The sequence below is a fragment of the Cydia fagiglandana genome, chromosome 15 (assembly GCF_963556715.1).
Source record: "Cydia fagiglandana chromosome 15, ilCydFagi1.1, whole genome shotgun sequence".
Lineage (NCBI taxonomy): Eukaryota > Metazoa > Arthropoda > Insecta > Lepidoptera > Tortricidae > Cydia > Cydia fagiglandana.
This window is the reverse complement of record NC_085946.1, coordinates 10,150,286-10,394,078: the sequence shown is the minus strand read 5'-3', so window position 1 is coordinate 10,394,078 and position 243,793 is coordinate 10,150,286. Positions and strand designations below refer to the sequence as shown.

At 38.9% G+C, this 243,793-nt stretch overlaps 5 protein-coding genes and 1 non-coding gene across 6 annotated transcripts in view; 4 read left to right on the top strand and 2 right to left on the bottom strand.

Moving 5' to 3' along the window:
- Nucleotides 1–360: 360 nt before the first annotated feature.
- Nucleotides 361–16,448, bottom strand: LOC134671372 (nuclear RNA export factor 1). The gene is made up of 10 exons (XM_063529211.1): nt 16,262–16,448; nt 15,536–16,138; nt 14,500–14,690; nt 14,023–14,132; nt 10,390–10,426; nt 7,794–8,044; nt 4,794–4,962; nt 3,779–3,943; nt 3,148–3,293; nt 361–2,703 (listed from the first exon to the last, which is right to left on the bottom strand). Exons 1-10 carry the CDS (start codon nt 16,317–16,319, stop codon nt 2,604–2,606), a joined length of 1,830 nt encoding a protein of 609 aa, XP_063385281.1. The 5' UTR covers nt 16,320–16,448; the 3' UTR covers nt 361–2,603.
- A 2,081-nt stretch (nt 16,449–18,529) lies between these two features.
- Nucleotides 18,530–173,043, top strand: LOC134671587 (serine/threonine-protein kinase minibrain). The gene is made up of 12 exons (XM_063529447.1): nt 18,530–19,504; nt 41,746–41,915; nt 43,683–43,784; nt 158,736–158,924; nt 161,509–161,656; nt 162,847–163,020; nt 163,833–163,945; nt 164,783–164,992; nt 165,444–165,532; nt 166,904–167,024; nt 167,677–167,812; nt 172,901–173,043. The coding sequence occupies exons 1-12, from the start codon at nt 19,444–19,446 to the stop codon at nt 173,041–173,043; spliced, it is 1,656 nt and encodes a 551-aa protein (XP_063385517.1). The 5' UTR covers nt 18,530–19,443.
- Nucleotides 173,044–180,221: 7,178 nt separating this feature from the next.
- On the top strand, nt 180,222–180,293 carry Trnah-gug (transfer RNA histidin (anticodon GUG)). Its single transcript has one exon. It is a non-coding gene; the product is annotated as a tRNA-His (tRNA).
- A 540-nt stretch (nt 180,294–180,833) lies between these two features.
- The window catches only part of LOC134671340 (uncharacterized protein CG43867), a 448,491-nt gene continuing 385,531 nt past the window's right edge, over nt 180,834–243,793 (top strand). The window contains exons 1-2 of the mRNA XM_063529166.1: nt 180,834–181,182; nt 237,848–237,870. The gene's annotated coding sequence lies outside the window, so the exon portion shown is untranslated. The remainder of the gene's footprint in view (nt 181,183–237,847; nt 237,871–243,793) is intronic.
- Nucleotides 184,098–185,015, top strand: LOC134671093 (uncharacterized). Its single transcript, XM_063528875.1, has one exon. The coding sequence runs from the start codon at nt 184,116–184,118 to the stop codon at nt 184,767–184,769; it is 654 nt and encodes a 217-aa protein (XP_063384945.1). The 5' UTR covers nt 184,098–184,115; the 3' UTR covers nt 184,770–185,015.
- Nucleotides 218,707–224,763, bottom strand: LOC134671586 (uncharacterized). Its single transcript, XM_063529445.1, has 3 exons — nt 223,695–224,763; nt 223,410–223,631; nt 218,707–222,677 (listed from the first exon to the last, which is right to left on the bottom strand). Exons 1-3 carry the CDS (start codon nt 224,761–224,763, stop codon nt 218,707–218,709), a joined length of 5,262 nt encoding a protein of 1,753 aa, XP_063385515.1.

Below are 243,793 nucleotides of genomic sequence, written 5' to 3'. Positions count from 1 at the left end.
GAAAATCAAATCACTTTTAGAACATGTGGACTTTTCCAGTCAAGAGTTTTCATAAAGGGGCTCATTTAGACGAGGCGAGAACTCGCATGCGAGTTTCATTACATTGCGGGTTTTGATCGGTCGGTTGAATTGGATGTAACTAACAGTCCGCATTGTAACTAAAATCGCATGTGTGTTCGCTCGGCGTCTAAATCAGCTCTAATTATCATTGTGAGAGTGTAAAATTATGGTGACGCGTCACACTGTCTTTCATTAGTCATAAATTACTAGTGATTTTGAGTTATCTACAAATACAAATAACTAATCTTGACTATGAACAATTCAGGCCCCTCGTACAGGATACATAAATAAAAGATAAAGTGCTTATAAATTAGATTTAATCCATCATCATTATATACAATTGAGATAAACCCAGCATCGCTCCTAAGCCCCGCCCGAAGGAGGCCACAGCAAGCAGAAAAGGCGATTACTATTCTACAAGATCTCACACGGTCTCTAGGTTACCCACGTGTCTCCTCTCTGTCCCACAACCAAAGGAACCATAGACCAAGAAATTTCATAGAATCAGCAAATGTCTATAAAAATACAGCAATGCAACAATGGTGTCAGTTCAAATTCATGGCGATATTCCCAAGCATTGAACGAGCGACTAGCCCACGTGGAGGGGTTCCGTCGCTTTGGCATGGGCAGGGTCTCCAACCCTGTACGGACCCCTGATCCGGGGTTCCATCGACCAAGTATTGTTGGACACCAAGACAGCTGTAAGACACGCGCCAAATGTCAGTCCTGTGGCTCCTTAAATCCCAATGTGATAACCCTATTTATGTACAATGTTATCAAGTTTTTTTTATTTGTAATCTTTTAGGATAATTAACTAAAGATAACTAGATATAAAATTTCGATTATGCTTCATACAGCGTCACAGTAACGTAGACGCGGTCATATTTTGATAAACACAATGTTTTTAATGAAAGTTATACAATAACAAATACCTGTATAGGCACTAAATGTTAGTTTACTATGCAAGTTCATTCTACCACTCTGTGCAAAAGGTAATTTTTTTTTGTTATCATGTATTATTTTACATACACATAATTAACTTCAGGGAAAGAAAAACATGTGTTCTAAACCATTTGGCAGTTTGATTATTAAATTCTTACATTTAGTAATGCATGTACAGGCAAAAAAATAGACATACAGCAAAAAAATACTTAGTAAACATTAGATTTAAGTTCGATCTTCAAAATTTTCAAACAGTAGAACATTTTTTCTAAAATAAATAATAATACGAATTTCGATCAGAATCATGGTGACATTAAATTTGTAACATACGATCTCAAAATTTTATTACCTAATATAACATAAATCCTAATTTGACGAAGAAACTAAAGATTATTGTATTTTCTTGCAAATTAATTGCGTCTTGTAACAATGATTTGCAATCAGTCTTACTATGACATATATATAACATATAAATTATGTGCTTCTACAATGATATTAGGACATTTCTTTAATCATTACAAAAAAAAATAAGAACTTATTATTTCATACAAACAATGTACGAATTAATACACTAAACATCTGTATCAAACAAAAATAAAATGATTAACTGAATTAAATGCCTTATTAGTCAGTTTGCAATGGGCTTTTTTTTTCTTTTTTTGTGACTGCGATTGGCGCAGTTTCTTTCATCTTTTAAAACTATTAACTTTTAATTATAATTGTTGTTTACAAAAACAACATAACTGCTTAGAGCGGTTGACACTTTTTTAAGAACATTGTTAATCGCTTCAGGTATCAACCAGTGTAGCCAGTTATGTTGTTTTTGTAAACATCCCTTCAATTTTAAACCGCGACAAACGTTGTCATAATTATGGTCATCTTTTATATGCAAATTTATACGGGTACTTCTAATTACAATTATGGAATTACAAAATATGTTAATTATCATATGATTATGTTCCATAGAACTAATTAGAAGTACCATCATAAAATTAGTTTTAACTTAAACATACGAAGTGCCGCCAACCCGAGAAATCACTTTTCCCAAGAATTAAATTTTCATAAATCTAAGGATTTGGCACTTCATTTGGGTCATGATTTCGCAAATTATTTTGCGTTTTTTGTCAGAGAAAACTTAAAAAAAGCCAAGTGAAATGCCATCCTTTATGAAGACAATGACAAAACCAGTTTCTCACCAAATTTACAGTTAAAAGGCCAGAGCACACTGGCTGCGTGTGTAGACATGCACGAGCGCTAAAATGTTTGAGCCGTGCACGCACACGTCTCGCAAGCGGTGTGCCGCCTGTCATAAGCATCTGTTAATTACATCGCGCACGCACACGCATCCGATGTGCACAGGCTTAAAATGCCATTCGAAGGGCTATAACTACGGCACATCACTGTATTAAATGTTCAGATTATATCCAGTTCTGTATGACCAGTTATAGTCCTTCAAAGACCTCTAAACTCAAACATAACTAGTCACAAATACGCTCAAATTCGTTATCTTAATTAACAATATCTAAATTCGTCTAACAAAAATATGAATCTGTTTAAACTATATGTACAGTAGGCACAGCCTCCGCGTGGGTTCCGGAACTTCACTTGACGAAGGCTTCAGGCGGTATCTTGCCTTCAGAGTGTAGCTGGTTGAAGATCAGCAGGGCTCTTTGGTAATCCCAGCCGGTTTCTTGTAGGCAACTGAAAAAAACATTATTTTAAGCAAATCTCCTTATAGTATTTTATACAATCGTGATATAATAGAAAGCTTTTCAGTCGAGTACCGTGTTTAGGCAACGAAGCTTGCTGAGTTGCCTAAGTCAGGTACGAGATTGAACATAAAGTGACAGGATACTGTACAAGTGTACAGCAAGCTTATGGACAGGGACACATTACGAATGAAATCCAATCATAAAGTTATCATGCAGTTTTACGGCTCCGTGTACAGTCAGCAGCAGAAGTTGCTAAGCGGGCCAGGTGTTCAAAATGATCTTGACGCGACTTTATTGTAAAGAGAATAAGAGCGTGTCAAGGTAATTTTGACACCTTGCCCGCTTAGCAACTTCTGCTGCTGACTGTACCAATAGCATACAGCAGACATGAATACAGTTTTTACAAAAGTTTATAGTAGGTTAAAGGTCTTACTTCATGGTCCAGTGCTGGTTCATGCCGGTCTGCTGGCTCAGCATGTTGAGCAGAGCGGCGTGGTCGTCGCCCGGCGCGGCGGCCGGGCCCGGCGCCGGCGCCGGGGCCGGCGCTACGGTCGCGCCGGATGAGAAAGCTTGATCTTCCTGGAAATTTAACGTCGAATTCAAGGATACTGTGGTGGAAGGCAGACCTGTTCCATATATAATTATTTCTATGATAGACCTAATTTCCCCTATACAGATATAAAACCGGGGACTACACCTACAGCTAGAGTTTAAAGCGCATTGAAATGAAGCAACAATAATTATTTGTTGGACGCTGGTCTATACATGACTGCGTCTAACCTGTTGGTGGTGTTGGTGACGAACAGCATGTCATTCATGACGCAGAACCCGCCGTTTGAGTTGGGAACGATGACAAAAGTACGGTGGAAGGAACGGATGAGGTTGCTCACTACGCTGGTCTATACATTACTGCGTCTAATCTGATCTTTGGTGGTGTTGGTGATGGACAGCATGTCATTCATGACGCAGAACCCGCCATTTGAGTTGGGCACGATGACAAAGGTACGGTGGAAGGAACGCATAGGGATGCTCGCTACGCTGGTCGATACTTTACTGCGTCTAACCTGATCTTTGGTGGTGTTGGTGATGAACAGCATGTCATTCATGACGCAGAACCCGCCGTTGGAGTTGGGAACGATGACGAAGGTACGGTGGAAGGAGCGGGTGGGGGTGCCCGCTACGCTGGTCTCCTTGAACACGCCGTTCATTACTAAGACGATCATGGTCGGCTAAAAGTAAAAGAGAACATAGGAATTATTAAATGAGAGATTAAAGTATAACGAGCATGATGCTCGCACCCGAGTAGTTTTGTATCACCATGAGAAAGTACTTTTTCGAAAATTAATAGAGAATACTTGTGTATCTCACTGTACTAAACTGAGGATTTTTCTGCCATCGTGAGAAGAGTCTTACTACCTAAATGCCACGAATTAAATATATCGGAAAACTAGTTACGGATGCACTGAAAATCTAAATATGGCTGCCATTTGCTATATCCCCAAACAAGCATGTAATGGTATCAGGAGCCTATTGCTTAACAATTTGTAGCTTGTAATATTAACGGATCTCTTTGTATAGTAATGTGAATTGGAAAAAGACTTGTGTTAATTTTACAAGTTACAGTTTGTTATGCAATATGCCCGTGGTAGAATTGGGACTATATTGTGTATTACGACTTACGAGACAGTTAAATAAGACTCGCGGCTTCAAACATAGCAAACTCTCTACAGTAGTACGAGTAAGACAGCTAATTTCCTCGCGTCGTTAAGACGTGGCTGTGGCCTAAACCACAACACTAAACATAGTAAATGAGTCTTGGATGTATGTTAGTTTAGTAGACCCTGTTACGCAGCGTACTACGTAGGCGCACAACAAGCGAACGCGAAGCGAAGCGATGCGGCGCGGGGTGAAACAATCCTTTGATACCTATAGAAGTGTCCTATGTGGGCGATCTCGCTGCGAACGCGAACGCCTTGGGCCCGCCGCGCCGCGCCGCGCCGCGTCGCGTTCGCGAGTTGTTCGCTTACGTAAGACGCAGCGTTAGAGTTACTAAGGCAACATAGTAGAGTAAGCACTTACAGTGAAGACGGGTAAGTCCACAGCGAAGCCCAGCAGGTCGTGCTGGGTCTTAGGCATTTCAGAGAGGAACGAGACCACCTGCAGCTTGCCCGTGCGCAGGTAGCGGCGGCGCGAGTCTCTGTCTTGGATGCGGATTATGTTGCGGCTGTTCGTTATGTAGCTGGTTAGTCTGAAACGAAAACGTATTTAATTAAAATGTGGCATACAAAATTGTCCCCAATCCGCATTGGGCTAGCGTGGAGACTATAACCCAAGCCCTCTCGCTCGCGAGAGGAGGCCAGTGCCCAGCAGTTGGACGTATACAAGAATGTGGGTACATTAGTGCAAGTAAAATTGAAGACCTGTTACTTGATTTACCTACGGGGCTTTGCTTGCCTCGAGTTAGTTAGTATTTAATAACCAGGTAACATTAGTTCGGATCTATATCTGAATCCCTAAAATCTTTTCTCCTATCTTTGCATTCCCTAATATTGTTTGTCATAATCATCAGTTGTCCTAACACTCGTATACCCTAATTTTGGTTTCCCTATTATCGAATGGCCGATTTTTTTTTGTCCTAATATGTTTTTCCCTAATGACACTTTCCATATTGAGTGTTTATCCTAATGTTATGTAGCATAAGTCTTTTTTTGCCTAATTATTGTTAGGCCAAAAAATTATATACCCTAACCATCATGTTACCTAATTTTACTTAGCCTATCGTTGCTTGACCTAACACTCGTATGCCCTAATTTTGATTTCCCTATTGCGTTTCGTTTTTACAATGGTAGCAGTTCTAACCTAACCTAACCCACTTTTGTGGCAGCAGTTAGTTTTTGCGAGGATCACAGTTCTAACCTAACCTAACCCACTTTTGTGGCAACAGTTCGTTTTTACAATGGTCGCAGTTCTAACCTAGCCTAACCCACTTTTGTGGCAGCAGTTCGTTTTTGCGAGGGTCACGGTTCTAACCTAACCTAACCCACTTTTGTGGCAGCAGTTCGTTTTTGCGAGGATCACAGTTCTAACCTAACCTAACCAACTTTTGTGGCAACAGTTCGTTTTTACAATGGTCGCAGTTCTAACCTAACCTAACCCACTTTTGTGGCAGCAGTTCGTTTTTGCGAGGGTCACGGTTCTAACCTAACCTAACCCACTTTTGTGGCAACAGTTCGTTACCATTCATTATGGAAAGTAATTGTTATGATAATTGATCAATAGGAAAACTAACTGTTATGACAATTGATCATTAGGGCAATAGCCATTAGGTCAAAACAATTAGAACATGTTATTTTATGCCAAACATTGTTAGGGATTTCGAAGAATATGGTAAAAAACATTAGGGATCTTGATAGTTATGGTACAAATGTTTAGGACAAATGAGTCTTAGGCTAACCATTACATTATGGCAAATAATCTTTATGACAATTGATCGTTAGGACATGTGCCCATTAGGACAAACCAGTTAGGGCAAGTGACTTTAGGACAAACGTTGTTAGGGATTCAGAATGACACCCCATTAGTTCATACGGGTGTCATTCTGAATCCCTAACAACGTTTGTCCTAAAGTCACTTGCTCTAACTGGTTTGTCCTAATGGGCATATGACCTAACGATCAATTGTCATAACGATTATTTTCCATAATGTAATGGTTAGCCTAAAAATCATTTGACCTAAGCATTTATACCATAACTATCAAGATCCCTAAAGTATTTTACCATATTTTCGAAATCCCTAACAATGTTTGGCATAAAATAACATGCTCTAACTGTTTTGACCTAATGGCTATTGCCCTAATGATCTATTATCATAACAGTTACTTTTCCTATTGATCAATTATCATAACAATTACTTTCCATAATGAATGGTAACGGGTTAGGTTAGGTTAGAACTGTGACCCTCGAAAAAACGAACTGCTGCCACAAAAGTGGGTTAGGTTAGGTTAGAACTGTGACCCTCAAAAAAACGAACTGCTGCCACAAAAGTGTGTTAGGTTAGGTTAGAACTGCGATCCTCGCAAAAATGAAATGCTGCCATTGGTTAGGTTAGGAGGGAAATTTAAATTAGGACATACGAGTATTAGGTCAAGAAACGATAGGCTAAGTAAAATTAGGTAACATGATGGTTAGGATATATAATTTTTAGGCCTAACAATAATTAGGCAAAAAAAGAATTATGCTACATAACATTAGGATAAATACCCAATATGGAAAGTGCCATTAGGGAAAAACATATTAGGCCAAAAAAAAATCGGCCAGTCGATAAAAGGGAAACCAAAATTAGGGTATACGAGTGTTAGGACAACTGATCATTATGACAAACAATATTAGGAAATGCAAAGATAGGAGAAAAAACTTTAGGGATTCAGATATAGATCCAGTTCATACAGGGACTGTATCGTATCATAGATTGACAAGATTTTTGGTTAACGCTTAATAAGACATCCTTCTGTCTGAAATTGGGCAAAATTGAACTACACCATTTTTTTGTAAAATCTAAATCATGGTGGAAAATACATGATTTAAGGGTTAAAACTATGATGAAATATATTTCGCAACGAAGAAAATACTAACTTGGTCCCCGCGGAATTACTCCTCCCATCATAGGTCAAGTAACTCGCAGCCATCGACATGGACGCGTGTTCGTGGTACGCGTCCAACAGCGGCTGTCGCGAGTCAGAGTCGTATATGGCGAAGCACTGTGTCAGGAAATCGCGAACTAGGCCCTTGCCCGCCTCATCCACTAGGGATTGTTTTTTTTATTAAAACTATGATCAAATCTCGCAAACAATACTAACTTGGTCCCCGCGGAATTACTCCTCCCATCATAGGTCAAGTAACTCGCAGCCATCGACATGGACGCGTGTTCGTGGTACGCGTCCAACAGCGGCTGACGCGAGTCAGAGTCGTATATGGCGAAGCACTGTGTCAGGAAATCGCGAACTAGGCCCTTGCCCGCCTCATCCACTAGGGATTGTTTTTTTAATTAAAACTATGATCAAATCTCGCAAACAATACTAACTTGGTCCCCGCGGAATTACTCCTCCCATCATAGGTCAAGTAACTCGCAGCCATCGACATGGACGCGTGTTCGTGGTACGCGTCTAACAACGGCTGACGCGAGTCAGAGTCGTATATGGCGAAGTACTGTGTCAGGAAATCACGGACTAGGTCCTTGCCCGCCTCGTCAACGAGGAAGGATTGTTTTCGGGGTGGTAACGCGGAGTCTTCGGCGACGTCGAAGCCGATCACTGGAGGGAGGTCCACGCCGTCCTGGTATTGTACGATGTATGTTAGTCTTAGGTTTGAATGGACTTGGCTTACTTGACAAGGTAAAACTTTGAGACAACATAACTGGATCAAGTTTCTACTTGGTTGGTTATACAGAGTGGCGTGGGCGAAGTGAGCCGTTCACGCTACGCCACTGTTTATACATAAGCGCATGTTCGCAGCGTAGCCGCTATACCTAATTTTAATGCATTTATAGCCCTTATAGCGCAGTTGAAAAATCTAACACACCCAAAAAAGTTATCATTTATTACCAAATCTTCAATCATCATTTTTGTTTATTTGTACCAAAAGTACTAAAAATGTGTCATAGCGTCCACGATGCAACAGTGCTCTAACATCAGTTATTCAATTGGTTGTTATTTGTTAGTCATAGTTACGTACGTACGGTTGCCTCATGATCCTGAAGCGGCCGCCATACACCTACTTAATACAAGTCTTAAAAAATACAAGTTAATAGTCTTTGTAAGGTGGATCAATTTTTTCTTGCTATTTGACCCATGAGCCACGTAGAAGACAACAGGGATCACAGTTTATAAGAAAAGAACAGTATAACATATTAGAAAGAGCTTATTATTACATTATTTTAGTTTGAATCCAATAAATCGGTAAGAATGACGTGGTAACTAGATAGGTATAAGAAAAATTTTGATCCACCCCGTCAAAAGCAACACAGGTACAGTGAATACGTAATCCCACCAAAAACATTCTGTAAAAAACTAGCCAAGTCTCGATGGAGCTGCTTGTTTATCTCTAAAAAGTAATGAAATCTAGACAAAGTCGTGCCAAGTCTAAGGTTCCTTACTGCGATTTCTTTATTATTATAGTTAATGTTGTGTGACTTGGCCGTTGAAGGGTACAAAACCAGGTGCTCCATGACACCATTGCACCAATCTGTCGCCAGAACCGCTACCCATTGACGATGGAAAATTGCCACTTGGAAAACGTTGATTCAATAACCAGTCAATTGTAGGCTTGATAAAGCTGCGTATTTCAATAATACTTATGTATGGGCGAGCCTGATACAAACACTTATTTTTGGTGCAATGGCAGATTGGTGCAATGGTGTCATGGAGCACCTGGTTTTGTACCCTTGTGTACCCTTCAACGGCCAAGTCACACAACATTAACTATAATAATAAAGAAATCGCAGTAAGGAACCTTAGACTTGGCACGACTTTGTCTAGATTTCATTACTTTTTAGAGATAAACAAGCAGCTCCATCGAGACTTGGCTAGTTTTTTACAGAATGTTTTTGGTGGGATTTCACTTCTTTTTGTAGAAACCCCCTGGCACTGATTAAAATAACCGACTTGGTTTCACATTACATCTCAAAACATTTTTGTAGTAAAAGCGTTGCAAGACTTGCACCTTTTTACATGTAATGTTTTTGATGGGATCTCATCTCTTTTTGTAGGCAGTCCTTCTTTTCGGGTACTCATACCCATACTATGTATACACATATCATAACTAAACATATCTTCATTCATACTCACATCGTACATCGTAGTGTACCTTTACTTTACTTTACCTACTATTTGTAGGAACTGCAACAGTAACTTTGTAATATCATATATTTATATGGGATTACAAACTTACTTATGCAGTTCTTAGATCTTTAAAACGTGACTGATATTGCAATATTTTTAGGTTTTCTCTTTATGTGGCCATTAAACCCTAACTCTGTACCAAATTTCAGCTCTCTGAGTTTATGGGAAGTACTAGTTCTATTCTGATGATCATGAGTGAGTTTCATAAATGCGAAACTTTGCTTTCGCTTAACTTCGGAACTAAATGACCTACAGACTTGAAATTTTGGATTGTAAGTATGTGATTATAGCTTACTCGATGACCAAAATTTCTGCGTTCTGGTCTTATCCAGAGGTTCTCAAATAGGGTCCTGAAAATGCGGCGAAATGGTTCCAGTAAAGGATGGTACGGCAGTGTTTGCTTCGCGCTCGACTTGGCGGGGGCACTGCCGTGCCCCCCGATTAAAGTAGAAACTCGGGAAAGGAGGGTTAACATTAGACGAAGGAAATATTTCACAATTATAATATGTATGAACGTGGCTGACAGCAGTTTACTTTTTAATCTTCGAATCCTCATTGGATTTACCAGTTTTAAGATATTTTTTTAACTAGCTAGATTAGTTAATAATTAAAAAATCTAATGTTACGAACATAACTTATATCCATTCTTCTACCAACCAAGCATCTCTTTAACAAGGTTCGAGGAACTTATGCTTTATGCCAGTCATGTGACTGACATTAGGAACTAAATCAAAGGTTTTCCATTTTATAATGCAAAACATTACTACAATTCCAACTTACCAATCTGACGAGTTTGGGGAACTTCTTCCGCACATCGCTGGAGACAAATAAGATGGCAACTCATGTCAATGAAAGCCTCTGAAACTCTCATTCACACGTAAGTATTAGTCGGCATGAATGACAATGGCACAGATCAAAGCATTGACGTATATTGAGGACGGGCCTTATTACGAGCAATAAGAATGGGGCCAGTACAGCGGTGTGCCACCGCTACAACGCGATTGGTTGATGCGTTCGCATCACGCGCGCGATTGGTCGCAACTAGTCGCGTTATGGCTCCTCTACACGATGGGTCAACGCCGGCCACTCCAAGAGACGCTGCCATGCGGTAGAATGAGATAGCAATATCACTTGCTCCCTCTAACGCATAAATGCGTCCCTTGGAGGGGCCGGCGTTGGCCCATCGTGTAGAGAAGCCATTAGACTGAGGCATTCGAATTCGTGAGGCACTCCGCTGAACTAGCACCATTCTTAGTGCCTGTAAGGCCCGTCCTTAGAAATACGTTCTTAGATCAAAGGTAGGTATATCACCAAAGCTGGCAAGAATGGAATAAGAATATCTGAAAGTGTAATCCTGACTAGGGCATTCCAGGTTTTTTTTTAATATCTGGTCGGACATTTCAAATAAATAAGCTGAAAATAAGTCTGTCTTGTGAAGTTTAGGACCTGCTAACCCTAGTCCAGGCATATTTGTTCATTTAATATAAATACTTTCACTTTATTCATAGAATGAATTCGTGCCAGCTTACTCGTGAATCTGACTTTAATCCAAAAAGGGCCAGTTATAGAAGGTAGGGTAAGATAGAAGTATGGGGTCCTCACATTATGACAAGCAACCTATTTGCAAAATCATACGCACTGTATATAGTGACAGTTCATTCCTTTTGCAATTAAGTTACTTTTCATTCACATAGAAAACTGCACATAGTTGAATGAAACCTGACCATGGTTTCATAAAAATTACAAGCAATGCAGGCGTTTAAAGATCATTACAAATGTACTTGGCGTCCTTGTTTATATTTTTTATGAATCTATGACCAGGAGTGTATATGAAAAACATTGGTGACACATAGATTTCTTTGCAAAGTCATTCCTAAACAGCACTATAGAAGTGTGACTTAAACTTAAAATTTAAACATAACCAAAACTGCAAAGAAACCATGTGTAACACCTGTTTAACAAATAATTCCTGACACTACACAAAATTATTAGAAAATGTTTATTAAAACATTTAGAAAATAACTCAAAAAAAAATATGTAGTGTCCGTCAAATTAATAGATGGCAGCCCATTAGTTACAAAAATAAATTTAAATGTAATCTATGTAAGGCCCCTTTTGGATATCGTTAATTTAAATAAGAACATGTGGTCCAAGAATTGTTATCACTCATCATCATCAGCCTTCGAGCAACACGGAAGGGAGGCGGCATTTGCACTATTTCCCCTCTGCCGAGGTACAAGATTAGCGCGTCAATCTAATCTACCGCGGGTAATAAAACTAGTTGCACTTGGATTTTTCACTAGACCGAGTCCAGACGCGCGCGTGAACACTGCTGCACAAAAATGCCTGTTTGCTCGGTTTTTTGCTATAAAAAGAGGTCGGGGACATCAAATTTACAAAAAGAAAGTGTTACATTCCACATGTATTTTTTTTTTACATATCATACGTTTAATTACATTTAAATACAATTATTATATTTTAGTCTCAAGTATTTGTTGGATTTATCGATTTTGCTCGCTCAGTACAAATTGCGGATCGGTCGAGCGACAAATCCGACTTCACATCTCTCAGAATACAATGACATACTTCAACGAAAATGTGTTAGTGTGCGTGTTGTGACACTAGTCACTCGTCCGTACACAAAAAGAGAACGAGGTTTGCAAGATTTGTCTTTGACGTGTGTCATTTTCTATGTATTTGTGTCGTCATTACAGAGGGCCTACCGCAAACCACGTTTGACGTGTTGCCTCCCTGTCACACTTACGTATGAATTTACGAGTGCCATAGAGAGGCAACACGTCGAACGTGGTTCGCGGTAGGGCCTCTGATTGGATTTTGTATGTAAGTGTGTGAGAAGTGCGACTGTGTGCACCTTCCCCCCGCGAAAAATGGCAGAAAGATTTGTACGGTGAGATATCGCTTGGGCCCCTCCCTTCCGACTTATCGGAAGCCGGTGTTGCTCGAAGTCATCAGCCAAAAACGATTGATGTATTTCAATCAATCCAATGTAAATCCAAAGTAACTTAGTTCTGGTAACTATACTTTGTTATCTAAAATGTAGCATTTGAGATTGTGACCTCATACCACTATATGCAAGTTGTGCATTGAAATCATGCATTATGCAACAGGTGACCAACATTTCAAATCTTTGTGTAAAAAAGATCTTGTACTTTATTTCTACAAGTTTATGGTCACAACATTCTGCAAAACCACCAGTGCTATTCCCGAAAACTGATGACAAACGCAAATAAATGTTACATTTTAGTTTATAAATCAAACATATAACACAGACTAAGTAGGTGACCCGATTGTAATTCAATACAAATACAACCCAAAGGTCTTTGTTTAGAACTCAATCATCAAATTGTAGGTCTACCATTTATCTGAGGCAGTTGGTGAGAAGTTATTATGGTCAGCTATGGTTATTGAAGGCTTGGCTGTATGAAACTAATTTGAACAATACAAACTTAAGTAAAAAATTTATTATATTAACTAGTTTAAAATACGGCTAGCTTCAATTATATAACCATGACGCAACTTCTTTAACCCTTTACCAGGCTAAGGGATATATATTTCCCACATACGGCACTTCAAAAATGTGTTCTATTTTCGATTAGTAAGACTGACATATGATTGTCATTTTTTAAATGTCGGCCTGGTAAAGGGTTAACAAGTGCCTGAGATAAGTAGTAGACCCAAAATTTGGCTCTGTAGTCTGTCTGTACACAACATATATTTTATATGGAACACAGTTTTCCATAAGACTTCACTACATCAGTAAGAAGAGCTAATCTTTCCCTGGATTTGTCCTAGTTTGGTACCCATCTGGGTCTGTCCTCTGTGCCGGACTGAAAACTGGACACCCAGAGAAGACCTCCTGCACACTTTTCGAGTCTTTGTAATCCCACAATTTTTTTTATAGGTTTGTAAGGCATAATTTTCCAAAGCCTGACCTAAGGGCCATGGACAAGCCTTTGACTCTCCCACTTCGTTTTTGCAGGCAGGATTGTATGGCCATTGGCTGTCCTTAGTTAATGGCAACCATTACTAAGGTTTTATCAGAAAGTTACGAAATTTACAAAATTTCCACATGGAAAGAAATTTGGTATCTTCTCATGGGAATTAAAATTTTCGGTGAACTTTTCTACAAGTTGCATTTCTTTAGCAACCAGTGGCGGAGCGTCAAACATAACCATAGGCAAGCCATGGCTAATTTGGCTTACATATTTCCTTTACAACTCTGCTCTAATGTCCAAAAACAGAATCGGCTTTTATGGACGCGCCGCCACTGGAAGCAACCCTGTAGGATTGGTGGTTGCAACCCAAAATCCCTATGAGGATGTGTTTGCCAAGCATTCAAGCTCCGTAACAAGCATTCCCTTCAAGACCTGCAAGTGTTCGGATAAATATTACCTGACATATATGTCATGGTCATTACACCTGGTGACCAGTGGGTTTCCTTTGAGGTACAGCTCCACAAGTGGCAGAGACTTCAGGCAATCCAGTGATCCGATGTAAGGTATCTAAAATAAGTAAAATAACATATGAGTCACTTAACATCAATCTTTGGTAAATCCATCTGTCAGATTATGCGATTTTTGGTAATAAGAAAAGGTAATAGGGTTGATATTTGCTGAAAGGCTCAAATGGATTTACCCAAGTTTGAAGTTAAGGGACACATATTGCGGTAATATTATAACAAAAATTATATTTTATTATTTTTATTAAATAAAAGTAAGCCACATAAATAATTGATGTGACGCAATGTAGGCTTTTGCAGTAGGTTTATATCTCATATGTTTGATATATGATAAGATAATTTGCTAAAGTAAACATTTTGTAGTTCAGCGTGTGAGAAATAATATCAAAATATAAAACGGAACTACATACCTTGTTGTCTCCCAAATACAAAATCTTCAGACTCTTCAATTTGTTCGCTAGGATTTTCATGTGTTCAATGCCGTGTAATTTGTTGTCATTAAGATTCAGTGCTTCTAGGTCCGGAATGTTCTCAGCCATGATGTCTATGGCTGCCAGCATTATTTGTGGACGGAACAGTGCACAAAATATGTCTGCTAGGTCTGTGAAAAATTTATATTAATATAGGTAAATAACCACTGTATGGGTGCCGCAAGACGGGCGAGGATGTGGTAGGCCCAGACGGAGATGGCGGGACAGCCTGGACACATATCTTAATGACTGGCCCAAAATCGAGATGAACGGAAATCAAGGAGGGAGGCCTTTGCACAGCAGTGGGACACCGTATAGGCTTAATAATAATAGGTAAATTTGATAAATGGGGCAAATTTCATGACAAGAATATGCAAGTTAACATTTCATTGCACTTTATTTGTAAAGAAGATGCATAATAGTTAACCTTCCAACAATCTTACATACAAGCTACTTGTTAACTCTAGATTACACCTAACACTTGATTTTACTGGAATGGTAATGGCGACATGTATTACTAATAATTTGGAACTATGTTAATAATTAATTACATATACGAATCTACCACAATATCATTTCATTGTTTTTACTTTAAATTCAAACCGAGAAACGAAAACATTTCAAACTTTTGTTATTTGTTGGTTTGAAATATCAGAATTTAAGGTAAAACAAAGAAAATATATTGCTGTAGATCCCTTTATGTAAACTCGGCTCCGCTCGGCTCAGCATTGCTCCGAGCAATTATTAGGGTTGGCACCACTTGACTTCCTTTCGCGTGCACGACCACAGATAAGATAATCACTTGATTTTTGACAGCCCTAAATAGCCGAAAGAGATAATGCCATATATTAGAAAGAGAAAGCATGATTCGACTCTGAACCGCTGTCAAACTTCGTTTTTGTAGGAAGTTTCCTTTCTGTACGATAGTACTATTAATTATTCTGTGCCCAGAGAAGTGTTATATTTTAATAATTACCTGGATCAGCATGGAACTTAGTCAAGTCTAATGCTTTAGTAGCAGCATTATATCTCTTTGCCATTACAAGCTTCATTTTTTCCTTCATCTCTGCATCAATTTGTACATTTGGAGCAGTATTCCGGACCATGACAACCAGCTTAAAGCCATCAGACATTACAATCTTCCTGTCTGTATGAAATAGTTTCTCTGCAACTTTTACGTCATCCACATAAAAAACGGCAGCATTGCCATTGATTTTGTAATAGTGGGGTATGAACACTTCCGGTGATATGAAGCCTAGCAAAGCTTTTAATATAACCTCTTTAGGATGCTTGCCTCCATATGGAATGACAATTTGGTACCAGGGAAGCGGACCTGGTATGAATCTTCGAGGGCCACCGGGACGGCGTGGTGTTGGCGTCAGTCGGCCACCACGGCCCCTAAACCCACCCTTGCGGTTGTTCATGTGTCCGGGACCCCCGGAATTGGCCCCCATGTCAATGTCATCGTCGAGTAATAGTTTTGGGTCATTAAAACCTCGGAATTTTCCTTTCCCTTTAAACGCTCCTGGCTTGAAACTGACGCGTCGCGTGAGATTACTGTGCGAGCGATCATCATGTTCTGAAAAAATATTTTTATTTAACTTGCGTATAAAGAGAACCTATGTAACACTATCACACTCGATTTCGTAAAATTTATTCACTATTGTATGTAACCTTGGAAAAATTACAGGAAAAACCATACCATAATGGTCAGGACCACTTCTCACATTTCTAGGTTTTCCACCACCACGCTTCGGCATTGTACAAAAATTAATAAATATACACTTCAATATATCCTCACGTAATAATTATTCGTATCAATATCATTAAATGTGGAAACAATGCAACGTAAGGAGACAAAAATTAATACGCCACACCGCTGCTCACAACATATGCAAGAGTTGAGACAAGTCACAAATTAAAAAAACTACCAACGTCAAGGAAATATACTACCAACACTCAAAGCACGTTAACCCGTCGAACGCCTAGTCCCGTATATATGTCCCAGACAATTTGAACTCTAATTTACAATTTGAAGGTCTTGTTTTTTACTGATTACCGTAAAACGGGGTCAACAGAAATCGCGGGGTGAATAGAGAAATTGTGAACTTTTTCTTTCAAGTATGTATATTTAAACACGTACATCTCCAAAATTCGTTTTTTTGGAATGCGTATAGTAGACTATATTTTATTCTCTACATAGATACCAAAAGAACTTAATCAAACTGCCTAAAAGTCAGATTTTTTTACTCTAAAGTTAGGTCTCACCGAGGTAAGAAATGAAGCCTGTCTGAACTTCGTTCTAGCAGCAAGTAAATGTTTTGACATTAACTAATTGTAAAAAAAAAAGTAAAAGTTAGCTAACCTGGTATTATAGTTGTTTTGACATTAACTAAGTAAAAGTTAGCTAGCCGGGTAATATAGTATCTGTAGTACCTAAATAATAAATAATATCACTAATTTTCTCTATAATGAAGCATTTTTTTTGCAAAAATCTAATAACAAGCAATTTTACGTGATAAAGGGGTCAGTGGACACGCATATAGGGTGAGTAGTTACGCCATAGGGGGTGATTAGATACCGCAAAGGGGTGTAAAGACATGCCTTGGGGGCTAAAAGACACGAAAGAATAATTTTGTGTCAAATAGTTATTTAACTGTGTAACGTGTAACCCATACAATTTGGCAATTCGTGGACTAATCCACGAATATACGTTATTAGTCTAATACCGTTCTAGAAATTGGCCCCTGGTTAGGCTTCAATAACCTTCAAATTTATACATCGAAATTAAATATCATTTTTTTTCACAAACAATATAATTTATTTACAATAATATAGATGGTCAAGCAAATCTTGTCAGTAGAAACAGGCGGCAAATTTGAAAAATGTAGGCGCGAAGGGATATCGTCTCATAGAAAATTTGAAATTCGCGCCTTTTTTTACTGACAAGATTTGCTTGACCATCTTATAATTACATACATTAATCACAAGCAAACATTAAAAACCTAAAGTTGCCTGGGGCATCGTCCCCAGAACGCTTGCGGCGTTTCGCCGCTGTTCAGCCAGACCGCGTAAATGAGTATTATTAAGATATCGTATTCAAACGTGAGCGTGACTGACCTTAGAAGTCAGGCCGTAAAAAGTCTGCAGCGATTTTGATAGCCCACGCAGTGCAAGTGTAATTTTAAAGGTCAAACTTCTATGAAATTATGACGTATAAATACACTTACGCTGCGTGGGCTATCAAATTCGCTTCAGACTTTTATTGATGCGACTATACTAAACTCGACTAGGTTTTGTCGTGAAACTCGTGAATAATATTTGAAAATATGTATGCATAAAGCTAATCCATTTCACTGACTACTTTTTATCGAAACGGGATTGTTATGTAATATTATTATGCGTAAACAAAAAATCACCTATTAGAATCTGAGTCGTGACTGAAATAGTATAGCTTTTGTAAATTCGCGTCCCGTTCTTAGGTAGATAACATGGGTTTATGTATAATGTACAGTAACAGTTTCTTTTCTAATTTGGAATGAAAATAACGCATTTGCATTCATTCGGTCATTCGCATCCAGGACATTTACGGATTCGCATTTTCATTTGCGAATGTGAACAATGCGACATTCGTGACATCCCTACTATAAACTACTACTTTAGTAGAATAACTATGCGCTGGCCACATTTCTGGAAAATATTTTTTTTATAATTTGTCTATGGTCACGCTTTGTACAACGCGTTACACGCAATTTTTTTTCTATATATTAATATTATGATAGATTGATAGGTGTATTAATTACTTTTTATTCACATTTTAAGAGGATGCAATGTGCAGTGTTAATGTTTTTCATTATTTTGCGTTTCAATGTTTTGAGCGATTCTCTTATAAAGATGTAGAAGCGTGAATAGAAACGCAACAGAGAGCTCTAGCATTTAAAAACAAAACGACCACAGACAAAGTTCGTGTGCTTTTCGGTCGAGTCTGCCATGTTTTGTCCTATTTGTCGCGCTTGAACAACGCGTTTATTGTTTCAAACTGTTATTTTCTGAATGTATTACGGCATGTGTTTTGTATACAAATTGTTCAGAAGATAGTGCTTTGATTGTAGTAGTGAAATTATAACTTGATTAGTAATTTCTGATACTTGTGAGTGCGAGGGTGTAATTTGTGTTTCACCGAAATTTAGAATCGTCTGCAAGCTCGCTGCGATTTCTATAAAGCAAGATTCTATTACGATTTATGGAAAAATCGATGAAAAGTAATAGTTTAGTTAAGAATTTGGTCGATTCTATGGCGCAACCCACGTGCACATAATATATCGAGTATCTCATGCACATTTGTTATTATTTTGTTTGTGAGCCCGAGCCCGTCACGGTTGCAGACGAAGGATCGGACCGTTGCAGGGAAATCGCGTATTCCGTCTTGCTCGCTCGCGTCGCGTGCTAGCATTCATTCATTGTGGTATCGGATTATTAGACGGTGATTTCTCGCTGTGCATTATTGGTGCAGCGCGAGGATAAAGCCGTGGTCGGTGCAGCGACAGCGGGCGCTCGGCGCGAGCCCACGTGACGCGTGTTTGGGTGGTAGTCGGGACGGAGCGCGGGCGGCCGCAGTGGCCGCGCAGCGCCGGAGGTGAATCACCGCTGTAGTTGTCTTGTGGATCTGTTTACGCGAGTGCATCTAGTGCGGAAGTGAGGCATGTGCGGCGCGCGACGTCGCCGATGACGACCGCAGTGCTTTAAGCTGTGAGCTGTGATAGTTATGTCGTTCGGGTTATGAGTGTGTGACAAAGTTGTAGTGTAAGGACACTGGAGCCCCTAGCCGGAGTTGGGCCCGCCGGGGCGGCCCTAGTGCTTCTCGGGGCTCCGCACGAAGGCAAAATGGCTGCGTGGAACCGCCACCACCATTTCAACATGCTGATGGACGAGAACGCCAAGAAATGTAAGTATTTCCATCACAGTTTACTTGGCCAATGCATGAAACACACTTGATAAGTCCTCTTTTATTGCTACACACATATTTACACATAAAATTCATATGGTAATTTATTGAAAGACAAACAATATCCTCAATCTCATTGATGAAGTCCTTAAAATTGATTATGAAGTAAAATGATACATAAGTTATATTATTAAAATTAAATGATATCCAGAAATATATTTTAACTGGAAAACAATATTCCAATTAATAAGAACCTGGTCAATTAAAAAACTTAATCATTTAATTTATGATCAACTAAGACAATCAAATATGTTTATGTGCCTATTACAAAACCAGATTGACATATTCATGTATGTTTCATTGACATAGTCGGACCAATTGCTTGCTAGCATTACAGTGATTACCTGACTATTATTGTATATTATTAAGTGAATATTGAGTTATTTGTGTCACTTGTTGCAAAACATGATGTAAATGCTAAATAGCATAAAATATAGCATGAGTCATGTCATTCCAATTTGTTGATCCGAACTTCACATTAAGTTGGTCTAATTTGCATCAACTATAGTTAATAGACCGATCAACGTCACGCAGCAGAGATCTATGAAACTTTTTTATTTTTAAGGTTCCGTACCCAAAGGGTAAAACGGGACCCTATTACTAAGACTCCGCTGTCCGTCCGTCCGTCTGTCACCAGGCTATATCTCTCGAACCGTGATAGCTAGACAGTTGAAATTTTCACAGATGATGTATGATGATGTATTTCTGTTGCCGCTATAACAACAAATACTAAAAAGTACGGAACCCTCGGTGGGCGAGTCTGACTCGCACTCGTCCAGTTTTTATTTATTTATTCAGCGATTCACATTTTATGAACTCATTAATCCTTTGACTGTAAAAGACATTTAACAGTAACCATTTAATTTTAACCTTGATACATTCCAGTTTTATTATAAGACTGTTTCTTAAAATAGTCATGGCATTCAAAGGGATAATTATTCTTGTTTTTAAATTTGTCATATATTTCAGCTAAGTTGGTTAATATTTCCACAGAAAAGACTTGCCCCTTATTCATAAAACTTTATGGGCCTGATTTAGTTCGGGCCTGATTTAGTTAAATCATAATTTAACTCCTTTTCTTACAAATACATAAGTCAAAATGACAGATAAAGATAAACGATTATTAGCTAAGTGAGGCTTGTAGTGTGTTTATGAATAAGGAGGTTGGTACATCCAAGATGCAGAGGTTGCTTGGGTAGCGAGATGTATAAATAAAATTATTACAACTGTATCATTAAGAAAACAAGAGTGCGCTGGTTATTTTGAATGCACCACACTAGATACTTCTGCTGCTTTTATCCAAAAACCGCTCCGCTCCAAGAAATTAGACAGGTGCCACATACACGATATATATATGATTAAGGGACATACACATGAACTGACTGTTCTAAGTTTTGCTTGTGGAAAAAAAATTGAAAGAAAAAAATATAATCAAAGGGCGACAGCATTGTTATTTTAACCACTTGCAAAATGTTATTCTACATCAACATATAATTAAATAAATAAAATACTTTCTGTCCACGTAAACTGAAAATTTTTGTGGTGCTTATGGAATATGTATTTATAACCCTTAAAGAGTCTGTGAAAAAGAGTGTCAAGAAAGAGATGTATTGGTTTCCTTCATTTCCTTATATTCCACGACTCTACCCTTTCCGCACAGTGTATTATTTTCTGAGATCTGACATATCTGGCAATGGCAATCAGGCTTTTCTTAAGTATGCCACTAAATTGTGTAGCTACTTCTAAAAACAGTTTTGTTAGGTGGACACTGTCTTCTTTTGTTAAACTCTTTCCCGTTTGCACAAATTACAATAATCTGATATACTGCTGAATCTAGATTGTGAATGAAGTTATTTTTGGTATTTAGGCAACGCAAATAACATGTGCTTGGAAAAGGAGAAAATGAGATAAGACACACAACACATAAATGCAACATAACGCATAAATAAAGGCAACAAGCAACAGTAAGCAAGCAGACTTATCTTTAAGCAGTCACTGATCTCACAAACTATTATGCCTGTTTTGATATGTCAAAGTAAGATTGCCCTTTTTTCTTTGGCCTAATTTTGTCTGTAACTTATGCTGAAACATATTTTATTTTACATAAATTAGAATTACAAAGATAAAGTTCCAAATTAATATTATTTTTGCAAATAATTACTTACTTAGGCCTACTGTCCACGAGGCGTAGCTGCATAGACGCTGCACGCATCGCCGTGCAGCATTCATGCAGCCCGGCGTACTGACGTTGTCCACGAAGCGTAGCGTAAGCGTATCGTAGCCTGCATTTTCTTTCATTCGTGATGATGTCGTCCAGTGATGAAGAAGTTATTTTGGCCTATTATTATCTTCGAAGTCGGCGACGACGCCGTTTATATTGGATACATCCATATATAGAAAGAAACATACATTGTAGACTGTTCGTAGCTGCTAGAGAACTATCAGCAAATGACAACGTATTTCATTCATTTTATAGAATGAGTAAAAGGACATTTCCACTATTTGCACAAACTTTGCAGCCGTTCCTGCCATTTTTTCTCACAAATACTCAACGTGCTATCCGTGCGATGCAGCCCGGCGTATAACACGCAGTACGCCCGGCGGCATGAAGCTTGCATGCAGCGTCGCTGACGCGACGTTGCTGCTCCGTGGACAGAGTTGTGCAGTTTTGTATGTAGGCTGCAAGCAAGCGTACACCAAGCGTACAATGACGAATACGCGTCTATGCAGCTACGCTTCCGTGGACAGTAGGCCTTACTTAAGCCTTCCTTTTTCATTTATTTCATTTTGAGGTCACCTATTTTCTGAAGTTTCTGAATAAACACATAATGCATGTCTTCTTCAATCTGCTCTGCCAAATTAGCCCCTAATACCTACAGTTTAAGTTACAATACACTTCCACGGCTCCCATTTCCACCCCTTAGCAACAATCAAAGGACAACATGCCCCGAGTTATATCTACCCCTTGATTCATTGGGCATAATACGATTTTCCGTTCTACCACCTCCAATAGAGACATGCATACTGTACGATGCACACCCCCTGCGACCCGTCATGTAACGCCTACATCCCTTTGACCTGCTTCTGTAATTGTTTAGATGGGACGAACCCTTAATACGCTTGATAAATCTTGTTTACTGACTACAGTTATCTTTAGATCTTGTTGGAAGTAAAATAATGCCATGCCAAACACCTAAAGTTATATATATTTATCTGACTGTCGTTCCAAGTTATTTGAAGTTCATGTCCATTTCAATTAAATTCAAACCAATTTTCCAATTATTTATAACTCCCTACATCGACTTTTGTCACACCTTTTCTAAAGAGAGTATTTCAGGACATAAAATAAATATGGTCTTTTTCTATATTTTTTTAGTATATACCTAATATAAAATAAAAAATAGCTCCAGAATTAAACACGGATTTTCTGTTTAGATGGTGCTAGTAGTGATACTACTAGCTTAACCTTTTGAACGCCACAGACGGCAATTAACGTCGATCGTTTTTTGATGAAAATGTACTGAAAAACACCCCACTTATAGGTTGGCATTATTTATTCACAAAACTAAATTTTACCCCCTTATTGACCTCCTTAGGCAAACACTGTATTGTATGTAATAAGTGTAATAACGCAGGTACCTCCTACCTTTATTTTTCCCAGACCTACAACAAGTAAAGAGTTGATACAATGTTATATTTAAATTGCCAAACATGCAGTATAAGCACTGGTTCAAGATTGCTTTATGACATAATTTGTAGTTTATTTTGGGGCGAATTATGATCGGTCCATATACTCCCGACCCGACCCCAAAAATTTAACGCGAGCGCTGCCGACCCCTACCTTTAACCTAATTCTCTGTAGCCCTCGCAGTGTTCCATACTTTATTAGATAACACGACTTTTATGTCTCTCTCCGCAACAGCATGGCTATAATCTATTGGGATACAATGTAGCTTATTGATTGGTCAAATCACTTCATTTCAATCACTGTTCTACAATACGGGTCGCAAAGACGGGCAAGATCGATTTATTGATTTTTATTAACAACTTTTTTTAAATTAATGTGTACGTACAAAGCTGGCATTTAACTTGTATAAATCTGCTTTTTTGGGTACCTACTTAATTATTTAGTCGTGCAGTGTCGAAGGGAAAAAAGATGAATGAATAATCCTATTCATCCTTGAAATGTTGCAGTAATTAAACTGACGTAAGATAGGGGCCCATCATTCTTCCTTTGCTTTTTAATTATTTTCCTCCGGGTGTTACCTAGCTCTGCGTCGCTCGACTCCCACGCTTTTGGCACTCCACTTAGAAATCGTTGCATTCGCCGGATCTAAATAAACACAAAAGATTGTGCTCTTAAAACCCAGTTTCTGGGAAATGCTGGCCTGTCTCGGTTTATATTTACCTTCACGTAATTAGCAAATAGGTATTTAGCGGAGGTGAGCTGTCACGGCTATGAACTATGAACAGTTATTGATCATTGAGTAATCTGTGGTTTACTTAGTACTTCAGGGTATTGCAATTACGGTCTATACCTATTTACGGAACGATAATAAAATAACGAAACGATTCCTGTTCAGATGCGAGTTATTTTAAGCAAATAATCATCAGGGATTTTCCCCCGAGCCGCTGGCCTAAATGGGAAATCTTTCTTACTTACAAGGATAAGGATAACAGATCTCTGACAATATTGCTAACAACCTGTTTGAAATTCATGAATGCGAAATAAAACATGCTAATTCCGTGAAATGGTTGAGGAAACAAAATTTACTTGAATAAATTAGCGGAAGGAAAGAATTTTTACTATGGACATAATTATTAACTAAGTCAGGAAGCGTTAAAATGTACCGCCTCCCTATTTATGAAAAAACTGTGGATCTAAAGAGGCAATGAAAATTGTATGACGATGCTTGGGGTCGGGAGTGCCAAATATTTTGCGGGCGTTCTGACCGGAACCGTCGGCATGGCGATGGCGGCCGCCTCGCATTTTTGCTTGCGATCAACTTTCATTCACTCTCTGAAAGCTGTTGCTATGCGGATGCTGGGCTCACGGTGCGCTGTCATTAAAGCCAAACGCTGTGCAGCGTTATGTAGATGATAACGTGATCTTTGGAAAGTACTTCGAATATCTTCTGTATCCGCTTTGTGCGATAGCTTTATAAGTAGACCGGTAATCTGCAAGCAATATTGCGGCCGCTAATTAAACGGCGATAAAAACAATGAAAACAAAGCGTTCTCTTCTATAAATCATGTTCAAAATGATTTGTAAAACACCGCGATTTCAACTTTCAATTGTAACACTGATTCCTAATTGGCAGCTCACGGATTCCATGTCTGGCTGTGCGCAATTTGTACTTCATTTCACTCGTGGCTAAAAAATTAACGTAACTGAAACGTATGTGCGGGCTCGCCGATGTTATCGTTAACGGTACCGCGTGTCTGGACCGTGCGGTGAATGGTCACCTTTCTCCGACGCGGAGTCTAGCTAGACACCAGACACTAAACGTCACCGCGACCAGTGAATGAGTTTCACATCGGAATGCGGAACAACGATTTATCGTAGGTACGGCCAAAATTTTCGGCGCGATTAAAATTGCCGAGAATAATTAGAAACTTGGTGGCTTTCCGCGTATTTCACCGGGTTTCAACTAAGTGTGTCTAAGCCGTGGCTTACTTAATTCAGCTGAAAATGTAATTACAATGCCAGGTATTAGGGAATCTTATCTTGCTAAATTTTGAACCTTGAGTACCTATTAATAGAGTAGATCATGTGTGGCTTTTGAGGCTTCAGAAGATAGTCGTATTCGTCATAAATCATAATATATTGGACAACGAATTTTTTAAAGCTAGAAAAATAAGAAATTCGGTACATTTAAAAAAAATGTGTGTAAATTGCATTTAAAATTTAATATGTATATTTTATATTCATTTACTAAGATGTGGATATGCGTAGGTACATTTTCATTCGTAGTTTCTGCAGTTTTTTGAGTATTTTAAGAAGCTTTTCAAATCATTACTGTTAAATTTGGCCAATAATTTTCATGAATACGAAAATGTATACGTTTTCAGTTTGTTTTGTACTACTTAAATATTAGTATAGACTCTAGGATGTAAATTTTGCAAAACAAAACACGGAATAAAGTATGATTCCTACTAAGTAACTTAAAAACAAAATTATTAACCATGTGAAATAATAACAGAAAAAATAAATCCTACGCCATAAAGTTGTAAAAACTTTTGTATGAAAAATGTGTGCACCTATTCTGCTCGTCAAATTACAGTTACGTTTATCGAAGAGTAGAAATCGAATGTAGTTACTCACTCGTAATTACCAGTGTTAAAAAAAGTAAGGTGATATTGAGAAACTCGTTTTGTCTGTTTTACTGTCCTATTCGACATCAAGTTGTTGCTGACTACACTCCCTGGTGCTGTGTCATGAAGGAAAATTAACACACACATGCTTAACAAAATGTAAAATTTCTCAATTGCCAACAGTAGACTTTCAATACGGCGATGCATTAATTTTATTCCAGTGAAACTTGAAACAATGATTCGACCACGTGGACGGTGTGTGGGCATTCGAGCCCCGATGCGAATACCGCGCTCAGGTGCATAACAGCCAATTACGTACTGACGCAAACGTCGCTTGTGACCTTGTTCTGTTGAGAATGCGAATGTATCGGCCCTGAATGGTAGCGACGATTTCTCCACAGACTTCCCGTTAAAGGCTTCAGAGTATTGTCGCTTGTGGAAATTTCTGTGATATAGTTTAGTGACAATTAAACTCACTACAGGACCACACATTATCCCTTTTTTATAGGTACAGACTTTTACAAATATTTCACAATTAATCCCGTATCTTTAAATTGAAAATCCTAATATTGTAGGACTTTAGTAATGCACTCCACTTTCAGATTTGCCAGATTTTTTGTATACATTTTGTTCTTAGATATTTTAGAAGCAGCTACAGCATGTACGCCCTTCGTTTGACAGACAAGAAGATGTGTAAAGTTTCGAATCGTCTATCTACTAGATTTTTTCCATCACTTGATTATTGTAGGCGTGATAGCGATGAACATAGACTATGATCTTCAAATTTCAAAGTTTTCGATTAATCAGTTGAATGTAAAAGTTGCTTTATAGATGTTTCACGACCTCAGATATCAATGCTATTATTGTTTGGGACTGTAGATTTCTCTCTAAGTAATCTACCTGCATCAGTCTGGACTTGCCTTAACATTGGTCACGATTCCAATGCGCCGCGACAACTATTTGCATTTTAATTGGATTATTTTGTTCTTGCTTACATATTATACGCGTGCTTTGTCACCTCGGACGACATTGTTTTGTCCGACATGTAAGCCGATTAAGTTTCGCGTGCTGGTGAAATTTTATGGACTACTGTCATTGTAGCCACTAATAAGTTTAAACGTTAAAAACAATTTAGTTTTTACCTAAAAGAGATCTGTTAATTAAAATAATTATGCACTTACGAGTTACGAGCTGGAACTTATCTTTTTTCTGAAAAAAAAAAGCATTTTTATTCATAAATATAAGTCATGAGGGTCTGCCACGTTTCAGTAAACGACAAGACCGATCGCGCGAAGTGGAGAGACAGAACCAAAAAAGCAGACCCCACAATCAGAGAGATCATAAGCGGCGTGTAGTAAATTAAGCGAACAGATTGAAAGTTGTCAGCAAAAATTGAGTTTTAGCGTCCGTTTTTATAAGGATGGACTAAGAAAAATGGCTGCTAACCGCAGATCTTAGTAGAGGCTTCATGGGTCCTTATATTAGCTCGGCCTCCAGGAGGTGGTAGTCTTGATCTATTCAAACAGCCATTTTCACCAAAGTGTACAAGTGAATTAAGTAGGTATAATTTGTTGTTGATTCTAATTTTACCACCTTTTATTATGATAACAGCGATTTCGTAATTAGCTAATTAATTAACGTGGATATTAAACCTAGCTACTGTCACAGAATAAATAATAGTACTAGGTACAGAAGACTCACTCTCTAACAAAACGCGTCTGTTACGATCAGCACAGATATGGCCGCTATGTGGCGACAGCGCCACGCGCGGCTAATGGCTTTCCCCAAAATTGGGGCGGAACGGATGTACTTTTAGCTACCTCTAGCAAAGCGACGAAATCGCGGAGTGAGCCACGCCTGCTACTGTGAAGCATCGTTGCAAAGGTGTGACGAGTTTTCCCTAACGTGCCCCTCGTGCCGGCGCCGTCGACCGTCGACCCCGCCAAGGTTTTTGCGAGTCCAACATTACTGTTACATTTTAATAATTGAATGACTGTGGAAAGTACCAATAGTAACGGTAAACATCATAGCTGTGTTATGTGCGGAGCTTGACTTATTATTCTGTACAATGACCTGAGGAGCCAAATTTCGTTTTCTTTTTTGCGCATCACTATCAACATACTCGTACTTAGTCAAAAAAAGTTGAATATGATCGTTTACTTTCATGGAACACTATGTTTAAAGTTGCAGCACCAAACAGTCTAGTTCGAGACCAACTCGCGCATCGAGGGTTCTCTATAACGAGGGTAAGACTACTAGGAAGTTCATAAACTATGACGATGACGGTACTGGGGAAATGATATCAACTGGATTGAGGTGCAATTGCAAACTTTGGTATAGGCCTAAGGAATCTTAAGTTTGACTCGCACTTGGTCGGTGTTTTATTATTATCTGTTTTTAGTGTAGCGTCAATAGAATTAAATAATTAAGACGTAATTCAAGACGCATACAAGAAACACATTTTTATTTAAATCATAATATTTAAACCCAAAACTCGATATCATAATATTCATAATACACAGAAATATGTTACGTAAAAAATAATAATAACTTGCGAAGTACGAGTTGGACTGAAAGGAAAATATTAAAACGTAAAAAATGGGCAACGGTAAGGATTCTTGGGGCGTGAGGCCAACTCGAACTTGGTCGGTTTTTTCCTTTTGAGATATATGTAACCCTGAAGACGCTAAACAAAAATGAAATTTTCTTAATGAGAAGATAGAAAATTTTGCCCTCCGAAAGTCATTTCTCAGAATGTTTTTTTTATGGATGTACAAGTATAGTTTGATATCTTAAACATAGTACCTACATAGTTTGTTTTTATAATATACTTATTCTGGAATTTATACAAGCTTTACGAAAAATAATTCCTAATTCTTTAGGGTTTCAAAAATAGGTATTCTTGACAATGTATTTTATGGCACACGTTTTCAAAAGACCAATCGTTTACATACTTTCCTTCAAAATGACGTCCCGCGTGAGATAACACGTCGCTAATGCGTTTAGGAAAACCCGGCCATATCAGGCGGCACGACTTATAATACCTAGTCAAATAGCATTCGGTCAGGATTCGCGAAGTGTTCGTCGAAGCTCCAGTGTTAATTTATCCCCGATGGGCCCCAGCGTCGTTGACCGCGGTGTTTTTGCGCATCTCGGCACAACGGTCGACGTCGCCTGCGCAATCACATGCTCTCTTTGTATGGAAAGCTGCATAATAGACGTATCGTCACAGAATAAATAATAGTACTAGGTACAGAAGACTCACTCTCTAACAAAACGCGTCTGTCACGATCAGCACAGATATGGCCGCTAGGTGGCGACAGCGCCACGCGCGGCTTATGGCAAACCCCAAAATTGGGGTCGAACGGATGTACTTTTAGCTACCTGTAGCAAAGCGACGAAATCGCGGAGTGAGCCACGCCTGGTATCGTCAGGAATGTTGAGAGTTTGTCAGGATTTATTGACGACATGAAATATCGATGGAACTCAAATCCAACACTACTCGAGTTTTCGATTTGGAAAGTAGCATAAATTAAAATCCCTACATGATTAACATGCTTCAGTCTCAGCGTCTCTAGGCTTTTCTTTGTGACTCCGTTTTTCTCAAATGCTTTTAGGTTTTCCTGATTAACTACTTTGTGTATAGACATGTGATTTTGTTAATATTCGTCATAAAGCATAGAGTTTTCTGTTCTATAGAATCTGTAAGGTGCAGGGGGCAATTTAGACTTCGGGTTAATTTAAAATAATCGAAATGTCTTCCATGTTTTACATTATTAACTAGAGTCACACAAACACATCTTTTTCGCTATCTGGACATATATGCCACTCTATAGTTGGTTTTTTTTTTAGCATTAGACAGAACTTGAAAGAAGGTATGCGATCTTAACATGTCTTTAAATTAGAAAAAACGCTTTTTAAAAATCAGTAACTATTACTTATGAAAGCAGAAGAATATAAATGATCGTATTAGATTCATAATTGTTACATATTTGCCGTAACTTATTTTTAAAACGTGTTTTTCAATTAAAAGACACGTCAAGATTGTTTACCTTATTTCTAATGCTAAAAAAACGAACAATAGTTAATAATATAAAACATTGAAGATATTTCGTTCAGTTTAAAAATTACCCCGCAGTCTAAATTGCCCCTCTGCACCTTAGTCTAAATACCTTTCAACTGTTTTTTTTCTGGTACACATCGCTTTTAGTTGGTTGGCTGTCCCTTTTCTGTCTGGTGTAATCTGTGATAAACGTGGCCGGGTTTAATGCAGAAAACAATAGTTTTCTGAATAAATCCATAGGTGTTTATGTTTACCCAAACATGAACACCATGTATGGAAAGGTTTGGAGGTGGGTACCTCACACACACTTATACACTTATATACACACACACTTATATACTTTAAATTGAGTAGAAATAGGTTATTTATTATTATTGTAACTTTATAATTACCCACACTTAATAATAATGCTTACTTAACACGATATCTAATACATGTGCTTGTCTAAGTGCGAGGATTCACGCTAAATCATGTACCTGTGTATTTTTTAATCAATACAGTAAGACGTAATTATGAGCACTCGTTCAGTGATACAGCTGATTAGATCACACATCACATAACATGACTGCACATGAGCGCATCGGCTGAACCATTTGTTTTGTTTTGCGCGGCCAACAATGAATGGCGCTAGCTCGTAGCGGCGCGGGCGCGGCGTTTTCGCGCACAATTCGGCCAGCGCGCCCCCGTGGGGCCTCGGGTGAACGGCCAGACAGGCCGTTAAACCTGCGGCCTGCTAAACGGCCTCGCGGGCCTCAAGCCAACCCGATTCCGACCCGACGCTAACTAAAGCCTCATAAGTACTATATTTTGTCTCTAAACATGTATAGTCAGCATCAAATAGATAGTGACGGCCGAAGTGGTCAAATATATCGGAACATATCCTTATTGCTATGGTAACAAAGGTGTGTTAAAAATGCTTTGTCTGTTAGTATTTACATATTTGATGCTAAATTTAAACTCGTCTTTATTATATTTATCTAGGATTTATTTCTGCATGACTGTTACTTAAATTTGAGTCGCTTAACTTCAAACTCGGGTAAATCCATCTGTCAGATTATGCGATTTTGGTATTAAGAAAACGTAATAGGGTAGATATTTGCTGAGAGGAATCAATGGATTTACCCGAATTTGAAGTTAAGCGACACATTTAATATCCCTATATATTTCTGGATTGGATACAAATATGATTAGATCCCGCCTGCCATCTTTTTTATTTAAATCCGTTGTTGTTAAGTTCAAGTTATTCCAATGTTTGGCAATTCTGATAAAGCCATTGTGCGACTGCTATTTTTACGTTACCGCGACCTTCGCGCTACGGAGGTGCATGAACTTGTCTACTCACCAAATAAATAATACGAGTTTAAATGTTTTTAAAAACTTATCCGTTTTGAACTAGGTGTTTTTTTTATAGTTAAATATTTGCTATAACAAAATTCTATTAAAATGATTAAACGAATATTATCATTTCGAATCCCTTTTTTATATGTGTACATTATATACTTACTAGGAGCCAGATTTCTGTTACAAAAATGACATTTTTGAAAGCTGACAATTCAAATCCATAACAAAGAAATTTATAATCAAAATCAGGTAATATTAAGCCAGCATATTTCCGCTGTTTTAAAAAACCTAAACATTGCTACATTATAACTTTATGATTTTTTTATTTTATTTATTCAAACATATTACACAGATTACTTTTGATAACTGTTAGTTAAATGAGCAACTATCGCCGCTATTATTAATTATAGGATATTAAAGTCATAAAGATTAAGGTGGAACGCCAGTAGACCAGTGGTTATTACTGTGATAAAATCGCCAAATAAAAATTATGTTATTTTTCATTTACGACCCCAAATCTTGACTAATTACCTTAGCGTGTAATTATACAAATTGAGGGCTGTTTCACAAGCTTCCACCCTACCTACATTGTTCTCAACTTACATAGCTATTTATTAAGCGTCATAGGACCTAGATTTCTACGGCCTATACATTTGTTGTCGGTATAACTCGGATTATATTAAACCATAATTTCCAAATTATTTATTTACTAATACTCAGTTTATTCTTTTGAATCGACTTCATATTCACATCACATAGAATATCGTTCGATAAGGTTAAATAGTTTAGATATTTTTTTTGTATTTCCGTTAATTTCAGGGGTGCATTCCTGAGCTTAAATTAAGTAACTTTCTCAAAGACACCGATATTCTAATTAACTCCATTTCGGAGATAATCAATAATTTATTTTTTCCTATAAGGTCTCTACAAGCGTGTACACTTGCCTTAGGGCCGGTTTAAATATTGATTAGTGTTTAGAATGAGTTCATGCATTTGCTACTAAACTTAAGTACAATTTCGGTCGATCGATGTTCGAAATGACATTGATATGTCACAGATTTCAATTGTTTGGTTGAGTTAAATGTAATGCCCGTGTTACAACAACGCTATATGCTACCTTTAATTACTTTTTAAACAAATTATTTTTATTCAAAAAAAGCAAAAAACAATCTTTTTTTGAAAATTAACTATGCCATTTAGTTCCCTTAAACGTACTTAATCATACCCCGAAGTTAACGGAATTCAATAAAAACACGGTGTATAGGTACGTGGATTTTCTTGATTAGATATTCTCTTTTTGGAACTAAAAGTGTGCTGGGATTTTTTTATCTTAATCTGAAAATGGTAAACAGCCATTTTACACATAGTCGGTTACCGTTACCTGTTAGGTATTAGTAAATTGTTTCAAGGTTTTTTTTTACAAACTTTCTAAATGAACAAGTTTCCTAGATGATAGGTAAGGTATTGTTTGTCCTTCTATCTCCAAATAAATTTTCGCTAAAATAAGCTAATGCTCTCTCCTATCTAATGCCCTCTTATACAGCTCATTAGTGTTGCTCATTTCAAATAAAAGAAAAGAGATTCGGAAATGCTCCTTGCGCGAATATCCAATTTTATTGGTACACGACTGCGTATGTATTTAATTTACTTTCCCATAGCAACCAGGACGTCTTACTACTAAATTACTATAATTCTAACGTAAGTATATACATAAATACACGCCATAATATTAGAAGAACCAGGGTCCTGGTCTCCAGTAGAATAAGTGGAACAGATAGTCAAGGCTAGTTTTTGGGTAGAATCAATATATTTTCTATTCAAACATATTCAAAAATTTACATTACATTAGACGTAATAGGTTTACAATATATTCTGCAAGTGCAGTACATATGCAACCTCCAATACATAATAGGTAGATAACGATAAGCTTACACGTGGCGCCATGTTATATTATGCAATCCGCTTTATACATTAGTTCTGTTCTAAATTCCAATGCGTGCGACACATTTTCCTAAAGCCTTCGGGCGCCGCCGATCGATCCAAGGCGACGCTCATGTGGCTGCAGTGTGACTATGAAAATGTAGTGGATGCATTATTCTCCTGGCTAAGTGCTTAATAGAAAACTCACTGAATTATTCACAAGTGAAGACACCTAATAAAAGCGTGCTCGACAAGACGGTGGCGGTCGATTATGTAAAGAGATGAGATCTATTCAGGACTAATATCCTGGTGGGACTGTTTACGGTTCGGCTCTAGTTCGCCCCGAGCTCAGACGGGACGGGAGAGCACACTGGGACAGGTGGAATGGAACGTCTGCGTCGGTGCTTTTTCATTCTTTGTTTGCATCGAGGATTTGCATACAATCGGAGAAATTGCGTGGCTGGCAGCAGTCGGGGAAAAAAGGAATTCGTGTAGTTTTATGCATATGACTGTTCGAAGTGCTAGCCCCTCGCTTTTCTCGCAAACGTTTCATAGAATTTTTAGTAAGAGCGCTTGCTTATTGAAGGTCTACTTTTGAAACATTAACAACTGATATGTAGTATGATTTTCATGAATACACATCTGAGTGAGCGCTTCACATACTCGTATCATTTATATTATGATAAAATGAGTCTGTTACAAAACAATCATATCTCATTCATAATATTAGCGATGCAATTAACGGATATTTTTTTAATAAAATGTTATATGTATCAAGCGCGTTACAGTGATAGTAAAAGAGATCCATAGCCGTCGTAGTACGTATCGCACCGATAAAATCACCGGCTCGATCGGTCAGTCCAGTCCAGAGTTTAGTGATGTGTTTGTCATCTGAATCACGTGGGCATGCTCGGTTATTACTGGCCAGCGGTGGAGTCGCGCGTTAGTTGTGGCCTGGTCGCGCCGCGCGCCGGCACAGCGTCCTTATCAACGCGGCTTTAGTGCGCATCGAGTTCCACGTGTATAAACATTGTTGTGCAACAAAAACAACTGACGGACGCGCAAGGACGCCGATGCCGCTGCACCGTTTAGAAACCACCGCGATACTCCTACCAAAATGTGATCGGTCTTGTTGAACGAAGTGCTTTGTTTTGATCAAACATTACACGTGTGTGGTCTCAGTTTATTTTATAATCGGTCAGTGTTATGTGTAGTGATAAATCAATCATATGTGTAGTGTTATGCGTGAGAAACCCATTGCCTGCCGACAGTTCGTTGGTTAAGTGATGTCTGTTAAACTTGGAAGTGATTTTTGTGAAAGTAAGCGATTTACTGCTAAACAAAACATAATTTACATCGAGTTGTAAAAGTTCATAAGTATACAATTCCACTCATAAAGTTGGTATGCATGCACTTTTGCAGCTCTGTGTTCCTAACATAGGTTAATAAATTAGGTCGTTTGTAAAAATCATTTTACTATGGAGGGTTTCAACCTCATTGCTAGCTGCTTCGCTTCAAGGAGATCGCCTTAATGGATTCTTCGAAGTCTCGGTCACAGAATTGCGCAGTTACTCCGAACGGGCGGCTACCAAGTACCCAGTATATATCTTATAGTACTTACATTTCAACTTCATGTCACGGCCCCAATACGACCTTGTGCTTAATGCTACTGCCATAAAGTTCACCTAGAGACCCTCGAATAATCGATTCAATTGTGAAAAAATTAAAACCTTCCGTGCAGCCAATGTTAATATACAGATATGTCATGTTTACAAATCGTTTCGACTTTGGAAATGTCTTTTTATTAGGTCATTGCTATTTCGCAGTCGCACCGGTTACTAAGTAGGTAACGTGATTTTACATCATTATTTACATACTGATAATAACACTCGGTTCATTTCTATGTGAATTGCAGCATGACGGATCGGATCTCACGACTTTGTTATCACTCGTCATTTAGAACAAGTTTGTTACTGACGGCAACTACTACCCGATTGCGTAAGAAATATCAGTAGAAGAAGTTTAGCAAAAATGTACTAATAATTGCGTTAGTGTTGTGCGAACGTGATCATGCACCGCCCACAAGCGTCCGACCGGCGGCTAGGCAGTCGCATTCCTTGCATAGCTACCACAGGTTGTCGGCCGCACCGCGGCCGGTTCTCAACGGCTTCGCACTGGTGACGTAGCGACACGTCTCTGCGTTCCTCGGCCCGAGTGCCCACAAGCCCTTCCTCGCCTCCCACAACCCCTCTGACACCTCGGAGGGGGAATCCTACCTTATCACGAGGCCCTACTTACTGCGCGCTTCATAAATGCAAACTAGATTTGCTTAATATCCCACTGTCAAGTACAATCTCGGGCTTTCTCTTGACACTACCTTTCTCCGAATTTTGATTTGCACTTAAATTTGGTCACCTCGTCCGCCTACTTTGCATGAATCATTGAACTATTCTGTGAGTGTTCGCCGTAGTGAATTGTAGTCGTAGCGCTGGAACGGAAGTGCACTAGTCTATCTATTGTAAGAAATCGTTTTTAATGCTAATAGGCGGATGTGGTCTGATTTTCAATCGGCGCTGTACATTCATCTCGGAGCGCGCCGAGCTAAGCGGATGTTGATAATTTTAACATGTTTAAGTGTGTCTTGGGCGGGGAGTATTTTGACCAAACATTTTTGACACGATCTTTATATGTCTTCTTGTCGCATTTTGTACTTAAAAAAAAAACAACAACAACATAGAAACAACTAAAAAAGAAACAAGATAAGTAATTAGGTTAGGAACGAGATCAAACGATCTCTTCTTTCTCCAAATTCACTATTGTGGATTTTTTATCGATAATTTTTTTGTATTAACTGCATATTGTCTTCGGTTACTGCAGTTATTAATGAAACAATTTAAACGACGATTTGAACCGTTTATTCACGTCTCGTGGTCAGTGGATAAAATGAGAAAAATGTGAATCATAATCATATCATTATGTATAATCAATTAATCATAATTACCCACACATAAAATACTTATCACCAAATTAAGGTAGGTCATAGATAGTTTAGTCACTCAAATAACAAACTTATTCGAGTAAAAAAAATTGAAACATTACTAATTCCTCTTGACAGAAAAAAATAATTTCACCAGTCTGTCAGCAGATGCCGGACGACTTGTGGGCCAAGTTAACCACAGAGTGGGAGCCCCACGAGTCTAACCGGGGAGCCGGCAGGCCTCGTCGGCGATGGCGGGATAACATGGACTCCTTCTTGAGAGGCTGGCCAGATATTGCATTAAATAGATACGAGTGGAGGAAGAGGGGGGAGGCCTTTGCCCAGCAGTGGGACACAGTGTGCTTTGAATAATAATAATAACTGTCAGCACATGTATTAAGATTGTACAGTACCGAATAACTTGCCTTTATCGATTCAATATATGTTGATGTGTGCCATAACAGTCGCCATCAGACATGTCGGAGCGGCCACGGTGCTCACAAATATCTGAGCACGCCTTTATCGTCAAGGCGTTAGAGTGCGTGTTCAGATATTGTGAACACCTCGGCCGCTACGATATATCTGATGGCGACCTAACAATACGACTGCCTACGCAGTTGAGTTTCATGCGGTCACCCGGTACTTGGAACACTTAGAACACAATATCACCTCAGAGTACATGCATACACGTGTGTGTGATATTTGCGTCCCTCGAGGAAAACAATAATGGTATGGAATATCTTAAATACGTAAATTGAGACTTGGGAATGAGGAGATATTGATATCCGCTTTGATTTTGGCCAGATGCCTACACGTGAAATCCAGTAAGTTCCGTAAGGCGAACATAGCTTAATAAATTAATGTTTTTCGTTTAATCGTTAATATATGAAGGGTAACCGGATAGAACATGTCTAATAGACACTTTTAATGTAACATTTAAGTGATTATAATCTTATTTTACGAAAAGTTATTAGACGTGTACTTGTTACCCTTCATCATATGCGAAAACTATATATTGAAAAGTGGTGAGTGTCGTGGAACGATGTTAAGAAAGGCTCGTGACATGTTTATGTTCATGCTCATTCTCATTGTTTTATTTTGTTCTATTCTCATTAGTCAGTTTAATTAGGTACATATTTCGCAGTAGTATGGTTTGTTACGCCAAAATTAGACACATCTATCGCACTAGTATGGCTTGTGACGCCAAAATCTTACACTTTTTTCGCCTAGCCCCCATCCGCAAATAGGGTTCCTTGGGGTGGGGGGGGGGGGCGTGTCTAGCCGTTTGTGTTATCTTTGTAAATGCGAATATTGGGAATATTATTACTTTATTAGACATGATTTCGATTTCTAAAACATCTATGTTGTATGTATGCTTGAGTAAAGATTTGTTAATTAATAATTACGAAGTTATTGATAAGTTGAGTGGATCTCATTCATTCTTTTTTTACAATGTTTTTGGATTACTCTAAGTGAATAAAAAGGTATTTTATAAAAAAGTGTATCAATTCAAAAAACATCCTGACATTTTGGTGTTCCGTCCCCATTCCTGACAAAAGGCCAAAATTCCTGACATGTCAGGAAAATTCCTGTCACCTGGTGGTAACCCTATATCCGCAAACCGTCCGATAAGGAACTTCGTCCCAAAAACCTTCGATGAACTTGCGGCTTTTAGTAAAACAATTAGGTTAAAATAAATAAATAATGATAGGTTAAAATTTAGTAAATTAAATAACGTAAAACAATGTGAAGTAATACGAACTCACAAGACGCTGAACAAACTTTCAGCTTAGCAGAAGTAGCGGCGAAACAACGAGCGCCGAACGGAGGTGTTTTATTATGAAATGTCATCCCGGGCCAGACGGTACATAAATAAGTCTGAATTAACTTGTCTGCGACCTTTGAATTTAACGCGGGAAAGTTCACTCTCACACCTCGGATTACTAACTAAAAGATAAATACAATTCATTGGATCTGTCGATAGATTATAATGAAATGGTCGCTTTCATGTATTCAGTTGTTTTCAGTTGTTTTAGTCTAATTCATTAATTTCCAAAGCGTGCTGTTTTTAATACTTGATAAAATAATGTTCTTGTAATTTTAATTTAAAGTTTCTTTGAGTTTTACACTTTGCAACTGCACTCTTGAAAGAGATTTTTAAATACGTCAAAGTGAATTTAGAAACCTCAATTTGTTTACCGTAAAATTACGTCTGCAGTTTGCAGAACTAGTCAAAACAGCAGCCGCCTGTGCTTGAGTATTAAACGGCGTATTAGCTTTTAAAGTGACGTAAAAACTAAATTAATCTTAAATTGTGTTTTCTTAACACTTTAGTTAATTACAGGCCACTATACCATTAAGTCACAACGCCAATGCCCTGAGGCCTTCATTAGCCTAGTTAGCTTACCGTTGTTCTATTATGCTTTTCAACCGCTTTAAATAACATATAAACTTCTCGCACCTCTCGATTGAGTTAGAATTGTAAGTTAAACAATTGTGTCATCGATCTGATATCACCATATACGTGTAACGGTGACGTAGACTTACTCATGGTGATTCACACGTGAGGCGATTTGGGAAGCGGCTGCGGGTGGGCGAACAGGCTTGTTAGCGATCGCAGTCGAGTCCAATGCTCAGGCAACCAGTGAAATAGTTGCCTTAAAGTAACGCTGCTGTGTTGTAACATTTCGGCATACTGTATCGCATCACAGTTAGTGCAGTGGGCCGAGCCGCTCGTACTCTACTAGGTTGCCGGTTTTTTCGAGACATATATCCTCTAGCGGCCCAGAGACCTATAAAAAGGTCTCCTGTTCCATTCTAATTTGAATTTAGAGCTGATAAAATAAAATTTCATTTTGCTTGGCACCGTTTGACGTATGGGCGGCTAGAGGATATACATACGGACGGATAAATTACGAGTCACAAGCGAGCGCACAGTGTTTCGTCTAGAACAAGCTAGGTGGACAAAATTATTTTTTTGTGTTTTTGGGTAGTATTATGGTTAGTATTGTTCAATTAAATATAATTTACTAAAAATTTTGAAATACCATGAAAAAAACGTAAAAAAATTAAAATAAAATATATATTTAAATTAATTATATATTTTTTTGCAAATAATTTATTAACAAAATAATAAACAAAATTTTACAGTTCTTTAGATACATTATTTTCATACTATTTACTTAAAAATATACAAAAAAATAGAAATATAATATAGAAAATTAATTAAAACTTAACTTATTATTAATAATTAATCTGTTAATTAATAATAACCTAATAATCTGTTCTAACTCATGTATTATATCAGAATAATAATTGTTTTCCTTGTTTTGCGTAAGTTTTTTAAAGTTCTTCTAAAGGATATAACACGCTTGTACCTTTTGCATTGGACAAATAATGATATGATGAATATTTATGATAATCAGCCTTCATTGATCACATTTTAGTCTGCTTGTAAGTTTGTATTTGTCGATTTTGACTCAATATAATATACTAATGCCTCATTAACACTTAGCTGCCTAGAATTCATTGAAGTACCTACTGCTGTCGTAAGAACAAGACTACGTTGGCTTATATGGACTTTCTCTAATTTTTTTTAAACATTTTTGCCGTGTTCTATTTTCTGCCGATCACGAATCAATCGGAATTTCGGCAGCAGTTAAAACATAGGTAGGTACGTAATTGTACCAGATCTTTAACTCCGCGTTTTTTTCGTTTTAAAAGGGGAACTTATGAAGTTTAATTTGGGTCTTCCTGCAGGATTAACATTTTCAGACGACGTTGATGCACTTGGTCTAGTTATGTACACTTGTTTGGCCATCCATAACACTTTTAAACTTTTCCACAAATTGCTTCTTTAAATCTTGACGCACTATTCCACTTGGTATTCAGTTTTGATGAATAACTGCTTAAAATATTTTTCAACCGTCTCTCAGACTCTTCTTTGAAATCTCGTAACTCATATTTTACCAATATAAACTGATAAAGGTGGAAATTTTCGTCGTTTTTCCCCTTATTTATCCATTCTTCAAAAACCCCTTCCTTAAAATAGAGAAAACGTGTTCTGCAAAAAAAAAGAAAAAAAAATGTTATGCAAATTTCTGCAAAATGAAATATACACCATCATAAACTAGAATTATGCAAGTAAATAATATCAAAAATCTAGACCGGTGTCAAGCGGTGTCAAGTATTTGCTAGTCTATCAAAGTTCTAAAATGAAGAAAAAAACACCACGTTTTTAAATGCATATTTATTGCTCTATACGAGCATTATTACAACTGATATGAACATGTTTTTATGAAAAATATAAAGTGCTTACCTTCAGTTATAAGATCTATTACCAAAACTTTTCATAAAATAACGTTTTACTTGTAAGAGATGTTGTTGAACGCATCACAAAATAGCAACTGATTTAATTGTGCAATTGCACTTACCTCATTAGCTGACTTCTGCACCCTATGACTCGTAAAATTAGAAAGTTAGACATAATCTATTAATGGGTTTGGGGGTTTCAACATGTTGTTTATCATATCTAATGACTCATTAGAGATAATTTGATAACGACTTTTGTCCACCTAGCTTGTTCTAGACGAAACACTGTGGAGCGTTTGATCTGGGAAATGGATCATTCTTGATCATGGTATTCAATGGTGCTCAAAACGAGCGCTCAGGGCGTAATTAAATGTAACGTAAGACGGTGGCTACGAACGATATAGTTATTACGAAGCAGTCGCGAGCTTAGGTTCGAGTGTTCGGATTGCTTGCCAGCGATTGTAATAATGCAAGGTGAATGAGTCCTCATTCACATGGCAATTTGGGCTATTATGCCTTATTATAACGGCCTGAGCGACAAGCGCTTTTGCGCACCTTTATCATAACCATAACAAGCCCGGTGCCGAAGCTGTTAAATATATTAAAAGCGACATTTAATCGTTTTACTTGTTTTCGTGACACTATTAACATGTGAAAATTCTCACATCAAGGGAAAGACAAATTACCATTTATAATGAAAGTTTTTAAGCAGCATGATTGGCCTTATTCTCAGTCGCAGGTTTATTACCACTTTTTAAGGATCATTTTTACCTTATCTACTTAAACGACGGTTTACACGGTCAAATACAGTTAACTGTTACACTTAACGTATATTACCTACCGTGAAAATTAAATTATAACAGCATTATGGTGGCGCTTATCGCGCATGAAATGATACAGTACAGCATACGTCACTTTCTGACGCTGTGCGTTATTAAAAGACGAGCGCTATATGATGTCATTTTGCGCTTGATACATTCTACAGATGTTCAAGTTTCCTCGTATAGGTACATGAAGGTGATCAACCCTGAATAAAACCAACACTAACCACCTTCTTTTATTTTATGATTTATGACAGTTGAATAGATGTTGTCAGCATCGGTATGCCCGATCAATAAGAATAAGTTATCCACTTAATTGACTGTTTTCTATTTATTATTTTATTAGATATTTCGCCATACACCAAATAGATACAGCACATCGCCCACTACAAAAAGGTAGCCCACACTGATGTACCATCTGTTATTGTTGCAGTAGGCGTTGTCGGCGGAGGCATGCCCGAGGCGGGCGAGAGGCGGCACGGGCCGCTGTACGGCCGGCTGGTGGCAGAGGAGCAGCTCGCCTCCATGAGCGCGCCTTCGGACATTCAGGTGAGCGCCACCGCGCGCCCCCGGGCTTTCTGCCGCTACCGTATTCCCGCCCAGGTAAATGATACACGAGGCAGTTTGCTGCCCTAGGACAGATCTACGTCAATCGGTGGCTAATGGAAAGTTTCGTCTTGAAAAATCTAAACTCGGTATGTCGAAACGAAAAATGTAGCCTGTAGCACCCATGCAACGTCAGTCTAAAATATGTAATATTAATACATATTTGTAACAGTAACAGTTTTTTTTTACCTATAAATAAGGACACTAGAGGATTCTTCCATGATACTTCGTACTTAATGCCTGTACCTATTACTCTATGAAGGACTAAGCAGAGTAACTTTATTTTGCGAAATGGAGTCATTGCTGTATAAAGAGTCAAAAGCAAGCAGAAAAAGGTTTGCTCCGTAGACTGTTCTATTCATTAGTTAAAATTTAGGTACGTATTTCCCATTTTCTGTAAATACCGTTTCAGTATAAAAATACTGAAAAAGCATTTCTTTGTTTCGACATAACGTTTTAGTGGATTAAAATGTACTTTCCATTTCCAACCGAATCAGATCTCGCGGACTGATCGCCCATGCTTTCACACGAAGCGCCTCGTCACTCTAACCCGCGCGCGTCCTTTTGTCTTATTAAAAGGAACATTAATAATTCGCCAGACATTACCGCAACTAAATAAATTACCCCGTAACCACGCTAATTAACGGAGAACTTCGCTTTCACTGAAACTGTTTAGTATTGAATATTCGATCGATCGAAGGCTCTGCTGAGGTGATATTAAAATCGCTTGCAGCTGCCAGGCTAGTCTAAGAGCACAGGATAACCAGTATAAGTGAGCTTTGATTACGCGTAGTTGTAATGGATCATAGTTACGCTAGTTTATCTTAGCCTCAGACTCGCCTGTGCTCTGGTGACTATGCGGAATACACGTTCTGTTTGGCCATACCTACACTTAATTAATAAATGTACCTCGACTAGAGTTTCTCGTGTGAAATGATTGGGTTTCTTTCTTGTTGTGTCCGAATTAACTTGCTTCAATACAAACTTTGTTAGATTATCTCCGCGTTATTGAAAGAGTGTAACATAGTAGCTACTATCAGAGCCGTGATCAAATTACGAGAATATTGCGTGACAGCTTTTCTGGTAGTATATTGTAATTGGTTGCCATATTGTATTTTGTTCCGTAAAAAGATGATTCAAACTGCAAGTGCACAAACCACAACAGCAATGGTGCGGCGCAGTAGCGGTAGCGTTTACAATATTTTAATATTTATGTATGTAAGATGCCAATGCCACATAGAGTACAAGATCGGGTCGCGTGGTCTATTCATATACAACATACACGTAGCTTAAATATTGTAATCGTTACCGCCTCCGATACGCTGTTGCTATATTTTGCAGCTTTGTGCTGATTTAGACGATGCCAGTCGCTGAGCATCGTCTCGCTGGCATAGAACTATGCTATAATACGTAGAAACTCTCTGGTGCCAGTTACTGGTATCCAGAAGCAATTACAAATAAACTAGTACGGTTCTAGTTAACTTTGTATGCCTTCCTTGCTTGTAGCAATTTTTTTTATCGAATTATTGATGTAATATGTAATTAATTTACTATCATTCGCATGGCATGCTCTTAGCACGTTCTAATTTTATGCACGACCAATTCTTAATAGATATTACTGATATTAGTCAAGTTTCTATCTTATGTTGAAATGTTTGAGCAAACTGCCTCGATCCCAATTAGCTGCTTCTCTTATTTTTGCTTAAACTTTTTTAATTGCGTATAGTTATAACAATAAACTAATTAATTCATTTCATTGTACAGGCTATGCAAGCCCGAATACCACACCACTTTCGGGACCCCTCAACAGCACCGTTACGGAAGCTAAGCGTGGATCTCATCAAAACGTATAAACATATAAACGAGGTAAGTCATAGGATACCCTACTATTTTATATAATCAATAGATGTCTAAGAGCCTTGACATACTGGCGTTTCTCCGGCGGCAAAATGCAATAAGGCGATGTTGCTAATCGTAGCGGCGTTTTTTTGCATGGTATGGATCCAACGCTACAAAACGTTTGTGTAGCTAGAAAAGAAATAATGAACGGTTAGGGCTTAATATATGAACGTGAGTTTTATCACATTAGAAAGCATCGGATGTTCTTGGGATTCGCGCAGGAATCAGAAGTTCTTCGCCACTTATTTTTCTAGGTGTCTTAATATGTATTAATATCAACGTCCAAGCCGGGCTCCACAAGGCATTGCTAAAGCTTAAGCGAAAGTTATCGGCGATACACATACTCCTTTTCAAACGGGAGAAATGAGAGTGCACATTTATTACTCGAACAATCGGGTACGCTGAGTAATTTGCAATTGATCATAGCGTCGAACAATTTCCGATTGTTCGATTAATCCGGAATTAACTAGAGTCACCTGCGGTTATTAATTTACTTACTGGCGCCGCTGTTGCTACCGTTTATTCATAAACTGGCTGCGTATTCTCATTGCTTGCACGGGCATATGAGTTGTAAGGCGAACCAGTATAATATTAGGTACTTCGGTATCTGTAACAACTAAGCTGGTGTATCTGAGCATTTCACGCTGGTGACTAGGGTTGCCAACTTTTTTTTGGTGGAATATATAGTATTTTCCAGAATAAGGCATTAAAAGTTAAGTACATTTTCAAAAAAATATAGTACTTTTAGATAAAACACTAAATGAGTGTAATATAAGTTTAATCGGAAATATAGTATTTTAGCGTACTATATATTTTTCCAAAAGTATATCGTACAGAGAGCCAAAATATAGTACAATACTATATAATATAGTACGGTTGGCAACCCTACTGGTGACTGAGGGTCGCGACCACATTATGTCATTGTTTTGTGCACCAAGACTCCATTCTGCACGATTTTCCGCCATCCTAATAAAAGGCGCCTGTGTAGATACTGTAGGTGTAGATCAATGTCAGACCTTCTTGACAATGTCTACCCAGCGCGTCAGTGGATGTCCACTACGCCGTCCTCCATCCACCATGCCAACTAAATACAATGCGCTTTTCCAAGTTATACGGCTTCTGTCTGCCCACGTATCCAAAGTAATTAAGAATCCTCTGGAGGCAAATGGTTGATAAGAGGCACTGGACTTTTAATTCCGTCAGGTTCACTCGGCCGGCCCCATCGAGGGATTGAAATGACGCCCTTGTTTTATACTCGTCCGTCAGATCGCATCTAGCATAACTTGACCGTTACTTTTGTAACAATTAACCACAATAAGAGGTCAGATTTATAATATAAGGTTTACTTTACATGGAGCCATAGAGAAATATAGCCGTGTTAAGAATTGCGTTGTTAGCGCCGGCGCCCCTGATTGTAGTTTACGTGCAAACGGAAATTACTTTCATACCTTTTTTAAACACATCGTTATGAACGATAAAATTATAATTGATAAGCAAATTATATAGTTATAAAGTTTCTTCAGTCTTGGTGATAATTGTAAGCACGTGAAACATTAAATGAACATAGGTAAGCAATTTTAAAAGTTAACATCGCAATTAGATAATATCGAGAACGCATGGAAGAGCTTCTGGTCCATGATAGCACTAAATAACGACCTTCCCTTATGTCTTAAGAGCAAACTCCTCGACATATACAATTGTACATCCTTTATAACCTCTAAAGTCGAAATGGAAAACGTAGTACCTATACTAGGTTTGGCCAAAACCTTATAATCCTAACAAATGTTAGGTGATATTTTAGTTATTCAAAGTTTTGTAGGCCAAAATGCTAAAAAGAAGCGCTGTCATTTTTATAACTAACAATACAATACAAATCCTCTTTATTATTTATTGCACAACCTCAAAATAAATGTACAAGAAAACAGAAGAAAGAATGTAATGACTAATGTGACGTTTGACATTCCTGAAAACAGTGTAAATACTACACAACATATTAAGCCGAAATTCATACAAACGTAGTCATCATTTTCGTCTCTGAAATGTGTATGAAAATTTGTATAAAATCTGTTTTTCGCACCTAATTAGTACAATAATTCATAAACGTTGTTAAGCAAACACCTAATTCGCCTCCACACACTCGCGACCTTTTTGGACGGCCGTGGGCGCGTTGTTAGGAGGCGGCGTGGCCCGTGGGAGCAAATTTATTGGCTCGTAAAAAACTCCTCAATGAAAACATTGACCGGGTTACTAGCTATGAAATTCGCTAAGTGTGATGCACTTCACATATGAAAGTTCAATATAGCGTGTCGTTGTAATACTTTTTCGGTAAATTCCGATAGGAAAAAACTCTAAATAAGTGACAGATAATTCAGAAAAAGACTTATTATAACTATAACACTTTAAACTCTCGCGTTTTGTACACATATTCAATTACACAAACGGGTCTACCGCGATGTAATTTCATTGTTTTTACCTTTAATTCCGACGTTTCAGCTGAGTTGCACCAGCTGTGGTCACGGAAAGACTAATTTTATTATAACTTCCAAAATTATTTCCAAAATTACCTGAACACGCCTACTAAGAATACTAATAAGCCTAAACAAAACATTGCTTCTTCTTTGTTGTGCTTATTGTGTTATCTACTTGAAAACCGCATGTTGGTAATGGCTGCTGAGACAAGGAGCGCTTCGGTTGTTTTCTGTTCAAACATATTATGTATGTATTTTATTTTCATGTTAAGGCTACCCATTCGGCCATTCGTTTCTAAAGCTCGAGTTACCTATTTATAACTTGTTATTTATAGAAGCTTCAAGGCTGGTTATCGATTTTATGCAAGCAATATAAACAAACATCGTACATAAACAAGGCAAAAATATTGTCGTTCTGCATCTAAGTCAAGCTAAACAAAAGCCCGATGGAATAGAGAACGCAACAACTACGCATTTGACCGTCTTTCACAATGTATTGCTTACTGCGTCTATGCTGTGACCTTTACAGTCACGTGGGCGGTAGGTTTTCACTACGGTGCGTTGTACTGCGCCGCGTCGCGAACTGCGTCACGGAGCTATTAATCATAACTTGCTAAACATGCCTCTACCCGTGAACCAGCATACGTATAACCGATAACGCATAGTTGTTACGAGTCTCGCGGTCAAGATATAGTAGGGTCGAGCTCACAGTCGAAATGAAATGTTTGGTCAATTCACAGGCAGTTTCCTTTCCTCGGACCGATTGATATGACGCGATGGAAATTGCATGTACATTAATTTAAATATCCGTTATTGACGTATACCCAAGCGTTGCTTACAAGTACTTCAAAAAATTCCGTTTTTTATTATAGTTAGCCAGCTGTGTCTTTAATTAGCTGTACCTAAATATCGGTCTCGAGCGCGCGCTTCATTACGAAGAAACAAGTGTTTATTTTTGTTTGTGCTCCGTAACAAAGACTTTTATCAAAAGGCTTTAAACCTTTAATGAATAAGGTGTAAATTGAAGTAATTCTTTAAGTTTCCAGACGCTTTTTATTTATTTATTTAATCTTTATTGCACAATACATGATAGTACAAATGGTGTACTTAATGCTGTATGTAAAGAATTAATTTGTTTAACAATAAAACTTCCTAAATTACGTATGTAACTCGTAGTTCGTGCTGCTATTTTTCATGCAAAGTGGTTTGAAATTGAATCCATTTCTAAGTATCCGATTGGATATGAAAAATGATGCAATTCCAAGAACTCATACAAGTAACTAAATAAAGTAAGTCTTTTAAATTGATATTTCAACAATCAATACTAACAAAATGATTTATGTTTCAAATGATATTGTTAATTTATTATCTCGCCGCTTAATATATACTTTACCGTTTCTCAGAAAGGAATCGACTGTTGCGTCAACATAAGATAAATCAATGTTAAACACCAAATCTTTAAAAGAATATCCCCGCTCATTCCTAAACTCATCGGCAATTAATCTCAGGATCCTCACACGTGTTCCCCGCTTTCACTTTATTTTTAAACTAGTATTAATAGACGTCTATTTGAGTTTGTGATGTGGTCGTTGCCCTATTTGGTCGTGTGTTTACATGGCATACCGCCAGAAGACCTGTGCCGTGCCGATGACGCCGCGACGTGGGCGGCGCACGCTTCGCAGGAACAGTTGAACCACCTAACTGCCCTAATAACGTATAATGGCCTATATACATTTACATTACAATGCCAACTTCATTTACGACCTTTATCACTTGTAGGGGTTTCACTTTTTTTAGGGTTCCGTACCTTAAAAGGAAAAAACGGAACCCTCATAGGATCACTCGTGCGTCTGTTTTTTCAATTAAATGGCATTCGGCTCATTTCTTAACTACGTTGCTCTCGATTTTGTATTATTTTGTATAATTTAGGTACTTAAGTTTTTTAATATGCCGAAATGCTATCTTGATTCCACTTAGCTTCAGACTGCTATTTTTGCACACAACAACAATTGATAACGTGCATTATTCATGATGTTTTTACCGGTTTTTTGCGTCGTTTACGAATACCGTCGTCAACAACAAACACCATTATGGTTTCACTGTTCTTTTGTGTATGAACTTTTTTTGTATAAAAAATAGGTGTATTTACATCATTATTTGTTTTAACGGGAAAGTTCCACTGACTTATTTTAATTAGGAAATCTCCCCCGACTTCGTCCGCTTGAGTTGTTAAAGGCACGTGCAACATACATCTTAATGTAAATAAAAATTATGTTAGATACATAAATATGTTAATCCAGGTTCTAAACTACCTGTGTCAAATCCTAAGCCATTTGGCCAATATGGTGTGTGTGATTGAGTAACACACGTATCAACTTTCACATTTACAGTATTAATTGTAGGATAATCAATCTTATACGAAGACGAGTAATCAATACATATTAATAATGTTACACTATCTGAGTGTCGGTATTACCTAGGTAGCTGTTTGCCAACACCATGCTGCGGTTTCTCCGGCCAAGTTCTGGTTTCAAATGACCCAATTGCGTCATTTTGACATTCCGCTGACTGACAATTGATTTGCTGGAGCGCACCGCAAATCTGTCGACGTTCGTCACATAATAACTCTTGATTTGCTAACCCAATGGCTTTACTCACTTTTAATGAATTAAGGTTAGGTACTTTTAATGGTTGTTCGACACTTTCGTTCTTTTGCTTTAAATTCAATTTGCAAAGTTGTCTAAAAAAAGGAAGACAACTTTAGTGCGAAATTGTGAATATGATGACGGTAAAAGTTATCATGAAATCCTAAATCAAACAGAGTGAGGGTTCAATGAAAATATGTTATGTGTATATTGTGAAGCACTTGTGTCAAATTAATATACTCACGCTCGCTTTAAAACATGCATGCAGTTTAAAGAAAGGAGTCATGAGAAAATTTGTCATTTCCCGAATAAAGCTCACGGGAAACAATATAATTTCTGTTGTGACAAAATAGGAAAGCATTAATTTGTTAAAGTCGTCATTGTAAATTACCGCTGAGTTCCTTTCAATAAATCTCAGTCTCTGTAACACGTAGCACATTTTAAGCGCCGTGACAGCACAGAGAAATCCGACATATCTATTAGTCAGTTTATTAACCTCGTATCTCGTTATAGCATTGCTCCAAATGACTTTATTTACTATATTGATGACGACCAATATTTTTAAAGAAAGATTATGAGTTAGTGAATAGACTATGAGACTGATAAAGTAATCAGACTTCCGCCTTTGAACAACCGATTGAATTTATTTTCCGGTTAAAAATCTACTGCAATCTAATCATTAATCAATTACATGTAGGTAATATACATCCCAGTTACCTTGCTAACTTCCATGTACTATTCAAGGTATTCTATATGGCACGGTAGGTACTTGTGCTATCATAAACCATTTCGTTAGTGCATTCAAATGAGATATGAAGCAACGTCCGTAACTGCATTAAATGCAAGGGACAATTACTATTGAGTACGGCTTGTGGGCGAATTTCGCAAGCGACCGATGCCGCTGTGGGCCAAGGATAACAGAATCGAAACAACTATAAAAACAATCCAGGGTTTATTCAAATTGCATATACCTATCACTCGAGATTAGTCGGGATGAAAGTCCTCACTATCCAACATTGTATCATAAGTTTAACTTGCGAGAATATCTTCGGTGTGGCCTATATGTCTAGGAAACCAGGCTATAAAAACAGGCCTTTGAACAGGATATATGGCAATAAAACCTAAAGTATTCTTGGAATTAAGGTTTTTACGATGTTCCGATAATTAAAGCAAAAAAATTCCATGTGAATGGAATCTAGTTTGGTTAGATGTTACTAGCATCGCTATTAGGAGGTATTATTGTGGATGTGGGCGTATACTTCCAGTTTCATTCTTTTCATTGTAAATAATATGGTCCGTTGCTTTTGAGAGCATTAGCCATTAATAAAGCATTAATTGGTGACATTCAGGCAACAACTGTGAACCATTGTATATTAGTATCATGAGGGTTTAACCATGAACTAATTGCCCGCCGCAAAGATACACAAGAAACATCTCCCTCGCATTCTTGTTCGGTTGAATTTGATCGTGTTTATACGACACGACTGGCGGAGCACCAGCTGTTCGAGTTATCCACCAATTAACGATATCGCCCATTCATAGCAACGCTTCATTTCATGTGAAAACCGACAACGCGCTGCTCGAGATTGATTCATGACACACGCATCTGGAATTCTCGAGTGTTGTGATGGCTGTTGCAAAAACTACTTTTGCTGAAGAACATGTTGTCTAGTAACCTAGTCGCAGAAGTTTCATGTCTAATTTCAGAATTCGATTTGGTCATGGCTTGGGCGGTTCTTCCCTCATGCAATATAATACGGCCATATTTATGAAATGTCATGTAAGTATTAGGAGTAGAGTTATCGAGAAAGCATATGACAATTGTACTATTCACTGCCCACAAATCGAATCTTTATATCGTGAGTAAGAAATTTTAAAAATCATAGGACGGTACCAGATCGTGATTAAGCAAAAAGATGCTTAACGCGGGAACCAGATTAACAAAGGATACGAGTATAATGACGTGTTTTTTTTCTGGCAAACTTCACATAGCTGCAGCTAATGATTAAACAACTCAACACCCATAGTCACATGTCAGCACAACAAGTAGTCTAATCACGAGTGTAGAACAGTAATGCAAGCGGGCCAACTAAACTGAGTCAAGGTGAGACCGCGACGTCATATGGCTGTTGCCACCCGGATTATATCGTTCAGCGGCGCCGCCGGCTGGCCGGCTTTCTGCTCTTGAGTCTTCGTGTTCTAGATGCATATAGGCAATTAACATTGCCATGGTAAAAGGAGACAATAGAAAATGCCTACATAGATGGCCATTCAGACTTCCCTGCTCATTTTAGTTGCGAGGCGCTTATAATATGTCATGGCCTATTTGGAGCATTTGGACAGACACTACGAAGGTTTCAAACCTTACATTTGAGTAGGTTTTATAGCTTTCTCGTAGCATCTCATAATGCTAACATAATCAGATATATTTACTAACACATATTAAACAATGTTGACAGGTGTGTGCCTATAGGTGCATTATTTGGTTTGCCATATTATGTAACTGCCGCTAATGCTGTGCCTCCAGATTTCCATCAAAATTGGCATGATTGTTTAAGTGTAGTTTTATTAACATCCGATTCATCTTAGATATTTAAAGTTAAGTACTTTCTTTTTCGTATTTTTAGCTATTGCTCAACTATTGGCAACGAGTAAATATTATTATTTTGTCACAATTTTTAATTAACGTATTAAGAAAATGTATATTTATGTTACTATTTAAGAGCCAACAGAAGTGGTAATTTTTCCATACAAACGTACTCGACTGTTTCCTCCGTGGGGTTTGATGCTAGAGCAATGATTTTTTCAACACAGATCAATATTGTCAATATCTGTGTCGGACCGTTTTGCTTTTTTTGATATTTTGGTTTTTTAAGGCGCTAGGCGCGCCCTTCAAAAATGGCCAAAATGGCCTCCTTGACTATGCCGCAATGAGAGGCGTAGTATTTAAAACTGATATCAATTAGCCAAAAAAGCAAAACGGTCCGACACAGATAATTTCATAATCATTTAGATTTCCAAATTTGGTTACGTTTGGTTAAGTTTTGGAGGAGGAAACAATTTAGTACGAAACTTTGATTTTTGACATTTTTACGCAGGATTTTTCGCCTTGTCCTTATCGCACTAGTTTTAGGAGCCGCTTCCGTGCTCCTAAATAGCGGGTATATTTAGCTAAAATATTTAAAACTCAGCTCCTGTTTCGTCTTAAGCGAGAAATGCAGTTAATATTGTATAGTATAGAACCAAAAATGTCGTGCAAGAGAACAGTTACGTCACTTATATTATGCGAAACTGCGCGAGCGTAGCGAATCCTTTTACGAGGAGCGTGTGTGTACGGGTATAGGGTGTATTTGGAATGAGGAAAATTTGCCCAAGCACTGGCTCGCTCGTCCGACTCTTACAATAATTTTATAAGGAAACTTTATTTGGATGAGGTAATCTAACAAACTACCTACAGAAGAGTTTCGTGAATTTCGATATCGACTTCATTTTATTTAACCTCACAAGAGAAATACTTCAGACCTATTCTAGCATAAATAAAACTTCGCAGAATCTTACTTATGCTTCAATTCACATTACATTACCCTACGTTCTCGGTATTTGTAAAGAATAATGTCGTCAAGTAATTTACAGAAATTCCGTGGCAGGAATTTCTTATTGTAACTATTTTCAGCAGGTAATGAAGTCCTGTTTAAGGCATGTACAATATTTCCCGCTTAAAATGTTTAATCGGTACTTTACAGTCCCGACGTCACGCAATCTGCACATATTTAAATTGTGAACACCGAATATAAATGGTTATGACGGTTAAAACAATTTTTTGATTGAAAAGAATTAGAACAGCAACGAAAAGGTTTCATTATATTGTTATACGGTTCGTAACCGACAGATTGCGTGCACAAAAACAATGATCGACATTTGTTGCCAAAGCCCCTAATACCGAAAAAGCGAGCTAAGCACCCAACAATAAAACTATTCGCGGCCTCCCTCAAATATCGTTGCTATCGTTGTCGCACCGCCCGTTGCTATGGGGCTGAACATTGAAACCTAGCGGAAACCAGAGGCCGTCCTTGCACAGGCAGGCTATCGGTGCCAAGGTGTCCGCCGCCTTACTAATTGCGTGTTAAAATTTACTTGACATCGCGCGGCCTTCGTGCTCGACCACACTACCTTTACCTCTGTTAATCTTCCTTAGTCGCATCACGCCACAAACCACCATGGCTCTGCTATCACTGGTCCTATAGGGGGATTTACTCGGAAACATTCACGTTTTCGATTACGTTGTTACTTAAGGACTGTATCGTTTATTATAAATACAACTTTACTTAGCCGTTTTTTCTGGTATTATATTTTTATTAAAAAATTACACATATAGTTTAATTAATGCTTTAATAATAAGTAACATTTCGTCCTGGGAGATCACGTAAAGCATATGGTTTGGACAATATTTACCCAATCCTCCCGAGTAACTACAACGATTTTGGACAAATACTACAAGAAAATTTACGGTTTGCGAACAAGACGAGATATTACACAAAAAAAATCGTACTATGTAAACAGCAATTACATATGATTCGTAAAGCGAAACATCTGGGCATAGTCTAATCATTTCTTTTAGTTGGAAAAAAAGTTTTGGATCTGTGCTTGGTGGCCTTTTAGAGAATATGGCATGTTACTTACGACAACCCCGACTTTGGTATACAATATAACCATCATGGAGCGTTTCTATCGACCTGTTCTAGCCATGGTTCAACGCCATGAATGTCCGTTAGGCTTTGGATTTCGGTAGATTCTTTTAGCTGTTTCCCTCATTTCGCTGGCGTCAGAAATTGACGGGAATCCAAAATGTTGCATAAAAAGTCGTTTTCATGTAAAGATAAAAATTCACCACATTTATTCTGTGGATGTTCAATTGAGCAATCATGAAAAGGACACTTAGATGGCATATTTTGGCAGCATATTAACCTTTTGTTTCTTTAAATCGTACCAAGGAATCGGTGAAATAGTCTCAAATTAAGCTCGATAGGCTTGTCCAAATTACAATTGCTAGACGGTATTAAAATCATCATAAAGTCCCTAAAATAAAATAAATGTAAAACCTTCTTATATCAGATATGGCTTAAAAATACCCCCAGAGTATACCTTAAGAACATAGTAATACAAAATAATACACACGTCAACAGTTAGACCAGGTTTTATTTGTATTTATAATAAACGATACAGTCCTTAGGTGGTCTTCTGCTATAACCTTGTCATACTTAAACTTAACCATAATGAAAGTATTAGTATTGAAACTCATAATTTGTCTGGGAAAAAGCAGGTTAGTTTCGTTAATACTTAATCAAAATTGTAGGTGTAGAGCGAGAAGGTTTCAAACTGAGATATCGAGCTATGCTATCAGTTAATGGTGTTTCAAATGTGTGTCATGCCCATAACCCGTCTGATAACTAGGTATGTGTTTCAAGGCGATAATTAAGTAACTGATTTACTGCCATCTTTGTTAACAATTTTGTATATTGCTTTTATCTACACATATTGTTGTTTCTTGCGGTAGCATCATTCTATGTTAATTCACCTTCAAAAGTAGTTGTCATTGTAAGGGCATTGTGGATTTAACCACGAATGAGTTGGTAATACAAAGTTGTTTTATTTGATAATATGAAAATACTAATGTTATCAATGGCATGTCCTACTTTTGGGGGAGATTATGGGCACTTAATAAAACGGTCATTTATGGTTTGTGTAGCCCAATGAAACAATTTAATATTACGAGCCGTGTAAACACCTGTTACTAGGCGAGGCGAATACATAATTGATAACGTTCGATTCGTCCGTGTATTTTACTCACTGCACCCGATCTTAATATTTCAAGATTTATTATGAATGTAGTTTGGTTCGTGGTTCTTTTCCCCCTTTATGTGGAAGTTAATTTAGACAGTTACTGGACATATTTTATGAAACAATGTGGAATAATTGGTTTTGGCGCTTACAAAATATATTATTACTTTCTTTTACAGTAACGCATTTTTCGAGGGCATTACACAGTGCCGAGCAATAAATCGGATGTTTCCCCACCAAGTTACGAATAAAGGAATAATTATAACGTTCTACTTCCGAAATTAACATTTCAAAACGACCCGGCAGCTTTTATTTCACCCTAAAATAATGTCTTCATTCAATTTGGGAGAAATAATTTGTCGTGCCCTAAATTAATTTCTAAGTTTGTTGGATATTATTGAACCGCTGAGTGAGGGCTAATTTTCTGAATTGCTGTTTTCAGAAAAATAATACCCCCTTATTTACATTGACTGTTAATTTTCTTGATCGTTGTCGATAAGGCCAATGCCAATGCCATAAAATATTTGTGAAATTAATGATTTCCTACTTAGCTATTATGTTTAGGATACGGTTTAAATGGGTATTTACTACGTATTATGTTGTAATGTGGAGCAAAATTTTCAACCGCCAAGTGATCTCAAATCTAAATACTCAAGTTAACGCAAAGCCACACGATCCAAGTAGGGAGGGTAAATGGCGGAGTTTTTTTTAAAACAACAATGGCTTAGTAATTGGATTGCGTCAGGAGCGATTGGGCTGGACAGAGCTGACCAGCGGCCGTGCGGCTGGTAATCTCGTTTGTATGGTTACCGGCAATTAACCACCAGCCCGCGCCCGCCTCGTCGAGCACTGGCTACGTACACTATTGTCGACGTTCCCTTTTCGTCCCACACCAACTGCGCACCTTTGGAACTTTTCTTACGCTTTTCTAGGAAATTTTCTATGACTCTTAAGGTTTTTGTTATTTAATAATTATAATCGATTTCTGTAAATAAATCATACCTATATTGACAGCTGATAATCCTTTTAAAATTAATAATATATTTTTGCTAGCTTTAAGATTACCGGCTGCATAAATCTCTATCGTGGGAATGCAGCGTTTATTTTTTGTCAGACGACCGTGAACCGTCCAACCGTCGCATATTTCTTGCAAAAAATCGATAGCGTCTCGAACATATCACGAAATTCGCCGCTCCGACGCTTAAGAAGCTAGTAAAGCGTCTAAGGGTCTATAAACTCTTATTAATCCATTAACCAAATAGGACTATCTGCGAGTAGACGGACCTCGGTAGACTAGACAGTCCTAATAGTGTTAATTTTATGAAGATTACTTAGTTGCTAATATCTCGGCGTTTCTCTGTAATAAAATAAGTCTATTAGTGGCGTTGTAAAAGGAATGAAACTGGGGTGGTAAACAGAGCCATCCTCGTTTAGTGCCTCTACAGTGAGCGTTAATCTCGTTTTTCGCAATTAGTTGGCGGGCGCCTCTATTGCCCGCCGCGGTGGGGGTAAATACGCTTCATCCTTTTACTTTTATTCTATATTTCTTTTAACCCAAACCTTATTCTGTGTTGGCCGCATCATTGATGTGTTTTGAAGGGTTTTGTTCGGTGCGGCGCGTAAATAGTTAATAGGCTTTGTCAAACTGATTCCGTACCAGGTGCTACGTATTGTCTAGACTGTTGTTATAATAATAATTTCAGCGTCTCACCGTTTCCAAGGTTGGCGTCGGCGGTAAACGGATAATATATCGAGACAGCTTGTTTGCACAATTGCGTATGTAAACTTTTATTCACCGTGCATTGTTGTGTGAGAAATAAGTAGAAATATTAACAAAAATATACTCCAGTTCGTCGAACCGTGTAGGTGTTTGAACCGGGGTCACCTTTAGGTCACCTGTGTCACCTTGTTTCCGAAACCTGATCGGCGACAGTTATCGCGGTAGCAAGTAGAAAACTGAACCACATCTTATTTATTTATAATGTGTCCTGACGTTCATTTTCTCTAATATTTGATCACTTTATTAGTACATCCTAAATGCATGTCTCAAATGCATGTTCTCATGTGTCAAATTGTCATCAAAAAATTAAGATTCCATTTTTTATTTAGAGATAAAAATATTTGTTGCTATTAATATACGGAATTATTATGTACGTTTTAAACGAAGTGATTAGTGTCCGACCGAAATAAGATTTCCGACGAAACCGAAAGTTTCGGCCAAAACCAAACTCTCAGCGAAACCGAAAATTCGTTCGGACACTACCGAAAATATTCCACAGTGTTTTGACCGAAACTGAACCTTCGATCGAAATATTTTTGCCGAAACTTCGGTGGAGCACTGGGAATTGTACGTTCTTGTAACGTAAATGTAGGCAAAATGCAGGTAAAAAGGCCTGAAACAAAAAAATCTCAATACAGTTTACGGAAATCAATCAAAGCCGTCACGTCAAAGACGCGTGTAATTGTTTCACAATTGGCTGGCTCTTTGTTTTTATACGAAAGTAATCCTTCCTAGGTATCCGCAATTACGGCTAAGGACGATGGTTATTCAATCGCAGGCGGTGCATGCAAGGCCGCCGAATGAATCAGCTGATGGCTGCTCGCTGACTCACTGCACACTCGACCGCACCTTGGTATTTGTCCAAACAGCTGATGCTTGCTGGGGTTCTTGTAACTCTGCCGAGATATTCTTACTTAACTTCGGCTTTTCTTAGCTTATTGCATCAAACATTATCTTTAGTTTAACATTGTGTTCGAATAGCTAACTTAACTATGCAAAATGTTCGACTAATCGTCTAATTTACAGGTAAATTACTAAAACAGTTTCCTACCATTGTCTTTACCCACCTTCACATACCACTTGATCATACGTGCAAACACTTTAACCTCGTTCGTATATCCCTTTGTGTCAAACCAAAACAGATTGACCCTAACATAAGTCAAATAATAATGTATCAAGAAAAATATATGCATCACACTGGTTTTACCCAGACGTAAAAACAGCGCGCAATATGAATTATCCTCTTGGAGATAAAACCGCCCAGTTATAATAAATTAATGACTGAAACACATCTAAGAGTGTATCGTATATATTATGTATATATATTTGACTCTTAATAAAATTTAATTACAAAATTTCCGTAAGATTCAGACATATTAAGTATACATATTAAATTTGGTTGTAGAAAAATTTGGACGTTATAACTTACAATAATTTTTCGTTCTCGAGGTTAGTTCGTTCGTAAGTACAACGTTCGTTGCCCGTCAGAGAGTCGTTGTCCTCTAAGTTCTTACGCAGACTGTTCATCTAATAAGAAATATGACCCGAAATGCTCTATCCCGTACAAAAAGTTTAACTTCTGTCTCGTTAATACCAAATTCTAAATATGAAGAGAGTTAAAACGTCTCACAACATTTGCCGGTATAACATGTTTTCTTGAAGAGAAACAGCTGTTTGTTTCTCGACTTTCCGTTTCGCCACTATTGTGTGCTGCTAGTCTGTAGATTCTCACGTGTTTTATCTCGGTAGTTAGATGCACCGCATCTGAGATTTAAGGACAAATTGAGAAACAATAGATTTCGCGTTCTCATTCGCCGGGGCCCGTTCAATGAGTCAGCTGATGTGGCAACGGCCAGCGGTGACTCACTCTGATCTCATGCAGCCGCGAAACATTGGACTTGGCGCAGTAGGTACATCACAACACGGGTTTCGATCTCTAAATTGGGAATTCCGCACTTATCAATTGAGGTTTGTTCATGCTGTTGTTTTCTTTCGTATTGAATTTAAGCTTTTAAATGAATTACAACGTATAATATAACGTAACTACATCTTAAATCAAGATTCCTGGCCTTTTTTTGTTTCGAGACCTCTTTAAATAATATGTGACGTCCCACGGGTAAAGGTACCTTATGGCGGTTGGCGCTTACGCTATTATTAACGCCGCTCCAATATTATTGCGGCGCTATGCGACGTAAGCGCCAGCCGCCACTAGGTACCTTTTGCCATGGAACGTCACATATATTCTTTGCCCTCTGATTTCACAGCAGGTATGGCAGGCAAAATACCACAGCTTTATCGCGTTCTTGCTGGTAAATGCCTGTTTAGCGAAACATTATTTTGACCCACCATTTCCCGCAGTTATATATGCTTAAAAGCATTTTATATATAAATAAATCAATAAAACTTACATCCTTACATGGACATTTCCATAAAAATTATATGTTTTCATTCCTGTTGACTTTTATTACTTACTTTTCAGTCTTGTGCACTAATTTACTATGCCACACATTTGCAGGGCTTTTCGTCTAGTCAAACCACACAAATACAACTGCCATATCGATTCCCCGAAACGGGTAAACTTAATAAAAACTGAACGTAGTGAACGTAACCAATGCAGACTGGAACTAGAAACTGCAATTAACTCTACATTTGTACTGCTAGCTAATAATATTCGAGTCAAAATTTATTTCCAATATCGATATCGAATATATAAAAGTAGCCTGTTCTGTTCGGGAACTCTATTTTTGGAATTATTTAAAGCGAGAAAGAAGAAATATTTTTAAAGCGTGTATTTATTTGTTCCACATATTAAGATATCGTAAAAACTGTACCTACTCCGATTTAAAGTTAACATTTCCCAGTAGTCTGTAGTCAAGTCAATAGTTGATAAAATACGGAATTCCCCACAGACGAATTTGGCCGCAATAATCTTACGTAATTAGAAAGCGCACTTTACATTGATTTTTGCCTGGGCATCGACTCCTCAAACAACTGAGCTTACATTCCAGTTAACTTGAGACGAGCTGCGAACAATTCCGCCTTTGCCAGCGTCCAAAACCGGTATTTCTAGTTCAAATCCTGCACTTCCACACTCCTGATCCTCAGTGAGGATTTTGTTTCTATAATATTTACTCTGCTAGTTATATATCAGCCCTCGGCCCTTTTTTTTTCACTGTAACACTGGAGTGTTTACTGAAGAGTATGTGTAGCGCAATAAATTGAATTGTTCGAAGAAAGTAATCCCTGATCTAGTTATATAATTGGCTTTTGTGACGTCAATGGCGGTGCCGGTGTGACGCGTAGACGCACGCGGCTTCGATAACCGCCCACTCTCGTTTTCGTTCCTACGTCGACTGATAAGTTGATAGGAGCATTTATTGTAAGCAACATGATTTAACTTCAATCCATATGAATGATGCTATTGATGTTTTTTTTTAACGAACTGAACTTCAATGAATCGTACTCTTTTTTAGAGGGATGACAAGTTCAATTTTAGCCTTAAAGAGACGCAGATCGTATTTATCAGGGTAATTAAATGACATCTTTTAGAGCTTTGCATTAAGAAAAAACTTGTGACGCCTGTGCCAAAAGGGATTCTCGAAACGTGCAGGTTTTCGGTATTGTTAAACTCCTGTCTTTATAAAAAGTCATCACATCTGTCACTTAGCCAGAGGTCAACAACCTACCGATATCATATACCAACATCCGCTGATAGTTAGCCTGAGAGCACCTTCGCATCAATTAGCGGTCAATGGACTGCCCGATATCGTAAGTGTGTGCGTACATCACAGCTCATTTGCCCACTAGACGAAGCATATAAAAAAAGCGTGCATGACACCCTGGCCATGCCGTATTAATTCGTCATAAGAGCGCAAAGCTCCTTCAGTTCCTGGTGTATAATCTGCGGGCCTAACCAAGGTGGCGATCGCTTGCGCTTCGCCACCAAATCGCTTTGCAAATTCACTCTTCCATGTAACAGTGATACTTGCGTTTCGTTCGCTACATAGCGTTAGCGATTGGCATGTTGTGACGGGGCCTTTGCGCGGCGTATAAAAAATATTATCAAATATTGAAACGGTATACTTTACAATGGCGTGGATTACAACAAAATTTGTTAAGTATAATATTTAAGTGCGTCATATCTCATGTCATAATACGGATACTGAGGGTAATAGTCTACAGTGTACACACTACACATGTCGATAAGCGACGTGTTTATGCAGAACATGCCACTGCATACCATCAAATACCAATTTGATACAATAAATCCGCGAACTATGTTATTGTTACTGCCGCTTTGCCCTAAATGGTTTGCAAGCATGTATTTTGCATTTGAAGTGAATCGAAATGACGTATAATTGACGTCATTCTTGATAATTTACTGAATAGAATGAAAAAATATTGGTATCGTCTTGGGTCGTCCCATTCGTTTTTCGTCAAGTTCTTAAATTAGTCCTATTCTGCTTTCGTCACTCATTCTACATTGAAAGCCACCGCCGATTGTGACGAATGTAGAATGAGTGACGAAAGCAGAATAGGACTAATTTAAGAACTTGACGAAAAACGAATGGGACAACCCAAGACGATACCAAAATATTGACATCTTCAAAACTTTTTTAAAATTTGTCTGAAAAAAGAAACGAACGCACTCTTGTCCTCTCGTACAAAGTGTAGTTATGAAGTTAGCCGTTCTTGTAGAGATAAATAATTAAATAATCTAATATTTCGGGGCAATCTTACACAGCTCAACCTAGCCCCAAACTAAGCAAAGCTTGTACTATGGCTGAATAGGGTAATAGATAAAATATATAGATAACATTATCCATAACTCAGGAACAAATAGTCGTGACGAATACAAAAATAAATGCTTTTAACGGGATTCGAACCCGGGATCTCCTGTCCCGTAGGCAGGCTCACTACCTGTAGGCCAAGAGGCCGTTTAATGCTTGAAGTTTGATTTAATGGCGTTATAATTAACTATGTATATCGTAGCTGAATATACAATCAACAAAGTGTACCTAACTAGACAGACATCCGGTATCATTAATGCCATTATGGACCGGTACTTGCTCAACTCAATTAACGTTTGACATTTGCACCTAAAGGGCTTATTGTTTAACGCCCGATCCGTTTGGCGAACAGACAATGAATGTGACTTTTCACCAAGTTCCTCGTTAAAATTAATATTAATAACTTTTGGCGTGTACAAATATTATTGTTAGATACTAAAGATACTCAGTGGAAACTGTGTTTTGTTTATTCGACTGCGTGGTAGGGCTTTTTCAACTCATCCCATTAATTGACGTAAGTCGAGACGTTTTGCTTAAGGGAATTCTGACTAACCTTTCAATACGATCATCATCATCATCATCATAACTTAAGAGCTTTGCTCTTATCGGTGGAGTAAATGCCAATCATTTCTTTCTTGTGCCAGTCTTTTAATTTCCTCATACGACGCATTGTTTTTTATTTGGCTGAGATAAGTAATTCTCAATGCGATGGGGAAACTAAATCTTGTTGGGACAGAAAAGTTAGAGACATCTAAAATGATAATTACGTACGCATGTTCCAAAAAAAGTCGCCATTCTTTTACGACGGATTTCATGAATGGAGCCAGAAAAATAAGGTAAAAGTTGAATGAAGCTAATCAGCATGTGTGCCACTTGTGAACGCCCGGTCAGATCGAACAATGCCATTGCCACGCTGCAAAACATCCGGTCGTTATCGCTTACAGAAGTTCCATAGAAACCTTATCACTAATTGGGTGGCGGATGTATTTTTGTCTACCGGAGCTTATTTTTATTTGTCAAACGCTTAGTCATCGTATTGTTCTACTGGTTATTCCGGTCTGACTTTTTTCCTGTTCAAGTTATTTTCAAGTACATAGCATCCAATTGGAAATAAAATGTTTGAAATAAAACGGATGTTACGTAGAAATGTTGATCTGGCTGGATATCCCATTTTGTCGAGATTAAATGAAAATAAGTTCAAACAACAATTTCTTTTGAACTTATTTTGAATTATGTCCGTACATAGAGCGAGGTTATTTCTACATCCGACCGCTTTCGTGTTCGCTGATAATTTAGTTCCGCGAACCATTTATCCGCGAGTTTTCATTACATAACAACTTGCTTTCACAAAATCGTATCTCGCGCAATTTTTAATGCCAAAGCAGCCCTTGTGCCTTGTTTTTGAGTCCTTATTTGAAGAGCGATACGACTAGATATGAGAGAGATAAAGTTGATAGCCGTGCCTGGATATAGCCGTTAATAGCATACACGGAAGTGGAGGCTGCCTGTTCTCATTGGTTGCGCAAGTGCAGTCGAGCAGATTTCTAGACTAAGTGCCAGTTGCACCAACCACATTTGACAGACTGATCATCGTCAGCCGGCGCGCCCCGCGCCTTTACTATGAAACTTTCCATACATAAAAATTTAGCGAACTCTTTAACGTTCGTAACAGTTTGGTGCAACCGACCCTAAACCAGATTAATTTGTCTTCGAGATCCTTACAATAATGCGTAATCGGAGAGCGTACTTATACGAGTGAGCTTGAGCCATTGACTCGTCTGTACTCAATGAGCAACTAGAATGGCACCCTAGGGTGTTGCCAGGCGCCGCGGCCGGACGAGTGCGCGCGCGCCGCCGGTTGCGCAACCCAGTGACGCGCCGGTGAGGCCGGAACCGTTGCTTGTTAGCATGCAAAATGCGCGCCGGAACCGTGTCACCGTCGAACCTTAAGGCCCCTGTACACAATGGGCCATCGCCGGCCATTCTGGGGGATGCATTAATGCGTTAGAGGGAGCAAGTGATATTGCTATCTCATTCTACCGCATAGCTGACCCTTTGGACTGGCCGGCGCTGGCCCATTGTGTACAGGGGCCTTTACCGTCTGGCTTGCCATTCTCAGTGGTGCAGCGCTGGCGAGTCAGATTTATTGGCAAACCAGTGAAACGTGATCTCGAGATTTTTTTATTCTGCCTTGACCCGACCCGCCTACGATGGAATAACACTGAAGCGCATTTTGTTTTATGAAAGACTCGCTGGAATTAATTTAAGTCTAACAGTAATTGGACAATTTACCTGAGAATCGGAATGACCCGAATTCACGAGAAAATTTATTATGTTCTTGGATAAAGTTCCTTGCAATTTGCAATAAAGCGCATATAAAGAAAATGTCACTATCATAAAGTTTTTCTATTCTGTCATTAATATTTAATAGTTGTTTAGGATAAATGTTAATATTTCTTCCCTTTTTTAATGTTTAATTTATTCATTGTAATTGACATCTGTATATACAATTTTTAGTTGATTAGGAGGTTGAATTTGTAAAATTCATAACATTACCACATATAGATTTGAGAACTGATCTGATGAGTGATGAACAGATGATGAGATTGATGGTGTGCACTGGGGTATGCGCTGTGCAGATATATGTTCAACTCAGAATTGAACTCAACTCAACTGAAACTCTTGAACTTTCGGAAACAGTACTAGGAGCATTTTTTGTTACAATTCTGAATATGATTGGCATATATCATATTACATCATTTATTCAGTAATAATCAAACATTTTCATTGATATACATATACATGTGAACAACAGAAATATTTGTAATGAAATGATGGTTGACAACATAAAATTTCTATGCGCACGAAGGCTGCGTTCGCAAATCGCAGGCAACCAGAGGGCCTTCCGCGAACTACGTTCGAAGTGTAGCGTCTCTGTCCCACTTGTAAATTCGTTCGTAAGTGTGACAGGGAGGCAATACGTCGAACGTGGTTCGCGGTAGGCTCTCAGACTAGGTGGCATTGTTGGCAACATTAACGTTCGATGTACAGTCCGAGTGGCAAGTTGCACATCACGAAAAGCGCACGCACTGAACTTTAGGGTTGTCACTTTATAATTTCAATATAGTTTTTAAGGCTACAATTTAATGGTAAACAACATATAATTTACATGTATTTTATTTGAAACTTGTTGAATATACATTTCATATATCATAGAATTTTAACATTTATATTTTAATCACAGGTAACCTTTTATTTGTTTCAATAAAGGCTCACATGGTTCCAAGTAGTGAGGTTACGCTTGCTTTTCTGTATCCAAAATTTCTTTAAACGAGTCCCCAATATTTTTCACCTTAAAGGCTTGGCCACACACAGAGCGCGACGCAGCGCCGCGTCCGCGCCGCGTGATGCCGACGCGAAGCCTGGTCAAACAGGGCGCGCGCCGATCGCGCCGGCCTCACGCTCTCAACACGCCCTCAAGGCGCGCGTGAACGCGGCGCGGCCGCGCGGGAACGCGGCGCACCGCTCGCTGCCTAACGTCCGATCCTACTGACGTGACCTTGCGAGACGCGGCGGGCCGCCGCGTCCGCGCGGCGCAGCGCTGCGCACGCGCCGCGTGGACGCTAGAGGCCGCGCGGCGCGGGGCGCGACAGAAGCGGGGCGTGATACCGGCGGGACGCAGTCTGTTTGACGTCGGTAACCTGTTAGCATGTGCCGCGGTCGCGCGGCGTGGACGCGGCGCGGACGCGGCGCTGCGTCGCGCTCTGTGTGTGGCCAAGCCTTTAAGACCTTTTAGAGACATAAAGAAATCACTGATTTGCACACAATGCACATCCCTCAAATTCAAATTTACAACACATAGTGGCATAGCTTGGCGGAAAATTTTGTCCTTGACAATTAGCGTCGGCTTAATTTGTCTTAAAAAAATCCCCGATTGTCTCGAAATGGTAAGCTAGTAAGAATCGAGTTTTTTTGGATAACACTGCAGTAATACATACTCGCATAGCTCTCCACCTTAATATTTAAAACTAATTAACGAGAAACGATCGTAAGATGCCAGTCGTGGCTTGTGGTAATTCACAGTATATATATCACAGGTACGGGCACATATCACATTTCCATTTGTGGCAACCCTAGTGTATCGCTGCACGAGCGAGCCCCAGAAACTTTGCTCATTAGCAGCTATGCTTTTATGACGAGTGCTACGTCGTCATCCGTGACTAGGGTTGACGCCTTCAACGTTAATATTATATTGTTATAACATTTATATGTACTTCACTTTAGTAAAGCTTCAAAATATTTAAAATAAACAAATTAATTGGTTGAAAAATGTATCGATGACGGCTGAAAGGCCTATACATGTATTTTTAATGTTTAACTGGCCGAGATATCTCGGTTCTCTAACAGTGTTTTATTTTCTTTCTGAGAATTTGTAAAAATATCGGATCGTTACAGTTAGATCGAGTTCTCTTCTTCGTAACTACATAGGTAACGTGTATTCGGGTAATACCGAATGTCGGATAATTCCGAAATTCAGATGAAAATCACCCTTAATTCCATTATAATAAAAGTCTCATTTCGGTATTATCCCACAGTTTTCGACATTCGGAATTACCCGAGTAAACCTTACCCACAATTTCCGAGAACTGATTTACTCATATATAAAATACAAAAATCTTCCTCATTTGGTGCTATAAAATGAGGTAGCCTAGCCTAAAAATTTTAAGCAAAATGAATAGAATATTTCGCTTGCTCGGAACGCAAACTCTGCACTCATAGTAAGTAAGAATTGTTTGGCTCTTTTGTTACACAAATAACTTGTATAAGTCTCAAAATATGTTACCTGCCTCACACTGAGAGAAAAATCATCACCAGGAATTAAAAAACAGTTCTGTACTGGGGGAAAAAATGAAGTTTTAGTAATAATTATGGACGTCTCACTATTTCTGTAAAGTTTATTTATTTCTACAATAGCTCAGTAATCCCAAATATAATTTCAACAAAGAGATAATAGAAATTGCAAGAACTAATAGAAATTGCAAAAGTCAATTTGTTCCTATTAGTTAACTCTCCTTGTCCCCGGATTAAGTTTATTTTTGTTATTCTAAGTGTGTTTTTGTTGTACTTTTCTCTCAGTGCATTTTAACATATGTTTAATACATTGTTGACAGCCCTACACGATAAGAAGGGTTTTGACTTGTGTAAATTTGACTTTCGGCGGGTGATGACAATGCTCATTGCGACGATACCCGGCCGCGCGTGTCCAATTCTGGCGTAGATTGACTCTGGTTCTACTACACTGTTTATTATTAAATTATTGTTATTTGTTTAGAGTTAATGTTTTACGGTCAGTTAACAAGCTACCAGTGGCGGCGCGTCCATAAAAGCCGATTCTCACGTCATGGCTCCTCTACATGATGGGCCAACGCCGGCCACTCCTAGGGACGCGTTTATGCGTTAGAGGGAGCAAGTGATATTGCTATCTCATTCTACCGCATGGCTGCGTCCCTTGGAGTGGCCGGCGTTGGCCCATCGTGTAGAGGAGCCGTCACGGTTTTTGGACGTTTGAGCAGAGTTGTAAAGGAAATATGTAAGCCAAATTAACCCCGGCTTGCCCATGGATACGAGTATGTTTGACGCGCCGCCACTGCAAGCTACCTTGCCATCATGCTTTACATCATGTTTTTTTATAGGTAAATTACTTTCAACACACAGTCAGGGAAAGGTAGATAAAATGCTAGCGCACATTTGCAGTTAAACAAATACTTGTGTTTATATATATACAGGTTATTGTAGCTTATTCCGTTTGAAAGTTAAGGAGATTTTATTATGGTTTTAATCAAAAGAATTTAATTCATCCAAACGGATAAACCGCGATACACCTACGATCCCATGCTTCGTTGCTAGTCAAACGTAAGAATTTAATACACAGAATACGTATTGTACGATTTCCACGAGTTCGCAAATACATATTTTATGTAAAGGTTTTGTACCTTTGAACTTTCCGAGTTTCATGTGGCTTAAAACCTTGAGGGCTGAAACTTTTCATCGCCAATTCGAACGTCGTCGGTGAAGTTAAATATCTCTGTTTACCTGTACAGTTTGTTATCTTTTATTTCATAATTTGACGGCCGGTCTGGCCTAGTGGGTAGTGACCCTGCCTGCAAAGCCGATGGTCCTGGGTTCGAATCCCAGTAAGGGCATATATTTGTATGATGATACAGATATTTGTTCCTGAGTCATGGGTGTTTTCTATGTATTTAAGTATTTGTATATTATATATATCGTTGTCTGAGTACCCACAACACAAGCCTTCTTGAGCTTACTGTGGGACTTAGTCAATCTGTGTAAGAATGTCCTATAATATTTATTATTTATTTATTATTATAATTATCATGCAAAGTTTAGACCTTTATTTGGATCTCTCAAGTAGGTACGCATGTTTGGACATGAGTAACGTTCTAGCGTTTCTAATCTAAGCTAACTCTGCAATCAAAAGTAAATTTGAATTAAAATTCCAAATCTTTTACGGTCTATTTTTTAATTTGTTTAGAATGAAAAGCAAGTATATAAGTAATTTATTAACGAATATCCCTAGTAGCATTTTCGTTGGGGCCCACGGTGCCAACGGTAGGGAAAACGTTGGGATGAGGTTCGTTCCGTAGCCAACGTTAATTTTGTATTGGCCCACCATCGCATTTACCAACATTCGCTGTGGCACAGATGCCCAACAATGGGCCTTTGTGTATTTTGGTACCGTTGGCTAAACAACGATAATATTCGTTGGCCCAATGATGACATATATCGCATTTACCAACATTGGCAGTAGCAGTGATGCCCAACAATGGGCCTTTGTGTATTCGGCTAGTCTGTGGCCATGAGTAAACCCATGCATAATAAAAAAAAAAAAAAATTTTGCTACCGTTCGCTAAACAACGATAACATTCGTTGGCCCAATGGTGACGAATACCGCATTTACCAACATTGGCTGTGGCACGGATGCCCAACAATGGGCCTTTGTGTATTTTGGTAATGTTGGCTAGTCAACGATATCATCCGATGGCCCAATGATGACAAATATCGCATTTACCACCATTGGCTGTGGCACTGATGCCCAACAATGGGCCTTTGTTTATTTTGGTAACGTTGGCTAATCGACGATATCATCCGATGGCCCAATGACGACAAATATCGCATTTACCAACATTGGCTGTAGCATTGATGCCCAACAATGGGCCTTTGTGTATTTTGGTAACGTTGGCTAATCAACGATATCATCCGATGGCCCAATGATGACAAAAATCGCATTTACCAACATTGGCTGTGGCACTGATGCCCAACAATGGGCCTTTGTTTATTTTGGTAACGTTGGCTAATCAACGATATCATCCGATGGCCCAATGACGACAAATATCGCATTTACCAACATTGGCTGTAGCATTGATGCCCAACAACGGGCCTTTGTTTATATTGGTAACGTTGGCTAATCAACGATATGATCCGATGACCCAATGACGACAAATATCGCATTTACCAACATTGACTGTAGCATTGATGGCCAACAATGGGCCTTTGTGTATTTTGGTAACGTTGGCTAATCAACGATATCATCCGATGGCCCAATGATGACAAATATCGCATTTACCAACATTGGCTGTGGCACTGATGCCCAACAATGGGCCTTTGTTTATTTTGGTAACGTTGGCTAATCAACGATATCATCCGATGGCCCAATGACGACAAATATTGCATTTACCAACATTGGCTGTAGTATTGATGCCCAACAATGGGCCTTTGTGTATTTTGGTAACGTTGGCTAGTCAACGATATCATCCGATGGCCCAATGATGACAAATATCGCATTTACCAACATTGGCTGTGGCACTGATGCCCAACAATGGGCCTTTGTTTATTTTGGTAACGTTGGCTAATCAACGATATCATACGATGGCCCAATGACGACAAATATCGCATTTACCAACATTGGCTGTAGCATTGAGGCCCAAAAATGGGCCTTTGTGTATTTTGCTACCGTTCGCTAAACAACGATAACATTCGTTGGCCCAATGGTGACGAATACCGCATTTACCAACATTGGCTGTGGCACGGATGCCCAACAATGGGCCTTTGTGTATTTTGGTAACGTTGGCTAGTCAAAGATATCATCCGATGGCCCAATGATGACAAATATCGTATTTACCAACATTGGCTGTGGCACTGACGCCTAACAATGGGCCTTTGTGTATTTTGGTACCGGTGGCTAAACAACGATAACATTCGTTGGCCCAGTGAGCACAAATATCGCATTTACCAACATTGGCTGTGGTACTGATGCCCAACAATACCAGTTGAGTTTGCTTGTGGCGTCACTAGATGGCGTTACTGTCTCCAAACATCGAAGTTATAGTTATTTTCTCGATTATTCCGGATATAATCATAATATTTTTTTAAAGTAACTTATAAATCTAATAGCTATAACTATAAAATTTATACATAAATTTAAAAAATTGTATTTTACCAACATTTTCTCAATTTAAATCTCAAAAAACATAAATCTCGCTTACGAAGTTTCGAAGTTCGGTTAGTATATATACAAGTTAGAGTGTATAGTAAGTGTACTTGCTTCGGCAGTACATATACTAAAATTGGAACGATACAGAGAAGATTAACAACAATTGCTGCCTAGGGCCTTCATGTGGATACAACCAATGCCTACCGTAGTGTAATTGTAATATTTATCAGCAAAGGCCCAACGTCGTATTACACAACCACTTACTTAACGTAGGGTAACTGTAGGACTCGTAAACAAAAGCCCATTACATAATTAGACTTGTAGGCACACTATAAATTACACAACTATTTACCTACGGTAGTATTGTAAGAATCCTACACAAGGCCCAACGTTAAAGTTACAATGTTGGCCCTTTGTGGGTCAAGCTGTGTTGGGCCTTCAACCTGGTGCACGACTACCTGCCGATCTACCTGACTTGCCGATGGGTAATTGTTGAATTTGCAAACAGAAGCACAACGAAAAAATTGCCCTTTTTTATTTTTTTGCAGTTGGCCCTACAGCAAGCCATACGGCCAAATGTAACAATTAACCAACCATCAAACAAATGAGTATAGGCCCATCCACGGCCCAACCAAAACCACCACCGTTGAATAATTGTATGATTTATTTAAATAGGCCCAACGAAAAAATTATTCTAATGGCCCTCTGTTGGGAATCTTTGGGAGGGCCTTTGTCGAGGGCCCTCCAGCAAATCGTACGGCCAAATGTAACAATTAACCAACCATCAAACAAATGTGTATAGGCCCAACCAAAACCACCACCGTTGAATAATTGTATGATTTATTTAAATAGGCCCAACGAAAAAATTACTCTAATGGCCCTCTGTTGGGAATATTCGGGAGGGCCTTTGTCGAGGGCCCTCCAGCAAATCGTACGGCCAAATATAACGGTTGCCCAACTAATACGTAAACAAAGGCCCAACAAAATCCCTACAAGAAAATGCTATTAGGGATAGTAATTATAACAGCAAGATAAATACGCGTAGTAAATATTTTTACGAGCAGTAAATATGTTTTAAGACAGACTTAAAAAAATTAACATTTTGTTATTCTCATATTTCTGTTATTTTACTTATTACATACTCTTTAAACGTGAGTGTCTGGTGTGATGAAGCAAAAACTTAATAAACAAAGTGGCGCCATGAGGAAAACCATCATACGAACATAAATCATGGCATTGAATTAAACATTTAACGCAAATGAAATCGCGCAGTCATAGTCATAGAGCGAATAAGTAGTCAGTTGGTCGAGCACGAAAACAAGTGTAATAACCTCACGGTCGTCGGGGCCAGGTGGCAGACAATACCCGTCATCCGGGCCGGCGACAAATCACCAGCCTCTCCTGCCGCTAACAATGTGAGGATTACCGCCAAAATCCAAGCTCCTATAAAGAACACTATCACTATTCAAGACTCCGACCTATTGTGTAGCAGACCCCGCTTGAGCTCACGTGCGACACTCACTCTAAATGTTTGATTTATACGGCGCTACTAGGAAAAACATACACTAAATTGGCTCACAATAACAATAAAAATATTGCAAAAGGAGACCGGTGCATTCCGGGAAATGCATTGACGTGGACCGTATAGGATGCTCGCTCCAACTATCTCACATGTTGCCACGTGATTTTGAGACTTGCGGCGCTTTATTTTTAAAGCGGTATTCGTTCGCGATTACGTGGTCGCATGTTGGGGCGTTGGCCTGTTGAGAATGTTTGCTGCTGACCTAAGTGGTCAATAATGATCTGTTATCCAGTTTATACTACGTATTTTCCTTGATGTTTATATAAGTTCTACTATTTTACAAAAATGCGAATCTCTATTTAACAGAAGCAGTGCATATTATGCTCCTTTTGAAAAGCAGAAGCTGTTGCTGTTCTTAGCGCTCGCTGGAAGTAATTAAAACGGCATCGCAAGCGAAGTTCATTATGAGACTTAATCAGTGCACGGCAAGACAGTTACCTACCTGACCAAAAAGCAAGAATGTTGTTTGATATAGTTTCTCTTTTAAGAATTTATGCAACATGTTCCGCTTTACAAAAAATATCAATTATTTCTGACTTTATCTTGATGCTTTAGTCACAAAGCGTATATCCCAAAGCTGCTTTAATATTCTGAATTCGTCTACACCAGACCTGCCGTAACGTGCAAGATGGTTGCCCTGTATATATCAAGTGTCTCGTTGCACCGTCCGTCTGTCATAGATCGCCCGTGCCGGGTGGTCCGCCGATTGAGTACAAATTGTTCTCGATTCGCCACTTTTTACCTGTTTGACTTCGTCTGCAACGATAAAAATCCGCGGCATTAAGGCGAGATTGCTTTTAAACTTGAAATAGCTTATTTTTAGCCGATTTCTTGTAACGATTAGCTCTCAACTGAGTATCGGAAATTAAAATAGAGCATTGAATCGTATCCTGTATTCCCTGTTCTTTGTATCCGCTAAGAACTATATTCTAAGATTTATATGGATTTATAGTTAAAATGTAATGGCATCTGCGCAGCGAGGTTGACCCAGATTGGCTAGTCTGGTCGCTGGGAGCTTAGTAAATTAGCGGTTAGTCGTCTCTCTTCGTCAAACTCTCGTATAGTATACAATTTTACTGTACCAAATGCTCAAAACTCAGGTATATTGCTATTTTATAAATTTATAAGTTAACAGGTGCAATGTACACCAGTAAAGCGATTGATTGATATGATTGACACTTTTTTCACCATTCCTATTGTTTATACTTGTAATAAAATCGTAACTTGCAGCTTTATAAAGTAGGCCACTGATTGTAAACGGTTACAGAGCCTGTAGAAGGGTTGCTGATCTGCCTCCTCCAACTAGATGCTAACTGTGCACGACATCAAAGCTCTATTGTTCAGAAGCAAAGGAAAGTTATTATATCGACATTTATTAAGTTCTTTAATTCCACAAAGATAGTCTTTATTGGTTAGATCTAGTTTAAACTGTAGTGAAAATTATTTACGACCTCCTGTTTACTTTTTTTCTGCTCCGCTTTGTTTATCTTTGTCTTTTGAACTTTTGCATTCTTGAGCTATGTTTTCAAGATTGAATTTATCCTATGCTTTCAAGGCCCTTTAAGTTCTGTTTACAGATAATAACTGTTTAAAGGAATTCTGTCGATAATAGACACGGTCGGAGGCGGTATAATAATAGATCGGACGCGTCAAGCGCCTGGGATACGTGGGTGTTGTTATTGGCTACCGACGCGCGCGTATCCTTTTGAAAACAAAACAACAACAGTTGTTAGGGTTTACTTTGCTTGTTAGTATTCTAATAAATATCGATATAGCACCTTTAAAACTCACTTGCATTGTCACGACGAACTTAGACATCAGTGCCTCTACTATCAGTTGGCAGAGTATTTTTCACTTACTTTCAGTGAATAAACGTGCCGTGTGTCACGTTTTACGTTTCTTCACGGTCTTATGTACCTAACTTCACTCCACTCCAAACGAAGTTGTCCCTTTCTAAGTATACTATAAAACAGAGCAAGAGTTATATCGGAGTTTTATACAGCGCCTCTAGGATTCACCTATAGAACTAAATAACAAAATTGACACATTTTCTCACGTCTACGTAATTTACTATCTATGCATCTCGCTCTCGCATATTAGTGCAAGTGAGATGCACAGAAAGTAATGTTACATATACTGATGGCAGCCGTGAATATGGAGGGTAGAGGTAAGGAGAATCCTTTATGACTTTATGAGAAAACTCCTTTATGGGAGAATATTTGCAAAAACTGGGCACGCTGTCAGCTATTATAATTTTTCTAAATCTCTCCAGAGTAGCGAAAAAAAGAAAACCCATAAACCTAGTTTTTCATTGTATCAATACCGTACTAAAAATCATGGAGAATGGAAGATACTCGTATTTACAAGTGGAAAAACGTTTTCTCTTCTTCTTCTTTTTGTATGGACGATTACGTAGTATACTTCCCTCTTAAGGTTTTTGACGGACACTTTTTCATTATTAATTACATGGAGATTGTATTCCTTACCTCTACCATCCACTAAGAGCATTTAGAAGGGACATGTCATCGCTGTCATTTTCTTTACAAAACAGTCTGCCGATTTTTGCGGGGGAGGGGACGTCAAATGTATTGCTATTTCTACATGATTTGTACGTAACGTACAAATAGCCATGTCAGTCCATACAAAAGTTTGCACAATTGTGTTTTTCGGCAGAGGGGTAAGTAATAATGTCAACAAAAAAATAAAGAGTATACCTACGAGACTACTACGACTATGATATTTGATTTATTCGGTTGTCAATATAAAACAAATGTAGGTGTTCTTTCTTCCCGTATGAGACGCCATTACTATGTAGTCTTGCTTGAGATTACATTACCTATATGGTGTTAAAACAAGCTTTTCTTTCCTGCTTGGAACCCTAATCCTAAATCCTAACAGTAAGCACTCAATGGCCACTCCAGTTATTAAATGCTCTAAGACCAATTTTGTCACTCTGTTACTGACTCAACCTTAATTCTACAATTTTTTAAAGATTTGACGTTGCCATAGTTACGAACATAATAAACACATCAATGTTAGTAAACAATGTATAAATTAAAATATATTGTATTCAAGACAAAAATTGCAAAATATGATAATTACGTAAACATCATTAATAATCGAGTTAAAATTATGACTTTGCGTGTTAAAAAATAGGAAGCAAAGTATACGGCGCGATTATATAGGCTACTTTTGGCTACATATTTATTACCTATGATGAAAATAGTACACACATGAGAAGAAATCTTAAAATATTAAAATAGGTATGTATTATAATGGTCCGCTTCAGTCCGCATCATGACAGCGGCCGTCTCCTACTGCTAAGTAACATTATCTAATAGAGTGTGCGGAAAGAGAAGAGTCGTGAAATTTAGGGGAGCCCATACATTATACCTGCGACTCTTCTCTTTCCGCACAGACCCTACGTATGACCTTAATAGCGATCTTAATTTTATACTACCTATATGATCTCGAGTATATTTCAGTGCCAAGCGCCCCATTTCCAATACAAAATGAACCCACGCAGCGGGTATTTGGCAATAAATGTGTTTTAAATTTTCAGATTCTGAACCACCAGCAAAAGTTTTTGAAGAAAGTTTTATATTTCCTGTTACCAAGTTGACATGAAAAACGAGTACCTACCAAACACAATAATTTGAACAACGGAAAATAAAATAATACTTACTTAGTAAAGAAAAATAAATAAACTCACAGAACATTTGTATGTTTTATTTTATTTAAGATAATAATGCTTAATAAAATACGTAGCAATTCTTGTGTAAATATTCTTACTATGTGTATGTTCTTACTATGTGTTATGTGCACCCAGCAACAAAAACAGCGACATGTCTATGTACCGCTCCTTGTATTGAGCCTTAATTCTTAATACATATGTAACTTCTACATCCATACGCATGCATACATGATGCAATCCGGGTTTTCAATCAGCTTCTTGCCTAGAACCAAAAACTGCTCGTAAGCAATGTGATTTTCGTAAATGTAGCAGTAGAAACAGGAAAATATGATGTCAAGTATAACTCATTACCTTTGTACTAAATCAGCCTTTTATCGAACTATTAATTGATTTATCCCTTAAAGTTTTGCTTGAAGTTCACATACTGTTATAAATTTATACATATTACGTTGAAAATTGCATTAATATTCGTGAAAAATCTGCGTATTTGTTGTGTTTACAAGTTGACAGAAATGTCACGTTGGAAACGCACGTATTTTTCCATAACATCTGTCACGTTTACTCGCGTAAAGTATTTACGCAGAATAATTCTGGCTCAGTTTTCATTATATAATTAGAAAGAGAGCGTTTTAGGTGTGAAGTTAGGCAAGTATGGAAAACTCGCGTAAAAACGTTTGTAACTCATGGTACAAATTGAAATTTTTAGTTCTTTACGTGACCGGTAGAGGCACTGTACAATTACTCCATACATTTTCCTTAACTTTCTCACTATCTTCACTTCTCACTGTCATTCACGGAACTCATAGTAGAGCTATAGGTACCTATTAAGTTAATTTGAAATAACATCCTCAATCGCCAATGTTGCTTTGATATTTTTAAATGCATCTATATAAATATGAGTAATAACGCTTAAATATAACTTATAAGAGCTAAGTTTAGAAACTTTAGAATATATAAACATGAATTCTAGTCTGGTGAGTTATATAGGTAAGCAACTTTAGGTTTCCTCTCTTATTGTTCGTAGTTCGTATACGAATACGGATCTCTCCTGATAGACCTCTAGCATCAGCCTTCAGTGAAATCGGGCATGGCCTTTTAAATCTAACTGTGTAAGTAAACTAATTCCCCTGGCGTTACAATTTTACCTCGTCGATATAACACATAATTAACACCGACCGGGCTCCCGGAAAATAAGTGTAATAAGTAGTATTGTCATTCTTGGGAATTTCTATATTGTTGGCATTTCGGTTTCGTGGAACGGACATGTTATTTACAAGTGTTAACGAGTATTGTCGTAACGTGGAATTATCAGTAGGGCCTGAACTTGTTTACCGCAGTATTATTAGGTGTATGTAGTGTCCCCTCTTTATTTGTTCAACTAACCGCTGGCTTGGGTACGGAAATGCTAATCAGTATTTGTTGATAATTTCACATAATTTTACCTTATACAGTTTTACCCTATACGATGGAAATTATTTTATTTAGATTTCATGAGTGACACTCCTTAATCACCACCATAGTTTATAAACTAACTACTAACAGTAGTTTGATTAAATTGATAAAAACGTGTGGTACATTCTTCGATACGCCTTTATGACATGAAGGTTGCTTAGAGCGCTTTTTTATTCAGTGGAATACTTTTGGTACTAATAATAGTTCCGTAAGTCAAAAATATTGTGTGAACACTACGAAACCTAGTACTTAGATTATAGATTTTGTGTTAACTATTATGTACTTAATTGAGATTGATTTTCATTAACTTAAAGATGAATTATTAGTACTGTAAAGGATAAAAACCGGTACAGCCTGGCAAAACGGAGTAGAAATAAAAAATGGCAACACTGTAGTGTCGTCCCGTTCTATTATACAAATTGATTTGTAAAGGACTACAGTGTTGCCACTTTTTAATTTCTACTCTTTTTTTGCCAGGCTATAAATGTGTGTTGGTTGGTTGTAGCACGGGAATCCCATACAAATCTGTGCACTTCATTTGTAACCATTGAAGTGTAAATATTCGTGTCACCAACTCGCAGCAACAATGTAACGGTGTAGGTCTCGTCTCAGTTCGGACACCAGTTACAAAGTCTAGACTGGTCAATAGCAAAGATATGCAAATTCACGCTCGGAGCTCGCCAACGGGTTAACTTAGTACACTTTTTGTTAGCGGTTCAAGTTACTTGTTTGTGAGCTTAGTCTTTAGTTAGACAATGTTGAAAATTATGTGCAAAACATTCAGTTTATGTTTTGTTAAATCTCAAACGCATTAGCTTTCAAAAAACAAAACATTAGAAAATATAAAGAAAATTTCTAAAAACGAAAGTCTTTAGCAGGTGTTGTTTCTTTTGGAGTCTGTTTATGTAGAATAAAATGAGATAAATAGAATACTTTTTTTTATCTTTTTATACACCTTCGGCGTGTTTGTGTAATTATTTAGAGTATAAAAAAAGCCGAAAGTGACCTTTCCAGGTCCGAAAACTGTGTCTGGCCCAACCACGACCTTTGGGCTGAACTCTGTTGATGTATTATTAATCTCTTTTACTCGGATACAAAAATCTACCGGTTGCAATAATATCATCTCGAAAATATCATTTTTTCACGTACTCATGAAGAAAATATGTAGGTATTCGAACAGTATTTATTACTTTTCATTGTTGTTGCATATTTCTTCTTCTATCGGCTTTTACCAATATTTTGCTGGGTTTATATGAAAAAAAAATAAGTCGAGGAAAAAAATAAGAAAAGATACTGAGGTACCTACATAAGTACCTACTCTCGAGGTCTAGTGAATCATTTTGTTATCATAGATTCTGTTAATAGTTTTAACACTAGTATAATATTTGACAAGCTAAACACGGGTTAGACATATGTAGTTTGAACCGAAGGTCTTTGTATCACATTATGTTAGTATAGTTGGCAGCAGAAGTGTAAATACAGTCAATTTATGAGCTAATTTGTGTCCCATAGGTATTATTGTTTAACAGATGACGACTTCTGAATGAATCTAAATTAGTCACCAGATAATAAGGAAAAACATTTATTTTTACATGTGTAGTTAATTTTCTTGCTGATACGATCTTGACATATTTTATCTGTTTTCAGTTTTACTTGACTTTATAAAAGTTATCAGCAGTAAGTATTTAAAACAGAAAGAAGCTTACTTAAATCAATAGATTTAACTTAATGTTATTGCTATTCAACTAGGTATTCATAGGTGCTTACTCTTTGATTTAATTTGGCCATGGCAAAGTAGTTTTAAGTTAATATACATTAACTTGATTTTATGAATTATTTTACGAAGGAGATAAAGATATACATTGAATTTGTATTATCTTATATAAAACTAGACTACAAGATATGCTAAAAAGTATCCCTAAATTAATTTATAACTGGATGAATTTATAAAAAAAAATAAGTCGAGTGTATGATCATCAACACTGTATTTTTACGAGTTAATTGCATTTAATAACAAAATCCTCTATATGTGCTCTCGCCACCATCTCCGCTGTTAATAAAGGCGTTGAATACTGCCCATATTTATCATCACAGTCCGCCGCCGACGACGTTTTCATTGCACTGCCATTACTCTAATACTTATCCTCCTAAGGCCCGAGGTCCTACATATAGTCTTTAGTTAGATGAAATTTAAACCATATTCAATTGGAACAGAGTTGCATTTCTTTTGTGTCGTAAAATGTTCTAACAAATAAAAATCAACTCTATCCCCTGCATTACAGGTTCAAATTGCAGTGGCAAATTTTGGGCTTTTCATTTGTATGGCTGGACCTTAGGAGGATATTGCAAGTAAACCTACCGTTAGTTAATCCTGGGCGGAAATTTAAAATGAACCTCAACTACCGGGAAATACGTGTTAATATTTTATTCACCATTTATTATTAGCTACTTCGCAACGAAACAGGAAAAATCTTCGATAAGACTGAAAGTGCAATTTCCGCTTGCTTTTATTTCACTTGCATCCGATATTTTAGGTGTGAACTAATCGTTGTTTTTCTTGTTTTCAGGTAAGTCAACGTTGAACTTGGTGCTGCCGTATTCAAAGTTAGTTACTTAGTTATTTTCTGTTAGGTTGCCGACTTGAAAGTTACAAGGGGAAGGTTATGTCGCCACAGTATTCACCTCTGCCTCAAATCTGTTCCACGCCAAAACAAACCATTTGGTCCCATTGGGGTCAATAATCCACTCGGTGTAACTGCAATATAGATTTCAGCAAAATGGACTCTGCATTACAAGGGATAGATCAATGCCGAAGCGAATATCCTCGGCTTGCCTATTGTAATATTTGCAACAGATCATAATCGAAAGTCAAGCCATTAGCTTTTATGAACCGGAAATAGTACATTATTGTCGAGGCTCGGAAGTAGCTACTTGCAGGCTGAGGATTCGTTTTAAACGGACGACCTTGGGAGTCCGTTTAATTGAATCCGAAGCCAGCAAGTAGCCTTCCAGCCGAGTCATATATAGTGCTTATCTCAAAAATGGTGCAAGAAATATAAATATCATAGAAATATTTTACAAAAGCAACGTTCTTACATATATATTTTGACAGAAAAAAGCCCTTGCCGCCTTTTTTATTTTTTTTAATAAAAAAATAGAAGTGTATTTTTCTGCCAAAAATACGCCAACCTATTTGAGACATCTAAATAGTCGCGATACTAATCATCTGTTTGGCTGTTTAATGGGCCTGTGCCTTCATTTGATATGGTAATTTCAACTTTTAAAAAGTTTGGAACTCGACAAATAATGGAATTTGTATGCAACATTGCAGTCCCAAAATCGAGACTGCAATGTTTTTAACTTTTTAATTTTTGACTGACCATAAACTACGCGCTTCGCGACCTATTTTTTAGACGGCAAAGTCGACTTTGCCGTCCATTTTTGAGAAAATATTTTTACTGCTGCCTCAACCATACAGACGCTCTTTTACTTTTGCCTACTCATGTTTATCTCTGTAATTTTTCGTGAATTTATTACATGCAAATGAAATTTATTACTGAAATAAGCGCTCATGGTCAAATACTTTGTTATGGAGTTGCCAATGAACATAATGTGCGCTAGTTGCCTTAGTCTTCTTTCATATTAGCCGACCAATCATGGTCACGTTGATAGACACACAATTTCACGTTTTCCCTGGCTGATGCTTCTCTGGCACATGTCTTGAGGGAAGTTTTAGGGCTTTTATCTGGTCCATCAGACGCGCAGGGAGCAACCGTTCTCTGATCTACGTCTGTCTATGGGCGAAAACCAAAGATTCGATCGCTGAACGAAAGGCCTTAGCCGAAGCTCGTCGCGCAATGTCGTGGCCAGGCCGTAAATGGTATGCACCCCACGTGGCGCCACATGCCCGATGCGTCTGAGGATTACCTTACGCCCTCTAATGGGCGTGTGATCTATGGAATGCAACATACAATCGGTGTCGACCTGTTGCTGTGGCGCACTTTATCACCGGTCGTCGATAGCGACATTCCTATAAGGGTATTTCTGCGAATACGCTATCGAGTCATAACCTGCGATATCGGATAGCGTCCGTTGTACTTATTAGGTTTGCGAATAACTGATGTGTTGTGTTGCAACTTTGTTTGCTCAGCATAAAAATCGTGAGTTTAATGCATTATGTCTAGACATAATGTACCTGATGCGATATCCACAAATCTGATATTAGGCCAACCTTTCCGCATCTAATGCGTTATAACTATGCAACTATGTTGAAAATTTTTATATACATAGTAATAATTTAATATGCTCAATATTTGGTTTTGGAAAGAGGAAATTACGCATGTTTATGAGTTTTATGACGCATCGATCGATTGATGAGTTAGCTGACAAGTGTTATTTTGCAAAAAAAAATTAAGCTGTATTGTTTGCGCACTTACCCAAAAATACCCAAAAAATTTAATACTTAGTGTAAGCATGACATGCAAAAATATCAAATATTTACTCGACTTACGTGACGTCAAATGCAATCTAACCGTAATCATAGCGTTCATGAGTCATTGCTTTATCGGCGGCCGCTCCCTGTCTCGATCGTTACACTGGCACCTGCATGCTCCATACAAACATACACCAATAAAAACAGGTCACTTTGTACAGAATTGTCTATGGCGGTCTTCACATTCAGGCAGTCTTCACACAAAGTGGCCAAAAAATAAGTCCATTCCCGTTGCCAGTGAGGTTTTGGGATTACACTGAGCAACTTTTATTATGGGACCAACCCTTTACTATAGAACCCCTCTGGTGTCCATGGGCGGCGGAAATCGCTTACCATCAGGCGATCCGACTGCTCATGTGCCTCCTATATCATTAAAAAATGATACAATCGCGAAATCGTTCTTTACTGAGGTGTGCCAATAAAGAGTTTTCTATATCTATCTATCGTCTTGCTTTGTATATGTTGCCTTACAAAGAAAATCCATCCCGTTATATTTTATATAAGTGAAGCCTACGCTTTCTTCTGCGCAACTCGTTCGATCTAAAGAGGGCAGTTAGCAACAGCTGCTAGAACTGAGCTTGTTTTAATTGAGTTTGTAGATTTTAGGGCTGTCATGTAGATATCAATGTACTGTAAACATTTAACTTGTGCTTTAAAATCGCAGTTTTTATAGAGATATTAGAGATTGCCTTGCATAGGAATCTTTAATGTTTCTATGGCATTTTATTTATTTTATTCTTACAATGTAATGTACGATACGTTTGTGCGGGATGTGCATATAAATAACTTCAGATGCTGATTACTTGCTTACTTACTTACTCCTCTGGCGCAGCGACCCAAAGTGTGTCTTGGCCTCCAACACGACTGCTCGCCACTGATCCCGGTCCTGTGCCATGTCTCGCCAGTTCTCAACCCGGAGCTCGCGCAGATCAGCGCCCACCACATCCGCCCATCGATACCTAGGTCGACCGACCAGATGCTGATTGATTCTTATAATTGTTTCGAGCGTTATTGAGGCAGCAACCATGTAAACCTAAATAAGCTTTTATCTGCAACCTTGATAACTCTGAACGAATCTACTGATTATTTATACAATTTCATAGTCATTGACATATTTTGATTGCCCCTACAACGCGACTGTTTAGGTTTCAATACTCTTGAACTGAACTGGACTGATAATATCATCGATTACCGAACACCCATTTCATGAGAACCAGTGTAAGTGCGCTATTTGATTATAAAACATCAGAGGGCCTCCCGCGAACCTCGTTCGATGTGTTGTCTCTCTGTCGCACTTGTAAATTCGTACGTAAGTGTGATAGGGAGGCAACACGTCGAAAGTGGTTCGCGGTAGGCCCTCAGACATACATTGGTTCACCTGAGCCCAATACTCGATTAGCAGTAGATATTGCAACCTTGGGGTGATATCGTAACGTATTTACTGATTACGTCGGCCAATGGCAGTGCGTAATGTTTCCCGCCATTTCGTAGGTGTCTCCAATGGCGTACACCTTACGTTGCTTATCTTAAAGGTCGTATTTGTTTACCGTTCATATAAGACTTACGCCCTTTTTCGATTGTTATTGTATTATCACGCGCCGAAAATGAATTTGCTATCGGAATTGCACGTTCGTTGACCTCTGTGCATGTTTCACGTTTTCTGAACGTGAATGAAATGGATTTAAGAACTTTGAAGTGTGTTAATGTAGGTAATGTTTTCAGTGGCGTAGCATGAGTGGCACCCGGTGCGGAGATTGTGGATGTTACCCCAAAATTCCATCAAAATTGTAAAATATATTTTAAAAAGACCAATTGTAATTTTTGTTAAATAGCTCAGGATTTACTCCATCGCTTTCATTTTACAAATTTTTATAGGTGGCACTACTGATGTTCACGGTCGGGTGTCACCCCTAAATGGGTGACTTAAATTAACAGTGATTTATTTCACGACAATAATTATTGTTCCGAAATTCTGAAGCCAGTAAATAACATTCATGTGGTTAACTAATAAGTGATTCCTTCAGCATTTAGTCTTCCATTATTACTTATTTTAAAATAAATAGTGTATAGAGTCTGTGCGGAAAGTGAAGAGTCGTGGAATGTATGGGGCCCAATACATTCCACGATTTCCGAACAGAACTATAACAACGAATGACCATTCTTAATTAGCTTTTCAAAAACAAAATTGAACTGTCACTTGCACGGATTGTTGCGTTTTATCGACGTTTCACGTCGGCCATGGCGTCCGTTGCATCGAGACTTGCGTAGGGCCGACTGATCGTTATCGACCACTACGTATCGATACTATCGATCATGATTATCTCTTCTAGACTACGACTTTATTACGATATTGTGACCGTGGTATAGGTATTTTAGATAGGTCTTCTCCGTTCTAACCGTTTTGGGCATCTCATATTTATATTACAGAAAACAAAAGAAGCGCGGACATGGCAGGCTCTGGCGGAGATGGCGGGAGGACTTAGACGCTTTTATCAGTAACTGGCCGGAAAAAGCACAACACGAGAGTTGTGGACATCAAGGCGACTTTGCCCAGCAGTGGGCCACAATAACTGGCTAACAAAAGAAAAACATTCTGTAGAACATTCACTTTTTGTGCAAATATCATTAGAAATTAATTTCTGCATTTTACCGACATTATGTGTGGTTCTGTTAATGTAAAATATATTTTTTTAATCTGTAGACTAAAATGACATTTCATAGTATGAATAGTAGATTGTTAACCAAGGGTGGAAAGGCACCCATTTCTGTCGAGGTAGTTTGGCGCTCGAACGCAGTGAGAGCGCCAATAGTCCGAGACAGAAATGGTGCCTTTCACCCGAGTTAAACACTCTACTTTTCATATCGAATGCGAGGAAACCAAACAAGACAAGGCAATTTCGCAAAATCAGTAATGGAAGTACCTAATAGATCTACGGCCATGATTTATTTTCCTTAGGACTTACTTGCAATCGGAGACTTTACAGGTGTGATTAATAACCCCTAGCGAAAATCATTTAAATTGCAATATTTACGAAAACACACATTTTTTAACAAACTGCAGTAATTTTTAAATGATTTGTTCATTATAGTTTGAAAATCAGCGGGATTGCCTCTTACTTTTTAATTTTATACTTTTTCGTTCTAAAAGCCGCAACAGACTACCGGACCGCACCGCGACCTTGGTGCGCCGCACCACGTAATAACATAATAAAAGTATTTTAAATATTAAATAACAATTTAATTAATAATATAAGTAATTTTTTTCTTGTATTTTATTTTATTTTCATGAATATAGTGCTAAATATCTTTAAAAATCAATTTAATATCGTACAAACGTTTAACTGTGGCTGTATAAGATTTTGCCTTTGCCCATTTACGCAAGTGTAAGGTTTAAAAAAATATTTTTGGTGTATTCCTTTTGGTTCCCGCCTTATGAAATCGAGTAAATAGAATTCAACGAAATAAATCAAGAATAATTTGTTTTTAACAATTCACTTATATCATTTTTTATAAAAAAAGGATCAACGTGGGATTAATAAAATTAAACAATTACCAATTGTTCCAGGCGAGGAAATAAAGAAACTATTTTTCCATTTTGTTTCTACCCAGTTGTTCGTGGGACGGGGACGCAGAGGAGTACACCACTTTTCTGCACTAGAGCATAAACGTATCACTTTCTGCGCACCTTTTAGAACAACAACGACCCACTTTCAGAGCATGAGATATGAAAATGACATTTTATGTTCATACTATGAAATGTCATTTGAGTCTACCGAATAAAAAAAATACTTTAGATATCAAGAATATTAACGTGAGCTAATTAAAATGCGGACATGCCCTTTACCCATCCACGATAACACGACGATGTAGATACTATGTAAATAAAGAAACGAATAAGAGCTATGCAAGTATGCATAAGCTTAGCTCGGGATAGCTAAGGATGTGAAGTAAATGAGCTATTAAGCAGCTTTCTTATCGTTTTTGCGTCATTACCATGCACTCACCCGTAAACGCGAGATAATGTGATAATTTTCTCAGACAATGTTCCCGGGCCCTCTATATGTCGTCGTAACAACGTTATTCATCATAAACACTTATTCATATGTGCCAACATCAAAAGCTAAATTTCCCACGTCGCCGATGGTGCCGCTTCAGTTACGAACTTGCGACGGGTTTTCGATGTACACGGTGTAACATGAGGAAACCGAATAATTTTAACCACGCATTTCTGAGGTCAAAAGAAGGAAATAATGTAATTTGAGTTTAGGTCAATTTCGCCAAAAAAAAATTTTTTTGTTTTGCTTTTTAAATTTTTTGAATGTATTTGTCCATAAAAAATAAAAGTTATTGGTAAACTTGTCACTTAAAATTGATTTTTAAATTTTTTTTCGTAAAACCTACTTTTTTGAAAAGTGTTACTTGTCACTTTTTGACATCTATCAATAAGGACTACGTCCCATAGCAGCAACATCACCGTCAGAAAGGCATTTTACACTATGTAAAATTAAAAACTTGTTTTTTTTTAGTGTTCTTGCCTAGAGCACTATTTCTATGTTAAATAATACGCGGAGATAGATGATGAGTATTTACATATAATGAGAGCAATATTTACAATGAATAATTTACAATTTGATTTGCAAATAAGATTTAGACTTCCGTGTCGCAGAAGGAAGATTTAGTTGTGTCGGAATGACATTGACGTAGATACGTAGACATGCAGCCGGGTTGTGGGCAGCCAGCATTGCGGTGCGCCACAGGACCCCCCTGGGAGAATCAGAGTCCTGCCTGTAAATGAGAAGGAAAGGTTACTTTCCGGCCAGACCGAGTGGTTCTCACCGGGACAACAGCTTGAGTAGGCTTAGCACTTGTGCCTGTAGGTGAAGCTGTGTCGCTCTGCATGTAAGCTGGTTTGACGCGGTCAATGGAGACTGTCACTGGTCCTCGTAGTAAGTCCAGTGTGACGGTCTTGTCCGTTCTATTTAGCACGCGATATGGGCCTGTGTATGGCGGTTCTAGTGATCCACGCAGTGCATCCTGTCTAAGGAAAACATGGCTGCATGAACTTAGGTCCTTGTGAACAAAGACTGATTTGTTTCCGTGCCTTGATGCGGGGACGGGTCTGAGGTGTGACATCTGGCGTTTCAACTGAGTGACAAAATCATCAGGCTGCAGGGTGTTTGAGGTATGAGAATGAAAGAACTCACCCGGGATGCGTAAAGGCTCACCATACACCATCTCTGCAGCTGAGCATTTGATGTCTTCCTTCCACGCACTTCTTATGCCGAGTAGGACGATCGGCAACGCCTCAGTCCACCTCGTGCTGTTGTGGGCCATGATGGCAGCTTTCAGGGAGCGGTGAAGACGCTCCACCATCGAATTGGCTTGAGGATGATAAGCCGTCGTGTGACGCAGCTGTGCACCACAAAGCTCTGCCAAGACCTTAAACATACGTGAGGTAAATTGACGTCCTTGGTCAGTAGTTACGGTTTGAGGACAACCAAAACGCGATATCCAAGTATCGTAGAATGCATGGGCTACCGTTTCAGCCGTGATATCAGACAGTGGCTTTGCCTCGGGCCACCGTGTGTACCTGTCAATGGCTGTGAAAAGGTAACGGAATCCTGATGAAGGTGGCAATGGGCCGACCAGATCAATGTGAACATGACTAAACCTTTCTTCTGGTAATTTGAAATTTCCAAGAGGAGAGGAGGTATGACGTTGCACTTTGGCACGTTGACACGATTCGCATGCACGTACCCAGGTACCGCAATCTTTGCGTACAGATGGCCACACGAATCTCTGAGTAACAAGTTTGATTGTGGATCTCGTACCCGGATGACTCATGCCATGGATGGTGTTAAATATCTTCTGTCGATGCTGCTTGACGATAAACGGACGTGGCTTTGCTTGAGACGTGTCACAATATAAATAAACATTGGTACCTGGTACGGGTACTTTCTCAAGCTTCAGTGACGAAGATCGATTGGCAAGAAGGTCTTGTAGTTCTGGGTCTTCCTGCTGAGCTTGCGCGATGGCTTCGAAGTCTGGTGGCACGGCAATGGTCTCGATACGGGAGAGCGTGTCAGCGGTGATGTTGTCTTTCCCGGAGATGTGTCTGATGTCGCTTGTGAACTGCGAAATGAAATCAAGGTAATTGAATTGTCTCGGGGAACATTTCCTGTCTTTTTGCTGAAAGGCGAAGGTGATAGGTTTATGATCCGTGTAAATGACGAAATGTCTGCCTTCTACCATGTAGCGGAAATGTTTGACACTTTCATATATAGCAAGCAACTCCCGATCATACGCGCTGTATTGCGTCTGTTGCCGTGTCATCTTCTTTGAGAAGAAAGCAAGTGGTTGCCACTGTTCCTGCACCAACTGTTGTAAAACGCCGGCCAAGGTCGTGCTTGAAGCATCAGTAACTAGAGCTAGTTCGGCGTCCATAATGGGATGAGCCAGTAATGTAGAGTTTGCAAGACTAGACTTACAGTTCTGAAATGCCTCTAACTGTTGATCTGTCCAAGTTAGTGGAGACGAACTTTTCAGTTTAGGTCCGGTTAGCATGTCGTGAAGAGGGGCTTGGTGTTCGGCAGCGTGAGGAACGAATCTTCTATAAAAGTTCAGCATGCCGAGAAACCTGCGTAAGCCACCGACGGTCTTTGGAGGAGGAAATTCCTGCATAATCTTTACCTTCTCGTCGATGGGACGCGTGCCTTCCTCAGAGACAGTAAATCCTAGGAATGTGACTTCTTTCTGGCCAAAAGAACATTTGGATTCATTGATGAGCATACCGTACTCATGGAACCTATCGAAAACTTGCCGTAGATGATCCAAGTGCTGCTCAGCATCTTTAGAATAGATGAGCACGTCATCGATGTAGGAGTACACGAAGTCCAGATCTCTGAGCACCTCATCCAGGAACCGTTGAAAGGTTTGGGCAGCGTTTCGGAGTCCAAATGGCATAAATGGGAAGGAGAACATTCCAAATGGTGTTGTAATTGAAGTTTTGCAGATATCATCTTTGTAAACGGGAATTTGGTTGTAAGCTTTAACTAAATCTATTTTTGAAAATATTTTACTACCAGCTAGTCGATGTGCGTAGTCCTCTATGTGGCGGACAGGGTATCTGTCAGGGATAGTGCGTGCGTTCAGCGCGCGGTAATCCCCGCACGGCCGCCAACCATTGCCTTTCTTTGGCACCATATGTAGCGCCGACGCCCACGGTGAATCAGATGGTTGTGCTACACCGTCGCGAAGCATCTCTTCAAACTGCTCCTTAGCAATCTTCAGGCGATCTGGAGCTAAGCGGCGTGGTCTACAGAAGGTAGGAGGACCTGGAGTAGTTCGAATGTAGTGAACAGTGGAATGCTTTACCTCTCGCGGCAGTCCAGATGGTTTCGTTAAACTGGGATACTCTGCTAGCAAGCGGTGGTACTCACTGTCACCCGAAATTGCCTTAACGCTGGGCTGGTTGCAGTGCTTAAGCTGTCCCGTAGTAGACAAGGTTGTTAAGCTGTCTATAAGTAGTCTTTTATTTCTGCAATCGATAAGAATACCATAATGTGCAAGAAAATCAGCGCCAAGTATAGGTTTGTTTACATTTGCTACGACAAAGTTCCAAATAAAATCTCTACGTAATCCTATGTCCAACTTTTGCTTGATTATGCCGTATGTATGTATGAGCGAACCATTAGCGGCAGTAAGCGAGTAGTTGTCAGGCGACTTGCATTTAGGCATAAAATTGCGTGGCAGAACGCAGAGGTCAGATCCGGTATCAATGAGGTATTGAATTTTAGTTACTCTGTCCGTGATAAATAGGCGGCAGGTTTTAGTAGGAGGACAGTCAGCAGCCGCCACGGTAGACTGTCTTCCTAGTTTTCCGCTTTAAAATTGCACGGCGGAATGCACTTCCGTGCGTTGGTATTAAAATGACTATGATACCAGCACATACCTGATTTGACAGTTCGATACCGACCGTGAGACTTCGATCTGCTGCGACTGCGCGACCTGCTGCTGTTAAAACGCGAACGACGCTGACCACTGCTGTTACCGGTGCTTAGCTGAGCAATTTGTTGAGTCATTTCGCTCTGGATGCGCGCCGTTATAGATTGCTCCATCTTCTTAAACATGTCTTCGAACGAAGTCATGCTTGCAACCTGCTTAAAAGAAGAACAAGGTGTCACGTCTAAGATTTGGTCTGCAAGGGTCGCGATGTCGTCTAAAGAAGCCGTCTTCTGAGACGCGATGATCGCTTGCACTTGAGTAGGTAGTCGAGTCGACCACAAACTTCGGAGAAAATCGTCAGTGACACTATCGCCAGCTAATCCTCGAAGGTGACGAAGGAATTGGCTTGGCTTCCTGTCTCCAAGTTCTTCAAATTGTAGCAACTGACGTCTTTTGTTTTCCTGCGACGTTGACAGGCGGTCGATCAATTGTTTTTTCAACTTTTCGTATTTATCTGTTTCTGGGGGCTTCGTGATGATATCCCGTACTTCTCGAGCCGTTTTGGGATCTAGCTCTCTAATCACTTGAAAATATTTCGTGGAATCCGCTTTCACGCCCCAAACGGCGAACTGCGCCTCGACTTGGGCGAACCAAACTTCCGCATCTTCTGCCCAAAATGGTGGTAACCTCATGGTTAACCGATCCACCGCGGCGCCTGATCGTTCGGGCTCTATTTTCTCGCTAACGGAATCTTCGAATTCGTCGGTCATTTGAAAATTTTGAAAGTCGCGGGTCACCAATTTAGTGTTCTTGCCTAGAGCACTATTTCTATGTTAAATAATACGCGGAGATAGATGATGAGTATTTACATATAATGAGAGCAATATTTACAATGAATAATTTACAATTTGATTTGCAAATAAGATTTAGACTTCCGTGTCGCAGAAGGAAGATTTAGTTGTGTCGGAATGACATTGACGTAGATACGTAGACATGCAGCCGGGTTGTGGGCAGCCAGCATTGCGGTGCGCCACAAATTAATATTATCTCTGAACCTAGGCGAATTTCAAAAAAGTTTATAGGGCATTTTTGTCTCTAAATATGATAGGAATACGCTGTTAAAATTATTCGGTTTCCTCATGTTACACCGTGTATAATTAATTGGTTTTGAGAAACAGCTAAAAATGGTTCTCCTATAGCTCTATCTGCATTGCTATCTCCTCAGCGGATATTATTACATACATGTCATATATGTAAAAACAATCACTAAACTACACGAATGTAATTTTTTACTAGCTATGGCTGGTCTACTTATAAAATACACAAAATTAAAAGTTTCAGTGGCGAGACCTGTACAATATATGGTTTTTGATTTTCTCAAAATAGGCTAACCGGATGGAATTAAGATCTAAAAATGCCTAATTAGTACGAATGAATGTGTTGGGAAATATCAGGCGAGGAAAATTGAGGGAAATGTGGATGGACTGTCTGAGAGATGATATGAAACGAAAGCGAGTGAATGATGAGATGACTGCGCATTTTGTAAATTATCAGCAACTGTTTCGTATCAGTATTACTGAAATTAACGTTAATTTACAACCCGTGTTTAAAAAAAAAATTATAAATTTATTTACGACGTGCATGGTCACCCTAAAATTAGAATACTAAACTACCGATATTCTGAGTCAAATTGATAGTCATCATTGTCATCACAGTCTGGTTACTTTTGAAAACTCATATCTCACTCAAGTTTGACAGTTTATTTTCTTCGTAATCAAATGCTGTCATTACGGTTAAAGAGGTTTTATGGTTATTAATTGGGTCTTGTAGGGTAACCATGATGGTAGAGAATTAAATTTGCCCTCACCAAAAAGTAAAAAAATAGGAAAAAGTGTGGTTGTTTCATCTAAATACGACAGTGATCGATCAATTATCAGTTACTGAATGTGCAGGATTAGTCCTGCTCACGTCTCATGAATCACCCTGTAGAAGAAAAAGACATGCTGTACCGACTCCAGGGTAAAGGCAAGCGAATGATGATTATGAAACGCCTCTCCATTGCGAAAAGACAAAATAGAAGTGTACTGAAAAAGGTGCATTAAATGGATAAACGAAAAAATAATTGATTAAGGTTTATTTTACGTAATACATTGAATGACATAAGGATTTTTTTTCGTTTTAAAGTTTTGATTGACAATTTCGTCACACTTCGCAAAATATGACACTGCATTTTTAATACTGAATGAAGCTCTCTTCAGAAACTCAAATGAATATGCCATATCATTGAATTCTCATAGTCTATTGATTTCGCTTTTTGCTCATTACTTGAGGGGCCGAATCGCGATCCATGGAGACGCCCCGGGGAAATTACGTGCCACCTAGCAATTCCTACGCTTAGGGCCGCTAGTAAATGTAATTAATTTCATATCTATAAAATAACGAGGACTGTTCGAATGTTGTAGGGCTTAACTTGCCTAATGTTGTGCCTTTCAAAAAATAGCAGACATTAAAAAGTGGCAACACTGTAGTGTCTTCCCGTTCTCTTATATGAATTGATTTGAAAGGGACGACACTACAGTGTGACCACTTTTTAATTTCTACTCTTTTTTGCCAGGCTGTAACGGCGCTCACATGTTGCCTCCTTTATAGCTTTTAATAAATTCAAGTCCCGATCGCTTTTTAAAGCGACTCCATAAAAAGTGAGCGAAATAAAAAACAGTCCCTAAAGGTCTTAATGCTCATTAACAACGACATACGGAAAAATCATGCAAACGCGAGCTGAACAGGCACCGTTGAAATGTCAATACACCATAATTAGCTTGCCGTCGATGTTCCAACTGCTCGCGAGATGAAATATCGACGGCACACTTGTAACCCGGTGGACAGAGCCGTTTGCGTGTCTCTTGGGATACATTTAAATAAATAAATAAATACTGGGGACATATTACACAGATCGACCTAGCCCCAAACTAAGCATAGCTTTTACTATGGGTACTACAGTTGCCTCCAGAAACTCGCGAACTAAATTGACAGGTCAATGTGCACAAATGATACCACAGTTTGGCCAGTGTTGTTCATATCGATATTTTCAAAAAAGTTTGAATTAGAGAATGTCGGTATTTCCAAAATTGTGCAATTTTATAGTACCTAATAGAGACAAGGATATATTGAATAAACATATTGTAATTGAATAAATATTTTATTATATTTATTTTGTTTTATTTGTTAGGAAAACTTACAGCTAGAGTAACAATTAAGTTCAATGAAGTATTTGAACAAATTAAATTATTTTCCAGGAAATATTTTTAATTTGTTTTTTATCAAGTAGAAACACTACTATGTAAATTATAAACTGAAATAAATGTCATACTATATGTGTACTATTGTCATATACTAGGGGGCGCCACAAGCCTTCAGTATAAAGTGCATATACTTGGAAAATTTGACTAATGTCTCTGTGATCCGGTGGCCGAGTGGTTCAGGCACCTGCCGCGATAGCAGTGGACGCTGGTTCGATTCCAGCCTGGGGCACTGGAGGCCTTGGTCAGTTTTTCTTAGTATATGACATTTATTTCAGTTTATAACAATTAAGTTGTAGGTGATAACATAGAAAAAGTGATTTTGGCTCAAAATACAAAAAAGGCCGGCCCAGACGGGGAAATATTTCGTATAATGTGATTAATTTCTCATTTAATTCGAGTGGTGTGGACGCAAAAATTAAATCGCCTCGGTATCCCTATGGCTTCGATTGTGAAGACCAGTCCCTAAACTGGACGTTTAAGTTGACAATTGGGTCAAGATTTATAGATGGTCAAGCAAATATTGTCAGTAGACAAAGGCGCGAAATTCAAATTTACTTTGAGACGATATCCCTTCGCGCCTTCATTTTTCAAATTTGCCGCCTTTTTCTACTGACAAGATCTGCTTGACCAAGTATAAATAATAATGGATCAATCTCATCTACCGGCCACATGTATAAAATTAAATCACCAATTCCAATTTTAGATTTATGGCGACAAACGAGCTCTTGAAATAAAGAACGGCAAGTTGTTGCACACTAACATGACACTGAAATTTGTCAGTCTCTCATCCGCACCTCCTGATATGATTGGTAACGACACAATCTTAGGCCAAGCGCGCACCACGATTTTAATTTTTGCGACACGATTTTAGAATCGCGCTGTAATTTATCGCAGAAAATTCACTGCGCGCACTGCGATGAAAAGTCGACGATTTGTTCATTCTCGACATGGATTTCGTACCAGTCGCATGTCGTGAAACAATATGCAATCGCTGTATGAATTTGAGTATTTATACCATAAAGGTGATCTCCTTCTATTTCTATAATTAAACGGTCAACATCTAGCGTCTCATCTTGTGACTCCGTTGGAGAAGCAGGTTGACGCTTGGAGAGCGAAATGCCGACTGAGGTCCGGGGTGCGATTTTATTATCTCAGTGCGCGCGGGGCCATACAACTCCGTATGCTGCAATTCACTTTGCGACAATCGCGTCGCGAGCAGTCGCGGAAAAATGTGACAAATCACAATTTTAAAATCGTTGCGATTTTTTTGTCGCATATGCGCGCACTGCCATATAAACACATACGTTACATTTCTGCGATTAAATTATCGCGCGACAAAAAGTCGTGGTGCGCGCTTGGCCTAACAATCGAATTAACCACTTTTCTCGTCACATTCATATTAATCGAAATCGTTTGTGACCCCTTTATAATTATGACATGGGTAGTAAGTGCAATATTTTACTTATCGATATCATTTTATGGACATATACCCGTGACTATTTTTTCTTTGCTATTCCTGGTATCATTTTATTTGTCAAACTCATGTCAATTTAGTTCGCGAGTTTATGGAGGCGACCTTAGGCGACGATATAAACGTACTTATATACATAGAAAACAACCATGACTCATGAACAAATATCTGTGTTCATCAGTCATCACATCACACAAATAAAATGCCCTGCCTGCCTGCCTCCGAAGCCTGGGTTCGAATCCGGATAAGATTCGAACCCAGGCTTCCCAGGTAGACATTTGTTCCTTGGGACTGTTCTTATTCAGACGAAAGGCTTCGTTTGACTAATTGGCGTTGTAACTACTAGGAAATGAATTAATTTAAATAATATGCAATATTTGAAATTTTCCAAATGCTAATCTAAAATTGAATGTTAAATTTCCCGATTGCTTGAAATTACAGATGTAGGTATAAATAATTGTACATTGTTAATTTTTTATATTATTTATTTAAAAATTAAATTTTTAAACTATAATATTACTTACATGTCCTTATACGTCCTTGTCCTAACCTAACACTTTCTACTTCACCCATGGTTCAAGTAAATTATCTTGTCAGAAATTTCGTCAAAAAATAATCCCCATTCATCGGAGTATTGGTGGCAATTGGTTAAACAAAAAGTAAAAGACCTCCCGTAGGCGAGGGACACCTGTCTGCCGTGGAACAGGTTCCCCCGTTGGTTGGTGCGATCGTGTGAATCGTCCACCGGGCCCACGCCGCCGCCGCCGACGCCGACGCCGACCAAGGCCAGTTTCGTTATGGTTTAATTAACTTTGCAATTTGGACGCTGTTCTTATTGATTCTGTTTGTGAGGAGATGAGATCCTTTTTGATCGATTTCGAAAAAGGAGCAGGTTATCAATTTCTTTTTTTTTATGTTTTTTAGCATCAGAACATCGTCGTATGTCATAAAAAAATAAAATAAACTTACCCCCGTATTCGAACAATGAGATACGTCAAATACTAGATATTGAAACGATATGGATTAGATATGTCAGAGTCAAACAAGTGTCAAAAGTGACGTATTTGTTTGAAGAAACGTCAATTTTGACACTTGTTTGACACTGACATCTCTAATCCATATCTTTTCTAGATCTATTAACTGACGTATCTTAAAGTTGGAATGAGGCCGTTAAACAAAAAGGAAAACCCAACTTCAGAAAGGATGGTGATTAGTTCTTAAAATATACAAGCGTATTGAAGATTTGCCAAACTGTGACACTAAGTTGTTAAGATAAGTTTAATTTTAGGTTATAGGTATATTATCTCCAAATAGTCCCAAACATCACAAACATGTATCGAATCTATTCATTAGTGGTTTATGAATCCGTAGTAACGGATTGATTTCTTGCCATAATGAGGCTTAATAACATTGTGTAGGCAGAACAAATGTCTGACACAAAGTAGATTTTCTTGCCACAATACAATCCTTCCCTTTGCCGAAAATCTTCGATCTCCATTTTAGAAGCTGAAGCGGTTTTTATAAGGATGGTGTTTTGAGCTCATGAATATTATACCATATCCCTAAGAACGGTTGTTACATATGGCCAGTTCTGTGTCTTTCCATCTGACAGTTTTTTTTGCGTTTATTATGATTGTTGGTAACTGATGCCAATTTCGTTATTTTGTCAAAATATGAAATAAGATTAATGTAATTTGCATCGATTAACGCTCTATTGATGTTAAGGCTTGGCCACACACAGAGCGCGACGCAGCGCCGCGTCCGCGCCGCGTGATGCCGACGCGAAGCCTGGTCAAACAGGGCGCGCGCCGATCGCGCCGGCCTCACGCTCTCAACACGCCCTCAAGGCGCGCGTGAACGCGGCGCGGCCGCGCGGGAACGCGGCGCACCGCTCGCTGCCTAACGTCCGATCCTACTGATGTGACCTTGCGCGACGCGGCGGGCCGCCGCGTTCGCTCGGCGCAGCGCTGCGAACGCGCCGCGCGGACGCAAGGGGCCGCGCGGCGCGGGGCGCGACAGAAGCGGGGCGTGATACCGGCGGGACGCAGTCTGTTTGACGTCGGTAACCTGTTAGCATGTGCCGCGGTCGCGCGGCGTGGACGCGGCGCGGACGCGGCGCTGCGTCGCGCTCTGTATGTGGCCAAGCCTTTAAAGTAGCTTCACTTCTATAAAAAAAACCGGAAACTTTATTCGAAAGAGTCTATAATCCTTCCTAACTTGTGCACTTTGTTGAGAGATGAGGGTGACGATAATGAGAGAGAATAAAAGAGAGAGAGTCCTGAATTGATCACATAGCGAATTTTTTAATGAAAAACATAAATAATACATTTCCGTAAATGTAAAGTCCTCTTGTCAGACATGTGGTAGACCATGTCGGTCTCGCATCGGTCCATTCAGCCCCCAAAAACGGCGTTTCTCCTGTGTTACACCATAAATCGTCTGCAATAGACGAAAAAGCCTATGAATGAATGAAAGTGCAAAAGTTCTCAATCATCTCTCTCGCAAGTCGTTCGTCACTCGCCCCGCGTCTCGCCACCAAATCTTGTCGGTCGCCAGTTAATTAGCAAAGGGCCGGGTGCGGCCAGCCGGGATCGTGTCCCCGCGCTCGATCATTATCAATCGTTAGACGCGCGCTCCGCTCTGACGAATTACCCACATTCGGCGACTCACCCGAGCCTTATTTACTCTTGTTAGTTTGTTGATTCGGCTTATTGTATACTAGCCAGGGAAATAACACATCTAGCCAGAAGTTTTTGACATAGATTTTTTATTTATTAGTTAAACTGATCGTGAAATAACGGGTTTGACTAGACGTATTAATTATTTAACGAATCATCATCATCATCTCAGCCATAAGACGTCCACTGCTGAACATAGGCCTCCCCCTTTTTTGGGGGGTGAATGCCATAATCGCCACGCTTGGCAGGCGGGTTGGCGATCGCAGTCGAGTACACCGAATTTGAGGGACGCTGCTGCCCGTCCACCGGTGGTCTTGGTGGTAGTTTAAGGACATACCCGGGGCCTATTTTAACGAATTTAACGAATAATGTGTTCGAACTTGACCTAGAAGGCCATTGACAATTTCTTACAGTAAGTAATTTATAGAAAAACTGCATTCATAATTCACTTAAATAATTACTACAAAATAATAATATGTACTTAAATAATTATTTTTTATAATTATTCACTTAATTGCATTCACTTATAATGAAATCTTCACTTATAAGAATACTTCGTTGTAAAATACTTGTCTATAGGGATTATAAGATAATCATTTTACACACAAATAATTTAATATAGTAAATATCATATCTCGTGATACGTATGCAAATGCGAACATTGTTTGTATTAAGCAATAACACCAATAGCGGTATGATGTTAGTTAGTTAATAATTTTGCTACTAAAACTTTCATAGCTGTTACGATTATCGCCATTTCCTAAAACGATCGTATTTTTTCTACTGGCTGGGTGTAGTTATGTATGTGTATTGTTAGATTTGATCTCTAGATCCTTACAGCTGGTTAATTTAGAATGATGTTTCTTTATGCTCAAACGAAAAGTTCAAAACACTGACAACGAAACATTTTCCTGTAGCAACATAAAAGGATCTCCCTTTATAAATATATAAACGGTCCGTTGATAAGAGTAAATATAGGCTTCGTCGGCGCAGGTAGTCATAAATAAACTCCACTGAATTGCACGTGTCTAGGTATTATATTTATGACGGCGGATACTGGGAATTCCCGTGGCCGGCGCCGCGGTATGGCGTGACCGTGCCGTGCCGTACACGAAACTCGAAATGCTCTATGGGAAAATTAAACAACACCGAAACGCTCCTAATTAGGTTCAAGTGGGAACTATTTTACAAATTCTCCCTCTTCTACCCAACTACCCAACTAGCGTCATGTCATTTCATTAAAATATAACATAATTTTTAAGAAAAAAAAACCGACTTCTATGGGGCCCGGTGAAAGATTATGGTAGATGGTGCACTATGTAGAAAAGGAGGTAAAACGAGTACTTTCTAGTAGCATTTCGTTTCCGTAAGGGTCGTAGTTCTAGCCTAACCTAACCCACTTCTCTGATAGCAGTTCGGTTCTGTGAGGATCGCAGTTCGAACCTAATCAAACCCACTTTTCTAGTAGCATTTCGTTTCTGTAAGACTCGCAGTTCTAACCAAACCTAACCCACTTTTGTTCGGTTCTGTGAGGATCGCAGTTCAAACCTAACCTAACCCACTTAACGGCGCATGCGGTGCGGTGTACGGGAGTTTGAGCGGGAGGGGTTTGGCATCATCATACCCACATTTTATGGTAGGTAATCATAGTGGTTTATTTAGTTTAGGTATCATAGTGGTTTTCCGGGTCAAGGTCCGGGTCTCTGAGTCAGAGTCCGGGTCCGAGTCCCGGTCCGAGTCCGGATCCGAGTCCGGGTCCGAGTCCGGGTCCGAGTCCGGGTCCGAGTCCGGGTCCGAGTCCGGGTCCGAGTCCGGATCCGAGTCCGGGTCCGAGTCCGGGTCCGAGTCCGAGTCCGAGTCCGGGTCCGAACCGGATCCGGGTATGAGTCCGGGTCCCAGTCCAAGTCAAAACCGAAATTCGAAATCACCAAACATGTACTATGCGTCGTTGAAGAGTTCTGTTCTGATCATCATCAGCAGTTCCACTTCATCAAATGCGACAGTTTTTAATGTAAATGCTTGATTTTATGATGAAAATACAAAAAAATCTATACGTATGCCTTTAAGATTTGAGGAGTTCCCTCGATTCCTTATGGATCCCAACATCAGAACTCGAGCTTGACAGAAATGTGGCTTAAAAACTAAACTTGCTTAACAAACAAAACGAAGAGGACAAATCGCCAAACGTGAACTATGCGTCGTTGAAGAGTTCCGTTCTGATCATCATCAGCAGTTCCACTTCATCAAATGCGACAGTTTTTAATGAAAATGCTTGATTTTCTGATGAAAATACAAAAATCTCTATACGCATGCCTTTAAAATTTGAGGAGTTCCCTCGATTTCTCATGGATCCCATCATCAGAACTCGAGCTTGACAGAAATGTGGCTTAAAAACTAAACTTGCTTAACAAACATAACGAAGAGGACAAATCGCCAAACGTGAACTATGCGTCGTTGAAGAGTTCTCTTCTGATCATCATCAGCAGTTCCACTTCATCAAATGCGACAGTTTTTAATGTAAATGCTTGATTTTATGATGAAAATACAAAAAATTCTATACGTATGCCTTTAAGATTTGAGGAGTTCCCTCGATTCCTTATGGATCCCATCATCAGAACTCGAGCTTGACAGAAATGTGGCTTAAAAACTAAACTTGCTTAACAAACATAACGAAGAGGACAAATCGCCAAACGTGAACTATGCGTCGTTGAAGAGTTCCGTTCTGATCATCATCAGCAGTTCCACTTCATCAAATGCGAGAGTTTTTAATGAAAATGCTTGATTTTCTGATGTAAATACAAAAATCTCTATACGCATGCCTTTAAGATTTGAAGAGTTCCCTCGATTCCTCATGGATCCCATCATCAGAACTCGAGCTTGACAAAAATGTGGCTTAAAAACTTAACTTGCTTAACAAACATAACGAAGAGGACAAATCGCCAAACGTGAAGCGTCGTTGAAGAGTTCCGTTCTGATCATCATCAGCAGTTCCACTTCATCATATGTCACTTTTTTGGATGTATATGCTTGATTTGTTGATAAAAACCCAAAAATCACTATATGTATGCCTTTAAGATTTGAGGAGTTCCCTCGATTCCTCATGGATCCCATCATCAGAACTGGGTTTTGACAAAAACGGGACCAATCTGTATGCATATACATTCAATCAAAAAAAGAATTTTCAAAATCGGTCCAGTAATGACGGAGATATGGAGTAACAAACATAAAAAATAAAAAAAATAAAAAAAAATAAAAATAAAAAAAAAACATACAACCGAATTGATAACCTCCTCCTTTGGGATTTGGAAGTCGGTTAAAAATATAAAAATCAATCAGCTACACACTAGTGATTTAACACGTAGTTAAACTTGCTGTCCTCAATAATCATTAGGTAATGTTTTTCCACAAATGTGCTATGTAAACTTAGCGTGTGTTATTATTATGCATAATTTATCAAGATTTTACACATATCGTCATCATTATTTTCACTTGTTGTTTAACCGAGTTTAGAAAATTGCAAGTGTTTAAAATTTTAAGAAGCCGGCAAATATTTTATTTGGTTGACTATAACAGAGATATAAAATTGGGCATAGAGTATTTGACTAATGGACTTAATGCATTTCAGTTTTGCAAACGGCAGAGAGCGCAGTTAGGTATTCTTGAAGCACTGCATCCCTCGCGCGTCAACACGTTTAACCTCAATGACGCGGAATCACTCACGTGTATCAAACAAAACAGTCCTATCGTCGCCCATCTACAATAACATACTCTGTAATTTTGATCCATATCTGCCTTGGAGTTGATTCAACTAACGGCCCATTAAAATGTTGTTTTCCAAATTGATAAACGTTGGTCCCTGTCCGTTTCTATATGAAAAATGTGTTGCTTTGAATCTGAAAAGGCTGTCTACAGCACAAAGACAAATGGTAGCTTTACGTGCATTTACTTGAATATGAAACATACGCCAAAGGTAGGTATAAAGTCAATGTTATATCTGACATGCAAGCATTATAGTCAGGCGCCCGAAGAATCGAATTGAACAATCAGTCTAGTGCACATGCCGTATCTAAATACACAAATCGTTTGCAATTGCCCTAGCGGCACAATACCGTTTATGTTTTATTTATGTCCCGGGCCTTCGACGGACTTAATAATTTAATCGAAAATACCCCCGCAATTGCAAGAACAACAATTTATGGTGGGAGGTGATACAGTGTAACTGTCACCCCTTCATGCGATTTTGTTTTTTACTTTGGATTATTTAAAATATTATTGATTGACAGAATAATATACTGCCTAGTTATTGATTTACTTAATTTTACATATTATTTATGCCCAAATTCCAAATGTCTGCTTTCTGTAATAGAATGCATTTGAAGTAGAAAGTTTTATTATTCAATTTAATTTAATTTATTCCACGTGTCGCGAACATGGAATATCACGAACACCACGTTATTTACTCGTAATATGTCGAATATCGTATTTAGTACGATTCAAGATGCAGAGGCTCAGTATACTGCGATCTATTAACGTAAACAATTGACCTTTGTTGCGTTAACGCTTAAAAGCAACAAGGAACTGCACTATCGCTCGTAGTTTACTGTCTGAGAGTGATGTGATACTTATATGTGAATCCTGTTCCAAGTTTATACAGACCATTATCGGGTACTCCGGCGTACCTACCTCTTGAACTGATTCGAGGCGACGCTCTGACGCTCTCGCCGACAGCTAAGATTTATTTTCATTTTATCACGTTGGTTACAAACAAGCATATAGCCAGTCTGATGGAGAGCTATAACCGCAGCCTATGGACGCGGCTTTTTCGGCGGCTATGGATACAATACGAATAAATTAAATAAACACCATAGTTTGACGACTTTGATTTTATATAAAGCTAGCGACCCGCCCCGGCTTCGCACGGGTTAACAAATTATACACCTTGATTCTCAAGAATCACTCTATTGATAGGTGAAAACCACATGAAAATCCATTCAGTAGTTTTTGAGGTTATCGCGAACATATAAACACATAAACAGACAGACACAGCGGGGGACTTTGTTGTATGTGTAGTGATACTATTTGGTAACCCTAGTTGTATAAACCAAGAGTATTTAGCTAACGCAACACGACAACTCGAAATATCGGCCCACTTTTATGGATGCATCTTAATTATGCATGATGGCGCCAGGTGCATCGACTTCGGGCTTACTGGGTTTACGGCGTGTAAGTGCAATGTGTCGTGTTGTTTACGATTGGGAGGACAAGCTTTGTATTCCAAACTGCATTATAAACTCAGCTGAAACAATTTTATTGAAGCCTAATCTGCAACAATGGATGTGTTGGTATTGGTATGACAAAAACTTCTTTAATTGCTGTCACTGTTTTTCTTAATTAACGAATGGACTTTTTTAGTTTCTACGATAACTATATTAAGGGTTTCAGATAGGTTGTTAATCTCACTTAAGGCATTCGACGCTCACAAAAAAAACACAGGATGAAAACACCAAGAAAAAAAAACTCATGAATATGCTATATCCTCTAGCCGCCCAGACATCAAAACTTGCCAATACGAATGCAATTTTGATTTGTCAAAATAAAGATTCAAATTAGAATGGAACTGGTGACCTTTTTATAGGCCTCTGGGCGGCTAGAGGATATGATGAGCTTTGAGCTATGCAATCGACTGAAATAACACCCTAGTTCAGTTTGGTACAGGCTAATGGGATGCCCAATGAATTGTTATGGTGTGTTATGTTTATGTACTTGTACGGTGATTGTTGCATAATTATATCGCTGTTTACGTGGTCATCGCGAACCTTGTATTATAGTAATGCTCGCTGCAATTATTTTGAAACCACAATCATTTGCATTGCTATGTAAGGTTGCAAAGTGACCGTGGGCAGGCCTATGGAACTCTCCGCGCGAGCTCGGATTAATACCTACGAATCTGCTCCCGTTCACGGTAGAAAAGCAAGCCAGTTGGTTGCCACACGCGCTCACTTACGCACGTCTCCGCGCGCCACACTATACATTTTTACGACAGTTACAAGCTACGTAGGCTAGGCAAGCTAGGTACCTGTACCTACCTACTATTGAATTTCTTTAATTAAACATGTAATGTTTATTATGTATGACAAATATATAGTTTTAAATATATATCTATTTGAAATAGGTAGCAAATTTTTAATTTATTTTGGTAAATGTTTATTTTAACGACAGTAAGTTAACTTTACACCGGAAAGTGTTACCTGTATTCATGGGGTTTCTATTATTTTTCTTTATTGTGTAACATTAATCTCTATCTGGTTTTACATTACACGAAGTTTTAAAACTAATTCTTGCTGGGATTATTGCGCGGTTTATAAAACGGCGTAAACACTGCGGTTACTGCAGGGACATATGACCTTTTAAAATGACTATTTCGCAAACACTAAAGCATAATCGGAATATTAGGTATAATTAAAGATTTAGCTTTCCTTTTATTTTACTCTGCTGTTTAAGTAGGTATTTATTTATCATTTCTAAGCGTCAGCAACCCTAGCGTTGTGCCGGTGCGCGCGGTGCGGGGAGCGGCGCGTTGAAGGTCACTCCATTGTATTTTTGTGTAGGTATCAAAACGGTAGGTATTTGCGTTTTGTTTGAGAGATAAGTATCTGTTCGTAAGAACTATTATATAATCTGTGCCGTGGGTTAGGCACAATGTGGTGGTCAGTAGAATTAAAAAATAATCGAGCGTTCAAATAGTTATTCTAATATTAGAGTAAAATGGTGAAGCGATAACGAACTTGAGCATCGCTACGCGGTTTTAAAGTGGTCATGAGTAGGCACAATGAAATGGTCAGCAAAAATAATGATTAATTGAGTGTTCCAACATTTATTATATTATAGTTTGTTTTTTTTTTGCATTAGAAATAAGGTAAACAATCTTGATGTGTCTTTAAATTGAAAAACACATTTTAAAAATAAATTACAGCAAACATGTAACAATTATGAATCTAATACGATCATTAAATATAAATTTTATATTCTTCTGCTTTCATAAGTAGTAGTTACAAATTTTTAAAAATAATTTTTCTATTAAAAGACATGTCAAGATCGCTTACCTTCTTTCAAGTTCTTTCAAATGCTAAAAAAACGAACTATAGTAACGAAGTGATATAAAAGAGTTTGGCGCCTTGAGGGCCACTCATTTATATGAAATATTATTTACATATTTTTAACATATAAGTCCATACATTCAAACAATAAATAAAGTCATCACTGTAGTGTAACTAAATCTAACCTCTACGGAGCTAACGAATGCCACGAAAACCCAATTGTAACAATGATTTTCCCCAACAAAAGGCTAAGTGCGCGTGGGCCCTTAGAGCCCCAGTTCTCTCGCCGGACAAACACTCTTCCGACCCAAATTGCCTTCACTTGTCACACCGAGTGTGAGCTCGCGTGACTTATAAAAAACCTTATTACTTTCCCTTGTTGCCGCAATTAGTACTTTCTCTATAACGAACGTAACACTTGCGAAACATTCCCTTTTTTTAATTATACACAAATTTGCCTAACCGCTTTTTACTCTGGAAGTGTAAATGTAAAAAGCATCCGCTGCAATCTAGTAACGAGGTCCCTTAAGTATCGCAGTCATTAAAAATATCAAATCGTGATGACTTATTGACGTATGAGGGCTGGTTTGAAAGTTATACATTTGTAAAGGCCATTTCAGCGCTAATTATGGCCAAGAAAACGATTTTACACCACTTCAATAAATACTGAAAGATCCGTCACATTGTTATAGGTATACTAAACATTTTATTCGAATCGCACGAGTAGAGCCGGAGCAGCTAACAAATATCGAACCAGCCTTAGTATACAGACGCAGTGTAAATAGCGCCGGAAATATTATAATCTAAGAAAATATTTGTCTAGTGTTAGCGGTAATAAAATTTTGTTTGCTTAACACCAAAGTTAAATATATAATTGCGCGAAATTTACAAATTAATATCGCACGGACTAAATTATGTACTTTGCATTTAGTTTAAGTTATGCGGCCTCGAGACGATCAATCGCGTTTGACAATGTGACGTTACAGACATATTTGACAACTGATTTGGTTGATCAAAGGATATAAATAGTTTGCCAGGATTTTATCTGCTTCAGTGTTGTCAAATTTAGGTTAGAATAAGATTTTTTCATATTTGATACAGTTCTAACAAACCTGGGTTGTTTTATCACAGAGCTCCTATGGCCACCTCCTGTGCCCATCACCATTTATCAAATTAGTTCGATGGTACCATAATATTGCATTGTCACCCAACTTAAGTTTCAGCTCAATCGGATTATGGAAAGTGGGTCTAATTTAGCTTAACCCGAAAAAACATATTACAAACATTTTAAGTTATATAAAAGATTGTAAAAAAAGGGCGACAACGTAAACTTTTATTCGTAATAAAATAAATGATCAATTTCATAAAATTGACAATCGCATTCTTTGTAGCACTTATCTTAACATCTTCATCTGGGGTGCCTAGCATAAAATAGTTTATTTGCGTAAAAACCTTTAACTAAAGAAATATCGAAAGATATTCACCTCACCTGCTGTCTATAAAACAACAATTTAAGTTTTACAATTAAGCTAATAAACATAACAACATAGTAACTCAAAGTTGTATTTGGGTCTTAAATGTAAAGGCTGTAAATATACGATCATTGTCAAGAGGACGCTGTTAGGGCCCCCCACATCTAGCGTCTTTCGAGCGTCGGCGTCTGGTCAGCGCTATGGAAAATGACGTCGCTGCGCAGTTGCGTCGACGTTGGGTCGAGCAGCGGCCATAGAGTTGTAGACGCCGACGCTCGAAAGACGCTAGATGTGGGGGGGGGGGGGGCCTTATTCTCATTGTATATGTACACGGTCACAGTGAAATTCCGCAACAGGGCGCGTGGTATATTCCTGGTCAGGCTTTAACGTTTTACTATTCTTCGTTTTCTGGAAGTTGGTGGCAAGTTACTTAGTTTCTGTGAATTCGATAGTTATTTAATTTTATGCTAATGCATAGAACCTGTCTACTTAGGAATTTGTCGTAGTAAATAATAGCCATAGGTGATAACTAAAAACTGGCCGTTCATTCAACGAAATAATTAGACGCTTAGTAAATGAGCAGAGCTCGGATAGGGTGAGCTATTTGCCTTATATATGACATAAGACATGTCAAATTATAAGGCAAATAGCTCACCCTATCCGAGCTCTGTAAATGAGGCACCTCATTTCAATTCAAATAGTCTTGCCATACATTTAACTTCGTTTGCGTGGAATGATGATGATGATTAGACATAGAGATTTTTCTAGCACGAACGAGGCAACGCTACTGACTTCCTTCCGGCCAATGTGGCCTTTGTATATGAAACATATAAGATAGGTATCGATAAACTAAATATCGGAAGGAAGTCACTAGCGCTGCCTTGTTCGTACTAAAAAAATCTCTGTCTAATGATGATTGAAATGGAATACCAAATTTTATCTAAATCGGTTCAGCGGTTTAAGCGTGAAAGGTAACACACAGGTACCTACAGTCCTAGACGGAAATTTTGAAGTCGGTAAAAATTATATTGCATTATTTTTTTTTAAAGACAGATAGAAGTTAACTATGACAAGTTAGTATGAAAACGTCTTACGCCGTGCGCTCATCGATGTATAAATAGACAAACAGGATATTCAGTCATTGACACTGCCCGGGTGTTAGTTTTCCGTCTATCGTTTCGTCTATCCAGTTTACCTAATTTATATGCGGTATGGAAATCATTCTGCGCATTTATTAGCATTGTTGTTGCTTATTGATTTTATTTAAATGCAGGAGGTACAAGGAGTTGAGAATTTGTGTCCGTCGTAGTGAATGGTGTTTATGGTTAGCTTTATGAAATTACAAAACCACAACGTAGGAAACAGTTATTTAATAATTAACACCTATTGCATTTGACCTAACGAGGCCTAGCCATACCGGTCCTAGATATTAATTTTATTATTTTTTGTACTTAAAAAAACGAAGGGGCATAGCTGTTATGTATAATGCGTTAATTATATTAACTATTATTAGGTAACGAAATCGACATTGCATAAAAATATTTTTTTAATGTTAATATCCAGACAGGAAAATGGAGACTACATAAACCTAAACATAATTTATTAAATAAAAACACGTATTTCATGGTTACATTCATATGAAACAAAACTTAAAAATTGTGATAGTTTACATGTGCCTGAACTAGGATTGTGTTTGTATGGAGAAGCGGCCACGTGACGTCGTCCCCTTTCCTCATAAACCACACTTATTCCGTTCACAATAAATTATCAGAGAAATGCCCATAAGCCCGACGCACCCATATTTGACTCGGTAACGGACTAAACTGGAACAGAATGGACGGAAGGGTGTCAGTGAATCAATAAGTCATTCCGCAACTCCAATACACACACACTCGTCCTAATCTGTTGTTCTTTTGCAGTCCAAACCTGGTTTTATCGTTTCCGCTTTGAAATCATCCCCTGGGGCCCTTCAATTGAACGAGCCCTTCGGCTGAAGTGTGTCAAGTAACTATTGTTAGTCTCACGCACGCGAGTGGGGTATCAGCAGGCGTGTCTCACTCCGCGATTTCGTCGCTTTGCTACAGGTAGCTAAAAGTACATCCGTTCGGCCCCAATTTTGGGGTTTGCCATAAGCGGCGCGTGGCGCTGTCGCCACCTAGCGGCCATACTCGTATCTGTGCTGATCGTAACAGACGCGTTTTGTTAGAGAGTGAGTCTTCTGTACTTAGTACTATTATTTATTCTGTGGTATCAGTTTGAAAATGTCCGATTATGTACCTTGTAGTAAAGTTTGACCAAAAACCCTGCGTGAGTATATCTTGTGCGCGAATGGATTCAGTATTTAATTAATAGCGATAAAACAAGAATTTGTTGATTAATGTGTCTAAATCTAAACATCGAGGTCAAAGAGTAAAAAAAATACTATTAAATTAGTTTCATCAATAACATCATCAAAAGCTTCCCAGAATTAAATTAAAAAATTACACAAGCATCAAAAATCTTAACGTTATAGAAGGGGACAAGATTACCGCATTAGAACTAAACTTTAGAAATGCGGAAACGCGTGTACAAAGTAACATTAAAGTACAAATAAACTTCGATAGTTTGAACCTGTTTTCACGCCTCGCTGTTGTGTTGCTGTCGTGTCTAGTGTCACACGGCAACACAACACACCCGCGTCATGGCGTCGTGTGGCCAGGCCCTAAGCGGTCGCGCGCGTCCTTGACTCGCGGTCGTTGACGCCGGCGCCATGGGGGAGGCCGCCGGCTCTCGGCCCTACATTATGCACACGCGACTGACTCCCTTCTAAGTCTGAGCCGTTTTTCACTTCCACTCATTTAGGATCAGAGGCAGTGATTGTGACCTCTAGCGATACACGTCTCGATCCTTACCGGTCTTCGAACCACTGAATTTCTCGTCACACTTGAGCTTAGTGTTTGATCTACGAGTAAGTACTACGAACTGTTACATAGAAGGCTTGGTCAATATGAAAATTTAAATGTATTTATAATTAAGTTGAATTGGCAATGCCGATGTAAGTACATTTATAAAATAAAACACCCCTTTACGTCTGGGATGCGTTTTACTACGTAGAGATGGATGGGGAAAGAGTTATGAAATTCCGCGTGCAGTGCACTCAACAGAACTTTTGCTTTAAGGTTTAACAAAAATCTAGAAATTTAATAAGAAAAGTGGAAGTTTAGACTGGAACTTTCGCCGTGTCAGCTGAGTTTGCTGAACTATGTGTTATTGAAATTGAAACACGTTTCTCCATATTAACTTTTTTGTGATATAGAAAGAAAGAAAGAAGGAAAATACATTTATTTACGTCAAAAAAAATCAGTACATACAAGACATAGATGAGATATGTGTATTATACAGGTTGATTTCGGGGTCGTGGAGCAAGAGAGCCAGGCATCATACAGAATCCAAAGATGAGCCTAATGATGTTGTTAATTATTGTTTATCACCAATAATAATGATTACTTTCCAGATGACAAGTAGGAAAAAACATTTTTGCATACAATTTGGTGACCCTACTCAATATGACGTCTTGTCGCTTTCCATACAGCGTATGTCAAAAGTCATAGGATGACCATAATTACTTTGTAAAACATTAATTTTACTTGAAAAATAAGAATAATTAAAGTAATTATCTTTTAATCAAATACTACCATATGATAATGTGGATCATTTACAGAGTCAGAAAAAGTGGTTCTGGATCACGACCCAGAAATCACCCTATATACTTATTCTAGGTTTCCATAGCCATTGTAATATCTCAGAACGGGTTGATTAACAGCGGTCAATGCCATTAGGTACGCAAACAAAACCAGAACGCTAATGTGTGTGTTCTCAGGAGGGTCTTTCCCGGCCAACTTCATCCCGGAGGAAATTAGCTTCTTATGTTTCACGCGTCTCCCTTCGCCAGACAATTGAATCTTCTCAAAGCAAACTAATATTTTTCCCGACGCGCACCGATTGCACGATGCAATTTCCGAACGTTTAACCAAATCCACGCAATGTTGGGACCGACTGGTCTTGACCTATAAAATAATAGAACATTTTTTTCACTAGGCACCAAGATGGTTGTCTGTTCACAAAAAGCAAAATTAACTTGCTAAAACCAACTTGCGCCATATCCATCATACCATAGCACCATACGTGCTCGCCAGGAACCTGTATCTTTTGCGAGCTCATTCGAGACTGTTGCAAACAGGAATTTCCTTTGATGGGCGCTATCAAGGCTGTTGATCTTGCGCTAATGCCGAAGCTGAACAAAAGTTCAGAGAATCGACAACGGCGGGCGTGACTTTTTCGCGTCGCTCCGTAATCGCAGTCAAGGGTCTTAAAGAGGCCATGAAAGTTAAGCCATTTATACAAAATGTAAGTAGTCGAGATTAAAGCAACCGCTGGTGAATATGATTTCGGCCATCAAGATGATGTCAATACGGAATATGAACATAGTATGTAAGGTGATTTGACTAAACTAATAATAATTTGAGGGTAATATTAGAATCGGTTGCAAATTAGTTGTCACTGTCAGTTATGACAGGTTGGTTGGCGGGAAGTGAAAGCATGGCGGGCATTCTCGTGTTAACGGTCGAACGGGTCGGACGTCTCGGTCAAGCGAAGAGTGTTCAACCTAAATTGTATAAGTACCACAAAGTACCTAAGTAGTGATCAAATAAACTGTATATTCTATCATATTGTGGAGTTTTACTACAGATCAGACGTGGTAAGTACATGCCCACACATTTTGTCAGTGTCGTGATTTAAATATGTGCTGCGTGTGTGTAGATGTATAAGTGTTTAAACATTATGTTTCATTTTTGAATGTTATGGCTAGATGCGCGTACAAAGAATTATTTGATTATAGGATTTTAATAATATGATTTTCGCTTAAAATGACATTTTTTTGAATGTACTTTTGATTTTGATAATACTTACTTGCTCTGACGGATCTCATGATTTTTACAAAGTGTTAAATTTTGAAGCAACAAATAACGGCTCTTTTAATGAATTCGCCATAATGAGGTCGCCATTGCTGTATGCTTTGTGTGTGCAGTCTTAAAAATATATTTCTTTAAACAATAGAAATACATCGTGATATGATGATGATGACATACCCATATGTGATAGGTTATTCAGAGTGGGGTTTATAAAAGGGGAATGAAAATTTGATTATTTTTGTGCTACGACGCACGGTTTAGGAGATACAGGCCCCCTAGCCAAGGTTACAATCGCTATCGCTTCGACAACGAAAAGCATTATGTATCTCTATCACTCTTCCCCATTAGTGTGACAGTGACAGTTGCGTTTCGATCGCTACGGAGCGTTAGCGATTGGCATCTTGGCTACGCGGCCAGCTCTTTAAAGATATTCTACTTTGTATGACTGTGACTAAGTTTTCCTTGTTTACAATGGTATTTGATACTGGCAATACGTTTATAACATATCTTGGCAGTGAGTATTTGAACGTTAATTTAAATTACTGAACGTTTTTACACATTGTTTAGCAACCACGTGGCTGAAGCATTGTTTAATATATTATGTATATGCTATCTAAAAAGTTTATAGTGTCTTTCATAGCTGTTGGAATACCTTGTATAAATAAATAAATAAATAAATAAATAAAATATTAAGTGTACGAGTAGAGAAAGTTGGGTTAAGTTTAGTTTTACGAGAATAATAATATAATAATTGCTGTACATATGTATGCAATTGGTTAATGCGTGCAGAGAGATAAAGGATCTAGATACTAATATTTCTCAATAAACATGTCTTAAGTAACTATGTGTAATTGAGACATGTTATTGTTTATGAGTTCCAGAATATGAGTGACAAGGAGCCAGATCGTAGCCGGCGCTTGCGAACGCCTAGCGTTCGGCGCGAAAGCGGAATGAGAGACAATCGTACCAGCCGGAAAAGCCGAACTCCTGAAAGACGAGGGGATTCTCGTGGAAGTCGCACGCGCAACCGAAGCCGCAGTCCATTTCGGGGAGACAATCGAGGTAGTCGACGCAGCCGAAGTTATACCAGACGCAGCGGATCTAAGGTTAGTCGCACTCGTCACAGGAGTCGCAGCCCTGGTAGACGCAGCGGAACTCGCCGGGGTACAGAGGAGGACCTGCAACGAAAATGTGAAAAGCTGGAACATCTAATGGCAGAGCTTCGCTCAGAGCAGCAAAGATTGCGTGGCACTACTAGTAAGGTTTCCGTCGTGACAAGGCCAAGCTACGCAGGACACGGTGGACAATCTTCGAAGCCACTAGCAGGGGAGGAGCGTACACGTCACCATGAAGAGGAGCGAAGTAGAACCCGTGGTAAACGGTCGGCTAGCCCTGGTTTTTCTGCTAGAGATGTAGCTAGTATTTTGAACTCTATAAAAAAAGTAAAACCACAGTCGTCTCAGCCGCAGCATAGCTCATTCGATAATAACAGCGGCAAATTAAACCATAAAAATATTCTACCAGAGTTTGATCCGTCTGTGAAGACGCAAACGATAGACACCTGGCTTAAGAAGGTCAATGAATGTGCCACCGTCTACGGCTGGGACGACAAAACGATAATACATTTTGCTGTGCAAAAGCTTCAGGGATTGGCCAAAACCTGGTACGATAGCTTGCAAACCATCCTGTTTACTTGGGCAGAGTGGCAGGATAAACTTAAAGAGGCATTCCCGTACGAACAGAATTATGGCCAATCCCTCGAAGATATGCTTAGGCGTAAAAGTAAATACAATGAGCCTATCGAAGTCTACTATTACGAGAAGATTGCTCTCCTGAACCGATGTGGCATTGAAGGTAAACATGCGGTAGACTGCATAATACACGGATTAAATGATAGAACTATGAGATCTGCAGCCAATGCAATTCGATGCTCACAACCCGACCAATTGCTACAGTTTTTACTTACAAATAAAGACATTCCTCAGAGTTTTGAGCGTCCTCAATTTAAGAATAGATTGGTTGCAGATGCCAAGTCCAGTAATGGTAATGCAGATAATAAAAATGGCGATAGATTTAAAGTAAACAATCAAATTACTTGTTACAATTGTAAAGAAAAAGGTCATCCTTACTCGAGGTGCCCTAAGCCCTTATCTAAATGTGCAAATTGTAATAGGCTTGGTCATGCGGCTGACAACTGTCGAACTAAGCTAGGCAGCACGGAAACTAAAGATGAGGTAGCTCGCAAACAGATGTGCATTAATTCAGTTGGATCAAACACAAAATATTATAAGGACGTTTTGTTAAGCAATACGCAATTTCCAGCTTTCATAGATTTCGGGAGTGCAGCAACCTTAATAACAAAATTCGCGGCAAATTCGTTAGGGCTCGTGTCTAACAATGCTCCTGTTCCTTTTAAAGGATTTGGCAATAAGATTGTGCAATCTTACGGAAGTGTAGTTGCTGATTTATCTGTTGACGGTGTGTCAGCTCAGATTAAAGTCCATATAGTTGATGATGACCTTCTTGACTCCCCGATACTGGTAGGGCAGTCTTTCACGGAACTACCCCATATAATTGTCATTAAGGACCCTCTAAATCTGATGTTCTACGATATTGGGAATGAAATTCCAGCTCCAAAGAGCGTAATAGATGGCGATAGGTCTGTCAGGGTTAAGGTTTTGTCATGTGTTGATTTAAGTGGACCTGCTACTGTTAGAGTCGTTACTGACCCGATTATTGATGGCGAAATTCTCGTAAGCGGCAAAGTTGTAGGAAAACCGAGTCAACAGCATTTCATAAGTGAAGGTATTTGTCAAGTTAAAAATGGTCAATCTCACTTAAATATCATACCCATTTCAAGCCGAGTCCAGCTGCTGGCCGGAATGACTTTGTGTCGGGCAGAAAAAGTTCAAATCGTCAAGCGTATTATTCCTGATGGTAACAATTCGATTCGATTGCCCGAACAGTTGGACAAGGACTTGGTACATATAGGAGAATGTGCCAGCGAAGCTGACAGGCAGAGACTTTATGATATATTGCATAAATATAGACATTGTTTTGCGTTTGAATTAAAAGAGTTAGGCTGTACTGATGCGGCAGAAATGTCTATTGAATTAAATAGCAAGCGCCCTGTAGTTTACCGCCCATATCGCTTATCGCACAAAGAACGCGAACAAGTTCGCAGTATGGTAAATGATATGTTAGATGCAGACATTATACGGGAGAGCGTTTCGGAATTTGCGAGTCCAATAATATTAGTACGCAAAAAGGATGGTAACATGCGCATGTGTGTTGACTATAGGTTACTTAATTCAGCTACGGTTAAGGAACGTTACCCGATGCCAGTAATCGAAGATGAGATAGCGAGGCTTTCGGGGCAGGCATATTTCATCACGCTTGACCTGGCATCGGGCTACTATCAGGTCCCAATATCGGAATCATCCAAAAGTCTGACGTCGTTTGTAACACCGGACGGGCAGTACGAATTTAATCGCATGCCCTTCGGTCTTGCAAACGCGCCCGCTGTCTTTCAGCGTATGATGAACCGGGTATTGGGATCAGCCCGTTATAACGAGGCTACTGCGTACATAGATGATGTGTTGATTTATGGCAAAACTAAAGATGAATGTCTAGATCGATTAGACAAAATACTGGGATTACTTGATCAAGCCAATCTGACGTTGAATCTGGGGAAATGTAAATTCTTGCGAGAGTCAATAGATTACCTCGGTTATGAAATAAGTGCTGCCGGTGTTAGACCGGGTGACAAGAAAATACAGTGCGTCTTAGATTTCCCTCGACCCACAAATCAACACTCGGTTCGACAGTTCTTGGGATTGGTTGGATATTTCCGCAAATTCATTAGACATTTTGCCCAAGTAGCACACCCATTGTGTAAATTATTAAAGAAGGAGGCTGTCTGGTCTTGGACAGACGAACAAGAAAATGCGTTCAAGCTTCTGAAAGATAGACTTGTAGAGCGACCAATCTTAGCTATATTTGACCCCAATGCAGAGACAGAACTACATACGGACGCAAGCAAAGTAGGAATAGGCGGTATACTTTTGCAGCGCCCGCGAGGCAGTAATGATACTTTCCGTCCGGTTGCATTTTATAGCCGACAGACTAGCCCTGAGGAAAAACATTTCCATGCTTATGAGCTGGAAACTTTGGCAGTAATATGCTCCCTAAAGAAATTCCGCGTGTATTTGATAGGTCAAGATTTTAAAATCGTGACAGATTGTAGTGCTTTAAGGAGTACGTTTTCTAAACGAGATATCATACCACGTGTGGCCAGATGGTGGCTTCTCTTACAAGAATTTCAATGCTCTATCGAATACCGCTCCGGTTCCAAAATGACGCACGTGGATGCGTTGTCTCGTAATCCTATTCCAGATAAGGAAACACTTGACGCCTTAGATTCTTATCCATCAGTAATGTCCATTACTAGTGACGATTGGTTACAAACTCTTCAACTAGGGGACACTGAGCTAAATAGAATCAGGGACATTCTTTCGTCAGATATAGATGTTGAAGAGTTGAAAGACATTAAGGATAGCTACGTTATTCAGGACAATAAGCTGTACAAATGTATAGATGGTGATAAAAGCCAATTACGTTGGGTCGTTCCGAAGGGCGCGAGATGGCAGTTGTGCCGTCTCAATCATGATGAGATGGGTCACTTCGGTGTTGAAAAGACACTTGATCGAATTAAAAATACTTATTGGTTTCCGAAGATGGCAAAGTTTGTGAAAAAGTATGTGAACGCTTGTGTCCAGTGTGCTTACGCCAAGAAATCGTCCCATTCAAAAGAAGGACAGTTGCACGTCATTGAAAAGGTTGACATAATTTTTCACACCGTGCACATCGACCATCTCGGGCCCTTTGTGCGGTCGAAACGGGGAAACACCCATTTATTAGTCTTGGTGGAGGCCTTCACCAAATTTGTCTTCATTCGTCCTGTCAGGAATACGAATACCGCGAATGCAATACGAGCGTTACAAGATGTATTCTATACATTCAGGTTTCCAGACAGATTGATCAGTGATCGAGGTTCGTGTTTCACATCCAATGCTTTTCGTAGATTTTGTCTTGATAAGGGCATAAAGCATATTTTGAATGCCGTGGCGAGTCCGAGATCGAACGGGCAAGTGGAACGATACAATCGTTCTATCTTGGACTCACTGACGGCGCAAAACCTGAATCATGACGAGAGGGAATGGGATGAGAGAGTTGGTATTGTACAGTGGGGCCTTAACAACACGAAACAGAAGACAACCGGCAGGGCTCCTTCTGAGATCATGTTTGGTGTTTCAATGAACTCTGAGGTAGACCCGAGGCTTAATGAAGTTAGGCAGAGTTTACAAGAAAATAGTGACGTGACGGCTATACGAGAAGAGGTTAAGGATAAAATCAAGGAGAGCCAGATAAAACAAAAAGAGAATTTCGATAAAAATAGGAAACCTGCTAAAATTTACAAAATAGGAGACTTGGTTAAAATAACGAAGGTGTCTTTCAACAATGATGGCAAAAGCACAAAACTTATGCCATCATATATTGGTCCTTATAGAGTAGTTACAGTTTTAGGTCACGATCGTTATAAAGTGGCTGCTATTCCTGGCTTAACTGGTAGTAAACACAAACGAGCTACAGTTGTTGCGTCAGACCGCATGATGCCTTGGGTGCATATAGCTGCCCTTGAAGTTCAGGATAGCGATTCTCATGATGATATAAGTTGCTCCACGTCAGATGGTGATTATGATGCATAAACATTGTATTTATCGCACACGGCGATTGAATATGTCGATTTTGCTGTTATTATTATGTATATTATGGTTGTGGTTGGTACCAAGTATACGAATGTAGAAGTTTTCATGGATAAAGGTTTAATATGATTTGTTAATGATTGATTGTGGATAATGTTACGTTATGTTGAGCTGGATATTGTGATTTATTTTTGCTAATATGGATTGGCTAGCAAAATAAGATTTGTTAATATACTCGTGAGAATCGATGGGTTCACGAGATTTGCTTTGGTTGTGTTTGGGATGAAATACATTTTACTAGAATGGATGGGTTAGTAAAGTGATATTTCTTAAAATAATTGTGCCTCGTGAGAATGGATGGGTTCACGAGGTTGTGAAATTAATTTCGCTAAAAGAGAGAAAAAAAAATGGAAAATTGAAAAGTTGATAAGCGAAAATCAAAAGAGAGAAAGAGAGAAATATAGATACATCTCCTTTGACAGTATAGGAGAATGGTTGTTTTGTTGATTACGTTGGATGGATTGGATAAACTAATGTTTAAAACATTTGTAATAATAATGTTGTTTTGATATTGATGTTCGTAATCATAATCATGACTTTAAATTAAATATTTTTGTAAACCCACGATGCTCTCACTTGCCGAGTGTAAGGTCAAGGTGTAGTTTGATTTAATACAACCACCCTGGCTTCGTGTATGGGGACATACACGCGGTCAGGATGGACGAGTGTAAGGTGATTTGACTAAACTAATAATAATTTGAGGGTAATATTAGAATCGGTTGCAAATTAGTTGTCACTGTCAGTTATGACAGGTTGGTTGGCGGGAAGTGAAAGCATGGCGGGCATTCTCGTGTTAACGGTCGAACGGGTCGGACGTCTCGGTCAAGCGAAGAGTGTTCAACCTAAATTGTATAAGTACCACAAAGTACCTAAGTAGTGATCAAATAAACTGTATATTCTATCATATTGTGGAGTTTTACTACAAGTATAATATTATAAATACAAATGAATGACGTCGAAATACGATTCACGATGGAATTTTAGAACGTGAAACGTAATCTTTTTTTATCTACAGAGCCGGTAGATGACGACGGTTTACCGTTTCTGCGCCGCATTTGATCAATGCGCGCATTCCTCATTTTATGGCATATCGATACATTTTTGCTCCGTAACAATTCTCAAGTAGGCACCAGAATAACCATACGATAATCGATTGAACGCGCATGTTACGTGTTTCAGGGACCTCATAAAGCTATGTTTCCGCACTGCGCCTATTATAACAGTTTTACGACTCGGCATCCTCGGCGAGTGCACGTTATTTTCCGCAGACGGTTTTCGAGTACTTCCAATGTTCGAGACATGTTGAACGTATAACGGTATAATCGCTCGTTTTATGAGGGTTATATTCGGGGTAATTGCTCCCCGCCGCGCCGCCATACCTAAGAAATGCTACGGCTAATGCCACCACTCCAACACGTTTGCGATACATTCTTTTGCCGCCGAAAAAATACTCTACACGGACTTGCCTTACGGCGAAATAGGCCGTTGCTTATAACATTTCAGGTTTATACGACGGGGTCATAACGGCGAGTTACTTAAATGTTGCATTTATAAGCCCGTGGCGTAGTCGTTTATTTTCATAGTCTAATGTAACCCTTCTACAGCGCCGGGGTGTTACGATCGCAAATAAATTGGTCTGAAACGGTTTTCGCAGGGCTGGCGGTTGCGGAGTACCCGTTTGACCGGCTAGCACTATATTATCAAAGCTGCCGCTGAAATAAGACCGGGCCCACCGGGCCGTTCAACTTGAGGTCACCTTCGTCTAAACGACCGCAGACTTGGAATAGACTATCATTTCATATTAAATACGATTAATCGCAACCTAATTACTCTGTTGTAAATGTTTGATTATGCCTTATTCTGTAACGACATACTATGCCGGAAAAAAGGTTCCAATAAATGTAACGGTACCCTACGAAGGTCTTCAAAACATTTGTGAGTAATAATTTTATTGGTATACTGCTTTACTATGCTGTGATCAGTTAAATGAAAATTAATCAGCTGTTTTTTGGAATGCGTATTCGGTTAACCCGCAGCGGGGTCCGCGCGCGCCGGTAGGATTACGCACATCACATTACCATATAATGGTGTTATTTGCATTCGGCCACGGTTGCTTATTTTACGCCAGTTTATTTTTCAGAAATCCAACCCGTTTGCTGCAGCGCACCGTAATTTATGCAAAATACTCCACACGATTGGACGGCGGCCCCTTTTTCATTCTCCAACTTTATAGTTTGGTCATATGTCTTGACTTGACGAATATGCCGGTTATTTAGCAAATTTTTCAAAGTACGTTGTTCTCATTCATAAACCGCCCAGCACTTATTCGAGCCGTCCATATTATTATCGATGATTTTTCATCCTTAACTGATTTGAGGTTCGCATACTGTAAATTTGCCTTTGGCGTTTCATCAAAGCACCGAAGCCGAACTGTTAATTTAACACGGTGGACCTGACATATTTTAATCATTTTTCAAAGTGATGAAATAATTATTTACGCAGCGGTGTTAATATAAGATTCACGAATGCTCTATCTATCTATCTATTTAATACCGTAGAAGCTTCCCGACGTGGTGTGAGTGCGCTCGGCGAACCCGCGAAAGAATTTCAATAAGTTTGTATTGGCAGTCATTTGCAAATTGCGCTCCTCGGCGACACCTAATGGAATAGGAATCTAAGGGGCCGCGTGCCGGCCGTCGTCTCAACCCCGTTTATTGAATTATAAGGAGCTATTTTCTTGTGTTGCTACCGAATTTTATCACTTGTGAAAAAACCGCCTTATTTTCCAATCGTTCAACTTTCGTATGCAAAAGGCATTTCTCAAGTTAGTTACGAATCCACGTTATCGGGTGACGATGAAGAAGGATCTGTCGCTAGGTGGGCGGGTGAAAAATGCGAGAGTCGCATTATTAGCGTCCCCAGGACAAATTGGTATGCCGCGGGCTTTCTCAGCGTTCGACCGCCATTACTCATAGGGGCCGGGCACGCTCAGTGCAGTGCACTATCACATTCGCGAATCTCTTCTCAGTTGCTAACTTATTTTAACCTGGCTTCCTCTTTAAACAGTGTGTAAGTTAAGTCGCACCGTCGAGCGCTGGCGGTCTAGAAAGACGTAAGCTTCCAAATCGAAAATCATGGTTTTGTAAGCCCGTCTACTTGTGCACGATACGACGACCAATGAGTTTCTTTGAACCTGTGTATGTACCCTATGAATTGACATTGATTCTCTATTTCAGAATTGGATTTAGATTCATTTAATACACACAGCAACACAAGATTACATGTACATGTACAGTATATAACTAGACGGCACCAATCATGGACATGTTAAGCGCACTAAATTAGAATTTCGTTTAAAAATGGGATGTTTTTTGACGATACAAAAATGGTGATTTTTTTTTCGGCACTCAAATACATGAGGAACATTTAAACAAAACCAAAAATTCTGTATGTTTAATACATAATTAATAAAAAATATATAAATTGAAATTTACGAAATCACCATTGATGGACATCAAAAATTCAGTAATGGACATCCAGTCATGGACATTGACCCAATTATGAACATCCATTAATGGACACTTTTGTATTGAACACATAAATGAAACAAATAATGTCACAAATCAACTTTTATTAACGCTATTTGAACTTTCATTTAGATTTCTAAGTTATACTATAAGAGTTCTAGGACTAATCCGGTTGCCGGCTGCATGAAACAAACCTGATCAAAAAATAGAATATACCTACCCTGTAGAGGTACCTGACATTTAGTACCTTCCAACGCACTTGGTCGGCCTAGGCTTAACCTGGCAGATTTTGTACAAATGGCAAAAACGTTGGACAAAAAAACATCAAAAAAATACCTCATCGAAAAATGGAATTAAACTTGTATGGTAGGATACCTGACCTTGGGGACAGTAAAAAAAAAGTGGTCGGCCTCACCTTAGCCTGGCAGTTTTTGCAGTCCGACCAGATTTATTGGACCACATGACACCTACAATTTACCTCATAGCAAAATAGAATTGTTGACGTATGTCTTGGTCGGCCTCACCTTAACCTGACAGCTTTTGCAGTCCGACCAAATTTATAAAAAAAAACATGAAAAAGACCTATCGAAAAATCGTATGAAACTTGTATGGTACGATAGCTGCCTTTGAGGACAGTAAAAAAAAATGGTCGGCCAAATCCTGTATTGGCCGGCCGATTGGCGATTGGGTCGATCAAATTTGTGGTACCACGTGAGAGCTACAATTTACCTCATCAAGAAATAGAATTGGCAGTTTTTGCTGCCAGGCTACGAGTTTTTGCAGTCCAACCAAATTTGTGGTACCACGTGACAGCTACAATTTACCTATAGGATGAAAAAAACGGATTATAATAGCTAAAATAAACCTATTGACGTATGGCTTGGTCGGCCTCACCTTAGCCTGGCAGTTTTTGCAGTTCGACCAAATTTGTGGTACCACGTGACAGCTAGAATCCCTACAATTTACCTCATCGAAAAATAGAACGAAAAAAACAGATTATAATAGCTAAAATAAACCTGTTGACGTGTCTTGGTCGGCCTCACCATAACCAGTCAGTTTTTGCAGTCCGACCACAGTTATAAAAAAATCATCAAAAAAATCTTATCGAAAAATCGTATGAAACTTGTATGGTACGATAGCTGCCTTTGAGGACAGTAAAAAAAATGGTCGGCCAAATCCTGTATTGGCCGGCCGATTGGCGATTGGGTCGATCAAATTTGTGGTACCACGTGAGAGCTACAATTTGAGGTAAATTGTAGCTCTCACGTGGTACCACAAATCAAGAAATAGAATTGGCAGTTTTTGCTGCCAGGCTACGAGTTTTTGCAGTCCAACCAAATTTGTGGTACCACGTGACAGCTATAATTTACCTTGTCGAAAAATAGGATGAAAAAAACGGATTATAATAGCTAAAATAAACCTGTTGACGTATGGTTTGGTCGGCCTCACCTTAGCCTGGCAGTTTTTGCAGTCCGACCAAATTTGTGGTACCACGTGACAGCTATTATTTGCCTCATCGAAAAATAGGATGAATAAAAAACGGATTATAATAGCAAAATAAACCTGTTGACGTATGGCTTGGTCGGCCTCGCCTTAGCCTGGCAGTTTTTGCAGTCCGACCACATTTATCCATCCATCTAAGACAAAACAAAGAGCCCAATTATGGACAACTAAAAATACCCAGTTATGGACATCGTCTATTATTGGAAAATAAAGAGCAATCACAAAATCAACCCAACTCAAATGTTTAGTGCAATAAATTAAATAATTTAACACAATAAACTAAAAAAGTAATAAAAAGCTTAAGCTTGGACACTTGTCCATTACTGAATTTCATAAAATATCGAATCCAGTAATGAACAAACCCCACAAAAAACTTATTGCTGTGATTGGACATATTCAACTTAGCTCAATTTACTTGCAATATAGTATTATTCAGTAAAAATAACATTAAATCTCATTACAACATAACACAAGATAACTCCATGCACAAATATGTACTCACCTCCTTAACGATTTCAACAACAATAACGGATTTTTATGACCACCGCCCGCAACGAGATTTTACTTCGCAGCCATCTTAGAACAAAACGGCTGATTTTGGTGACATGTGTCAAAATGACAGCTCAAACGTCTATTGGTTATGCTTTAGTGTTGCCAGTTGAAAAATGTTGGGACAGTTGCTTAATAAATTCGATCAACGTAAAAAATGTCCATAATTGGTGCCGTGTCCATTACTGGTGCCGTCACCCTACTCATATTGTGTCGATTTATAAAAAGCTATACTAGCGGTTTATCAGCGATTTTTGTTTTCTAATCGTATGTTTCCAGGCAGAGTGATGGTAGGTGGGCCAAAATGTTAACGGTATGGTGGCCGCTTACTGACGAAAGGAGGGCCTAGCGTCCGTTGGCTCGTTGTATTGGGTGGACGACATTCGGAAGATTGCGGGTCACTTCTGGATGAGATTGGCTCAGGACCGGGATAAGTGGCGTACTCAAAGGGCTATGCTCAGCAGTGGGCGATAAAAGGCTGATATGATGATGATGATCGTATTTAATTAACGTATCTTTTAAAAACAAGTGGACACCGCTAGCGACAAGTGAAGTTAATTTACCGCCGCTACGAGTGCTACGCCGTTTCGTAGCGGCATTCGCAGCATTTTACACTAACATCCATTCCGAGTGGGACATTTTTAACTGTAATGTTATTATTTATAACGTCAAATTCGTAAGAAAAGACAATCTTGTGTATATTTTTAGGTTAGGTGTATGTAGGTAGTATTTTGGTTTCCCAAAATCGTGCACATAGCCGAGTACAATAGGTGAAAGATCATCTCCTAGCCGTTTTACATTGCGTTCTGACGTTGAAAGCGTCACTGGTTGCGCTCGTCGACTCGACTGACAGCCAATTTTTGCAGCAAATGGTCGACCACACTCGCTGCAGGTCAGCAACCCTCCGACATAATTAAAATTATGGCCACAGGTGAACGATATCAAAATGATGACCCAATAATCACCTACATTCCTGACTCAGGGCCCGATTCGGATTTTGAAATAGACATCTATTAGATATCTTTTAGACATCACCAAGATACGATAACGATATAAGATCTAACCTGTCAAATTTGACATTTGCGCGATTCTGGAGATAATCTTGAACGATTTCCTCAGGATATGACTTAGAGATCCAATTCACATCTAATAGATAGGTATCTCACGCTATGTAACGTAAAAGTGACATTGGTTGCCCGAATCGCGCTGCAAAAGAGAACTAGTTGATATCTAAACTATAACGTATCTAGAATGGATCTAGTACAGTCAACGGTAAAAATATGGGTGTACAAATCATTTCAAAAATATGTCCCATAACTCTTATGTCAGTGAATTAAGAACTATGGGACATATTTTTGCGTAAGTTGTCTACGCCCATATTTTTACCGTTGACTGTACGTGTCGTCTCTTGTGAATATCTTGAAGTTAGAATACGGCAGTCAAAATCGTCAAAATGTTGAAATGCTATGATATAATTAGGGCGCATTAATTTGGCGTTTATCATGTCTTGTAACGTGTTTGTCGTGGCGCAGCAAGGAACGCGGAAGCGCGTTTTCCAATAAAGCGAGCAATAAACGCATGCGTTCGCCGACGCCAGCCCAGCCGCCACTCGCCTCTTGCATTCCGCGTGCTTATTGAAAACGATCTCCTTGATTTTCTTTACCATTGGATTATTGATATGAAATTGAGATTTTATTCAATTATTCTTGGAGAGGAATGTGGAAGTCATATATATGATGTAGATGGAGAGTGACGGTGACGGTCGCGGTAAGCTTTACCAATAAATAAAGAAAATCTGTGGATCTATTTTGTTTTCATCAACTAAAAAAATAAAGGGATCTTGTGATCACCAAGCATAATATTATAGATAGGAGCCACAAGTGCTACGACGAAAGAAAAGGTTGTGAACTCCTGCGTTACGCTATTCTCGGTCCATATAACCAAAAACCCTTGATTCAAGAGTGACATTTAAACAAAAACGTCACTTTTGACACTGACATTATCTAATCTATATTATTATAGTTCCTAGCCGTATGATTTGACTTAAAGTTCGAATCGGGCCATCAGTTGCCATTTTCTTAGCAACAATTTTCTCACTGACCCCTCGGCATTGAAACTTATTACAAACCGCGGCTCTCAAACAAAACCACCTTGCGAACTATTTGTTTTTCATAACAAATACAGCCAGGGGTATCTGAGGACGACCGTAAACATGTCGTCAATAAAGTCCCCGAGTGACCCGCGCCGCCCCAGGCTGACATTGTTCGCAGTTTATGAAATTACTTCGCAAAAGGAGTGAGCCCCTCAAAGACGATACGCTTGTACCGGCTCGCGGTCTCTGTCTTCGGGTTTTTGGTTGTCTTTGCGTATATTTTACATGGACAAAGAGAGTAATAAAATAGAGTACGGGTTATTTAACTTTAGTCACAACGCTGATATACGCTACTTACGTTCTATGATTTTGGACTTAAATATTTTTTATAAATATAAATTACATACCTATATGGAACAGAATATGAATGATTGATATTAAATTATTAATGTATTATATTTCAACTATAACCGTTTGTTTAGGAGCACGTTCACGGGAATCCTGTGTACTGTGACCATACCGAGCCGCGAGGTTTTTGATTTTTTGTGTGGGTACTTTTACACCAATAATTCATAGGCATAATGAACCTAAATTAAGTGTGCGTTTATTGGTTGCTTTGGCAAGAGTTACGCGTCACAAGAGAGTGACAGACGATCCCACTGAAAATCAGTCATAGGATTTAGGTATAGGCATACACTATAAAAAGCCTAAAATTAGAACTTTATTCCTCTGAGTATACGGCATTCACTATAAGACAGACGCCAGTGCCATCACCAGCGCTAAAAAGCTGCCTTATATTTCAGCCGGCGCTTACGGTAAGTATGGGATGCGAATCTCAACATAAATTATCCCACAGGTGTCTCGTTTATGTATGAAATCACCATAAATACGGAACGGCCAATATATCTGACGCTCCATACGAATAAAATCCTTTTGTAGGCTCGTAAATGTGCAAAATATCTTTTCGCCCTTGTCGGTCTTTTTGCGTTCTTTCCGCCCTTTGATTCTGAATTGACGCTTGATGTAATTTTGATTTCTCTCTTATATGAATCCTGGATTCAATGTCGCGGAAGTGTTTGTCTGCTGCAAAGCCCAGTTTAGCGCAATCCTGCGCCAAAGCGGTAGTTGACCAGGAATAACCCCATTTCAAAGACAATTGCCTCTTTAAGGTGAGGTAGGCCGAACCCGTAACGTCAAATTTTGGATTCGAGCTTTATTTACTTTTATAGTAGATACGTCCGCTAGCTATAAATAGTTATTTATGTATGGTGCGATCGACTCTGCACAACTTATAAAATTATTAGAAATGTTATTAAAAGTTCCCTTTTGAGTTTGATCTCTAATATGCTATTTGCGTGACCCGTTTCCCTGACACCGGAAAAATTAAAAGGATTCTTAGACGACGTCTTTAAAGCGACGTTAAGGAGATCGTGCCACGAGGAGTACCTACAACGTTAACGTTAGAACGGATGCCCGGACGATCGCAGTAGCGTGACATTTACAACTAGTGCTAATTGTAGTTCCCTCGCTGCGGTTCGAGCGCCGTCTTCACTCAAGACAAGTATACTTTTGCACTGAATTTCCCGCTTGCATTCAATATGAAGCCAGACGCATCACGCCTCAAGCACGATCACGTTTAATGATGCCAAGTACAGTACCTATAGCTAACGTGTTTACATTATTATTGAAACCTCCCAAGAAACGCCTCAAGTCTTGAAAATAAATTATTGTGGTCACAATCACAGGTGCGGGAAAGAGTAACCTTTATAAACAAGTTGAAATACGTGAGAGTTCGTTAAGATTATCTATTTGCCTTTCGATTGCCGATTGTTGGGAGTCCGTTCCAAGCGTTTCATCAGCTGTTCGTTGCCCAACCGGCCCAGAATCGCAGCGGAGTCGTCTCCCGCGTGGGTGGCTGCCAATAATAGCGTAATGCCTTGCATTCACAAGTATTAAAAAGTATGCCTCTATTCTACGCCTTTGGGCGAGTTCGAGTATTCGCGTGCGTACCTTATGGCCACACAAGTAGAGATAAACATTTGCGCATACCAATCAGCACATTCGCTTATATGTACATATCTCCATACCTATATAAGACAATAAATAAATAGCAACAAACACTTACTGATAATATGTACACTGCCTCAATTGAAGAGCTCGTTAATCATAACTTACGATAAGTAAATGTCATAATACGACAGTCATTGTTATTTAACAATTTATTGCCACCGTATATTGAATTCATACTTTGGCATCGTCGATTAATTGGTTAAGCTTGAACGACGCCTCTTAGAGCCGTAAACATACACTAGCTTGTTTTGAAATTAGACGATTATAATATTTTTTCATAGTAACTTACGTTACGGCTCATGTGTTTCACGCAAAGTTACTGGGCTGGCTATTTTCATACAAAGACCGGTCAGTTTATTAATAGAGATAACTGCATCGCTAGACTAATCATCGGTTAACACCGCAATCTAAAAATACCAATATCGCGGCGGCATTAAAGTATTGAATTAAGCTGGAGCCATAAAATTAATTGCTAAAGTTACAGAATAAGTAAAATACGCTTTTTGTATTGAAGAGGGTGGAAGCTCATGAAGTTTACCTTGTACGATGATTACAGGGCACCGGAACCAATATGTCGTAGATCATGACCGCTCTTATAGCCGTGACATGTAATAACCTTATTGATTAATAGCCTGTGTCACACTGTAGGCCAATGTACAACAGCTTTGTTAAATATTCAGAAGCTCAACTAACTTCTCTATCAAATAACCAGTAAATATAATTTTATATATATGATCAGATACCTACACCTATTAGTAGTGAAGGGTGTTTTATAAAGTTAGCAAACAACTCCTTAACTGATACGAAAGAAGCGTCCCCAAACTAAATAGAAACATTATTTCCACCAGTTTATGTAGCAAGGTTTCCCGCTTCCTCCTCCAATTACAATGAATGAAACAACTTATAATGCGGTTCCAGTAGTTGAATCGCCCAAGTTTCCCCACTTAGTGATCATATTGTATCCGTGCGAAGTGCGCACCCGCTTTGCCCGCGGCACCTATCGAATACTTATTCTCCCGACCTCACGTCCCCCCTATTCCGATCTTTTCAAATTTGAATTTTATTTCACACTGGTCATGGTTGCTTTTGCAGCTCTACAACTCGCCGCGATACGAGGTTGAGATGGTAAACATTATCTCGGCGTGATAATGTTTTTTGCTCCCACAATCTTTGCCGCGGACGATAATTTAAAACGTGTTTGCGTACAAACCGACGCCGGGCGGAAACTGAGGGAGCCGCACTGCCCTCAGGTCGGGGGTAGCTTCTTAATGCTTCTGAATAAATAATATTAATTTCACCAAGAAAATAAACTCCGTAATGCTGTTCGGAGTGAGAGCCAAATGTTATTCTTATTTTAACGTCTCTTGAATTTACTTCTTGCATTTCCAAAGGGTGCAGCGCGATGCCGAAGACACATGCATGCCAGCTGTTGTTATAGCTACGTCACTCACGCAAGCAAGCATCTGCCGCATACTCAAACGAACCGACTAAGCTACGCTATTAAGCCTACGCGGCTATGTAAGGGCGTTATTGACACGTTATTTATAATGTTCTATTAATTAATCGTTGTTGGCAACGGCGCGATCGCGCGACGGATCGCCGGGCGCGTGCCGAGCGAACGTTAGCCCGCTCTATCGAGACCGCGACCATTTCATAATGGCCACCATCAAACAGTTTTGTCGATTAGGCGTATAGCAAATTAATATCTACTCGCTACCTTATATCACTTATATGTTTGGTCGAAATATATTTTAACAGTATAATGTACTTAATACCAAGATGTATATTGCAATTTTAGAGACGAAAGCAGCTTCAAACTTCTTCACAGATCAAAAGGTCCTTCGGGCGCTTTTCGTTCTCTTTACATTCCCGTCTCAAATGTGATACAAATAAGCTACTCGAAACCTCATATAGGCATTCCAGTTATTTTTTTTATTCACATGAGCTCACAGCTGTATATGTTACGTTTATTATGTAGGTATGTTGATCCGCAATACAAAGTAGTCATTGTCATTAGTATAATTAGTTAACTCTCGTTGCAGATGCTACGACAATAAAGCGTGTCCACACGACAACACTGCTAGCAGCAATAACTTTCTCATTGTCCCCCGCTGACCACGGGCGAAGTGCGCTCGTACACACTTACACGTCTGATATAACCCGTGTAAACATTGGATGCCGCCGACTAGCCGCATATCATGTATAAATCTCTCGTGATAAATTAGGCAATTCAAGATAGGGTGCACGCACGGCCCTTGAAGCCACATGCAGAGAAGGGTCGTCGGGATAATCGACGGGGCTCATACAATTTGGCATACTGTTTATCGCGCCGTTATTGGGCGTTACGGACGTTCCTTTATGTGCCTAGGAAATGTGTTATAGCTCCTAACTTATGACGCCACGGCGTACCAACACAAATCTCAGAAGAAAACTTCTCGTCACAGCCGGTTTGACGGGCGTTATTGGTTCTGAAAGTTCGCTTGCAGTGTCGTGGGCCAATCCGGCACGGACAGCTGTGTGTGACGCAATAGTAATGTAAACTATATCACAAAACAACCAATTTTGTACTTTATTATCTCACTAATAGGCCCATCAACTGGGCTTAAGGACAATATTTATCCCAGTCAATAAATCGCAATGGGTCCTTTTGCTTTATAAATGTGCTGATAGTCAATTTCACGGCGTCTGACGAAACAGCTGAAAACATGGCGTAATATTCACTTGAGTTTTCTTGTCGAGGCTTTCCTAAGGCCCTTCGCAAGTGCAACGAAATTTTGACGTCATCATTAGTCATATAATAACGTTGTGCGTCAAAACACTCCGGTGTTAACGACCTCAATGACTTGCGATTCTCGATCCCAATCTCGTATCGATCCCGCTCATTCCACCTCGGTTTTACGTTTTGCTTTAAAAATATCAGTGTCCTAATAAATATTTTGTTTGTTCCAGGTAAGACAAGTTGATTGTTGCCGATGGATTGGATATAACTGCTAAGCAACATGTTAGTTAGTCTTCTCACGGGAAACACGCATTGCGTATGTCAACTCGTTGGATTAGGCTCACAACAAGGTTTATTGGTCGGGCCCCGCTGGCGACGGCCCGGCTGGCTGGATATTTCAATCGCCGGTCAGGCAACTATTACATCGCATCGCCACCGCGCCACCATTATCTTTCGCCAGAGATTGATGGCCCAATATTGGGATGGACTCCGCTACAATATATCACAAAATCTACACAAATAAAAGCCGTCTCAGCATTGTCTTACCCGCGCCGCCTTATTCATCGTTTCATGTCTTTCTGTAACGAGTTATAAAGTGGGCTACTTAAATCAATCTAAAAGCAAAGAGTTATGTTTACCGTTTGTTCGTCTGTAAATATTGGTTTTTCACCTTTTATCACTTATCAGGTCTCAATACTTAAAGAAAGACAGGTAAAATTAACAGTACATAATATTTTATAATTAAAACTAATTTGCTACATATGAGCGACTAATAAACATCTTAGTACATTAGCCTCGCGTATAAAGACTGTATGTAATACGTTTCTTTATTTAAATAAAATTGATGGGAAGTTCAATATGATAAAGCGAAACACGGGCGCGGCGGTACGCCTATTTGAGACGGTATCGCAGCCCGATCTATTTGATGGACTCGCTGCTATGGAATAACCCCACTGCACTGGCTAATCATGTGATGTAAACCCAGTGTTTTAAGTTAATGGGAAAACCTAAATGGACATGTAGCGGCTGATTAGTCTGGCTGGCATGTATTTTTAGGTAGTTATAATATTTATATCTTTGCGCGGGTAGGGTGACCAGACGTCAGGAATTTTCCTGACATGTCAGGAATTTTAGGCATATGTCAGGAGTGCGGCCGGAAAAGGGAAATGTCAGGAATTTTGGCATTTCCGTTTCCCGAAGGACAAATAAACAAAACAATAAAATGGTATACACAGTAAAAATAATATTTTTAATCAAAATAACAAAAAAAAATAGTAAAACAGTTTACTGACATAAGTATTTCCCTTTACGAGCTTAGAACTTCACTTCCTACATTTAAAAAATCACCTTTTAACTTAACATTGGTATATACCAGGTATTTCAATTATATAATTGAGATCAGCTTTTATTCACATTATTAATACAAATAGTTTACTACCAATAACGTAAATCCGTAAAAGTACATAGTCTCGGGCGTTTGCTACTAGACGCCATGTTAAGGACACGACACGCGCACTGTTATAACGTAGAAACTGGACTACGGTGCGCCGCGCGGCATACCAATGCACCCCCCCCCCCCCCCCCGCGCCACCCGCCGCGACAGCTCATGTCAGGAATTTCGGCCGAAAATCAGGAATTTTGTCAGGACTTTTGAAATTTGTATCTGGTCACCCTATGCGCGGGTCACTTGCCCTTTAAAGAAAAAAAGGAGGAACATTTTCCTTATGTTTTCTAATACTTTCTGACTTTAATTAATGCCGTACGCGTATGATATATGCTTGTGTTATTGTAATGTTTACCGGCAGCGAAAAAATAGTGACGCTATTTTTCATGGCACAGCATAGCAGCGGTACCGCGCAGGCGCTCGCGCCGGCGCCTAAACGCTCCAATTGCCGGCGTCTGCGCACCTAGACACTGATTCCGAAACGACCCAATCAAACCATTATGAAAACTTTGCAAATCAATCGACTTGCCAATACTGGCCTTGTACGAATGTACGCGCGTCGCTCGACCGACCATTCTGAATTATGCATGACCTCATTATATTGCTCGTTTTCATAAAACACATTATTAATCTATTAAGTGACTAACAATAATAACAATATGGATGCTGTACATTTTTACTGATTCATCATTATGAAAATATAAATAGTCCCAATTCCGTATGTGCGTATTACCAAATTCCAAAATTCATATCATGGATCTAAATTCTAAAGCTATCCCATTGCAATGTAAATGCCGTGACGTTTTCGAATGCGTAATTTAGCTTGAAAACACAGAATCCACCTGCGTCTCTAGTGGGATCTAATTAAAGAATTATCAGTTTGTTAGGCGACTCCGAGCCGGCGTTCTCGGCGACAGGACTGTTTACTTGTAGTGGAGTGTTGCCCAGCACAGCTACACAGAAATACCCCGTGACTCATCATCGTCATGCTGATGTATCTCAAAAATGTAAGCCATCCTTTTATTTACACTTACTGACGTCAAATTATCATTTCTATTGCCAAATTCCTGTACTCGTTGTTACGTGGCCCACTTTTTTGTCAATCTAGATCGACTGAAGTACTGTCGGTTTGTTTGTAAACCCAATTTAAATTCCCCTCTCGTTTGCTAGATGCTGTTTGCATATTTAAATATTTTGTAGTTTCACTGCTTTCTCCAGTATATAGGTACGGTAATCATGCCATTGTTTTGTTTATTACGATATTAATTCTGTTCTTAGCGTGTATAAAATGCTAGTAATAAAAAAAAGGAAAGCGCGTTGACGAATGCCCGCTTATAATTATTATTTCATACAATTCGCGTGACAAGACAGTTTAGTTTCCCCACTGCCCTCTTTAAGAGAAAGAAATATTATCGTCAGGCGCGTGCATAACATCTGTAACTGGAACGTGTTTCAGAAACGGTTCCGTGATTTATCTTTTCCGGACTAGTTTATCTCTTGAAATAAAGTTGGGCGTCTTGATGAGTCCACTCAATTAAACAAACGATAAATGCAAACTTTAACAATCGTATGTCGGTCCTCGAATCATGCTCGTTAGTTAAGTTTCCAAACAATCTACATGAATTCGACTCGGCCGAGTTCCGGTCTTTAAGGGGAAATATGCTGGCGTTTCGTCCGAGGAGATTGCCTTAACCATGGCGAAATGTTTCGTTTGTGGACGCCTCTTTTAACAGTCAACATAAGTATAATATAAATAATTCCTATTTAGATAAATGATTCAAAGCAAAACAAATAGCAACTATTGTCAGCTCCTTCTTTATCTTACAATTTTTGTGAATGCAGCTAATGTTCCCTGTGTTCTGGAGCTTCCTATATTGTGTTATGACGTTCATTGAATTGTGCCGTTCGATGGTCTTACATTGGTTCATTGGTAGAAGGACCGCGTTGCTCTTATGGGACGCAACGTGTGTTACCACCTTTGTCCCGTCCCATCTGAGAAACAGCACCATAAATGCAACTGGTTCGCCTGCGGAGTATGCGGCTAAGGGCCCCCCCACATCTGGCGTCTTGCGAGCGTCGGCGTCTGTCGGCGTCGGTCCAGGGCTATGGTAAATGACGTCGCTGCGCAGTTGCGTCGACGCTGCGTCGACGTTGCGTCGACGTCGGCCATAGAATTGTAGACGCCGACGCTCGAAAGACGCCGGATGTGGGGGGGCCCTAAGCAGAAGCATATACTTAGAAGCATATACTCTGTCGTGGAACTAAACCAATGTATGATTTCATACCAGTTGAGATGGAGACTGCAGGATCTTCGGAGGCTAGGGAATTTGTCTGGGGATTGGGTCGTCGACTTAGGAATAGGGGTTGTAAAATTCGCTCCGGGTCGTATCTGGTCCTACAGACCTCCTTAGCAATTCAAAGGGGGAACGCTGTCAGTCATGGGGACATTTGGCCGTCTACGCTGCGGTCCGGGTGGCACTTTAACCTAGTTTAATTTAGTGGTTATGATTGACAAAGCCTATTGCGTATTACATAATTTGTTGGTAGGGCGACAAAGCCTGTAGCTGATTTGTGTCCACTTGACGAAGCCTGCGTTGTTGATTACAAACTTTGAAATGCCCCATTTTTGTCATTTGAAATAACTATTGCTATTACAAATTTTAGTCAGAAAATCGGCCCTTTTAAGGCGATATGATTCGACTCATCAACGAATCTGAGGGGGTGAGGTGCGCGGCAAACCGTGAAGCCCCGCCCGCGCGTCCCGAACCGCTCGACGAGCACGTGAGCGCGCGCTGTGCGCGGCGGCGATAGCAAACGGGTCACAGTATAAGGATCTTATGATGGCAGTATTTTAACCATACCGTGCAAGGGTCACGTTTTTATAGTTTTTATTGTATATGTATATATTTTTTGCATTACGTGTTTCTGATCATTATATTTAGAATTATTATTTTTACAGAGCCATGTGTACTTATTATTTAGTGATCGGTAACAACGTTTTAATTTAATGGCAGCGTAGTAGAATTAAAGTACCGAAAGGAAATAAACATTTTAAGGTGACGGTCAATTAAGGTAAGGTATTGTTCATATAAAGGTAAGGTATAGGTAGGTAGGTAGGTAGGCAGGTAAGGTAGGTAGGTAAGGTAGGTAGGTAGGTAGGTAGGTAGGTAGGTAAGTAGGTAGGTAGGTAGGTAGGTAGGTAAGGTAGGTAGGTAGGTAGGTAGATAGGTAGGTAGGTAGGTAGGTAAGTAGGTAGGTAGGTAGGTAGGTAGGTAGATAGGTAAGGTAGGTAGGTAAGTAGGTAGGTAGGTAGGTAGGTAGGTAGGTAAGGTAGGTAGGTAGGTAGGTAGGTAGGTAGGTAGGTAGGTAGGTAGGTAAGGTAGGTAGGTAGGTAGGTAAGGTAGGTAGGTAGGTAGGTAGGTAGGTAGGTAGGTAAGGTAGGTAGGTAGGTAGAACCTTAATCAATCGGGGTGAGAGATTAGCATTTTACTCTTAAATACGACAACCTGATAAGAAAACGCAAACATAATCGAAGAGTTTGTATACTACATTGTAAAACACCGGTTGAGTAGAGAGTAATTTTTTTTTATATGACAAATGGTATTCGGTTTTTGAGTATCAAGGCATACCTAAATAAAGAACATTATTCAATAAATTTCAGCAAGTCGCTTGAATACATCCCGAAAAACAATACATTAAAGAAAAATAATAATAAAATCATAAGTCAAAAACTGTCACTAGTAGGATGTTGATACTCAGCAAAAATATCCTTCATTATAAGAGGTACTCACAAAAAAAATTATTTAATTTTTTTTTTATCGGGCTTAGGGAAAACTCAGTTAAAGGTCAGATGGAGGAGCGGATGATGGAATTGAATTGATTGGCAGAGCTAGACAAAGATAAGTCTGCAACGATTTTGATTTGGTCTAACTTTTAACTTTTTTCATATTATGAGAAAGCCACATAGTACTTTCGGTGGGGGGTGTTTAGTATTAATCCTTAATACTTACCTACTGCTATACTGATTTACTTGAGGTAGCGAGGCTACTGGCCGGCGACACACAAGCAATGGTCTAAAAAGTAATAACTAACGGTGTCAGTGTCACCAAAACATCGCGACAGAAAGGATATCTGAATTCGCAAAATATACCATAAAACAGGGCCTTGAAATAACGAGGAAGCCAGCAGCGAGCAATCCACCCGCCGAGGCCTCTGCCAGCTGCAGACCACAAAATCCCGGTAAGCCCTTCTACAATCTGGTAAAGCAGTATAGTGTAGCGAAGGAACTAACTTAAAAAACTACAGTCCACTGGCTTTACGCCACACGTACATACCGTAATGTAACAAATTATTTTCAATATTATGTTTTGTTTCTTCCAAATATCTATTAAATAATTAACTGATTGTTGTTGAAAACCTGTTCAAGGACGCCGAATTAATATCTACTATTCCACGTCCTTGAACAGGTTTAAAACATCAATCATTTTCTTTTTCTACCAGATATGGTTCAGTCAAATTAATTTCTTCTACCTTTCTTAGCTAAACTCTAGTTCTACCTAAATTAGCCAGACTCTAAAACCAGTACAGGCAGCAGCAGATATAGATAAGCAGAATAACATGTTCAAAATGATCGACACAGACCTTATTATCTTGACATTTCCGTGTCATCATTTTGATTACTAGGCCCCGTAGCTATTTCTGCTGCTGACTGTACAATCCAGTAAATTTTAGTGAAACTTTTATATTTTTATTCAGTCTAGCGTATGCTTTATGTTTATTTATTACTATCGACCCGCCCCGGCCTCGCGCGGGTTAACAAATCGCTTAATAATCCTATAAACTTTTGTATAGGATTTTGCTTTGTTCGTCATTCCCGCAGCTCGACTTTCGGCCTCGCCCAAAATTACTGGGGGTGGAGCATGCTTGGACATTCGAGATAAAGCTCCGGGCCTGACGACCCTCCGCGGGGTCGGCCTTCAGCCTCCTTCGGGCTCGCCTAACCTACTTGGAAATTTGAATTTGGCCTGTGTCCGCCGCCATTTTAGATTTTTCCAATTTTTTTTTCACATAGTAATCTTGGGCCTCCAAGCTCGCCGCATGCCAAATCTCAGCGCACTCGGACCAACATGAAAAAAATTAAAAAAAAAGTCGCCCTGTGTGATTTTTTTTAAATGCAGTTTGTTTTGTCTTGGGGCCCTCTATGACATTTGGTCGAGCACCCCCACCCATCTCGCACCGTTTAAAAGTTGCCATACAAAATTAAAATGACCATTATTTCCGCCATCTTGGATTTTTTCCAAAAAAATTTTTTCATAGGAATTTAGGGGCCTCTATCTTCCGCCATGCCAAATCTCAGCGCGCTCGGATCAACTTGAAAAAAAAAAAAAAAAAGTCGGCCATTTTGAAAAAATTTAAATGTATTTTGTTTTGTCTTGGGGCCCTCTATGACATTTGGTCGAGCACCGTAATATGAATACTTTTTGAGATATTGGGGAAATTAAAGATCTCTACTTTCCCCCCTTTTTTTGCTTATAACTTTTGATATTTTGTGTGTGCTACTACACGCTTCGAATACATTTTTCTAGGCATTATGACGAATCTAATGAGGTATCACACGTATTTTTAGGAGTATTATCTCTATTTTTCACCGTGTTCAGTTTCTCGAACAAGACTAATACAACCAAGCACAAGATGAACTGCCTGTAGGCACTTGGAACTCTCAATTATATTTAATTCATGTCGACCGTGGTCAAATATTAAAATTAGTGATATGTATTTAGTTCTTAAATAATTGTATTGCGATATGCTTATTATGGTAATTTTTTCAATTAATTCAATTTGACATTTTATATTTATATAAATTTATGATTATGATGATGAATTTGCACGCTTGACGGGCCTGGCACGTTGCATGCGATCCAAAGCCGGGCGCCTTCGGCATCCTCATACTAAAAGCGTAACACTATACATATATTGTAACATCCCCATACTGTGTCAATCCAAATAAATAATTTCTGATTTTCAAAGGAGTCAAAGAGCACGAAGGAATATAATCATTTTGCAGATCGGACGTAGGTATATCAGTAAAGGTGAAATACTGTAAATATATCATACTTACATACTCACAATTATATTATCTAGGAATATAATATTATTTACCTACATTGAAATTGGTTGCTGACCTAGTGAAAATACTGAAATATTTTAACTGTTGATGTAGTAAAGCTAGGCGCTTTCAACCACCTCGTAAAGTATTAGATGCTTCTGTTATCAGAAAGTGTGTTTTTATAGCACTTAGTGACTTTTTCTTACGTTTCATATGCTTTGTTTCCCATTGTTTGTAAATGGTAAAATCACGTGACCGCGCGGAACACACTGACACAGGTCCGTCCTCTACAAGCGCTGCCGCGCGACTGAAGAGGGCGTAAGTGCGTTCGCGAGTGATTGCGCTTGCGGATTTAGTAGGTATTGAAACATAGAAATTATTTCAAAGTGATCCAAAACGTCTAGATTATCTTATTACCTATACATTTGTGTAAAAAACAAGTCTAAAAAGTTTGTATTGTAGATATGGTTTGGATTTATTGTTAAAAAAAGGCGTAACTTTGGAATTTTTTTCTATCGAGCAAAGTTTATCTAATCATGTTTTTGAGATCCAAAACGTATTTGCCAGATCCTTAAGTATAAGATATATTTTTTTCACAATTTTAAAACATTGTTTCTTATATTTCTAATGGATTCAAAAAACTGGTTCGCTTAGCTCCTACGGAAAAAGCACGCCTTAAAGTATGACAGACATTTTTGGCTCACATAGCTTGCAAAATTCAAATATCAAATTGCATGACGCTATTGACGCTACGTGGAATGAATTTCAAGCGCCTGATATTGTTCTGCTTACTAATTTTGGTAACTGCCAATAACTGCAACTTGTTGTATATAAGGAGAAAGAGCAACGGTATATTGCAACGGGAATACAAAATGCAATTAATGGAATTATTATTATTAAACATTGTTAAAATCGCGTCTAACGTGTCTAGTGAGGTGCTTGGAAATATTTCCCAGTAGAGATGATATTCCATTCCCGCTAATATATCTAACTAAAGAAACATTATAACATTATTGAACTAACTTATGATATTATTTGTCTGTTAAGTTTGCCGGAACATAGGCTAAAAATGTAATAGTTTTTTAGGTCGTCGTAAAGTCGTAAGGTCAACTCAACTTCAGGTCAACTCAAGGTCAGTTCAACTTGCTATACCCGTAGTGTTGTCATACACAAACAGAAAATCTAAAAGTGTCACTTTGGTACCTGAAAATCATATACTGGAACGTAATTTCTGACTGTCACTTACATGCATCGCCATTATCCGGTCCCGATGAGTATCGAAATTGAGAGCATTTGTATTAAAACTTTCGGGTAAGACAAATGTTAACACTAAATCTGTTTTTACTTATATGTAACTAAATGTTTCTCCCAAGAAAGTAACGTGGTGCATGTCTTATCTCAATTTAATTATATTATTCGTAGAACAGAGGAATATTTCTTGGAACATGATTATTGGAAAATATTCCCGGGAACATGACTAAAATTCTATAGATCGACGAGACTGGGTCAAGAAAATTTTGGAAGTCGTTGAATTTGTGACCGGTCATAAAGGGGGCACAGGTCGGGCATGCGACCTTGCGGGCATATTCTGAGCGGTTGCTAGTGCTATTTCGGCTCGGCGACATCGATCCAACTGCGAAACTGGAGCAACCTCTTTGGCACCTGCCTTGCACCAACGGCCAATGATTGCAAGATCGATCTCGTAACGATTCGCGAATGGGATCTGGTGGGTGACAAGACGAACAATCAGCGCTAAAGGTCGTAAATTGTATAAAAGATGTACCGCGGCGCGTTCTCATCGCTTTGTCTTCGTTGTATTGATAAAATAGTGCATCTTATATGGATAATACGGTTCTTAGTATTCAACTTTATCATTTCGACGATTTTTTTTCTGGGCGTTTATAAAAAAATATATTCAGCGAAAGTCCACGTGCATCTTTACAAATTCAATCGTGCGCAAGCGAGGCGTTACTTCGCTGAAACTAATAGACAAAAATCTCGAACTCAAGGCACATCACATAGGACTTCTTTCACACTTTCATCTAACACGTCTTTGAAGTCAATGACGCTCGATTTGACGTCTGATCCGCATGATGTACAGCCGGCGTCAAAAATATATTTAGGTACCTACCCATCAAAATGTAATAAAATGCAAAAGTGTAAAAATATCTTTGACGTCGACCATACCCGGCGATAGTCGCGTAGTAACAGCAACGTCAAGCCACTGATGGCCTCGGGTGTGACGTATTATCCAAAGTATGTGTGTACGTGTTTTTTCGCATATTTAGCACTTGTGGCATTCGTGTCGTCATAGCAACTGTCTGCGAATTAACCTGTTATTGAAAACGCTCTGTGCGAACATCATGCTTTCAGTTTTTTTTTCACTAACATCTGTTTGCTAAAAATATATTTAGGTACTAATACGGATTAGTTGGATACAATTATAAAAACTGAATTAACGTTAAACTTACCGATCAACACTCGTAAATTAGTATTCCGCATCGCTAACTAGCACCAATTGGTTTCCCCATCGCTCTTGACATGACGGGCCCGGCAGCCACTAGACCACCATTGACACCCATTGCACCTAATCGGTTACCTGCGTGACCCCTATTGCCGTTTCTTAACCCCGCGAGATAAGATCGTTTCGCTTTAGCCAAATTCGCTCGGTCCCCGGCCGCTCAAGGTGACCGGTCGGGCCGTCGACATTCAGACGCCTTTATCAGAGCATGCGGTAGGTTCGCGGCACGCCCATGTCTAAACGTCTATTTGTATGCGGTTGCCAGGCGCGTCACGGTGCGCGTACGACATTATATTACTCGTAATATTCGACTAATGTGACAGCGGTCTGGACAAACCGACGTAGAATTCGTCTAGGTGCGTTAGTTCGCGCAGTTAAAAGTTGCTTGCACTTTATAATATTTATAATATGTGACTACATTAATCTAAATACGACGACGACGACGTAAACATACTTCAACATTCGATGTAAAAAAGAATGCCCATTGCATTGCTTTTGGGTTCACATTTACAATAGATGTGATCGAATGAACCACTCCATGAATGTACAAGAAGGGCTACAGTACGGGAGGAATGGCGACGGATTGTGAAGCTTGCCACCGGCCCTGACATGACGACCACGACCACTCTGACAAGAGTGTGACGACAAAGAAGAGTGATCGAAACTTCCAAGCTTTGGATCCAAGATAAACCAAGTGTAAATAGTTCTGACACACTGATTACAGTGCTGACTGATTTGTAACAAAGGACTCCAGTCGCAACTATCGCCGTATTTGGATTTTGACATTTATGACAGTCTATTTGCATTGCATTTCCATTTATCTGAATGTACTGACTGTACCGAGGCTGCATACCCGGCATCCGCGCCTAGGAATTCGCCACCGCCTTGTCTAAAGCCAATTCGTCGGATAATAGGAATTGCTTGCATAGTGAACCCAGTTTGCAAGCAATTGATTTATTCACTGATACTGATACCGTCCATATCAGACCGCCGATAGATATTGGCCCCTTCAGGGGTCGTCGACCTGCCTTTATTTTCCGTCTCGGTGCTGATATTTTGCGAAACTTGGCAAAGTTGTCTTCTATCGAATTAAGCGCGAGCGCGTGGTATGTAATTCCTGAATTCCTAAATTATAGGGTTGCGCCTTTCAGGACTGCAAAAGAAGCAAAATTTCGGCTTGCGTAAAAATTGTTTATCTTTAGACATTTCAAAAAAGCAATGTCAATTATCAACACGTCTCCCTTGAGACGAAGAAGGCAATCATCGGGTGCAACGGAGAACTCCATTAAGCCCGACGGTTGGCGTTGTCACGTGACGATCGCCCGCGGGCGGCCCGCCAGCCTTCCGCCCAAGCACTAACAAAAAAAAAAAAAGAAAACTGCGGAACACCATTTAAAGCGGAAAATTTAACGACAATCGGATTATTTTCATATAATCATATTCTTATTTAAAATAGCTTCTTAATTATTACGCAGGACTCGACAGTTTTTAGTAATTTAACACAAAATGTTTTTCATTAATTTTACAGATGTTATTAATAAGTAATTTAATAATTAATTTTTAATTAGTTCAAAAACTGAGAACAGAGAATCATAATTTAAAAGTTCTTTCTTTTCCGCTATATGAATTTCTTACCCGGCTGTATTGTGTAAAAAGGCATAGGTACTGTTAAATGAGGCCAAGAAACGAATAATACATCAAGGGGCTGAGCCATAAAAAAAGTAATTATTAGGGGTAAACAAATATTGATTCGCCGTTGAACTTAGAATTGATTACAGGTATGTTGACAGGCGGTATGTTTCCCACACGAGAGCGTCACGCCTCACACCGACGCGACGTGAACACAAAATAATACATTTCCTTAGTTTAACTTATTATTATGTCTTAGTGCATATATCTGGACACTGGATATACACACATCATAGTATCCTATAGGAACCGTTGTTCGGACAAAACCTTAAAAAAAACGAGTTGCACTCCAGGAGTGCCGGCAGAAGTTAAAACTCAATGACATTGTAGCAGTTTTTCGATCAGGTCACGTGTCCGTCTTACGCTGTCGCGAGTTAAAAAAAATTTCCCATCACAAAAAATGCACAGCGCCGCTAAAGAAGTTTTCACTTCAAAAATACTTACTATAGGTACTTTATTGGCTCAGTGACCCAAAAAGGATCTTCGCGTCTGACACGAGAATCATCATTAGCTTGGGTTAACTTACATAAGAAGAACGCGGGAGACGTTTCTCGATGTCACTCGATTAATACTAGTGATTTTCTCGTGCGAATCGTTCAATAGTAGGTAAGTAATCGGTGTGACTGTCTGCCATATGGACTTGGCGAAATATCTGAACCCCACGAAATGTTAAGTAGGACGCTAATTACGCGCCACGACCCGAACACCAGCTGGTGCGTTTCCTTACACTGTAGTGGTTCACGCGATGTCACCCAGCCGAGCTAATTCTAAATAAAAAAACATGACCAAGTGCACGTTTAACTTGGGCACTTTCGGCTTCCTACCATCTCATTATTTTTACTCGCATATAGCTTCCAATTGCATCACATCAGCAGAAGCTGATATTAGCATATGATTGTGTTGCCACTGAAATTGCGGAAGATTAGCCAGTAAAACATTTGAAATAGATAAGTGTATTTGTGTAATTACTTTATTCTTTACTATTAAATACTGTAGATTGCTGTACTTATATAAATGCATTTTGTTAAAATGTTTGTAAGCAAAGTTACATTTAAATTGTTTTGGATATTCGTATGTACCCCATCCAGTATGATGAATGACGGTTCAGCTGTAGACGACAAAGTTTATAATTCGTCTGTCTAACACATACAAACATATTCAATTTGTCAAAATCCCAATTGATTTATTATTCCTCTCAACGCAGCTCGTAGCCTATTGAATTAAATTTTCGGAACAAGGAGCTGACTAATTCATCGTTCAAAGTTACGGGTCTGAGTTTTGAACGAAAACCATACGTGGATCCATAACTTTAATTTTATGTAAGTAAGTATTAAGCAACCTGTGCGGGTGATTAGAAAGAGAATTACTGTTGTGCGAAAATTGAACAAGACTACCCAAAACTATCGGATTTTTTTACCAAGGGTGGTTTTTTGGGAAGTAGTGATACTTGCCATCGGTTTTCATACTCACGACGGAACCTAAGTAGTCGCGCACGCTCTGTAGAGTTGAAGAGAAAATTCTCCCGCGAACGGTTCTGCGTTGGAATGAGCTGTCTGTCGACGTTTTCTCAATAAATGGTTACCACAATGGACATCTTCAAAGCTGAAATGTATAGTAGTCGGCAACCCAAGTTCTTAAGCGGAGACTTAGGCTACATATTATCATCAAGTGAAAAAACTCTTTTTTGCCACTAAAGTAGTACATTATCTATAATATTCCCAATAAGTCCTTATTGTTTACCTATTCTAATATTAATATTATTGAAATTCTTGATGTTCCAGCATATTCGCCTAATGGCTTGTCAACGTCTCTAACTCTTAACCCTTCTGCAGAGGATATACGACTGCTAAGTCATTACTGAGATCGTCAAGTGACAGCCTAATGGCAATGTGTTTTGCCGTGAAAAGCTTTGAAAGTTCCTGAGACATTTAGTCCGTGGCTGCTTTATACGACTTTTCCCTTTAATATACGCTTTCAACTTCTTCGGTGTTTTACCTTCTACCTATTTATACACTTCCAATTCATTTTCACGCTGTCTGATAACATTTGTAAGTCAAAAATGTGTTGAAAAAACATTAAAACTTTTAAGATTTTGTATAAAAACTTAAGTTTATTCTAAGATGATGCTACAAATTTACCATGTCAATTTAAGAATTACAACGGCATTTAATTGTTGTGCATACATATATTTAGGTAAATAAGTAGCGAATTATCCTGTAGCACTGACGTCATAAAATTAGTTATCAGAATGCATTTCCTTCAGTTACTTTTGTGAGAATATATTCGGTCTCACGGCCTTTTAGGTAGATTAAGTTTAGCCACTTTATCCTGTCCGATCTCTATTTTTACGCCTGATCGAGCGACACTGGCTCGAGAATGCGGCTCGGTTGCAATTCCGGTAAAATGTCCCTGTCAACGACCGTTCACCCGATATAGTGCGGGCCCCGGTACCCGAGTGATCGACCTGGACTCCTGCCACGAAGCCCGGGCTAATTATAAATCCGCTCACAGTATATACAATTCCATGCTAATAATGTCAAGGAATTAAATTGCATACGCTTAAACTAAAATAAAACACACTTGCAATTAATGTTCGCTTTCAATTCAAAGTTGTTGAACACGAAATGGTGACGCATTCGTACGCGTATTTTTAAATTGGTCTGCTTTGTTTGTTTTATTTTTGTACGAAATCGTACTTCAGAAAAACTTGCCCATCTATATTCAGAATTATTCTCATTTCTAGTTGCGGATATAAACTCTCTCCGCGATATTATTTTCGTAGTTCAGCGTCATATTATGCGTCCGAATTTTCCGCGCGGATTTAGGACGCACGTCAACTGACCAAAACGCCGGCCTGATATACTTCGCAAATGTAGAATCTACTTTAACTGGAGAATAGGTGTTGTTACGATAACGAGCCAGTCGCGTCCTCGCGGCCGATTATTGCGGTTGCTACATCTGTACTAAAACAGATTCGGATTAATCTTAGTGCAACGCGTGAGTGGGTTTAACGCCAAACAGTCCTACTAATACCGGTAGCTGTCTAAATCCTGCGCACTTTCAGCCTCGGCTATCGGACCTTGCACGTGTGACCTTAGTGCATCTCGCGTGTTTTAAAATTTGCGTGGTTTCTTACCCGCTTCCTATCCTTGCGGACACCTGTGTTGAATGATTTTCAGTGAGTGGCCTCACTGATCTCATATGTTTGCCGGGAAACGTTCGGTGGCCTCTGAATTCTGTACGGCTTTCTAGCCTTGTATTTAAAACTGTCAAGGTGACTGTGTGGCATGTCTAGTCTGTTAAGCTCGTAAAGCATTAGTGCACTGACCCACCAGCCGTGCGTGAAGTCGGGACGATGGTGCGCGAAGGGGAGAGGTCCACTCTCGCCCTCCTGAGGACTCTGGCCGCCACGCTCCGGTGCCGAGCGCTCACACTGGTACGTCTGGTTAGCAACGCTTACACTACAAGATTTATTGTGCTTACATTCTGTTCAACGCTTCCCAAGTTCCCACTAATTTTAATGTTGTGGCTTTTTGTTCAACCTTTGTAACTCTTGTCGATGCGAGCCGTCTGTGCATCCTATTATTTCTATTGTAGCGTTTATAAAACGCAGTTCATTTCAATGACTGAATTTGTTTTCTTATTTACATGAAAACGGGCATACGTATACGTTACCGTCTATTATTTTATTAGGTGTTTGTAATAAGTTCTGCACGTGAAGTATTGATAATCGTCACTAAACGTTTATGTGAATTGACGTCACCTATTGTAATAATTCACATCTTTTGTTGCAAAATTCGTATTAACGACACGATTTTGTAAGTTTTGTCTTTATCACTATGCGAAAGTATGTACGAGATGGTAACTGAGCAAAATTATATTTATTAATACTGAGTTATATTTTTTCAGTCGATACAGATTACATATATAAAGTTTGCCGTGGTTTTTTGATATTAGATTATTGTTTGACGTTAGATTAAATTGTAATTAGATTTCTTATGTGTAAATAAATAATATAATGCTATTATAAACTGTTTTATGTGTAGTAAGTATTCTATGGTCACGATGCGTCCGTGTGATAGTGGTAGGGAGCTATCAGCTCCGAGACAAGGCCGCAGATCACGTTGCTTCTGCCCAGATACTATGACATCTGCGGCTATCAATACCGCCGATAAGTTGTACAGATTTTTTATGGCTGCCATTAACGCGTTTTAAACCAAGGCGATACCTACATAATATTTTAGTGGATATTCGTGTTGCATTGTAGTTTGTTTCCATTATATAGGTGATATTCAATTCACACTTATACACACAGAAAAGATTTGACATTTAGTCATCATTAGCATTTTTAAAATTCCCATGCGTTCAAAATGCGTCTACCATTCTGCAAAGTACACTGTATACTAACCATTTTTTACAATATATTTTATATTAATTAATAAATTAATTACTACAACCCGCTCCACCTAACAGACATACTTATTCAATTATTCACGCTTCACAGTGTTTTGACACATTTCCATTTAGCAAATTGCCCAAGATAACACTTAAACGCGGGGCGAAGACTGATGTAATAGCCGATAAGTGGAATTGGGTCAAACACACGTGGCGTCCGCTGCATATGTAACCTAGAAATGTGAGCGAATTGTCGCTGCTTGTTTACCTACGTCCGTCTGCCCGCGCTGTAGGTGCGCCGGCAGACATTCGGGCCGGGCCGTGTTGACCCACTTACACTATCATTAGATGCACTTCACTACTGTTAAATGAGCGTTTCTTTTATATTTTGCCATTTTTATATATTGTGACGTTTTTGCCACTTTTGTATTATTTCTAGTCAGAATTGCTAGCCCTTTTCATCATTATGGGAGAAAAAAATGTCCTAAAATTTCCATACATTTTTCAAACTTTCGTTTTTGTTACCGCCATACAAAGAATACCTATAGGGAAATTACCATTTGTTTTTTCATATTGTGTTACCGCACAATAGGAAAAAACTCTGGGACATTTCTTTATCCCATTAGTATCGAAAGAGCTCGTGATTCTGAGTAGAAATAACACAAAAGTGGCATAAAAAGGTATATATAAAAATGGCAAAAAATAAAAGAAACTCTCAACTTACATGTTCTTAGTGCAGCTATCTAGATTTAAGGGTTAGACACGGTTGAAAAGTTAGGCTCCTGTCTAAAGTACGTATATAATATAATATACATGCCACATACCTCCTCGCATGTGTAGGGCAGAAAGAAGAAGAGTTAAGAGGGAACAGTTACTGAAAATTCAGCAGTTAAAAATTAATCAAACTCAGTACCTACTGACAATTTGGAACCTGAATGTATGTTTGACCCGTAAAGTTTTAAACTGCATTAATTAAAATAACGATTGTTTCAAAATAGCTAACTTTAGAACGATATGCTTGTTGTAATTACATTATGATGTATGTTTATGAACTACTGGAAGTGGATCTCGCCTGGAATTGATATACCTACGCTATATACCTGCAAGTAGCACCTATAAAAACAGATTTACGTATTCAACGGTAACAATAAAAAGATTTACACTACCAAGTATCTTTACATGCACTGAAATATAGAAGCACTCCTTCCTGTTATCAAAACAAGTAACATCTGTGTTGTAAACTGCACAGAAATGAGTCCATATGGAGCTCGCATTCAATTTCTTCCTCGCTCGGCGGTATCGCGCCATCGTAGGCTGTCGCGCACTTCCTACTCGTAGCGGCGCGGCGATCTCAGATCCAGCCGATAGCGCTAAAAAATTGCACCGACAGCGACTACACTTTTTGACACTGCTGCTAAGGTTTAGGTTCATAACTTTAATACTGTGTAGGATCAAGTACAACTTGATGATTCTAATCAAAGAAACAAGAATGATGTATATTGTGTTTTTGACGTGATAACGTCTTATAAATCGATGAACACTGGTTGCATGCACGAAAAAGTGTCACGTTGTGGACAGATCTCCATGGTAACGTTGTGGACAGATCTCCATGGTAACGTTACGGCCCCGTTTTCGTATGTCGTTATCACGCAAAATTATCGTCCGTAAACCGACTTTACAGACAACCATATTTTTTTGATTTGATACTTGATCAATTAAGGAAGGACAGAAAAGAAAATAAGATAGTCCATCCATACAAATAATGACAGAGAAGTGACAATTACCTACATTCAGAAATGGTTATGACTAGTTATGAGTAGAACATATGTCAAAATTGCTAAATTGTATCCCAGTACAGTAGTTACCAAAGTACGTAGTGTTTTTTTAAATACGCCAAAATCAGTTACATATGTGTTATTGTGTATGCCTCGGCATGTAAGGATGTTTTCAGGCAATCCCTGTTTTCCTGAACGGCACGTGTTCAGATTGAAATAAAACCGCCTACGTTTTCTATTCCTAGGTATTCAATTTCTATTTGCGATTGAGATTACTCTTGTATGTATTCAGTCTCATTTGTTGGAATAAAGTAGGCATGTTTGTTTATTTATTACAAGTATTACTTTTATAAAACTTAAAGTAAGAGCATGCATATAATTAGCAGGAATGGATTTGTACTGTAGGTATTATTCGAGTAATTATTGTACTCGCGTTGGATTCAGTCTGTGTAGTTTGCTCTCCATACCTCAGGGGTAGGTTTCCCAACAATGAACTTTCACGGGGAAGTTGAATCAAAATCGGTTCAGTAGAACCTAAAAGTAGTCATGAGAAGGTAACAGTAACACATCGCGGTTATAATGTTAATATTGTGATATATGGATTAAATAACATTTGTTTGTGTTGAATTGACAATAGAGCATAAATATTTCTTCAGCCTCAATGTTTGAAAAATAATATTACTACATATGTAATTATGTATATGAATTTATCGTCTCGTAAGATAGTCTCGATATCTATGATCGATGCTCTTAGGTCTTAACTATTCTGTCGCAGATTCGCTGCGGGTCAACAATGTTATGTTATGTATGACTGCTGGGCCCACCGAGCTTTTACAGTCTATTTCTGGTTTAATGACGTGTACCTATATTGCAAAGTATTAATAGTCACGCTGAAGCGTGAGTATAGATGAATAACATGTCAACTTTTAGGTGGACTTCACACCAGGTTGTTGTGCCGAAAAAGAAAAATTATTCTCATCGAAAGAATGCATCCGCAATCTCTTTTTGTTATTGTGGATTGCGCTGTGCGTTCGGTCCGTTATCGTGGTGTGCGGTACATCGGAACGGCATCGGCAGCCCAGCACAGTCTGGGCGACGTCGGCGGCGGCGTGCCGTATCGCCGGAGCCACCGTCCGCAGAGATGACTATGTTCGCTCTCATTCATTAGAGGGGTGGGGAGAAGGGACGCAAGACGTCGCGCGCCGCCCGACGATATCGATTTTGTCCCACCCTCCTCCCGCTCCGCCTCCACCACCCCGCTCTCAGCATCCGACCTCGAGTGCTCTCCTCTCGCACCTACCGAACACCTCCGACAGAAACTACGCCTTAACGACATGACGCCACAGCTCAAAATTCCGATCCCCAATCGACGCCGAACGCGACGCCGCCGATCCTTAATATACCTTCTGGTCGAAAGTCACTCGGTCGAGATTGCAATGTCGAGGCGACAGTCCACGATGCTGAAAAAATAAGCTTTTTGTTACAATTAAAATGGTAAATCAAACCAATTTTAGTAATTGCGAGGTCAAACTTTGAAGTGCCGGCGCGCGCCGAAGGCGGGCTTTTTAAACGCGTATGATTTTTAATGGGGCTCTCCTAATAACGTGCTGGGAACCGTGGCGGAGGCTTCTGGTTGACGAGTGCACTGATGAGGCGAGTCGCGAGTCCCGCGCGCTGTAATCATTACTTTATGGCGTTGACCGTTTCCTTGACAGGTTAACGGGTTAACACGGTGATACTGATTGTAAACACCACCCCGCAAATCGATGATCACTTGATTGCACATTTCACGTGTCGACTACCTTTATTAAACAACAAGGTATTTTTAGTATTTCTTGTCTATCGGCCGGAGTGCGCTGAAAATAAAAATTCTAATTTATCGTCTGCTATAAATAGCTACTGCTTCCAATGTACGACTTCGGTAAATTTGGATTGTAATATTATTATTGTAGTTTTCTCAAAATATGTGTTAAGGCAGAGTTAGGTTTAGGTTCCGAATTAAAGAACAAAAATTTCTTTCATATGTATTTAGGTATGTTAATTCAAATAATTGCAAGGGACTGTCCATAAATTACGTCAAAAAATCATGCTTCAAATGACCCCATTTCCTCTTACTTCATGGTACCGTCTTCCGATGTCCAGACCCCCCCCCCCTAATTTGAAATGACGTAATTTATGAATAGCCCCTAAGTAATGGGGATTCAGATGAATGTTTATGAACTAATTTTATATGTCCGTAACATTCCTTGTAAGGTACATATCATCAACCAAGAGAGAGGTCAATCGTAAATAGAAATGCCATGTGCATTTTATTTCCTTCAGTTTCCTAACAATTCAGAGGAAGTTCGGCACCGACCTATAACACCTGTACAAAGTGGTTCACTTAAAAGTGTCTAATGTTCTCTCGTCGTAATCCTCTCGCCGCCCACGCTTTCAAACAAACCGTTAAAAATGCGATAAAGTAAAAACAACCCACTGATCCTAACTACACAACTTACTAGAGTACGCTGACCCTTCTGATAACAACACTTATTGAGACAGGTCAGGATTAATATTAGGTCAATAATTATTTTTATGACGCCTTGGACTCGACAGTCTTGTCCGCTAAGGCTTTAATAGTAAACAATCTTACTTCTCAGGTTTTATAGTATTCATACTTTGACTCATCATATAGTAGTTGTTTTTCATACGGTTTCGTTTAGTAATAAAAAGAAAATGCTAAATTAAAGCAAGGCATTGTGTCTCGGAGCGCTGATTAGAGCATACGCGAGATTAGTGTAAAGAGCTCCCGCAACTGTTTTAAGCCGGCTAATTGACGTGATTAATTAGTGGCACCCGGCCTGAATGTAATTAGCATTCATGAAAATGTTTCATTCAAACACAGTTTTAGGGTTATTATATACACTTACAGTGTTACACGATTACCATATGATCAGAACCTTTTGTTTAGCTGGTGAGCTGAACACAGCAGGTTGCTTTTTGCAAGAGTCTATAAACTTTAGATTTCCATTACTCCTTAGCCTAGGATTATGAGAAGCATGATTATTTGACAAAATGTAACCCTGTAGTCCCTAGCAGTCGATAAATTTCATTTTTGACAGCTATCGATGTACTTAATACCTATTTAAAATGATTATCTAAATAATTTACAGGTTTATGTTGATAATAACTTATTTTCTACAAAAACTGTTAATCACAGCTACTTGTAAGTTATTAGGTATAACATGTTAGCTCAACAATTGACAGGTGTCAGTAATGACATCTTAGTTGCCGAATACCAGTCCTCCAGAACTCTAAGCGTTTCCAGAGTATTTTCTCTTAATTGGTTCAGCGGTTTAAGCCTGAAAAGGTAAAAAGCAGACAGACTGCATTAACTAGTATTAGTCTGTATTAAATAAATAAAACATATTAACATGTCATAGAACGTTAATAATGAATTTGAGACGTCGAATTTAAAAATAATAATTTGTTGTATATTAAGGATGACAAATCTTTATGTCGTAGGTAACTGTGTGAGGTGTGCAGTTTTGTATTGAAGTGTAATTGTCGGTCTCGAATTGATGACATTCATCAGAGTAGTACTTATTCAACGATGCATAATGCCCGCTTAAACCTAGATTATTTTTATTAAATGAATCAATTGGTTTCATTATAATAGCCCATTCAGTCCCCTCTGTTTGATGTGTTTGGATAAATGTATAAACATTACCAAGCTCGCTGCATTGGTGCAGTGTTAATGAATAACAAGAGTATCTTAGTTATTATGGAAATAGCCGTCAAATGCGTCTGCCCGAACCTGCCCCAACGAGGGGAACGTGCGGTAGGTTATGGCATTGCATTGCATCCGACGATTTGCTGCAGGGGTGGTTTTGCATAAGTATACATACCCTGCTTTATGGCACAACCGTGTGTGTGTTTGTCTACGTTAACCGCGGGTTTTATGAATGCTATCCTGTAATTATGACGTTTGATACGCGAACGTGTTTATTTCGCATTCAATTGCTACGTTACGCGTTATTTATGTTTCCTAGTTGGATGGTTGCTTACGTACGGTCATTTTACTGTGTTTATAAATGTTCAATGAGTTATCTAGCGCGCTGGAGGCGGAAATAAACACGAGATCGATATGGCTCGTCAGGCTGTATGGACCGGTAGCTTTGACCTGCCGTAACTCCTGCCTGCTATTCTCTTCCAAAGTAACGTTATGCTTTAGAGCAGTGCTTTTTCAAACTGTGGGTCGCGAGGCCTCTACCAGCTGTAACTGTAAGGCAATACATAAGCGAAACATTTTGTACATACTAAGGGGGTCGCGTCATGAAAAAGACTGAAAAACACTGCTTTAGAGGCATAATAAAAACTTGTTGAAGAATAATTTTGTAGAAAGCTAGGGACCAACATACTGAATTATGTACCTACTCCATTTACTACCTATCCTCCTATGACGAATCACTCACTATATTTGGAATTTATGCATAAGAAAGTGTAGTGACAATATGGCTACCAGACTTTCCACTAAATCACATTATTTCTATGTATGTACCTAGTTGTATACAAGGGCACTCATGCACAATCTTTCAGAATTTAGCACACAAACTTTTTTTATGACCCGTGTGTTAGGGAAAACAATTCTGACCTTAGTTTCGTGGAAAATCCAATTGAGTAATATTACAACTTTATTACGAAACTTATGCGTTCATATCATGTAAGCAGATGAGTAAGACCGCGGCGCTATTAATGGATCGGCTAATGCAATATAGATAGAGTGCATGCGGAATCCGTCAGATGATTAAAAACCCGTGCGTGCCCACTTGACGCAGTGTTAGCTTTTTGCATCGTTGTGCGGTGCGGTGGCAGTAATGAAACGCGCCGGCGTGTGCGTCGGCCTACGTACGAGCCTTGCATTGGGTCGGGTCAGTGAACCCGCCCGCCCACTATCGGGGTAAATATGCCGAATGCACACAGATGCGCGCGCTGCCACCCCCCGACACCACTCCGCTGCATCGCACGCACCCCCATGTCCCTCACACCATCACACGACCCCCGCCGCCCGTTAAAACTCCTAATTGATTGCACAAATTTTCTCGCAATAAATGTCTTTTTACGCCTTTAATGATGTAAACTTGCGCAGTTACGAGAGGTTTAATTGATATCGCGGTGCAGCGGCGATGATAACGCGTCACCGCCTCGCCCGGCTTACCGCGTTGTCGTCGGCTAGACCGTGGATAATTAATGACAATAGCGACAGACTCGCGTATTTGCCAATGCCGCATACGTTTATTGTTTGCACTCGATACGATACCGAAACCAACATGTGTATTGAAAATTGACCAAAATAGCGATCACTTGAAAAACATACGATAAGGAGATTGTCCATTTCTTGATTAAAACCATAATATACAAGCTGTGCGGAATGTCGAACGCTATCAGATGATGTCATCGTGACGTCATGCTTGTAAACACAGCTATGTGCAGGGGCTGTGTGGAATGACCCTCTGTCGGGCAAAAACCTTTATTAGATGTCATTGACATAACTGCACTCCTACAAGACACAATACTAATTAACTTGAACAACACTTTTTTCAACCTTTGCCTCGTCCCCACCTTCTATTTTGACTGCGTCTGTTCGTGCTTGTTTTATTCGGTCCTGTTTTTCTTTCTGCATTCTAATCAACCCTTGCAGTCCGCTTAGACCAACAATATCGTTTCAGAGGAAGGATCGCGTTTACTTAAATGCTCTTTTTATAATAAAAAAAGTAAAACTAATCTGTTAATAAAATTAATCCGCTCTGTTACAAATTGGCAAGTTTAAAATTTAACATACATCTAGTTTGGCGTAAGAAAAGTTAATATTAGTTATACTGAATTCCAATAGAAAATCTTGAAAAAGTTAATAAAGAGCGGCTTAAACCTATTTAAAAAGGTGAGTGATGTGTGGAGCTTTAATACCCGTTACCCAGATAACTTGTACTTGCCGAGAATAAAAACGAAATTATTTAAGAACAGTTGCTATCCGATGGCCATCAGATTATTTAATGCTCTACCGAACAGTCTCAAAAACTTGTCTTTAAGGGAACTGAAAAGAAAACTTTCGCAATGGTTGCTAGAAGAATGCTTCTATTCTGTTAACGAATTCCTGAAGAGAAATGAAATTGCCCGTAGCTATTAAGTATCTATGTAATTAAATGTATTGATTATGGTTTCGTAAAAATAGTTTAGACTAGAATAAGTGTTTATATTTGCATGTCTTTACTGACAAAGCATGTGAAACTCAATACCTCTGTTGTAAATACCTTTGTAATGACCATGTTTTTAGCAAATAAATTTCTGATTTCTGATTTCTGATTTCTGATTTCTGATTATCCGGTTTCATTTTTATTGTGAATTTTGTTTTATTTGCTAAGGTCAGGCGTGTCTCACTCCGCGATTTAGTCGCTTTGCTACAGGTAGCTAAAACTACATCCGGTCGGCCCCAATTTTGGGGTTTGCCATAAGCCGCGCATGGCGCTGTCGCCACCTAGCGGCCATATCTGTGCTGATCGCAACAGGCGCGTTTTGTTAGAGAGTGAGTCTTCTGTACTTAGTACTATTATTTATTCTGTGCTAAGGTATGGTCCTGGTCGTGAATCTAAGCAAGGATCCATGGAAAATAAACATGTAGAAACGAAACATACATTATTTAAATTCGGCCCAGCCAATACCGCCCATAATGGTTTCACGTTGCACAAAAAGAATTATTGCCGCGGCATAAACTAAAAGGCATCTGCCAATCCCAGGAGGTAATGAGACAGACTGCTAGATGTGCTAGAAAGATTGCAGTTACGTCTAAGCAACCTCGTTTAAAACTGGCTCCGTCTAGACAAACCCAATCTAAATAAACTTACCACATAAGACCTGACTCTATCGCGCAATATTCTCGTGAATATTTCAAATTCTTTTCGAATCCAAAATCAGTGCTTTGTAGAGGTTAAAAAACCAATACAAACAACATCCAATCAGACGAATTGAGAATATAAATAGCCGTCTAAAGGTCATTCAACCAATCGCTTGCCTTGCTAATGTCGTTGTCTTCTGTGTATTGCCGTGATTGAGATAGCAATTTACTGTGTCACAGGTACCCGGATTGTGTTCTGGGTTACGCCTCTTGTTGTAATTAAACCACCGAACCGCAAAGGCAGTTTTTTTTTATGGATTTCAATACGGATCTATCAACAGATGCTTGATTCCTTAAAACGATTGTTGATTATGATTAGACAATTTGTTTAAAACTTATCAAACACTTACTATAATTTCACATGTATGTAATAGTAGGTCGATTTTAACCTACTTTGACAGAGTCCACACACGAAGCTGTAATATATATTTTGGTATACTACGATATCTTATCGCAAGGCATCTGCAGATGCCTTATCTTACGATATATCGCTAGAATATTTCGTCTCTCTCACAATGTAGGTGCTAGACAGAGAGCGATATATTTTTTGATTTATTGTATGGTGCTTACCGATACTCTAAGATATCTGTCGGTATATGCCGATATCTGCCGATATATTATCGCTCCATCTGTGACGAGCTTAAGTAGGAGTCGTGTTGACGTCAATCCTTTGGGGTTTGGGGGCGTAAAGTACGATCGGCAACAAATATTGTGTTTATTTTTAAATATTTGGCATTAAACTTTTGTACTGGACTTCCTATTTCACTTTATATAGTTAGTAAAAAATTAACCTATTAAAGCCAATTACAGCTTTACAGTATATATGCATATTATACAACAAGGGCATAAAGCGACCCATTATATTCGAGGCAATTTATCCGACACACACACGACTTAAATACCAACTTTACGAGTATGAGAACTGAAAATATATTTAAGTATATGTATTTCATGTGACAATTAAGCCTTTAATTAAATTGTTTATATTGTCCGATTTAAATAAGTCATTATACATACCCTGCAAAACAATCAATAGTTAGGTACTTAGATATCGGTCACTTAATTTTTAGGACGAATTTATAGGACGATATTATTTGGCATGCGTTGGCCACATTATTTATTTGTTATCTGTTATTTTATTTAGTATCTGGAATAGGTATACATAGAAATCTGTTTACTTACAGTTTTTTTTGTAGCTGACTTAAACAGTCTTAACTTAGGTATCAATAAAAGTAGAAATCATCACATTAACGTAACGATTATTTTGTCCTCAGCCAATCTATTAGGCTTCCTACAAATCCTGCAATGTTAGGATGCCTTCTGTTCGGACGCGTATGTTCGATCTCCTAATATTTTGGAGTCGTGGTCCTAAACATTCTCAATAAAATAACGAGCTTATCGCTTCCAACGCCGTAAATCCGTGGTGGAAGCTATTCCGCCCACGCGGAGGACTCGTCGACGATGACGCATCAGTAGGTATACTCATCATAAATATAAACCTCATTCATAATCATACTAAATATAACCTCATTTCCAACCAACCGAACTGAGAACACAGGTAACGATTCTGTCTTTACCTGCCTCTATTAAAGCATACAGGTGTGAAATAGGTAGTACAAGTTACAAGAAAAGTTTTCAAATACTTGGATTGGATATTTTTTAATGTTTTTTTTACAAGATCTATCTTACTAATTGTTGTCATAGTTTTTAAAATTTAGTGTCGTAATTTGTATATCATATGGAAGACGACTTCAGTACGTTAATTAGTGTGACAATATTTAATTATACTTATTTTCTTTTTGTTTGTTTATCGTTTCTTGTGCTTTACCCTTCCGGGTAAACCTCATTATAAAGTAATAAATATCAATGAAGAACTAATATGGTTTAAGCCAATGAAGCTAATGCTTAGGTGCCCTTTACGATCATAAACTTGTTAAAAATGTAAAATCCAACGAGTGTTCGTAATAAAGTTATGTGTAGGCAGCGGATAAAGCGTAGGACGTTTCTCTATTTGTTGGCTCCGTCTTGTATAAGAGGCGATTTGCAATTATCTGGGAACAGGCCCCACCGCCCACGCATTTCTGTCTGAAACTAGTTCACCGAGCGTGCCGTTCACATGTTTTATTTCAGTCGCTACATATTTGTTTACAAAGAATAACTCCTAGTGACACGGGTCGTTTGTCAAATGTACCATATTCTATTCTGGCACTTTAATCTATAAAATTATGTCTGATATCTCTCAGCACACATTCTTGCCAACGTAGTCGTTTATTTATATAAACTTGAATTTATGTGACTTTCAGCATCTTTTGTAAAGCTCGCGACATAAAAACCGCATGAGCTTCGCATTGTGAGCACAATGAGTGCACATGTAAGTCACTCGGAGTTGTGCGCTTATGCGTTGAGATGAGACGTTGTTAGTGCATTCGATTTGAGCTCGGCCGGAGCGATGGCAACACAAGTTGGCGGCGCGAGTATAGCGCTCCGAGTTCCCATCTCCGGCTCCGTTCATTAGATAGTTAACTGTACCGAAATAGTGGATCACGTCCCGCTATCAGGTGTGCAGCAAACAAAACGCTGAATAGAGGCCGGGTTAAACATGCACGACGGGTGTACGGGTATAATTAAAGTTTAGGAGACGCTCACGTCGCCCGTTAACCTCGTTATCGGGCGCTGGAAGTGGGTGAGACGCGAAGGGGAGGGGAACAGGCTCGGGGTAGGGGGAAAACGGGGAAAATCAATGACAGCCGCCGCGCGCCGTCTCTCCCCGGCCCGACGCGCTCATCTCGCGGCCACGTGCCGCGGTCACTGGCCTGACTCACCACTCACCACTCGCGACCGCGATGATTTGTCTCCGACTCTGGCCACGATTCCCAAATATGATAGATGATCCCTCCGCACCCCCCTTACACCTCGCCACACACCCCACACTTCGGCAACGCCGAAATTGTATCTCTTTCGAAAGTTTCTCTTGAAACTTTACACGCCGCTACCGAATGTCAAAGAAGCCAACGAAGTCCCCATACTTTTCACACCGTATACCTACTGTACTGTATTACCTGAATAGAATGTCTGTCGCGTGGCATGTCCGCGCGAGTGGCTTAACACCGGCAAACAAACAGACTCGTCAGCCGGAGCGGTGAGGTGTGCAGCTATGTAGCGAAGCCTCACCGTTGCCGGCCGCCCGCCTGTAAAATTCACTGTAGGTAATAATGTAGGTCGCAGTCAGAAATTTGGGTTATCGTTTGGCCGCGTCGATATGCGACACTTCCGCACCGCCACACCGTGAATGCTATGCAATTGCCAATGAATTATTGCCATGTTGCGTAATGGCCAATTGTGAATGCCAGATATTAAGGTCATATGTCGCGATGGCACTTCAATGTTCATCGTGGTTATGAGCAAAAGCTGTTACTACGACACAATTCATAAGTTTTTAAATTAAAATAGGTTTGTACATGTCATACGCAATGGTTTTGTCATATAAAGTTAATTGTTTAAATGATTAAACCCATAATGTCAAACCAGTAACATCGTTTATATTTTATTTAAACAAACTGTAGCAATGAACTTCGTAGACCTAAATTCGTGCGGTACGAGCGTATAGGATCATTATATAAGCATATCGCGACGCGTCGTCGATCAATGTCAAACGCGTATTTGGGTCAACGTCCGTCAGCCGAATTCCCGCTCTCGGCTACTCCGTCATTTCCTATAACGCATAATATTATGATGACTTTTTATTAGAATAGAGTATACAGTAAAGTGACATCAGGACAAACGTTTCTACCATACACGTCTAAGATTCCAAATATCAACGTGCTTAAGCACGTTAGGTACCTAATTATTGTTCTCTAAAACAATTCTGAAATACATTTTTGTTTTATTTTATGTACCTATATAATCATACCAGTTCAATGATAGACATTTGATGAAACCAAATAAATTTCATGTAGGTAAATAGGAAATGTAACTTTATTAACTATTATTGTATTGTTATTTAATAAAACAATATTTGTGGTCTTCAATGGTGGTATATTATATAATAATATGGCACTTTATATGTATTTAATTACATTTCAGTTATATCGAATAGATCCTATCCTTGTAGCTGTCAATAGTGGAAGACTCTACTACAATTATAAATCAATGACTCATCTAATAACGGTGAATCAAGTGTGGCTCTTGACGTTCCAAATTAGAGTATTTGGCTCATTAATCAAATCAAGTTTCTTTTCCGTACTGTCAAAACGATTAGCCTCTAAGGACTATATGAAACACAGAACCAGTGACGTCACTGTCAAGTTTCCTACTCTTTATTTCTTGCCTGGCAATAATTTATTTTAAATACAGTCGAAAATCCCTTTTGCCGGATATGACCATAAAATGACATAAATTGGTAATTCCGTAAAAGAGGTGTTTCTTTTAAAAGGTTTGCGGCACAGCCGACCGACGGGCTCCTTTTCGACATTTTCCTTTTGTACTGCTCTTTCTTAAAAGCTCGGACATTACCGAAACTACTGGGATTGTGACCAACAAAGGCTTCTTCGTTTGTGATCATTCCGGCGATGATATCTAGAGATTTACTAGAGGCCGGTACATAATTAGCTCTACTAATTACACGGTAGGTCCTGTACGCCTTCCGAGTGATGACATGTTACAAGAACTGAAAACCTTGCTTCTATGCTTAACTGGCATAGGTAGATTGTCTTCTACGAATTTTCCAGGCAAAAAAGTTATTACTAAAGACCTATCCTTTGGGGGATATACCTTGGCTTGCTTTTCTTTTGGACACCTCAAAAAAACGGTAAAAGGAAAATTTTTCTCGGTTGGAATCAAGTTCTATAGTAGCCTATTTCATGCACAGTCGATACACTATAAGTATTATAACAAGACTTCTATCTCGCTGAACTAGGACAATTTGACAGGACACTTACAAAAAATCTTCTACTTCTCCTCCAGACTATTTTTTTTACGAGCCTATAAGGTGTCCCACTGCTGGACAAAGGCTACCCCCTAGACTTCTAATCCTCTTTATTAAGTGCAGCATCTGTCCAGTTGCTGAGAAATGTGTCCAGGTGGTCCCGCCATCTCCTCTTGGTTAATACCAAGACTATTACAAGCTTTTATTTACTTTCACCTGTCCCGTTGTTTGTCTGTAATCAAATCTTGCAAGTTAAATTTGACTCACTTCCCGACTTCCAATGAAGCTGAAAATTTGCATACACGTGTAAGTAGGGTGAGAATGCAATATTATGGTACCATCGAGATGATCTGATGATAGAGACAGGAGATGGCCATAGGAACTCTGTGATGAAACAACGCAACCTAATTGTGTTAGGGGTTGTTAGAATTGTCTCGATGAGTATTAGTTGTCTGTCGTAAGAAAAGTACAGTCAGCGATAAAAGCTTGTACCAAAAATGAAATTTTTGTCAAAAACTTATTTAGTACATTATCATCATCATCATCATCTCGGCCATAAGACGTCCACTGCTGAACATAGGCCTCCCCCTTGGACCTCCATACGTACCGGTTGGAAGCGACCCATTACACATTCATTTAGTACATTATATTCATAACAATTATTTCTCGTTGTCATCAGGTATATTACGCGAAAAAGAAGCGGAGAGCGCAACAGTACCTGGGCGAGGACGGCTCGCACAAGAAGGAGCGGAAGTTGTACAACGACGGGTACGACGACGACAACCACGACTACATCATCAAGCAGGGCGAGAAGTTCCTCGACCGGTACGAGATCTCCTCACCCATAGGGAAGGGATCTTTTGGACAGGTGAGTCCTATTATAATTCAACTTCATTTAGGTAATATTTCTCAAGAAATTAAAAGAAAGAAATTAAAAGACTGGCACAAGAAAGAAATGAGTGGCGATTACTCCACCGACAAGAGCACAGCTCTTAAATTATGATGATGATGATGATGATATATTTTTCAAAATATAAGCCAATCAAAGTAGATTTTTTCGAAGAATTAATTCTCAGCAAGCTGGAAATCTTTTTAGTACCTTCATTTGGTCATAGATGCGTGTAATCAGAGTTTGGTATATCCCAGGACTCCCGAGTGCAAAATTTCATGCTGTTTTGCAGTTTTTTGCTTGTAGCTCGAAAAGGGTACATCCGACGGAAAATTTGCTTTGATCATAATGAAAATTGATATCTGAGGAGCTGAAAGGAAAACTGTTTTACCAGTCTGATCTACAAAATGTTGCTGATAGTGATATTGTAATTGATGGTGGGTTCCTTCTATACATATCGAGTGGTTTGGCAATCGAAGGAAAAATGTATCTTCCAAGCCTCCAAAATTTATGCACACCTGACACGATTGAGCAAACTCGAATTACGCGCATTTAGGACCAAATTAAGGTAGATATTGAAACGATTTCCAGCTTGCTGAGAATTAATTCCTCAAACGCTTTTATTGGATCTAATAATAATAATAACGTACGGAAGTTTCTGCAAGAGGATGAAAATAGTCAAACCTAATTGCACATATCATCTACTTGGCTCCGGCCCGTAGATAATATTAATTACCAGCTTAGGCTGAGAAAGAGAAATCTTGAAGAAAACAATAATAATAACCCCGCAGGGCAGCTTGTGGCGAGCTGTTGGGGAGTAACGACCCCACGGACCCGAGTGCTCCCGAGAGTCGGTCAGGGTCTCCGTCTCCGGCGTGTCTTCGTCGGTCGGAGTGGACCCCAAGGGGACCCGCAGGACTCTCAGCTCTGGCTTGCCTTCATTGGCCGTCCAGAGAGGAGTCGCTAGAGCTATATGCTCCAGGGGTGGAAGTGAAAGATGCATAAGACGCGAGTTGGCACAGTGGCTGTTAACAGTCACTGGGTAGAAAGCGGCGCACACCTCTCGACACCCCTGAGCCGCTCACACCGATGTTGCTCTTGGTCGTCTTCGCGACGGCAGTTTCAGGGGCCCATCTAGTCAGCGGCGAGTCACCGCCTGCCTCGATAACGTGTGTTAGCATTGTTTTGGCAGGTGTCCGAACTCTTTACAATAGCCCAGTCTCATTGTCCACCCAAACTTCAATCCATAGACCGGTATACTATTCACTTTTGCTACAATAGTCCCAATGCCTGCTGAGACCGGTTCATGGGTGTCTATTGTTGCACCTGTGAACGGGTTCCAGCAGGCGTTCTACATGACATTAAAGCTCTCCAAGAGGCCTCTACGTGTTGGATCTGTGTCCCCACGCAAGCCTATCAAAAAACCGGGATTATAGGCCCGTGATATCGAAGGAGATACAAATAATAATAATAAGCCCGCAGGGCAGCTTGTGGCGAGCTGTTGGGGAGTAACGACCCCACGGACCCGAGTGCTCCCGAGAGTCGGTCAGGGTCTCCGTCTCCGGCGTGTCTTCGTCGGTCGGAGTGGACCCCAAGGGGACCCGCAGGACTCTCAGCTCTGGCTCGCCTTCATTGGCCGTCCAGAGAGGAGTCGCTAGAGCTATATGCTCCAGGGGTGGAAGTGAAAGATGCATAAGACGCGAGTTGGCACAGTGGCTGTTAACAGTCACTGGGTAGAAAGCGGCGCACACCTCTCGACACCCCTGAGCCGCTCACACCGATGTTGCTCCTGGTCGTCTTCGCGACGGCAGATTCAGGGGCCCATCTAGTCAGCGGCGAGTCACCGCCTGCCTCGATGACGGTGTTAACATTGTTATGGCAGGTGTCCGGACCTCTTTTACAATAGCCCAGTCTCATTGTCCACCCAAACATCAATCCATAGACCGGAATACTGTTCACTTTTTCTACAATAGTCCCAATGCCTGCTGCGACCGGTTCATGGGTGTCTATTGTTGCGCCTGTGAACGGGTTCCAGCAGGCGTTCTACATGACATTAAAGCTCTCCAAAGGGCCTCTACGTGTTGGATCAGTATCCCCACGCAAGCCTATCAAAAGACCGGGATTTATAGGCCCGTGAAATCCAGAAAGGAGATACAAATAATAATAATAATAAATCATTTATTCAGGTGAAATAAACCCTATTTTACAGATGTTTTTCTTCTGCCAAACTGCAGGGCAGTTTGTTGGCTTATTTGATATTTGGTACTGATTCCACACATACATCGTCACGCAAGATGAGTAGGTTTAAGGTTATTTTAAATTACGAGTATGGCTCGCGGAAAGAAAGCGAAAAAACCACGACTGCGTCAGCGGCCATAAAATCCAAACTTCTGGCCCACCTAAACTACCACTCCACTCTGTGGTCATAAAAAATGGAGACTCTTCTGCTAGGATTTGTATGTGTAATCTGGGATTCAATCCAAAGGAGTTTGTGAAAGCATAGTTTACTACAGCTATGATAGTTATACATTTATTTACATCAAACATTTATTTTCTATTTCAGGTTGTGAAAGCGTATGATCACGAGGAGCAGTGTCAAGTAGCGATTAAAATAATTAAGAATAAGAAACCCTTCCTAAATCAGGCACAAATAGAAGTCAAGTTACTAGAAATGATGAACAGAGCAGATGCTGAAAATAAGTATTATATAGGTGAGTTATTAAGATATTTCCCTTTTTGTGTTAAAGTAACATAAAACTTACTTTAGTCTACTATTTTCCCCTTTGGGTTGCATTTGGGTGCGCCAATTCTTCAGCTGCTAGGAATCAACAGCTGAAATCGGTTAACCAATTCATGTTTTAGTAGCTATAAGACTTTGACAAACTCACTTTCATGTACTATGTTCTAACTCCCCTTCCCCGTCAATAAAAACACCGAAGCTTCTTGTATATGAGCTCAAATATAAGTATTAAGTAGGTACTCAACGTCTCAAGAACATTGTTTCGGTTAATAACGTTAAAGCTTAGCTTCGCTACTCGCTACAGACGTTTATTGTAAGCTGATTGTAAATGGTTCTTGCTCTATAGAGGTGCATTCACACATGAAAGAGGATAGGGCAATAAAACACGCCCTGCAAAGTGATTAAATAGCGGGACGTTGTGATTTATTTTGTAGCATTGTAACAGGCCATCAAGAATTAAAGTCGCACCTGAAAATATATCTAGTTTTCTAATCTAGCTTTGTGAACTGTAAGAAACAAAGTTGCTACACAACGGCACTTGTTTGTGTTAATGTAGGATTTTTAAATACTGCGAAAATTCAGTAATAGAAACGGAGATAAACTCCTTGAAACCTGCTCTACAATGATACTATTCTATAAATGAATATATTTTTGACATTTCCTCAAATGCAGTCCTTGTGTGAGACAGTTATATTATAGAGATGTCAAGTTATAATGTAGAGAAGATTGTCAGGAACATAAGCGCTTTAACAGGAGCGTGGAGAGTGGACATAATCCTCAGTGCTGCCAAGTAGTGCACGCCATTTCAGCAAACCCTTTCTTGTCTCAAAAACTGGTGTATGTTGTTAATTAATACACATTCAATGATCATCATATTGGCTATGACCAACGCATAGGTTATTGGTTAAGGTTATACACTTTTCAATCAAAGATTCATCTTCGCTAGTGACCTCACGATTGCAATGACAGAATTCGCTGTGAAAAACGAACGGGCAGCTGTTTTAATTTATAGCACATTGATTGTGATTGTGATTTGGAATCCCAAGTAGACCAGAGTTGAACACAGTTAACTTTAATGTCATGTTCAGTTTCATCGCTAACTACATACCACAATTTATGACGATAGTAGTAAACTAACACGTATGTGATTATAATTTCCAGTGAAACTGAAACGTCACTTCATGTGGCGGAACCACCTGTGCCTAGTATTCGAGCTACTCTCGTACAACCTCTACGACCTGCTGCGGAACACCAACTTTCGCGGCGTATCGCTCAACCTCACGCGGAAATTCGCGCAACAGCTGTGCACAGCGCTACTCTTCCTTAGTCAACCTGGTGAGTCAACTCAATCATCTAATTTGTATGATGCAATGCGGTAAAATGATGGAATAAAAAAAAAAACACGTATTTGAAAGAAAGAAAGAAAATACATTTATTTACGTCAAACCCACAACTTAAATTACAAGTTTAATATCGAGACATAGACGTTAAATAGGACCCCCACTATTTCTACTCGACAAAGCACTTTAAAGAGTCTTGGCAGGTGTTGCTAGAGACTGAAGTGTAGCACAAAATATTGGTTAGGTATCGTATTTATCGCATTTTCTTATTTGCCCTAACGTACATAGGAAGGATAATATATTTCCTAGTAAACGGAGCAATGATTCATACCCCTGTTTGACATATGTGACATACACCACTTGCTGAGCTGATGAAAACATCAAAAACCTTGGCGGGCTTTTAATGAACATGAACAATGAGTTAACATTTACACATACAGAGATCTTGCCTGAACATTGCTCCGTCGTTGTGTTTTCCTGCATTCAGCAAAGAGTTTAAGATTGAAATTTGTTGCCAATTTTGCATCGCAGCTGATAAAGAATTTGTTTGTTTAATAACCGGCAAGTTTAGCGGCAACTTGCGACTGAAAGGTCAATTTGTGGGGTAGAAATTCTGTCGTTGTTGGCAAGATATGCAAAAAGGCTTGGACTATAGTTTAAAGAAAAAAGTCAAAACTTGTCGCAAGTTTCCCTTGATACCATTCTTTATTTTTAAGCTTATTGTTCATACAGATAAATACTTAAAGCTAATTAAGTTACAAAATACATTTTGGTGAGTTTCTAATTAAACCTTGTTTTTCTTTTCAGAACTAAATATAATTCACTGTGATCTTAAGCCCGAAAATATACTATTATGCAATCCTAAAAGGTCAGCCATTAAGATAGTAGACTTCGGAAGTTCGTGTCAACTAGGCCAAAGGGTGAGTACATTAACAGATTATATAGTGATAACTTAATTGTGATTTATAGAAAGAGTAGCATTTCATCCCGAACCCAGAGTACAAAATGGAAATCTTAAATCTCGAATGCAATCTATTTCAGCTCCCGAAAATGAAAGCCGAAATCGACTTTTAACCTCCATTGCCCACTTCTATTCACCCTCGCATATGTCATGCAGCCTACACTGACTTTTAAGTCTTATGGCCTTAGATTAAAGCTTTATATTCAATATCTCTCATCGACCGCATTTCTAATAACTAGTCCCGATTTATAGACTGTTCCTAGTAAATTCTAATTGCCAAGATAAATCACACACAGGCCGTGTGATTCGGTACTTGTACTCGGAGGTTATCGCGTACTGCGTCTCGACTACGTTAATGTTTCTTGCACTGCGAAAGAGGTTATTCACTAACGTGTGACGCAATATATTAATGCATTTAGTAGGACTATTGATGTGTTGTTTTGATTCGACGCGTGACTTGTAAATACGATCTGAAAACTGGATCTATTTTCTTAGACAGTTTTTCAAGGAATAAGAAAATTATCCAATACTAGCTTTTGGTTATTGTATCGATAACATATGTGTCGAAGCGTATCAACATTGCTCATTTCCACGAAATTTGTACAAATAATTAATGATTTGGAATCGAAAGAATTTTCTCATGATAGATAGACATCAAATATTAATGAAATGAGTAGTGGTAGCAGCCTTACGTTTTTATATATAGCCTAAAAAAATATTTATAAACGTTTGACCAGAAGTGTATACACGTGAAAAATCGTATTCTCAACTTAAATATAAATTGGTAACATTCCAGATATACCAATACATCCAGTCAAGGTTCTACCGATCACCGGAGGTCCTACTGGGCATACCTTACGACCTCGCGATAGACATGTGGTCGCTGGGCTGCATACTCGTGGAGATGCATACGGGCGAACCATTGTTCAGCGGAGCCAACGAGATTGACCAGATGAACAAAATCGTTGAGGTGCTGGGTATGCCGCCGGATCACTTATTAGATCAGGTAAGTTAGACCAATACATTCTATTCAGTCAATACTCTATCGATCTTCGGAGATCTTACTGGTTATACTTAATGAAGTTAATGACTTGGCGACACATATGGTCGTTGGATCGCATTTCTAGTGGAGATGCATACGATTGATAGGATCACGTCTATTCTTCGTGGAGACAACATAGATAAATCATATGAAAAGAGTTGAATTAGATGAAAAATTAGACAAAGTTAGACTTGTGATCTTACAGTAGGGCATACCTTTTGTGGCCGCTCAGGTGCCTATAGAGATTCACACAGTTCCAAGGAGTAACATCGACCGAGGAAATACTTAAACTAGCTATTTTCTGCAACATGTTTCTTCTGCCGAATAGAAACTGATTATCGAAAGAAAACAGATTGAATTATACGACAATTATTTATGGTAACATCATTCATAATTAATAACATAATTTTTCCAGGCTCATAAAACCAGAAAATTCTTCGACAAACTACCAGCGTCAGAAGGTGGCGGTTATGTTTTGAAGAAAGTCAACGGGAAAGATGGGAGGTATGTTTTAATCCCGACTTCTTTCAACAAATCATATAAACTTTAGGACTATTTGAAACCCTTACTATAATAAATTGAAGAAAGTACATAGTTACAATTGCCGTTTATTAGACTTTTCAGATAGGTAATTATTGTTCGTAGTCACGATAACCATCTTACTATTGGACACTTACAGGAGAACACAATCTTACACAGATCAACCTAATACTGTAAATTAAAGCTGTAATAAGCCCGACAACCTTCAAATCAAGAGTGAACAGGCACCTTCTGGGCGAGCTCGCTCCATCGTAGGCCACGTCTACGCCTCGGCTAGTCTGTGGCCATGAGTAAGCCCAATCATAATAAAAAAAAAAGTAATCTATTGTATCATTATAGCCTGTTTGGGGCACTAATCTTCATCAAATATTAATCGTCTATAAAACGATTTAGGGTCAGTCGCACCAGATCGTCCGTCACCGCTAAAACGTTCGCTATGTTTCATACTTCTCTGCCGATCGGAGACGCTTAGTCCGTCAATAATTGAATTATTGTGGTCGGTGCAACCGGCCGTCAATATGAACTTGCACGACTTTTCGTAAACCGGTATCAGAAGTACTTATACGATAATTTCACAGCTATTTTTAATTGTAGGAATTATTATTATTTGGGCATTTTCACTTAAAAGTGACCATTAACTTTTTTTGAAAATCCATATAGGTACTTTTGGGTTCTTTTTACTCAGAATCCCAAAAAAAATTAAAATTTGTATCGCATTTTCACATATATTTTGTATGGACCGTTACAAAACTGACACCCAAAATTTGTATGAAAAACTGGGGACACTTTTTTACTTTTCATAGTACTTGTGACTTTTCAATAAGACGTGATTCTGAGTCTAAATAACCCAAAAAAAGTAAATGGTACCATTTTTCTAAAAACCACCAAACTACAAACCACCATTTTTCTTAAGGGTCGGTTGCACCAAACTGTTCGTATCGTTAAAGAGTTCGCTAAATTTTTATGTATGGAAAGTTTCACAGTAAAGCGGGGCGCGCCGGCTGACGTTGATCGGTCTGTCAAATGTGGTTGGTGCAACTGGCCCCAATACTTGTTGGGGTTCTACGTTCTGTATGTCCACGGACCGGTCGGGGTCCATGGTCCTGTTCACGCACTCGCAGTGTGACTAGCAGGATGAGTAAGGTGTAGTGATCCAAAAGACTCGAGCCTTTAAGCTCTTTTTTTAGGGCTCGCCTCATCTCTTGACGCCTAAAGGCTAAAAAACTTTTCTATTTAATTAGTGAAAAAGGCTTTTAGCCTTTTAGGCGTCAAGAGATGAGAGAGCTAAAAGGCTCTTGTGTTTTGGATCACTAGTAAGGTGTGCAGTGGTTACAGGAAGTACCGCGCGGCGGGCACGCGGCGGCTGCACGACATCCTCGGCGTGGAGGGCGGCGGGCCCGCGGCGCGGCGGCGCGGCGAGCCCGGACACTCCGTCTCGGACTATCTTAAGTTTAAGGTAACGCACACACTTATAGTTGGTCGAGCTGATCTTGTCAGTAGAAAAATGCGGATAATTTGAAAAATGTAGGCGCGAAGGGATATCGTCTCATAGAAAATTTAAATTTCGCGCCTTTTTCTACTGACTAGATTTGCTTGACCGTCTATACCTACCTAGGAATATAGTACATACGCGGGTGACCGTATCTCTCGACCGGAAAACCAGATCGTTGGTTCGTTTTCGAGGGCATGAATAATAATTTTATTAACTATTCCGCATTGTGCTCATGCGTGCGCACCGAGATGCGTGAGGAAAGAAAGACTTCCCCTTTGCCCAGCGGTGGGACACAATAGGCTAATAAATAAATAAGATAATAAAATAATTGCGCTACGTAGGCTTTAGCTATTCAGATTCTTATGTAAAAAGGAACTGTTTCGCATAATCAATTTATAGCATGCTTTATTTGCAGCAATTTATAGCAAGTAACCTCGAAAGATGTGGAAAAATAATTAGATATTTCTTCAACCATCAAAGAGTCAGCAAAAAAAGCTTTGATCGATGTGGTTTACATTTACACTTGTAGTGAGCTGTTAGAAAATTATTGATTCTATAGCCTGCCGTTGAACGAAATTATTGACACATAATATAATATTAAAAACAATATTTCCAGGACCTAATTCTCCGTATGCTAGAGTACGACCCCAAGCAGCGCGTGACGCCGTACTACGCGCTGCAACACAACTTCTTCAAGCGCACCGCGGACGAGGCCACCAACACGCAGCAGGCGCAACAGCACCACCAGCACGGTCAGTCTCTACCACCGCCCCGGCTACAGTAAGAGCTGGGCCTACTGGACGATACTGTTTGCTTTCGCTACTACACACAGCCAGGAATCTAATACAGACACAACCATAGCAAATAATGTAAACAAATATTATTACAGGTTTTGTTAGCATTTGATATATAACCTAACATTTTTCGAAGGTTGACTCTCTACATATTAATAAATAATCTTTGTTTTAACTAAAAACGTGTAAACTGTTGATAAGGTTATGGTTGTCCTCAAAAAGTGCGAGATAGCTAAATAAAGAAGTTATTAAATTGGTTTGTTTACATTATTTGCAATTTTCTATTGACTGCACTTTAGATTTACACAGTCCTCTGTCTAATTTGTGTGAATATAACTTTGAAAAAGATAGTAAAATGCAAATGGTATCGTTTTGTGCCCCAGCAATCTAATTGTGTGTTGTATTATCTCAAGGCGAAGAAAGCTGTTTTTATACTATAAGTATTGTACATTTTGAGTCTAACATCGATCATCTCAAGCTTGTGTCGAGTTCTGCTAACACATCAAATGCTTCTATCATTTCATATGAACTAACTTTAATGTTCCATCTGGGTTTATACGGTTTATAATAATTTAGTCGCAAAAACAATTTTTTTTCGCCTATTTCACAATAAACCAACAGATGGAATATGTTCTCTTTCCGTTGTTTGAAATATTTCCAAAACCCAAGGTGTTGGCTTTGTTAACGATCCCCTTCTGAAATCTCAATGTATCAGTACAGATACAGACGTTTTATCTCACCAAAGCAGGTCGAACTTACATGTGTGAGTAACTTCGAGAGTGCAACCGATCTCACGCGCACACGTACATTCAAACGCGCGCACGCTTTTGTGAGACAAAACACCTGGAACTTAACGATCGATTTAAAAAGAATCGTTTCCTCAACCAGAGTTCCCTTTTGAAGTTCAGCCCGTCCCCGATATTGTTTGTTTGTACCGGAGAAGGGAAGTGAGATGGCGCTAGAATGTTCATCCTATCGGAGATATATCACGAATATTACCGATCGGATGAAGCGTCTAGAGTTGCCCGCTCGTGGACGATGGTTTCGCTCGTGAATAATGTGAATGTTCGGCGGCAGATGGCTCGGACCCGCGATGACTAGAGCGGGCCGGCGCCGCCGCGCAGCGCTAGCCGCCCACTGGGCCTCCGCCAGGTCTGACACTGTACCTACAGTCTACACCCGCCACCCACCCGCCAACATACCGAGCATGGTTGCACCGAGGCATGGCTTCCCTGCCGGCGAGGCCACGACAAGCGGCGAGCGGCGTTCCCACCCATGGATACCGCTCGCCGCTGTCGCCGTCGCGCGAATCGTGGCCTGGCCGTAACGCTACCGCTACTTTCGCAGCCGTCACGAGAGCCCCCAGCATTGGCAACTTATTGCATTACATTTCAAACCGCAAGCCAAAAAAGAAAGGTTGGATCTTGATTCAATTTACAGCTGACGGCCCCATTCAAATTATATAAATGCGTAAAATTAAACACGCTACGGTCTCTTGATTAATTTTGAATCTACGGGTTGGGGCGATAGAATTGATTATTAAATAAACATTAAATAATATCCAGAGTCAATCGTGTATGAGATCTGCTTGCTGTTTAAAATGTAATACAGTTAAGTAAAATGTAAATCGGGGTCCATGCAACTTACTTGAAAATATGTCCCATAATTTAATTCGCGAACATAAATGCTATGGGACATATTTTAGATGATGCGTGTACCCACACTGAGAGAAAGATCATCACCAGGAATTAAAAAACAGTTCTGTACTGGGGGAAAAAATGAAGTTTTAGTAATAATTATGGACGTTTCACTATTTCTGTAAAGTTTATTTATTTCTACAAACAGCTCAGTAATCCCAAATATAATTTCAACAAACAGATAATAGAAATTGCAAGATTTAATAGAAATTACAAAAGTCAATTTGTTCCTATTAGTTAACTCTCCTTGTCCCCGGATTAAGTTTATTTTTGTAATTCTAAGTGTATTTTTGGTGTACTTTTCTCTCAGTGCATATTTTTACACTTAACTGTACTTATAAAAGGACGAATAATTAAAGTAAAAGTTTCCCACAGCCTGAAGGTGATAATTTATTATTACTTTACAATTGGTATTGTGGTTATTATTGTTCGACTACGTCACTACGAGAAGATAACAAGAAACCGCTGTGTCTAAACGTCTACCTCTGGTGGCTCTGTGACCTGCAGCTTAAGAATCAACTCTGCTTTACAGCTAGCAGATTTTTATTCTTGCTAACATTGTTTTATGTTGCAAATTACAAGTTGTAAAATACGTTTTTTTTTATTGTAATTTAGACGTGTAGAGAAAGTTATACGTATGTTGCGACTTGTAACTGATATTCCTCTGTATTTTAATTTTTATGCCATAGTTGCATTCACAATGCTGTTTCATTTGTTCATTAGGTTATGTATTATAACGGTTATTATGACGATTGGTTTAAAATCAAGTATTAAATTAAGGATCATTCAAAAATTACCAAATATATTGAACATTATTCTCAAATGAAACTTAGGTAATATTTTATTTTGCACGCGGAATCTCTGCTTAATTTAAAAAGTTTTTTGTTATTAGATCTCTACTTAAATAGCCAATTAGCCACACTAACAAATTATAATATCTAATCTTGGGTCACGCTCTATGCCATTGTGAATTTGACGAAATATTTGAAAAATACTCTTCTTTCGATATATCATTAATCAGAGAAAGAGTCTGTGTTACAGTACTTTTAATAGTTTAGTGGAATGGGTACCCAGAATTAGTACATTGCGCAACGAGGGGGGTAAACGACGACGATAATTCGGAATTAAAGACTCGAGTTGACAATATTCTTACCCTCGGAGTTACACGCAATGTTTTGCATCACACTTGCGAAGAAAAAAAACTAAATTATAAGCGAAATAATGATCAAATACGGTGACATTTCAAACATTCTTCCGCCATATTGTCGTTTTCTTGACAGGTAAGACATTGAAGGCAGACCTTCGGCGCTCAGCCACGATTGAAAATTGTGTAAAAAATATTTTAACGGCTATTAAATTAATGTTATTAAATATACATAAACATAAAAAAAAAATTAAATTATAAAAGTCAGTATTTTAAAAGTAAAACTCCGTTATACTTCACAATCCATAACTCCCGCGGGAACAATATATGAAGGCCTTTACCCTTCAGTACACCTGCATGAAATAAGATCTTTTTCGAGCAAGTGTGATGAAAAACATAATTAATAGGCTTTAATTTCTCCCTTGTAGATTACTAGGTATATGTATTTTATAGAAACGTACTTAATTAGTAATTACAATTTACATACATTTAGAAACTAAACATTTTTGTTTAAGAAACCTTTGCACTGCACAAATATGTCCCGGTTGATTAAAACTAATTCAAGCAAATATATTTTATTAAAAGTTATCTGTTACTTGGGCAACATCATAGAGTTCACTTACACCAATCTTAAAATTCACGATGCGATATGAAAAGAGTTGTTGCTAAGGGAAAATGCCTCATTGACCCACAGTTGAAGCCTGACCACTATATAATCACGCGCCATGTTGCGGAATTTCACTGGAAATTGTTCCAGTTGTTTTTTATAGTATACCTACTGAACTGTCACCCTATACATGAAAATAACAGCGCCCTCTTGACAGTGATCAATATATGTTACTGGTCAGGCTTTACTTAATAATAGTACAAATTCAGTCAAATTTAAAATGCATATTAACTCACATTATAGACGGGTCTAACGCGAATTATATTCAATTACCTTTATTTTTATTTTGCTGGGACAATCAGTCAGCCGCGACCACGACCAGTGAAACCTGTGTCGAAACGTCGGTAAATAAAGGTAATTGAATATAATTCGCGTTAGACCCGTCTATAATGTGAGTTAATATGTATTTAAAACGCGAAAGTTTAGAATATTAAATTTAAAATGGTTTTTCATTTCAAAATAGGTCCTTCCCGAGTTAAACCTATTTTTGGCAAAATAAAAAATCCTGAGCTCTAGCTTCACTGGCGCTTGCGCAAAAAAATAATGCTCTTAAAAATACAAAAGGAGGGTGTAAACATAGACTAATAACACTAGACCCCCAATCCCCTTGATTAGCGCGTAACCAAAACTTCTTATTTTCGTAATCGATATCTAGATGTCGCTAGCGTCAATTAGCGGATTTATCAGTACCGCTACTTGACACTAGATGTCACAAACACGTTAGATTGTCTATGATCTATGCTTACCTACATCTTAATATGTACATTAGAGGATCTGGCTCACAATTTGGGTCAAACTACTGTGGATGGGTGGAGTTTTACCTTATTTTTCTGGAGCACGTTCATTTTAAGATTGGCAAATTTTTTACTGGGGCCTGGGCCCGATTTATAAAACAATTTATAATGTTTAATATTAGTGGAACTCATGTCCCATGTCAAGGTCTCAAAATAATCTTATCAGTGGTAAATATTAAAAATTTACATGTTGATACACTTTTGATGTTGTACTTCGTTCTTTATACAGAGTAATAGTTAATGTAATGATGTAAAATAGTGCTATAATTATGTTATACAACGCAAATCTGATAGGGTCACATTTAGTTTTTTATTTACTTTAAACATACAAATTTTTATCATTCAAGTCATTTGATTAGTAAGCAAAATAAATATATGAAAAAGTAATCCACCATGAAAAAAATAGTATTCACTTTTTTCTGTAGGTACGTGCATGGCACTGGGGTTTTCGTTATTATATATGTAACGGAAAATCTTACATAAATCGTAAAAAAAATACTTAACGGGGGTCGATAGTATTCCCCATCGCCACTAAGGTTAATGTGGAAAAGACCGGCACATATATTTTTGGTACAGGGAGACCGTCAAGAACTCTCGTATTCGGGTACACACTTCGGTCTTCCCCGCATCGACCTTAAAGGTGTCCACCGTTCCTAGGTTTATAGAGTCGATGAACTAATTAGATGTGTTTGTAAATGTCCACTAGGCATAACGTGAATGTTGTGATCGCAGTGGGAGTGGGAGTGGGAGTGGGCGTGGGGTTGGGCGGCGCGCTGGTGTGGGGCGCGCCGGGCCTGGCGCCCGCGCCCGCGCCCGAGCGCATGGACGTGGAGCGCGCGCCCGACGACCTGCACGCGCCGCGCCGCAGCCCCGTCGCCATCCACTAGCCCGCCACCCGCCGCCCGCACCCGCCACCCCGACCGTGACGCGCGCTGGACCCTAGCGGCAGGGCCGTGCCCGTGCCGAGTCGCGAGTGACGAGTGAACCGTGCGAACCGTGTGCCCCGTGCCCCGTGCCCCGTGACGTGAGCGGCGCGGCCGACCCGAGGCCGAGGGACCGAATTCATATTTATAACTCTATATTTTTATTTAATGCGATAAGTCTGACTGTAAAGAAATATAATTGTGACTTGTTACTTTGTAACATGTATTATTTGTAACCGCTTCTCTCGACAGTACTTAGAGAACGTCCGGGGGCGCGCCCCCCGTCGCCCGATCGTGATGCATCGACGGCATGAAAGCTAGGTTTTTTTATTGTTACGCAATGCATATCAAGGACGCAATATGGTAGAAAATAAATATTGTATATAAAATTTAGGAGACCGACTAATGGATTACAGCAGTGGCGGATTTCCCATAAGGCACAGTAGGCCCGGGCCTAGGGCGGCGAGATAGTAGGGGCGGCAAATTGTGACAAAAAATTCGCTAAAAATAACTCAAAATTAGGCCAGGCAACGAATTCCCAAAAAAAGGTACCTATAGAGGGAAATGCTTGAAACACAATTTTTGACTTTGTACCTAACTTTATTTGGACTATCTAGGAGGTGAACATATCAAAAGTCCCCGGCCGTAGCCCTTGAGCCGGGGGAAGAGAGAGGTTTGAAGGTCACATTTTTTTCAGTTTTTCGCTTATATCTCAGAAACTATGCGTTCTAACGACATGATTATTATACAAAATGAAAGTTGGTTAAATTTGCTACAAGCTACAATTTTTACGATATCTGGAGGGCCCCCCAAACTTGTGCGCGAATCGCGGCGCGAAGCCGCGAACGCGAGTGTGGCGTCGATTTTGCATATTATTGACGCCTTCGCGCCTTGTTCCCTGTTTATACCCTATAAACCGTACCGTACCTCAAAAGGAAAAAACGGAACCCTTATACTCGTGCGTCTGGCTGTCCGTCCGTCACAGCCTATTTTCTCCGAAACTGCTGGACCAATTAAGTTGAAATTTGGCACACATATGTAAGTTTGTAACCCAAAGATGGACGTGTAACGTAAATAAATGAATTTTAAATATAGAGGCCATTTTTGGGGGGTAAATGAGAAAATTTAAAAATAAAGTTTTTCAAACTATATCGTGTTACATATCAAATCAAAGAGGTCATTGTAAAAATCTCAAATATTTTTTTTATAATTTTAGGATAAATAGTTTAGCAGTTAATCAAGAAAATAGGCAAAAAAATGTTTTTCTTGTTTGTTCTTTTTTAGATTTTTTGAATGTTTTTGTAGGTACATAAAAAGTCAATGTTATTGTTAAAACTGTCACTTAAAATGAATAAGTATTTGCTTATTTTTTTCGTAAAACCTATGTCCCTATGATTATGTCACGAGGACATATAGTTTCTGAGATAAGTATGATAAGCGAAAAACCGAAAAATGTGACGTTCAAACCAAACCCCCCTACTTTTGATATGTTCACCTCCTAACGAGTCCAAAAAGTTACTAAGTATAAAATGTGTCCCAAGCATTTCCCTCTATAATATATCTTTTCGTTGCCTGATCTAAATGTAGTGCTGATGCTGAGAAAGGGGCGGCTACAAGGCTTGGGGCCTAGGGCGGCAAAGACTGCAAATCCGCCACTGGATTACAGACTGCGACTTAAACTGGTTAATCTATAGTTTAGTTACGATCTATGCTAGTTAGGCTTTCATTCGATTTTAATTATCGCAAGCTTTATATTTTTAAAGTGTCGGCAACTGATGACTGAAATAAAAAGGGCCAAGACTTTTTTTTTTGTAAGCGACGCCGAAATAGATAATCTGATATGTATAAATTAATTCGTGAACGCACCGAACTAGCCGCCGGACGGTCCCGGACGGGACGGCGGACGCAAACGATGCCCTCGCATTTCAGAGTTGTTGTATAACTAAATGTCTTTTCCTATCTAAAATTGTGCTTGGAGTATCGACGATGTAACACGTGCACACTAATGTGTCGAAGCCGATTTATTTTTGACCCATTGGAATATTCAAACGACGTGTAAACAGGAGTAGCGATAGGTAATTCTATAAAACACAAAATGTACTTGTAGGTTACGAAGAATGTTGAATCATATATAAAAATTTTTGGTATTTCAGATAGGAGTTAATAAATTGAATTATGACTTGTTCAACCTTTTTGGATTTGAATCTACAATAGACTAACCTCATTGCAACAGACTGGTTGAAACTTTGTAACGGAGATATTTTGTATAGCGTACACTGAATCACTGCCTTATTGTGCCGGAACTTTTTACGAATAACGGCCCGCGGCCGCGTCGCCTTCGCGCCGTATTCATATGTAACACAAGGTTTATTTTTGATGAATCCGTAATCGCATATTCGCATAATTTGTACATACGTGATAATTAGTTAAAGTTCCACTCCCTCCGAGAAGGGAGCAGTCCAAAGGGCGAAGGCGCGCCGCCACGGGCCTCGAGTTTAGCGACTTTATTATGAAATAAAACGTGATTTAGGAAATTTTAAGTTCAATTTTATTTAGTTCAATAATTGAAATCATTGACTGAACATTTGAAATAAAGCCGCTAAAATGAGACATGCAATCGAATGCAGGTAAATGGTACTGCGTGCGTTGCTGTGAATTTTTATATAACTCCCTCTCGAAAGACTAAGTTAACGTGAAGTTTGTATGGTGCAGTTTTGTTTACAGGCATGAAGCATTAAAGTATTTTCTGACATTATTTTACCACTTCTCGATGCGCTGTCTATTTTGTAGTTGGTTTTCTATTACATTGTAGATCTGAATCTATTTCTAATCTTACTGTTATGTAAAGAAACATTCTGATAGTGTAATATTTACCGTAATACTTTTCTGCTTCATGAGATATAAGGTTGATAGAAATGAGAATGTGAAATAGGTATGACAGTATGTTAATTTTGATAATAGAAGAATATGCAACAAATTCAAAGGCAGATTTCCAATTATGAAATAACTATTTTTTTAATTTCTTGAATGATGTGTTCGTCTATTTGACATTATAGCAAATCTTGTCTGTTTAGTTTAAGTAAGATTTATGTTAATAAGATTATTTGTTCCTTGTAATAATGTTATATTTATTTCTACCTCTGAAGTGGGAATCTGCCGCAACATGTGTCTGGTACTGGGAAGGAGAGAAACATCAACACTTGAATAGCTCTAACTTATTCATTTACTCGAGATGGCCCTAGATGTTTGCTTGAGTATGTAATATACTACCTATACTATTTATTTGTACTGTGACAGTATGGAAAGAGAAGGCGTATGTTGAGTGCGAGCGAGAAGCTAATGTTTATTTCCTATCGGATTGTCAGTTCGCAGGCACTGTAACAATAAAAGGATTTAGAGCTTTATGTCACTAAGTTTTGTATTTTAAATCAATAAACGATAGAACGATTCCTTATGTTTTATTTTATTTACCTCTTACCTTGCTTGGAGGGGCTTAAAAGCGGTAACGTGATGAGCCTTTACCCCTGTACAAGTAATAATATATGGGAGACCGAGCTTTGCTCGGAAAACATATGAAAAACTCATAAATACGCATTCACCCAGAGATAAGACCTAGCTAGATCGATTTTTCGCCCCCGAAAACCCCCCGTATAGCAAATTTCATCGAAATCGTTAGAGCCGTTTCCGAGATCCCCGAAATATATATATGTACAAATAAATAAATAAATATACAAGAATTGCTCGTTTAGTATACAAATTAACAAAGTTATTGCAAAAGATCCACTGTTACTCGTGATCCACTGTGACCCATTCTCCCCTACTTACGAGTAGTATTATCAAGCTTGATTCACCAGTTATGTGAATAACTCTGGCGCACTCGACTCACGACTGCATTAAACGCACAGTCTACTAAGAGAGAAAGAAAGTGCGCAACAACATAATTCGTAACCATTCGCTGTCAACCGTCGGCTTTGTTAAACAATGAGAATGAACTAGGTACTTACCATAGAGTAATACAAAACCGGGCAAGTGCGAGTCGAACTCGCGCACGAAGGGTTCCGTACCATAATGCAAAAAAAAAACAAAAAAAAGCAAAAAAAAAACGGTCACCCATCCAAGTACTGACCACGCCCGACGTTGCTTAACTTTGGTCATAAATCACGTTTGTTGTATGGGAGCCCCATTTAAATGTTTATTTTATTCTGTTTTTAGTATTTGTTGTTATAGCGGCAACAGAAATACATCTGTGAAAATTTCAACTGTCTAGCTATCACGGTTCGTGAGATACAGCCTGGTGACAGACGGACGGACGGACAGCGAAGTCTTAGTAATAGGGTCCCGTTTTACCCTTTGGGTACGGAACCCTAATAAGTAAAGAAAGAGTGGTAACTCCGTACATCAGTTTTCTTACCGAAACGCGCGTTATGTTGTAGTCGACATCTAGCGTCAAGTAGCGGAATTTATCAGTACTGATGCTAGTCGACAACTTTAATGCTCAACAATTTTCAGCTAATATTATAACCGGGTTACTAGAAACTCTATTTTCAACTCCTGCTCCTAATATTAGTTGTAAATTGTTTTAGCAGTACATTTTTCGTCAGTAGCGACACTTGTGCCATCTGTGGCCTATTTTATAAAGCTACAAGTTACAATTTACAAGCGGAAGTCTCTTTCTAACTCTATGTGTTAGAACGAGACTTCCGCTTGTAAATTGTAACTTGTAGCTTTATAAAATAGGCCACTGGTGTCAAGAAACGGTACTGATAGTTCCACTACTTGACGTCAGATGTCGACTACGAAATAACGCGCGTATTGGTAAGAAAGTGGTAACAACTGATTTTTTCTTCCCACCTGTCTCCAGGCTCAATCGTATTAACAGCAAAATCGAAGTGATCTTTAAATCATAGAGTAACGTAGTTTAGTGTGCTTAGCTTATGGGGTGGTATTCCACCTGTCCAATTCCTTTGTCCAGTGTGTCTTGCGTCTCACATTTTGGCTTAGTGAGAGAGTGGAAAGTGAGACGCACAGACATTGGATCAAGATATTGGACAGATGGAATACCACCCTTAAATGTGTTAAGGCTGCGTAGCCAACATTCCAATCGTTTACGTTCCGTTAGCGATTGTCACCTTGGCTAAACATAAGCACCAAAGTGAATGTAAGTACCAAGTAATAATTATCCTAGCTAAAATTTTTGGGTTAAGTTAGTAGCGAGTTGGTCGAAAGAGCGTCAAAAGAACTCCTATAAAAATAATATTCATGAAAAAATCGTAATAATTTTTAAGAAAAAAAAACCGACTTCCATGGGGGCCGATGAAAGATTACTGTAGATGGTACACTATGTAGAAGGAGGTAAAACCACCCACTTTTCTACTAGCATTTTGCTTCTGTATAATGGCTCCTCTACAGGATGGGCCAACGCCGGCCACTCCAAGGGACGCAGCCATGCGGTAGAATGAGATAGCAATATCACTTGCTCCCTCTAACGCATAAATGCGTCCCTTGGAGTGGCCGGCGTTGGCCCATCGTGAAGAGGAGCCATGAGGGTCGTAGTTCTAGCCTAACCTAACCCAATCCTCAGATAGCAGTTCGGTTCTGTGCGGATCGCAGTTCGAACCTAATCAAACCCACTTTTCAAGTAGCATTTAGTTTCTGTAAGGCTCGCAGTTCTAACCTAACCTAATCCTTGTTCGGTTCTGTGAGGATCGCAGTTCAAACCTAACCTAACCCACTTAATGGCGCATGCCGTGCGGTGTACGGGGGTTTAAGCGGGAGGGGCTAGTAAGATTGGCATCATCGTACTTTATACCTACATTCATTTTATGGTAGGTAATCATAGTTGTTTATTTAGTTAAGGTATCATAGTGGTTTTCTGGGTCAAGGTCCGGGTCCGAGTCCGGGTCCGAGTCCGGGTCCGAGTCCGGGTCCGGGTCCGAGTCTGGGTCCGAGTCCGGGTCCGTGTCCGGGTCCGAGACCGGGTCCGAGTCCGGGTCCGAGTCCGGTTCCAAGTCCGAGTCCGAATCCGGGTCCGAGTCCAGGTCCGGGTCCAAACCGGATCCGGGTCCGAACCGGATCCGGGTATGAGTCCGAGTCCGGGTCCCAGTCCAAGTCAAAATCGAAATTCGTAATCACCAAACGTGTACCATGCGTCATTGAAGAGTTCTGTTCTGGTCATCATCAGTAGTTCCACTTCATCAAATGCGACAGTTTTTAATGTAAATGCTTGATTTTATGATGAAAATACAAAAAAATCTATACGTATGCCTATAATATTTGAGGAGTTTCCTCGATTCCTTATGGATCCCATCATCAGAACTCGAGCATGACAAAAATGTGGCTTAAAAACTTCACTTGCTTAACAAACATAACGACGAGGACAAATCGCCAACCGTGAACTATGCGTCGTTGAAGAGTTCTGTTCTGATCATCATCAGCAGTTCCACTTCATCAAATGCAACAGTTTTTAATGAAAATGCTTGATTTTCTGATGTAAATACAAAAATCTCTATACTCATGCCTTTAAGATTTGAGGAGTTCCCTTGATTCCTCATGGATCCCATCATCAGAACTCGAGCTTGACAAAAATGTGGCTTAAAAACTTAACTTGCTTAACAAACATAAAGAAGAGGACAAATCGCCAACCGTGAACTATGCGTCGTTAAAGAGTTCCGTTCTGATCATCATCAGCAGTTCCACTTCATCAAATGTCACTTTTTTGGGTGTATATGCTTGATTTGTTTATAAAAACCCAAAAATCACTATATGTATGCCTTTAAGATTTGAGGAGTTCCCTCGATTCCTCATGGATCCCATCATCAGAACTGGGTTTTGACAAAAACGGGACCAATCTGTATGCATATACATTCAATCAAAAAAAGAATTTTCAAAATCGATCTAATAATGACGGAGATATGGAGTAACAAACATAAAAAAAAATAAAAAAAAAAATAAAAAAAATAAAAAAAAACATACAACCGAATTGATAACCTCCTTCTTTGAGATTTGGAAGTCGGTTAAAAAATAAGAAACGTCGATAGTATCAACTGGTATCAACACTATGCAACCGCATTTTACGTTGAACGGAACGGAATGGTGTCCTAAAGTAATAGGTAATTTCGCATCATTTTTCACTCGCTCCGATAGCCGTGATCGTCTAGTGGTTAGGACCCTACGTTGTGGCCGTAGTAACCCAGGTTCGAATCCTGGTCACGGCAGTTTTCAACACTGTCATGGCGGAGTTTCTTTTTGTTTTTTGTACTACAATTGTTTTTTTTAAACTTCTATTTCTATTTAGCTAAATTAAAAAATAAATATTATTAATATTATATTATGTAATATGTCGTTACTTTTTGGACATATTACTACTAAATAAAAAGCTAGAATCATATTATTCTTACATACGTTCAATAATATTTAAGTGAATATTTTTTGTTGCATAAATTAATTTTACACAAATCATCTAGTAAGACTTGGTAAGACCAAACTTGGACGCAGTTTAGCGAAAAGGATCCATCCTCTAAAATTTGTCATTTAAATGAATGACTTTTCTATTTGACAGAAAGTTTAAATTTTTCTAACAGATTTTTGTGGATTGGATTCTTTTCTCTAAACTACGTCCACATGTACCCAGATTTGATAACAGCGCCACCTGTAAAATATTTACTAAACGCGGTGCCGCGCTAGGCCTTTATAGTTCTTGCAGTCGTTATGTCTATAATGACTGTCGACAGATGTCACTACCAGTCTTTGTTTTGGTCGACCACGCACGGCAGCTGTTCGGTGTGCGCTATCATAGAAATTCGTGAGAGAAAAGGAGTGGTGATTAGGCTGTGTTTGCCTAAAAATACGGCTTTTTTGTATAGTTCTAGGACTCGTAGGGACTTGTGCTCGTGATATGTTAAAGATATAGTTATTACGCGTGTGATATACTGTTGGTAAAGTCGAGAAACGTTGTTAAATGGTGTAATTACCATAGTAAACGTAGGTTATGACGTTTACTACGTAGCGAAGTGTGTTTGTGTGAGTGAATTCGACAGGTCGTGACAGCATTGCCGTTGAAGCGAATCTTAACGGGATAACTATGCGAGTATGCGAGCGGTTTGCGTAAGTATGTAAAATGATTTGTTTTATCCAAACTGAACCTAACCTAACTGAATCACGCCTTCTAGAGGCTATAGATATTATTGAGGGTCTGTGTAGCGTTGTTTGACCTCGATACGCGGCGTGCCATTCGCTATTTCCCTTTGAAAGGCAAAATTTGTCGTGGTTAATTTTTGCGATTATTTTTTGTGTTTGTTTTGGGGACTGTGTTCATTCATTATTGCGATTTTCATGCTAATTAAGTCCCTAGTTGATTAAAATTTCTATGTTTTGAAGCCAATATAAGTACCCACCTTTATTTTTTGCAAATCTTGATTGCGTTAGCCATACCGTACCTACTTACTTATGGCACTTATGCCCTATTTGGCATGCATTAGGAAAACTAGATGTATACTTACATGCAAGGGGTAGAAACACCTGTAATTTAAAAATAATGAGGTAATTTTCCAATGGTAGGTCTGCCTGTTTAAGCAATTTAAACTTCACTGCTTCATACAAAGTGCCATTTAGAAGCTGTTCTTTAAGCTCTTCATTGAGATTTAAAAATAAAACGAAAATTTTGTATTTAGGACTAAATAAAATAAAAATGCCGAATGCACCCAGAACGCTGGGCTAAAGTATCCACGGACTGGATCCCACAGGATGGATCTCGGGGCAGAGGAAGACCCAAACGGAGATGGCGGGACAACCTAGATACATTCTGTGTGGAGTGGCGGGAGTGTGCATTAGACAGAGACAAGTGGCGGGAAAGAGGGGAGGCCTTTGCCCAGCAGTGGGACACACTAATAGGCTAATAAAAAAAAAAAAGGACTAAATCTGAAAATGCGGCGTTATTATGTTTTGATTACTTACTTACGCGAATCGTAGAACGTTTACCTAGAAGTTAACATTAACACTCTTCGAATACTTAATTACAGCTTTTGTCAACCTATTTGTCAAATACCTATGCCTATTGATTCATTTGGACATTCACAACAACTTACAGACTAACTTAACACCTAGGTACTTTACTATTGATGAAACAAACAAAGTATAAACAAAGTAAGACAATACACGTTTACAAGACGCGAAAAAAGTTAAATACGAACTGAAACATGACACGAGATTTTTTTTTTCGCCATAGACAATAGGTATATAGGTATAATTACTTTTTAGGGTTCCGTACCCAAAGGGTGAAACGGGACCCTATTACTAAGACTTCGCTGTCCGTCCGTCCGTCCGGACGGACGGCCGTCTGTCACCAGGCTGTATCTCACGAACCGTGATAGCTAGACAGTTGAAATTTTCACAGATGATGTATTTCTGTTGCCGCTATAACAACAAATACTAAAAACAGAATAAAATTAAGATTTAAATGGGGCTCCCATACAACAAACGTGATTTTTGACCAAAGTTAAGCAACGTCGGGAGTGGTCACTGGTCAGTACTTGGATGGGTGACCGTTTTTTTTTTTGCTTTTTTTTCGTTTTTTATTTTGCATTATTGTACGGAACCCTTCGTGCGCGAGTCCGACTCGCACTTGCCCGGTTTTATTACTCCAATTGCGAGTATTACTGCAATGTTTGGTGTTTCGCTGTAGGCCCTGTGATAACGCTTGTGACGCCCTCTACGCAGAGTTTTGTGCAAGGGCTCCTCTACACCATGGGCCAACGCCGGCCACTCCAAGGGACGCATTTTTGCGTTAGAGGGAGCAAGTGATATTGCTATCTCATTCTACCGCATGGCTGCGTCCCTTGGAGTGGCCGGCGCTGGCCCATCGTGTAGAGGAGCCATAAGATTCCCTATTTACACTTTTCATCCACCCAACAGTCCAACCACACCAACTGCCTAATAAAATAATGCATAATCAAATTCAAGCTATAAGTAAAATCACTAATAGCAAAAATAATAGATAGTTACGTTACATATGTCTTTGCTAATAGTATGTTTTAGCTTGTATTTTATTATGCAATAGGCCCCTGATTTAATATAATATTATTATGTGGTATTAGGAATATTAGGATCGGCCAGCCAAATGAGCTAATGTCGTTGATGTCATTTGTGCGATATTTGTGCGTCCGCACCATACAATTTAATCAGATTGTGCGAAAAACTGGACAGTCTGAGTTTCACTTTTTTTAATACGAATTATGTTGCCAGGTTAATATTTTAAGTCGGAAACTACCGACTACTAGTGATTATTGTAAATATACTTGGTCAAGCAGATCTTGTCAGTAGAAAAAGGCGGCAAATTTGAAAAATGTAGGCGCGAAGGGATAGCGTCTCATAGAAAATTTGAATTTCGCGCCTTTTTCTACTGACAAGATTTGCTTGACCATCTATAAAACGTGTGAACCTGTTTTGATTGCCACAAATCAAATTAGATATAGATGGTCAAGCAAATCTCGTCAGTAGACAAAGGCGCGAAATTCAAATTTTCTATGAGACGATATCCCTTCCCGCATACATTTTTCAAATTTGCCGCCTTTTTCTGCTGACAAGATCTGCTTGACCGACAATACGAGTATCGTACCCACGGCCAAGTATGATTTATTACTTGTATTTTATTGGTTGCTCGGGTTTGGCTTGAAATTAAACAAAAGTGTGGCTTTATTTATTAGGGAATCAGTAGGTATTTTGGGATTTTTGAGGGCAATATCTAGGGCAAACCGACTTAATAAGTCCGTGATAAATCCCAAAGAGTAAAGAATACCTATACTTACTCTTTGGAGTAAAGTAGGTAGGTATATTGATTAAATCCTATACAGTATGGAAGATAAGGTTACCGTCCATAGAGATCACAAGCTGTAAAGTTGACATTATAGAATTAAAAAAAAATAGCTATAGACTTCTGTCATTAATTTTGGTTGTTGGTCTCGAAAATTTAAGTAAATTCCAAATTGATTGTTGACGTATAACCAATAATACAAACTAGTAATACAAACCGTCAAAGGATCATGCCCTCTTTTAAAAATTTAAAAGCCAAGACCCCAGTCAAGCGAACATGGGAGTCGGCAAGCGTCAACTTAGTTGACAACCTGCCTGAGATCGCCTTAGCTGCCATAGTCCCTTCTAGGTGCCAGAAGGAAATCTGTGAGTTTATTAACTTCCTTCTCCATGCGTTAGAGAGAAACTCCAACTGGCTTAATAACATCCTCAGTAGACAGCCTTACTTCAGATGCGCCTTTATGCTTGGTTCCGGACCTAATCGCTTCCAAATCAAAGACATCATCTACCCATCCGAAAACAAGAACGTCAAACTTCAAATTGAACTTAAAGACTCCGAGGATTTAGACAAAATTGCAATCGCAGCACTATTAAAATTAAATAATTCTGAAATCCAGAAAATCTTGGAGTACATAAAAACTAAATTGTATGATAACATTTATCTGAAAGACGACATGCTGAAAGGCAAATCTATGGGGATCCAGTATGCTCTTTTGAGACCGTTCACTGATAAACAGTACCGCATTGCAGAGCGGATCGTGGTCGGTACTTCAATGAAGTGTATGTTACCTGCTCGTTTTCGTGATGACTCCCCATCCAAATCACCACCAGCAAAGAAGATCAAACCAGAAAAAAGAAGGGTACGGGAACGTGTAGTGGCTTAGTACACTAGCAAACAGAAAACATAACCGTAAGTGAGCGTTTCTTTTATTTTTTGCCATTTTTAAGTATATATTGTGACCTTTTTTGCCACTTTTGTGTTATTTCTACTCAGAATCACGAGCTTTTTAGATCCTAATGGGATAAAAAAATGTCCCAGAGTTTTTTTCCTATTGTGTTACCATTTCCCCATACACTTTGTAAGGCGGTAACAAACAGGAAAGTTTGAGAAATGTAGGTATGGAAATTTTAGGACACTTTTTTTCTCATATAAAAGGGCTCGCGATTCTGACTACAAATAACACAAAAGTGGCAAAAAAGGTCACATTATATAAAAATGGCAAAAAATAAAAGAAACGCTTAGTAACTTTATTTGACTCACTATTAAAGAAAAACCTTGATAATCAGACACTGAAAGACAAGCGGCGCGATATGTACATATAAAAGACACTGATCAGTGAGAGATTTGTACATTGCCGCCCTAGGTATGCACTATGTATTCCAATTCCCGGACAATATGAAATAAAATGGTCAACAGATACGGCGCACCGCGGTGTGTCATTGCGTAATGGCTTCAATTTGGTGCGACTGGAACGCGAAGCGCACTAAATTATACTCATTTTTGCGATGATCGCTTCCGATTACCTGTGATGGCGCGCTCGCGTTACCGCGAACAGTCCGACTAACGAGCCCTCCGATTCAACATCTCACATATTGTAATAAAATGTACCTACAGGAAAACTGCTTGTGTCATTGGTAGTTTTTAGACGAAGTGGGCCAGGCGTAGCGGGCGGTTTTTCATCTCCAGCGAGCGGCCGGGATCGATATCTTGGGAATCAGGGCAACCGTGCGCTAACTTACAGCCACAAATCCTTCCTCCAGAACTTATTACAATGGCACTCCGCCCCCGCAAACAGAAACTATAGTTTTTCGTCGGATGCTGCGGTGTTTGAGAAACTTTCCGATGCTTATCGGTTGGCATAAATCAATTGAACCTTGGCAGAGGCCGCGAAAGTCGGGCTCTGAGCCCTTTTTCTAACTTGGGACCCACCGTTCGGATTAAGGAAATGCTGACCGTTACGTAATTGGCGTAATATGTGATTTATTGGTTCTGAGAATTTGTGTGTACGGAATATTAAGCCGCTCTATTACGGATCTACTTAAGTTCTGGTTCCATAAATCGTGGTTTCGAAAAGGCAAACATTGGCTCTAGTTACGAGTCACACCAAACCGGATACGAAATGTTAGAGAAAACTTCATTATCTTACTTCTATTAATATTTGTAAAATCATTTTTAATTTTTAAGTTTTCACTTTTTAAAAACGTTCACCGGTTTTTGTTTTATCAGTAAATATTAATTTGTAGAAATTCAGAAATACTTTGCATAGAGGCCTAAAACTAGAAGAGTAAGATTTCTCTAGCATCTGTCATGGAAAACTAGATTATACTGAATGTCAGACGATAAGTTATTCACTATACGATAGTCACTATATATATATCCGTCAATAAAAATATTCATAGTAAAACAGTTGGCGTTTTTATTTCATAACATTATTAATGTTGTCCGTAGCAAATGCGGTTGTATGTATAGTTTAGCCACCATATGTTACAATATGGAACACAGAATAAAATGCACTGGCCTGTTATTCACTACTCACAGTTTCGCGCACCAAACCAGCGTAAGTTCCGATTGGGAACGGTGGTTCGTCGGTCCAACTTATACTAGTAAGGATAGTAGGGACAAGCTCACGAGAATGTCTCGTTGTGAAAGGCTGCTGCATATAGCCCTCGGGAGCGATCCGTCCAAGACGAGACTGTGCAGTGTCGCCACCTCAGGGTCGTGTAGCGCTCAAGCTGTCTTCAACCGCCACTGACGGTCGCGGTAGTTTATTTTGCAGGTTTTGAAAAATGGCGGCTGCATTTGTTTTATTTTACCCCAACACATATACGTTGTCTAAAGTTATCCATTAAAATAAAATAAGTAGGTACCTACATTACATTTTCGTCACCCTTTCTCCATCACTTGGCGCTTGCTAAGCAAATCGTTTTCTGTTGTATTCAAGATTGTCAAAGACGTTATGAACGTCACAAACAGACAACTGATCACACAACAGGCAGAATGAACCAACGTCAATGTACATAATATAATACATACCTTGTTAGAGTGACAGTACGACTATGTAAACAAGTAAGTACCTAGTTTTAATTTTACACACACAAGGCCGTAAAAATATCTGACACGCTTTTATTTGTAGAGCCATAGGAGCGTGTCACATATTTTTACACATGTCTCTGCTTTGTACAGTCAACGAAGCAAAGACGTGTGCAAGCGATATTAGATTGCGATTTTATATAGTCTTCCAAATAAATTCGGCAATGAGCCCGCTACACGAATTCCCCGTAGCTCTGCCGGATTCTGACCACGGGCCAGATTTAATTTACATCTGGGATTGTATTCGGACATTCTTCGCTTGAAATTTCAGCAATTTTTCCCAGTAAACTGCCCGGCACCCAGCCCGGCCTCGTGGTTGATATTTTATGCCGGGACAGGAATGTTGGCGTTAGTATTTAAAAGGGAAGTTCACAGGGTGGTGCTGCTGTTTACAAACACACCTACTTAGTTTAAAGAGCATTGGAAGAGCCGAATTGTCATTCCTCACAGTAACACATGTTTGAACACATTTTAATTGTTTGCGGGACATCACATAAGTCATCCGTGAACCAGAACAGTGCAACTTTTCGATAAACCTCGTAAACAAAGGCTTACTTGCAGTGCCGCTTCTCTATATTTAAGATGCTAATTACTAAGTATTTTGTAAAGATTTAAGACAACATTATAGTGCCACAGAATAAGTAATAGTATTATCATAACAGTGCGACTTTTAGCAACTTTATATATACGTTATTGCTTCCTGTAGATTCGCTCAACGCAGTGTCAACTATAAAACACAAATACAGTTTAGCTGTATATGAGTCAATTAGTAGTTAGTACCTTCTTCTAGGAAAACAAACCACTTATATTTAGTAGCGCTTAAAATTAAAGGAATAGCTCAAAAAACCGCATACAATGATGAAAATATTATGTGCGGCTTTCCGTCTCACTCATTTTAAGTTAATTACAACATACACACACAACTAAAGCCCAGAGGCAAATAATAAATTCTCCGAATAAGCTGGAAAATGCAAAAGCTACTTCAATATTAAAGGTAACCTGAAAACTTTTAATAAAACTTCCAAACTTTTTGTAAACGCTGAAATACGAGATCGAGAATATGCTGTTACAATTTTAAGAACAAATAAAAGCATTCACGATGCCTACGAACATAAAAAGGAAATTTTTGGGGTTAAATTTTTATTTTAAACATAGGATGGGAAGATGGCCCTCCCAAGTCGGCGTTATCTTTAGATTTAGGACTGGCAATAATAACCACGAGGTGATTCGGTTGTCATCTCTAACAACCTCGCTGATTTACTACGGCATTCTCATAAATAACTAGACGCGAGTATATCATATTCATTTGATTCAAGTATGTGTAGTACTTAGACTTTTATACAATTTTTTTTTATGTTTGACGATCTTTTTGTGAAATTCTTAGTATTAAATTTGATCTGTATAATAATCCAATATTACTATGGAATAATATTAACTTCAATAAATTGCTCTGATAATTAGCTTAAGATAATATATTATTATGTAAAACGTTCATAAGTGCTTGTTACTAGGCCTACATGAATAAAGTATTTTTGACTTTGACTTTGACTTTAGTACTACGTCTAATTTATGTCTCTTATGATCACTTCATACAATGTTGCAGTTTAATCATAGGTCAATCCGAGCTGCCAGCTTTGACTTACGACAATCTCCGAGGGATACTTCACGAGAAGTATTTCCAATTTATAATTATGAGAGATCAGTGCCCTGTTTATCAAAAGCTTGTAACTTGTAATACAAGTGGAAGTCCCTTTCTAACAAAAGCTGTCAAAAAGGGACTGTCACTTGTATTACAAGTTACAAGCTTTTCATAAACAGGGCACTGGATATAATTATTTCGAGTTTGATATAGGTACGTGATATATTTATTACATGAACTATGCTGGCCATGTGTAATAAATTATTTAGGTAATATTGAACGTAAATGGGCAAAGGCTTTTAAAATGTAGGTAATGAAAAACATACTCTGGGAAGCCTGAGACTAAATATTCATGGTCGGAAACTAGTAATAGTAATTCATAATTAATTACAAACGGAATTTCGACGCCACCATTCGGGGAATTGAACACGAAGGCTTATTAAAATAACCATCATTATGTAAATTTGGTGTAATAAGAAAAAGTGGGGGATTTGATTATGTAACGTACTAATTTTGTGTTATTGAGCCCCAAGGTGACATTTTGAAATGGATTGTAGATTGCCTTTTTCAGAAAAAAAGTAACTGTGCAGCCAGCAGCAAAGGTTGAAAGTAAGCATAAGGATGAAGATAAAAAATTAATATTTGATGACTTTTAAAAATAAATCGGCTTGAATCTCCCTAACAGAAATATTATTTGAAGCAACAGAAATATTATTTGCAAGTCGGCTTCCCATTGGACAACAAACTGCAATTCAGACGTTCGATCTGAACATTCTGAACTTGTATCAAGTACACGACAACGCCGTAAATGCATTGCACCGTGTAAATAACAATTAATACGAAGCGTCGGCAAAGAAGCCGCGAGAAAATGGATTCGCCAGTCCGGCAGAAGTTTAATCGGGGGCTAATTAAACTGGAGAACGTACGTGACCGCCCGCCGAGATACTATCGCGGAAATTACTACACTTGATGTACCTAGCTAGTTCAAGCCACGCTTCATTTGCTGCCTTTCTTAGGAAATATTTCATAAAGCGTACAAGTACGAGTAAGGAATATTCAAAATTGTAAGTGAGAAAAAGCGCCGAGCGTTTGAGTTTAAGGAGACATATATTTTACAGAAATATGCGAAACATACGAGGAAAGTTGAAGACGACAATAATTTTCCGCGTTATGTACCCCGTCCCCGCGCGCGGCTGAGGGCATTCGTCATCCGACCTCCGTCCGCGACAGACCTCTTCCCTTATTTTGAAAGGATGGATAAACTTGTATCCGCTTACAGATTTATTTTCCGCCCATAAATTTTACCCACACGGGCCGGACCTTATTTATAAATTTTTTCACGTATTTTTTTCGTTTTCATTTATTTTCAGCGGCGTGCGTGCGAATCTAATTCTATATGGTATGCTATCGTATTACGTTTTAACTGGGCTCGTAAAGTCGAGTAGTCAAAGTGAATAAGCTCAGTTTACGACAAGCTCAATAAGATTAACTTTGAAATATTTTTAAGCGGAGCAGGCGCCATTTCGACTGGCCGTTAAATAAATGTAACGTTCCACGCTCACATGCGGAACTGTGACTTGCATAAAATATCGCACATTGCCTGCTTTAATATGTAGGTTTAATTAAAAACGTGACTCCACACAATATGGACTCAAATTAAACGAACGTACGTACACCGTAACACTCGCGTACAATATCGGTCAAAATTATACACCTACTCGCTCGTAATGTGAAACGATCAGGAAAAGCAATTTCCAGACAGATTACAATGGAACAAAAAGTTATGTAAATACGCTGCGGCGTTATGAAACTAGCCGTTTTCTATGCGATATCATATTGTTTGAACCCCGTGCATAAACGGGGTTATGATTACGACTTGACACGTAATATGAAACTCAAGGATAACATCAAATATCTTTAGGGATAAGAGAGCAGTTGACACCCTTTATTTCGAGTTGGAAACTATTCGAATTTGCACCCCCGCATACGACGTCTCCTTATACGGGCCCGCGACAGCGGCCAATAATACATATTTATCTAACAATATTTATGGCTGTCCTGAAAAAGCACCGCGATTTTCTTGTCTCCTTACATATTTAAACTTCGTATCGAATACATGTATGAGGAGAAACATTGTCGAACGGTGAGAGAATGGATAACAACTTTGATAGTCATGAATAAAGGAGACATTTTTAGAAATATTCGGTGAAATTTTGCGGAAAGGGCATGTAGCAGGTACCGTAGGGAGCTAAACCAAGGCAAATTTGTAACCCTTTCCCGAAATAAGGTGCTTTTATATTTTGGACAGCATACGTCCGCGTGGAGAGGGTTTATCGCGGGCTGAGCCGGCGTCACAAATTTGTCGCGTGACGAGATATTATCGGTCCCGGGCCTCGGACACCGGGCCCGATCAAGCGGCTCGTTTGTCAAAAAATAGGGCTCGGATAAAATTGAAGAGGGTTTTTAAAGACATTATGTATCAAAGCAAAGGAAAGCAATAAATAAATGTAAACTTTACAATACTTTTACACAAACTCCATTTTTAGAATGAAATATACTTTGGTATACCTATTATGCATTATTACCTATTATGAAGCAGTGGTGGCCGAGTGGATATGACGTCTGACTTTCAATCCGGAGGTCGGGGGTTCAAATCCTGGCTCGTACCAATGAGTTTTTCGGAACTTATGTACGAAATATCATTTGATATTTACCACTAGCTTTTCGGTGAAGGAAAACATCGTGAGGAAACCTGCATACATCTGCGAAGAAATTCAAAGGTGTATGTGAAGTCCCCAATCCGCAGTGGGCTAGCGTGGGGACTATAGCCCAAGCCCTCTCGCGCATGAGAGGAGGCCTGTGCTCAGCAGTGGGACGTATATAGGCTGAAATGATGATGATGATACCTATTATGACTTCATTTTGACTTTTTGGCATCTACAGTAGTAAATTAAAATGCTTAAAATATTTAACTCAACTAATAAAGAATAGGAATTTATTGTATACCTACATACCTACTCGTATTCAAAGATAATAATTATTGTAACAGATTGAATTTACAGTTTGTAATAGCTGTAACAAAGTCAACCCTAAAATTCAAGAGTTACACGATTACTCTCCGAAATTGGGCATGTCTCGACGCCGAAAAGACAATTTATCTTTCATTTGCATATTTATTCCAATGTTTCCCGCTGGAAGAGGCCTGTTAAGTGTACATTTGACGGATATTTTGACGAAACGACGCACATAAGTCTTTATTAAAAATTCAAATACTAGGGATGAAGTAGGCTCCGAGAGGGTGGAGAGATCTCAGAGATTATGATTGAACATTTTATATTCACTTCGCCGCCATCGATACGGTGTGGTGCCTAAATTATGGAAAGCTCTTCGGAGTTCGATGTCCCTGTTCGAAGTTTCGTTGCTGGTGATATTGATTTACATAATTAAGATCGTACCTTTTTCCCTAAAATTTAATCATTTAAAAAGTAACCTTTGATGTTGTCGTCCCAGCGAATTGTAATTACGAAATTTATAGCATGAAAAAACATAATGAAAGATTGCTATAAGGGAATCCACCCAAATTTATAAGGGAACCGTCTATGAAACATTTTATTTAATAAGACTTTGTACATCCCCTCGTACATAATTGTAAATTAATTGCGATCTCAGGAAAAAGGGACCTCCTAATGGCTAATTAGGCAAACGATAAATTTATTTTGAACCGGACTGGAGGCAACCTCTGGATTTTTTTATTGTAGAAAATTTGATCGGCATCGATAACTTATTCTTCTAAACTGAACATTTTATGAGCATAATATAGTAATTTATGACATTAGGTACATTTAAATGGCATTTGATTTCATATTCCTTCGGCACACTATGTAATAGGACGTATGATGTACCAATTGTACCGTTGAGGTACATTTTTATTAAGAAACCTAAAGAATGTTTAATTTAAGTATGTAATACTTATTTGTAACTTTGGTTTGGATACTTCTGCGAAAGTTTTATCTGCCTCCTTCGTCCACTTTGGCCGTCATAGTTTGTACCTACATAGTTTCATTTTCTTTAAGCTCAACAAACTTTTTCGGGCATTTTCATCGCAGATGCCTATTTTCAAGCAGTGATTGTATCTCAGAATGAAAATCTCTTCAACCTTACATTACCGAATATGGATTTCATAGGATTTGGGCCGGGAGCCCCCGAGTCCCGAGGTGCAACGTTGCACGCCCGGGGCTCATTACCCGCCCCAAACGATCTTAGGAAACTAACAGCGTTAAATGTAACGTTCCACAGCAAAAGGTACCTTATGGCGGCTGGCGCTTACGTCGCATAGCGCCGCAATAATATTGGAGCGGCGTTAATATTAGCGTAAGCGCCAACCGCCTTAAGGTACCTTTTCCCGTGGGACGTCACAAATAAGAGCGCATTCTGAAATTGTATTGAAAACATGGTGCGGGTGCTATATTATATTTTGAACTTTGTGTGGGTTGGGTCGCGTGGTGAAACGTTGCTCTGAGCTAATGAAATGGTGAAACAAATAAAATTGTTACCGAGAAGATATTCTTAAATTGATTCATTTGATGCGAGCATGTAATAAACTAAATAAACTTTACTAGGAATATGTGGTAAACTGGAAATGTATTTATAATTAAACCTTTATTTACTATAGGTTTAATAAAGCAAACAGTTTTGCCTACCTTAGCGAAATTTATTGTACTTATTTTTTTTTACATGCTTACTAGCTAGACAAAAACAACTAATAAAATTATTCCATACTAGTCTCATAAGCGCAGTAAAATTCCAGCAGAAAGTGCTCTTAGAAATAAATTTCCGCTGCTGCTAGACTGCCCCGTGGGGCATCGCTTAATTAAATAAGCCACGATTGAAACCTGCCGTCCGAGCTATACGTAGTTTAAAAATCTCAAGTTGATATTGATATTAGGTAGGCTGAGAGAGCATCTCCTCGACAGTAAAAAATAAAATCGTTAAAAAAATGTTTACAGTAGGTACCTAACCTACTTATTATACTTACATGTATCAATATTGGTATATTTAAATTTTAAGATTTATCTCCGACCACGAGACCACCACCACCACGGGGACAACGCCGTCCTTGAAACGTCGGAGGTAAATTGTGTAATTTAATGATGTCATTTTGTTATTATTCGCGCGTGCATTTCACTAATACTTGTTCGTTGTATTGGCTCCAGCGAGACGCGATCATGTTGATGTCAAAATGTACATAAGTTCTAATTTGGTTACACTATGGATACATGTTTTTCCCTAATATCGCATCCAGAATTAGAAACTTACGTTCGGCGTTGGCGCTGTGGCGAGATATTAGATGGGTAGCCCATAGGATAATTTACCTAAATATAAAATAAAAAAAACACTCAAACCGCTGTTAAAACCACTTCTAATAATGGGGTTGGCAACTGTCATAGATTGTTGTCTTAGAAAATTAATTTTATAGATGCCGCCAGCATAGCCTAGATACTTAATTTATGAGATTTGCCATAAAAAAAAAAGGATTCTTTAAATCATTGTCAGTTGGGTCTGTCACCCATGTTAGCGCCCTCAGTTAAATAGTCCAACCAGCTAACCCCATTCTAATTATAAGAATACTTAGTTTAAACTTCAGTAATGCTGAAATACGATCTAATACCGAAATAGACCGTGCATAGACCGCTACTACCGCTAGCTTAGAGTTAAGACCGCGTTCATAAACAAGCCTGAATGGCTTCCGACATTCACGAAGGTCATAATTGTAATTTACGATCGCCATTGCTTTATATAAAGTGGATATTGCACAATGACCGCGCCGAAATGCAGCCAAGTATGAGGTGTGCATTTCGTTGTAGTGCGCGTATCGGCATATTGGGTAAGAGGAGCTAGTTTACTATAGATAATTATATCTGACATAACTACCAAAAGTTCCTGTTGTTTTATAAGTATCAATCAGCAGTCGGCTGATTATCAAATGATAGTAAACTATAAATGACTGTAATCGCGTGCTTACAAAGGTTATTAAATTTAATCAAATTTAAAATTGTCCCCGACAAATTTTGCAATGACGCTTTCTTTCTCATATACTGGTTGTGGCCTGTAACACGAGCAAATAATTAAGACATAGATTATACTCCTCAAACGGTGACACTTTTGTTCAACAACTTTTAAAAATTATGAAGTATGTAGATTCCCTATTTTTCATACAAAATAAATATTATCTTCAATGGACGCCATCGCCACGCCATTATCATTGTGATTGACGTTGCTTGTCACGCCTTAAACATAACAAAATTCGCAATACATTGCGTCTTACAATAAAATTTAAAGTGTATTATAAATCAAACTACAAGTTATTTTTAAAAGTCGCTGAACCCACTATTGACAAATAAATGATCATTCATTCATTCATAACAAATGTTGGTCAGTATGAGGAATACAGCCTACGGTTTAATTTTTTTGCTCATATTATAGGCCACACCCGGTATTCGTACCCCGCATTTTAATTTTGTCAGGTAAAAATAAAACGTTGTGTGTGTACATTGTCGATTATTGCACAAAGAGCTACTTTAGTCCTTTTTTGAGAACTGCGCAACCATCTTGTGTCTTTTGCAAAAATGTGTCCACCCGGTTCTATTGAAAATCTACAGTTCTACAGCAATTGTAATTGCCTCCATGCAACGTCCAACCCAACTGGCATGTCGGAACATTAAAAGTAAATCTGGCTTGTTTTAATTTTCCACGCGGTCTCCGTCTAAATTGCCCGCTATTATGCTGTTGCACTTGATTTTTCTCTCTATTCAAATTGAATCCGGTCTGCTGGGATTTCTCGAGATTAATTCTTTCAGCTGTAGTTAAAGATAGGGCTACCACAAGTCCAGATGAAACGAGATGAAAATCGTGATCTTTTACAAGTATCTTGAAATTACGGTTGACATTTTTACTGCAGTCGCCATGAGATACAAAGCGAATAAGGTACACACTCCTCATTCATTTGGCTTAACTGAAAACGTCGAGATATTTTGACTATTTTGTACTCAAAATCTAAATTTTGTTATCTACCTCTCTATCACTATTGCATAATTTAGCGATAGAAGCAAATAACGAAATTTAGATTTTCGCGGTACTATGTACCTACTTATATAAGACATATCCCATGTAAAATATCCACATTTCAGTAATGAGGTCACACACAGCAACACGTTCTCGTAATTGTGAAGTAATGAAACTCAGCGCCATTTACATTTTGGATTCTTATCTCCAAACTATATTTACTTGAGTAGGTATGTATTAATTCATTGCATTCCCTCGCTTCAAATTGAGAACTGCCTCCTAGACATCCTAGTTGTAGTTAACTATGAATTATTCGTGTCTAGAGCTTGATATGGATTTGTGGAGACGGCTCGGCTGAGTTTGCAAACAGACGCAATCCTGACTCACATGTATTAAATTAGTGTGTAGCATGACTTAGGCATCGTCATATTAGTATACCGCCTGGAGTTAACTTCTACAGGGAACAATATTTAGCAAAATGTATACCTATGTGGAAGCTATTTTTTCTCCCTCATATCATCTCTTATCGTCTCTTTCTGAGTGCTATTTCATCAATTCAAAAGCAAAAATATAATTGCGTTCGTTTTTCATTCAACTAATGTCATTAATATAATAAGCTGCATAAAATATTTTTTCTTTGAAACAGCTCGAACATACGTTTTAGATCTTCTATGTCTCTGTTATTATGTTTAAGTTCACCAAATCCTATTATTCGATACGCTGGACCAAACAACTAAATTCTTTTCAGTTCGACACCGCTCCCAGGCCCCAGGTGTCCCTCCGGATTGTTTCGACCGAATACCATTTAGTTGGGCCCTTGAACTAAACAGCCCTTAACAAGGTTGCCTCTTGTATTATTTGAGCGTGAAATTGAAACAACACGTCGCCGGGTTTCCAGGCCGCTGTGTAATTGTGAAAAACGTTCGGAACACTCGCCTAAATAAAGCATTTGCTTTTATCATCGTAGAAGTGCTCTCTTTGATGCCTTTGGAACGTTTTCGTTCATTGACTTGGCTATCGCTGTACAGGTTGCTGTACGGTATTCAGTGTTGTCTTATATAAATATGAAGGACTCCTTAAATATTAGGAAACGGTCGCGGATCACGAAGAGATAAACAAAAATAATGACTTTCCTAAGCTCTAACGTTAAGAATACTCGAGCCTAATTTGCGGTAGTGACCAGCAAAATCACCGAAACTCGATTTAGAGGTAGTTTTCGGACGGAGAAAAATATGGACATTCATGAAAGACATGTGCGAACTCTCAATTTGCTTGATCCTTGAGGTTTTTATATAAAATGTTAATGCACATGATTGTATGATTAGAGTAACAGGGCATATAAGCAAGTATTTGTTAAAGAACATGCTCGATGCTAATATATTTCCTTATTCAAATCATTTCACTATCTAGTCAAAAGGAACATTTCCAACCTCGATATTCGCACACCTCTGAAAGGCCGCATTTATAAAGTGTGAAGATATGGATATTTGGACGATTTATCCTGAGTGCTGGCACCTAGCTCCCACCGACGCTATTGTGCGGGATAATTTAAACGGCACAAGTGGAGATACGGACGCGTTGAATATGTCCCGTGTATTGGCGCAGTCGAGTGGGATGCTGTAAAGTGGAGTGCCATTTCGGCGTATTTGCTGTTTCTATAGTCAATCAATAAGGGCCATTTGTAATTATTATACATCTATAATTCTATATGCCAATAGCGCTTTTAATAACCGACAAAGTAGGTAGACTCCTTCTTAGCTAACTGCACCGACTTGAATGAAACCAAGTGAGGGAATGTCATTATAAATACTAAATACATACATTCTTCTGCCAAACCACAGAGCGGTTTGTTAGCTTTGTCACAGCATTTGCTGTGCAGAGTTAGCTTGGTCCAACTCTATTTGTTTAGTGCTTTATAATTAGTAATTACCTTGTGTTTGTCTAATGCTTCGACATTGAGGCGACAAAACGCCAAAGCGCAAAGATTATAAAATATCTTTGTGTTCTTTTCGGTGGAATGCAATGTTATAACTATGTATAACATTGCATTCTAGATCTTAAAGGTTTTTCTGAGTAAAAATGCCCGTGATATAAAATAACAGTGAGCAGTCGTTACTAGGTTCGCTAAAAGTAACACATCGCTGGTAAAGACCCGGGCACTCCACTTCGATCTCAAAGCATTGTCCTCGGAGGGTTTAAACATCCATTTTATAAATCCTCCGAATGGACGCTTTTTATCTTCGTCTACAAAGTAAATATCAAAGATGGAGCGCCGAGATTTTCCCAGATTCCACGCGGACTAATGCTTTTACATTGCATCGAACTTGGCGCTCCTTTTACAGAAATATCAGTGGGAATTGTCCGATTGCCTTTAAAGTTTTATTTTTCATCGATGCTATTGATTAGAGCGATTCTGTTTTCATTGAAGTTCGTATCGGCGAAAAATTTTACGTTCATTTTTACAGTACATTTGTGTGTATTTTAGGAGCAAAAAATTATTCCGTTTTACGGTCCCTCCTTCTTAATATGAGATCACTGTTGTCGAGAACTGAGTATGATAGGCAAAGAGCGGATCTTATTAAATGCAATAAGAAATAGGAGAGGCATGATGGTAGGACACCTTATACGGCATAACAACTTTTTCCTAAACATCCTGGAAGGCAGGATTGAAAAGACAAGAGAAAAAGTGAAAACTTGAATTGCTTATTTCAGCCAAATAAAAAATAATGCGTGGTTTATGGAAATTAAGGACTGGCAAAAGGAAGAAATGATTGGCGATTACTCCACCGACAAGAGCAAAGCTCTTAAGTTACGATGATGATGACGGTGTCGAGGTCACATTCAACTAGTCCGTTTAATTTGATCGGTGCAATAGGCTCTTAATGTCTAATACAGTATATCAATCCTAACTTTCTATATGGTCAGACATAGTAGGGTCGGGCACTAGAGGTATATTGGTTTCATTACGCGTCTAATAGTGTAGTAATGGGTCAATGACCATCACTCACGCTACCAAGGTTGCGTTTAATGAATGCCATTGATTTATGTGCCATTACACAAGGTTATAGGAAATTGAATGTAACTGTCTAGAGAGGTCAATGCTCCGATGTGTTCGAAAGTTGACAATAGGCTGTAAGGTTATATAACTGTTTGAATGTCATATAAAATCACGCTCCCCTATTCGTTATACAAATCGCTACTCTTGCTAGTTGACTTTCCGATATAACATGTCAAAAAGCTTCGCCTGTTGTATTATATACTATTTTCTAAAAAAAATTGTCGTAAGTGTACTTCTGTACAGTATAAGACGAGTGAGACACTTAATTTCCATTCGCTAAACATGCGTGCGTTTTGGTGTCTCGACATCCATGAATATGAAACAGGTGAAGCCTAGGCCGACGCATGGAGATGCGAATCTTTGATAACCTTTGTGAGGTCTGCGACTGCGATTGCATTAGCATGAGATCGGGAGTCAGCGGGGCCTGTTGAGATTGTTGTACAGTCAGCAGCAGAAGTTGCTAAGTGGGCCAGGTGTTCAAAATGACCTTGACGCGATTTTATTGCGAGGAAAATAAGAGCGTGTCAAGGTCTTTTAGAACACCTCGCCCGCTAAGCAACTTACAGACTTTACAGTCAGCAGCAGAAGTTTATGAATATTCTCAGCGATTATGTATGAAAAGATAGTCTGACAAAGTGTGCTAATGTCATCATCATTGTCTACTTTCTATGAAAATATAATGACACTCCGTCATTTCGTTCTGTTCAAGTCGGTTTAAAGTTAGCTTAGATGGTCTCTAGATAAGAAAAAAATAAATTCTTTCAACTTTAAAGTAATAAAGTAAAGTAAAAATAAAATAGGGTTAAAAGTATCTGAAAGGTAATTGTAGCGCCCGTATAAAATATCCACCACGGTAACCTCATAAAGGATGACTCACGTTAGTAGACCGGGCCGTGTCCGGACCGGAGCTACCGGCGCATTGTTTTCCATGGAAAGCATCACGTGATCGCCTGTCATGTCATAGAAAAGTAAGGCCCGTAAGCTCCGACCCGGACACGGCCCGGTCTAACGTGAGTCACCCTTAAGTATCTACTGCAGTTACGAAATTATTTTTAAGAAAATAAATGGGTACCCTTAAAGATCTTATGCGCACTATAGCAATATCCGCACCGTTCCGAAAAATCTCAGATGCAAAATGACCGCTGTAATCTCCTGATATTTCAGATAATGAAAAGCAACATTTTCCTCAGCCAAAGTGAAGGATGGAATAAGGAATATTTAGGACCCCTTAGAGATCTTTAATGACCAAGGGTGGTATTCCGATTGCTATCCAAGCGCAGGTGACGCTCAGAGTCTGGTGTACTAGTATAAAAGCACTCGCAGATTATGGTAATTATTGCGGATCTCGAGATCACATTACATTGGACAGCTCAAGCACTCCACTGGCTAGAGCCAACCAATCAGAATGCAAGGCTAGGGGTTCTGAGAGACCAAAGTGTATAAATATGACGCTGCCATTTCTACTCGCGTAATGAATGTTTTGGGGTCCAAATGATCGTTATGGGTGCATTTTGTAAATGGAAAAGTTCTGACGCGCTTCAAGGGTTTGGTTATTTTTTGGAGTTTTATACTGCTCACCAAGGGAGGCTAATTAGATTTTTTCCGTAATTTTAGAATTTTCAGATGAATACATACTCCTTTTCCCAAGTGTACTTAACGACATCTGTGATCTGTGGTGGTTGGGCTGGATGCCAAACAGACAATATATTAACATAATTGGAAGTAAATTAGAAATTCATAAAATCCTGACGCAATGAAACGAACTAATCCAATTTCGATAAAAGATGTCTAAGAAAGAACCACCGCTAGAAAACCTGGGTATGCTTCCTGTGTTCTCCCCGTGATAGTATACAGCCTCTTGGTCCATGAAATGATCAAGAGAGGCAATTTGCTAGCGTCCCAAGGCAGTCTTTACTGGAGATCTATCGAATCTATTAGTTGAGTCAGTGGACTCAATCTAGGGTTTCTGGTTTCTCGACCTTTTTAATTTCTCGAGGCACGGGAATTCTCGACCAAGATTTCTCGAGTTTCTCGAGTCTCTCGAGAAATTTTGAAAGCTCCGAAAAACACCATGTTATTTGTTTTTTTTGCTTTTTTACAAATCAGACTAGTAGGAATCATAGGTGAGATTAATAATCAAACATATGGTACATTTTTAGTCACCATAAATTGCACTTAATAATCAAAAATACAACAACAAAAAAGAAACTATAGGTAGGCGTGCGCACCGGCGATGTGTTATGCTGTAGTATATTTCTTTAGGTATTCAACAAAATGTAAACAAACTACAATATGGTATTTTATTAGGCAGCAATATTCAAGGCAATAAATTTAACTCGATGTGACAAAACTTACAGAAGTATTACTACGTAATATTAATTACTCGTACTTACTCAACGTAACAATAAAGCTGCTAAAATTGTAATATTTTGCTAATAGGAATATATTGGGATGATTTGATTTATCAATAGTAATTTAGTTTTGTAATATTTGTTAAATTACACTTATTACATGGTCCTATAATTCGTTACAAATTTTTTTTAAAGCGTTTTTCAATAAAAAGACATTACATGAATGTCATGAATCATGATAGTTAAAAAGTTTCAAAACATGATAATCGGTTAAAGCTTTCTAGCTAGGGATAGGGGACGGATCAAGGTAGTTTTTTTATTTGGTTGGTAATAAATGTTTTAAGTAGGTTTCTACCTGAAAACGTAAAAAAAACATTGTTCATATTTATTTAACTACCTAAAGAAGTACATTATAGACACATCATGTGTTATACGCGTGTTATCTTTTTACTTATCACAAGAGATTTATTTCTCGAGTTCTCGAGGCATTGAATATTTTTTTCCCGTCTCGACTTAGGACAAATTTCTCGAGATTTCTCGCCTCGGGAATTCTCGAGCAGAAACTAGAGCTCCCGATACACGTGTTACACGCTGACACGGGTACCCGTGTTCTTAAGCCCGCCGGGCTTAAGAACCCGAACTACACGAACCCGCCCGGATTCGGAAACGTTTACACGGGTACCCGTGTACACGGGTACACGGATACACGAAATAACGGATCTTATTTACCCGCCGGTTCGACCCTTCTCTCTCGTGTAGCGGAGATTCGTGCTATGAAGACATACGATTGAATATGGAGGTTAGGAACATTCGATTACCTACTTTGCAGTTTTACTGGATTGATTAGTAATGTCAATAATAGGTAGGTAAGTACACTTTGTTTTAATAATCATACGATTAAATTTAACAATATCTTAGTAACCGTTGACCTCATTGATAGGTATTTAATTTTCTTCATTGATGTAGTTTTTTAATAATTAAAGTAAACCGTAATGATTATTTAATACAAAAGTAGATAGTTATGCTTACTGAAACTACAACGAACGGAATATGTTATATTTTCTATTAGCAAAATCGAAATTTGCTCACTGTTTTTAAGTAGCAAAGTACCCTTGTTCGAGCTGCTGAGGTGAAAAATCAATTAAATTGGTACAACACATATCAATCACATTGAACATCCGATAAAATGAAACTGCTAAACAGTCGGAGCTCCTGAACCTGAATCTTTGTTTTATTTAAAACTTTACACATTACTTCAATCTCCGCTACACGCCAAGGACGGGTTAGGCCCGCGTGTATTTAAGGTCCGTTTCGCCGTGTACACGGGTACACGGGTACCCGGATACACGGATCTTAATTACACGTGTACCCGACTACACGTGCAGAACGGGTCAGAAAACCGTGTACGTGTAGTTCGGAAACGGGTACCGAACACGTTTACACGAAACCCGGACACGACCGCGAGCCCTAGCAGAAACCCTAACTCAATCCCTATTTTCACAAAAGTTAACAAAACACAAACAGCCCAGTGGGGCTAACTTTTGTTTCGTAACACTTTATTGTACTAAGATTTTGAATTTTGATGTTCTTGATATTTTCATAATTTCTATTAGCCTTATGTCTGGAATAATATTTCGGGTACGTACATAAATATTATTATTATGTACCACATTTATATTCCGAACGTATGTTTGTGTTAATAAACAAATATCATGTCTTATATCCCAATGTCCCAAAAAGTACTTTAATTTAGAGGCCCGTCAGGATTTTATACCTATACATTCCAAAATTTCATCCTAACTTTTACTGAACAAGTTCAATGATATACTAAACTCGGTCTATATTAAGAAAAATATATTTTCATGAATTGTTTTAGCGTGCAATTCCTTTAGATACTACCTTAGATCTATCAAGTACGACATGGTATTGAATAAATCTGGCAGCATTCACTGGATTCTATTCACGGTTCGGTGGCCATTGACTATTAGTATTGAGCACTCGGTATTGAGCATACCTACAACCAATGCGATATGATGTTTGAGAGCTCGTACAGCGGTTACCTACCTTAATTTTCCTTAATGGCTGTTGCTTGGTCTTTGCTCGGTTTCTTTTGATGTAGAAGGAAACCATCTGTTATTTGCGTCATTTCGACATGGTGTGTCTTCTGAGGTTTAAAATAACTGCGATCGTTGGCCAAATCTTCATTTGTAAAATGTAAAAGAAACGTAAATATTCGCCTTGATGTTTGATACCAAAATGTACGAGTATGTATATAATAAAACTTAAATGGGCTCTCAATGAGTGACGTAAATTTTAAATATTTAGTTTATTCTATTAAAAATGTTCTTGGTTAAATTCACTTTGTGCGAAATAATTTGACTATGCTTTCTACTTGTTTAAAATACGCAGTTCATAATTTTGATAAACCTCGTTCGGAGTAATACCTAAGAACCTAAGCAGTAGCATGTTGTTCGCAATGGTTTCCATTAACAGATATTTAATTCATTTAAATTCATTAGGTTTCACTATTTTTTACCAGAAACTAGCATACAATCCCTGTTTTGTAACTCGGTTACTGGTAGCTAGATATTACATAAGTAAGTACCTATTTATTTTATGTAAGGCGCTAGCGCCGACTAACGTATCTGTTACGAAAGAGAATAAAGTAGGTAAGTAAGCTGAAGCTAAGTGCAATAAGTACTCGTTCACTTTAGTGAGACCCGTAAATTATCGAAGAAAGAGCTATCGATGGAAGCAAGGCGACACATAAATCGAGGTGACGTATTGGAGGGCGGAGGCGGGAACGCTCTAGGGAATCTGGAACGGCCTCTTACAGGTATTGAAGACATTTTTAGTGACCACTGGCCATTAGTAGATTTGAAATCCTGGATATTAAGTACCAGTACGGCGTGTCTGGTCAAGAACGACAACACTAATCCCCTAGAACATAAATCATAACTAAGTATGTTATGAGCGGCTAATGCGCAAAAAAGTGATAATAAGACTCCAGACTCCAAAATCTGAGACTTTTGAGTGATATTTTCAATCCCATGACTTTGTCGGCATCAAGTTATTCTGAAATCTAGAGTTAGAATAAGAACTGTCCGCAGTATTTTAAACGTCAAACTTCTATGAAATTATGAAGTATAATTAACACTTGCACAGCGTGGGCTATCAAAATCACTGCAGACTTTTCATGGTTTAACATTATAATTTTTTTAGGATTGTTAGAAAATAAATCCATCTACACAGCCGGTTCTCAAGTGGTTAATACTCGTAATTACACCGTTCTAAAACAAACCACCGAAAGAATTTTTCGATAGCATAAATACCTATATTATTAATATATCGAATTTTCTTGAATACACTTCAAATACTTTTTCCTGTTTTAATGAAGTAAAATATCCTATATAAATACAGGCTTTTGTTATAACCCTTCCACGCTACCTAACCCTTCGACGGCGCGAGCAGCACGCTGCCGAATAAACAGCCAATTCCATTATGAGAACAGCTACACAGATGGGGCTGTTGTGGACACAGCCTTACCGGCCCTGGTTCCTGTCGCGCATGTACTACTGCCTTTATTTTCTAATACGATACCGCGTTTATACTTGAATATCTTTAAAACGAACTTTACAAGTATAGTTACTTATAGTCGATTTTTTTTATTGCGGTTGATTTTTAACACTTTTAATAATATCATAGTAGGTATGAGGAATAAATCTTAATCGACATTGTATGGAGACCGATCTGAAATTACAAATGAATGTCAGTATGATTCATTATGACTACCATGCCATGCCGCCTCCTCCCGGTACGGGAAGAAGAGGCCGGCCCAAGAAGCGATGGCTTGATGTCGTTAAGGAGGACATGCGTGCCAACGGACTCACCACCAGGGATGCCGAAGATCGGGCGAAGTGGACACGAAGGAGTCGGAAGGCGGACCCCGGGTCCTCGCGCCCCGCGCGGGGGCACAGCCGGGATTGACGCCAGGATGCTAATGATGATTCATTATGACTACTTTTGTTCGCGTGTAACTCAAGTATTTAGTGGTGCAAAAAATAACACAAAACTAACCGATTTTTAAGTTTTAAATCCCTACGGATAGAAGCTGTACGCCTCGTCGCCTTGCTACCGCTGCTTGATTACAATATACCGGGTTATATATACAATAGCCTCAGGAAAATATAACCCACTAATCCGCGTCCACAATTGGGTTCTTAACCGACTGAACCCACCTTCGCCAAACAAGACTTGCTCATTTACCAAATTAGACGGTCCCTCATTCCAAGTAATAACTCAACAGGCTGGCCCATAAAGCTTCCTAATTTAGCTGGTGCTGGCTTAGCCGTAAGTCCGCCTGTCGGTGCAAGAATTTGCTAAATTATAAAGCTAATTATTAAACATTGTTCCCTTGTGTGTCGTACCTGACAAAATGAAATGTTCCTCTGAAGCTCGGCAGCCAAGTTTGCGTCGCCGCTGAATTATTAACTTGTTATACTTAGCATGTTTATATAGGCAGGGCGTCTGGTAATTTGTTTTATATTTTGTATCACGCTTTTTTGTCTTCATAGTGTTTTCAGCTCTCGTATGCTGTAAGCACATACAATGCTTAACTATAGTTGCCCCCAAGAAAAGTCTGCAGCGGATTTGATAGCCCACGCAGTGTAAGTGTTATTTATACGTCATAATTTCATAGAAGTTTGACGTTTAAAATGACACTTGCACTGCATAGTAGGCTATCAAAATCGCTGCAGACTTTTCACGGTCTGACTTTATGTCCCTTGATGAAAAAGTGTGCACCAAAGTAAACTAAACAAATAGTTATACACGCCATAGTCAATTCAGTTATTATTTTCATCAAATTTATTTGTAAGAGTTATATTTTTATAAAATTCCACGTCTGCACACTGAATTAAAAGAAAATGTACCTACAAGTAAGAACTAATCGAAAAATACTCTGTAAAAAGTATTAAAAAAACATCATTGTCTATGAAAAAAAATTTCATTTGTCACTGACAGTGACATTAATACATTATGCACTCCTAGAATAATGATTTTTTTACATTTTTGTGAACAATTTTATTATATCTAAATATGGTATGCGGACTCTTATTCGACCCATATGTGACAAAAAGTGACTATTGTAACAGTAACAGGAGGAAACGATACACACTTCATCACCACCGGAATGACTTGACCTGAAGGCATCACCCAAAGATGACGAACAAGGTAAACGTTTAATAAGATTTTCATCATTTCAGAGCTTTTATCAAACTATGAAATAAAATAAAAATTGGTATTTGTTTATTATGTAAAACATAATCGTGTCCAGTTTACAATTAAAGCTTTCCTTCAACGCGTTCTAATCTCGCAAAACACCACCCTCGGCGTCTTTGAACCGCCGTTTTAGCAATATCTAATATATATATGTAAACATTACAACATTAGAACATTACATTACGATTATATCACTTTACAAGTAAAACTTTCCTTTAAAGCGTTCTAATAAATCGCATGTTACACCGCCTCGCCATCTTTGAACCGCTCCTGTTTTAGCAATCTCTTAGTGAATCGTATCATATCGGAAATTGAATTTCCGATTGGCTCTCAAGTGCAAGATGTAATGGATGGTCCCGCGGCCCGGCGAATGATAAATAGAAATACTCGTACCAGCCGTTTCTCAAATGTCCTGGTGTGGAAATGGAAGAATATTGATGCTCCGTTTTTGTCTTTCAGCGCTCATTTGGAGTTTTTCTCTCTTTGCAAAAACACATGTAGATGAACAGTATATCACGCGTATTCGGGAAACGAGATAATCACAAGATCTAGAGACGATATAGAGATCAACTAGATTTACAGTAGATATCGACTAGATGTGACTTGGATATCTAAGTCGTAACTTGTCGAAATCGTTCAAGAGCACCTCCAGAATCGCGGAAACGTCAAATTTGACATATCTAACTTACAAATGACTATATCTTCTCGATATCTAACTTATTCATCTCTAGATGATCTCTAGTGTTAAAGTTAGAATAGGGCCGTATGTTCGTAAAAGTAAATATTCTAGAGCAGCATTTCCCAAACTACGAATATTGAGTGGGCCCTGAAACTATTAGGAAATCTGAGGGTAACCAATACTATTGTACCTATACCCCCTTTGTAAGGCGGCCAAAAGTTGGGCCCGAAAAATGGCAGTTTTTTTTAGGTGGGACGAAGCCCAGTCTGCTTTAGGAACCCCTGTTCTAAAGTCAGCGTTAAGTTCAATTATTGGCAATTAACGAAGCGCTGTTTAAAATTAGCAATGCAATCTACTAGCACAACTCAAGTCAGAGTGAAGCAATGAATTTTGGAACCATCGCACAGTTATCAAATCGTCAGATAAATTTTACTTTTAAATAACAAATACCTACCTGTACCTATCCACTCTTATAATCAAGATGTACTTACACAAAATTATAACCAATCTTTTCTTCAAAATATAATTTTATTTCATCGCAAAATGACTATTTTCCCTCCTTCTCCTGCCGCTCTATGTAGCTATTCATAGATTTCCACTGCAACACGTCAAGCACACTACCTACCTCTGAAGCCTCCCCGACTGCATGTAGTTTTCAATTGGCAACACGTTTCTCACCCACCCCGTAAAGTTCCTGTTTGAATATTATTAGACCTCATCCAATCTCGGGTTTTCACTTAGCTCGCGCAATCTTGCTTAGCATGTTTAGCGCGACAGCAATTTCGCTTTCAGGGAACCTTTGCACCTGATGTAATAGACATGTTGCAACATGTTGCAATGGTTGCAGTTAGGGATGTGATGCCGCAATTTTGTTCATGAAATTGGGCATATTCCTGAGAACGTCCTTCTTTACCCAGACCCAGATAATTTCTGTTGATAATTTTAATTTATGTAATATGAATTAAATGTTACATCACCTAATAATATCTAGACGAATTTAAAGTATGTATACATTTCAGTAGGTATTAAGCATTTTTTAAATTGTGAAAACTTTTGATAAACGCAATGGATAAAATTTCATGTACTCTCCCTTGAGCTGGGATATTATTACGTAGCTACGTTTCAGGAATATTTTTTATTTATTTACGTGCTTGGTAACTTTCCCTGACGATGACGGGGACCTTTGCGGTCTACGTCGGATTTACGAAGATTCATTTATTCGCGATTCAAAAGCACCCAGACGATATGTTATCTACCGGGAAAAACCTCCTTGTTGTCCGATAAAAAATAAGGCAGGCCGCAGGGAAGAATAAGATCGCGACACAACACTAGCTAGTTGCAACGTTGCAGGACAGCTCCGTGCATTCGCGCTCTTATTGAATTTGCTTTGTGCTCCGTGTTTTGACGGCTAAAGCTATATGAGATTGACTGCGATTGGATGATATCGGTTGTGGCGTGTTTAGGTGAACAGATCGTTTGAAATATCCGTTGTTCTATTGGAGATTCCTTATTGGATATCCTCAATTTAAGAAGTGTTTTCCAGAAATATTTCTAGTTTTACCTCGAATTCCTTCTGAGTGCTATCCCGGGTTTGAAAGCTCTACTCATCGCTTGGAGGACCCATAACAGAATTATAACAATTAACAATTATTTATTTTTTTGTTTTTTTTTATTTTCCCCACTAGATGGGAATAATAATTTCCTAGAAGAAAGAGGAGGTCGTCTTTTGTTTTGTCCAGTCGTCTAATAAAGATTTTATCATTTTATTTTCTTTATACAATTAAGAAATGCATTCAGCTAGGAAAACTTAACCAAATAGTTTAATGTGTCGGAAATATAGGTTTACTATATCACGCACACTTTAACGAGGACTGCACTGCAAGAATTATGTTAAAACCGGGCCCTCGTTAATAGTTTTATTACAGAAACCGGTGTACCAAATGTCAAAACCGACGTAGGAATTTAATGTAATAAATATATATCTACGGGTGCCAACTCCAAATATACACTGCCGTATTCGAACTTCAAGATATTCTCTTCAAGATTCTCTTTTGCAGCGCAATTCGGACAACCAATGTCACTTTTACTTTAGATAGAGTAAGATATCTATTAGATGTGTATTAGATCTCTAACTCATATCCTGTGGAAATCGTTCAAGAGTATCTCCAGAATCGCGCAAATGTCAAATTTGACAGGTTAGATCTTAAACATAATCGTTATCGTATCTTGGTGATGTCTAAAAGATATCTAATAGATGTCTATTTCAAAATCCGAATCGGGCCCACAATAGGATAGGTCCTAGAGATATTTTAAAAAGCATATTGCCTACTTCCTTAGAGTTATAATTCAGAGATACATTAATTCTGTTTAATGATCCGTGATGTGAAGCTTCGTGTGTTTACGCGCCAGCAAATGCTTTGTGATATTATTACTTCGTAAAGTTCGCACATCTGAAATTACTTGCAGTGCAAGTTGCAGAGATGCATCTCGAGGCGCCGGGTAATTCATTACATGGCATAGGCGAAGCGTGCCTAGAGCTAGTAAATACTTGCTCAAGTAGCTTGCCAACGTCTTGGAAACATTTCGTCGGGTTATTCCCACTAGTTACCATCAAGTTCTTACCAGTGGTAACTACTGGGACTTTTTTTCCCATCCTTTACCACTGGGGTAACTACTGGGAAAAATAATTCCCAGTTGTTACCACCAACTCGGAACTGAAATTTAACAAAATTTTGGTGGTAACTACTGGGAAAAAAAATCCTATATTTTACCAGTGGTAAACGGTACCTATCTAAAATATTGTTATGCGCATACGAAAAAACAAATACATACACTTGAAAGTAGTAGGTACATAAATAAAATAGGTACTTCTTCTTCCTCGCTTTATCCCGGCATTTCGCCACGGCTCATGAGAGCCTGGGGTCCGCTTGACAACTAATCCCATGATTTGACGTAGGCACTAGTTTTTACGAAAGCGACTGCCATCCGACCTTCCAACCCAGAGGGTAAACTAGGCCTTATTGAGATTAGTCCGGTTTCCTCACGATGTTTTCCTTCACCGAAAAGCGACTGGTAAATATCAAATGATATTTCGTACATAAGTTCCGAAAAACTCATTGGTACGGGTACGAGCCGGGGTTTGAACCCGCGACCTCCAGATTGCAAGTTGCACGCTCTCACCGCTAGGCCACCAGCGCTTCATAAATAAAATACATAGTATATAAATGAAAATAAAGTTTTAAACTAGCCATATCAGCCAAAAAGTTCAATGTGGATTTTTACTTGGATGTACAAAATTCAGCCTATTCTCATGATCCAGATTTTACGAGGAAATCATAGGATAATCTAGTCAATATATTATTCGTTGTCACATAACCGCGCACTATAGCTCATGCAAATGTCCAATCGAAACTTTACGACGGACAGTACATAAAACCCACGTGCCCCTAATCAAAACGCCATAGCCACCAAATACAGACGAATTACTAAACAAGTATCTCCTGCTTGTCGAAATATCATCATTATTTGAACAGTAATAAGATCTATTATTGCAGGAGATGAAATACTACATATGACGGGGCTTATCTAGTACTAGTAGTTCATGAAGACCATTCGGCGACGCATCCATCCGGCGTGCAATTTAAACTCGTGTTAGGGCTGTGACGAGACTTGATAATTGGGAGAGTTTAATCACTCGGACCCCCGTTACAGGTGAGGGCAAAAAATGCAGGTGACAACCCTGTCTATAAAATGGCAGTTACGTTTGTGGAGCCGACGGGTGGGCTGAATTTGGGAAACGGGGCTGCCGGGTCCGGCAGCTATTAAAAGTTTTAACTATCGGCTCGATTCGGGAAATGAATTAGAGATTCATTAGATATGAAATAGTAAAGATATGTGACATGTGACGTTTCATGGTAAAAGGTACCTTATGGCGGCTGGCGCCGCGATTCAGGAAATGAATTAGAGGTTAAATAGATATGAAATAGTAAAGATATGTGACGCTCCACGGCAAAAGGTACCTTGTAGCGGCTCACGTCGCATAGCGCCGCAATAATATTGGAGCGGCGTTAATAATACCGTAAGCGCCAACCGCCGTAAGGTACCTTTACCCGTGGGACGTCACATATCTTACTATATCGTATCTAGTTAATCTCTAATTCATTTCTCGAATCGTGCCGTATTTCGTGCACACCGCGTCCCGAATGTAATTTGTGTTAGGTATTTTAAGTATCAATAATTTAATCAACAGTAATGGTCCGCCTACATACCTAGGTACCTAAGCCTTCTTATTAAGTCCTTAATGCGTAAATAAGGTAATTAAACTAGGAAAATCCGACATCCTCAGGGCATCCCACATTATTACGTTTACTTAAATAGCTATTCTTACATTTAAAAGCCAATATATTAGGAATGCTTTTAGCCGCTTGATTCACTGTTGCATTGCAATGTAACGTAATACACGAATGTAAACAACAACGGAGGTGAAACAGTCGCCGTGGTCGAAACCGGCCGGGAGATTATATAACGTAATGCCGCACCATGGAAAGTAAAATATGCTACCTACAAGAAAAGGATAATTTGGACTAAACGACCTTATTTCTCCCGAAAATGACATATTTCCACCTGCAGCGCCACGAATCATCCCGGAGACTGATATCTTGCATGAAAACCGGTAAACCCAGGTAAACCGTTCCATCATCTCGCGAACACTCAATACGACCGTTTTCACGGTATTAAAAATTGTTTACGGTGACAGCGACACGCCTTCGGCAACGCAGTAAAAAACCCTAATTTCCTGCACCCTTTCATTTATAACCCGGCAATCTGGAGGCCCTGTAGCTTATTTATAGGGGTCCCGGGCCCTGATGGGCGGGAGTCAGAATGCGTAATGATAAACGCTGTAAAAAAGCGGCGTAGACGCGCGACCGAAGCGATAGTCTTGAGAACGAGAGGCTGAATACATATTTTTCGCATGCCTCCATTTCAAAGTCTGGTCGGGTCGTGACTATAAGACACAGGCGTATTCTGATTGTAATAACAGGTAAGGTTGGGTAAGAAGATGATCTGTCAGTGGCAAAGGTTACATTTCTTCAACCGCATATCAGAACAAAAATCATAATAGGTAATGCCTATATAATAGGTAAGTACCTATCTATTTTTTCAGGAAGATTGAAGATGCTGCTGTTGTCTTTCGAACTTGAGGTCTAAAGTCTATTAAAAAAACACCAACTCCAAAGATTAAAAAAAGTCAGTTTTTGAGTTGATTAGATTTATTGAGTTAATATACATTATATTTACATAATAATAATTATTAGAAGCCAATTATTGAACGGTCATGGAAATTTACTGGACCTGTTTAATGTTTTCCCCGTGTACTCGTATTTGTTTTAAATTCTAAGTAGTAAACTTTATTGTTCGACCACACTAGAAGTGCATGATAACATTGATAACTTCAAGTTGTTAAATACTATTTGATATACGTTCTCATAGTCGATCGATTCTAGGCTAAGCAAAGGATAGGTATTACAAATTCGTCACCATGAATGATTTACAGAGTCGTCGTGGCATTAAACGGAGCAAAGCGCGTCAGAGTTAGACTATTTGGAATTTCAGATGCCAAAGTAGCTCGTCTGCGTCGCTCAGCCACATTCCATGTAGAGCAAGTTTACGAGTGTTAGTTCGCCTGTTTGGCCGTCTCGATGATATTTTATCATCGTCTGTCCTTCCCTGACACTTGCCCTTATCTCCGCGCTTTGTCCGGGGTAGGTCACAGCTTTTTATGACGAGATGGAGAAAGTTGTTGGTTTTTAAGAAATTCACGAGCATTTTGATAGGTCTCAGTTAGGTTTTTGTTACGGGATTTTTTCATGATCTGAGTTACTGTCTAGAGTCCTAAAATAAATTAAAAAAAATTAAGTTTATACGTAAACCTAATGATTGGTGATGGAATACATATTTGTCCCTAAATCAGATTTTGATAATAACTCCGTGGCGTGAACTCAATGTTGCACTCACGTACTAAACTTCTTTTTCAGTTTTTTTTTACAATAATATCTTGTAAAAATCCATCATCAAATGCAACGATGAAAGTTCTAACATAATTATGTCATTCATCAATCACTGTTCTGATTCGACCATAGTGTCTAATAAAATAGATTTAGCTTAGTGTAAAGCTCAAAAATATATTTGTTACGACTAACTATAAATTAAATATTTAAAAACTAAACTAAAATTAAAATATAACTACTTAAAAATTAAACTAATACTTATAATATTATATAAAAACTAAAATATACTAATAAAATATATGAAAATAAAAAGAAGTTATAAAGAGAATACACCTTCTAAAAGCCACCTTCTGCTTAGTGTTATTTTTTTTAGTTTTTTTAAGACCGTTCCTTAAATATCTAAAAACGTCCCCAAACGACTTGCATTTTCTTGCCGAGTTTGTTATTTTGCAACTAGGTTCCGATTTACCGACCATTATTTACCCTTAGTAATATATTAGGGGGGTTTTTTGATTCCGTTAAAAATACGTGCGGACTAAATTTGGGGGTGACGTGAATTTTTAAAATTGGATTCTATTAGGCAGGGCGCGAATTAAAAGGGTTCCGCCTGTTAAAGGATTGCTGTTTCTTCTTAATTACAGACTTTGAGGGTTCCGTAAGGAAAACAAAGTTAATTACTTCGTTAAAAATGTGCTTGAGCACCGGCTTGGGTTCGCCAAAAACGGGCTTTTGAGTGTCGCAGCAAAGAAATTGCCGCGAGGTACTTATTCGGTCAAGAAATAAATACGTTTTATTATAGGGGTGAGGTTTGTGGTGTTCTAGAGGAAATAATTACAAAGTTATATTACATAATAAATTTATGATGAAATTCTCTGGTATGTGTCAACTCAAAGCCTTTATTGATCTGAATACGTACAATTATAAAACTGTTTGAAACAGGCATGCCAGTAATAGTAGTAGCAATTGACAAAATCTCCTAAATTGACTCGTCATCGACTGAGTCATCGTTCAACATAATAATAATTCTATTACGTATAGACAAAAAGAATAGATAGTATAGAGGGGTCCTGTCAAAGTAAATTTTGTAGTCACGGTACATTTACTGCCATCTATCGACACACGATTAAAACTTAAAATAAAATTGAAAATGTATAAATGAATTAAAATATGTTTACGGATATATGATTATTAATTTTTATTGTTCCACAATGACCCATGTTCTTTCACTGATACGTGTTAAAATTGTTAAATATCAAACGGTGTCGCCAACGCCATCTAAACGACAATAGGCCAAAGGTGTATGGCGCCATCTATTCGACAGTGACTTTTGCTTGACATCCGAGGCACGTTTTTTTCTTAGACTTTATTTATCTTATACGGAGTTATATATATCTCTGGTATAGACTTAGGTGTATTCGGGTCTGGAAGTCCGGTGTTGAACAGCATTTGATTACTCTTATACGCCAATTGTTACAGGAGTCACATCTATTTAACAAGAAAGCATAATCAAGCTATTGAAATAAGCTACATATCATCCTGTATATTCCCTTTCGTGCCCTTATTGGGAGTGTTCCCGAAATGATGGTTTCTTGCGTCACGCGCGCGATTGCGTCCCTGACCTGACGCCACACGTCCCGGTATCCCGGGCTGACCCGTCAATAATACTGTAATTTACTTACCATAAATTAGAACTACCCAACCAACCATTACACCGTTTTATAATTCTCATTATTATCTATGCGGTAAATAGACAGTTAGAATTACAACGTTTTGTGCGAATGTATCATTAAATTAATCTCTCATATCATATCATTATTTTTAGTAGGTAAGTTAGAAGCTTGGAATAAAATGATCAGTCGAAATAAATAATCTTAAAAGTGTTCCCATGCGGCAGTTAGGTACGTTATTAGTAATAACTTATTACTTATTTTATAAATCATTTTTTACAAATCTAAAGATACCTAGTGTTCAATATTTTTGTTTCGGCTGATATGATCAATTAGTTAATAGTTATGTTGAATTCTGAATAAAGAAATGTATTTGCAGCAAACCTACAGGTTCTATTATATCGACCAAAACCGGTAGTTTTTATTTTGTCAAACATTGCTTTTAATTACACATCTAGCAATTGTATATTTGTTAACAACCACATTATTCACCTACTCATAAACGCGTGCTTTACATTACATCTGAACGCCCAACTCTGGCCCACATTAAATTTCACTACCGTATGTTTTCAAACCAAGGGCTGGCAGACATGACAGGTCAAAGATAGGCTGCGTCTGACGGCTGATAAGGCGGACGGACGTGGCGGCTGATAACGTGATGTTCAGCCGCATTTTACGGACTTTAACTTTTTTGAGAATTTGCTTTGGGTGACGTGAGGAAAGTGGCATTTAAGAATCATGTTCTTTTTGCTATATTCGTTTTTGTATTCTACTATTTTATGGTAACATTGGCAACTAACCTTAATGAAGTTTGGAGTCTAAATGCGGTAAGAAAGGTTTAAATTTAAGCACGAATAACCTTACCTACAGGTTATAAATTTATGTTATCTTATGTCTGTTTTCCTGACAGTTAAAGGGAAAAGCCGACTCTACTTATAGGAAACATAATTATTGGATTAAAATATGGTTTTGCCTCAATAAAACGTTTCAGTACAGTATCTGATGTCAGAAATTTAGCTTTTCTAACAATTACATAGCAAACACCTCGGTTCCCAGGGTCCCAACAAGCAAGACAAACTATTATGCCTAAGTTTGAAGTATCTTTCAGCGCATGGGCTTATTTCTTGGAAACTTAAACAAAAACTTAGCTTCTCTGTTGACTTAGAATATTGTTCTAATAGCTATGTTCGCGCGAGGTTATTTTTTGTTTATCTTTCTTAAAGATAGTGGAAACTATTTTGAAAATAATACGATAAATCAAAGAATCCACAATAAATACTAGTAAGGGACACTAGGTATGGAATATGTTTCCAGATGTGCATTTTTCGGAGAAAAAATGATACAATGTACGTTCAAATAGGCCAGCTCGGCATACACGTTTTCGTTACTAGACGCAGATTTATTTATTGCAGGTCTCCCGACATTTTATACTGTAGGTAACTGTAATATCGTGTTATTTGTAATCGAATGTAACAAAGCCTAAGTATTTAATTAATAGTAGTTGGCAAACCATTTAATCACATCGTATAACAACCATTTTAAAGCGTGTTGCACTCAGTATACTTAACTTAAACTTATAATCTTGACAAAGCGCCAACTTTGCGTCTACTTTCGAAAAGCTTTTCTCCATTATATTCAAATACACTTACACTCTTTTGTATCCACAGCTATAGCATTAAACCGACCGCAAAATTGTCCCAGCTAGGAGAATTTCGGAAATGGTCGCATTGTCTCCGCGTGAGGAAAAATAACATTGCACTTCCCGCATTTTGCATTTGGGTCAACGAGCTCCTGGCCTAGATAAACTGCCCTTAATGCACTTGTGCACTTGTTATGTCATGCGGTAAGTAATGGTGAGTTTTGTTATTGTGTTAAATGTTATCTTAATGGACTCATTTTTAGAGCGCGCTAATACTCCGGTCATATTTTAGTCGTTTACATAAAATATTAAGGTTTTGTCGGAATTATACTTAGGTCAGGCGTTGACTTAGTGGTTCCCATATCAAAGAAGTTCTGTAATAATTACAGATTTAATATTAGACTACTTAATTTCTGTTAAAATATTTTTTAAGATTTTGTTGACACAGGCAAACGCTAATTTTGTGTGAGGGCTAATACGAGTAGGCAAGTGACTGAACGTTTAAAGAAACCATAAAACAACGATGACCTTATGATGACGCGTCTCTTGTGCAAACTTTTGCCATATCGTATATTATTATCGGCGCGATTTGGGAAATGAATTAGAGATTCACTAGATATGAAATATAGTCAGACCGTAAAAAGTCTGCAGCGATTTTGATAGCTCACGCAGTGCAAGTGTCATTTTAAACGTCAAACTTCTATGAAATTATGACGTATACATAACACACTGCGTGGGCTATCAAATCCGCTGCAGACTTTGTTTGGTGTGACTCTAGTAAAGATATGTGACGTTCAACGGCAAAAGGTACCTTATGGCGGCTGACGCTTACTAGGTATTTCATGTTATTATTTCATATCTAGTGAATCTCTAATTCATTTCCCGAATCGCGCCGTATATCCTTCTTGATCAAACAATTTTTCAAGTTGATTTAAAGAAGTGTAGTTTCATTTTTCAATAGCCAATTACGCTGTCTAGTCCCACAGCTGGGCGTTGGCACGTGACCGCGTGGGACTACAACATAATAACCGTCTACCCTAATCAACATGGACGATTTTTGTTTCCAGGTGTTTTTTCAACGACTTTAGGTATGTTTTGTTCATTAGGTGTATCGAGTTTAGATATGTCGTCCACTATAGTTCGTTTTTTTAGCATTAGAAAAAGACGCCTTTTAATTGAAAAACACTTTTGAAAATAGGTCACGGCAAATATGTAACAATTATGAATCAAATTGTTACATATTTACCGTGATCTATTTTCAAAAGTGTTTTTCAATAAGAGGACACGTCAAGATTGTTTACCTTTTATGTAAACCTAAACAAAGTTTTGTACGGAACACTAAAAAACGAACTTAGGTATATCAGCTTTTGGTAGCTAGCTTTGTCAACAGCCAACATCGCAATGTGCAACTCTAGTTTGTACAAGCTTTAATTTTATAGCATACGCTGTCTAAAATGTTTGATTGTGATGCGCGTGACATTTTAGTACGTGGCGATGCATGTGTATCACTACACCTTATAAAACAAAGTCCCCTGTCGCATCTGTCTGTGTGTTTGTATGTTCGCGATAAACTCAAAAACTACTGAACGGATTTCCATGCGGTTTTCACCTATCAATATTAGAGTGTTTCTTGAGGAAGGTTTAGGTGTATAATTTGTTAACCCGTGCGAAGCGGGTCGCTAGTGTGTTTATAAAGTACTATTTGTATTTAATAATAGGTGACATATATCAACTAGAGATGCAACATAGTTGTTTGGCCTGACCATCAGCCGAATACCCGGTATCCGGCCGCCGGATATTCGGCCAGCGGAACTATACCTACATTTCAGTTTTTCAGGTGCGCATTCTGCAGGTTTGACCTGTATCCTAGTGAATGTTCGCGCGGACTCATTTCTAGGTTCGAAATGAGTGCGCGTGCAAGTCAATGGAATTATTAAATTGTTTTAAAATAATAAAAAAGTACGATTATGACCGTATCTGTTTCTTAAATCCAATTTGTTTACTCCGAAATCAAGCAATGTTACTATCCGGTATCCGGCCGGATAGTAAAATAATGGCCGGATAGGCCGGATACTGGATAGTAACCGGATATTCGGTGCATCTCTAATATCAACTGTTGATAGCTAGTGAAGTGGACTGTATGATGAATTGGTGATATAATGGAAACACGTAGATATTATACAAATATTATAATTAAATTATTTATGAAAGAATAACAAGAACTTAATAGATAGGCGGTGACAGGCAGACAGATTGTCAAACACAAATTAAAATACTTCACAAACAATACGTTCGAAGGAGGCCGCGTGCCAGCCAGTCGCTAACATACCGGACCCCCAGTGGAACACTAACCACTGGTGGCTACTGGCTGAGGCGCGGCCTCCATCAGGATAAGTTTCCGGGCCGGTCTGCGCAGCATGCCCCCTCTGGTGTGGACGTCTGCCACGCGGACCGCTCCGTCGGGTCCTAGGTAGACCTTTGCTACCCTTCCTAGTGGCCACAAACCACGAGGGAGGGTAGGATCGGCGATCAGCACCACGTCACCCTCACTAAGGTTCCGCGAGTTGTTGTTGGGTCCCCTTGTACGTAGCATCGGTAGGTATTCCCGTAGCCATCGTGCCCAAAACTGATCTGCTAGGCGCAGCGTTCTCCGCCAGTCACATCGTCGGGATAGGTCTGCGTCTGTCAGCGACGTGGTCCATGGGACGACTGATGAGGAGCCGAGGATAAAATGGAATGGTGTCAACGCCTCTGGAGCATCTGGGGAAGACGGGACATATGTAAGTGGCCTGGAATTCACAATTGATTCGGCCTCGAGTAGGAGTGTTGACAGGACCTCTTCCTTCAGTGGTTGATTTGTTAGGCAAGATCTGAGGGCTGCTTTCACTGTCCGCACAAGCCGCTCCCAAGCGCCTCCCATGAACGGAGATGCCGGTGGGATGAAGCGCCAGTCAATTTTGTGGTTAGTGGCGTATTCTACGACCGAGTTGTCATGTAGGGAGCGCAGTTCGCGGGAAGAGCCAACAAAGTTAGTCCCGTTATCGGAAAATATGGTGGTGGGCGATCCTCGGCGAGCAATGAAGCGTCTGAGGCTCATTATAGCGCTATCTGCAGTGAGTGAGTTCACGATTTCGAGGTGAAGCGCTCTGGTTGTGAGGCACGTATATAAAGCGATGTATCGTTTCTCGCTCCGTCGATATAGCGTTACCAGAATCGGGCCAAAGTAATCAAGGCCTACGTGAGTGAATGGTCTTTTGTGGTGATCAAGACGCTCTGGTGGTAAGTTGCCGATCTGAGGTTGGATAGGTTTCGTGTTCCATCTCTTACACTTCAAGCAGGCGCTTGCTACGCTACGGATGGTTCCTCTGGCTCTTAAGATCGAATATCTTTGCCGAAGTTCATTCAAAACGAGCTCGTTAAATTGATGCGCGGCTTTGATATGTTCGTGGAGGATCAAGAGTCGTGAGATGTAGTGGCGGCCGTCGAGAATCATGGGTGATTTCATCTCGTCGTTCACTCCCGGTGCGGAACTTATGCGCGTGTTTTGTCGTATGAGGCCTTCTCCATCCAGTGTAGGCGCCAATTTCCTAATCCGACTATTATTGGGCACTGACTTCGAAGATCGTAAGTTCGATAATTCCTCAGGGAAACTCTCTGTTTGTGCTTGACGGACCAACATTTTCTCCGCTTCTATCATGTCTGACACGTGAAGCTGGTGGGGAGACGTGGTGTTGTCAGTGTAGAGTTTGGAATTTGGATCTATTGGCCGAGACAGTTTAAGCCGGAATAGGCGTGCGCCTTGGAGAAAACGGGCAGTGGCACGTAGTAAGCGTAGCCAGGAGCTAAAACGCGTTGGGTCAGGTAATGAATTCGAGAGTGGGGTGTCGAGGAGCAGAACCATCAGATCCGATTTTAACTCGGGGTCTGATGAGGTCTCTCCCTCGTCAATGACGCGCTCGGTCGGCCAAGTGCAAGACTGTTCAACAAGGAACTGTGGACCGGTGAACCACCGATGAGTTGCGGTAAAGTCAGTTCGTTTTGGTTTTGTCGCATCGTCAGCGACGTTGAGAGAGGTAGGGATCCACCTCCAATCGGATGGATTGGTAGTTTCCAATATCTCTCCCAACCTGTGTGCCACGAAAGGTTTAAACGCGCGAGCGTCACTCCGGATCCACTTTAGGACGGTGGTTGAGTCAGTCCAGAAAATGGTTGCGGAGGGCTCAAAACGATGGGCTTGCAGAATTGTTTGCGCAAAACGCGATGCGATAAGCGCGGCTTGTAATTCTAATCTTGGGATGGAAACCGGTTTTAGGGGACAGACTCTGGCCTTACTACCGATGAGAGCTGTCGATACAGAGTCATCGCTGTAAGTGAAACGCCAATAGGCGACGCAGGCGTAGGCTTGTTCGCCACCGTCGGCGATTACGTGCAACTGGACGTCAGACAAGTCTGACCTGACCATGTACCAGCGTGGGATTTTTATATTGGCTGCAATCTGCAGCTGTGCAAACCAGTCTTTAGATTCGCTTACGTACATTTCAGGTAAGTCTGTGTCCCAGCCAACGCCTGCCCGCCATAATCTTTGAATCAAAATGCGACCCCAGATGACGACCGGCATCAAAAAACCAAGAGGGTCATAAACTTTCATGACGTTCGATAAAAGGATGCGTTTTGTCAAAGTGCTGGTCGGTATCTGGGGTACGGCACGAAACCCTAATAAATCTTGACGTGGGTTCCATTTAACACCCAAGACGCCGACGTCACTACTAGGAGGCAGGTAAACGTCAGAAGTTGCGTCGCTCCGAAGTTCCTTCGGGACAAGAGAGAGTGCCTCTGGATGGTTGGACGTCCACGCTCGCATCTCGAAACCACAATTCTTATGCACTGTGACAACGTCGGCGGCTAGTTGAGCTGCGTCAGCAACGTTTGTGTGGCTCCCAAGGTAGTCGTCCATATAGTGGTCGTCAATGATTGCTTTGCAGGCAGCGGCATAGTCAACTTCGTGCATCTTCGCGTTTTTGTTTTTTATATAGAGGGCGATGAAAGGACTCGAAACTGCGCCGAAAATCATTGACGACATGCGGTATTCCTTGAGGTCGCCGTTCTTGTCACGCCAGAGAAAACGTTGAGCATCCCTGTCCCTTGCGGCAATCTTGATCTGGGGAAACATCTCCTTGATATCGCCATTCAAGGCTACCGCACCTTCTCTGAAACGGAACAGGATGTCAAGTAGGGGCGACAATAGGTCAGGACCTTGCAGAAGCAGACTGTTGAGGCTTACGCCTTTTGTTGTGGCAGCCGCGTCATGGACTGCTCTCAGCTTCTTCTTCTGAGGATGATAGACGCCAAAGATAGGCAGGTACCAGCGAATGGAGCCATCTGGGTTGACGCAAGAGGCATTTGGTGCGGGTCGATGGTGATAAGTCTTCGAGTCACACTCTTCGGCATAGTTCTTGCTGATTATGTCGTCTATGAATTGTTGAAAGGATGCGGCAAACGCTGGGTCCTTTGACATCTGTCGCTCGAGTGCCTTGAAGCGTGAGAGTGCCTGTGGGTAGCTATCTGGTATAATTTTCGGTAGCTCCTCCTTCCAAGGCAGGCTAACTTCAAAATGGCTATCGTCAAGTTGGTGAGCGGATGATTCCAAGATGTCTACAGCCCGTTGATCCTCGCTGTTTTGACGTGGGACCTTTTTTGTAATACCCAAGGCGTCGATGTCGTATTGGCATTTTATAAGTGTATCCAAATCTTCCGTGACGTGATTTATAAATTCAAATGGCTTCGACGACAAACAGTGTGCGCCATGGAGTACCCAGCCTAATAAGGTTTTGGAGGCAACAGGGTCGTTCTTTTTTCCGCACCGCACTTCGCGACTTATGGATATATACCAGTCAGGCGCGCCGATTAGGACGGTGGGGTAAGCAATGTCACATGACAGTTCGTTTGCCAGACCTGACAGATGATCGTAATCCGTGATATTAATCGTGTCTGGATATCGTGCGCGAAGCCCTAAGGGTTCCACGGCTCGCGCGTGTTCGATCAGGTAACGATCGGGTCGGTCGCGACCGCGTACATAAAAATCAACATAACTTACGTCAAGTTCCGCTGTCATATTACAAACACCTTCAATGCGAAGACGCTCCGAGCGGGTTGGCTTCGCGCCGATGCGTTTTGCCACATCAGCGTCAATGAGAGATGACACGCTGCCGTCGTCTAGCATCGCTGTTGTCTCGAACGCACCGTCAGGACCCTCGACTATAACCGGGACCACTTTCAGCAGGCCTCGGGGATGTGGGCGTGAAGTCGTTGGGCAGGATCCTGTTGCATTAATTGAACAATCAGTAGTATTCCCGATTTTGTCGGAAGGTTTGATTTCGTTATGTTGTTGGGTAGTATTTATATTGACGGGACATGTAGGGTTGACAGAGGAAGTCTGAAGACAGATGTTCTGTCCGCTTGGAGCTGCGTCGGGATTGCCGTCGGCTGTCTCTGTGCCATGGAGGAGTGCGTTATGACGTCTAGGGCATCCATCGACACCGCAACGTTTCGCGCGGCAATTGTTCCACGTGTGTGGCTTAGACTTGAGACAACGGTAACATATTTTAGTTTCTCGGACCCAGCGCCATCTGTCGTCACATGTTAGTTTTAAAAAACTCTTACATGTTTTTATCTTATGCGATCCTTGATTACAATATGCGCAATGCTCAGATGTATTCCCGCTAGATACCGTAGCGTGTATTGTTTCCTTTTTTAACGGGAATTTTGGAGCATTAGTGCGTGGTACATTTGAATGCGTTGGTGGCGTTGGCGCCTTAATTGTACTGTCAGCAATAAAATTATATTTTAATTGTTTGTCAGCCTCGGCTAAGAGAAATTGTGACAACAATTCAAGTTTTGTTAGACTTTGTTGTTCTGGCGCGTGAGCCGATGCGTAGTCTGTAAAACGAGATCTAGTGTGCTCGCTCAATTTTACTAAAATGCACCGAAGGAGCTCTGGAGATGATAAGTACTCATTTTGTTTGAGCAAAGTGAGCGTTGTAATAAAATTACGCAATTTATTTGCTAAACCATTTAAGTCTTGAGGAGAACTTAGCTTTGGAGTGTTGCGGAGCTCGGCGACCTCGCGGGCGACCAGAAGTTCCGGACGGGCGTACGTCTGCTCCAGGGCCTTCACGATGTCGTCGGGCGAGCCGCAGGTCCACATGAGCGACGCGACGGACTGGTATGCTTGTCCGCGGACTGCGTGGTTCAAACGGTCTAAGTTTTCTGCAGCTGAAAAATTGCGTTTTGTACGTTCATAACTACTTTTAAAAGCCATCCATTGTGAAGTCTCACCCGAAAACGTAATTAGCTCGGGCTTCTTTGGCCTGTTTGAAAGTGAGTTTATAGCTTGGGTTAGTTTTGTAATAGGGTCTGAGGAGGAATGTTCAGATGATACTGGTAGTCGTGGTGCCACTGTGTCGTAGTTGTATGTTAAGGGCGCTTGAGTGGGTTTCGAGAGGGTTGCTTGGTTGACAATAGGCACGTTGAAAGATACCGAGTTGGCGGTGGCGGCCGGTTGTAAACTAGGTCCTCGAGCGTTACTCGAGGTGACAATCGGTGCCCCACCAGGCATATTTCCATGAGTTGCTGATGTAGTCATGTTAGCATTCTGTTCGGATACCCAAGTCGCAGTGCGCCTTTCGGCGTTGCGATCAGAAAAATACGAACTACGAGATTTGGCAGACTTATCTGAAGCTTCCAGAGCGGCGATTCTTGCTTGCAGCTCCGTCTGTTCCGCCTCGAACTCGAGATTTGCGAGCTTGCGCTCGCGATCCTCTTGTTGACGAGCGAGTTCGCGCTCCGCCTCGGCCTGTTGACGGGCGAGCACGGCTTGTTGACGAGCGAGTTCCCGCTCCGCCTCGGCCTGTTGACGGGCGAGCACGGCTTGCTGACGCGCGAGTTCAAATTCGCGCTCCGCCTGCTCCCGATCACGATCCGCTTGTTGTCGAGCGAGTTCACGCTCGCGCTCCACCTGACGCCGCATTAGGTCCGCTTCAAGTGCTAACTTCTGTGCGCGAACGGTCGCCGAAGAACGCGTTGAGTGTGTGCGCACGGTATGCGATTGCTTACTGTGAACACTAGAAGCGCTTTCAGTTGGTGCTTTGACATCGCCTTGTGCGAGCGTAAGCGAGCTAGTTCGAGCATCTTGGCGTTCGGCAGCGGGCTTCGGTTGTGCCGCGCTGGTTGGAATGTCGCCCGTCGTTTGTATGTTCGAACTACCAGGCAATGCCGAAGCACCTTCGTTACTCGTGGCTAAACCCGGCCGGGCGCTGCGCGGTGAACGATCACGCCGTTCGCGCTGCACCCGGTCGGATTCCGTAGCCGTCGGGTCTGCCTTTGTCTTACTACGTGTTTCCACCATGATGAAAAATGTACGTAAGTAATGTAAACAATGTTTTACAATGAAATGAAAATATACAATGACTTACGTGAAAAAATTTGACAACTGAATTTCGATGGAATGGTAAAACTACGGCGAGAATGGACCAAAATGATAGCTAGTGAAGTGGACTGTATGATGAATTGGTGATATAATGGAAACACGTAGATATTATACAAATATTATAATTAAATTATTTATGAAAGAATAACAAGAACTTAATAGATAGGCGGTGACAGGCAGACAGATTGTCAAACACAAATTAAAATACTTCACAAACAATACGTTCGAAGGAGGCCGCGTGCCAGCCAGTCGCTAACAACTGTCATGATGTTAGTAATCCGAAATAGGATTATTATTGTCAAGAACGATGTGTTCTTCGATTGGAGTAGCGATCGTGCGGGACGGTGCAACGTAATAAAACTCTCGCGGGTACGTGGTGCGGCCATAGACACGCGAGCTGAGGATGGAACAAATAGATCTGATTTTATTTTATCACAACAAAACGCCGGTAATGTTGTACTAAATATAAATACGGCAAAACCTTCAGCTTAAAAAAACCGTGTCTGTAGTATATTTTGAATAAGGACGGGTTTTACCCGTCCCCTGTTTCACCATGATGACTTCAATAAGTACAAGTCACAAGTAATTATTGACGCTAGGTGCCGTTACTTATCAACCTAGAAATGGACAGGAAATTGTCAGTGTCAGGTGTCAATTGTTATCGCTTTGAAATAGGCCGCTGATTAAGGATTCACGACGAGCTGGTAGTTTTCATCTTATAAAACTAAAAATAGCACTGAGTTTGTTGAAATCTGCCTTAAAATGTTTAATAACAGTGATGATACAAACCTTGATAATTACGTAAGTGAAGTATATTAATTAATTTGAAGTATATTAATTAAGTATATTAATTAATTAATTTAATTTAATACTTACAATTAATTAATTTATTTAAATACTTACAAATAAAACAGAGGAGACTGGAAGAGAAAAACATGTTGTGCCGACCCACATAACGTGGGATAAGGGCAGGGGAAAGAAGACTTACAAATAAAATGTACAAATGGCGGACTTAGGCATTCTCTACCTCTATTCCATTAATTCTATTCTATTTTATATTCTATTTCATTCTATTCTATTCTCTTATTCTATTCTAACTAGGTATTTTATTTATGTATTAATTTCCGATTCTTTTACGAGTGAATAATGTAATTTGAAGAATAACGTGGTTTGATTTGGTTATTGCAGAGGTAATATAAAAAAATATGCGTCGTTTTATTCTATAAGAATATTATATAAGAAAACAAAACAGTACGAAAGCAAAATCTAATCAACTCGAGAAGAAATCTAACGTTGATGATGAATACAAGTCGTTAGCGATGAAAACTGACAAGATTGGATGTTTGCGACTGTATGAAAGGACCCTCGAATGAACCCATTCATGGAGAATGAGTAACATTCCCGCTGCCCGAATGACAAAAAATATAAGTGGGGGACATTACGAGTCCGAGCTACTGGGTATTAGTGGAGACAGTTAAAAATAAGGACAACTGCCGGTGACACAATCGCGGTGCAAGAAAATGTTGTTAGACCCAAACAACCACGTATTATTCATGTTTCTTATGTTTCATTGCATATTATAACGTATTTAGTTAACTTAAGGGAAGAGAACTACTTGAAGAAGAATTGTATTATTTACTGAAATTGACAAGCACCTGTACATTGCGCAATATATTTACCTACTGACATTTTGAACGTTCCATCTACGAGTAATCGAACTAAGATTCGGTCAAGCAATTCTACCGCCGCGGGCGGGGTGAGGTAATTCCATTTTCGGGGGAGGTGTAGCATGCTACTTATTCCGTGTTTCTAAAGCTCTAAGCGATGGGCATGAAAACAACAAATCACAAAGAACGAAACAATTTTTGGAAGCCTTCAGTTACATTGTTTATTAGTCTCTGGTATTAGAAGGCTTCGTAAGCGTTGTCTTTTGTTCGTAATGGGTGGGTGTTCATAATCGGGCCCTTGGTTTAATAGACTCATTCTGAACATCATCATTTAGCGTGATCTACACGATAATCTTTTTTTCTCATGAGTCTAAAATAAATTGTATCAAAGAATTGTATGGTCAATAGAACAAATTGCTACATTTTGCAATTAACATTCAAATAAAAGATGGCGAGATCTCATTTCAGTAAGTGCTGCGAACAATTCTTTACGACCTTAACAATTCGTTATAAGAAAAAAACTTTTCGTATCTTATTCGCTCAGTTCGCTGCCTTCAAGGCGCACTGTACCTAAATAGCATAAATTCCACATTCATATTACTTAGTATTAGACGAGCAATCTTAGAAATGTCTCTTTCTTTCATTGGTTCTGTATACAAATTCACAAAGAAACGTTCATTCTTATGGCCACACTTAGTCTCAATCTGCTAAAACATTTTCTTTTCTTCTCTTGTTTCTCAAAGATTTTCGTTCAAGATAACTCAAAACAGCAATATGCTCGGCTCATGTTGGTAGTCCTGATCGTATTAAATAAATAATATTATCGGATACCCTCCGGACGGGAGAGAAATGGGGATATAAAATTCCACGATTTTCCAAAAGGGTTGAGGGGCACTAAGATATTGTTGTAGTACGTGCACTGTGATCGACGCGGGATCCCGCAGGTCGGTTTCATGTTCTAATACTTGGACATTCATATAAGCATTATTACATACTGTTTTACGGTGTTTTGAAACCGTAATGATCTAATTAAAGACTGAAAAGACTTCTTAATGGTTTGAAATATTTATCAACATTTGATTTAAAGGTGTTTTTCTGTATAATAGATACTTAGATCCGTTTGTTTTTTATAAATATGCTGGTAATAATACGAGTAGTTATGTACGGTGGTGGTTGTATTGTGTGAGGTTATTACGCTTAGATAATAGTCATGGTCAATACTGAATTGAGTTCAGTAACTTCGAAACAACATTTATACTCATGCTTTCTTGTTGTTAGACAAAGAATATACATTTGTTTTACGACATAGCCATTTTTTTATTGTGTTGCACAGCATTACAGTCAATTGTACACACTAATTTACCATCTTCTTTTTTTCAAACTGTTATAACAACATAATATATGTGCTGATATCTTAACGTACACGATAGTTGGAAAATATCCATGTTCGGTGTTTTAGTATTTTTCGAATATACCTAGTTTCCTAGCAGATATGTATAGTTCCATAAAACGTTTCCATAATAGAATTCTTCCTTAATTTCCCGGAGTGGGCGAGAGTAAATGACTCAGTCGGATGCGTTAGCGTGGACATTTAAAATGCTATTAAAACCACTAACAACGCCGTTTAGTGCTGAATTAATTACTGGGAAGAAGGTCGACACAGTTTTCTTTGAGCCTTTCTTGAAGAATACACATTGCTCTGTCGTTTGCCATACTGAACAATTCTTGCTCCAAGGGCGAGTTCGACCATAAATAATGAACAATTATCCATTATCCATCGTGTTTTCACGGAAACTTACGAACGTGTCTTGCTATTTCAATCAGTCTCGGTACAAAGAGTAGGTACTGACATTGACTGAACTAACAAGACAAATACGAACGTTTCCGAGAAAATACGATGGAAATAAATTATGCACATCTGTACGATCAAGTTGATAAATATTTGGTGCAGCCGGACGTCATATTCTTGCCAGTGCCGTTCTACTTCATTCCATTGGCACCGAACCGAGAAGAGTCTGTGCGGAAAGAGAAGAATCCTAGAATGTATTGGACTCCATACATTTCACGACTTTTCTCTTTCGCACAGATTACACTCTGAAATCCTTATATTCGTCGGATTGTATTAGGGCGCCCTCGCCATGTTCCTTTGACTTATTGTCCTTGTACTATTAGTTATGCAGCAATCAAATCAACAACCAAATCGTAAAACGATAACCACTTGACCGGCAATCCCTTATTCCTCGGCCATTGATTGTTCAATTTACAATCATTATTATGTATTCCCGTTGTTCTACCCTTTGAATATCTTAATTATCATTTTCCAATCCGTGCTAACCTTATGTCCCTAACGGAGCACCATTAACTTTCCTCGGAAAGGTTACTATAATGTAGTGCCCGACCATTAGGGACCCGTAGGGCGTTTAAGGACCTTCGACGTTTAGGGCAAGGGTGTGATTCCAATTGATAACTAAGCGCATACGAGTTGTTGGCTCGAGTAGTCCAGGGAATTCTCAATTACGCACGGTTGTAACAATTATGGAATAGTCTTCGAAGCGAGTCATTGGAAGGAGCTCTTATCTTTAGGTTTCTTAGAGTTCTTTGTTCACGCTTTTTTATAATTTGGCATTTATTTGGTTACTATTAAGATTATATTTAAATTTGTTGACGACAAAAGAAAGGAGTCTTAGGTGCAGAATCCCACAAATTACCTTTCTTTTACTCCTTTTTTCTTTATTATTAACAAAATTTTGAGATATTGAACTAGTTAATAAGATTTTGGTAAGCATTTGGAATACACCTGGAGTGCTCTCGGCCGGTTTGACGTCATATCCGGGCCTGTCATCACCGGATCGTCTTGAGAGTGCTTTAGTAATTTGAAATTTTTGCCCGAAAAGAGCTGAAAATGGATCTAAGTTATCAGACCGCATTTATCTACAGGTATTTGAAGCTAACAGAGAAATTATAATAAGTCACATTGGGTTAATGTCATTGGTTTTATCATGATTTTGCTTCTTGTCCTTATTAGGTTATTTACTAGTGTTAGTTAGTGTTAGTTACGCAGCGAACTGATATACATGGAAGTATTCTGTCCGCTTAGTTATGACCCAACGTAAACTATTCGATTGTAGGCGGTGCTTACAAACTATTCGATTCGCAACTTCAGTTCGTCCGAGATGACAGTCAGTGACGGATGGCCAAATTGATTTATAAAAACAACGTTTTTTTGTAATTAAAAATGTCTTCATGTGTCGTGAAGTGGTGCAGAAGTTATTTTAGTTCATACCAAGGATAGTGGAATCACTTTTCACTTGTAGTAAACAGATAACTTCAGTAAAATTTGGAATAAACATGACGATTTGTTTTCAATACTACCGTGCTAAGCTAAAACGTAACAACTGCATACGACTTTCATAACAACATACGACTTTTTAAATTGCGAGGATAATAGGGATGGTGTTATGCCAAATGAAGTAGACTATTTTATTAACTTGTGCTTGGTTTAGGTATTTTCTATATAATTATAAATGTAGTAGGTAATGAATTATTTCTTGCAGATTTGTATTTTCCTTTTTTATTTCATGAGACGGAGCTGTGTAAACTGAGCTGAATAAAACTACCTCATACTTTCAAATTCATAATCAAATTTGATATTATCATTTTACATTACTTTCCATTCAGATTCCCACAAGATGCTATTCGCAGAGAACTATGGAAAAAAGCTGTCCAATTATAGAGACATGAAATTAAGTGGATGCCTGGAAAGATATCTAGAATATGTTCTATTCATGAGATATAACTCGTGGGATAATCATACCCGGTCTCCTATATGTAGATACACTTCCACTGAATTAATTTAACAAATACACACATTATCTGAAAATGTTGATCATTCGAATCCACCCTCTACCGTCACATACTCGTATATGTAGGTTCTCTTTCAAGCCATTTCCGTCAGTATAAAAGAGCGGCAAATTTAGAAAATGTAAGCGCGCGAATGGGTGTGGTCCCATACAAAATTTTAATTTTGCACCTTTTTCTACTGACAAACTTGCTTGACCGGCTATATACATATAAAATATTTCCATTGGAACTGAAAGTGGGGATTTATTGTGACTCCGCCTATTCAAATATTTTTGACCCGATTCGTGTACCCATGTAAATTTTGCAGGCTGTATAGCCAGTCCGAATTCTAAGATCAAGTTTACTATACATTTACAATGGCGTACTTGATCTTAGAAAAACGGACAGACTATACCTGAACGTGACTTCGCACTGCCATACAAATTTATAATAAAATATACAAAATACTTATTATAGCGGAATACATTTATACAACAATGATATAATATTTACTTATGTTGAGTTAGTCTGTCATTTCATAACAACATTTTAACTAGTTATCTTTTAATCTGCATTAAATTATAATACGTGAATTATTTGACTGGTTCTTCAATTTATGGCATAAACCTATCCCTGTCCAAGTCATATTCTAATCAAATATGAACCGCAAACTCTCAGCGGCCAGTACGTACAGCAAGAAGGTTATTAGCGGATTAATGTCGCTGATTGGTAGTTATTGACATTATATGCATTTCATCTACACTTAGCTATGTACCATTAGTGTAATGAAGATGACTATTATTTTGTTTACCAGCTTTGATTACAGGCTCTGTAAACGCGTCGTCTTATTTAAATGTAGGCGTAATTTTGTATGTGTGCTAATTTGGCCCGAGAATTTGAACGGTAATGTTCCTAAAGGCGGTTTCCATACTAAATATATGCGTTCACTGTAGTTACGAGACTTGATGTTGAAGTTGGATGGTGTTCTATAAATGCTGTTTTAAAGCTTGAAGTTGACAACATGGAGCAAAATTTAGTGTTTGTTCTCTGGCAATGGGGGAAAAAGGTGGATAAATAGAAAAATACTGAAAGTAAAATAACATTATTTATTTATTTAAACTTTATTGCACAAACACAGGAAAAATAAACAAATGACGGACAGAATAAGAAGAAAAAACATCTTCGTAAAATGTTATACATTTTTTTAACTGTATACAAGTTATACAACTGATCTGCTATTTATTAATTATAAGAGGCTGCAAGCTGTCGATATATTCATGGCATTGGCATGCATGCCATAATTTGTAACTTCAATTTATTACCCATTTTCAAGGCTAAAATCTCCAGATTTTTTACATATTTCCCGCGTTTCCTAATCTGTTACTGTAAATATTTGCAGTCGTGTATTTCTGGAGCAATGTTTCACAATTTCTTCCAATTTAGACAGTCTAGCGACTTCGGAACGGGTTGCGAGCGCTCTCGTTCGTGTTGACACTCCGTTCCAGCCAAGTGAAGGCAAATCAACGTTTGGCGTTATCCGTCTTAAAAAGTCGAACTAATCTTAGCTTTTCCATTGTACATACGACGTTCTGACTTCGAAAAGTAGAATCAACTACAAGCCTGAACGCCTACGGGCTCAGGACTAGTAGACCAGCGGTGGAACAAAAATGGGTTTTGATAACATTAAAGTTTTTTCTTTTTTGATATGTTATTGTAAGCATGTTAAATAACATTCATGTAAAAAGTTAGAAAATTCTAGGTGGAGCGTTCGGCCATATTTAAATATTTCAATTTTTTCTAAATAACTATGTAAATATAAAATTAAAGTTACAAAAAACTTTAACATATTCAATAACACTTTAATTTATTCACAATATTCGGTTTTTAGAAATCTGGAACAGCTGCTTTCTGGTGAACGTAAAAACATATATGTGCACGGTAAACAAACAAATGAATGATAAGAAAAGACAGACAGTGTTACTGAGCGGGAGGTGGGGCGAGGGGCGAAGTATAGGTAGGCTATGATAGGCTCTCGAGCGCCGCGCCGGCGACTGACGGACCAGCGCGGCGTATGTATGAATTTCGCGCCTTTTTAACTAGATTTTACTATTACATAATTACTTAATTAACTAAATTTAATTAACTTAATTAACTAACTTAACTTTAATTTACTATTCTATAAAGTTATGTACTCACTGAGTATAATTACATGAATTCTATAGTAATTTAAATTGTATTAATTACTCGTAATGCATGTTAATTATAAGATGTAATAATGTTTTGAAAAGATGTGTCCCGCCGAGTTTGTTGCCGGTCCCATATTGGGATACCCTCCTCCAATTGAGGGGGGATTTAAATCTTCTCGGGGCAGAGGTGTACGGTTGGAGCCGGTAAATTTATTTGACGTTCATAAGCGCATTGTAATATGCCTACTTGAATAAACTATTTTTTATCTTTTATCTTTTTTATCTTTACAATGCAAGCTACACGCAGAAATTTCTTACTTTCCATAATATGGCTGCGTATATTATTTTATAGTAATAGACTTATTTTTACAGACTCTAATTCAATATTGGATCTTATAGGACAAAAAACGCATATTAATTCTAGAGCATATATCTTATTCTTCTAGCTTTTTAGCGTGCCTATTAACTTAAAAAATGAGATATGTTGTTGTGGATTTATTAAACTTTAATTCAATATCGACATAATAATAAGCTAATTTGTAGTTTGACAAAGAAGCACGTTAAAAAAATTTCTAATAATTTTACATTATAAAGCGTCATACATATTATAAACAATGGAACTTAAACATTGCACTTTAATTCAATATTAAAAAATCATTACTAAAAATATATAAATACCTAATTTATATCTAACGCTCGTTCTAACTTTTCATCATATATTGCAAATATGCTTAAAAATATGTCCCATATCAGATAAGTATCACTTTTTCAACTTTAGAATTATCAAAACTTATAGTGCAGAAATCCGGTCCCACTATTGAGCTATAGTTTTAGGGATAAAATGAACTTTGACACAATTGTAAATAGCGGAATTGTTCTAATGATGGTGTACGTGTTGTTTTTGAGGCCTTTAGAAGTTGTAGGTTCGTGTGATTTCGGTTGTAACTAAATATACTAGTAGAAAAAAAGTATAACGGTGATACTGAATGTTTTTAAAACAAGTTTCTTTTCATCATGCATAGGTTTTTTAAGTAGTGAGTATAATAACTATTAAGATATTCCTAGTACCAGCAACTTGTTCTTTACTTACGATACCTAGCTACATAAAAAACATTACGCAGTGAAATTGTTGAGGATGTTTCGCTATCTATTTTGGCAGCAAACCAACTCGGCCAAAATTTACGGACCCAAGAAATCCTAGCTAGTATTCTAGTAACGGGTTTAGTTCTTTTACAAAATTCTAATAGTAGCAGTACTCTTTTAGCCATACCTACATATAACATACATACATAGTTAAAATGTAGAATAAAGTAGGTCACATAACCGATCCCTGGATCCTCTTTACACGATTTATGTATTCCATATGACGGTATCGGCGCCACTTTTCCGATTTGCACGCAATTCCCTTAAATGCAATGTGATCCCTTGAAAAGTTTTTATTTTTCTCCGCATCCCTTCGCTCGAAGTTTGGGAACAAGAAGCCTAATATACAATTTAAATTGTGTCTCCAACTCGTACTTGTGTCGTAAATGTGGAGTAGGCATTGGAAACGCTTTAAAGAAGAACGATTCAAACGATATAATATTGTTACATAAATATAATAATTGTTTTTCTACTTGATATTACTTGTTTCCGTTATCGTTATTCTATTAAGTAAATGGCAAAAAAGAAACGACATATCATTTTGTTAACGTCACAATATTTGAAGCGCCTAATGTGCCATCGGTTTTTATTGGCCGTATGCTAGGTGCTCTAAATATGCTTCGATTCCTTAAAATAAATAAACAACTTACATAATTTTCGGCTGGTTATCCGCGCCCTTTTTCCAGATCTTGGTTGTCACCATTTTATACCTTGTTCCGAGAAATCAGAGATCCATTACAATAAAAAAGTCTTTACAGCTCATAGTACATGTAAAAAAAAATTCTGTAGCCCTTTAGTGAACATTAGTATCATATTTTAGGAAATGCGTTAACGAAAAAAATTGCTACCGAAATGTTTTCACGACAAGTTGATTATGTTGACTCGATTTATTTCTTGTATCCGCCCATTTCCTCTTAATATCATATGAGTCAAATATTGTCAAGGGGTTTATTAGTCATTTACAGTAATGTAACCCTAGATACATGTAATCGTTTCCGAGGTCACTCTTAGCTTTGTCATTAGTGTACCCCTCGTTATGAACTCCTTTGCCGAAAACTTGTGTTCTCCAACTTAATAATTATAATTTTGGACTAACTTCGCCAATAATAGTCGGAAATAATTAAAATATTGTTTTGGTTAACGAAGAGGGTCACAGGGTTACTTGTTTTGGGCAAGGTTTCGTGATGTCGAAGGACTAAGCTTTCGGCGTTTTTAATGTTTAACAAGAACCTGGGCACAAACGGTTAAGAAAATCAGGGACTGGTTTAAAAAGGTATAGTAAATTAACCTTTTAACCATCACAGAATTTTTCATCGAGCGTGCTCATGTCGCCGGCAAGTTAAAAAGAAAACCCTATGGAAGACAACTTACGCAAGCATAAAGCTTGCAACTGGTGAAAAACCAGGATAGGATAGGAGTGACTACCGCAAGCATTTAACTACGTCTATCTTCATCTTTCTTGCATTAATAGCATAGAGGGGCAGATTAACTATTATTAAGTCCCGTTTACAATTCGATAATTTGTAAAAATCATGACAGTTTAAATCAGATAAACGATCTTCAAATATAGAAGTTCGCACTCGTATATCGGGGGGTTGCGTTATCAAAAATAGGCCAAATATGGTCAGATGATTTCTGGGCGACCCCTAAGGTAGTCATAGTCATAGTCATTTATTTATATTTTAAATATTACATGTCAAGTTAGGCAATAGGTATTCAGTTTTTATATAACATTCAAATTAAATAATCAGCTTAATTAAAATATCAGGATAGGTACAATGTCAATGACTGTACAAAGACTTGTCGGCGCGCCTAATAGAGGCTTCTGATGACCAGAGGGCCGGCCACTATTTCGCCCAGCGTATTAGCATCGCTATACATGATAAATACGGCCAGCCTTCTGGGCACCTTGCCCGTTGACAGCGATCTGGGGCAAATTTTTTATCTATAGATTTTTAAGTTTTATTATGTTTGGTTATTTCCTTCTTTGTTTTTATCAATAAAAATACAATGTCAATTATTCATGTCACCTATACCTTGTGACATCGTCTAAAGGAGTGGCCGTACCCTTGAAGTTTGTCAATTCCTGCCCGGGGAGCGATACCCAGAGTCGTGTAATTTTGACTAATGCCGGAGTGCAGTCCCGTCGTAGGCTCGCTTTATTAAAGCTGTTTGTTTCAATTTGTTCAACTTCAAATGAAATGAATGGTTAGTCTATTTGTTTTTAGCCATTGCAAATCTTGAGTTCCATTTCTATAGCTTGCTGCAGGTTGCTAACATTTAATTTGTTATAAGTGTTATAACCTTAATTATATTGACTTGTGAAAGAACCCTTTGTCTAAGTGTACTTACAGATCTTTTTTTTACTTTGTATATATAGAATAGAATAGAATAGAATAGAAATGGTTTATTTGGTGTTGAAATACATGCTTAACCTATAATACATCTTATTCTAGTACAAGACACCAAAATGGATGCCACTCAGCATATGCCGATGACTAATGTCCTTAGCCATGGCGCTGGTTTTCAGGGCAACCAATTTAAATACACATAACAAATATAAAATAAAGCAAAACAAAACTTAATGCAACATATGGGAGAAGAGATGACAGTTGAGTTAATTAAATGACAACAGTACATAATTCCGTGCTTGAACAAATTGGAAGTAGAAGTATGTGTTTGTAAACATGAAACGAGCTTAATAGCTAAAAAAATAACAATAATAATAATATCTAGCGCAGTACGTCAGCTTATATGTTGGAAGTTTGAACATCGGTTAAATACTCTTTTATCTTAATTTTAAAGGTTGCTATTGACGTACAATTTCTAATTGGAGGTGGCAGATTGTTCCAACACTTCGTGGCGGCGTAACGAAAGCTGCCACGAAAAGCAGACGTACTGTGCTTCGGGCCAACAAGCCGCTGCGCACCCCGCACTTCACGCTTCGAGTAATTTAACTTATTAAATAGATATGAAGGTTTTTTGGTATGCATGACTCCAAAAATCAACAAAGAGAAGTGTAAAGTTCGCCTAGCAGACATATTCAGAAGTTTATTGTTGTTTAAAAATGGAGTGATATGGGAACGGCGTGGTACATTAAAACAATATCGAGTGCAAGCATTTTGTATACGCTGTACCAAAGTAGAAGTACGCGCCAGCAAGCAACTGCCATAGACACCATCGGCATAACCCAACTTAGACAAAATTAAGGAGTCACAGAGATTTATTCGTAAGTCTACTTTAATAAAGTCTCGAAAACGATATAACACATTCAGCCTGTAGAAACAATTTCGCACTAGTTCCGTGACGTGTTCTTCAAAGCGCAGCTTATCATCCATAATAAGGCCTAAGTTACGGGCTACGTAAACACGCTCTAAGATATCACCCATGATAACTACTTGTGGCACGTAAGTCTCAAGATCACTTAGTCGCTTATTTGAACCAAATATCATTAATTTTGACTTATTTGCATTCAGGACAAGATTATTCGACATGCACCACTTTGCTATGCGTCCTAAATCAGAATTTAATTTGTCAACTGCAGAGTCAGTTTCATTTGGCTTAAATGAAATATACAATTGAATATCGTCAGCGTACAAGTGATAATTACAGTAATTTATATTATTTATAACATCTGCACTATACAAAATAAATAGGAGGGGGCCCAAAATAGAGCCTTGCGGAACGCCCCGTGTAACAGTTAGGGGATTAGATGCAGATACTACACCATTAACATCACGTACCTCAACACATTGTGTGCGTCCTGTAAGATAACCCGCAAACCATTCAAGAGATCGTGTGTCCACTCCATAGAAGGCCACTCCAAAGAATATATTATATCTCAGTTTGCTTGAAGTATTATATCTACACATCGGTAACTCGTGGCATTTAGGTAGCAGTTAAAAAAATTATTCTTAATTATTATTTGAATTAAGTAGTTAATAATATTAATCAGAGTTAAAAATTAATAAACAACACTAATTCCTCTACGAGTCGAGAAAAAGAAACCACAAAAAAAGGAATTAATTAAACTGATCTTTTAAGTGCTACCTAAATGCCACCAGTTACCGATGTGTAATTATATCCCTGTCCGCGATTTATATCTGTTCAGAACATAATGTCTTAATTTTGCAATGAAAAATATTGATTATAATAATTTTGTTACAGATCAACCGCTGCCTGTCGCATATGTGAGTATCTTAATCTACATATCTTACATTAACACATTACATACTCCAAAAGGCAACTAGCTTTTGAAGTGAGCATCTTAACATGTCAACACGAGTTTAATTGGTACGGAATCGACAGTGAATGGGCCCGATTCGGATTTTGAAATAGACATCTATTAGATATCTTTTAGACATCACCAAGATACGATAAAGATATGTTTAAGATATGTTTAAGAAGTTCGCCTTTGTACTAATGACGAATGTTATTTTTCCTGTTTTGTTTTGTTTTTTGTACAATAAAGTGTTTTACTACTACTACTACTAAGATCTAACCTGTCAAATTTGACATTTGCGCGATTCTGGAGATACTCTTGAACGATTTCCACAGAATATGACATAGAGATCCAATTCACATCTAATATATATATCTTACTCTATCTAACGTAAAAGTGACATTGGTTGCCCGAATTGCGCTGCAAAAGAGAACTGGTTGATATCTAAACTATAACGTATCTAGAATGGATCTAGTACGTGTCGTCTCATGTGAATATCTTGAAGTTCGAATACGGCAGATTGTAAGCTTTTAGATTAACATGCCACTGACATGTGTTAAGTCGCGTAAGATGTTCGTCATGCGTGATATCTTGACAGGCGTGTTGAGCAATATGTTTTACATAGACAGCTTGGTGACTAATTTACTTGTATTAACGTAAAAAGTGTTACTTATTAACATACCTCGCAATCGAGTTAGCAAAACCGTAGCAGTTGCACATTAAGGTTGACGCATATATACGTATTTACTAAGTCAAATACAAAAACTATGTTTTAAATTAATTATTTAAGATCTGTTTGCGTGTGATTACGCTAAATAAGGTATTTACATCCTTGTGCTATACACACATCATTACGTTATAAGTAGGTAGAATTTATTTTGTATTTCATATTAAGAGTAAACAAATTGAGTTCAAATAAACAAAAATTTAAAGAAGTAATTTAATAATTTACTTTCCTGAAATGAAATACAAATTTAACTTTAAAATTTAAAAAATATTGACTATGTTATCATGAGTCATGATGATGATTCATGACATATGAACGCTAACCTTTACATTCAACTGTCATTTGCTACGGTTTTGCTAGCTCGAATGCTAATAATTGTAATGAATGTTTGGGTTTATTTAGTTCTAATCTAACCAAGACTTACGGACTAAATCAATCATACGAGAGAACAAATAAAGTTATTTTATATTACTTAATTATCCATGAAAAATATCAGAATCAGGACCATTTATTTTGTGATAAATACATAATTTACGAGATGTCCTCAAGAGTACCTTTTTTTTATAGCAATATGCAAATTGCTACATATAAATATATTCGTATAGATAGCCATATCATGAGAGGACAGGATACTGAAACTATTAACCAGAAGTTTGTAGTATTGATTTATACTTAAAGAAATCTCATGCTGATCACGAATTGTATAAACTTAAAATTGTTTTTATATCTCCAACTTCAATAAATAAAGAATTCAATTAATTAAGTGATCCTAGACAAAACAATTTCCCCTTTATGCTCTTCCCAAAGCCATTTCCTCGGGCAATTAGAAGACCGGACGTATAATTGTTTACGCAATGAAAAATGTCCCGCTCTGTCTGCCGCTTTATGGCTTAAGTTTCGCGGAAGACTTATATTATTTTAAGTATGGCCGTTTGTACGCGCCTTGCGGTTATCGTCTGCTTGCCAGCGGATAAAGAAGGGATGGAGGTGAATTGTTAGGAAAGGAATGCCAAATGTTATTGCTCACGAAACTTAAACTGTACGGATATGATGGTCGTTCTTGTCTACGTGACAGCGTGATAAAACGGTGTCAGTCACTTTCTATCCCACGGTGTTAAAAAGTGACAGTTATTTTATCACGTGGATAAAGATGGATAAAGTCATCCATAATACGCCGGTTGAACAAGTTATCACTTATCGCTACAATTGTCCATCTTCCAAAAAACTAATAGGTAATAAAACAAACTAATAGGTAATAAGACAAAATGAATAAGTGATCTTTCTACTAAACGATCGTAGATTATAATTTTTTTCTAATATAAGAGAGTAGAGACTGCACGATCCCACAGTCAAACCGTGTAAACTGTTTTGTGGGACACTAATTGTATAAGATGTATATTTTTATGTTAATAAATAAATAATAATAAATAATAAATAATCTGTACATGAACTTCAACGAGTGGTGACGGTTATGTCTCAGGACCAAAAGAAATCCTCGAAAAGTGGTTCAACCATTTCAAGATGGATTACATATTTTCTAGCATTGCTTTGGCAATGACAATTCCTTTATATTTTCTGCTCTGTCCTTTAAAATTCCCTAATGAGGGGTTAAAGATAGTACGGGGAAAACCAATTCGAGATTGTTTTATAATTTTTTCGATTTGGCCTCGCATTGGCAGGATGTCCTGCAAGTCTGGATGAAAAACGAAACAAGCTCCGGTTTGCCGAACAAACGTGGCCATTTTGCTGTGACTGCTTTCTCGTCACCTCCGTAGAAATCTTCGTTCCGTGGCGCTCGGTCCACTCGTGAGTAATGCAGACGGACTTGGATGTGCGATTTACGCCTGCAATTTGCCAGTGCGCCTGCGTTGCGAATAGTTGCCTCGAATTTGAATTGAGTTACGTGATGCCTCGATTTAGGGACTAACAGCAACACAGTTGATGTAGACCTTATGTCGTTGTAATAAGATTTTCCTGTGTCGTCGATTGTATCGATATGAGAACATGCGGATATCTTTAGGCATCATAATGTGCCTCATAATGCCTCATATATTTTAAGTTTGTAGTTGACAGCCCTTAGCGTCCTGTTAGCGTGATACGGCGGTCGTAACAAGCCGACGTTAAATCAGTTTATTACCGCTCTCTTCTCACGGCGGAATGGCAACAATTATTACTTTTCCTGTTACGTTTAGCCGGGAACTTCATACATTCATTCACAGTAAACAGTAGATGAGAAAGTACATATAATTAGTGTAGTGATGTGATATAATATGGCAAAGGTTCTGCACGACTACCAAGTTGACACTTACGATTACGCTAGCGACAGCTTTAAAAGCTTTCTAAGACTTCGCTGTCCGTCTGTCTGTCACCAGGCTGTATCTCATGAATGTGATAGCTAATAGGCAGTTGAAATTTTCACACTTGATGTATTTCTGTTGCCGCTATAACAACAAACACTAAAAACAGAATAAAATAAATATGTGGGGTTCCCATACAACAAACGTGATTTTTTGCCGTTTTTTGCGTAAGGGCGCGGAACCCTTCGTTGATAAGAGTTACCATTGCGGTCAACATCCACATATCAACGGGAAGACCCATTCAGGAATCGTATACAACATTTTGGGGTTTAATATAATAAAAGTGGCACCAAAGCGTTTCTTTCGTAGAAATATACAACGTAACGTTACATTTCCGTGTTCTGTTCATTATCTCGGTACTGCGCCGCGACTGGTGTCGAGAGAGTTTTTCTGATTTATAGGAGGCCCTATTTTCTTCCGCCACCGCAAGTGTTTATCATTCTCCGGGAGTCCTTCAACTTTCCCCATACGTTTAGTTTGGCCAACTTTGCCTGTTGTTCTTGCTTTAAACTTGGCGTATTGAATAGGTTTTTTGCGGTGTTTTTTAAACTATGCAGACAGGATGGTAGATTGAATTCTGAGACGGGAAGAGTGGACAAATCGATGTTGGACAAGAAGGAGACAGTATAATTAATTTTATTAGCTATTAAAGGGTGAGTACTATTAAATTGTCGCAATTTGAATAAAATTTTATACAATAAAATAATATACAATAAAATTCAAAAATGTTTATTATTGGTAAGTTTATGATAAAATAGGCGAGCTAAAACCGTTTTATTGTTTGTCTAAAGCACGACGTGAGAATTCTCGGACTTTACTCTTGACCCGACTCATAGAATTTTGCACGGAATCATTTGTGATAAGTTTAGTACATTTAATCCACTTCCTTTTGAAATCGGGCAATGATGTGGCCGGTTGGCATGTTTTCCGCAATTTTGTTTTTATATTTGCCCAGTATTTTTCTATCGGCCGTAATTCTGGGCAATTTGGCGGATTTAATCCCTTTGGTACAACATCGACAGAATTCAAATTATACCAATCCATAGCTCTAGATGAATAATGGCAACTTGCCAAATCCGGCCAAAATAATGTCGAACAATTGTGCTTTTTAATAAGTGGCAACAACCTTTTCTTTAGGCATTCGGATATATAAATATCTGTGTTAATTGTGCCAGTGGTTACAAAAGGCGAACTTCTCATACCGCACTGGCATATCGCTTGCCACACGAGGAACTTTTTGGCAAATTTCTCGACTGGAATCACTTTTTCTGATTCAGGCAGACCCGAGACGTTGCGGGAAGAAAAGTATTGATTGCCTGGTATTGAATTGAAATCAGCCTTTACATACGTTTCGTCATCAATGATTAAGCAACCTGCTGTATTTTGAACAAACAAGGCGTACAATAATCTAGAACAGTGGTTCTTAACCTTTTCAGTCCGGTCACCCCTATGACTAACTAGGGAACCTGATTTTACCCCTCCTCCCAATGGTAATAAAAAATAAAACGTGTACGTTTGTTGTATTGTTATATTAGGTTAGCTTATTACCCCCGTAAAATACCAGTTTTACCCCCACGGGGGTAATTACCCCCAGGTTAAGAACCACTGATCTAGAACGTCGAACTGCTCGATTATACTGATCAACCGTTCTTTTCGGAGCTTTTTGTTTTTTGTATGTAACAATACCGCAGTTTTTTTTTATTTTTTGTACATTGCTTTGGCTTGTTCCAACTTTTTTGGACACATCTCGGGACGAAATAGCCGGATTTTGATCAAACAGCTTACACACCTTTGATTCCAACTTTTTGTTCCGTTTTCTTGTCGGATGACCCTCTCGCTGCTTTCTTTCAGTAGTTTTACCTCGTTTTAGCTTTTTTATGGTCCTTTGCACTGTTCTCCGAGTTGTATTGCACGATTTTGCAAGTTCCAAAGTAGATATATAGGGATTCATAGTAAATTTTTGCAAAATTAAATCGCGCACGCTTTTTTCTTTTGACGACATCTTGAAAGACAAATACAAGTGAATGTTTTTTTTTAAGAATAAAAGATGCCAATACATTCTAATTTTGATATATATAATAAGTTTTACCAAAAAGGTTGAGAGTCTAGAAAAAAAAACGGAATATGTTAGCGACAATTTAATAGTACTCACCCTTTAGGATAAGAAGTTGTTTTAAAGGAATGCCCATCTATCTAAAAAAACGTATTGTTACTGTTTTAGTATAGGAGTCCGTCTACGCTAACTTTGAACCGACTTAAACCACAGAATAAATAATAGTACTATTAGGTACAGAAGACTCACTCTCTAACAAAACGCGTCTGTTACGATCAGCACAGGTATGGTCGCTAGGTGGCGACGGCGCCACGCCAAAGCTTTCCCAAAAATTGGTGTGGAACGGATGTGCTTTTAGCTACCTGTAGTAAAGCCACGAAATCGCGGAGTGAGCCACGCCTGCTTAAACAGACCAAGTGTCATTATAAACCTCGTATATTAATCATGACATTGCCACACTTTGCCATTGGAAATGCCACGCAAAGTTAGCTTGGTCCGACTCTAGTTATTTCCAATCAAACTGAATTAATCAGATTTGTGTAAGTCGCTCCTTAAATGCTTCACGTTCAAAAGTGATTAATAGGGAGAAATACCCCTAATTACGTTTGCTCAAACTTTGCAGTCCTCAAAATCTGCCGACCCTTTTGTGTTGCGGTTGTACTCAGCCTACTCAGGTACCTATGTCTTAAATGTTTGGATTTGACCCATATCAAATTTTAAATTCTCGTAAGACCTACATATACAGTGTGTTTTC

Coding starts and splice junctions, on each gene's coding strand:
- LOC134671587 (XM_063529447.1), top strand. CDS start 19,444: ATGGCTGCGTGGAACCGCCACCACCATTTCAACATGCTGATGGACGAG. Junction 165,533..166,903: donor GTCAACGGGAAAGATGGGAG/GTATGTTTTAAT, acceptor CAGTGGTTACAG/GAAGTACCGCGCGGCGGGCA. Junction 167,025..167,676: donor CGGACTATCTTAAGTTTAAG/GTAACGCACACA, acceptor CAATATTTCCAG/GACCTAATTCTCCGTATGCT.
- LOC134671372 (XM_063529211.1), bottom strand. CDS start 16,319: ATGCCGAAGCGTGGTGGTGGAAAACCTAGAAATGTGAGAAGTGGTCCT. Junction 16,139..16,261: donor AAGTGGTCCTGACCATTATG/GTATGGTTTTTC, acceptor ATATTTTTTCAG/AACATGATGATCGCTCGCAC. Junction 14,133..14,499: donor TGTATTTGGGAGACAACAAG/GTATGTAGTTCC, acceptor TACTTATTTTAG/ATACCTTACATCGGATCACT.
- LOC134671586 (XM_063529445.1), bottom strand. CDS start 224,763: ATGGTGGAAACACGTAGTAAGACAAAGGCAGACCCGACGGCTACGGAA. Junction 223,632..223,694: donor CGAGCTAATTACGTTTTCGG/GTGAGACTTCAC, acceptor GCAATTTTTCAG/CTGCAGAAAACTTAGACCGT. Junction 222,678..223,409: donor TGGTTTAGCAAATAAATTGC/GTAATTTTATTA, acceptor TTAATGCAACAG/GATCCTGCCCAACGACTTCA.
- LOC134671093 (XM_063528875.1), top strand. CDS start 184,116: ATGCCCTCTTTTAAAAATTTAAAAGCCAAGACCCCAGTCAAGCGAACA.